Source organism: Lutjanus erythropterus, chromosome 7 (assembly GCF_056507025.1).
Source record: "Lutjanus erythropterus isolate fLutEry1 chromosome 7, fLutEry1.hap2, whole genome shotgun sequence".
Classification (NCBI taxonomy): domain Eukaryota; kingdom Metazoa; phylum Chordata; class Actinopteri; order Lutjaniformes; family Lutjanidae; genus Lutjanus; species Lutjanus erythropterus.
In genome coordinates this window covers 18,229,019-18,481,678 of record NC_139323.1, presented here as the reverse complement: position 1 = coordinate 18,481,678, position 252,660 = coordinate 18,229,019, and the positions used below count along the sequence as shown (strand labels likewise).

Here is a 252,660-nt window from a genome sequence, read left to right as displayed (position 1 = left end):
TTAAAGTCACCTTGAAATGGCACTTCACATGCACTCTTATAAAGTCTATCTATCTATCTATCTATCTATCTATCTATCTATCTATCTATCTATCTATCTATCTATCTATCTATATCTAAGAACACAAACATACGAATGTGTGGACTAAAACACACACACACACACACACACACACACACACACACACACACCAAATCTTTTCTCACTTTCTCTTTCTTTTTGGCCCCCTTCCTCTATTTCCCTCCTTCCTCTCTCTGTAGTATCCGTCCTTCTCTGGCTTCAGGATGGAGGTTCTGGCTGCGTCGTCATGGGAGATGGCTCTCTCCATCTGCCTCCACTGTCATTAGCCCCATCTCCATCACGCTTTATCGGAGGGGACCCCCGCCACCCCCCACCCTCCCGGACCCCCTTCACCGCTCTGACAACCCCTGCCCCCTGCTCCATACATAAGCCTGAGATGATAAGTGTTCTCCCTCTTTGTGTCGGCCGGGATAAGACAATACCACACAGCACTACAGAACATCATCCATCTCATAGGTCATCAATCTGGGGACACAAAAGATGAAATGTAGCTCGAACTGCCTCTTGCAAAAAGGTTTCTCTTTGCTTAGAAGAGAAGCTCGTCCTCTGGCTCTCTGGCTTCTTTTCACTGTGAGGCTAGTCGATCACCAGCAAAGTTTTCTGCCTTGTGTGGCTACATGGAAGGAAAGTAGCTGATGCAACTTTGAGCATTTCCTAAAAATACGAATTGCACAAAAGCAAAACCAGACATTATTTCAACATCTATAGTGATAGATGAACTGTTTCACTTCCTCTGTAGAAAAAAAATGTCTTGTAGATATGGACAGACTGGTTGAAAACAGGCTGTCAGTCTGCTTAAAGTGTCTTAAACCGACACACGAAAAGGCCTTGGACAAATTTACATGAATTTGTTTGGTGGTAAATACTAATTGAAAGCCATGTGTCACATAAATAACCCCATTTACCTTTTGTTTCTCCTCTTTTCTGCCTAATTAGTTTTACATTGTCTCATCACCAGCATGGGGCTTTTAGTCTTTGGTCATTGTCTGTGACAATGTTAAAAAAGTTCTTTTTGGGGTGTTTTTCTTAACCCTACGCGAAAGTTTAAGGACAGAGTGTGTTGAACATTGCACAGATTGTAAAGCACCCTGAGGCAAATTGTGGTTTTGGGTTATATAAACTGAATTTGACTTGATTTTGACAGCATCTTGGTTTGAGGTCTTTTTATTTATGTACGATAGCTCACTGAGATTAAAATGTTCTCTCTGAAGATGCCAAGAATCAAAATTACAGACACTCAAAACACAATAAATTTTCTCAGACATTAAACTGAAACTACAGAATCAGTGACACGTGACAGTTTTATAACAGTTTATCCATCAATGAGTTTAGAGTAATCCGCAATGATGTGATTGCTACTCATTAGTATTGTTGAAAATATAATTTTAAAGTTACTGCAGACAGATGGTGTTTCCAAACTTAACTCTTTTTTTGCAGCAGCCACACTAGTACAAGCATTATATGATATGACCTCATAAGAATTGCAACAGAAACTCTCCACTGTTCTAGTCCATTAATTATGTCATTTATAACTTTTGTTAAGAAATCAGATTGGGGAAGTACTGAAAAATACTGAAATCAGTGATGCCACAATATCCCATAAATCGGATTTATGTCTTCTGTCTTGTCTTCTGTCTTCCTGTCTGATGTCCACACAAAGGGTTCAGTTTTGTCCACAAACAGAAACAGTTTTTTAACAGGGAACATGGAGATGGATGCAGTACAGTGAATCTGCAACAAGAAATTCTTAACCCTTAGATGCATAAGTGGGTCAAAATGACCTAGAGGATATATTTCCTTGCAATATCTCTGAAATGAAAGCAAGTTTTACTAAAAATCTAACATGATCATGTTCAGAATTTGCTACATTTATATTGATTGATGCCAATTTGACACACAAATGTTTTGAACTGAAATTGATATTTAAAGTTTGGTTTGAATTTATGTTGAATATATGTATCACTGTTTTTCACTCATTCATATATTTATTTTTGTTTATTTCACTGTAAAGTAACCACATTCATAATGCTCAGCAGGTTACCCAACTTGAATGAGCGATGCAAGTTCCATGTTTTTGTCATGTCACTTTCATGTGCACTGTTACTTCCAAAGCAAAGGAAAAAGGAAACAACCATAAAAACTTGGTCACAAAAAAAAAACATTCTGTTGTCATTTGTGTGAGGGTCAGCCTTTTGCTTGGATCATATTTAGGCATTTTCAAAACGCTCCCTTCATATGATTCCTTGAGACTTTTTTCTCTCATTCAGAACATGTGTGTGGAGAGAGGTTGACCCACTAGACCAGGGGTCTGCAACATTTATGATCAAAAGAGCCATTTTTGGCCAAAAAAGGGGGGGAAATCTGTCTCGGGCCGCAACTATTAAATGCTATCTTTTCCCTGAAGACTTTTTTTGGCAACCATAGCTTATAGAGACTCAAGAAGACGAGCCACCATCACAATTTAGAGGAAAAAGACACTGAGCCATAGACACAGTCTTTGATATTTTAGTTGATGAAATATTAGCACTTTTTTGGTGTACAACTTACTGCAATAGATTTTTGTGTTTTGTGCCTGACAAACTTTCTTGTTTTTCGAAATTGTTTTTCAAAATTTGGTCAGAGTTAACTGTGAACCTGATTTGTTGATATTTTGTTACCTTAAAATTAAATGGTTTATAATTTTAACATTTTGGAGTTTCTAAAATTCAAATATTTAAATTTGTCTAAAGAAGTAAATTATCTCAACAAAAGATCAGTAGTTGGTAAAACTTTTTCAAAACTGAAGAATTTGATTTGGGCTCAAAACTGATGCACTATGTATGTTGCACGTTGGCCTGAAATTTTTAGTTGTCTCAACTTTTTCATTGACCTACAACAATGAAACATGAAAAATATTTTAAAAAATACATTATTCATTTCCATATCAATTTTTGGCAAAGTCACAGGGAGCCACTGGAGAGGAGCTGAAGAGCCGCATATGGCTCTGGAGCCTCAGGTTGCAGACTCCTGCACTAGACGCACAAAATTTGTGGGCAAAATTTGTGCATGATTATTGGATTCCACTGGAAAGAAGTGTGCTGTTTTATCTCGTATCTCATAGTGTGCAGGTAGTTTTTATCTTTTTCAGTCATCATAACTACAGATAACAAGAGGCAAATATCATAACTTGGGTTCAGATTGGGTGATCTGGCTTTGTTTTACATGATCTGATGGCTGATCACTAAACAAACACTCTGCGAGTATGTAGAGCGCAGAAATATATTGAAACATGATATGAAACCAGATGTTGCCTGGGATTTTCTTTATTTTAACATGATAATCTTTAATCAGTGAAATGGTACGATTCTTTGAATACGTTTAAAATAGGCACGTCTTCCTGTTTGTCATCTTTTTCACTTTTATGTAGGATAGCTCCCAAATGTTTTCAAATAAATTTCACTTTATCATTATCAATCATAAAAGTACTGCAATAATACAGTGTGTCACTGTCATGCTACAATTATTTTAAGTCTGCTTTATTACCCTATGATTTTTATTCCAGGGTGAGAGACATGATAAAGGGATCTGGATAATGAAATATCCTGATATTTTGAAAATAGTTCAACAAACCATCAAAATGGACGTCATATTCAGACAAAAGATGGGACATGCAGCTTCAGCGGCTCCAACAATGCGACCAAAACCTCCCCACTCCATTTTATGCAAATGTTGCATTAAACCATTCTGCCAACATTATCAGGTTAACCTCATAATCTGCTGTCCGTGTCTGGGTCTGAGGGGCTTTACACACAATCAATATGATGAGCCCTGAACTGTCCACAGACTAAAGACACCGTCCATGCCATTACCACACCACTCCAATCAGAAACGGCTGCATTATCATTACCATCCGGACATGTGATGATCTGTGTTTGACACTTTGACTTTGAGGTATAAGGCAACCTTTGATTTCAACAAGGCTCATAGTCACACCGACATGTTAGCAATAAGGAGCATATACACAATATACTGGGTTTACGAGTAAGCAATAAGATGGCTTACATTAGTTGATTAGGTTTTATGTTTTAAGTGAAGCACAGACTGCAGGCAGATGGTTGACCTCTGTTTTAGACCTTACCTTGCTGTAATAAGTTAAGATAGACTGGGGGTCTGTTCTTTCAAAACGGAGCTGAACCAATGCAGCAGGGAATCAACCAGACCACCTCAGGTTAATCTCACAACGACCTGAAATGCCCACAAGGGATTACTGATTTTTAGCACACTATGTCACTTGAATGTGCCATTTGAAAATGACAAACAAAGTCTGAGGACATGCCCCGTAACTGAAGGTTGTTTTCTTTTGTGGTGCTAACATACATGTCGTTCTGATCTGATGTGACCGGATTACAGTTTGATTGGATAAGAAGCCACTTTTTGGACTGCATTCAACATGAAGCTTTTGTCCAAATGTGCACTGTGTATACACAGCATGCAGGACATACGGCAGCAGTTCATACAGTTTGTACTATGAGCGAGATGCTCATATAAAAAGATGAAATTATATGTGCAATAACGTTCACATGCACTGATTCAAATGATTCATACACTGATACTGTCAGGGACATGTATGTATATTTTTGAAGATTTATGCAACATGACAAACAGGTTCTCTTTACAAGCTTTTTCTACAGATTTTGATGACTGGTACATGAAATTATCTGAAATTAAAGGACCAGTGTGAAAGATTTAGTGGCATCTAGTGGTTAGACTGTATCCAACTGAATACCGCTCACCTCATCCTCACCTTCTGAGTGTGTAGGGGAACGTATGTTGGCTGCAAAATTAGCAAAAAATGCAAAAGGTCCTATATAGAGCCAGTGTTTGTCTGTTCTGGGCTGCTGTAGAAACATCAATATTACACAATTGACCTTTCAATTATATTTTAGTGATTCAGTGAGATAATGCAGCAGAGGCCAAACTATTCTGAGTTAGAAAAACCTGGATCCTAAAATTCCCATAATACAACACCACAGTTTTTTTTTCAAAGGACCCTCCTTACCTGATAAAGATCCATATCTTTCAAACTACACACCTGTTTTATATATATAAAAAAGACTTCCAGACTTCCTCCTCAAATGGTCTCTTTACAGGTTTAAGTGGGTTCAGAACCAGATGCTTGCACTCTCTGTTGTGACACTAAAGTCACACACAATTCACACCAGAATTTAAACGTCAGCAGCACACATCCAACTCCGACCACTGTTCTGTCTGTCACTGAACCATCTGCCCTGTCAGCTCCTGGACACCTGTGGTTGAACTATCTTCACCAAGCTGAAACATCCAAAATATTCCTAAACCAATCAGTCTATTCAATGCAAAGTATTTAGCTTTTTTTTTTTTTTTTTTTTTTTTTTTTTTTTTAAAAAAAGAAAGCTACATTATGAATATGTACAAATTTACTTATTAATTTGTCTTTGAACAAGGCTTTTTATATCCATAGAGAGACTGACTCATCAAACTGAACTATCATTGTTTGTTTCATAAATTCGCATACAGTATGTACCCTCATTTATGTGACTTATTTTATGTGACAACTCTCACATGACTGCCATGTGGCCTTAATGCCTTGTGACATCAGGGTGCGAATGACCCAGAGGGGTTTAAATGTCTGGACCCTCAAACCAGCCAGAAGAACAGATGAAGGCCTTTGGGTGGGTGTTGAAATCTCTACACCTACTGTTCAGCTGAGAGACTTATTTTAAAGAATACAGGGGACTGTAAGATAACCTCTTGACCCTCCCTGCCCCGTTTGAAACCTTGGTCAAATTTCTCCTTTCCTGTTTCCTGTACTTTCCCATACTTCCGGATATGTGTTAGGTTCATCTATGTTGAAAAGAAAAACAAATTTTGAAGATGGAAAAATGATTGCACTCTTTGCTTCACTTTGCACTATAGGCTACTTGTATCTACAATTTACAGGAACCATTTGACTTTGGCTTTGTTGTCCTTGTTTTTAGCAGTGGTTGGACTCAGATCATTTACATAAGTAAAAGTAGAAACACCATAGTCTAAAAATAGTCCAAAATGACTCCATTATGAAAAGTAAACTAAAAGCAACAAACAAAATGTACTTCTGTTAATTTTAATGCTGTAGTCATCTTTGTGTCACATCAATGTGAAACCAGTTTTAGGTACTTTGTATACTACTGGGTAGATATAGGACTACATCATATCATATGTTTTTGTGAAATTAAATAAAAGGTTAAATTAAATATAGAGGAGAACGATATTTTCCTCTGAAATGAAACAGAGCAGAAGTATGAAGTGTCATATGATGGAAAAACTCAAAGTACAAATACATAAAAACTATACTTAGACTACTTGAGCAAATATACTTGATTACAGTACATCATAGAAACTTAAAACAAGAATCATATATGTGTACATATACACTAAAGCTGATTCTGATTCTAAGAAGGTATTAGACTGGCAATATTTCTAAAATGTGAGATTATGTCATTTACATTAGTCATATTAAGTCACACATTCATCATAATTTATCTGCTTTTTCTGGTTCTGTCATGAACTGTGTGTCATTAAAATCTTTTCCACAGAGAAGTCCACGTTACGGTGCACTCAGAGTCTGCAGTACTGTTCTGCCACCTTGTGGCCTGGTCAGGCAACAAAAGCTTATACTTTTTTTTTTTTTTTTTTAACTTTATTGAAAGTGTACAAAACAAATATGACATAATTTATATTTTTTTTACATATAGTATACAAATAGTACAAAGAAATTGCCCAGGGAACAGCATCTTCGCATTCAGTTACAAAACGTCTCATAATATAATACAGAAAAAGTGCTTTAAGTTGTAAGTCTTAAAAGGAAAGTCATAAGAAAATATAAAAATGAAATTTTCAGCACAGCATAACAAAAAGTAAAGGGGAAAAAACCAATAAATTAAAAAAAACTATTCAAGAAGGGGACATCAGTTTTATTTCTGTTGTTATCTAAAACCGAGCTTTCACTATTTACACCTGCACTCACGCGTTTCTTAATTCCCTCATTAGTCCCTCGGCGGCACCCGTAGACTTACCATAAAGTCAGACGTGTATTTCACCAAACGGGAAGTTTCCGCCTACCAAACATCTGGAGCGTGAACATATGAACCGTCGCTGGACCGCTTGTTTGTCTGAGACAGTTTACTAATGAATTTAAAGGAAGATGTCATCCGACTTATCGTTACACATGGAAACCCATCGACATTATCCAGTGATGGACAGTGAGACAGGCGGCATCTCCATCGACCAGGGAGGAGAGTGGGGTAAGAGACACTTTCTAGAAAGTCTCACAGGGAAACAGGGAAAGCTAACAGCTAGCTAACGTTACTCGCAGATGAAACAAGATAAAGCTACCCCTAAAGTACAGTTTATGACAGAATTCGCCGATTCACATACTCCTACATACGTCTGAGGTCAATGTGGTACTTTTGGTTTCATACTTTTAAAGCTAATGTAGTTAGCATTAGTTAGCTACAGCTAAGCTGACCAGTTTAAATGATGTGATGACGCAAACTGCTGTCCCCGAACGCAACGTAGCGTTAAATAATAAGCAGCAGGATGTCTGGAAACATTACACACAGTGCAGCTGTCTAATACTTTAATGCTCTCGACGCATAAGTCACACTTGATGCATGAGCTGTGCTGTCAAGATGGTTTGCTGCACTTGTTTTGGAAGAAGCTCATTTGTATTTTTCTAGCCTCAGTTGCTCATATTAAATTACATATTCTAGAAAAAAGTAAGGTTTAATCTGAGTTTTACCTTGGGGCAAATTTGTAAGAAAACAATGGTCAGTACACAGTATTAAAACACGTATTATGTGAAAAAAATGTATTGCTATAGCCTGCACTTGATGAATTACTTAATAAATAATATTAATGTAACAATGGACCACGAGGAATAAGCAGATTTATTACTAATGAATATAATTGTTAAGTGCATCCCTAATTTTCTTCATGAGTAACCCTCATCTCATCCCAGACTCCAAAGTAACATCCTCTGCCCCTGTTATCCATCCAACAGTCCAAAACCCAAATACTCTTCATTTATTATCACAAACAAGCAAATCAATATCAAATATCATTTTTAAGTTTTTTGCTGTTGTTTTTTTCAGTTAAAATTAAATGCAAAATCACAATTCCCAGTAAAATTGTGGCTGAAATCGCAGTATCTGTCAAAATAATCGTAATGCTTTGCATATGGTCCAGATCTAATTTTCAGTCCCTATTTTATGCTGTATTGAATCTGTGTTTGTTGTTTTGGTTGTTGTATTTTCAATTAGTGTTAATGTGCACTGTCTGTACTTGGACAAATGTGTTGTGTGTATGTTGTAATATGTCAGGAAGTAAACTAAAAATTCTCCAAGTACACTTCACTTTCATACTGTAACTGGCTGGCTGCAGTTGCAAAACTTGCCTAGTTATAATAGATATGTTTACAATAGCTTTTCTCATTTGCAGTTCATATCTGAAATATATTTCTATCAAAAGCATATGACTGCTTTCACTTGCACCTGCGAGATGGAATAATATGAAATGCAAATGTTTCCATAGTTTTTGTAGTTGTTTCATGCAAAGGCCAGTGGAAAGTAGTTTGACATGATGTTGTGCTGTATGCTTGTTGTTACACAGACATTAGCCTGTTTGATGAGCTGGATGACCTGGGAGATGCAGATGAGCTACTTGAGGCATTGGAGAATGCTGGCTATGTGAGTCACTCATCCTTTGCATATGCAAATATGAATTGTTTACTGAAACTTGGAGAAATGTAAAAAGTAGAGTCCCGACAAGCAGGAAACTGGCTGTGGAGGTGCATAATTCCTAACATGGTAGCACAGTATATTATGCAAGGACATGTGATACAGGAACAACAGCACCCCACATACATTGTGTAGGTGTCAGCTGCACTAAGGGCAATAAAAGGTATTGTTGCAAGATTTTTATTGACTGCTTGAACACTTGGAGTTCTTAGCCTACTGTATATAACATAACAACCTAGCAGATGCATAGCTGAAAAAAGTAATTATATGCACATTGCTTAGACCAGAGTTATTCCATTTAAATAGCTGGTAGAACTATATCAGTAATTTGCTATTAAATAATTCTTACAATATAATGTCAATAGATTTATTACTACATGAAATAAACTAGTGACAGGCATCCCTTTTCTTTGACTTTAATGATATCATTATGACCAAGGCCGCTTGACTTTGTTGAAAAGATGCAAGCAGTCCCTGTACTTTCTCTCGCAAATCCTCCAAACCTGAGCATTATTTAAAAGTGTGTGTTTGGTTTGTCAGGCCAGTGCAGGTCCAGACCTGGACTTTGATATCGACATACCACCATGGAATGCAGTGGACACAAGCAGCACCTGCACAGGTACAGTAACACATGTTAACATCTGTGTGGACATGGCTGTAACATTTCAGTATGAGATGAGGGGAATCAGAGCTGAGCTTAAAGACAAACTGATGTCTGCCTGTCTGCCTATCTGATGACCCACGGTTGATTACATAAGATTACAGTTATTTTCATAAGTTACCTGCCTATCTTAATGTTTATTATGTGGACCATATTTCTTGAAAAAATGTGGGAAATTATGATCAAGTATAACACTGATTGCTTATATTTGTTCATTTAATGTTTAGATTGCTGCTTCGTGGTTGATTTGCAAAGCAGATATAGCTTATCAATTGAAGGGTTTGTGAAAGGGATGGTGGGGTTGTATGAAGTACATATTGATGGCCAGTGTATTAACTGCAGTGCATTTCACTGCTTTACTTTGCTGTCAGACAGCAATTTTGATGGGAAACTGCCATTGTAGAAGCCAAATATCACTCTCTAAATCAACCAAATTCCATAGGTGAAATCGTTATTTTTACTTTGCAGAATACAGGATTTTTTTTATGTCCCACTGCATTGATTCAGTTTGTTGGTGTTATTGTGTGACTTTGGTGAATCCAAACAAACTAAACCGATTATCAAGTACTTCACACAACTCTACATCAAATAATTTAAACTAACCCTTTAATTAAGTGTGTATTTACAGGACACAGTAGTATATGATAAATGAATTAATGATATAGAAATGGTCTTCGTGTTTATTATCTCCCTACATATCTGACACATTTTGTCTGTCTTTGTCCTTGTGTGTCCAGATGGTGAGGTGAGCGTGGACTCCCTGTCACCTGCCCACACTCTGAGCTCTGTCCCCTCTCCTTCCTCTGTGGAAGCTCTGTCCCCATACTCCTTACAAGTAAGTCACTGTTTTCAACTCTTTGTCCTTCTCAGTTTTCGGACGTTGACTTGTATTTCCAATGCAAATGTTACCATTGTTATTGGCTTGTGAGTATTTGCATATGTGCCCCTTTTGGTGCGCAGTTTTCATCCAGATGGTGTCCAAACATTGACAGCTGCTCTTTGCTTTTGGATTGTGACACACACATACACACTTGAGACACTTATTAACAAAAGCCTTAAACACCTTGTCATATTCATAATTTGCTGCCAGTATGAGCTCTGTCCCGCCCCCTCGTTAAATAAAAGGTGCTGACAACTTCAGCCACATTAGCATAATTTAGCAGGCAGATGTTATCACAGTGTGTCAAAACAAGGACAAGGGTTACATCTTTGTCTGGCCACAAGACCGTCTGCACACATTTGTCTGCTAACTGAATTACCCTGACTGAATCCAAGGACACATTTGTCTATTAGAGTCTTTGCAAATTGACAAGGACACTTGATTTATATTTTATCTGATTTAGCTTTCAGGGTTTAAACACAACACAGAATGAACCGCTGCCACAAATCTTTGCTTGCATCACTATATCATGATACAGTAATATCACGATACTCAAGTGTTATCAATATTTTCTGACCCCCCTATTGCTATGCAGGGCATCAGTCATATTTCTTGTGTTTGTTGGTGACTGATGCATCTGAAGCCAATCATCTTAATCCTAAATCGACTTTTGCATGATGTGTTCATTATTAGCCTATTTTGATGATGACAACAACAGCTGTTGTGCAGTAAAGACACAGCTTCATGCTGTGTGTTTTTTTTTAAGTCAGAGCAGCAGAAGGCAAAATAATTAAACTTCGTGTCAGTTTACTGCATTTCAGATGTTACGTTTGTAGTTAATGATCTACAATCATTCTTTTGTTTGCTGCTGATGTCTAGAAAAAAAAATACACATCCAGTTCCAGTATCTAGTAGTAAACACAAGTCTTGTCTTCTTCTCCATCCAGGATGAGGCCCTGTCCCCACAGTCGGAGCTCTCTCCTGTTTCAGACTGCAGTGGTTTCTCTATCATCTCTCAACCAGCTAAGAAAGCTCCAAAGAGGACCAGCCAGACCACACGAGGTGAGGTGGCCCCCATCACCACCACACATCTGCTCATTCAGCTATCTATATTTATAGGCTTTGTCCAAAAAACAAAAAACAAACGGGAAATTCTGCACCACATTCTGGGTTTGCGTAACTCTGGGATGTGACTAACCAAACAGAGAGTGATTGAAGATAGAGAGTGGTTTTTCATTAGAGATTTCTAGATGAAACACTGTAACTGTAAATGTAAATGTTCTCACCTGAGCTTAGAATTTGACTTTCCTTGTGTTTACATAAATCCTGTTTTCTTATCTCACTCCTTCCACCCCCTTCCCCTGATACACATACACATACACACACACACACACACACACACCAGCCAAACAAGCACAGCCAATCAAGAGGCCGATTCAGATCGGCCCAAAGGTCTCCATCCAGCCCAGACCGCTGATTACAGCTGTGCCCTTGGCTCACGCAGCAGCTCCCCTGCAGGCCAAGACAATCATCATCCAGCCTCTGCAGACCACTGTGCTGCCTGTGGTCAAACCAGCTCCGGTCAACATCCAACCAGCGCCCCCTGCAGGTTAGAGCTCACACTGCACCACAATGAGAGACATTGCTTGACACCACACTGTGTTGCATCAGACTGAACAATTAATTGAAATATTATCAGAATTGCAAAATCCAAATCACAGGAGCTGAAATGTGTTGATAAAGGTAAAATGTAAAGGGAGAGTAATTATAAGCACATCATGCAGGTGCAAGGCTATCAGAAAATGGCATCAAATATTTTAACAACAGTAACAATTTAGTAAATTACTTACAAAAAGTACACAGAGAAAAACAGTTTTACAAAAGCCATACTTAAAAATAGCAAACATATATTAAAACATATTAAAGTCATCATCCCATGCTTGAAAATATTGTATTACTATTGTTATTATAATTGTAAAAAAAGACAAAAAAAAGGGAGAATCTTAGTCATGTTAAGTTTTTTTTGCATATCAGTCAGCAGTCCTTCAAACTTGTGCACTGTATGTATAAGCGAGCAGTGTGCTGTTCTTTACTTAGAGTATTTTGTGAATCATTTTAATTTAGAGATGCCACGATATTAGTGAAGTTTGTTCCCTGATTAATTTGGTTGTTGTTCATTCTAACATGTTGCGTCTTGGCCAGCAGATGGTGCTTTAACCTAGTTTTTGCTCTTCTGTGATCTTCTCTGTGCCATGCTGTTCTGCTTTATGGTGAAACAATCATAAGTAAATCAGACATTTACATGTGGGATGTTTCATTTTTCTATCCAAAATGTCTAAATTTGGACTTCATTTGAGAAAAAAAACAACATTGGGATTCAGCCATTGTGAAATCAAGAAAGTTTGTTTTATAACCCACTAAAGACTATTTATGGACTGCTGGCTGTGGGGCTTTTGTGTATTTCGTGCATTAAAGTCATTATTATTGTGTTGTGTGGTGGTTAGGCCTGCCTGGTTTACCGATCTGGTCATCTCTGTGTGTTGCATCAGCAGCACCTAGGCCAATGTAAATACTTATGTCACTGCCTGGGACCCGAGTGGGTGGAGTATCTGACCTCTCTCGACTTGAATGTGAACCTGGCTCTCTTGTCTGTCTTGTAATAGCCAAGATGGCAGATGGCTCAGGCCAAGGCATCCAAGTTTAGGACCCCAGATGGAAGTCAAGTCTGCTCAGCGTTACGAGTCTTTTTGGTTTAAGGTCTTACTATATTCAGAGCTGAAGAGAGAGTCCTGTGCATGAGTATGATTGAAGAAAGAAATTAGAGATCGTTATTGATGAGTCAGGCTGACAGCTGCTCCCAAGGCTTTTAATTTCTTTTGACTTTCATCCTCATGAATTCCTCGTACAGATGGTGAGCTTGGGCACAAGACACAGTGTTGGCACCACACACATTCATTAGCAGCACTGGCTAACACTTCTACGCGATTAGCACTGACAGCTTGTTTAGTGTTGGAGGTGAAGGTTGCTGGGTCAGGATGAGGAATGGTTCCTGGCACAGTCTTACTGCGAAGGCTGGGCTATGCTCTGGGAGGCTCCTGCATGAACAGGACATTTATAAACAATGTTTTGTTTTGTTGAGGTTTCTTTCTTTTTGTCCATTATGAATGTGGGCAGACATGCATGTGTATGTGTGTTCTTGCATATAAAACTCAGACGCCTCCTCTTGGTTTGGAATGTGGAAGTTTAAGAGCACAGGTTGAGATGGTAAACATCTTTTCCACCTGTATTTTAAACACAGAGAGTCCCATTTAAGACAAGGGGTTAATGTAGGTCACCAGAGGGGGGGGTCAAGGAGCTGGACTGTACCATCTGCAGCAGGGTCTCTCTCAACTGCAGACCGATGTGGCTCCCTGCTTGTGTAGGACAATGGCTTGAATATTTTTGTTATAGATGTCAAGAGGTGCCATAACACGATATAACAATGGTTGTATCATGATGTGGTATAAGTGTCGTGTTTTCCTGGTTTTTAAAGACTGCATTACAGTAAAGTGATGTAATTTTCTGAACTTACCAGACTGTTCTTGCTGTTCTATTAATTCTTTCACTGTGTTAATATTTAGTCAAAGCACTGATAATCATCCCTACAATATTGTCACAATATCAATATCAAGGTATTTGGTCAAAAATATTGTGATTTTTAATTTTGTCCATATTGCTCAGCCCTATTTACTATTATATATGATGTTTTGGATCAGTATTACAGTTGCATTAATGGGATGTGTATGTTGCATTTTACTGCGGTATATATATCTCAGAATGCTAAAATTATAGAGATATTATTTAAAAGCCTTGTTGCTCAGCCCTGGTTCTGAATATGTATGGCAAAAAATAGAGGAACATGGAAAAATATTTGTATTTCCAGACCAGACCCTATTCTGCTCTAAATACATGGTGTTTAAAACATAATGGGTTTGGAGCAGACACTGAGTGCAGCATTTTGACATTGTCAAAATTAAGGCAAGAAGTATGGCGTGTGACTGAACATGTACTCCTACGCAGAGCTGCCTCTATGTAATGCGTCACAGCCTGCCAAACACCTCTGCCCCACGCGTCTCATAACTGTACCAAATCCAAACATATCCAAATTAGTTTGAAAGAAAATGTGCTAATATTGTTGAATTACTTACATACAGTAACATAGCTCTGTTTTAGCATTGCTGCTTGAATACAATGCTGTGGATTGAACTTTCAGGTTAATTGATTGGTATGAGCTACAGTATCTAACTACAATCTTCTCAGTCAGAATCTAACATACACGTTAACAGCTGGATTTTAAAAAGATTTATTTAAATTACAAACATCAAACTTCTTGTACTCACATGTCAAATATAGTCTAATAAAAAACTGATATAAAAAGTGTAGGAACCCTGATGACAAAACATAAACACAAGCGTTAGAACAAACTGGCAGACACAAGTCATCACCGTCAGCATTAATCAGTGTTAATCATACAGTAAAAATATGATGATAGTATAGCTGAAACCTGTAATTTGAAAATGTCTATGTGTTGTGTCTCTTTCTCAGGACGTCCCATAGTGCTGTCTCAGCCAAGCCAGGTGCTACAGATCCAGGCACCGCAGGCCGTCGCCGGCAACGTGGTCACCATGCCAACACTCACACAGGACAGGCCTGTCCCTGTTGCAGCTCCTCCAGTGGTCTCTGTCACACTTCGAAGCCCTTCCTCAGACGATGATGTGAGTCCCAGCCACGCTCTTTATCACAAGTCTTCCTGTCTGGTTTATTCTTAAACTTACTCTTTTCTCTGGTTCTTTAACAAATGGGAGGTTGAGAAATCCTGTCCATAAATACACGTGCTTACATGAACTTAAGTACTGTCATGTTCCAAAATCACATCTGATTTCACAAATACAAAGTCACTGGCATCCTTGAAAAACATTTTGTCTGTGCACACATGACTCTAATGAGGCATAAGACACTTTGTCATTGTAGGCATATAATAAGAGTATGTTTGTCCTATTTTCTATTGCTGCTGATCTCTGAGAGATACCTAAGGAATAAAAATAAGAAAGGAAGGATAAAAAACAAGAATGAAATGATTAAAAACAAGACTGAAAGGATCAAAAACAGGAAAGGAAAAAACGAGAACAATTGACAAAAGAAATAAGCATGATAAATATTTTGAGGTCCCATCCTCTTTCTACTGTGTTATATACGTGCCTTACAGGGACTTGGATGAGGCAGGTAAACAGTGACAGTGCAAACAGTGCGCTGTTGCACAACATTAATTAAAACCACTGTGATTCGTCTGCTTTCAATGGAAGATTATCTCCCACTTCTTCTATTGTTTTCTCTAATCTGTCTAATACATCTCTAAATAATCATACTCTTTAATTTGCTGCCTAGCTAAGAATGTGTCCAAGAAATTTATTAGATGAGGCCACTTCATAGGACTGATTCTCTAGTTCCTCCAGGAGTTGTGTTTGTGTGCGTGGACATGCAATGACTCTGCCTGTGTGCACATGCCCATGAGGAAACCACAATGTTGTGGTTGCCATGTTCGCACTTGGACTGGATCCTGTCCAAATAAACTTTCTCATCTTACTGTATTTTTAGTATTTACTTTAATTTCACACCATTAACTTTTATGTCTGAGTGAAACCTGAAAATTAAGTGTTGAAGTAAAAGCTTTATATTTTTTTTATTTATGGTGGTGAGTATTTTTTCCACATTGAAGGAAAAGTTATTACACTGCATGGAACATAAAGTAAAGATGCAAATGGTGATTTTCTTCTTGAAGTGAAGTGAAGTGAAAAAACAACAAGAACAAAAAAACAGGAAAATTTCTTTATGACAGGACAATGAATGACTTTCAGTTTGTAGTGGAAAAATACTTTCTCTTACTAAGTACAAGCAAGAGTAAGACACGTCAGCAAGCTCAGATTAGGTGATGTCATGTTTAAACATGCAAACGGATGTTTTTTTGTGAATTGATTTATTTGGTTCCATATTAAAACTGTAATCAGTAATAACCCGTGAACTTCTGGCTTTCATGAAGCCACAAACAATCCACAGATGATCATTAGTGGACTCTGTTTGTCTCTGTTTGTACCTGTGGGGTTTTACTGGAAAGATGCACGTTATGTAATTGTAGGTCAGACGGTCTAAATGGTGTCATAGAAGGACATTACACTCTCCATGTGGATGTCGGTGATGAGGGTGGATCCTTCCGTGTGTTGGACTCTGGGCTGACGTCAGGACAGCTGCAGTGAACAGAAGACACGCACAAACATGAAAAATGAACACGCAGTATCCTGATCTTCAGTATTTGTCCCTCACAAACTTGTTTCTTTTAAGTATGTATAAAAACAGTACTGGACAGTACAGTGCTTTTTGGAAATTTTCTGAGGTCCTATTAATTGCAGCAGGGACTGCCCCAGAGATTTAAAGAAAATTCAATTATAGTATGTTTAGTTTATGGAACAAGCTTGTGGTCTCTCAATAAAAGCACCCAATCTTTTGTGAGTGCTGGTCTTATTTTGGATGGGAGAGTCTAATATTTTTTTAAAGACCTGGGGCTAGTTTGTTGGTTTATGTTTCTGATTCTCTTCTCTTTGTTGCTTGAATTGTCAGCCTGTGTTGGAAAGTCAGAGAGATGCCGTGCCTCTCGGCAACTTCAGTGTTGTTTCGGGCTTCAGTCCCCAGCAACAACAGTTCCCGATGACTTGCTCTAGTTTGACTTTTAGTAGGTTGGGAAACATGTTCTCACTCCATCTTCTGTTCCGTTTGCTTTCTGGAAGCAAGACCTCCACGTTCAGAGTTTTCTCTTTGCCATCTAGCTCTGACGTGGCAGTGAAGTTGCAGAAATGCATCGTTGTTCATAAGGGTAGCTTTTTTAATTAGGGGGGACCATATGTGTCACATGTGGAATGTCGCCTTACACATCTGCAGTGATTTCTGTGGTGACACTGGGGACGACCGCAGAAAATGGATCCAATTTTCAGCTATTATCTTCTTGTAGTGGCCCTGATGCATTACCCACAAACGTGAAAAACATTAGTCATAACCTAATGTCACAATGTTCTGTTTTTTCCATCTGCTGAATTTATTTTGACATTAATGATGTTTTCTCTCAGGCTTTTTTTAATGATTAACCTCAACTGAAATTTCACAAGTGGCTGTTGTTATAGAATGGTAATCGTCGACCTCTGGCTGTAAAAATAGTCGGCCCTTAAAAAGGGCCTGAGAGGAACTTGTCCAATTATCATGGGCATAATCGAGTCTGGAGAAGCACTTTTTTCTGCCAGACCAGGAGAACAATGTTGAGGAATTCCAGACCCCAGAGGCCAGAACAAACACAGCCCTTGGCCATTTATAAAGCTAACCAAGTCAATAAAGTTTACAATAGGTGATTAAAGGGGAGAGACTGTACACATTAATTGTGAGGGGGGAAATAAAACAGTTTTTTTGTAGTTGATTTCTCCATTAATTTCTCAAGAGAGAGTGGTGGAAGATAAAGATGTTTTAGGAACGGTACCTACTTAGATACTTTGTACTTTTTTCCTTTTAGCTACTTAGTAATTTTAAGTGAGACCATGAAAGTTTTGCCAAATGATGGATATTGGAGCCACAAGCGGCACTTACAATGGTGATAATGATAAATGGTACATGGTGTTAATTTTGACAAGAATTTTAAATGTAGCTTTAATTGGTCACTTACTGAAAATTGCAGTTAGTTTTAGTTTTTTAGTTTTTTAATCCAAATTTAGTCTGTTTTAGTTTTAGTAACTGAACAGAGCCAACTGTTTTATCTTGTCTTTAAAGGTCAGGGTTAATGAACAGAGATTTTGTTATAATTTTTGCTGTCTTTTTTTCCATTTACTTTATTGTCACAATCACTGGTGTAACGGTAGACTCAATAACATCTCTGTTTAAGGTTTGCTAACATTAGCTAATATTAGCAACCGCAAGTCATACCAGACAAAGTAAGGCTTTAGCAGCAAAAACCCTGAATATATTCGAGTGAGTAAGGGTGCGTTTTAATGCGTATCAATTCAGCTCTTCATTTTAAGAAAGCAAGGGTGTTAGGTCATCTTTCAGAAGTTACATCTCATCTTGCTTTAAAACTACAATATGTAACATTTCTGAATTTAAATGTATTAAAACTCCAGACGTTGCATATTTTTTTTGAGTTTTGCATTTACATTATCTCAAATGTGTCTGCAATCTTCAAATGCAGAGAAATCCAATATATAATTCAAGGTGATGATGTGTTTCCTGCTAGCCATTGCCAGCTAGTTATTATAACTTTGGTAAAAAACGTTTAATGCCTATTGAGAGTGAGGAAGAACATAATATAAATTAAACTAATAAAAATTTAATATTAACTTGTCCATAAACATGATTTCTACCTGAGTCATGTCAGATAGATATTTACCTGCAGTGATGGTTGTTTAACAGTGAAGACAACAGTGCCCATGAGTCCACGCTACTTCACAACATTTCCAAACTACGTCTTTTGTTATCGTTTTAATGTGAGAGACCCCTAGCAGCAGAATTTACATTTTGTATGTTTAAATGTAATTTGGAGTTGTTTCTATTGCCCACCGAGTAGCTCATGAGCTGCGTCATGCTGTGTGAGTGTGTGTGCTCGTAGCGTTCGGACCTGCAGCTGCAGCTGTGTTCACTTTATAACCTCACTGTGGTTTGGCTGCAGCACAGTGGTGGACCGGGGGGGTGGAAAATGCCTGTTAAAGATGGCATGCTAGTGCCAGGTGTTACTGCATGATGTATCTGCAGTATTAGTGTGTGTGTGTGTGTGTGTGCGTGCGTGTGTGCACCACTGTTCATGTTGTTTTGGGCTATAGGTAACCTATATAAGCCTGGGTGTTGAACGGCTGCTAACGATTACATGCTTGAGACAGGTGTTGTGCAGGACGAAGCATTTGCGACAGCTGTAAACAGCCATCAGGGATTGGGTCACTGTAATGTAATGAGCTCCTACACAACCGGGGGATTTAGTGTGTGTGTGTGTGTGTGTGTGTGTGTGTGTGTGTGTGTGTGTGTGTGTGTGTGTGTGTGTGTGTGTGTGTGTGTGTGTGTGTGTTCTACACTGGAAAACAGTCCAGCCTGGAATTGCAGGCTTCAACAAATCCTCCCATCAGTAGGATTGGAGGATTTACAGGAGAGGACCCCAGGATACATGGTGTGATGCAGAATGGGAAGGGGTCCCCACCCTCCAACACAGAAGACAATACTTCCATGTCTTTAATTTTCTTTTGCATGAGTGTGCAGTTTCCAAATCTGAGTGCATAGTTGAGAGAAAATTTGATCTACAAGGGAGTTTGATTAAAACCATGTCAGCTCTCTGAAATAGGACATCAGGTTTTTCAAGATTCTTATCTGTTGACTCACAATTTTGCCTGATTTTTCAACACTCATACAAGGAGAAAGCTATGATAGATGCTAAGGGTGTAACGTTGTATCTTATTGTTTAATACAAGACTCTTGATTTGAACTATTGAACATATGTTGCATTGAAAATCTGTTGAACATTTGAGCTTCCTGGACTTCGAGCTCATGTTTATTGTCACCACATCTGGTTGTTTTTTGTCATGATGTAAAAAAGCTGCTTGTGTGTAATATTATGCAGGGAGACTACTGTGAGTACATCACACAAAACTCCATTGTTTCATACTTGTTTCCCTGCTGTAATGTATTTAATGGAAGTGTGAATTTTGTGATTCATGACATCTCTAAAAACATTTCCACTAACTGTCGCCTAAGTAGCACAGTGCAATACAGCCACAAGACACAAGTTAACTGGAACAATGTGCTGTCTTTACTTTTGCTTTGTACCTACATTTTTAACCCCAGGCACTTCCTGCAGCCTCAGTTAAGAGCTGTAAATCTAGGAAAATCAAGGGCCTAAAAAGGTAAATGCAGCACAAAATGGCTCCTTGAAAGAATTCAGCATCACAGGTTGACAGTTATTTCACCTGTGGAATGCACGCCACAGTTATAAGTGTTTATGAGCTACCCTAAAATCAGGACACATTTTCACCTGACCTTGTTAAACTCCCCTCCCATTTGGATAGGTTAATGGTTCCTCACACACTTCCTCCTGGATGCTGACTCTACAGCAGTGTGACAGTTGGAGGCGTGCAGGGATCTGTTAGCTTGACTTGTGTTTTTTTTTCTCTCTTCACCTGCAGTCATCCATTGAAGAGTTGTTGAGTTCAGCAACATTACACATGAGGATGTGCTTTAGTGCCAACATCCATAAGCATCATAGCACATTATCTTGTGTAATTTTGTGATTATGCTATGTTTATCAACAAAATAAAATATATAATCAAAATAGATTCTTAATGTGGGGGAATTCTCTCTCAAAAGTAAAACATTTTTTGGCGATGTGGTCTTCATTCCCCCGGAAACATCATCAGAACTCCTATGCAATGAAACACCAGCAAGTAGGCTGACCCTTATTGACGACCAGCATCAGAGACAATTTCTTGTCCTTGTTGAGTCAGCAGCCGACTTGAGTTAATGTTGATGGTTTCTAGGGATCGTGAAATTTTGCAAACTAAATAAATGTCACGCTACTCAGCTACTGTCAGCTACTACATCCGTGAACTTCAGACGTATTTTTAAGCTATTGATGCCATGTAACTGACTCACTGGAGTGTAGCTGGTGGAGGATGCCAGAGCGTCTAGTACAATCATGGCTGAACAGAGTTTCCATGGGATCCAAAGATTTCCAATAGAGTTTTGTGAGGCTAACAAAATAATCTGCTTCAGTCCATATGTGTTGTTGTTGTTTAATCTTTCAAAACCATGTTCACTGCAAACTATTTCCTCTACAGCTTGCCTCATACAAGAGAGGCATGCACCTAACAGGGCGTTCTTGCAGCAACAGCACCATAAATTATATTCATTAAATAAAGTTTATTTAATTATTATATAAATGTAACTTTGCCAGTTCAAAGAAATGATGTGATTTATTTTCATGATTTAAAATGTTTTAAAAACATCCCCACTCTGGGCGTAGTAATGTTTTTAGTCATGACATTGTCCAGCTCAGATTGCTCAGTCTGAAATACCAATATAACAGAAATTCTCTCTTTCAGCAGCATCCTGCAACATGCAGCTGGACACTGTGCAGCCCTGCTTATGGGCACCTTGGAAGTTTTGTTTTTTTTTTTCTTTCCCCCGTTGCCTTTCCCATCAACACTTCAGATAGTTTGAGTTTGAACTGGCGGGCACATTTTCATCCATTCAAGTGAGGTTAATTGAGAAGTGCCACTCTGCCATTTTGTTGCCCCCTGCCCCACATTTTTTCCCCCCTCCGCCTGATTTTGGTGGTGATGTGAAGTTCCCCCTGCTCTCCACTCCCTGGTAACTGCTTACTTGCAGCGTTCCCAGGCTCGGGCTAGTGGCACAGCTCCCAGATCTGGGCTGGGAGACAGAGGGGTTTCTCAGGAGACAGAACACAAATACAGGGATCCAAATAACTTAATCACCAGCGGGGCTATTAGGTCCAGGATCTTAGGGGCTTACCCTGGTGTTTGTGTTTGGAGAAGGGCAGTAGAGGGGTAGCTGGGGACTGGATGGTCAATGAAGGTGTTTGGATAGTCACCACAGCCATGGGTCGTGTTAATTTGGGATAGGTCATGTTAAGATATGTGCTATTTGGGGTTGCGTGCAGAACTTTGTTTTTTCGGTTCCCATCTTGCTGACTTGAGTGGAAGGAATCCCATTGGTTATCCTTACTGGAAAGAAGCTGCAATGCTGCCCATACTTATTTATTTATTCACTTATGTTGTGTTTATTTTTCCATTTGTATTTTCATGTTTTTTGTTTTTGCTCACCTTTTCGGGGATTCAGACAGTCAGATTTGTCATAAAGCTTTGAATAGGGCTTCAACTAATCATTATTATCATTATCAATTAATCTGCTGTTTTTTTTTCACAATCAATCAATTAATTGTTTTCTCCATAAACACACAGTGATATACAGGCAGTGATGGAGCCAATAGAAGAAATATCCATGGCAATAGAAAATAGGAAATATATACTTAAGGAGTATTCATACATTTAAAAAAAAAACTATTGGAAAGATATGGTGTTACAGGGTTAGCACACTCACGAATAAGTAATTGTAATAGGTAACAGTGTGTCCAAATGACTAATAACAAATCTGATTTGCTGAGGGTCACGTGTTGGGGCCCACAAGGATCAGTGCTGGGTCCAAAGTTATTTATATTGTACATAAATTATATTTTGCCAAGTTGCTATAAGTTTGTGTTGTTTCCTGATTATACAAATTTATTTTGTTTTGGTAAAGATGTGAAACAGCTTTTTGATACAGTAGAAAATTAATTAAAAACGTTATGGTTTGTTAATAAGTTGCCATTAAGTTTAAAAATAATTTAAAATATATACTGTTTTATGAAAAATAGGACAAATTTTGGGAAAAGTACTGATTATCTATTTACTTACAAATTAACTAACCAACCTTAACCCTGAGTAGGTTAAATCCAAATTACAGCGATTAAGACTGACTGAACTGAACTTGTTTTTTTGTTTTTTTTTTACACCCAGACCTATAACATATATAGTGCCTCTGTGTTTATGTGTCTCAGATGTGAACCCATTTCTCAAAGCGTGACACACTCCGTAAACACGTCGTTCTTCACATATAGAACAGAGGCATCTAAAGTGACCTCTGGACCTCTCAGAGGATGTCAGTGTAAATATTTTCAAGCAGAAGCTCGATCGGGTGCACTTAAGGGCTCTCTGTGGCAACGTCAAAGCCATGATTTGTTGCAGAAGTGTCATTAACCTCGCAACACATCTTGAACATGTTTATTTATTATTCTATCACGTAGTAAACTGGAACATCAGCAGTGGCTGAGGTGTTCTCCCAGTGAGAGCAACAAAGTCGACCCTGGCTTTTATGTCAGTGCCCCTTTCCCCTCTTCCGTTTACTTTCTCACTGTGTCGTCTGTCTTTTTACGGGTGGTTTCTCTCTCTCATACCAGTGTCCTCCTTTCTAAACTTCCTCTGCCATTTCACATTTCTTCTTCTAAGGAGCTCCTCAGTATTTATCAATGTAGTACTTACATCCTGACTATGATTGAGTGGGTTTGTGCAAAAATTGCAATAAACATGGGTCAGCAGCATACATAATTATAAGATTGATTGTAATATGTTGCTCCACATGTTTGAGTGTGAGTCTGTCAGGTTTTTCCAATGAATTCCTCAGACCAGGGCTGTCAAATGTGCCAACAGTCCAATCCGGTGCACTGGATGACTTTGCAAAATGTAAAGAATTTCAGAGCAGTCATTAATTCTGGACCAGAAAATAGTTTTTGCAAAAAGACAATGAATAGTTAATGTGGTCTTTTGAAAGGTATTGAAAATTGTCCAAAATATTGTTGATTAGCAGCTTTAGTACAAAATAGTATGTATCAGATGTCTTATTTAACAGCATTTTATTAAAGAAAATGCAGCTGTATGTTGTACATGTATAGAAAAAAAGCACACAAGGTATTTTCAGTTTTAACAGGCTTTCTTCCCAGCCAGTAATTATATGAAAAGTAAATTACACAACTGCGTATTAGAATATTGGTGAAACCTTGATCCAAACTTTGATTTGTAAATGGTTTGTAAGGCAGGGGATAACATCACTTTCTTCCCCATTAACCTCCACTTAAGTCAGCGTTGATACAGCATTATTACACAGGAGTGGAAATGTATTGAAAATTAAAGCAGTTTCCAGATCTTGACAAGCTGTTTGATTTCTAAAGAAGTAAAATATTTTATTGGTCACTTCCTAAAAAGGTAACTCTTTTGTGTATTTGTAGATCCATTGTGATCTGTATATTGTAATAAATAATGACATTGGACTGACTGAAAGTGGAAAAACTGACACATTGGTGAAACTGCACTTATTCTCCTAAAACATCTCAGGCTGTTTGCCATCCATTTTGAGAATGGTTGGTTTTGTTACTTGTGAACGTTTTGCTTCTTATCACTAAAAAAGGGAAAAATTTGAAAGTGTTGTTATTTATAGGTTATTATGCAACAGTTTTACTGGTCTGGCCCACTTGAGATCAAATGGTGGCCTATTAACTAAAATTAGCTTGACACCTCTGCCCCAGACACTTATTTGGATGTTTTCACAGAGATTGATTGCTCATGTGAATAAAACTCTATTTTTAACCATGATATCACACTAGTGAGAGCAGCCTATGATCCACAACCAACAGGTGGCCCAAGGAGACGTTTTATTACATTGTCATAATAACCACCTCTCTTTCCTGTTTTGATAGGTGTTGAGTGGACACATCCACATGTGATGAAAGGTCTGACTTGAACAAATAATAATGTATGTCAGAATGTTTTTCTTATGTCTCTGTTTTCTTTGTTGCCTTCTCACTCCAGTCAAAGATGTCCCAGAGGCAACAGCGCATGATAAAGAACCGCGAGTCGGCGTCCCTGTCACGGAAAAAGAAGAAAGAGTATCTGCTCTCACTGGAAGCTCGCCTGAAAGTGGCATTATCAGAGAATGAGGCGCTCAAGTGTGAGAATGGCAACCTCAAGAGACAGCTGGAGGGCCTGCTGAGTGAGGTGAGAGGCTAGAAGCCACAGCTCTGCTAATATGTCCACACAGCATGTGCACAATAACAAATGTGGAGAAATTTCCTCAGCAGGTCATGAGAGTGGTCATTCATGCGCAAGTCATATCTGTGATTTGTAGTTTGTAATTTAACATGAAGTCTTTCTTCTCCTGCAGAACACAGTGCTAAATGCCAAGGCCCCCAAGAGGAGAGCTGTGTGTCTTATGGTGGTGTTGGTGTTCCTTATGCTTAATGTTGGACCAATGAGGTGAGACTATATGTGTGTGTCTGTATGTGTTTAAGTGTCCACACAGCACTTGATTTAGTGTCTAAACACAAAAGAACACTGCTAATGGCAAATACTGTAGATCAAGATGCGGGAAACTCTGGTAACTGCAGCATGTTGTGGATGCACAAGACTTTGATTAGTCGGGGAAAGCGAATGGGAAGCCCCATGACTCATTGTGGGAATTACGCCTGTCATGTAAGACATTGCACAAAAATGTTTATTGAAAACAGTGCAGAACATTTCCCATTGAAGCAGTATGTCCAGACAAACCTACTTCATCCATATTTCAGTTGACATACTTAATGAAGACATTTGCCTAAAAATTTACAGCTGACAAATTGAAAAATAATTGTCTCACAGTCACACGCACACTTACACACAGTTACCATTAGAGGGGAACAGGAGATCTTAGGGGGAGGTAGCAGGTCAACAGTCTGTGCTATTTATTAAAAATATTGGAAATTGCCCAGATACCCCGTTATTGTCCATATAGCTAGAAAAGCCATACATCATCATATGAGTGCCTTGGTCACTAGTTTGTGAGGTCAAGTTTAAAAAATCTCAGTACAGCAAAATGGCTGTTATGGGTACTAACATCATCTAACATGAATGCTACTGGTCTCATTGAATCCACAGGAGTCTCAGCTTTCCAATCAGTCCCAATTTATGCAATTTCAATACTGTATGGGGTCCCACGTATGCAGAAATATTCAAATAGAATACGTAGTTTTTGACCCAATCAAGTGGTCATATCTGCAAACATAAGATTTGTAGGTCCCCATAGAGCCCATTTCCATTTAGATATCTTGAGGTGAGAGGCCAAGAGACCCCTTAGAATGGCCATGACAGGTTTTCCTTTACTAAAAATTAGTCTAACTTTGGAGCATTATTTAACCTTCTTCCCAGCAAGCTGTGGTTGGAAGTGGAACCAGTGGATTTCTTCAGTATGGCTTTACACTGAGCCTGCTACAGCTTCTGAAAGAGAGTAATGTTGGCTGGACGTGTGGGTGCATTAAAGAGGTTAAACCTTTCAGCAAAATCACCTGAAAATAGTAATTTTGAGGTATAATCCAAAATAATGTAGTCTAGCCATGCTCATACTGTAAAAGTCCAGTCTTATCCTGAGTGAAACTGATGAAACCGACGACTAATAGTTTATCCCTGCCAAGTGGCTCTTGTGCGTATGTTTCTTTCCTCTGTTGTTGTTGCCAGAGTTTATAGGACTTTATGACTAATGGATGAATATGTCTCTGATGAGTTGGGAGGAAAGTAAACATTTACCACTTGCTAATGTAAAATAAAATCATTTCAGGCTACATAAGTATAAAACATTTGTTTATGGGAGTTTTTCTTATCTGTGCTTGTAATATTAACAGTGGTGACAAATTAAAATGAGTTATGTAAAACTACACTGGGGACAGAGCGCTGATTCCACCCATCTTACCAGATGGAGAGATTGTGTAATTCCACAAGCTCACAGTCCACCTCCAACTGTTGTGATGAAGCCTCTGTTCTCATGTTATAAAAATGTTTGTTTTCTCCCGGGATAAACTTTTCTCCACGAGGATGTGAGCATCTATTCGTTGGACGTGTTGGCTTTGAAAATTTCTGTGCTGGGAATGTGCTCTTTCAGTTGTTCTCTGGAGCTTAAACATGAAAAACGTTTCTCGAGAGACATAAATGAGTTTGCTTTTGCCGACTTGAGTGGTATTCACATAAGTCTGTGTGTGTGTCTGTACCTGTGCTTGCATCTGTGTGTTTTGTGTCAGGGCTCTCCTTTGGAATGTGAAATATGCCGCTTTTGAGGTCAGATCCCTTTGAAATGAAAATGCCACCCAGTGTAGTAATACCGTTGAAAGAGACTGTGTGTATTTTTGCTTGTGTGTGTGCCCCGGTGTGCTTTGGGTTATGCAGCCCGAGATCAGAGTTCAGATTTTGCTTGTGGCTAAAAAACGAAAAAGCCCTCCTGTGCGCAGGATGTGGGCCACCTGGAATTCGGCGGTCATTTCAGCCCAATTCTTCTTTTCAGTTTGATTCCTGAATGTCCTGATTTTACCTCACCTGTCTTCCTTCTTCACCTCACCTGTCTTCTGTCTCATCAGTCTGTTTCAGGGCAGCTCCAAGCAGGACATTTATTCCACGCATCACAGCGGCAGACACCTGTTGGATTTCTCCTCAAAGGCAGAATCTGAGGCCATGATGGCTGCCGATCCCCTCGGCGGTGGCCCCTCTGAGACTGCTGACAGGTAATGAGCTCAACCCGCCTTCAACACCTTTCACAACACAACACCATGTAAGCGGACCAGGATGCACCTGTGCCTGGGCTCATTACAGCACATGTAAACATGTGTGCCAGTCGGTTACCTACTCTGTCCAAACGTCTACCTTTCAAATGCCTGAAGGCCCCTGGCTAGCTGACCAGCAGTTGTGCTTTGAGTAACAAGGTAGGAAATTGGGGTCAGGCCTTGTATGACATCCAGCTTTATATTGCCAGTAACAGTTTATTTTTCTAAGAAGTATATATTTTCTTTCTTTTTTTAAAATGCACTAGAGACCTAGCAGGCTCATTTGTAAATTGCATAAATAACATTCTTGTTTGGTACATTACCTGCACCCCACGTCCTGAAAGTGATGTTTTGCAAGGTGGTCAGAGTGTCTAACGTCTGCATGGCATTGCCAGCCTGTGTTTTGTCAGATCTCTGTGTAGGGTACATTACATGTTAATGCAAACCATTCAGCTGCAGTATCAGGTTTCCCCACCAGCATTAAACCACCGCGGGCAGGAAGGAACACATTAGCCTTTACAAAAGGGGTGACAGCACCAAGCGCAGCAGAGGGGAGGATGACGGGGGAGATATGCAACCTAATCTTGGGGTCCCACTGAACAGGAAGGTGTGTGTGTGCGTGAAGGTTAATATGGGCCCCTCAGTTAGTTATGATCGGGTCTCTCCAGGCTGACATGTTGTCTCGCCGAACCATTTCCAGAGCATTTGGAGACTGGAATGCGAGGCGTAGTCGATGTGTTGGCTCTGATCAGGGAGGCCTTATAGTGGCAGTCGTTTTGGTAACAAACCCTCTGTAGGTGGTCACTGACCGTAGACAGTCTGCATCATCACTTCAACCAACATAATTATTCATTCACTGAGGTCTAACAGCTAATTAATTAATTAATGTCTGAGGAGGAAAGTCAAGTCATGGACTGCAGTGTGCCGCTAATCCATAATGTATGTAAACCCAACTTATGGTAACAACTGGGCTCGGTTGGGCTGTTGTTTTTGTCTGGATGTAGCCCTCAGAGTGGTAATGCTCAGTTCTCTGTAGCATGTTTGGTTGCACTATATTTAATAGTACACCAATAAGAGTAAGTAACAATCCATACTTTGTCAGTTAGATAAAAACTAAAAATAATATGTCCTTTATTGGACATTATTTGACCTTTTATTAATCCGTAATAAGACTTTATTAGAGTGTAGCTGGGGACACATCAGAACAGAACCGTACTGTAAACCATAGTGAAATCACATATCTGGCTGATATTGGCTAATACTGTCTAATACTGTCTAATCAGTAATACAGTTATTTCTAGTTTTTGTCTTATTTGGTATAAAGTATGGCTTGTTACGTCTTATTAGTGTCCAGCTGCATGTTTTATATTCCTGGGCAGAATTGAAAGCAGCATGTGGACAAATTGTATCAGAATCTCTGCACCTCCTGTCTCAGAGTTTCTGTCTCAGCGACTGAAGCTCTGCCACCTCTGCACATGTCAAGTATCAAGACTGATTACTAATGAGTTTTATTGATTTACAAAGAAATTCAACAGGGATATAACTGTTCCCACATTGAAGCCGTGCTGGTTTCTTTTTTTTTTTCTTTTTTTCTTTTTTTCTTTTTTGATGCTGTTCAGTTTTGCCTCCCGTCACTCATCCACTCTGGGTGTTTCACTGCCATCAGAGGGCAAGCAGCCATGTTGGCTCGCATTTTGCATTCAAAGCATTTTCCCAACATGTGGAATACATTTTTAACAGATATTTATTATGAAATTCTTACAGTGATTTGAGAGCATCTGAGCAGTCTTATAAAGTTATCGGTTTTGTCTTTATCACCCTCTGCTTTGTCCTCTGTGTTTTAGCTCTGAGGATAAGGCCCTGATGGTGGTGAAGGATCCCATCTTCCTCAGACCACCTCCCCCCTGCCAGCCTCCTGTTAACAGGACCAAGTGCTTAGAGTAAGTTATGATCTCTTTAAAGGGCTGGTTTGGATTCTTTTTTTTTTAATTGGTGAAAGAAAGTGATGCATACAAATACAGAGGAAATACAGTACATACAGATACAGAGAAAAGCACAGAGTAGTTGCCTAAGATGACATGGGTGGGAGTACAGTGGTAAAGATCAACTGTAGGGTGTGTGTGTGTGTGTGTATGTGTGCGTGTATGTGTGCGTGTGTGTGAGTGTGTGTGCTGTTTGTATGAGAGGGTGTGATCCAGAGTCTAGTGATGTGACACATTGATGGGATATATAAGGAAAAAATAATAAATATATAATATTTTAAATAATTACTAATTATTATTATTACTATACAATCATAATAATAATCATGGCAAGCTGGCAACAGATGAGTCTATATTGTTGATGATGGGTGCGTAAGAGGTTGAATGCTTCTTTTTGATTGAGGACAGGCAAAAAAGGGTAGTGTGGAAAGTTGGTGTAGGAGTTAAGTGATTAGGGTATGAATAAATTGGTTCCAGATGGTATCAAAATCAGCTGTTTGTTTATTGATTTAGGCAGTTTAATTTTCCAAATGTAGTAGGGCTGCACAATAAATCGAAAAATTATTGAAATCACAATATGGCCAAGTGCAACATCCAAATCGCAGAACCAGACACTAATCACACTTTTTTGAAAAAGGAAAACTGTTTGCAAAAACTGCATTGTAATGAGATATTACAGTCCTGCAAGACACAAGCAAATGTCACATTATTGTGATTTTAATCATTTTTCAGTAAATATGAAAATTTTAATACAAAAACGGTCATTCCCACAAATCATATCTCATATCGTAATCGCAATTTCAGTCAAAATAATCACAATATGACTATTTTACCAAATCGTGCGGCCCTGATATGTAGTCAATTAGTAAATTTTTTCCAGAGTGTGATATTGATTTTGTTCCTTGATTACCAGTTCATGAGGATAGTTTTCTTGCCAATGATTAGGGTTATTGAAAGTATTCTATTAGATGTGTTGTTTAGGTTGGTGTTGGATGTGTCTTGTAGTAGGCAGAGTGAGGGGGATAGCGGGATGTAGGACTAGTTTGTATTATTTTAAGTGGGGTTGTGTGAGATCAGTGTTTTACCTATAGTCATGTAGTCACACCTCCAGTTTAGAAAAGCGGAGAGGTGCAGAAGTTAATTAATGTACTGCTGTGAACAGGGTCTGCAGCAAAACATATTTTAGCCACCTAAATAGATAAATATCAGTTTAAGTGAAGAATATTTAACTTACAGATTTATATTTAGAATCTATTGAGAACTTTACCTTTAACCTTTGCCAATGGAAAACTGCTCTTATATAAGCCAAATACCACTTTTTCCAAAGCAACCAGACTCCATCAGCAAAACTGTTCATTTTACGTTGCAGAAATGGGACTTGCTGGTTTACTGCTGCCTTGACCTGTTAGTTTGTTTGTGTTATTGTGTGACTTTGGTGTTTTTTAAAGATTAGTCTGGATTCACCAAAGTGACTGACTGTGGATAAGTACCTCATACTACCCCACTTCAAAAAAACTGAACTATCCCTTTAATGTATGGCCTAATTTCCCCCTTTTGCATAAGACCACGAGAACTTAGCTAAAATGTAAAAAAACAAAAGGCTAATGCACTTTGATTGGCAGGTTGGCCCATGAGCTGAGGGGTTGGGTCCACCGTCATGAAGTGCAGCAGACCAAATCCAGGCGCATGAATAACAGCAATCACAAACCCACCAGGACCATTCTGGTAAGTCACATGTCGGCATGTATTGCAAAACAGGAAAACCAATCTAATGGGCCAAGCAAAAATTAACACATTGTTCAGTGTTTGCAATGCAGCTCACAAACAAACACAAAATTTCACTTGTATTTTTAGCTCATTACTTTGAGCATAAAGGGGTTGTCTGGCAGAGCAAAGCCTCTCTTTCACCACTGTTTCACCTCCCCTCACACCTTCCCCTTTTTCTGCCTCTCATTTCTCTTTATTGGGCTGAGTTTAATCCGGCAGCCCCTGAGAAAGTAAACACAACACTTAGAGGGGAGCTGTAGGATTAGTGCCCCCTGCTCCTTTTTTCCATCATTTTTTTCCAGATTTGTCACAGTAGGTCTAATCCAGTCTGCGCTGCCCAGTTTGTATATACCCATTCTTCATTTTAGTGTAAATACAAATCTAGATGTGTTTATTTCTCACCTGTGTTAAGCTGTTTTAGCACCACAGACACACATAAGTCATCCCAGTATTTTAACATGTGAATCTTTACAGTGCTGATTATAGTAAATTGTAGGACTGTAATAAGTGTGCTGTTATGTATGTTTTGAAATGATGGTCAATTATAATGTTGTGAATGCAGTCTATATTTATGTGTTAGACAGTGTTACCAGGAGTTGATCCTCCCTAATGGTTAGTTGAAGCGAATATAAAGAGATTACAGCTAATCCTCCCTCATTTTTTTTTCTCTACAGAAAACGGAGAATAAGGAGGCTGAGAGCGCCCGTCAGATTGTGACCGTCCAATACACAGAAACTTCAGAGGAAAAGTGAGTAAAGGCCCGTTGCAACATATCTGTGTCACATTCACACAAGTAAATCGTTCCTCAGGTTTCAGTTTGTTTCTTACAAACAAATCCCATTTGATTTTAAAGCTGCATTGAGCATTTTATGACAGCTTTGTAGATTTCAGAACAAATACACAGTCACAACTACTTGTGTGGTAAACCAACTCTGTGTTGTAAACTAAAACAGTGAGCTGTAATCTGTTTAGAACTGCAGACTGGAGTGTTTATTGTCAGCAGGGTCTGCAAAAATAGGTCATGTAAAGCAACTGTAGACATAACAAACTTTTATGTTTCGTTGTTTAAAAGTCACATTTGTCCAAAATGTGTCTTAAAATGAAACTGTAAAGGGAAATAACATTTCTGCTTCTGTTTCCACATTTTTGGCATTTGCCCGCCTTTCAGATTTTACAATCTGACCGATTTATGATATAGTGATTTTAAAGCGTGACCTTTGCACACTGCTGTAGAGGTTTGGCGGTCAATAAGAGTCTTTTCTGCTGGACTACACCATTTATCAGACAGATGGAGTGAATAGTTTTTTGGCCACCTATAGTTTTTTTTTTTTTCCCTGGTTGTAAGTCTATGAAATGTCCAAATCTACATGTCAAAAGAGGAAAAATCTGTTTCAGCAGTTAACCTATGCAGGGCTGCGAGGTGGAGAGAAAAAAAAAAAATCTAATTTTGAGTATGACATCTTGTAGCCAGGACCCAGAAGGATTGCAAATTGACCTTCCCAGGAGTTTAATTCTAATTTTCAGCCTCATGTCTGACTGTCCCGCTGTATACATTTTGTTTAGAACCAATTAATGTAGACCTTGTCAGTCTGTCAATGCAAAGTGGACTACTGTAGAGCTGAAACTAATGATTATTTTAATTGTTATTAATCTTCAGACTATTTTTGATTAATTGTTTGGTTACAAAGCAGAAAATAGTGAAAAATGTCCATCAAAATATCACTAAATATTTTATTTTTTTCTCACGAACAGTCTAAAGCCAGAGGAGAACCAGTAATAATGTAATGTAATAATGAAGAACAAGGAAACAGCACATTCTCATATTGAAGAATCTAGAACCAATTAATTTTGTCATTTCTGCTTAAAAATGATCCAATATATTAAAACGGATAGATCACAATAGTGGCAGATGATTAATTGCCTTTTGGTTGAACTAACTGGTCAATCCACCGACAGATGCAGCTCTAGATAACTGAGATGCCACCAGTGACTGTGTACTTCATTGTAATAGGATGATTTTGATGATTCTTATGATTTGATGATCTTACTCCAAAAAAATTTAAAATGTAGCACATCTCATGTCAAAAAGGACAAAATACTTACATTTCACTTATGTACTTGGTTAACACCACAAATATTACTATCTTGTTGACTTGAGATGTGCTTGCCTTTTTCTTTCGCCTGTTTGTTTTTGTTCACTGGATTTTGGGTTTAAAATTCCATTGTTGAAGTGCTCCTTTTCCAAATACAGGGTGTCTGTGTAGGGTTAAATGGACAGACATATCAAATAATATTAGTGTTTTGATAAAAATCTGATATTGAAGATTTTATCTGCATGAAACTTCTCATATTTAGTACAGTTCTCTCATGCAAAACATTTATTATCAGCGCTCGTTAAGTGGCGTTACATGTCAGTTTTACATTTCACACCGATATCAACTGAATCTGTCTTTTTCCCCAGTTTTGATAATTTGTTTTTTTCAGTGTTCCTTATATTTGTTGCTAACCTTTTGTTTTTTATCAACAGGAATCCTAGCAGTGAGCTTCAGGTTTACTACGCACCTCATCACACCTACAGTGACTTCTTTGATGAGATCAATCGTCGGGGCGACACGTTCTATGTGGTGTCTTTCCGCAGGGTAAGTTTCAACGTGCCTGGTCCTGCTCACTGACGTGAGAGGAGAAATGGGTGCTGGCTTTTACACGATATCTGACACAGTGTTTAACATGATCACATGCAGTAAAATTAGAAGAAATCTAAATGGAAGTTTTTATGGCTCAACACTTATTTTACTACATTTGAGTCTAAAATTTCCGTCTCCCAAATTGACCTTAAAAAGCGACAAATTAATTATGAGACTTACGAGACTTATGAATCATAAATTAGGTGTAATAGGTCTGTTCCTCAACAGAGAGGTTTGATTTGAAAGAACAGTGGAGGGTGGGGGAGGGGATGACATACACATGCCCAAGGGTGTAACTTCCCCTTTCCAATTCAGTTTCCTTGGTCCATTTACAATCATCAAGCCCATGTTTGAGATTTTTAGGCATGACCATATGTCACTGTTAATCTGCTCGCTCTTTATTCATCTGACCATTTTTCCACATTTGAGACTCTGAACCTGGTTCTAATTTTCCTTCTTGATATGATTAATCTTGGACATCATATGCAGAGAGTTTTTCCTTTCTTTTCAAATATATACTCACATCCCTTCATTCTCGAGTGCTAACCAAACAAACAAAAAGAAAACAAACTTGCTGCAGGGGAACCTTTTTCCTTTGAGTTCTAGCCATTATAGTTTTTGTGTCATTATTATAAGGAGCTGCTGATCTGTCTTCGTCAGCTGTGCCAAATAACACACATTTACTTACTCCGAAAAGAAGACATTATTTCTTACCAAAAACATATTTGGTCACTGTTCCAAGTAGCTGAGAGAAGCTCATTTGACACTTGGCACCTCTGGATACTCTGGGTGATGTTAAGCCCTTAAATCCTTTTGGATTACTCAGTGGGGCGGGAGTTTTGAAGCATGTGGTCAAAGATCAAGACCTCTTGTCACCAAGCGAGTCACAAAGGTTTGGCTCTGAGTTGGCATGGTGACAGCAGGGACAATGGCAACAATGGTGTACTCAATCTGAGGGCCTCTGCAGGTCAAGTAGCCGTCCTTCAGTTTCTAGCAGCTTTGTGTTGCGAGTGAGTAGTGAGGGTGTTGTAGTTTATCCAAAATAAAAGTGACATCTCACTGTGTGTCTTAGAAGGAAAAATGTATGGGGTACAATTCCTCTGTAATACTCTAACAAAATAAAGAATTCCTGAGCTTTAATTCTTAATGACCTGTTGACAAAATGTTTTGTTGTAATGCATCATCCAGATAATTTAAAAATGCAATTCTTAAAGACAGAATTTCCCCCCAAAAAATAATGCATAGCCTCATACAAAAAAGATTCCTCTCAATCATCATCCTGCATCTGCAGAGACCCTGCTCTCCTCCCATACCTTCTTATTTTCTTATTTTGCTGTGCTCAGGATGCTTTTCCAAGCCAGAGTGTTGGTAATCGACATCCTGGTAATGAGACTCAGCAATCAATAATCTTTCTTTTGTGTTCACAAACAGCAAATGACAAATCCTACTTATTCTACCTTAAAGTAGCATGTTGTAAATGTCTAATAGTGACATGGTACTTGACAGAAAGAGAGATTTGTAGTTTTTGATTATTTTAACCTTGATGTCTGCAGGTCGCTAAAAAGTCCAGTATAATAAAAATCCAGTAATCTAAATTTTATGTCTGTCTTAATATGATTTTAATAGGTCATAACGATTGTTTGGAATATGAAGTTGACATTATTTTTATAATGTTCCATTAACTTCAGTCTCACTTTTAAAAATTAGAAAACAATTGTATTGATCCCATTGTAACAACTACAAAACAAAATCAACATGGGCTGGATTTTTCTGCCTCAATGCATGGTACGCACGCCCTACCAACTGAGCTATGGGGCGCCCCGGTCTGAAAAAGTCTTAAAACTAACTTGTTGAAACTTGCAGAAATGCTGTTTGAAGCTTAAATTTTTATTTAAAGATGTAGGGCTGCAACTAACGATTATTTCATCAATTAACTGTTTGGCCTGCAAGTATCAAAAAATAGTGGAAAATGGCCATCTCAAATGCAATGTCTTGAAATTGCTTGTTGTGTACTACTTACTTATTTAATTAACATTCAAGACAAAATAAAGACGCACAGTAAATCTTCACAGTTAAGAAAGCACAGAACCGAAGAATTTTTCCTTAAAATAAATAAACAATCAGTTGGATATCAAACTAGTTACTTATTTTCTTTCACGTGATGAATTAACAGGGTTTCAACAGGTCCTTAATAATCTGAATTTAACTACTTAAAATGTCTTGTTAAAAAAGCACACCTGAATGTATGACAGGTGCATCTGATGAAGGTTGTCCAGACCGAAACATCGGATATTTAATAAATCAACAGAAAGCGAGACAGTGTGTGGGAGTCTTTACTGCTTAAAATGTCTTAAAAAATATTTTTGACAGGTCTTACAAGTCCTGCCTCGTCACAGGCCTGCCTTTTTTGGATGTAATTATTTTTTTTTTTTTACTTAAGTGCTGAGGTGGGTTTTAACAGTAATCAAAGATGCATCATTGGGTATGACAAAAAGAATTTATGAAACACCAAATACTAGAAGAACACAGATTACAGGCTTGTTATTTAGTTTGGCCTTTTTAATACTTCCAGACCTTTGTCAGCTTTTCTCAGTCAGTTTATTTGCCTGTATTTTGTTTCCTGGGTTTCAGGGCGTGTGTGTGTGTGTGTTTTTGTGTCAGCAAAGGCGGGTGTGCTTTTGTTTTTTCGTTCCAGTCAGTATGATCTTATTACGAGACTGCCAAAGCTCTGGATTAAATTTGGAATTTGTTTAGATTTTAAAGCCAATCACCACCAATTTTGACTTTTGTCCCTTAAGGCACAAATTTTTCATCATGGCCTGTCCTCGCCCTCGCCAGCAGCAGTTGAGGTCACTCTCTGCAGTATGTGGCCCGCTCAGAGATGGTCATTCTCAGGTTAGGGTTACAGATACATTACCACCTGTGGCTTTGTTAAAGTGTGAAACGAGGTGAGGCGATGGAAAACATAACAAGAGCAAAATATGGAACTGCTCTTACTCCTCCGTCATTTTGCGGTCAAGGTTCACTGCTCGTGTTGTTGTAGCACCTGTGGCTTTATGTAAGTGTGCATTGAGGTGAGGTGGTGGAAACACTGGCTGCTTTCACTGTGGTTTCACCGTATCCAATAAGGTTCGAGGAAAATTCACCTGTTGTCATGGCAGCTGCAGCTGTTGTGTCAGCTTGACAAGCTCGCCGGTCCTCTGATGATGAGCAGTAATGTGATTGGTGTTTTCCTGCCACCCCTCAAGCACAGTCGAGGCACCCTCTCAGTCATTTTTAGTATTTAATACTCCCTTTGGTTGCTTACAACCTCTCCTTTATGCTTTCCAGTGCCATGATCGCCTATGACACCAAAAGCTTTATTCTGAAGAAACAGCTAAGATGATTACTTCTTAGCTGATACATTTTTGTGTAATTTTAAAGAAACTAAGAAGGCATTATTAAGAACACTCTCTAATGTACATTTATGACATACAAAAGACACATATGCTTATCTTACAAGTCTTCCACATTACTTCTTCCTCGCTTAAATCCCTTTCCAACCTCACATTGCACTCCTGCCTGTCATCACTGTAACGCCCCTCATTTTTCATTTCAGCCATGCAGGCTTTGCACGCCAAGTGTGATGGAGTTTCAACCAGTTCTCAGTTAGTCTCTTGGTAGTTGGAAAGCCACAAAAAGCTCAAGTTTTGCAGCTGAAGGAGACCAAATAATTGGTGATTGCTCTTCAGAGTTAACAGTCTCACTTAACTCTTCTTAAGGGGAACCCCACCAACTTCACACATAAAGTTCACTTTACTTCTAATATGAAGTATTACTTGGCCTGTAAAACCAATTGCATAATGTTGCAGGAGGGAACTTTGAAAAACTTGATGTCTAAAGAGTTGCCTTGGATTGAGCATGAAAAAACTGGTAAGACAAATCTTGTGTGTCAAACTGAAGGCTTGGAGCTTAAAAATTATTGAGCTGTATTATGGGAAATGTAGGCTCCAGTATTTTCTTGAAACTGACTCCATATGATATGCTAACCTCTTCTGTTTCAATTTTGAACAATCTGTTTTTCAATGTCTCCCTGAGACCCACAACAAGTGCAATGCTAAATACATGGAGTGCTCCTTTAATTGTGCTTATAGACGCAGTTCTTTTGTCTCTGTTACCTGACCACAATATTAATATGATATGGGAACTGAGGAACCAAAGAGTAAATGGTACCTTCTGATGTCCCATATAATTCTTAATTTCCATGAAATCATTTTCTGAGGCGTCTCAATTTGTACTGTTCACTGTTAATTCTAGGAGAAATTGCTTAATTCAGGTTTCATTCATTAGTTCTGGTACAGGATGGGCTTTTTGAGATGCTTTATTTTGCTAGTTTTAGTCGTCTTCTGTGTGTATTCCATAGTTTTCAGATAATACAGGATTTCTTTCATCAATAGAAAGAAATTAAGAATTGAGATTTAAGTCATGGCTTTAAACTTTTTTAACAGCATTACTGTATGTGTGCGCGTCACATGTGTGTTTGCACATTGGCATTCCTCTCCACCACAACTCCTTCTGAGAGGATGTGCACAGATTAAAACCTTTCCCTCTCATTGTCTAATGAGCTGCACAAAAGCTATTTTAATAGCTCCAGAAACTGGAGGACTTTACTGTTTAATGGCATTTTGATCTCAAGACTTCTGGTGGATTAACAAGTGCAATTATTTGTGCTTCAAGGACCCAAGCTGGCAGTATTGCAATTGGAGTGGTTTAGATGATGGGCCAAAGCATGAAAAAGGGGTCAATTTGAAGAATTTTTTGACTAGAAATTTACTGATGGAAATTATTGCTTTATTCTATGACCTCTTAACCTCCCAGATCATTGAGGAGACGACCTACTGAAAGACAAATTATCAGAGTTATGAACTCAGCTCCAGTTCTTGATCAACACCTGGCAAATGCATGCATCCAACCAGTTTATTTGATTCCAAATAAGCTGTATTTTCCTTTTGATGAACTTCTCTCTCTTTGTTCTCAGGATCATCTTCTACTTCCTGCCACCAACCACAACAAAGGAAGTCGACCCAAGATGTCTGTGGTGTTGCCAGCCATGAACATAAATGGTATGTACTGCAGCACTGACACAACAGTTGGGGAGTTCGTTCACTCAACACAGTGTAACAGATGAGAGGCGAGCTGGTTGCACATTCAGAAACACGTCTCCCCACAAGAATGCATTACTTGTGACCTAAGACACTTTTTTTTTTTTTTTTTTTTTTTTAGGAAAGACTTCTAGGACCAAAATAGAGCACTTTTACTTTTTAAGCCTATTAAGGTGATGCTGATCCTTTTTTTTTTTTTTTTTATCTCTGCTGGTATTTTGTTTTCCAAAATCTACCTTATTGGATTGAGCATATGTTGCCTGTTTAACTTAAATCAAAGTTTCTTTATAGATTTTCTTTGCCAAAAAGTTTCTCTGACATCTGGCGTCTTGTTAGTAGAAGGTCTTTGTTCCCTCCCTCTGAGCCCTTTGTGGTTTCCGAAATGTCCTTCAGCCTCTGATTATACTCTCTGTTACATTTAGCAATGCTGTTAAGTGTCTGTACAGCCACTGACCGACCCACGCGCAGACACAAACTTAGCTTTTTCACTGTGGTCATTTCCTTTTGGCTTTGTTTTTTTTTTTTTTTTTAGATTTTGTACTGAAAATAATGAAGTTCAGTTCTGAGTAGAGACTTTTGTATTTTAGTTAGAGGTACTAAAGTGATATTGAAAATATTTTTTAGCATTATTACATTAAAAAGATAAAATTGTAAAGACAAATGCTTGAATTGTTGGCTTTACATCTATCATCTATACAGTACAACAGTTTTTATTAGCAAGAATAAAAAGTGTTATTTGTACAAAGCACCCAAAAAAACATCCGAGCCAGTATCATTCAGACGTATGGTTTCAGTCCAAGCTGTGCTACCTACAGGCAAGGAAGTGATAGCATATGCAGCACTGACCTGTTTGCCATCGGCAGACAAGTTAGAGTGTTGCAGCTTTTCTGTTTGTGTGGTACTACTGTCTGGTACTAACATTGGTGTATTTGTACACTGCTCGTAGGGTTGTGTCTTTTTCAGCCTGCTAAATGTGAGTTTGTGAGAGAGTTACATGGCAGGTAGGAGTAGTTAGGCTAAGAAGTAGAGCTAAACGATCATGAAAAATATGTGATTGTGACTATTTCAGCTGATATTGCAATTAAAATTTTATTTCTGATGTTAGATGGAATGATAATTTACACATTATCATTCTTATTTTCACTGAAAAACATAATAAAATGATTATGTTGTTATTTTTGTGGGGATCTGTAACAAACCAAGATGCTTCCTTAAGTCTGTAGAATATGATGTGTAGGCCCAGAAATCTCTGCAACATGACAAAATGTAACTTAAAATAGTACACACATTTTGCCTTCAACAAATGTTGCACCTCTTGTGATTTGAAAAATCCAGAATGCAATATTGCCCTTTTAAGTAGATTTAATTGTTCAACCCAACTAAGAAGTCATTAATATGAAATTGATATCTGGACATGTAGGATTGTTGGTCCTTGAACCCTTGTTGTAAGCACTTTGGTTTGCCACACAAAACATTCACTGTCATTGTTGCACATGATGGCTGCATGCTAGTGATGAAAAATCAAATTACAGGTCCTCTTCAGATTATAGAGCAGAGAGAGCTCATCTAGACCGCTTCATTTCCTCTTTAAGAGAACAATTGCCATCCACAGCTTGTCACAGCTGTCATAGTGGGTGGCAATCAGAGTGCACTCGGTTTGTGGTTTGGGGGGTGATTTCCACCAGCCCATTTGAGAAGCAATCACCCGTTAATTTGACCACCTGCTCTCAAAACAAACCCATCCAAAACACTGGTATACATGAGGTGCGCCTGAGTATCTGAACCCTTTATTGGCAAAAACCCTGGACCTTGATCAGTGCATTTGTTGCAAAACAGTTTTTTATGAATAATTTAAGTATACAGATGTTCTTGATTTCCATGAGCTCATCATAGCTTTTCTCCGTGGTCCTTAGATCTGCTGGATTATCGATACAGTATGTCAAAATCAGGTCATCAGAGATTTCAGTGAAAAGAAGCCTTTGTCCAGACACTGCAGACTTAATTATCAAGTGGCTTAATTTTCGCCAGGCCTATAAGGAAGGTGAACTGAAAGGAAACCTACTCAAGAGGAACTATGTTTACATAGGGTGTGAGCAATTAGGAAGACGGCCTGTTGTTGTTGGCTGTTAACCAGGCACTTTTATCAGAAATCTTCTTGTTCTGCTGTTATCTCCCTGTCTTGTTTGTGGCAAAGAACCAGCAACAGATTTGTGTAGTGATTCAACCAGCTCTGAGAAGAGTGAGTCAGTGGAATATGAGCCTGTTACTCAGCAGGGGAAGACATGGCCATTGGGAAATAACTTTTTTTTTTCTGAAAGGGCGGTGTTGGAGATGAAGATTGATGAAGGTAAACATTGTTCTTGGTTGGTCTTGTCAGGGAGGAATGTTAAGGTCCGTGCCGGTCAGATGGCCCATTGAAATAGCAGTAAATAGTGAAATCCAAGACCTCCTTTTCAGCTAATTGTTGAAATAGGCAAACAAAGGTGGCATTCAGAGAGATATATCAGGCCTGGAAAGATTCTTGTTACCTCAAGAAAAAGATCTTTGATTTGCAAAATCTGTCATGGATGCCTGCAGTTGACCTCAAATTCAAAACAGTGTGTTCTTCTCTGCTTTGGACCAAAAGTTTTTTCCTGCTTGTTTCAGGCATTAGTGTGCTTGCATCTAATGTTTTGGCTGGACCATGTGGCATCTTTTCCCTGTTTTCTATACATATAGATTGGCCTGGCTGAAGTTGGTTTGACTAGTCACATCAGCCCAACAGGGATTTACATCTCCATTACAACAGTGCTACCTGCTTGAAGGTGTATCTTTTAACTGATATACTTGTCTTGAATCAAGCAGCTGTTAAAGACCTGATAAAGAAGTTTAATTTCCTAAACATTCTTAGTAATAAAAGTCCCCCGTTATTTTGTTCATTGACAGCTTATATTATGGCACAACAAAGTGTTTGATTTTCATCAGGATTGACAGCGACGGAAAAGAAAAACTAAATTTCAAACAACAGAGATTCAGTTAGAAGCTACAAAAGAACTGAGAGCAGGGACCCTTAAAGGACTTTTAAATACACCTCTCTCTGGTCTGTCTACACAGATGTGTAGACATGCAACTGCCTGCATGTCTGGGCGAGGCATCACTTTGAGGCCCTACTATGGAGAAGGTCCATCCCAAGTGTAAGTTAGCACATCTTGGTGCGATAAAAATGGCAGTAGAAATGCAAATCAGCAAGGCATGTTTCCACACAGCATGACCAAAAGTGACAATGGGAAGGCCCAATTTTAGCGCAGTGCCTTTCAGACTTTTTGTTCCCTAGGAACAACAAAGGGTGAGCCAAGATCTCAGGCACAGCTGTATTCATATCTATGCAAAATAGCCTCTATAATTAAACTAACGAAAGGAGGCAAAGAGTATCCTGCAGCCAATCAGAGACAGAGTTCCTGGAGTGCAGGTTGGGGGAAAAAAATTAGGCATCAATCAGGACCTTTGATGCGTCACACTACTAATTCCCACCATCTGTTAACTAAATACAGCAACAGCAAAAACTGTGTTGGCTTTGATGGAATGATTATAAAGGATTTTTTTAGGGTCTAGAATTTGCCTTTGTATTAGGAAATGAATGCATTAAATGTGCCGATATAGCAAATTAAAAGTTTATTCATAACTTATTGTTTAGTTGTATCGTGCAGTAATAATGTATGGTTGTCACAAACTTTCAAGGCATACTTGGACTTGCCTCACTTCACACAGTTTTTTCTTTCACTCTGTTTGGGAGCTACTGTTTTAAAGAAAAAACCAACACCAGTTTTATGTTAGCACAGATGCATGTACAGTAGCTACAGTCTCAGATGCCACAGCTGTTCCTCCTGGTAGTGCCTTGTTGACCTGACAGCAAGAACTGTTGTTAAAAAACCAAGCCAACAGAGGCTGACATAGAAAAGAGTTTGGTGAAAGTGCAAGACCCGCGTGGTCCTCCCTCCTTCAACATATAAAGCCCCATGTGTCCTGCAGATGACAACCTTCAAGTAGCATTTTAAATTTATGCTGTCTTTGTTTGAAACTTTGAAGTGATTAAGTGCAAATGTACATATTTAGCCAGGCGAGACCCTTAGCAAAGCAGAAACACTGTCGTCCTTCTGGTGCATGATTGCTCCACAGTGGAAGATAATTCTTTCCAGCTCCCTGTTGCTGCTCTCCTTTAGGAATGCCTTCCTCCTCCAGTCACTAAATGGTTTTCATCTGGAGGAGGTGGATAGACTCTGTTAATCTAGAGTGAGCGTTTGGTCTGTCTTGGTCAATAACCGAATGTGGAAGGTAGAGACTTTGATGTAAGCCATCGTCTGTTTCTGTCTGGCTGCGTGTCCACGGTTCAGGGGTTCTGTTAAAGTTACTTGACCTTGACGTCCTTGATTCTCTCTGACTGAGCAGTGGCTCCTCATAGGGCCTGAAGAGTGTGTTTGTTTAATGATCCTCTGAGTTTGAAAGTAGCTCAATCAAGTGGAAGCGACGTGTTTGGAGGAGAGGAATGTTTTGGAGATTACATCATTTACAGGTGGATCGACTGTGGGACACACTGCAGTCTATTTTTACTTCTCTGAGATTGTACATGTGCACTCTAGCCAACAGGCAGCTTTCACTGTGGGTTCAAGGTAGAGCTCCACACCACTCAAGGAGTTGTGGGGTCAAATTTTCCTACTACTCGAATCTAGAAAAACATCCCCACCAGTGCTTTGGAACGGATTGCTCTCCTACCAACCCAGTTGTTTAACCCTTGCCATCCTTGCCAAAATAAATTCTAGTTTGTGCAAGTGATTCTTTGCCTCAGTGACTTAATTCTCTAAACTAGTTATTAGCCATGCTAGCTGCATAGTTGATTCTGTTGATGGCAGCATCGGTCGTTGAGCATCACTTTGGTAGGGACTGAAGTATCTTAACCTTTTGATTGATTGCATTGAAATTTTGTGCAGATATTTACGATAGACAATCCTACCAACGTTGGTGATACCATGATCTTCCCTTTAGCACCACCATCTGGCTGGACTTAATTGTTTTTAGTGAAATGTCTCAGCAACTATTAAATGGATTGCTGGGAAATTTAGTTCGGACACCCCTCAGGATGAACTGTAATAACTTGGTCATCCTTTAACTTTAGGGTCATCAAGAGCTCAGAATTGTAGTTTTTCCTCTACTTAGCTTTATCACTAAATACTTGACATTCCTATCAACATCAACTGTATGGTTTCAGTGCTAATTCATGAATGATAACATGCTAAGATGCTAAACTGTAATGAGTGACATGGTTGGGAATATACTGTAGGGTTCCGCAACATGTTAAAACTTTTCAGTCTGCCACTGTCAGCCCAAAAATCACCAAAATCGTGTTTGTTAGTCTTCCAACAATCACCAGTTCTGGTTTGGTTGAATTTCTTAATTCATTGTATTAGATGTGAAAATATTCTGGCTGTAGAGGCTGTTTTCCTCTCATTTGTCCTCCAGCACAGTGGGCATGTTGTATGCTGCTGCATGAGAGTGCGCTCCCGTGCATGTGCTCTGCAGACCATTAAATTAGTAAAACAAAAAGACAAAAACCACCATCAAAAAGCAGCCAGCGATTGACTCCAATCACTCACCACCCATATACCGTACCTGCTAAATTTTCTAGTGGTAGAACATTGCTTTATTTTTCAACATTGGATTGTGCATTCTATTGTAGAACATCCCAGTCATTCAGTATAAATAAAACGTGCATATTGGCAGAATATATAATATCTGAAAACTGTCTGGATTATGAGGGTATTTGATAGCCTAATAGACATCCTATTAGACCTGCTGTTATTTTTATTGACCCAAATCATGTCTTGTGATTGTGTGATTATACTTGCTGATGAATTGCTTCCTTTCTGGTATTAACAAAAGCTTCCCTCATGAACACATCCTCAGAGTTTGTGCCAGTCTGGCAGCCACCATCCTCCCGCGATGCACTCTCAGGTTTCCTCAGATGTGTTGTTGCCAGACATTGGGGTTTTATCAGCAGCACACACCAGCTCACTGTGTCGCTGAAACTTTCTGGAACATCTCCAGATGGCACACTAGTAAAAGAGGGAAGGAGACCACGCAGCGCAGGACGGTAGATTTGGCAGCTCCTTCAAAGAGCTGCTGTTTGAGGTTGAGCCTCGTGGCTGTGTGTTTCCTGTTTCACTGTTCAGGCTTCTCAAGCAGTAGGCTGAATAGAATTTAGACATATTGGTAATTTGGTGAAAGGTGGATGTAATCAGTGTGCAGAATTAAATGAGGGTCTTCAATTTGAATAAAGGTTTGGATTAAGGCCTACAAATCACAGTGTAAGTACTGGCATTACACTGTTCCCTATAATTATTACAAAATAATTGCACTATTGTTTGCTGTTTTGAGTGGAGCACGTAGTGCACAGTGGGTTATTAGAAATATCTACTAAAAGAAGCTTCTTACTGGGAACTATACAGATGAGAGTGACTTTTAGTGATATGATCAATTAATATCAAATCTTGATTAGTCCAGGTTTTAAGACAGCTTTGTATGTTCTTGGATTGGTCACTGTAAGGCAGGTCTACTAAGTTACTGTTTTTCATAATGCCTCCGTATCAGCAACAGCTGGTACCATTCATGTGAACACATGGTACCATTCATGTGAATACGATGTCTCGGTACCACTTGAATTTGGTCCAAACATCCACTTGGACTTTAAGATGAACTGATGAGAATTTTGAGCTCAAAGGTCACCATGTCCTCACAAATCATGTTGGCAGTAACTCAGGATTTCATATGCTAATTCTGACAAAATGTTATATAAATATCTAATAGGATAAAATAATGACATGGTGACATTTTGTATCTGAAAGGTCAAAGGTCAGCATCACTGTGACATTATCATGTTCAGCTCTTTATCAGTCCTCTACTCAGTAATAATAGTTTCATAGACAGCATGTTTCTCATTGGAAATTATTCACTGGAATCATACACGTGTACTGTAGTGCCAAAGAAAATCCACTTAATACTTGATACCTTTTATTAAATTTTCCCACTACATGTATTATAAGAGTCTGGACAGACATGGATGTGAACTGCAACTTAACTGGCTGGCAGAGGCATACAACCACAAGGCGGTAATTCTACTTTAGAAGTGCCAGATTTGAAAAAAGCCAAGTGCCAAACAAAGGGGCTGGACGGTTACATTTCCTATGTGTGACTTGTAAAGTTAGGAATTCAAAGTGTAAAACAATGCACCATTTTTCTTCCACTTAATTTGTTTTTACAAGTGGAAAAAAAGCATTATGTACCAAAATACAGAAAAAACAATGCACCTTTGTTACCTTAGATGAGAAGTAGGTGGTTGTTTTAAAAAACACAATGTTGCATTTAACACATTTTTTCATTCAGTTTAACTCTCCTAAATTCCCTGTTTAAACAACAAGTTATCTTTTTAATAAAATACGTGTCTTTGTGCTTAACAACAGGCATAGCCAACAAATGGGCTAATTAGCCCACCAATAAAATGATGATCTTCTAAGAAGCAACATAAACACCCGTAAACGTGGAATGTTAGCAGGTTATTAAAATAAAATCGCAATTACATACTTTGTTCCATATTTATACATGATCAAAGGGCTGGTTCAAGGTCGTTTAAGGGCCTGATTCAGCCCACGGGCTGCCAGTTTAATAGGTCTACCATTGGTTACGGGTGTTCAACTCACTTGATCAAAGTATTTATGAGCTAAGAAGAGGATGTGCAGGCTGTAATACAAAGCAGTGCAAGTCAAGTTATACTGCCTATAAAATTGCCCTTCCAAAAAATTAAACAAGCAAATGTTAAAAGGGCTGGCAAACTCTTGCACCAACACCAACCCACATGATGCTTTCACCACCCAAGACTGCTGTATCTTCGCTCAGTTCTTTTTAAAAGCAGTTAGTGATATTTTTATTCAAAGACATCTTGCTTTGTTTTTCCATGCTTGCATTTTCATGCAACTTTTTTTGAACATCTATCATAATTTGCAGGGTTTCCATTATATTCATCCTCCTCATGTGTTTTGCATTTGGATTAAGTATGTGACACGTTTCCACTTTGTGCTGCCGGCATATCTGTTGGAATTCTATTTATTATTGGACTGAAATTAGCAAAGTAGGGGTAATGTCAGAGCAGTTTATTTTGAGCTGAACAGAATCCACAAGCCTGACTGCACAGTAATGACAAGACCTTGAACCAAGAGGGAAAAAAATCAACTGTGATCTCATCAAGCTATATGGAGATACACAGAGAATAACTTTTCCAGCTCCACATCAGGCAGAAGCCTAACTCAAGATAGACATAGCGTGACAAAGAGCAAAATCCAAACCCAGAGGATGATTTCCTGAGATTGTCTGTTTGAGGAGTTCCAGTTTCACTGCAGGTGCACACGAGGAAGTTCAGCAGCAGATGAAATCATACTCAGCATTACGTCTACTAACCATCTAATGATATGAACATCCGTGGAGTCCACCTGCAGAAGGAGCTATTGTATTGTCATCGTACAGTATGATCTGATAAACTCTAACTGCCCCTCAAGTTAACGTTTGTGGAAATCCTGCAGACAAAGCTGATGTCTTGCACAGGTGTCTGGAAAAAGACTGCAGCTTTTAAACAACTTGGAGCTCTCTCAGGCATTTTAAAGACGCCTACAGCTCCGCTTCTGGGTCATATACGAGTGCACTAAAACTGACTGAGCTGTGTTTGGCTTGTGTGCTCCATATGGGGAATGTTGTTATCATCTTGACTCTCTAGCTGACACACAAAGGAAGCCCTGAGTCTTTAAGTTGTCTGTTAATGTAAATACGCAAGGGATCGTTCACCAGTTAATAGCTTTTTCTAGCAAAGAACTTTACAAGCGTGTCCACTTTAGAAGATGTTCTTCCCCCTGGCTGAGCAGAGTTAGGCTGTGGGAGACCACAAACTACAAACCACGCTGTTGTTCTATGTCCCGGATCTTTTTCCAAACTTGAGTTTCCCAAGATAAAGCCAGAGTAATTACTTTGTAGCCTGAACCTCACAATGACCTCCTGAAAATGTATTTATCTTTGATAATGAGCTTAGTGTTTATCATTGTCCTGTACACCGTCTGCGGTGAGTTGCAGTCTCTGGGGTTTTTTTCAAATACAATAGCCTGACTCATCATCATCGATCACTTTCAGTCCCCCAATCCTGCCAGAGATATTTCTTTTCTTCTCTGAACTCGATGGGAAGCCTTCAAGGATCCTGACTCATCATCACTGATCAGCACTTTCACACACTTGCCAGAGTTTCTTCTTTTTTCTTCTCAAATTTGCATGTGCTCTTGTTTAGAGCTGTTTTGTTTATCTCTATGAAGGAGAAAATCCAGTTTGTGACTCACCTCTGGACTCCATTTGTAACCAGGCCTCCAGCTGTACTCACCACAGTTCTCAACCCCCCTAACTACCTCAATCAATACTCTTTTATGCTCCCAAAATGCTCTCTTAGTATGTCTTTTTGCAACATGTATGACACACAAACTGCTAGTAATAATGAAGATGATGATGCACTGGAAAAATCCTGCCCTTCACACATTTTTTTATGTCAGTTACATGTTCTATAGATACAGACATTGAAACTGTCATGAAAGATGTCATGTTGCTAGTATGATGTTAATAGGACTATCAAAATGCAAAATCTCTGCATGAACAGTTGCTGCAGCTGTACATGAGCTGCACTTCCAATAAAGAGAAGAGTTAAGGGAAATAAAGGAGGAACAAATGGAGGAGAAGACATGAGTAGACAGGGCAAGAACATGTGAGAGGAGAGGAGAGGAGAGGAGAGGAGAGGAGAGGAGAGGAGAGGAGAGGAGAGGAGAGGAGAGGAGAGGAGAGGAGAGGAGAGAGGAGAGAAGAAAGATTGGAGAGGGACAGAGAAAAGAGGAGAAGGCCTGACGGTTATCTGGAGAACTTTTGAAGAAAATATAAATGTTATTTTGTCAATGTTTTATTATGAGCAAACTGTTAAGTTTTCCATTTAGAAAAAGTTACAAAACTGTTGTTGTCAAATAAAGTTCTTAGAAAGAAAGAAAATATGAGTTGGCCAGAATTGGCAGGTCAGGCATTCTTTTTTTTTTTCTAAAACTTTATCTGTATTGGTTTTATAACATAACAACCCTTGGGTGAAATAACATAGCAGTCTTCAAAAATATAGTCACATAAATGTAAAATCAGCAATTCTAATAAATTTGTTTTTATTTGATTTGATCATAGATGTGTCCAGGTCAGACTTTAAAAAAATTGGGAATCAGAATCGGCTAAGAAAATTGCAACTGGTGCATCTCTGATAATGAATCTATGATAATTTATTTATTGATGCATTCAGTGGTGCATCTCGAATTAACAACCCTCTGCTTTCTTTTCTGCCATTACAGACAGCATCATAAGGGACAAAGAGTATGAGGTGATGATGCAGATCGACTGTGAAGTAACGGACACCAGGATACTCCACATCAGGTCCTCCGCCATCCCACCTCTGCTCAGGGTCAACCACACAGACACGTTTTACCAGCACTCCCCAACTGACAACCAGGCTGCGCCTCCTGTCGGCGTGCTGATGGGGTCTGCTTGAGATCACCAGCAGCCCGCAGCACCTTTATAATTTATAACTCCTTAACAAAACTTATGAAGACAAACGGAACACAAAACCTCAGTTACCAGGTCTGTGTGTTTATGATGAAGTATTTTTAATCTGGCGTACTCCCACTGACTTCATGATTGTGATTTAAATTTGAATTAAATCTAGTCGTTACAATACAAAGGTAGCTCCAATTGTCAGCATCAGTCAGCCACATTCTTTATTAGGGCTGATATCCGGAGCTAGTCTGTTGCTCCTTGTGTGGCAACACCGACTTCTCCCCACAACCCCAGACGCCCCGCATAAGGGTAATTGCTTAGCAGCAGGGGGTAGAGCATTGAACCCTGAGTCACCCCATCATAACACAAATACTTTTGCCCTGTAGCAGCTCTCCTCAAGTCTTTCTTTTTTGGTTGTTAATTTTTGGGACAAGCTGCAAAGCCAGAGGAGGAAACAGAAAATGATTATACATCCAAAATTAATCTCACAGGGAACTTTTCTAATTAAAAACAGAAAAAGACATTTATGATATCAGCGTTTTGAAGCACAACAAATTCTATTGGAGCGCTGTAATCGTCTCTCTTACTCATATGAAGTCTGTTTGCCTCTCTAAATAAAGCAAATTTTATTAGCAAGGCAGTAAGAGATGCCAGATTGATTAAATGTGGCATTAGAGGCAGTCGGTAAACTCAGGAAGTCAGGTGATCTGTGAAAGCTAGCAGGCTAACCACTATAGGGCTTTTTACACTGAATGTTCTTAGCCCAGGGTTATCTTTAACCCTAGGCCAAGAATTAACCCTGGGATAACTTAACCCCCTTTCACAAACACATTGTTAGCCCAGGGTAAAGCTGAGCTCAGGGCTGTATGATTCACGCTGCTCTTCGGTTAACTGTAGGTTAGATGTCCGAAGGTACAGCAACTGAATGTTACGTGACCACTCCTTTAATCTTCTAGCCCCGTTTCACACTGGCAGCTTTTAGCTCTGGGCTTAGTCGATTTTCAGGAGATAATTCGGCAAACTCTGGAATGTGCCAGTGTGAAAGCTTTCTTACCTTAAAGCTAACGGCTCACTTAATCTGGGTCTAAGTGCAGTGTAAAAAGCCCTTATGTTGTTGACTGGTTTCCATTAAATTAAGGACTTCAGGTGCTGTTTTTAGTTAGCACTGTATTGATGACGAAATTCTCTTCCTAATTCTTTGGTCTTTGCACTGTGCTTTTCAGAATTAGATGGATATTTATTTGTATTATTATGTAACGGTAAGGCCAACTCCTGTGGTGTGATACAATTCACTTATTTCTGCTGTCATAACTTTCTTCTCTCAAGATTTATTGAGTTTACTTTCTCTATCCGCCTGATAATGCTTCGTGGGAACATTTTATCATAGCATAGTACAGAAAATCTAATAACATATTGTATATACAGTAATACTGGTGGAAGGCAAGGAAACATTAGATGAGATGTTGGTGTGGGGAGATTTATGTAGTGTCCATTTACAGGGTGGAGGTTTTCTCCCAGAAAAATGTGTCTTCATCAAATTTGAAACCCCTCCTTTATCCGTTGAGCTAAAAGGATGTTTGACATGTAACCACTGGGTTCTGACTTCTCCGTCCACGGGTTAAATTGCACTTTTATTTGGTGCACTGAAACCTTTATTGAAATTGGGACCTGCTGGGAATTCTTTTTGAAAAAGTTGTGTGAAGGAGTTGTATTTTCTGCTGTTTTTAGTAGTGATTTGTTGGGGGTAAAATGCACTCTAAGTGCAGAATCTGGGAGGATCAGTTCTGGCCTAAATTAAATGCCTTATATCAGTGTACCTGTAATTGTGGGTAAAATTCATATTAAATAATAAGTTATACATCATCAGAATTTGAAATTGTTTGCTTATACAGACAGTTTTTTGTATAAAATAACAAACTATACTTTTGTGTGTGAAAGTGCATTTCTTTCCGCTACATAATTGTACAGATGGATATGTTTTAGCTCAACAGATGCCCATAAAAAATGTTCAGAAAGAAAAAAAACACACCCTTTACTTGTGTTTTCTTAAGCCAGGCCATCTGTGTGTGTAATTTTTTTGGCCTTTTTGGTTTCAAGAACATATTTGATTCACCACAATGTTTTCACTGTATCCCAACAGTACAACAGTACAACACAATTACAACTTTTTAGGCTTTGTTTTTTGTATTCTTTTGTGTGCATAAACCAAAATAAACACTGGATTTTCTCTAACCATGTCTCTTTTTGTGCATTCTTTGGCCCGTTGGGGGAAAATCCTATAACTGCATTATTTTATTTTTTGTCCAACATGTATAATAGATTGATGGTGACTGTGCATTTTCTTCCATAGCAACTCATTACATACATCCAGTAACAGTAAATTAAAGGCTTAAACACTTGTTTGTATATCTGTGTTTATTGTTTTTCCTCCTACTCCTTTTTTTGCCTGGTTGTTTTCTATCCTTACAGGCTGTAAACCACTTAAACTATGATTAGCCAAACAAAGAAGACATTTTCTGTTAGTATTTCCAAACTTTATTGCAGTCTCCTCAGAACAGTCTGATATGAAGGGAGTAAGTGCTTTCACAAGACAAAGGTCAACAGCAATACCTGTGAGGACCTGTGGCATATGATGCAAGAAAAACTGAATACAAAATAATGTGTATAAAACAGAAAATGTAATTTGTCCATATATTGTTGGGTATTTGTTCAAAGAGTATGCTTCTGTGAACTGGTTCTTTTATGGGAACCTTCCTAGGCCCCACCCCTTTTGAAACCTCGTTTCTTGTTTCCTGTACTTAGATTTGCTGTGTGCTCAGTTCGTCTATGTTGGAAAGTACCAAATTTTGAAGGTTAAAAGATGTTGCTGCAGTACTTGTAAAAGCCACATATATAGACTATAGTCACATCTTAAGTTAGCTAATGTTAGCAAGATGCTAGCAATCACTACCTAGCTAGTTAGCTACTGTTTTGCGTTATAACAAAATGCTTGCTAACTTGCTAGCTAATCTACATCGATTGTTAACTAGCAGGTTACAACTGATAGCTTATGTTAGCGACACACTAGTTTGCTAATCTACTTCAAACATTAGAGAGCCAGCTAGCATTTTGTTAACATTAGCTAACTTATGATGTGACTTGGCCCTAAATATTTCCCATTTTCATCTCTCTCAGCATCATCTTCTAACCACCTCCAACATTTTCTTTTATCATAACGTAATACACAGCATATCCAAGTATAGAAAACAAGAAAGGAGAAGATTGACAGAGGTTCCTTTGGGTTCCAAGTTTGCTCAACTATTATTGGAACTCAGTGCAAAAAGGGGCAGGACTTAAGGAAGGTCCATTGCTAAAGCATGGTTTTACTCCAGCCATGAATTTATTATTTTTACATTCATTTATTTCATAGGGCTTTCTTTTTTTACAGTATTACAATATATACAGTACAACATGATGTGTTGACCGAGGAATCAGGCTCATCGTTTCACTTATTTCAGGTAAAAATGTCAAAAAAGTCTTGATGAGGACAAAACAATTTCGTCACAATATACTGAAGTACATTTGTACGTTTGGCCCCCATTTGTCTCCATGCTGAAGCACAGACATATATACGTAGACACTGCATTGTCCTTTCAGTTAGTTGTTTTTATATTCAAGGGTTCATCATGTACATTAAGTCAAGTTAGAATAAGAATACTTTTTTCCTACTCCATGCAAACCATAGACCCTTGAATATGACATGACTCGTTGCAATTGATCGAGAAATGTAAACATAACAGTGCTTTTCATCCAGAAAAGGTCCACTGTTTACATGTCTGTTCACAGACCAATATGGTGTCGATGTTTACGTATCACAGCAACATGCCTAAACAGTCAATGCAGCATCTATGTATTATATGTCTATTGAAGGCCATGTGGACTGATCTACAATCCATTCAAACCATAGAATTACCTCTTTAAAATAACTAGTGTCAAACCCTTACTAAGGGTCTACATAGGCAAACTTAATGTTGTATGTGACTTGGTGTCCATTGTCCCACGCATACAAAACACCCTCTTTGGGATTGTAGTCAATCTGCGTGGTGTAGGTGTAGTTGTTGGTGAAGGGCATTCTGGGAATCATCTGAGTGTTTGTGTGGGTGTCAAAGGCGTATTCCAGGTTGGCATCCTTTTGGTTGTAGCTGTCAACAGCGTACAGGACACCGCACACAATGAAGCAGTTCCCGTACTGGTTTCTCTTGAGCCCGGTCCTCCAGGTGGTCTCCCGCTGCATACTGAGGTCTGACGGGTTCAGTCGACTGAGAACAACCACTTCCTGTAAGAAGCCCTCATCATCCAGCGCCGGGTAGATGATCCACAGGCCGCTCTCATCCACAGCAAAGTTGACGTCTGAGTGGCTGCGCCACTCCCAAGGTGACGACGCCTCCTCGACCAGAGCATCGTGCAGCATGGTCCAGGCGGCCACGTAACGATGACGCAGGTCATACTTGATGACATCTCGGGAGAAGGCACGACAGTAGTAGAAAGCCCCATCATAGACCACATGTCCAGTGCCGATCCAGTTGTAAGGAAGCTTATATGAGTTGGTAAAACGACCTAGAAAGGATGAAGAGGAATGGAGCAACATCAGATTCATCAAAGCAAAAAGACAACAAAGATAAATTAGTCAAAGGGTAGTGTAGTGACAGAAGTTGTTATAATAGCTCTTACCTCCTTTGAAAACCTCCAGGTTGCGGAACTCTAGGAGGTTATTCCCGTAATAGAAGTTCGTGACATAAATCTTGTCATCTGCAGACTGTGGATCCTTCATCCACGCTCCTTCATTCCTGCCATAGGTGTTGTGAGTTATTGGCTCAGAGATTGTTGCCAAAGTGTCCTTACACTCCCCTGTGAGAGTCAGAGAGTGAGGATTTAGAAGCAGTTTAACATCCTCCAGACCTCCATCAAAGAGTCTGAAAATAATTAGAGGCTTTTGTTTTAACCAGCTGGAATCACGGAAGGGGTGAATTTGCAACAAGGGACTGAGCACTGAATAACAAAGTTTAGAGATTCATAAAAAAGCAACATGTCTCTACATTGCATCTTTTATAAGAACGTGTAAAGAGTGTGTCAATGGCATTCCTTTCAGTTGGGTATTTCAAACACATTACAGCAAATCTTAACAAGAAAATTCACAAGACATTTTCTGTTTTGGGTATATCATTGGTGGTAAGCAATTCTAAATACCTACCAAGGGGTTTTTAGCCACTATGGCGGCTTGGCTCTTGGAAAGGCAACAAAAGTCTGTTGGTTATTTGGTTAGTCAGTCCACTACTTTTGTCCTGCCTGAAATATCTCAACAAGTATTGGCTGGACAGCCACGAAATTTTGTTCAGACATTCATGGTGACCAGAGAATAAAGCTTTAGTGATCCCAGTGTTTCCTCTGGTGTAGTGTTTCACAAATGTAGGGACCTGTTTTTATAGGGTCACCAACTGCTGATGTAAAACGTACACTGTATTTCCTCAAAGAGTGACATGCAGTGCAGGTTAAAGACACAGACCGCAGCTCTCTAATGATATTCAACATTAGACATAAGAAGTAGTAAAATACAGCAGGCCTAAAAAAAAAAAAAAAAATCTCACTAATGGTTAAAACTATAAACAAGCACAAAAACGACAATTAAGATCCCAAACGACCATGTTCTGATGTAACATTTGCATTTTGGAACATAAATCAGCAAAACTTAACAGTCCAGGCATGATGGCCTTTACTACAATATTTCAATGTGGATCCTGCTCCTGATTGCCCTGTTAAAAGTTATTGCATTACTCTCAACACTTCCTGTATGGCTTTCAAATTAAAAGTCCTCTAACATTTCAGTGGACAGCGCAATTAAAATGTATTAACCTATAATGAATCAATAGTCTAGAAATTGCAGTAATTGTGCCTCATTTGACATTTGTTTTGTCTGGCAGAGCCATTTGTTGAATAAGGAAACTTAAACTTAAAATGAGAAAAAAAAAACAAGAAAAAGATAAAAAGATAGATATTAATTGTCAGTGATTAATGGATTAATCAACTGTAAGTGTTTTCACCCACTGGTTAAGGAAAAAGCACAAAATTGCAAGCTGCTAATATAAACTCAACATACCAAGTTTTCTTGGAGTAGATTCCTCCTGCCTTTGCATTAGCTTGTCTAATTCCGAGTGTCCCTCATCCTCATCCCAGCTGATTCTGTATTTCCGTTTGACTCCCATCTGAGCGGCCTGCCTGGTAGTGGTGGTGGTGGTGGTTGTGGTAGTTGTGGTGGTGGTGGTGGTGGTGGTTGGAGGAGAGGTAGTCACAGGTGTGGTGAAAGGCACAGAAGTGTGAGGAAACGAAGTGGTCAGTCTCTGTGTGGTAGGAGGCAAAGTCGAGCCTGAGAGGGAGGTGGATTCTGGTTCTTCTGGTGGTGCTGTGGTAGCAGCCTGTGTGGAGGTAGCTGTGGTTGAAGCTGCTGTGGGTTGTACTGGTGCTGAGGTCGGGGCAGCGTAGGTTGTGATGCTCATAGTAGAAGTTGGGCTGCTGGATGAAGCCTCTGTGGCTGCGTTTGGTGGAAGTGTACTTGAATGAGCTGCAGTGCTGCCAGGTATGGTTTCGTCTTTCATTTCAAGGGTGGTGGTTTCCATCGTGGTGGTTGGTACATCTCTAGTTGTGAATGCTGATAGGATTTCCTTTGTGGCTGTATCTTCAGATGGTTGGGGTGTGGTCCTTTCAGTTGTTTCCTTGCCAGTTAAAGAAGTGGTGGCTGGTTCAGCCATCAAAGGAACTGGCTGCTTAGTGATTCCAGCAGTGACTCTTTGAGTCGTCTGAGGTACAGTGTCTGTGGTTCTGGCTTTTTGTGTGGTAGTCACTGGTCCAAATGTGACCGATGTGTCTCTCTGTACATCTGTAGAAACATCCACTGATGTGGTTCCAACAGCATTGATGAACTCATCATGAGTTTCTGAGGTGGTCTCAGTTTCTTGCAGTTTAGCTGATTGGCTGGTCTGTTTGGAATCGTGTGCAGGACCTGTTGATTTTGGTTGAAATGATCTTGGTCCCGCTCTCATCCTGGGGCGAGGGGCTCTGTGTTGCAGAAGATTCTCCTCAATGAAGAGATTAATAGGGCCATCACCACTGAATCCATGATACTCAAACACTAAAAAAGGGGAAAAAAAGATTTGGTAAAATAATCTGAGTGCCAATTATCCAGTACCATCAAAATGTAAAGTACGTAGGGCTGCAACTAATTATTATTTTCATTATAAATTCATCAGCCTTTTATTACACCCAGTGGAGATCATGTGATCAGTCATGTGTGAGCGTGTGTGTGCATGACCAACTAGGCTGGAGCTTGTCCGCAACTAATCTTGCATGCTACTAGACACCACAGGCTAATATATTTGGGCACATTCATAACTGTATGCTCAAGCACCTCTGGTGGTTGCAGTGATTCACAGTTTTAGAAAAACCCTGAAAAAAACCTCTTTTATTGACTCGTCTGTTTTAAACCTACTGCTGACTCCTCACTCCTCCTCACCGGCTGGTAGGGGCCACAAGTCATCAGCAACTGCTGGGCTAAAACAAGGCTGAACTACTAGCAGTATTGGGGATTAACTAATTACATGTAACTATTCATTCATTCATTCATTCATTTTCTGTAACCGCTTACCGCTGTTGGAGCCTATCCCAGCTGACATTGGGCGAGAGGCGGAGTTCACCCTGGACAAGTCGCCAGTTCATCGCAGGGCTGACACATAGACAGACAACCACTCACACTCACATTCACACCTACAGGCAATTTAGAATCACCAATTAACCTAGCATGCATGTCTTTGGACTGTGTGAGGAAGCCGGAGAACCCGGAGAGAACCCATGCAGACACGGGGAGAACATGCAAACTCCACACAGAAAGGCCCTGCCCTGGCAAGCCGGGGGATCGAACTCAGGACCTTCTTGCTGTGAGGCGGCAGTGCTAACCACTGCACCACCGTGTTACACGCAATTACAAAATAAAATAAATTGTACTATAATCTTGTTGCTGAGAAATATGGAATTAAATTGCAATTAATAATCAAAATGTTCAAAAGATCTGTACTCTCTTCTGTACTGAGTGACCTCTTGCTCATCACAATTTCCCAAGGTACAAACTGACATCGTCAAATTGCTTCTTTTGTCCAAAACCCAAAAACTTTGTATTCACTGTCATAAATGACAAAGAAAAGCAGCAAATCCTCACATTACAGAAGCTGGAACCAACAATTTTTTCTCTGAGTTTTCTCTGAACAAATAAATTACAGTGCAAACTAGAAGAGTGCATTCCATAGAGTGCAGATCTCCGCTAGGCATCCCGAAAGCATTATTCGGATGTAACCCCTTTGTAATCATCAAAATTTTGATTAGTAACTAATTTATCTCACCAACTATAACAGATTACAGATTCATTTATTTTGTAGTTTTATAACATGTTATACTATATAACTATATGCATGTAACTTGTCTGTGAGTAGACAAACTCTTTTAGCCTAGGAGCTGTTGATGACTTGCAGCCTATACCAGGCAATTAAGAGGACTGAAGAGTCGATATAGGTTATATATAGGTTTTATATTGGTTTTTCAAGGTTTTTACAAAAATTGTGAATCACCTCAATCACAACCTGCAGCCCAACTGGTCACACACACACATCCACACACACATACAGTTGTGAATCTATCACTCCAGAGGACATTACATTGACCTACATCTATTTCCTGGAGCATTACCCTAACCCTACCCATTGGACCTACTTGCCTAACCCTAACCCATCCCTAACCCAAGCCTAAACCTTAAGTCTTTATGTTATGGGGATTTGCATTTGGTCCCCTTAAGGAAGGCAAGTCTCCACAATTTGAGTGTTTAAACACATTTATGTCCCCACAACATGAGTAATGCACACCCACACACACACAATAACAACAAACAGCAGAAACCAGAGGATCAAATCGATTTGTAACTGTACATTTTTGCAGTGGCCTCAGAGGTTGACAGAGCAGCCCACACAGATGACAGGCAGCTTAGATAAGTGCTCAGCTTTTCATGTTCTGACATGAAGTGGTGTAATGTGATTATCCAGTGTGGATGTATAAGGAAAAGATTAAAGTACACTATACTAAAATAGCTGTGAATGGGATGATCACTTGATTATCATACCACTGTAATGTGCAGATGTCCGATTTTTCTAGATCTAGATTTGCACAGCTCTTTTTTCTGCTGTTGACCTTAAAGCTGACTGAGGGTTTGGACTCACAGTTCTCTCCAGGCTCCCCGTCATCCGCCACCATCGGATCTGGCTCCGATTTATAAAAAGTCATTCCTCTGATGATCATTCCGTTGGGGCTGGTCTTCGACACCCGAGCCGCCTCCTTGTTAGCCGCGTTTTTGGGAGTCACCTGAGGTCTGACCTCAATGATCTGAGCGGAACCATCTGTCTTTAGGAAGGACAGATTTTCCCCAATAAACTTCTCCTCATACTTTTCCTGTTGGTGGACAGATGGAAACAAGGAGCATAAACATTAACATGCAGCAGGATGAGGACAGTACATATGTTTGATTACATACTAGGCCAACATTTCTCAATATCAGCTGTTTTACCACTGAGACAAAGATTTTACTCAAGACTTGTAGTGCCGTGTCAGAGTGAGAAAGCGGTTAAGAACAGCTATACAGAAATAACCAATCTTCTCCTTGATGGTCTCATTAACTTATGGGGTCATATAGTGGCAACAGTATTAACCTGAGACTGTTTCATGACCAGTTAATAACTCCTTGTAGTAGATTTAAAGAACAATATGTAACAATTTCACATCCAAAAATGATTACTACAGTCTAAATATCAAATTGGAGCCACAGACGGTTTACATATCAAATAGGTTGAAATCCTATTTAATATACTGTCTGTGGTTGAAGCAAGTTGTTTCCCACCACCCCCTCCTCCCCAGACTTGAGGAAGCTCAGACAAGCTGCAGGAACACTGCAGGAGTGCAAGACAAGCACAGGATAATACTTGGACAAAGACAAGTGACGATGAGTCCTACAGTGTAAGTTGATCAGCTGTTTATAACTGTCAATTATCACTGTAAAGCTAAGCCCGTTATCCTGAAAACAAAAGCCCACTGTTCCAAAAATACACACTGTGGAGTTTGACTTCAGTGACCGCCTGCCAGACTCCACTGAAATATTGATCAATTTAAATGTCATAAACATTTATCATCAACCCATAATACATTCAGCATTAATTTGAACTCTAACTAATGTGAAAACACAAGTTATGGGCCAGAACAGAAATTTCAAAGGAACTTTCCTTAATCTCTGCTGACATATCACGGTCATTTTATGATATATAACTGTAAATATATTAAAGATTTCTCCTAAACTACATAGCCACATTCACAGATCAAAGCAGTTACAGTGGTGAGTACAATGTTATGAAATGATGACCAAAGCTACAAAGTGCGACCCAAGTTGCAATAAACCTGAATTATCCTTTAATAAAGAGGAAACTTTGAATCCATTCTAGTTTCAGTTTTCATTAATAACCTCATTTTAGGCTTCTTTCAAGTTCTCTTGTGAAACATATTAACATGGTGAGTCACTTGCATGTGAAGCGGAGGTCCACCCAGCACTGCTGGATAGGATCAGGATCCAGTGGTACAGTCACTGGTCAGAGGTCTGCTATTGTCCACTGGATCTGCCAAATTGTCTTGATGAGTCTTTTACACATTTTCAGTCCTTAATCATGGGGATGATGATTTTATGAAGGAGTTTGTGGAAAGAACACATAAGCATTCTTTTTGTTTTCAAGGAACACATGTGAATCCAATCACTTCTTTTATACGTGTTCCTCTTCTAAACTCAGTTAATTCACTCCGAACCTCTACAACTGCTTTAAATATACAATACGCCAGTGGTTCCCAAACTGGAGAGCACAGAGACACATTGTTGGTACAGAAAAAGTTTGAGAACCACTGCAATATTGACAGATGTAACACAGGACACAATCATAAAGTGTTACCATTAATACGTTTACCAACTTTTCTAAGATCACGAATTACATCACAGTAAGTTAGAACACACTGGTACATCACCGATAGCTGTCGGATTTATTATCATTTTATTTCCTCGCTTTAAAACTTAGATATCAGTGTTAAGATGTCACATGTACCTCTGGATTTCGATATACTGCAGCCCCGTTGACCTCACTGAGTTTCTTCTTGTCCTGATGCTGGCGGGAGGGAGGAGAGGTGGGCGGGCTTTCCGTCACTTGTGCCTGGATCGGAGGGCTCTGCTGGGGTTTCTCCTCAGCCGTGGTGTCATTCAGATACACCACCTTCATGCAGTCGTGGACAAATCAAGATAATATCAAACACACTGTGCATGGTTTTATGGAAAATAGGCTGCAACCATCAGCAGTGATAATCACTAACAGAAGGAAAAAGCTGAAGTGGAGAATATGTCGAGTCAAGATCTCTGCTTTTTCATAGCAGAGATTTCACTTGTCTTGGTAGGAAAAGCACAACTGTTACTAATAACATTAAAGGGATAGTTTGGGCTTTTTTAAAAATGGGTTTATATAAGGTACTTATCGATAGTCAGTGTATCAGCTACAGCAGATGCCAGTTGACTGGGGAAGCAAAGAGGAGCAGCAAAACAGAAGCTAAGCAATGTACTGCTGTGGACAGGATCAGCAATGAAAGTTATTTTAGTCACTTAAAAAATCCCATACCATGTGTCAGACAGCCTTTTCAGATGGAAAACGACTGTTAAAAAAGCCAAACATCACTCTCTCTCTCTCTCTCTCTCTCTCTCTCTCTCTCTCTCTCTCTCTCTCTCTCTCTCATTCAACCACTGTATTGGCAAAATCAGTCATTTTACCTCACAGAACACAAGAGTTTCTGATCTACTGCCGCCTTGATCATTTAGTTTGTTTTTTGTTATTGTGTGACCTTGTTGTTCTGAAAAGATAGTTCAGATTCGCCAAAGTCACAGCAGCAGCACAACAGCAACTCCTGTATTCTGCGAGGTAAAATTACTGATTTCACCTGTGGAGTTTGGTTGGTTTGGAGAGAGCAACATTTGGTTTATTTAACAGTGGTTTCCCGTGGTAAAATGCAGTGTGAGGGCAAAGTAAAGCAGTGAAATTATTTTAAACACAGCATACACTTAAAGTGATAAAGATTTTTTTAGATATACCTTTTTAAGTGGCTAAAACACCTTCTGTTGCTGACCCCGTCCACAGCCTCATACCTCATACAACCCTACATCAAAAAAATCCAAACTATACCTTTAAAGATCACTCTGTCATATTCAAGTGTCCCAGTTAGGCAAGATAGTGAGGCAGCATGCACACTACCAGGAATGACCCTGAAACTAAAGCAGCTAAAGGGAATCCAACCATCACTGAGACAGACCTATGCTCAGTGCACTAGATGCTAATCTCCCTTACACTTCCCAGAATGCACTTCAAAAATGCAATGAGCATCTTTGCTCACCAACTGCTGTCACTACACTTCCACTTTCCCTACAGTTGACCCTTTCACGTGTCATACCAGGACGCAGCTGAAACTAATAAAACCAATAATGGATACGCTTCATTTACACGTTCAGTTTATTAACTGCAGCTGTGTTTTCCCTGCCAAGACAAGTCTGTGAAAAGGGTCATTTCCAAAGCAAATGCAGTCATTGGCCAGACAGTTTGTACACCACCGCTTTCTGACATCATGCAGCCACAGGATGTTGTATGCGATGCAGTTATCAAGTTTTGTGACTTGTGCCGGTGGTGACTGTAAATCATAAAATTAATGCTCATTCAATCATCGCTTTAACTCCAGTTCACCCAGTGATTCATTGCCCACAAGCAGTGACATGTAAACATATCTGGGGGTCGTTATAGATATGACTTCCCAACTGATTGGAACAAATTTGACGGAGGCAGTTCAGGTCTCGACCAGCTGCTGGTAATAGTCATGAGATAAAACCCTAAAAAGTGTGGTATGTAAGGACTCTAATCTAATTTAGTCTCCAAATGTTGTAAAGTTGTTCCAATCAAGATTATTTTGAACATTTATATTAATCTAATGTCTAATAATGTTCCCATGGTACATTCACACAAGTGTTTTCAGTTATTTTGGATAATTAGACTCGTCTCTGTTTGGGCATGTAACCCTGTGGTTAGTTTTGTTGCACCTGTTTGGTTGGGACAACTTGATGATTTATGATGTTAATGTTTCATTTAAGTACATGGAGTCTGGTATAAAGAACTCACTGTTGAGGGGAAAGTTGTTTAGTGCTGTTAATTTCCCGACTGAATCCCATCTTCACATCAGAGAATTCATACTGAAAGGCTTTAAGACATGTCATTTGAGCTGAATAGAGCCCAGCCAATATATCAGCTGACCAATATATTATTATGTATAATTATGAAACATACTGGGGAAAGTTTACCGTCTTACTGATCCACTATCATTTTGTAAAATAAAGTTTATTGCTAAACTGTAGGATATCCTGCCGCCATATGGCCTATATTTTTGTCACAAGTATTTGACAACCATCTTGGAAAAAATGTGTATTTAAGTATATATTCAATATTGTGTGTATTATATTTTGTATAAAGAATAGTGGCTGATATGTGGATAATACTAAATATAAATATGTTTTTTTTTCCCACTCCCTTGTATCAGTTTCACCATCTGCTCCAAAAATCCAATATCAGTCAGGCTATAGAGCTGACACACTTAGCTAACATACTGTTTTACATAATTCAATAAAGATGTGCTTAATATTTTCATCATTTAATATTTTTTTCAAACTCTAAAGTAAGAGTCAGCTATTTTTAAGAAGGGTCCAATACTCAGACAGATGTGACTTCCACATGTGATGAAAAGCCTGATCCCTCCTTCCATGTCCAGCCTAATAAATCTGAAAACTGACTCAAGGAGTGTTTTATTGGACCTGCTGAATCCAGAAGTCACCAGTACAAACACACCTGCTACTACCAGTGTTTGCTGATGCTATACCAACATATTTGTATTAGAGTTTTTTCTCTTATCCTTTTGGTTGATTTTTTTTGAAACAGTGTTAGAGACATTCTCTTAACTGTAACTGCAATTGTCACAACTGTTTCACGGCACATCACAACTTTATTGCATGTCTGCAAAAGGTAGTAACTCAGCCAAAAACATTTCATTCATGCTTCAAAACCTACATAGTTATTTTATCAGTAAATTGGTCAGTGCCACCAAAGAGAAAAGTTGTGTGAGCTGTACTGCCCAAAAAAATCTAAAAACACGTAGCAAACGTTTCTTACATACAAATCTCTGCATTGCATTGCACTGAGCTTTTTAGATTTAGGTTTCAACAGTAGGTAAAGGTTTACTGGGAAAATGCAGTACTGTACAATACCGTAGCACATAGAAAAAGTATATGCACATTTGTATGTATACAACAGTGGTTCCAAACTTTTTTTGGCATGCCCCCTTTTCAGAAACTGAAAAAAGTATGTGCCCTCCCCACCCTACAATTTTTTTTAGTCATTAACAATAATTGGGGATGGAACTGATAAAAAATATGATTCAGAAGTTGGATTTTGGTGAAATAAAGGTTAGCACGATAGAATCACATTCATTCAACTTTGTTTCACTCTTTGTGTCTCTCTTGTTCTTCCGCTCCCCCCTGCAGTGGCTCTACGCCCCCCAGTTTGGGACCCACTGGCATAAATGTATTTGTGTGGCAATGTCTTACATGCAATGTCTTATTAATGTATTCACCTTTGATCTTTCATGTTAAGTCATACAGTGAACAGAAAATCTGTCACAAAATGACCTCCATGTGACTCATAGTTGATTATTGTGAACTGACATCCCATTCCATAGATATTTATGGAATATAAATATATGTCTTGATTTTGATAACTGAATGGTGCGCTTTGCATGTGGCAGCTCGAAGGATGAACAAATGTTTAGAAGCTGTGAAGAATTTGTCATTTTCACTGATAATCAACTCATCCGTTTTATTCAGTGAGCCATCTGCAAACGGTTATTGTGCAAATTATAGATAATTGTACTTACTCTTTTGCACATATGTGCCAAAACACATGCAATTTGAAACAAACAAACAAACAAACTAATAGTTCAGAGATCTGAACTTCTTGTTTTGCAAAAAAAAGTGTCATTCAAGAACTGAGCCAAACCAAATGAGAAATCTTTGCCACTGTTACCTTTTCAATGTGATCCATGCGATGCAGGAGCTTATTGGTGACGGAGTGCAGCTTCAGTAGATCCATGCCATAGAAGGAGCCCTCCAGCAGCTCCAGGATGGTGGACAGCTGCAATGATCAAGTGGATTCCGTCAAAAGAGTTTACCAACTCAACAAATGCCATATGCGTAATGTAGGCCTATCCACAGCCCATCCGAGCTCTGAATATCCAGTTATGGATTACATGTGGGGATGAGTTTTCCTGAATTTCATAAAACGTGATATCCATACCCCCAGTGATCCAGGCCTCACTAGAAATCAGCCTTTATCCTAATGGCTCTGACCCATGGGGACTTATGGGTATTGGAGGCTCTAGTATGGATGGGAGATGGACAGGATGACACTTCACCTTGACATTCTCTTTCCCAGCTTCCCTAAGTTTTTTCAGCCTGAACTCTCCCTCGCAGGGGTTGACTGCTGACGGAGGAGCGATGCAGGCGCACTTGCACTCCGGTCCAGATGTGATGGTCTCCACAGTGTAGAAGTCCTGCGCGGTGGCGCTCCCTTCTTCTATCCGCCGGCAGGCGCTCCTGCTCAGGGGTCTGACAACACATTTACACCGACAGTCAGAGCCTTCCGAGAGGGCTTTCACTTTGTCATAATCACCCAGCAGCTACAAAGAGAAAAGGACGGAGGTATTTTCCACCACGCTCAAGCAAAACGTTTGAATTTTTACGCACGAAATGATGAAATGTCCATAAAACATATGGAGTAAAGAAAGGGGATATTTTTGCTCTTACCTTAGAGAGGATGCTCTCCTGCCCATCCACCTCCTCCTGCAGGAAGTCGCTCTCAGACTGTGACCTGGAGTCTTCAGCCCGGGTCTGCGGAGCTGCAGATCCCCGTGGAAATAACGCACAGCACACCACGGTGAAAATCCATAACTTATACATGTTGGAGGCTCACGGAGCGCAGAAAAGACAAATAGTCTTATGCAAGTGTGCTGGCAGGCTCAGCCTGTCACCAGTTAATTTAGCTGCCAAGATACTGTCATAGCCTGCTCCTGGCTCCAAGATTACAGAGGTGTATCCACAAGTGTCATCAGATGGCGAGATTAAGCTTTATAGCGCGATGTCATCTTTGTCACTGTCACAGTAAACGCAGGCTGAATCTGCACAGAGTGTTCAGTGAATGAGACAAAGAACAGACTCACCGGCATCTGCTGCTGCTGACAGGAGGCGGATCACATCACACTGGCAGGAGGAGTTGACCTGCTTCAGACAACTATTCAAACATCACCTGCTGCACCATTAATATTAGTCAGGAGTTAAATATTCACTGAAAGCTTAAATCTAATCTTTGATATTTTTTTTTAAACAAAGAAGCAATTTGTTCTCATGCATATTTCCAAGTGAAATCCAAGACAGCAGCCTGTTGCATGTTCATTTGATGCATCAGTCTCCTCAGCAGCAGCTAAGGTTCCGCTGTAGTTTGCTGCCCTCTAGCTGCAGCAGTGCTCACTCACATGACAGTTAAACTAAATCAGTACATTCCGAAGTATTCTGATGATGCAGCTCTGTTTACTCAGGCAAACCTGTGCTGTACCAGCAGTACTTGCACAAAGTGGTCGAGTGGATACATAACAGTGATCTTGAGATTAAAACCAAGACACTGGAAGAGATTGTATTTATTCACCATCTGACTCATTAAGTTTCATGAGACTAGAACTACTGCTTCACAGTTCACCAGTAAAGTTCCAGTTTAAATCCATGTCTGTATTATACATGTAGTTAAGACTGTGAATGAATTTAATAAAAATGCATTAAGGGTATTATTTATCACTATAATAACATGTATGATTCCAGTGAATAATTTCCAGTGAGAAAACATGCTGTGTTCACTAGAGACTATTTTAACATCATTGTGGTACAAAGGACGGATAAAGAGCTGAACATTATGATGTCACAGTAAAGTTGACTTTGACCTTTTGGATACAAAATGTCATCACTTCATTATTTCATCCTATTAGACATTTGTGTGAAATTTTGTCAATCAGTGTATGAATTCTCGAGTCATGGGCAAAAACATGTTTTGTTAGGTCACAGTGACCTTTGATCCCCAAAATCCAGTCAGTCTGTCCATGAGTTCAAGTAGAGGTTTGTGTCGGGGAATGGGATGGACGGGCAACCTAAAACCATAATGCCTCTGGCCACAGCTGTTGTTGGTGTGGAGGCATAAAAATCGAGCATGTATTTTCATACAAATACGTGGATATCATGTGCTTTTTGTTTCTTGTCTTAATTTTTACCTTTTCTGTGATGTTGCAAATGGAGCTGCTATGATGCAAAAACCCCCACAGACTGGTTTTGACAATCATCATCCTCATCAACTCGTACAGCATTGCAATTTCCATGTTTATTTGGATTTAAGGCACATTCAATTAATATGCTTATCTTCATCAAACTTATTCCTGTATTACGATGCACGTATCTAGAAACATGACTATAGGAAGTTCAGTTAAGGCACGTGGTGCCATGTAGGTTTGAGAATTGTGACATTTGTCATAAAAATACTGTGCTGTGCTAGCAAAGAAACTATTTGTGATCATTATCCATAGGAGAACAATCATGTCTTACATTGAATAACTTTCAAAATGTACACAAATTGCAGCAGTTACAGTCAAAATTGCACACATACTGTAAAATCCACAAAGCCTCCAGCTGAATTGCTTCGCATTTTGCAATTCGTCAGACATTTCAGTTAATCATAGTGCTAAAACAATAAAGCACCACAGCCTATTCGCAAAATGTTTTTCATGATGAAGCTCCCCTGGGCTTGGCCAGTATAAAGGTATTACGGTGTAATAGGATATTAAGAAATCCCTACAGTATGATTTTCAGTACAGTCAAAAATCCAGATGTTTCTCTGGAGGAGACAGGAATAGACTTGCTGTGACAGTTAGCTCTGAGTCGAGTTGAGCTTACCACCGTAATACTGTATACCCCAGTCAAGTGTCAGGAAGGTATAAAGACATGAAAATATCGATTCCGCCCAAGTCTAATCTCCACAATCATTTTTACAAATATCCCATAATATGATCGTAATCACTTAATAATTAAGTGTCTTATTTCTACTTAATATCTTAATCTGTAGTGGACTTGAATGTAGCAAGAAGCCTTTGGGTTTTTAAGACCACTGCTACTGGCCTGAGAATGACCAGGCTGACCCAGTGTGAAATCTGATAGATAAATGGTAGAGTTAAGTGCTTAGGCTACAGTTTCAAACAGTGATTATTTATGTCCTCTTGCATCCTTTAAGTTCCACCTGCTCCTCTGCTGCTACAGGCAGGATGAGGTGAGAAATACGGCTCCACAGTCCACCATACTTGTCGAGGTCCATACTGTCAAAAGATACAGGGTGGCCATCAGAAAGGAACTTCTTCTGAAGGTGGTCGTCCACCATCTCCTCCACAGTACTCAAATGACTCTTGGCAGGAATCTCCTTCTCTTCCCCCAGCAGCACTGTGAAGATCAAACACGTGTCCTTGTAGGCGGCGTGCTCGTGGTCGCAGTAGCGATAAAAAATAAGGGTGGAGCCAGGAGGGAGCTCCTCGAAGCGGTGAATGACAGCCGCGGGTTTGTCTCCTTCGAAAGCTCCCTGCAGCTTGCTGTCAATGTCCAGTTTGACCTGGTCACTGTCCTGGCTGGCTTTGGTGGCTCCATCGATATGGAGGGTGGAGGCATTGTGGGCAGAAGAGAAGGCAGAGGCCAGACCCTGAGCCAGGCAGCGCAGCGTCTGCTCTGCTCTGACACCCGCAGTCAGGAGCAGACTGACTGGCTCTGTGGGCTGGGCTGTCTGCAGGTGCCTTAGCAGGTGGATCTTGCTCCTACTCCAGAGCTCAGCACGCTGGTTTGGGAACTGGGTCTTCAATTTATCCAACTCCCTGAGGAAGATGTCTATTTTCCGCACGTCGTCTTTCGGAGGTGGAGACTTAGGCTGGAGGAGATGCTGCACCAGGATGGCAACAACTACGAAACCTACACCCAGTGCTAACAGGTATTTTATGTTTCCTATGGAGAGAAGGCACATGTGTTGTCTCAGAAGAGGGACAAAGTATGCACACATCCTGACAAAACAGCTGCATAAAAAAGTTAAGCAATGCTGTTAATAGAGTCAGCAACAAAATATATTTTAGCCACTTGAAGAGCCCACTTGTTGGTTATAATTAGAATAATGTCACCACTTTACTTTAACATCAGACAGCATTTTCTGACGAAAACCTGCTGTTTTATAAACCAGATATTGCTCTTTCCAAACCAACCAAACTCCAAATGCAAATCAGTCCTTTTACTTCACAGAACATGAGAGTTGCTGGTCTAATGCTCACTTGATCTGTTAGTTTCTGTTCCTTTTACAACATCACACAAAAACACAAACTATCACACTGAGGCACCAGTAGACCAGCAACTCCAATGCTGTGTGAGGTAAAATGACTGATTCTGGCTTTAAAGTTTGATTAGTTTGCAGAGAGCCACATATGGGTTTTATAAAGGCATCAGAAAAGGCTGTCTGATGGTAAGGTTAAGGTGTGAAAATATTCTAAATGTAGTCTACATTTACACTCCATTATGTTTTTAGATGGGCCTTTTTAAGTAGCTAAAATACCTTTTGATGCTGACCCTGTCCTCAGCAGCACATAGCTCAGCTTCTACACTGGTGCCCCTTTGTCCTTGTTCAAACTTGGGGCGTGCCAACCAGGATGTACTGAAGGTAATACACTGACTATCAATAAGTACATCACACAACCCCAGAACTATCCTTTTAAAGTTTTAATTCAGTCATTTGCGCGGCCAGTAATCAGCTTGACACTAAAAAGAAGAAAAGAGAAAACATAAGAAGAAACACAAAGGAAAAAGTAACGAGATTACCTCCAGGACTTCCAGGTTGAGTAGCCTCCTCAGTGTCACGGCCAATGATTTCAACCTTCTTTTTCTGTTCATCTGAAATTTCTTGTGACAATGCTGACTGTTGGGAGGTTCTGCCCGCCTCTGTATTTAGGCTGCTTCTTTCATCTGACCAATGGGGAAAACAAACAAACAGATTATAATGAACAAAACTAAACAGACACTCCAACCACTGGAAGTTGTCCTCCTCCCTCACTGGCTTCCCAGACTGGAATACTCAGAGGCCTGGCAGACAGCAGAGAATCTCAGATCTTAGAAACATCACACTTACCCTCTCCAGCTTCATTGTCTGTGTTCTTGGTGCTTAAGGTTTCTTCTGTAAGTCTAGAGTCAGGTTTGCCTACTTCATCATTCTTCTTTTCACCAGGGGTCGGCGGAGGAGTTAATTGGTGGCATTCTCCTGATAAAATTAGAACAGTTCCACAACAGCTCAAGCATCAGCTTCTCTACAAAAGCTCAGCAGAGAGCTAAAGGACAAAGAAATTCTGCAGTCACTGAAATTTCAGAAAAGTCAGACTCACTCTCTCCAGCTTCTGTATTCATGTGCGTGTCTTCACCAAGTGTAGTGCTGGGTCTGTCTACTTGGTCCGCCCTGCCATCCTGAGTCAGTGGATGAGTTTGTCCTGGTTCTTTGTTTTCTCCTGATAAAATTAGAAGGGTTTAATTTCCTCAACAGCTTCTCTACAAAATCTCAGCAAAGCAGTCATTAAAATTTCAGAAAAGTCAGACGCACCCTCTCCAGCTTCATTATTTGTGCCATGGGTGTCTTTGCCAAGTGTAGCGTCAGGTCCATCTACTTGGTCCGTCCCACCCCCCAGGGTCGGTAAAATAGGTGTTTTTGGTTCATTCCTCTCCTCGGTGTGGTTTTTGCCTGATAAAATTAGAATAATGTAACTTCCACAGCAGCTTAAGCATCAGCACCATCTCTGAATTATATGGGATTTAAAAATGGCCCAGACCAGTAAGAGTTGCTTGTTTAACCTCACTGTTTTAGACAGTAGATTCGCAATTTTTAGGTCCATCTTAAAACAATACTCACATTCCCACAAATACATTGAAACAGTTGTTAGTCGTTGTAATCTACTTCAAAATCATTACTCAAAACTGAGACAAAGCTTTTCTAAAGTGAGTGACATACTGTACAATTGCCCTGGCCTTTAAAAAGTGTGAATACAATAAATCATAACGTCTGTATCACTTCTCATAACACTATCATAAGAGCACTCACCGGAAATGTTGTCATCTTTCATGGTCGGCTGATTATTTCCCTGGGTCACTCCGCTGAAATCACCATGACTTCTCTCATCAGCCTGAGGTGGGGAGCTGTTGTCTTTCACAGGCTCGTCTAAAAAAGAAAATTTGTCTGATTCTTCAGGCACCTTAATCTTTTCAGATGAATCATCATCTGCAGTTAATACAAAATTGTCATTTAAGTTATAGTCTGGCTGAAAATTAACATTTAATTTACAGTTTCTAAGGAAACTATTTTGATCTATATATGGTCAGAATCACTTGTTTTTTCCTCAACATACCTTTTGCCTAATAAGTTTATTTACAATAAGTTTAAAGGATACGTGTAGATTACAAAACAGATAACAGGCCTAACAAACCATTATAGCAACATAGCAAAATGTGACAACTTTGGCTTGAGTGCAGAGACAGCATATGTCACATTTGCCTATACAACAACACACTCCATATATGCATCCAAAGGTTTACAAACCAAAACATCTTCTGATGTGTGGGCAAAGAAACATACAGACAACAACCACCACCACACTGAACACACACACACACACACACACACACACACACACACACACACACACACACACACACACACACACACACACAGGTTGAAGGAATTCACTTTGGGTTTCTTCTTGGCCATGAATGTCTCTCTATGAAAGACTACTTGATGGAAATGAAAAATGAAACACTAATATTATTCTATTTACTTACTTTCACCATCAGCCTGCTTCATGTCTTCATCATTGTCTTCTTGGATGGATGCAGGTAATGAAGCTGTATCCTCTTAGGTGAGACAGAGACCATATTTGATTAATAGAGTAGGTGAAGAAACACATTTGGTAAAGATACATACATCAGAATTATTATTGACCTTGCTTGAATATTTTACCTTCTTGGTGCTTTACATTCAGAGATTTTTCAGGCTCTTTCTGTTTTTTCTCATCACTTGCTGACACCAGATCCTTATATGTTTCTTCTCCCCTGATATCTGGTTTAAAAAAAAAAGTACATAATGACATCAGTTAAATGCTGCTGCTGTAAATATATATGTTGTTGTCATTGGAGATTCAGTACCTTCTGTGTGCCGGTTGATGTCTTGTTCTGCCATGTCTTTGGATGGGTGCACTTTATTCAAGATGGTTCATTGGATGGTTCAAAGCTGCAAAAAAAGGTATTTAACATTTGTTATTATGCCAAGACACACGCACATTTATTAGTTTTGAGGAGATTCCTGTCACATGTTCAAAGTTATGGTACAAGACCAGTCAACAGGGACACAGTGAGAGGAAGTTTTTCATTACTCTTTAAAACAGTCAAAAGTCCCCAAGTTTTCAATTAGGGATGATAATGAATAATTATTAATCTATTAATCAATTAATCACTGTCTCACAGTTACGTTCGGTCTGCCTATCAGTAATTGTGCCCCATTTGACATTGTTTTGTGGAGATAATTGTTGGATAAGGACAGGCAAACAAGAGCAGCCGTTTCAGCAAGAGCCTTATTGTTTTGTTTGTTTAAATTGTTTGTGATTCGTGAATTACTGTATCACTTAACTATTGTGCTCCTCGAATTGTTAATTAATGATTAATCGATTGTTGATTAACGTTATCAACCATCAGTTAAGGAAAATTATTATTTTTAATTTATCATTTTAAACAGCTAACATTAAAGGGTTCCAATTAATACACTGTCAGGATGTAACAAAACAGTAAATATTCAAACTCAAAGTTGGAATCACTGAATTGTCTGTTTTGATATTTCCCTGGGTTTTAGCAAAATAATGTTTGGGGTGAAGCTTGAAGGGTGAAGGGACAGTTCACCTCCAAATCAAAAATATATTTTTGTCCTCTGGCTTGTAGTGCTATCTATCCATCTAGACAGATTTAGTGTGAGCGGCTGAATTTTGGAGATATTGGATATTGGACGCCTTCTCTCGAATACTGTGGAACTACACAGGACTCTGCTTGCTGTGCTCCAAGTGCCAAAATCACATTTGAAAAACTCAATAGTAATATCTCTTTCCAGAAACCATGACCCTGTTAGTTCCACTACATCTCCAAACCTCTGCAACACCAACACAATCTAGATGGAATAACACTACAGGTAAATAGAAATATACATCTCTGATTTAGAGATGAGTTGTCCCATTAAATTACCAGACCTGCAAACGATAACTGAAACCGAAACTAAGATGGTAACGTCGTATATCCAAACTAGTTAGCAGTGCTGATAGCAAGTCTTGCTTACTGTACTAAACAATGCCAGTTAATGCACTACACAAAGATTGCTGGTTAGCTAACTAGCGAGCAGGTTAACAACAACAAGGACCGACAGGTTAGGTAAGCTAGTCGGGTGAGATATGCTAGTTTAGCCAAAAGTTAGCAAAATAATACAGGGCTTTAGTCAGTGAGAACCGCTTTCGTGTCACTTAAATTACTTTTAAGAGGTTAACTCTAATTACAAAGTCTTACCAAATCTACCCTTGATCACGTCGTCGTGTAATATGACCAACATAACGCGTCCTTATCTCTATGGTTCGCTATGCGTCGTCGCACTGACAGATAACAAACACCAGGGCGGAACGTTCAAGCAGTGCCTGTGTTGAGTTCCACACCGGACATCCTGCCTCAGTCTAAACGGTCTACAAGGGAACCCTACATCGCGAAACTTTCGCGAGATTTGTAAGCGTCGTTCCTAAATTGTGTACGTCCGTTGTGCGAAGTATTTGTTTTTTCATAATGCGACACAGTTGTAGTTAAGATAATCTTAGGTTTCGGAACAAAAACAATTGATTAAGGTGGGGGTTTACTGTTACCATGATCAATCTCGCGAGATCATTGGTGGGTCTGGGGATCCCTTCTAGACACGACCATAGTTTAGTGTTTCTGTATGTGACGTCCAGTCACAAAATGTTTCCCCTAACAATTACAGGAAGTCAGTTCTGTCTGTGAACACGATGTTTCGTCGTATTGTTTAATTGGTGTTTTTGGCATCGCTTTAGTTTTTGGTGGTCAAATGGATTCCAGAGCCTCTGAAAAAATGGAGACCCGCTCACTGAGACGATCGACAAGGCAATCATCACGTAAAGGTGAACAGATCGACTGTTGGCGGTTAGCTAGGTTAGCCCCCGAAGCTAATTGACTGTAGCTCACTCAAAGTTTATCCGTTGAATCTTTGATTTAATTCATGTTCGCTGAGTCTGTCAGAGTGGAGGTTCTCCAAGAGCGACCCGTTGGTCATTGGCAGCCCTCATAAATATTTGCTGCGGACCCGAATAAGACAAGAAATGCATCCTTTACCTTTTAATCGTTGGATATCCATGCTTTCACTTTCGAAAGCCGACATACTACTTGGCTGCTGCGCCAAACCGCGCCCCTTTGACAAGCTTTAGTCAGGTCAGGACAAGAGTTATAGTATATTTTTTAAAATATTAATTAATGTATTAATGTATTATTGATTTTCTTATTTATTACCTAATAGTTTCAAGTTCTTTTTTAATGTTTGTTTTCAGTTCAGTGTAGCCTCAGTTATGGTCTTGAGTGGTTTTCAATTTTGGGGTGTTTTACAGAGGCAAGATTTACTAATAGAAAACACTGTGAAGGCAATTGACTCAGTCTCAATTAGTGGAAATTAATCGAAATATTATCAAAACTGCAAAGTGGCCAAGTGCAATGTCCAAATCGCAGAAGCTGTAACGTTTCAATAAAGGAAAAATGTGTCACAAAACGGCATTATAATGAAGTAGTGTGGTGTTGCGGAGATGTCCTGGCCTACAAATCTTGTTCTAGAGATATAAGAACGCATGTTTTTGTGATACAAACCTCAACAAATAATGTTGATTTGAATAATTTTTCAGTGAAATTTGTTGAAATTTGACCAAATTGTCAAAGACTAAAACGTCCTCTATATTTAGGGGTCCAAGCAGCATTTCTTGTGGCCCCCTATTGTTTTTGACAAGATTCCTCTTCTTCTTTTTCTTCTTCTTCTTTTTCACTAATAAAATAATTTGTCCGGGCTTGCAAATTCCACCCACTACTCAGGTAACAAAAATGACACTCATTGACCTCAAGGTGGTGCGGTAACAATCAAGTTTAGGCTTTTGCAAGTATCTTGAAAAGGCTTACCCTAAACTCAAAATTCTTTCACCATTTTAATCGTTCACTACATCTGCATCTTTGCTCAATTAGTCTTCTGCTTTAAAAATGTAAACTTTTATGACCTTTTCTCAATTTTACCAAAAACTTGTTTGCAAACTCGTCTCAGACCATTGGGCCAGTCAGTGAAAAAATGAGTCAGCATCAAATACAGTCTTTGATTTGTCAGTCCGTTTGGATTTTATGGGTCAATTATGGGCAGATTTTCAAAAATGTGTAATAACTCCTGAACGCAATGAGATATCAACATAAAAATTCAGACGCATCTTAAGGAATGTTCACTAAGCTACAGTCTTAAAGCGCATCGTTTATCACCACTAGGGGGCTCCACAACTGTGAAAAGTTTATATCTTGTAATTGGCTGCATGGTTTGTACAAAAATTGTTTTGCATGATATTGGGTCACGACTCAGTCGGTACATGAATTTTGGTAATAACTTTTTGAGTGGCTGTGACTTATTACAACAAATCTAAATTACTAGACATTTTGCTGTCCAAACTTAAAAAAATCATCTGTACAATCTACAGAACTGAAATTTCTTTTTCACATTTCCTGACTTGTCACTGAAGCCGTTAATCACAGTCTACAATCGCCAAATCGTACTTTAAATGCCGCTGAAATGTGCGCTACTTTGTGCTCTGCAGTACAAACCTTACATATTAATGTACAAAACATGACAACAACTCACTAAACGCTTCACCTTTTCAGACTGAAGAGGGTCACAATGTCTGCAGGTAAAGGATCCAGAGCTAATGTTAGCTGCCAGCCTGACATACAGTGTGGCTAATGTTAGCAGTGCTAGTAGCAGCAGCAGCAGCTCTGCTTGCAGGTTTATGTCCATGTCTGTGCTTAATGTGGTCACATGTTTCTCCAGTAGAGTGAATATATATCATCTTATTCTGTCACAGTCTACATTCATCTGTCCGACTTTGCTGATATAAACATCCGGCGTTGCCAGGGCGATTGGGGCAGCTGCATAAAATCTTAGTGGCAACAGATAACTAGCATTATGCATTAGTGAAATATTGATAAATATTTTAAACGACTAGTATTTCTGGTGCCAATTAGCATGGGATTTAAAGCCAATCAACTGCAGCAATTCTTTTCTCATTAGAAGAAAATGTGGGTAAGAACACTCTTGCATGAAAAAAAAAATACTGTCAAATACCTTGAAACAATATGATTTTTAAAAAACCATGATATGAAAATTTTGTCATACAGCCCAGCCCTACATTAACATCAAGCATCTTATTTAACTAGTGTGTTACACTAACTCACTAGATAATATTTTCTTTCTGCTCTTTACATAGTACTGATTGAGCCAGACGTTAGGGGTCCTTTAAAGAGGACCAGAAAGGTGGGAGGAAATCAAGCTCCTATTGCAGCTGTCAATGGTTCCAGAGATGTGGAGAATGACTCAGAGGATGGAGGTAGGATGCTTCAGTTAACAGTTTTTGCCTATAGACAACAACAGTTAACCCTCTGTCTGTATTCAAGGTCGTATTAAAAAAACAAAACTTTTATCTCCTCCTTAACAGAGTCCCCTAGCAAAAAGACACGGCTGGAGGCCGCAGGAGAAGTCAGCGGCAGTGGTGATGGGAATGACTTTGATATGGATGCTCAGGAGCCAGATGAAGATTTGGAAGATGAGAAAAATGAAGACCAGGAAATGGATATTGAACAGGATTCCTCTAATGACACTCATCAACCAAAAAGATTCCAAGGTTTCAATTCTGCACCTAATTGACCATGTAGTCCATTTTTAATTTGATAATAGCTTTAAAAACTAAAAAATATTTTTTTCCTGAACACAAAATAACATCTTTATATTGCTTGTTTAATCAAAAAATAATAGTAGGTAATAATGACATAAACACATAAAGGCAGCAAATTCTCTCACTTGAGAAGCTATAACCAGCCATTTTTTTGGCATTATTGCTTAATACATTGACTTTAAAGATGATCAGAATTGTTGATAAATTGTTGTATAATTGACTGATCAACCAATTGTTTCAGCACTAGTTAAGGTTAGACCTCATTGCCTTGTGATTTTGGTAAATAATACAATGTTATTAGAACACAGCAGGTGTGTTTCCACCAGATATTATTAAATTAATAATTAATTAATTTGTTATTCTAGTTTTTAATTCTGATGTCATATAGGGCCTTTTGTATTTGGCTGAAAATGACATGGCCGTGTGTGTGTGCTTTAATGCATCATCTTATGCATGATAAATGTGGCTTCCTTTTGCAGGTGTACTCTGGTTGTTTTACTATGATATTACTGACCTCTGACTCATTAGAACTCACATTACCATCAAATCAAAACATAGGCAGTTTAGCAGTTTTTTTTATTAAGTTTTTCCCTTTGTCTGAATCAGATGCCCTTGGAGATGTGAATTATTCCCCTCGTGTTGTGCTCGATAAGTGCTTCATATCCAGTCGTGCTATACAAGAAGCCAAGATAGGTGGGAAATATGGTTATATAGCTTAATTTTACAGAGCAATGATTACATCAAAGGGAGGATGATACAGTTGTCCTAATCTGGCTTGTTTGTTTTCAGGAAAACCATCAATAAAAGCACCTGTAACCCCCACCAAGTCTGTCACGCATATCAGATTACCAGCATCAAGACCTGTTGTGCCACCTGGTAAGATCACCAGCAAGCAGGAGTACTTAACGACGATGAAGGCCAAAGCCAGGAGCTCTGGTATTGTAGATATTTTAATTTTTGTCAAGAAAATTGCATTGAGCACCTGTTTAAAAGTTATCAGATTTTTACAGTAATAAATTCTGCGTCATCTTTAGGCATGCCGACAGTTAACCACCATTTCCAAGTCTCAGAGGGATCCTACACAAGGCAACGACCTGTGAATAACATTCTAAAACAAAAAGTTAGTGACCAGCAGGAAGAAACAGGTATTGTAGCTTCAACTGATTATTACAGTCCATAGCAACATCTAATGTAGTCATTTTTGACATTGATTTCATGAATTATTCTCTTTTAAAAGGGATAAAGAAAACTTCTGTCACCAAGACCAGCTCTGCAAAATCCTCTAGAGGTAAGCCATATTTATTTTGATTACATTATCTTTACATTCAAAGATGTCTGTTTTATATTATTTGATGTGCTACAACCCAAATAAATAAAAATAAAATACAATGATTTGCGAATCCTTTTCTACCTATATTCTATTGAATACATTACAAAGACAACATATTTAATGTTCGCACTGATAAAACTTAAAATTTGATTCCTGCAACATGTTCCAAAAACATTGTGACAGGGTTATGTTTACATCACCTTTTCTTTAAGGAACACTCAGTTAACGAATGGGAACTGAGAACATTAATTGTTGAAGTTTTGAAAGGAAAATTCTTTCCCATTCTTGCTTGATATACGACTTCAGTTGCTCAACAGTCTGTGGTTATCATAATTGTATTTTGTGCTTCATAATGCACCACACATTTTCATTGAGAGACAGGTGTGGACTGCAGGCAGGTCAGTCTAGAACCCAGTCTCTTTTACTACGAAGCCACGCTGCAACACATGCAGAATATGTCTTGGCATTATCTTGCGGAAATAATCAGGGGCATCCCTGAAAAAGATGTTATCTGGATGGCAGCATATTTGACTTGATGACATATTTCACTTTGCATGGTGGAGTCTTGACTTTTCCCAATATATACTATTCCCAAAGTGTCACCAGAGGAGCTGAAAGGTCACAGGCATTCAGTGTTGGTTTTTTGGCCTGGCCCTTTATGTGTAGAGATTGCTCCAGATTCTCTAAATCTTTTAATGATACCGTGGATTGTAAATGGCGAAGTCCTTAAATTTATTGTAGGTTTGTGCCGAGAAACATTGTTCTTAAACTGTTAGACTATCTACCCATGCAGTGTTTCACAAAGTGCTGAACTTTGCCACATCCTTTGTTGTGAATGACTGAGCCTTTTGAGGATGCCAGTTTTTTTGTTGCCCCTGTCCCAACTTGTTTTGAACATGTTGCAGGCATCAAATTCAGAACTAGAGGAGTGAACTCTCTAGTCTAGAGTCCCCATCAGGCAACAGATGGTAAAGCACTGCAATGCCACCACAGCTGCTAGGTGCAACAGCAGATATTTGTAAAGTTCTTCCAACATTAACGTGACCCCCACATACATTGTCCTGAGCTGAAACAATATTTCAGACTGAAGCAGCTGTTGATCACTTGCACCCCATTGTGGACGGTTAAGAAGAGTGTGAAGTTAGTTGTGAATAGCCTTTTGAAAGAGAGGTGTCAAAAAATAGAATTACTGTCTCGCAGTTGTATGTCTCCACCAACCAATCAAGTTACAATTTTCATCAGTGTCTGTCCAGACTCAAATGGTGTATGTTGTGAAGACTTTAAAAGGAATTTAATGTGGAATTTACTGCTATATTGACCTGTAACTTTGGAGGAATATAATAAAAGTTAAGTGTATTGTTTTATTGTTTTTTTTGGTTTTGTTGTTTTGTTTTTTTTGGCAAAATGAAAGTCATCAAGTCATGCATGGTTCAAGTGAATCATTTCATCATTTCATCAGAAACATGCTGTCTTAGAGACTGTTTTTACAGTGGAGTACAGAGGACTGATAGAGAGTTGAACAGTATGATATCACAGTGGTATTTATCCTTTGGATATCAAATGTCATCACCTCATCATTTTATCCTATTAGATATTAGGGTTGGGCAATGCGTTCAAATTTTCCAGCCGGCCACCATCAGCCAGCAGTTGGTGATATATTCGTCCAGTCGCCTAACCCTATTAGATATGCTCACACACGCAAGCAAACGATTGCATGATCCCCTCCGGGCTTATGGCTGATGGTAATAATGAGTGTATAGATACAAAAAACAATACAAATATCAGTTTGAACATTAATTATCTTGTCTTTGTAGTGAGTCCCAGTGAATACAGGTCAAAAATTATTTGAAAATCATTGCATTCTGTTTTTATTTACATTTTACGTAGCATCCCTGCTTTTATGGATTTGGGGTTGTATATGTGAACTGTCTTATGTCCTTTCAGGGTTCATGTGGTGTTTCTGGTGTTTGGTTCTCTCAGTGCTGCTCATTACTTCTGCCGTCTTGCTGGCATATAAGCTCATTCCTGTACTGCAAAGGATAGCAGATGTTGGAGAGCATCCATCCAGAGCTGTACAGTTAGAGAAGTTTGCAGATAACTTTACTCGTCTTCAGACTCTGTTCCCCAGACAGCGGAATGAGTTGTGGAAGAGGAGCAAGATCCACTTGGAGAAGCATCTCAAAACAGCCCAGCCCACAGAGCCGGTCAGTCTCATCTTAACCGCTGGCCCTACAGCTGAGAAGACGATGCGTTGCCTGGCTCAGCAGCTGGCCGCCTCGTTCTCATCCGCCCTCAATCGCTCTGTCCTCCATATTGATGGAGCCAGCAAAGCCGGCCATGTCAGTGATGAGGTGAAGTTTGACATAGACAGCCAGCTGCAAGCAGCTTTTGTAGGAGACCAACCTGTGGCTGTCATTCACCGCTTTGAAGAGCTGCCTCCGGGCTCCACCATCATTTTTTATCGCTACTGTGACCATGAGAACGCTGCCTACAAGCAGGTGTTCTTGTTGTTTACTGTGCTACTGCCTCAAGATGAGGTCAGGGATGAGCAAAGTCTGAAGGAGGTGGAGGAGATGGTGCACGACTATCTCCAGGAAAGGCTGGTGGCCTCCAGCCACGAAGCCAGTTTCAATGAGATGGACGCTGACAAATTCGGGGGACTGTGGAGCCGCATCTCCCATCTCATCCTGCCTGTGGTGACTGAAGATGAAATAGAGCAGAACGGATGCTGATGAGCCAAGCTGGCGTCAAAGGAGAAATCAGGATACCAGGTACCAGATCCTTCCTGACATTCTGCAGGACCTTTGTAGTGTGATGAGAAGTAACGTAAATATAACGCGTGCTGTTATATTTCACATATTGACGTGAGTTAAAATGTTTGAAGGTTGTATTAATCTCTCACTGTCAGAGATACAGCTGTACTGAAGCTGAAGTCCAGTGTTGATGATCCAGTTTGAATGCTCACAAAGATGTCCAGCACTGAGTTTTTACATATATGTACATGTACAGGCTTTTGCATGGATGTAACAGTGATGTTGCACCATCGTTCCACTCCCAAAGTGGGGTATAAAATGCATATTTTCATGCAGCTTTTGCGTACAATGTACAAGATGATAAATTAGTTTTCTCCTATTTCTGTACCATAAATTTTTTCGACAGCACTTATTTATAACAGACATTTCCCAATGTAAGAAGAGTTTTTGGTGCTTTTCTATGAATGGTCAGCATGGATTTACACTGGCTCCTTCTTTGTAACTAACAAAAAATGTTTCATTTTCTGTGAACATCTTTGTGTTTAAGTGAAGACTCGTGTTCTTTTTCTGTATCAAGTCTCCCAGATGACTGAAGGCTTACGTTTCTGTTCTGGAGATGTGTTTCCCTTCTTTCCATTCTCTTGTGTACACAATTTGTTTGGTTTTGCACTAAAAATGTTTGATTTTGCTTTAATTATCTATCTTATCAAGAGTGCTGGCTTTTTATTAAGATGAATATTTTATATTCTTTGTTTTTTGAACATGTATATTTGTGATACATTGTCTCTTTTCTAGATTGGAATATTTTTTAGTAGCTGTAAATATATAGACCGTATATTGGATATTAAAAGGTTTGTTCTTTGCTCCTGTTGTCAAGAAACCACTGAAATGTACTTATGATGTTGTCAGCTTTGAAACATACAGGTTCTCATCTAGTGATTTGAATTTCTAAGAATATTTTGATTAAATATTAGTCAGCAAATCACAAAATGTGCCTTAAACAAATTATATTTGAACATCCATCAATCATTTGATTACTGTATCTTCACAACCCAAACAAGGTTTCTTGCAAAAATATATTTAAATTACAAAAGTTTTCTTTCTTGTCATATCACTCATTCCTCTTATGTTATCATTCTGAGATGAATTTTGTTTTGCTCATATGAATAAGTGTACATTTTCAATAAAGATTATTTTGATATCTACAAGAGATAATTGTCTAACCCACGGTTGTGCTTCATCTCTGTGTACTTAGTTTCGGGAACAGTAGTAGAGAGATGTTGTCCTTGAGTAACATTTGACTTTATAACCAACAGCTGGAGAATATTTGGCCACTTCTCTACTAGTTATGTAGACAAGAATACTAACCTGCTTTTGCTGATAAGTGTTAAAGTGATGGTGAAGGTGTTGCAACATTGTAAGTGTAAATTCAGCTTTGGCATCAAGGAAACTATAAAAAGTATTTTTCTCGCTTGGAACCAGCAAGTTCTGTATAAATTTTAGGGATGGCTGAATCAATTTAACTATCAAGTAAATGCTTAACTAAACTTTGAGCAACATGCTGTTATTTCAAGCTCAAAGAAGAAAAAGTAAAACAGATTTTTGTATTTATGCATTTTATTGAAATTTCATTGGCGATCACAAATGCTGCTAAAAATTCAGTGTGAAAAAGTTTAAATCATGATTCTTCAGCAGGGTGTCCTCTGAGTTACTGCAAGTTACTGTTTGATTATCATTTTTCAGTTTTGTATTTTTTTCAGTGATTAAAATATGTATGAAAATACACATTAACGTGATTCAAGCCTATTATTAGGACAGATAAAGTTAAAAAAGAAACAACAAAAAAACTGGTTATTTAGATTAGGGCTGAAAGACACCCCAGATTGCTGGAGATGTAACAGGGTGACAGGGGCTCTAGTTCATGCTCTGTGGTCATGCCCAAAGGTACAGGCCTTTTGGACCAGGATTCATAATTATATTTCCGAGATAGCAGGGATAGACTACAAACTCTGTCCCGAACTACACATACTAGGGAACCCTAAAGCTATCAGCCACATGGCAAAACCTTTAGCTAACTGGGTCCAGACAAGCGTCATGATTGGAAAACACATAATAAAGAGGAAGTGGAAAGATGCAGTGGGCCCTTTATTTCAGGAATGGGTCTCAGATCTAGGTAAGGTGGCAGCGTTTGAGAAAATATCATACAGTCTGATGAATGAGGCAGAGAACTATAATGATAAATGGGGAAAATTTCTGCAATTCCACTCATTACATGACAGGCTCATTTCCATTTCCACTGTTTCTGTATATATATATATGTATATGGATTTTTTTTTTCATAACCTGCAGCATTTATGATTTTTTGAAGTACGTAGGGTGATGTGGTGATGGCGCTTAACAAGTGAGCATATAGACATTATAATATGGACACTATTTCAGTGTTTAGGAATTATAATCCCTCATGCAACAGTGGTACAGTGGACATTGGACAAACCTTTATGCTGAAGTTCCTACTTCAGTCACACCAACACTTCCTTGGGTTTCCTGTTTTGTTTTGTTGTATTTGTTGTGTTTCTGTTGGGTCATTGTGCCCACTGCTCTTTTGTTTTTGTTTTTTTTATGGCTGGAGGTGGTTTGTTCTTGTATTGTAAAGACAAAAACATAATAAAAACTTAAGTCACAAAACAAAACAAAACAAAACAAACAAAAAAAATCACACAACACTGACAAAAGGCTTCCCATGAATCTGCAATCAGGTGAACTAGCTAACTCACTGTGCAGCACCTAAACATAACAAGGGAACTATTTCGCTGCTGGTCAATTAGCTGAATTATTATACCAAGTTTACTAACACTGTTGTGAGCCACGTGGATGGACATGGCTCATAACTTCATTAGAAAGAGACTCTGACAGACCCACCTTAGAAATCACTGACGAAATTGCAGAGGATTAGGCTAACAAAAATTAAAAAATGCTATAACTGCTGCTAGCCTAGCAGCTATAGCAGCTATAGGTGAGCGCAAGCAAGAGAAGACCCAAAAATATTCAATGAAATATATGTAGTTGGGGGTCCCTGCTCCGTCCCCCTGTCAGCCAAGGGGACCATGGACTGAAAAATATCAAAGACATGTTTCAAAAGATTTAATGTGGGCTTAAACTTCTTCCTTTCATAGGAGTAGAAATTTTGTTTCAGTGTTGTTGTTTAAGAGAGGGGGAAAGCAGTATATCAGCAGATAATCAAGATTGCCCAATCAGTATCAGTCTTGGCCATGAAAAAGTGGTATCAAACCAAATACATTTATAACACAGCAGGAGTTCAATCATTTACTAAGTGATAAAGGGGTATGAAGATAATTAACTATCAACTATGGGCTCAAATTATGAAGCAGTAGAGTTCAAATGATTCTTTCATGACTGATGCATGCTTACAGACACTGTCTATCATGTCTACACATCTTTTATCTATCTATTTGGAACTCAACTGTGAAAAAAAAACTAAATTGTTTCCTGTGCTTTTGTTGAGAAGGCACATTAAAGTGAAAAGGACTGTGGAGACATCGCTATGTTGAGATTGTTGTGCTCAGAAACAAGGAAGTTGGCAAGTTTAATCTGTGGTTGAGTGGTTAATAGGTGTGCCTCCATATGGCACAACTTTATTGTAATCATTTGCTGAATAATTTACCTGAATGTGGACAGCTGAAGGTTTCCCCCTTCCAGAGAATCCTAAAAATTAATATCATTCATGAATCATATTATGACTGAGAATTCAGGGCCATATATCATCACATCAGCATTTATAAATATGAGAAAGTTCTCTCTGTCTCTCTCTCTCTCTCTCTCTCTCCCTCTGACCATTTCCTTGACCTCAGATTTTCTCTTGAGGCAACAACAGGCTGAGTCATGAGGGAAGCACAAGAGGAAATGTTTGCCATGCTTGACACATTTCCACATTTGGTTTCCTTTTTATTCTTTTCCAGATATTCTTATGAATACCTTCAGTATAGCGAGGCTTATTTTTTCATAAGGAAAGCACTTTCCATACAGTTACTCACTGTGGAGATGATCACACCACTAAAACATTTCCTGACACATGACTGGTTGTGCCTGGCACAAGGAGATACAGAGATATAGACATGACTCGTGAGAGCTGTTATGACCCCATTTATTAACTATATTTTAAATTTGCAACCATTTAATTTTCAAGCTCACAAATAATGACAAGTCAGGTTCACAGGTTCATGGTGAGCAAAGTAAGTTAAGAAGCAAAGTAAATGATCTCAACAAAAGATCATAGGTCAACAAAACTTTGTTTAGTTTATGTCAAAACTCAAAGATTTGACTTTGATTCTTTTTTTTTCTTTCACAGTATAGCTTCAATGTTATTTTGAGATTGGGGGCAGCAGGTGCAGTATTTACAGCTCATGAGGCAACAGAAAGGGAAACAAAACGTCACATTATCAACATATATCTTAATGACCTTTAGAAGAGACAATATTTGTAATAAAATTGAATTGTTCTTTGTTTGTTGATTGCTTGTTATTATATCGTTTTCTAAAAATTCGAATCATGTGATAACGTACTAAACAGATTAAATATATTAAACTGAAAGACATCTGTGAATCACACGCAAGCAAAGCACCAGCACATCTTCATACACTGGCCTACTTTTCCTGTTTTTCCCATGCCCTGACAATGACGGCCACATTGAAGCACAGGGTTCCAATGAAGAGGATTACTGAGACAGCAATAACACACACTTGGCCTGCATTGAGCTTCTTCTGAAATGCAAAGGTGCAGTGGTGAAACACAGACATGAACTTACTTTTTACTGTGATACATGATTTGTTCCGGTGTGTATTCTATAATTGCCATGACAATATAAACATGTTATATTGTCTTGATGTGAACAGCCACTCACCTTTGTCCTGGATCTTTCTGAAGCACCTGTAACAGAAAATAATGACCAATATTATTTTCTTCTTCATAATATTCCATAGTTTATTTTATGCATATTATATTCAAGCAACATTATACAACAAGTCATTCACCTGTCTTGTTTGTCCCCAGTATTGCATTTTCATAACAATTAAATACATTGGTCCTATTTGCAGACAGGAAAATGAACACTGCGTAAATAATCATCACTTTCACAAGCCAAGAGTCTTTCCTCTTCTTTGTTAAGTCTTCAATCTTCAAAACACCAACAAAGACGGCAGCAACTGTGTGTAAAACAGATTTGGAAATTAAAACAGAGAAATAAACAGGCAATGTAAAGTATCTGAAGAGTTGCAGGCTGTGACATTGGTAGTCTTATCATTTTTGGAAATCTGCTTATTTGACTTCTTGGCCAGATAAGAAGATAAATACCACTCTCATATTTGTTGGGTAAATATACAGCTATGGCCAGCAGCCTTAGCCTTAACTTAAAACAGACAGAATTAGCCAGGCTCTGTCCAAAACTCACTTCTAATGTTTATTAATTAACACATTATATCTCATTTGTTTAATCCATACAGAAATCAAGTGCCAGTTTGCAGTTTTGGGTTATGTTTCTTGACCTGGAGCTGTAACTGACAAGATATATAATGTTAATTTGTGAAATTTTATGGTGCCAGTCAGTGGATTTTGTTACCTTTGGACAGAAACAGGCTAAGTATTTTCCTCTGTTTCCAGTTTTTGTGCTAAGCTAACCAGTTGCCGGCTGTAGCCATTTATATACTCGACAGGTGTGTTATCAATCTTCTCATCTTTTTTCCCACAGGCACTATCACCTAATCCTTTAATCTCATCCCAATACTGTACTCAATAAAACAGCTAGAAATCCTAATGTTAACAGAGACAAGAGATGGATGACAGAAAAGTATGAGTCTTGAACATCTGCCCATGGATCACAATTTTTGGAGGGGGGTCAAATTTCCCTGTTTCATGCACTGGGTGGTGGTTGTGGTGGCAGTGATGGGGTTTAGACATGGTGTTTACTACTTATTTCATTCCTGACTTGTCTTGTAACACATGACAAACACTATGTGGACATAGTAACAAAGTTAAAAACAAAATAACAAGGTTAAAACTTAACTTTCACTGGAGGGGTTCTTTTAAACAATGCTAATAAGCATATTAACAAAATACCAAAGTATTTCTTCAAATACATCAAACAGATCTTTTCACAGAGCAAAATGAATGCAGTAAAGTTTATAATAGTGAAGATTAAAATGAAATATATCTTACATGAAAAAGTCATGTGGATAACAGAACACACTTGGTCAGCATAGTCAAAGATGTCCTTTCTAGAACCAAGCACAAGAGAAACAAAAACAGCTGTGCACCAAGTGTTGATTTAAGAATCAAGTCAAATATTCAGGCAGAAAAAAAACTGTTGAACTTACAGTTCATGACTGGGTTCAATGGGCAGGCAGTTGATTACCAGGTCTATGATACTAATCACTAACGCCACACACACAAGAGCAGTCAGCGTGACCTGAACACACACACACAGAGAAGGAGACGCACATACAGAAACACCCATTAAAAATAACCTGGAACAATTCTGGAGTTTGGACGTTGATATAGACAAATGTTGTGCACCTCTTATTATTACTCACTCCGATGTAATCATCCTCACGAAGCAAGACCAGGACTGATATTTTAATTGCTGCGCAAAGCACACAACACAATATCTTTGATGCCTACAAAAGAAATACATTGCACATTTATTATCTTAATCAGTCAGAATACTTAATATTCAGTCATTGTTTGTTTTAAAAGCACACATAGATAACTACAGGATACTGTCTGAAAATGCAAATGCCATTTAGCATTTATAGCCTAATTGGCAATGGTCTTTTACATAAAAAAAATACATTTAAAGGGGATGAGAAGATCTAGACACAGTTGCTATGACAACACTAGCCCCCAGAACTCATGCCATACCTTAATTCCACAACGAGAAAAGTGGTTGTCGGTTCTAGTGGCCTTGTATATTATGTCTGATTCCTGAAGAAAGGAAGAGTGAGATAAGTCTTTTTGATAACAGCATCTTGCTATGCTACAGCTTTGCTGAGACTACTCTGCAATGGTATTTACTACGTAACATGACTTTATAACTAGCATACCTGTTTCACGCAGTCAATAAAAAGGTCGATATCCATCAGTGTAACAACTGTCAGCAGCTAAAGAAACAAGACAGAGAAACAATGAAGAGTTGAGTAAATAAAACATTTGAAATGTATAGATAGATTTCTGCACAATGTCAGAAAACAATCAATCAAATCCACCTTTGTGTTCCGGGATAAATTTGTCATGCTCCATTCTGCTGTACTTGACTTAGCAGTGCTTGTAGCACTTGGCACTGTAGTACCTGTTGTACTACTTGGATTTGTAACACTCTGTACTGCAGAACTTGTTTTTGCACTTGGCTTTGTAGTGCTTGTAGTATTTGTCACTGTGGTACTTGTAGTGGTATGTGCCTTTGCAGTACTTGTAGTACTTGACACTGTAGTACTTGTTGTATTACTTGGATTTGCAGTATTTATAACACTTCTCACTGTAGTACTTGTTGTACTACTTGGATTTGTAGTACTTGGTACTGTAGTACTACTTGGATTTGTAGTATTTGGCACTGTAGAACTTGTTGTACTACTTGGATTTTTAGTACTTGGTACTGTAGTACTTGTTGTACTACTTGGATTTGTAGTACTTGGCACTGTAGAACTTGTTTTAGTACTTGGATTTGTAGCACTTGGTCCTGTAGTACTTGTTGTACTACTTGTATTTGTAGTGCTTGGTGCTGTAGTACATGCTGTAGTACTTGCCACTGTAGGGTCGTCCGGATGTTTTCTAGGAGTAGGAGTTGTACTACTTGGATTTTTAGTACTTGTCACTGTAGTACTTGTTGTATTACTTGGATTTGTAGTACTTGTCACTGTAGTACTTGTTGTATTACTTGGATTTGTAGTACTTGGCACTGTGGTACTTATTGTAGTGCTTGATTGAGTTGTTGTTGTTGTTGTTGGTGGTGATGTAGTGGTTAGAATTAAAGATACATTCTTTTCCACTGGTTTCCAGAATACGCTGTAAGACTGAAGAAATGTGGCTCTGAAACATACCAGACAGGCACAGATGAGATGTTAATGTAAATTCTATTGCTCCACATTGCAATATTTAAAAAAGAAACTGAGCCTGGTCAAAATTATTTTGGACTTTTGGAAGTCAGTCAAAGTGTATGAATACCTGAAAGTAATAGTGTCTACTTCTTCTCCCTGTGCTGTCCAGTTAACTTTGATCATATCCTTTATGGAATTTTTTGTTTGAGTAACTGCCTGAGGAGAGAGACAAAAGTAAGGCATTACATCCAAAGCCTGATGAGGCTTTGACCTTGAATTTCAGCTTCAAATTCATGTACAGTGTTAATTAAAATTAAGATTTAAAGTAAGAGTTGCTCAATTAAATGCATTCACCACAAATCCTACCTCAGAGCTCTGACATCCTGTTAAAGAACATGACAGGTATTCAGTCTGACTGGGGTCAAGCAGGATAAATTTTCCAACAGGACAGCTTTTGCCCACTATGTTTTTCTTTCGAGCCTCCAACATAAATCCCATGAATCTTGCTGTATTGCTTTTGAGGGAAACTGGAAAATGATTTGAAGATTCATCAGGGCAAACGCAGAGCAACAGAAAATGAAGACAGACATAGTAGTGTTGCACTTAGTGAATGTCCAAGATCAAATACAGACGTGGATTAGGTACACATGAAGAATTTGAGACAGAATTGACACATCCTAAGCCCCGCCTCGTTTCACTCTGTGCTCCAATAACAGTTGAACAAGCTTGGTACCCAGTTTAACCTTGGCAAATGTTCTCATTTCCTGTTTCCTATGTGCTAGGCTTGTCTATGTTGTCAATCTCCTGTCTGACATCCAGCCAGGAAAATCACACAGAGGAAATAACAAAACAAATCTCTCGAGTGTCGCAGATCTTGGGTTCTCTTGTTGACATGACCTGGCCGCCAGGATTATGTTTCTGAAAACATTTTAAATGAGAAATAGGTATAGGAACAGGATCTTAGTAGCAACTGATAAAGCATTCCCTGATTTCTCATCATTTTACTCTAAAATGGACCACAATTTACAAAATGAACATCATGCAGTATTAAAGAAGACTTGAAACTACAGATTGAGACCATAAACTCATTTGGAAACCATTGACTGAGGTCATGCGTTAAGTGAGAAGTAGGATGATTTTTATATACACAACTCAATACAATCTAACGGGAATTGCCCCCTGCTGGCCATTAGAAAAAAATGCAGGTTTATGGCACTTCCACATTGACTTCACTATTCGGACCCAGAAGCTCCATCCACTTAAAATTAAATTTTCACATGTGGCCCTAATTCTCTTCTGAAATCGATAGTGATAGATAAGCTTTCAAGAAAAGGTACCCAATAGTCTGTTTACCTGTCAAAGGCTGTCCATGGATGACCTCCTCAACTTCAATATCAAATGGTGGGACACCACTCTGAGGAGGAAGGTTTACCCCTTTTCTCGGATGTTCGGGTAACATTGATTCACACGACTGTGGGAAGCCACCACTTGAATACCCATGCACCTTTGTAATGATGCTAAGGCCAATCAAACTCCACAGCCACATCTGAAAAACAAGTGTGCAGTGCCACCGGTAAATGCCATAAAACAAAATTTGAATGTGTCTTTTTCAGCTTTCTTTATAAGCATCCAGTGTCTGGGGATTAATAACCCCTTTTAGGGAGTGGACATCATGACACACTGTCCCAGTTTTTTGAACAAAGCAGAGCTACAATTCATTGTTCGCCCAATGTGGATGTAAAGTCAGCCCTTTAATCTTATAGGCATTGTTTGATTTGTTAGTTTGCCAGGAGGCAGCACCAACACAAAGACTTTCACTCTCAAAATCACTCAAAATATGACATATATGAGTAAATCTTGTTTAGAAATTAAATTCAAATTTAAACCTGGATCATAGCATTTTTAAGACCTCTGTAGGAAATAATGAAATATACAAACATAGGAAAAACTTTTTATCTTACCTTGGAATGAAGTATTTGTGCTCAGCACCCAACACTATGAAACCATAAGTTAAGTTTAAAACTGCTGCTAAGTCTCCTTAAGAAAAACCCAAGAAACCTTAGAAATGTTTTTACAGCAACGGATCCTCGGACAGACAGTTAGGTATGCAGTCTGTGTTAGAGAGCAGGGCAACAACTCAGTGTTGTGAATCAGGAAGTTAATCTAAATGCTCAGCTGAACCCGCCCACACACAGCTAAAATAATAAATCCAAGTACAGTTTATCTCTTATGAGACCTGTATCTTGGTTCCAGTGAAAAACATTTCCTTGAATAATACCTCAGACGTGTGCCAAGTATGGCTCATTGCAGTATTAGAGTCTTTTCAGAGCACATTATACAAATGCCTGATAGGCAAAAAAATTACCCAGTCGCAACAGGTGCAAACAGTCACTGCTAACTATACAACCTTTTTTGGTCTTGTCTAGAATTAACTGATTTCTGTGCTCACAGCTGGGTGTTTTCACAAGGGTGCCTGATGTTTTCAGCAGGAAAAAAAAACACTTTGGACACAAGGCCTTAAAATGTCACTGCTCCATCATTAGAGCATGAGTCGATCTGATTAGAATTACATTTGTGTATTCAATTAAATTATTGTGCAGCTTAGATGTAGGCTGCTCTTACGGTGTGCATGAGTTTTAGCCTTATTCTTTCAGCTGCACCCGATGGTGTCAAACTGACTTGGGAGAGAAATATATAATTTAATCCATTCTAATCAATGTATTAAATTATATACATGCACGTGCAGCTGTCTCTTTTTTATATGGTTACATTTAGAATAATGCACCAGTCGGTCATAAAACAGACTTACTTCAGAGCAAATAAAAAAGAAATATAAAAACATAATTCAAAGCGGTCAGGTGGCTTACTTATAAGTACAACAATTACAACAAGTACTAGGCTTTAGTGCTTCAATCAGTCTTTTATTTTTCTAGTAAAAATGAGGGTAAGTTGAGGGGTCTAGCAAAATGAAGTATTACTTCAATTTATTATTGTTGACAGCATCAATCAAAGAAAAATAACCAGTCATTACAAGAACAATTCTTAAACAAATAAACATGTGAAGTCTACATCCAGTCGATGGATCCAAAAATCTTTCCTTTGGTTAAGTTTCTGTATTCTTTGTTAATGTGTTCAATGTCCTTGATGCACGATATAAAGAATCATTAGCACTGTGGATTTCACTAAAGTGAGGAAATTCCAGTTCCTAATTCTGCATATTTATGCTTGACCAGGGGAAGCCTTAAGTACCTTTTGTTATGGCCTATGTAGAAAAAGCCTTCCACACATGAACAAAATGGTTTTCTCATATATTTACAATTTATATGGGCATTTATCCTTCATTTATGACACATGATAATGTTTTTTTTTCTCTCATATCAGTTGTTTCTGTTTCATGTCTTTCACTGTTATATTTATCTGGGTGGTGATTTATGTGCTTGCTTCCCACTGGCTGGTATAAGTGTGGTTACACCTGTGTTTATTTAAAGGCCTGACAAAGACGTACAGTGTTGGCATTGTAAGTGATTTAACCATTACAATAAAGGCTTTTTGTTACCTCTTATTTTTCGGAGTGCTTGGATTGCTGTCCTATTTGTCCCGTTTAAGATTGGACCATATGTAAAATGTCTGTTCCTGACCATAGAAAATAAACGAAATGAAAAAAAAAATATTTTATTACTATTTAATAGATACAAATCTATGCAGATTGTTGAAAATAGCTATTCATTATAAAAAACAACAACAACAACATGTCAGTTTAAAAAATGTCATTGTGTTTTTTATTTAAATGCAGGGAAATATTTTTACATTGCATTTAACCAAGTAGGACAGGTAAAGGGCAGAGTATTTTTGAAATGTTTAACATTATTATCCATTAAGTTCTATTCTACACTCTAAACAGCCACTTACTGCTGTAATGAGATTACTTGGATGAATGCGTACTGCACACACTCTATGGGCTGCAGCAGCAAACTTCATTGCATTACACATTGCACAAAATTTACAGAATAAATCAGTAATATGTGAAAACTGAGGCTAACACAAATGAAAGTAATATAATTTAGGAATTATTTTAAATTAAATGAACAAATGAATTATATTTTTACATGTCAATGAAAAATACAACACAAAAATCTCTTTTTAAAGTGTCAGTAACTAATTTTATGTAACAATTCACATCCCATACATGTAACATATTATGACCACGGACATAAATAAAGATGGACAATGCATCTCACATTTGTCTTGTTACATCTTTTACATTTTTTTTCATCCCTTTATGCCTTTTTCATCTTGTAATGCTGTTTTTGTCTCATTACGTGTGATATGCACTGATGGATACTAATAGATACACCAAAGGAACGATCTTTTCTATCTCATCCATTTCAGTTGAAATCGATCTTGATGTTGGTGCAATGATGCAAAATAAAAAAGTACTTACAATTCCGCTTAAAATGCATTAAAACTAAAGAAAGGAGCATGTTTTGAAAATGTACAAAAAAGAAAAGAAAAATTCAAATAAAGTTAAAATAAATGAAAACTTTACTTATGTACAGTAATAAAATATTTGTATTCACCTCTGGTTTTATATATATCCATGATTATGACAAAGGTGTAACTCAGACACACACACACAGCAATAAACAGCATAAGTCTCATTTGAATATTGTGAATAATGAGTTTACTGGTGCATATGAACCCATTCCTATATTTTTCCTGAGATCAAATGCACACTGAACTTAGTAGTGCAACAGAAAATGCAAGGAAATGATAGATTTGAACAGCAACTAGTACATTGAACCACGTGAGAAGGGTTGTGTTCTAATCTCCTGTTCTTCAGCTGGACTTTGGCGAATAAACATTCGATGCAACATTGACTTCAAATGACGCCTAAACTTCACACCAACAAATGCATAAAAAACAGGGTTCAGGCAGCAGTGGGAGAATGCAATGAGCCTGCACACATAAAATGCATAGTCGAGCTGGATACTTGTTTCACAGTGTTTAAATGGTGCAACCAAATTGTCGGACAGAAGCCTCAGAAAGATGACCACATTATATGGCACCCAGCCGAGGAAGAACACAGCCACGATGCAGAATACCAACTTCACTGCTCTGTTCTTTGTGTGAGATCTTGTTCTTCTGATTCTCCCCAGGATTTGAATGTAACAGAAAGCCATGATTGCAAAAGCAAGCAAGAAGAAAATATTCTGCTGGGAGACGCCAATGCTTTTCAACAGGGTGGTTTCGTACTCACAGCCCAGGGAGTCTTCACCCTCGTGGTGGATTGGGACGAGGGCGCTGTAGAGCAGAGACGGCATGGCTGCTCCAATGCTCATCATCCACAGCAGGATGGACACAAAAATCCCAGTGCTGAGTCGCTGTGTGCTCAGGTCCGAGAGCGGGTGGACCACGGCTAGGTACCTGTAGATGGTCATGATGGTGAGGAAGAGGACACTGCTGTAAAACCCGGTGAAGAAGACAAAAGTCACAATTTTGCACAGGTGCTCTGAAAACAACCACCCCCAGATGTGGTAAACCGCCCAGAAGGGAAGACCAGTAGTGAAGACGAGGTCAGAGATGGCCAGGTTGAGGATAAAAATGTTGGTGAGAGACTTGAGGTTTTCGTACAAAGCCAGGATCACAAGGACGAGGATGTTTCCCACGAGGCTCAGTATGAACACGACAGAGAAGAACACTGGGACAGCGATGGATCCAAATCTGACCACATCACGTTTTTCACAGACTTCATCGTCATAGTCACCTTCTTCGGCATAGTCATAAAGGCTGTCATTGGTCCGATTATTCATAGGGACATGTTGGGGGTCAAAATAGTCATTCATTGCTGTTAAAGTGGATCCTAGAAAAGAAATACAGAATTACTACGTGCATTACTGTTGTAATTTTCATCTTAGACACCAAGTGATTTATTTGAGTCATTTCAGTGTTTGTACTATCTTGGGGTGCTATAATGGTTCCACTTGGAACCCTTCCAGAAAGTTCTACCTAGAACTCAACATGAAGGGTTATACCTAGAACCGTCTGTGAAAGGTATCACCTAGAGCGCCCTATGAGAGTTTCTACAAATAATTCTTCTATGGTGTAATGGTTCCACCCAGAACTCTGTCTGGGGACTCTATCCAGAACTGTTCCACCTTCTGTGTTATCAAGGACCCACCCAGGTTCTACTGAGAAACTTTTAATATTCCAAGGGTTTATTTAGAACCCACCAAGGGGGTTCAGCAAAACCCAAGCAACTCTTTATTCCCTAAAGGGTTCTCTTGATGAAAAGTGTTCTTAATGCAGCCCTTAGTCTTACAAAGAACCCTGGACAAGCCCATTCTTTAAAAAAAAGGGTTCTTTAGAAACAGTTCTGGATAGAAGAATTTTAGCCCTTCAGGAAGAATCCTTCTGGAACCCTTATTTCTTAGAGTGTATAATTTGTACTCTCAAATTACCACTACTGTTTAAATAGCTGGTCACAGGCCAACTGTAGTACTCTGACACCACTTGAGTTACTGTAGAAATAAGCATTTAAAACATAAGATAAAAAAAAATCAAATCACTTCAATCACTGCAGAATTTAAAAAAATGTCAGAGTTAGTAGTTAGTTAGGATGACCTACTAAAATATACAGGGGAAAAATAGCCTTTGGACTAATTCTGGCAATGTCTATCATGTCTCAACTAAACAAATTCACAGAGCCTTCACACTCCGCCCAACAACCCTGCTTTGTGAAATACCCAGTTATAACAACTGAAAAACAGTGGCCAGGTAGACAAAAATACTGAATTTGTCAAAAAAAGAAGCCTATAAAGTGTGTGTGATTGTTAAAAAAACATAATACAGACTGATAATTGTATAAAAAGTTCCTAAAATATCAGGAAAACTAATCTCTGATGCAATATTCACAGGAAATAACCTGCTCAAAATTAATCCAAATCGCTTTCCAAAAATTGTCTGCAGTGACTGTGTTCATTTTTTGGGCTCATTGAACATCTATCATTTGTTCTGTACTGTCCTTGTTATGCATTAAATTTAATAAGAGATATACATAAAATATGTCAGTGTCATTGGTTTACTCAATGATAAAAAAAGGCTGAGGGAAAAAAGGTTGGGGCCACTGGTTTAATGCAAACCAGCAGAGACAAGGAGGGTAAGAACAGAAATAATAACAAAGGTCTTTCAACAGTGATTCCTAGGAAAGATGCACTTCATGACAGGTTACACTGGAACTCCTTCTATGAGAAAAAAAAAGCAATAAAGCACTGTAGAGCCAAAAAAGAGACCTACCTCTTGCTTGATGGGACTGATGTGTTGTTGGGTGTGGTGCCTTCTGTCTACTCCAAAGAGAGCGAGTAGCTTTAATAATCTGGTGTGACGAATTTTGTTCTCTCTTCCTATTTCTTCTATACCTGACGTGTTTTACCCAATAATGAGCTCAGTTCACCTGGGCCTGTGGTCTTCTGGGGAAGGCACATTGCCATTGCCGTCATGAAATCAAAAAAAAAATCTCAACTCAATGCTTTAATGTTTCTTATACAGTTGTAGTACTTTCAGCCACATATCATGGCCCTCGTCAGCAGATATATTTTGCTCAGATGTCATGAAGATATATAGTAGAGCCCTGATCTATATGACCACCTGTTATAATATGACCAACTGAGCTGTATCCATAACAACAGTCTGACGAAGGGTGGGAGATGTGGCTGAAAGCAGTTTCAACAGGGATGAACTAAGAATTTAATGTATCAACATCAAATAAAACCAGTAGAACCAGTTCAAAACTACTTTCATGGTGGGATACCGGGGACTAGGAAGGAAAAGTACCTTCCAGGTATATCAATGCAATAGAAAACATAAGAGTTAAGTTTTGATGTTTATGTTAATTACACGGGGTCCCTATCAACTCATTCATTAAATTAGAGGAAGGGAAAAGATATATGTTTTTGTACTTTGTATAACTGATACTCAAAGCTGCCCCTTATGAAACGTTAGAAATGAGAAATGAAACTTCACAGATGTTCTCCAGCAACTTAGAGTTGCACCTTCATAAGATTTGGGCATTAAAAAGAAGGAGAGTTCAAACTTGAAGGAGCACAGGCTGAGTGACTTTTAATACCTAATATCTAAAATCTAACTAAGTGGAATGCATTCACTTGAAAAATAAAATGCTCTGTTTTTCTTGATTTTTCATGTAAAAATTGAAAATGAGATTACTTTACGCAATATATCAGGAAAACTTTTTTTCACGTTTTTTTTTTTGGTGAATTCAGAGAAACAGGGCAATGTTTTGCATTATACTTCCATATTAATCAACAAAGGACCACAGAAAGTGGGGCAAGTACTTGTCTGTCATTGATCACATGACAGTTCTGTTTACGCTGTTATGACAACCACACTTCCAGTTCCAAGATCCCGCCTATCAACCTTGTAGCCATTGGTCCCAGGGCTACACGGCGCTTTGTCATTGGATAATACAACGTCAATCACGACATTTTAAACAAGTTTGTGTGCACACGTAAAACGATCTGGGCTGCTATGGATTTGAGCCATAAAAGTATGTCAAAGTAGTTATTCGTTTCTTATTATTTCACCAGTAACTATCTAGAAACATGTGAGATTGTCTATGTCAACATTTGCTTTTGATGTCATGGTTATTTTCGAAATATCTGTCAAAGTAGCAGTGGGTCAAAGCTAGTTAGGTTAAATACATCCTCTCTGAGACAGCTTTAACAGCATAAAATAGTCTGTAAAAGCTTGAGCTGACGTCTGTGTTTTGTTGTCTGTCGTTTTTCAATGTTATTAAAGTTATATTAGTGCTGTAAGAGTCGGGTACTTAGTGTTATAAAACTGTTCTCGGTGTTTCCAAACTGTTGAATACAACTTACGTAAATCTAACGTTAGCATTAGCTAGCTGTTAGCTAACTGTTAACAAACGTTGAACAAATCATAAATTGCTTTCTGACTACTGTTGCTGTTTCAGTATGAAAATGTAGCTAGATTGTTGCTGTTCTTACATTGCTACAATGAAACCACTTGCATAACGTTAAAGTTAGATGTCATAGAACATTTATTGCTTGCTTTGTTTACTTCCTTAGAGCTTACAGAAGGTTTCAAGAGGTTGGCTCAGTATGAGTACCACCTACACAATAGTCAATAATAAGTAATTCCTGCAATAAATACTAGAGCTACGTGTGTGAGTGAGTGTTCACTTAGTTGGCACCGTATCAGAGAAGTATTTATTCAACTCCATGTTATTCTTTGCAGCCAATTTGTGGTGTTTTATGGACACTGAAATTGAAGCAGTACCTCTCTCAGTGGTTTCGACTTTTATTATAAGTTGAGCTGCAAAGATAAGTCGATTAATCAATTATTTGTCAACTATTAAACGAATCTCAATTTATTTTGGTAATTGGTGTGAGTAATTTTTTGAGAAAAAAGTCAAAATGATCTTCTTCCAGCTTCTTATATGTGAATATTTTCTGGTTTCATTTCTCTCAGACAGCTAACTAAATATCTTTGGGTTGTGGACATAACTAGACATTTGAAGAAGACAACTTGGGCTTTGGGAAACAGTGACTTGCATTTCTCACTATTGTAGATTATAGAATAATTGTGGCCCTTATTATAACCCTTTCACTGTTACACAATTATATTGTTGTACAAAAATTGTATTGTATTTTATTGGATGCACATTTTGTAGAGCAGATTTTGTACATGTCACATCCAAAACCAACAGGCTAATCTAATGTACTGCATATTGTACAGACTTTTCTTTAATATGAGCATTAATATAATTGACTTAATCCTAGACACTCTATGGTTGTAGAAATACATGAGAATTGTACATTTTGCAGCACATCTCTGCCAGCAGCTTTGCAGTTAACACAATATTCCTTGCAAAGTAATATTTTGTAAGAGTGGGACTTAGATTAGTCTAGTTTAACCAGCAGCCAGCAACAACCAGGCTTCATTTACATTTAGATTAGATTTTTTTTCCTTACCTAGTGAATCTTTTGTTGCTCCTACAGTGATAAAATTGTTTTGCATCACTCTTCAATAAATCATAAAACTGGAATTTACATCAGTTTTTATAATTTCATACATAAATGAATAGTGTACATTATTGTTGCAGTTATAATTGAATGTAGTTTTTTTAGTTGTTGATGCATTTCTCATTGAATTATACAGTTATAGTCACAGAAAATAGGATTTTTTTTAAACAACCTGCACACAGTGCTGGTATGGAGAAAATCGATGGCTGGACCATAAAGACTGACTGACTGATACCTTGAATGAGCACTTTGATCATTTTTTTATAGTGTTGTACTCACAATAGTATAATTAACAGATATTGTATTGTTTTAAACATATGGTATCAAATACGTATCAATACTTTTGAGAACCGTATTTGAAGGAGCAGAATCATAGATTACAGTCAAATAGTAGTTGATAGTCAGTAGATGACATCTTTTTTAAAAACTGTTTATTCCACAGTTTATTCAGCATCAGATCAAAATGCATATGGGACAGACCATTGTCTCTCCATCACACTGATTTTCAGGCCTAGGAGCTAAATTTTCTGCTCAGAATTGGGCAGTATACCTATTATGAGCATGTTCATTTGTGGCCACGAGAGAGTACAGTATGTTGGAGCATTCATGTCAATCTTTTGTTCCTGACTGCTTCTGATTGTCTGATTCAGCAGACTGGATGTGACCCTGTGACCCCTGGTTACCAGGGAGAGAGTGGTGGGGCCATGGCTGTTGGGGCTACGGTCGGGGAGAGCCAACTCCAGAGGATTATCCGAGATCTGCATGGTACGCCAGCTTTGTGTGTGTGTGTGTGTGTGTGTGTGTGTGTGTGTGTGTGTGTGTGTGTGTGTGTGTGTGAATAGACTGGCTGCAGGCAGTTGGCTGACATGGTGTGACTGAAGAGACGAGAAAGAAGAGTCAGAGAGGTTTGCCATGATGTTGTGACCTTAACGTCAGTGTCAAGTCTGAGTACAATCTTGTACTGATGCTTGGAACTATCTGACATCTCCTGCTCATCAAATCATTTGGGAAAACGTGCATCTGACCTCACGTCCCCATAGTAAGGGTGTGGTGGAGGCCTCTGTCAGCATGCAGCGAGACAGAAAGCGCGTGCTGAGGGTGCACCCATCACAGGTGTCCTTCCAGTTTTTGCGATGGATACGAGGCAAGTGGTTGATTTATAGACTAGTTTAGCTTGAAGGAGGTGGAAATGGGGAAAATGGAAAAGAATGAAAGATTTAGGGTCTGTTTGTGTGTGTGTGTCTTTTCTACCTAAAACATTTTTTTATATTATGTGTGTATCCATAAGCAATTTTGTCTTTGATGTGTGTTTTCCAAGGGAAATGTACATTTCACCTGTTTGTATGAACCCTGTTTAATTAATCTATTATCTTTTTTTCATTTTTTAACTTGAATTTCAGAGGCTGTCACAGAGCTTGCAAGAGAGTACAGGGAAAGTGGGGAGCCAATCACTGATGACAGTACCAATCTGCACAAATTCTCTTACAAGCTGGAGTACCTGCTGCAGGTGTGATTTTGCTTATATTGTCATACCTGACTAGGGCTGGGTTTCATATATGGGTACAGGTATATTCAAATTTTTTTGATAGTATTCGCTATACCTTGACTTTGACACTCATTCCTAAGCAATGCTTTTTTAAAAAGAAGAAAATTGCATTACAAATTATGGTACAAATCTGTAGTTTTTCCAGCTCCTTTTTACACACTCTTGGCACTTTCCTTGCACATACAGTAATATAACCTGAGCGTGGTTGAGGGCCACTTCAGTTGTCTGTTTCAACTCTTTAGTTTTATGTTTCAGCACTTAAGCATTTTCCCACCAAAAAAAGTTTATCTGTGTCTATCTATCTTATCTATCTATTTATCTTTCAGTTTGACCAGAAGGAGAAAACCACATTTCTTGGTACAAAGAAGGATTATTGGGATTATTTCAATGACTGTCTGGCTAAGATCAAAGGAGCCAATGATGGGATCCGCTTTGTCAAATCCATCGCTGAGGTATGAACATTTTGTTGTTGTTGTTTTCTACAGTGACACCACTAATATAGCACTAATACACACTGATCATAAGTATTATCAGATAATCCCTTAAATCTTTAGGGAAAATAGTTATATCTGTTTTACTCTCCAGGGTTTTTGCTTCCATTCTCTTTCTGATCAGATAAAAACAGAACACCACATGCACAAAGTCATATATACATCATCTATACAACATACATAAAGTCAACAGTTAAATATTTCTGTTAAAAAAATAAATCAGTCCTTCTAAAATATGAGATGCAAAAGTCAATTTAAGTCTTCGTACTGATTAATTACATCTGTGTAACTTAAGAAACATATGGTGTATTGTACTTGTAACGTTCTTTTGTTTGTTTGCTTAAATGCATGTTCATATTATTACCTCTTTAACAGTTGTGTTGTTGTTAATGTATGCACCGTGGAAATTAACTTATATATTGTCATTAAAGTTTGTTATGTTTGAGACATCCTGGAGATGTTAGGATGAAGTAAAAATTGATTAAAAGCTCTTTGTAAAACCATAACTTCTTTTACTTTTTTTAGCTCAAGACATCTCTGGGGAAAGGACGAGCATTTATCCGTTACTCCCTCGTACATCAGCGACTGGCTGACACCCTACAGCAGTGCCTTATGAACCAGAGAGTCACCAGGTAAAGCCGACTGAGCAAGTTCTTTTTGTTTTCATTTAGATATTAAGAATGACAGGCTTTAAAAGTGATTAGAACAATAGAATGGCATTTGTTTTAGAATTATAAGAATTGTTAAAGTTGAGTAGAGATCATCACTTTTCATTGGCTGGTTAGGTGAGGTGGCACAAATGGAAAGCAATGTACATGACATTTCCTTATTTATACCTTGATAAAGTGACTATTAGTGTTCTGTTGTGCTGTTTTACTTCATTCTCCCTTTGCGAAATGGGACTACTGTTTCCGTAGTCAGTAGTAGTTGATTAACTTAGAAGAATTCATCTATTGTATTCATTAACTTACTAAGGTCAAAGTGAGTGTTTATTGTACCAAGTGGAGAAATACACAACCACAAGGAGAAAGGTTTCTAGTCCTTTCGATATGTCCTCCTGTAACCTCTCCCTCATCCCTCTTCCCACAGTGACTGGTACTATGCAAGAAGCCCCTTCTTGAAGCCCCACCTTAGTGTTGACATAATCAATCACCTGTACGAACTCAATGAGGTCCAGTTTGATGTGGCTTCCAGGGGTCATGATCTTGATGCCTCCTGGCCCACATTTGCAAGGTAACAAACTAGACAAATCATGAAAACAACATGTAGAGCTGATTAAAAACTAGAAAAATATCTAAATAAGCATCAAGAAATATTACAGAAGCAAGTGTCTCTAAATACAGCAAGCATAGTCTGTTCCTTCTGGGAAGAAGAATTTAATATTTTGATAGCTTGTAAACAATATTTCTGGGCATTTTTTCTACAAACAGTCATCAGTATGTCTGTACTGTAGGAAAGAAAGAGGAAAGAGGACCAGATTTTTTCTGTTGTCCAAATGCAAGCTTCTGGACGAACGTCCAGAATTGGCCACTTGACAATCACTTCTGAATTTACAACTTGAAACATTATGTTTGGGGTTCTGGATAAAAACTGTCCCTTGACAACAAATAAAATTATGGTATCAATCAAGATTTAATCTTTAAAAAATACACCATGAAGCCAGTTTCTTTTGGAAAAAACAATACAACCAATTACAAAGCAGAACAGCACAATGTGAAATGGGAAAAGATTTGTTGAAGAGAAAAGTGGAACATAAAAAACTCTAACTATGCTCTACCTGTCAAATGTATATTTCAGTTTCTATTTGTATTGGTACTGTAAATCTGATTATTTGTATTACTGAAGGGATCCTTTCAATTTTATTATTATTTTTACTGTTCTTTATTCATGTCTCTTTTATTTTGTCTGATTGGCTACATTATATTTTTTGGAGTTGTGTAGTGGTGTCTTAGTATCATTGCAAATGCTATGTGTGTTATCTGCCTGTATTAATTAAATAAACTTTAAAAGCAATAACAAAAAAATACAGATAGCATTTCTTCTCTGATCCACAGGAGGACACTGGGAAGTGCAAACTCACCTGGCCACATGTGGAAACCACCCAGTCGCAGTTCAAGTATTAACAGTTTAGCCAGCACCTACTCCCAGGTAGTGGGCATGTATCTCAAATAACATTCTGTCATTTTATCATAGTTTTTAAATGATAATATGTTAATCACTCTTTTGCTTCTCCTTCCCTCCTCATCTCTTTTGTCTTCCAATCATCTAGCAAGCGCCCGAATTCCCCTCTAGTCCTGACTACGGTCAGGCTTTGCTCAATGACCTGAATGAGTCTCTGCCTGTCTGCAGAGAAGATGCCAGCACAGTTGAAGACCTTCGCCTGGAGTTGGACCAGTCAGAGCTGAAGCAGCGAGAGCTCCTAGATAAGGTGCAGCAGCTGGGCGAAGAGGCCGCCGAGCTCAGGGGGGTAGTTGTGGAGCTCCAGAGGCAGCTGGATATGTCCCTTTCTGCCCAGGAGGCACAGCAGGGCTTGCAGGGAGAACTCAAGACTCTGCAGGGGAGAGAGGAGGCCCTGTCCAGAGAGGTGGAAGCACTCAGAAATGAGGAGAAAGCCAGGGAGGCTGAACAACAACTGTTCCAGGAGAAGTTGGCAGCTGCTGAAGGGAAGAACATAGAGCTCCTTGCCAAGTTGGACGGGGTTCTGAATGAGAAAGGCCAGCAGGCAGCCAGTTACTTTGATTCAGCTCAAAAGATACATGAGTTATTGGACAGATTGAAAGAGGCTGAGAAAGGCAAGATGGAAGCTGTAGCTGAGGTAGAGGAGAAGAAGAGACAGGCAGAGAGGCTAGAGGAGGAGCTGAGAGTCAAGGAGGCAGCGGTGAAGGATGGTGAAACAAAACTTGGAGCATTAGTTGCATCTGCGTCTGAGGAGAAAACCAAGTTGGAGGCAAAAGTTGAAGAACAGTGCAGTACCCTTGATAAGCTGCAGGGGGCCTTGACAGTGAGAGAGAAAGAGGCGAACAACCTGCAAAGACAGCTGCAGGACCTCCAAAGATCTCTAGAGGAGAAGGAGGAAGAGGTGGAGGAGGTGAAGAGGAGGGCACACCAAGATAAAGATGAAATGCAGAAGAATGTTTGCGACTTAAAAGAGTCTCTAGAAGCAGAAGTTACTGACCTTAAGGAGCAGCTAAAGAGGAAAGAGGCAGAGCTTACCTCCAGCTGTGAGACACTACAACAGCTAGAAGCCAAGTACCAAAGCCTGTCCAAAGAGAAGGACAAACTGAGCACTAACATTGTTGAGCTGGAGGGTAGCGTCAAGGAACAAGCCTCGAAGATAGAAGACTACAAGACGCAGTGTGCCAATCTGATGGAACTGAATGAGAAGCTGCTGACCACATCGAAGAGGAATGAGGAGCTGAAGAAGGAGATGGCAGAAAACAGAACAGTGCTTGAAACTGAATTAGCCGCTCTGAGGTCGTCTGAGAAACAGCTTCGAGGCCAGCTGGATGATACCAAGATGACTGTGGATGAGAAGGAGAAGCGCTTGCGTGAGGACAATCGTAAGCTGGATGAGAGTCTGCAGCGAGCCACCATGGCCGCAAAGCTCTCAGAGGCCACGTCTAAGCGGTTGGAGCAGGAAAACCAGAGTCTGAGAGAAGAGCAAGACACGGTGAAGGCAGCGCTTAGCCGCATGCAAGCTGACCTGAAGAGTGTTCATGGGCAGATCGGAGAGTTGGAGAAGAACTTAGGAGCTGCACGCAAAAATGAAGCAAGCCTCCAAGAGCAGCTCCAAGCCAAAGAGGCCCAGCTAGAAAGCAAAGAGAAGAGCATTGTTGAGCTGCAGTCCAGGTTAAAAGCTCTGGAGGCCAGGGAGAAAGAGCTTGAGATTGCCAAAGCCGATGCAGAAACAACCTGTGCTAAACAGACAGAAGTGATCGAAAGGGTTACCTCTGAGAAGCAGGCGATGGAGAAGTCTCAGCTGGTGAGGAGTGCTGCCCAAGCAAAGGAGAGCCAGGAAGTGGCCGGCAAACTGAGCATGGTTGAGGGCCAGTTGGAGGTGAGCATGAAAGACGTGTCCAGGCTCCAGGCAGAGATCCTGGACCTCAAGGTGCAGGTGAAGAGGTCTGAGGAGGAAAAGTTAAAGTCACAAGCACAGCTGGAGGTGACAGAAGCACAAAGGGATGAGCTCAGGACTCTGACTGACCAGCTCAAAGCCCAGACAGAGGCACTGAATCAGAAGCATGTAACAGAGCTTATGGAGTGCAAAAAGAAAGAAGAGTCTCTGATTGAACAACGCGACAGAGAGGTAGCTGCCCACGCTGAGCTGGCTATCTCTGCAGCTGCCATCCGAGAAGAGCTGTCCACCCTCAAGGCGGAAAATGACAGACTAGCGTCAGAGAACAACGAGGTACGTGAGGGTCTTCACAGGGCAAACACAGAGATGGCAGAGCTCGGTATGACCATCTGTAAGCTAAGTGCAGAGAAGGAGGAGGCCAGAGAGCATTGGGAAGGGGACACTGCCAGGATTGAAGAGCTTGAGAAAGAGGTGGAGCGGATAGAAGAAAGCATGGCAGAGTTACGCCTGGAGAACACTAAACTGAGACAGGAGCTGACTCAAAAGAAGGACCTTCCAGATACTATCGTGGAGCTCCAGGGGCAGCTGGAGAAGGCTAAGACCAAAATGCAGAGCACCAAGGACTCGAGCCGAGAGGAGGTGGAGGCTGTTAAGTTCCAAATGAGCTCAGAGAACATGAATCATCAAGTCCAGATGAAGGTGAGTTAATCATGTCTTGTATTACACTCAAGATAGTCATTTTTGTTCTGTCAATTCTTCACGGTAGTTTTTTGCATATTGGCCCCATTTACACCCAGGATTAACATGTGATTTTTATCTCAAGTTATCTGGATAATGAGATCCGAATCATGAGCCATTGTGTTCTTGTTATCTTAATTGCGTCCGATTGTGTCGAATGGGATATATTTGACATCCCAACTGAGCACCATGCCTGTTACAGAGGGCAAATATCCTGTGATAAAACTAAAAACTAAACAGATTTTTTTCTCTGACCAAGAAAACCTGAATAAAAACGAAAGCTATGTAGATTTTGTCTCGTTAATTTGATGAATAGATGAGTCACATGCATAATTAGCAAACACAGCATGCACTAAATTAAACAGGTAAATGTAGTAAACATTATATCTGATTAGGATCAGCGTAGTAGCATTGTCATTGTAAGCATATTACCACTTAGCAACATGTGTCTAAGTACAGCCTCACAGAGCTTTTAGCATAGCTGTGGATTCTTCTTATTTCCTTTTCTTTGTTGCTCTCACATTTCAGAGTGTGAATGAGCAGCTGGATAAAGTGAAAGCCCAGCTGCAGGAGGAGCTGAAGAATGCGTCCAGCTTGCAGGCCAGAGTGTCTGAACTCGAGGTCTGTGCCCTTCAAGCTTCAAGTACAGTGATTCATGGTTACATAATAGGTAGATACATGGTGGTAGTGCAGTGTGTTCTGTAATCTTTAGAGAATACATGCCTTTGGAGAAAAGGAGTGTTATAAAAAAAAAAAAAAAAGCATCATCGGAAGGAAAATATGTGATGTACTCACCTTTTCAAGGAGAGAACATGTATGATCAAGAGAATACTGTTGCTAGATAGTGGTCAAAAGTGCAAGATTCTATACATAGCCTGGAACAGGCACCTACGGCTTAATCATTAGGATGGAGAAAATGAAGCTGCACCACATGGGACATAATAACAGGCAGATTATTTGTTTAGTTCTCATTAACAGTAAATGATTATATGAGAGAATTTTTTTCAGGTCTCTGTTTTTTATAATGAGACACCTTGATTGCCTGAGCAGTTTCATTTGATTGCAGAAGGTAGAATAGATACAAAGTCACTACGGCATAATGATCCTAATCCATTCAGTAGCTCAATGAAATTTCTGTGAGATAATAGTTTTTCCTCTATTTTGTGATGTGTTTTTAGATCTATATGATAAGATTTGATTTTGAGGGATATTTTTAAGATTTAATTTAGGCTGTTTCTACTGGAGTTTAGTGAATTACATCTTTTTATAATGTCTCTAGTACAGTATTGGGGAATGTTACTTTTAAAAGTAACTCCGTAAATAACAAGATGACATTAAAAATTATTTTATGTTAGAGTGTTACTTACTGAGAAAATTAACTTTTGCATTACCAAAAATGAAAACCATTTTGCAATTCCTTGGGCATGTTGGTTAAAAAAATCCTGACAATCTGACAGCGAATTTTGCTGAGACATAAAACACAGAAAATAGTAAAATATAGCTTTTTTCAAGATTCAAGTTTTTCAAAGTGTATAACAGATAGTCTGTTCCTCTGACGAGACTTCCAAAACTAAAAAGCCTCTCCAAAGGCACACTAGTCTGGATTGTGTTTGAGTATTGGCTTGAGAGAAAAAACTTGATCATGGGGAATTTGCTCAAAACACACTTTTCGAGACCAGACTTGAAATATTCTGCGATTTCAGTGTCTATCAAGACTGTAGGCTGTCTGTCCTCTGTCTGAAGTGCAAAAATAGTCACCCTCTGAGTCTCCTTTTATGACATGTACAGGCATATTTCTTGAAGTGGTGAAAATACAGTAACATTGTGATGGTAAGGGATTGTAGAGCTGAAAATAAAGTAGTGAGTAAGTGAGTAAGTGTGACATTTTTGGGGATGGGATCAAGGGTTGCTCTTAAACTGAAACTATCATCAGAAATGCCTCCAATACAGCCTAAAATACTGGATTGGGAATCCATGAAAACGTAAGTCTGCACCGATCTCATATCAAGTAATTTATTAGCCCCAAAATGTGATCCTGCTTCTTTTCAGCAGTTTCCCGGTTCCCAATAAAAAAGTAAACTGAGTCCTCTACAAAGTAATATGTTACCCCAACACTGCTCTAGTACAAGCTGCATCAGCCAAAATATTTATGTTGCTGTACAATACTTGTAATTTACTCTGTATAATTCATCCAGCAGTGTTCAACTGAACTGAAACCAATTAAAGAACAAAATTCAAGCGTTTAAATTAGAGAAACAAATGTCAAAAAATGATGAGTATTTTTTATGTCTGTTGTTTAATAAAGGCTGTGAATGAGCAGTACTTGCAGCTAACTGGCGAGAAAGATGCTCACATCACAAAGACAGAAGCAACCATTCGTGATGGTGAGAGCGAGATTCAACAGCTGAGAGTTGCAGTATCCAGGTGTGTTTATGTACCATTGATACCTGTTGTGAACTCCATGTCTTGATGAAAAAAAGAACTACTGACTCATTTCCCTTACACCTTCAGTGCTGAAGAAGCACACCTGGCTGTGCAAAAGGTCTGCGAGGAATTGAAGCAGAAACTCAGCACAGCAGAAACTGACAAACAAAGCCAGTGCCTGAAGATGACTGCAGAAATAGATGACCTCAACAGAACCAAGACCAACCTTGAAGAGCGGCTCATCGAGCTTATAAGGTATGACCTCAACAGCATCAACACTGTCTGCTGCAACAGGTGTATCATTTCTTAATGAAGAAAGGAGTTAAAGTTAAGTTAAACTTTTTCTCTATACACCTCATTATGTTTGTTGCTAATTGTCACACTGTGGAGTGTATATTTTGAATTCAGTCTCCCACTAAGAGCAGTACTGTTGACACTGATGAGAGTAAATTAGGCTTTAGGTTCAGGGTCGGGGAAAATGCTTCTTTGAATGCCAGTCTGACAGAGATCAAGAAGAGAGCAGGGATAGCAATGCTGGTGGGGCAACATAAGAGGTGGAGGTGGAGAGATGCTACTTAAAAGAACAACATATCTACATGCATCATTCTTCAATGGAGTTAGCAACCCCTGTTGCCTGTAAAGTTTTCATTCTCTGCAAGGGATGAAACACAAATACATTGATTCAATCAGCTCCTTTGGGATGTTCCTACATTTCTGTCTTTTCAACCTTTGAATTATGCATGCCTTCGTTGTGCTTATCAGTTACGTTATTTAAGGAAGTGAAGCTACTTCCTGTGCCTATCCAACATGTTAATATATAATTACAGTTCAGTCTACGTACACAACATGTTTAAGTTGTTCAGTCTTCAAAGATCATGCATCTTGCATATTATACATTTCACACTCTGTAGTTTATTGATGTATACTGCTTGCACTGTTACACTTTTTTTTTTTACTTCCTACACCCTATATACCTTGGTCTATACTTGTTATGGTTATTGATGTACCTGTTTTCTCACCAATATTAGTATTGCAATTATTATTGCTATTCTATTCATTATTCTTTTTTATTGTACTGCACTGTATTATTATATTGCAGTTTTTTTTTTATTTATGTATTTATTACCATTTCTTTTCCTCCCATAACTCTGCTGCTGTGATACTGAAATTTCCTCACAGGGACAAGTAATGAGCTACCATCCTTCCTGACTAAGTCTACTGTCACAGGCTAGATTTTCTGAAGCCTGAAAACAGAGCCAAGGGGAGGAGCAGAAGTCTAGTTTTCTCTTAGACCACTTGAATTACATTATGCGTGAAGCTATAGTATTTGATGTAGTTGATATGAAATTTCCATTCCCTTCCCTAGTATGTGGTTTTTATCTCATGATTTGTTGTTGATGATGTGGCCCCTTTGTATTGTGTTTTATGTAAACTCTTACGGCACAACAGATTTCCCTGAGGGGACAATGAAGAAACCTACCTCTACCTATTTAACATTTCCATATTAAAATTAAAAACAGTAGACATAATTATATACTTTGAAAAGTTGTATGCTTAAAGTATCACAAATGTTTCCAACAGTGTTTGAACAGAGAAATCTGTGGATTTGTGTTTTTTGTGCATTACAACAGGGACAAAGATGCTCTGTGGCAGAAGTCAGACGCTCTGGAATTCGAGCAGAAACTGCGAGCAGAGGAGCGCTGGTGGCTGGTGGATAAGGAGGCCACACACTGCCTCGGGTGTCAGGGCCAGTTCACTTGGTGGCTGCGCAAACATCACTGCAGGTGAGGGCTTTGAGCGAGCACCAGGGCCTCCTCAAAATGCAAGACATCAAAAATGTTTCTAGTATGGATGATTTTTTTCACACATTGGTCATTTTTTAGGCTTTGTGGTCGCATCTTCTGCTACTACTGCAGCAACAACTTTGTGATGACCAAGCACAGTGGGAAGAAGGAGCGCTGCTGCAGAGACTGTTACACCCAGCACAGTGCGGTGGTGGAGAGGTTCACAGAGGCAGAGCTGAGTCCTTCAGACACTCAGCCTCCTCCACCTGGAGCTGGACCTCAGCCCCCTCCTGAACCAGCTCCATATAAACCTACTCCCAGGGTAACAGGTAAGAGGCATGCTAGGTAGAAAAACACACACTAACTACTATGTGCTAATCCTGAACGTAAGTTAACCGGGAAGCAGAAGTGAAACACTGACTTTGTAATATTGAGAAATAAAAACAGGAACCATTGACACAGAATTCTTATTCATTAAACAAAAGGAGAAGTTGGTGACATTTACATTTAGATTAGAAGAAGGTGTTGCTTTTGTTGTGAAAAAGGAAATCTGGAAATGTTAGGTCTGTTTTTGAATCGGCCTAGTCACAAACATGAATTTCAAATATTGTTTTTCTGTGATGTGCATGCTGTAAGTTTTTTGTATACTGTGTAATCAGAAGACTAAACAGTAAGAACAAGTAGTGGTCTATAGACATTTTTCAGGTCATCCATGTTGGTATGAAATAGTAGGGTAAACACAGGTGTTATGAATGAGCTTTTCCAGTGAAACATGCACAGTATCAGTACCCTGACTCTGTCTGTCATCTGATTGAACAGACTATTTCATGTCAAATTGGCTGCTGTGAAAAATGTCTATTGTCCAACAATTAAATTCACACATTGTTGTTCCACCCAGTTTCTGACCCGAGCAACAGGTCAGACGATGGAGCTTTCGACATCATCACAGAAGAGGAAGTGAACGGTGTCTACGACAGTGACACCACATCACAGACCACAGGAGGCTCTTTGGAGGGAGAACAAGACCGACGGCCTCCAGGATCACTGGATATGTGAGTCTGACATTTATCTGGGGACAGAGCAGAGGGATGGTGCTGAGACCTGATTCAGCTTCAGCTGTTTTCTGAGTCAGTGTGTGACTCTGTGCTTTGGTCAGATTCCTCAGTTGATGGTCAAACAGTCAGAAGATACCACAGCTGTTTAGTGCTGACCTCCTGAAAGTGCAGAGTTTTACAGACATATCTGCTTGGGTTTACACTCACACGCAATATTCAGGCCTCCACAGGCAATTATGGCTTTACGAAGAGTGACAACTGCATTAAGTACATTTATGAACAAAACTCATGTTGGCTAATCAGAGCATGCTACAAGTCAAAAGTGACATACTACATACTAAATGTAGTGCTGGATGGTTAAAGCAGCCGAATAATTAGACCTTTCTTCAGGCTGCTATGTTCACTTCCTCTCCGTTAACTGTCTTATCAAATGTGGGAAGTGAACTAGTTCCGTGTTATAAATAATTCACCTTTAATTGATCAGGGGAAAGTAAAAAGGGCAAATGTGTCAATTATTTATTTTTTAAACTTTATTCTTTATTTGGACCCTCGTTAGTTTCCACTAATTTTCCTGGGGTCCACACAAAAACAACAATAATAAAGACAATTTAAAATCACACAGTATCAATAAGACAATAACATTCCCAAAATTTAAGATAAAAAATAGGTGAAGTAGCAGTGACCTATAATTGAAACAAAATGGAAATAGTCAAAAACATGGGCCCAAAAAATAGATGAAAAACACCCAGAAAAGTTCCAAAACAGCACTAACAAAATTTAATTTACTTGTGATTCAATCATTTTCGTTTTTGTAAGAGATTATCTTTTTTTGATCTGTCTGATGTTGATGGGGAGCATAATCCATGCAGAAGAACCTCTGCCTGTAGGACTGAGCTGCATCATTCAGTAAATATCAGCACATCTATGGAGACATCGTGGTCCATTCTTAAGCTAGAACATACCTGAGGCCTGCACCACGAACCAGTATTTGGACCTCCCGAGGTAACTTTAGGTGTCACCCTAGGTTGTCATTTTTTGCCTCAAGGCTGCAAGCAGTGTTGAAACCATTTTATTGTGTTTTTTTATACCAATAGCATCCTACAACACTGCAAATTATGTTTTCATATATATTTTCATTTGCTCATGTTTGACACCACCAGGGTTGCAGCTGAAAGAATAAGACTAAAATCGTCATACACATCTAAGCAACACATTAATTTAATGGAATACACACATTAATTGTAGTCAGATCTACTCGTGGCCCTAATGATGGGTCAGTGATATATTAGCTTCAGCAAGCTTTTGCCACCTGTATTTGGCAGTTGCAACAGTTTTGCTTTTAGCCTGGATTATGCGTATCCTGGTTTTGTTGAACTTGCTCTGTAGTACAGGCACCTGCTCTCTGTTTCCCTTAAGAAGGACAACTAATACAGACTCACTGCTGCTTGAATGCATAAATCTCTGGAATAGATTTAATTGAGTTGTGTGTTTTCTTTGTTTCAACGCCTTCTGATATTTCCCAGTCACAGTGCACCCCAAGAAACAGAATCTCCAACATATAAAACCTTGAGGGGCACATGTTTCTGCCCCCTTCCAGGTGTCTTGTTTTCAGTGATTCGTGGAAAACCCATATTGCAAGAACAGGGAAGTGCCACAGTTTCATGGTACTAAGGGTGACAGAGAGGTGGAGAGAGACTGAAGTATTCATGTTACCATGACGTTGTAAACTGTATGGAAACTATCATAGGCGGAAGTACTGTTGTAGTTGCTGGCCTCCTAGAATGTATGCACCAAAAAATGTACCATGTTCAAAGATTAACCACAGAGATAACTGGGAATGAGCTAAATTAATTTGTGCTTAGATTTAAAAGTCCAGTCTGTAAGATTTAGGGGACTCTATTGGCACAATATAGCAGAAACAGAGGGTGCAGGTCTTCTTCCACTGAGTCTGCCAAGTTGAACCACTGTGTTTCTACAATAGTCCAGAAGAGACAAACCAAACACTTGGCACTGGATAGGGCATTTCACGTTTTTCATGAATTTGGCAGCCACCATAGTTTCTCCTACACGCTTGGAAGGAGCAAGTGAGGCAAAGGTAGGATGAAGAAAGGGGTACACAGTTGGTCAATGTGTTGACAGTGTGTCTCTGGGTTTTGCAGAGGCACAGGAGATGTGACACCTGATGACCCCGAAGAGCATGTCCCCACTGTCCAGGATTCAGAAATCAACCTCCTCAAATCAGGAGAAGTCACGTGAGTCTTGATCCTGGTATGCTTGATGTGCGTAACTTGAGTTTTGTTTAATGCCGTTCTTAAAATGCTTCTGTTCTCATCGCAGGATGGCCGTCCCTCTCAGCATTGATGATATTTCTCAGTTTGGCGACGGTTCCAAGGAACTCTTCATCAAGTCCAGCTGTTACAGTGTGATAACTGTCGCTGTGGGTGACTGTGGGCCAACCATCAGCTGGATGTTCTCCTCAGAGCCAAAGAGCATCTCCTTCAGTGTCGTTTACAGAGAGTCTGCTGACACTCAGGTGGAACAGTCAAAGGTAGATCGTGTGCTTGTTGTGTGCATTTTGTGCATTAGGTTATTGCACTAAGACCAATGTATTGCGAGACCCAGTACCTCTGCCTCTGTCAGTGTAAAAATCCAGGGAGGGCAACTGTTGTTACATAAGCCAGTTGCTGGTTTACAGTTTCCTCCATCTGTTAGTTTGTTTGTTATCGTGTAGACCAGCAATGGTAATACTTTATTTGAAGAATAAGCATGTCATGACAACTGTCATGACCATGAAGGAGTTTATATGAATGTTAATGACTGTTGTCATTAAGTGTCATTTAGTCACTTATGTAATTTTTAATTCATTGTTTGAGATTTCTTTGTTAGAACAACTTGACATTAATCAAGACAGCATAACTTGTTAATGTCTTTTTCACATTAAACCATTGAGCTAAACAGTTTCTTTAAGTTTGATAATGTCACGTTGTCATAATAAAGACATTTTTGTCTTCATTAATGTCAAGCTGTCATAACAGACAACTCAAACAACGTCAAATGGCATAACTGACCGAATTACAATTACTCTACACAACAGTTATTAACATTCATAAAGACTCCTTCATGTTCTTGACAGGTGTCATCACATCGTAATGATAATGTATTGACAGCCTTATGCACACCCCCTTCAGATAAATTATTACCCAAACGACTCCTGTGTTCTGCGAGGTAAATGACTGTTTTTGCCAAAGAAGTCTGGTTGCTTTGAGTGAACAATATTTGGTTTTTACAGCAGCAGTTTCTCATCAGAAAGGTAAAGCTGTGAAAGTATTCTACATATAGGCTATACTGAAACTGATATGTATTTTTTTTTTCCAGGTGAGCCTTTTTTTATGTGTCTAAAGTACATGTTGCTGCTGACCCTGTCCACAGTAATATACTTTTTAGTTTCCCACACTGTTACTGTCTTCTCTAAAATGGGGGCAATAGCTAATACACAGACTATGGCTAAGTACCTCATACCACTGCACTTCAAAAAAAATCCAAACTATGCTTTTAAAAGACATCACAAGGCTGAAGTGAATGCTTTTCAGTTGTAAGAAATTGCACCCACTTCAGAACTGACAGATGATGACTCAGAAATTATTACCAGACACAATGGGACTGATCCTGTGCGGGCTTTCATGGGCACCCCCTGCAGAGAGGAGTGCTATTTGCTTGATCTTTCAAATATTACTGACAGTAGAAAAACACAGCATGTTGCCAGTGTTGCTCAGCAGGTTGAGGTAAACATCCCATGCTTAAAATGTCACTAGCTGTAAATAAGTTATGACTTTTCCTCTCATATTCCCATCCCCTCACTATCTTACCAATATATATATATTTTTTAATTTATTTTTAATTAATCAAAGTAGGTTGGAATAAAAAAAATATAACCATTATAATAATGATGATGATTGTATTTTTGCCGTCTAACATAAACAGTCATGTAAGGTAACAGAAAAACAAGACCACAGCATTATAGACAGGCCTAGAGGAGATTTGTTAGACAACCTCTAACAGAATCTTTCACTTGAATGTTTAGTTTCACTTCAGACCAGTGTTTCTGTTCTCCTCTCAGGTCCTGATTCCTCTGACTCGCTGCAGTTCCCATAAAGAGACGATTCAGGGACAACTCAAAGTGCGACACCCTGGCCTCTACACACTTATCTTTGATAACTCTTTCTCACGGTATGGTGCTCCTGACATCAAGCATCCTTGTCCTGATTCCTATTGTGTGTGTGTGTGTGTGTGTGTGTGTGTGTGTGTGTGTGTGTGTGTGTGTGTGCACTTGGCCTTTAAGCTGGCTTTCTATTGTGCCTCAGCATCTTGTTGCAGTTAATGGGATTGCAGTCCTTTGATCTGAGACCATCTTCCAACAGGTTTATCTCCAAGAAAGTCTTCTACCATCTCACCATGGAAAAGCCCATAATCTACGATGGAAGCGATTTTCCTTGAAGCTGCATAACGCACTCTCTCACAGAGGCGTCAGCATGATGTCACAAAGACATCACCATGATGTCTCTGTGGCAGCTTGAAGAGTCCAAAAATGACAATTCACTGACTGTTTTCGATTAATCTGACTTTTTCTGTTCCCAAAACCTGTTTTTATCGAAGTATTTTATGTCTTTAAAAACATTTGTGTATTATTTAATGGTCTAAGTGGAGCGTTGTCAACAAGATGACAGAGGTTTTAGAAAAGAACGAGAAAAGTTTATGCAAGTTTTAGCAGGTGTTTTTTTCTTTTGGACATACACCAAGTAGTATGTGTACCTTTAGTTCAGTTAGTGGTTCATTTAGAAAAATATGTAATTTTGTTATTTCTTTTTGTAATTTTTGTTGGTCCTATTTGATTTTCTGGCCTCTCTTTTCCCAAATATTCTGTTGGATTTGGGAATGCAGATTACTGCAACACTAATAACACTAGCAGTATGAAATATAGTAAAAAAAAAAAAAAACTGTTGTGAGACCACAAATTTTTATCTGCAAAACTTGTCTATGAAGACCCAGGAAAGATTTATGAAATTTACAAAATTATGGCCAGTTTTAAGAGTTGACTTGTCTGAACGCCATGTTTGCACTTTAACGGCACAGAAAGGAAACAAAGTAGTTACTAGTAGACTGCTAAAAAATGTTGAGAAAACTAATCATTTCAAGGCAACTGTCTTCACTAAATTTTTGAGATTTAAATCCAACTCAAACTCTGAGTTGTGAATTAAAATGTAAAAAGTTTCCCAGCCTATAATCTTTTACTGAGATGATTTATTTTTCTTCACAAATAAATGTAATTTCAGTTTCAAAAATTGTTGAATAGATTAATTTTAGTGAAAGTGAATAATGATTAACAATTTAATATTTTCAGTTACAACCATTTAAATTTCAAGCACCCAAATAATGGCGAATCTGGTTCGCAGATCACTGTGAACAATTTTTGAGATTTTATAGGTTTCTAAAAGTGTAAGATTCAAGTTTATCTAAAGAAGAAAGTCATTTATCTCAGCAGAAAAAAGGTCAGCAGAACAGTTTTAGGGTTTTCAAAACATAAGAGTTTGAGTTTGACTTGAGTTTGACATTTTCTCAACTTTTTTTTTCTTTACAGTGCAACTGGCCTGGAAAAACACAGTTTGTGTTTGATAACAGAGCATAATGCACTTTGTGCAAATCTCAGGAGTGGGACATAAAGTTGTCCTCCATTGGTAGCATGTTCTAATTTTATGTTCATGGAAAACTTTAATGAAAAGAAGAGAAAAAAGCCTTTGTTTAAGGAGACCTACAGATCAGTGTGTTTCTCCATCCAGTTTAGAGGATCTAATGAATATATAGTATATTAATGATACCTTCAAAGTGCCTATTAACTCTTAATTGCCAGGGATTAGTTTGCTTTTATAACTGTATGTTTTGCTTTGTTATCTGCACAGAACATGACACTTGGTATGAATTGATAATATTCTTCATTTGAGTGAAGTTTAAATCACAATATGCAGAATATCACGTATTTTTCCATTTTGATTTCATTTGAATCTCTGGACTCCTTTTGTCATGTGTTTTAGATAACTCTCTGCACTGTACTCTGCAGTGGGTGGTCAAATGGGTTTGAATATTGTGTGCTGTTTATTGTTTTTTTTTTTTTTAATAGCAAAGCAATAAGAAAAAAACAAGCTTGATCACTTTGGGACACAACTCTTCACTACTTAATGAAGCAAGGGCTTTTCTCTATGCTGCTTTTGTAGGGAACTGATTGCATTTCACACTCAGATCTCTTTTATATTTTTGATGGGTGTAAATTGGTGCAATTTGTATGCAAAGCCTCATATTTTCTCTACTGAGCTGCACTTTGTGATAATGGTTTTATAAATTGTTTCAAACAATATTGAATCTGTTAAGTTTACATGATCTTTGTCAAAGATTTCACACAGGGACAGAATTTTTCTACTTGCTGTTTTTGAAGGATAATTTTGGAGGAGTAAACTGTGCATGAATCATCGCTACCAGCACTCAGTGTAACTAGTAATATACCTGTCAAACATCCAGTAAACATGAATAAAATGTGAGAGTGATGATGCCTCCGACATCCACTAATCAGTGTCTAATTTAGTGTCTCACAGCTGTGAATGTCAGAAAAAGATCCAACACGTTACCTCTGTGAGCTGCTTCATACACAAATATCACATGAGTGTCAACACAGAAACAAGTATGTTTCCTGTCTAACAAGACCTCTCACACCTACTTACATCACAGGGGATGTAGAGGGAGCCTACATGAAGGGGAACAGACTTTTATGATGCAGAAAATTGAACAAGAACAGTTCAATACAGACAATAACAAGACTGCTCTGATAATCAAGGCTACAGAAGTTTGATTATCTGCTATAAACCAGAAAGTCTTGATAACAACGGGCGAACATCTCCTCTATCAGTTCTATGTTGATTCAATTTGATTTAAAAAAAAAAAAAAAAAACATTACCTCATGTTTATCTGTATTTAACTTTAGGGACTGTTAAATACTCTCACTGTGCTTATGTCAGAACCTGCTGTGTTAATGATCCAGTCATCAGAGCTGACAGAAATAGCTGATAAATTAATTAGTTGATTGACAGGTAATTACTCTGCAACTGTCTTTTTTTTAAAGGTATAATATGCAGGATTTGTCATTTGCTGCTTGTAAACTCAAGTGGGGGTTTCTGGCACAACTTTATACTTAGAAGCTGCACGGAGCGAAAAGAGCTCAAAAAGACAAAACTCCAGCAACTCTTACAGTGTGCTGAACAACTTTAACTTATAGATGCCATAAACACACCAGAAAGATGGTTGATTGTTGAGTCTCACTCCCAGGAGGTCAAAACTTACACATAAATAAAAAAAATCACTGTAATCAGATTTTCCATAGAATGGGAAAATGGCATAATGCACAAATTGAACAATCTGAAAAAAAAAAAAAATGTCAGTGAAAAAAAATGTGTCTGGAAATAATCAGCTAAAGCAAACGAGCAAACAAACAAACAACAACAACAACAAAATTCTCGCTCTTCAGCTCAGGTTTAAAGTGCAAGTTCACCCTGACATCTCCATAACAGAGGATCAAATTTTGTATGTGTGTTTGGCGACACAGTCAGGCTCATGAGAGAGATGGATTTGGACTTTTCTGACCTACCAGGTAGATAGAGGGAAATACTTTAACTATAAACTCTTTTTTTTACTCTTAATTTAAAAATGTCACAGACAGCGCCACAGAGCGTCAGCATTATACAACCAGCAATGAAAAACTAAACAAAATGAAGGGCTACACTTAGCAAAAGAAATGGAAACAACATAAAATCGAACGGTAATAAAAAGAAGAAGAAATAAAATTTTAATTTTTAAAAAGTAAAAACCGAGAGTGTAATAGAAAGTTCACTTTAAGACATGGAAGTTCTCACAAACATGTATAGTTTTCAGAGTTTTTTTGGTTTTCTGAGGACTCAATTAGAGAAACATCGTTTATTTTCCTTCATTAAAACAATGAATCGCGGTGTTTGGTTTGTAAAGTAGCTTCACTGTAAATTTACAGGCCACACGAGGACCTGACTTTTGCCTTCAAAATAAAAGTAAGATGGTGAGAGCCGCTGCTGAGAGCAACACGTGGTTAATTAGACTTTGGTCCCTTTTTATTTGTTTCTTTCTTTTTATTGGGAACAGAATTTTCAAGGTTTTAAAATCAGCTCTAAATACTTTTAGAGCCATTATCTTACCGATAGTTTGCGTGTGGGTTTTTATTCTGAAAATGTGCACAGGAAGTGCTACATTTGTGTTGTTGCACACTTGACAGGTCTTGTATTTCTATCTGGGAGAGAGAGGAGAGGGTCTCAGCAGCATCCCGACATGCAGTTGTGTGTTTGCACGGAGGACACAGAAGCGACAACATGTGCTGTCTCCACATCAGAGGGATTTTTCTCACGCTGTGTTTGGCTCCAATTGTGAGTGACTCACTTTTACTTTACCTTTATTAAAGAAAAAAAAAGAAAGAAAATATTATTTATGCAACGTAGAAAACTCTCTTTTGCTTTTAGAAATTAACTTAACTGTTTGTATAGGAAAAAAAAAACATCTGAGGCTGCTCGGAAAGAAAAAAATAAAACATAATGCGCACAACTGAAACAGATATTCAAATATTTGATCATCTTCTCTGATTGTGTAGACCTGTATTTTACTCAATATGTGGATGGGGAGCTGAAAAAAATCCACTATCAATATCGGCAGATATCATTTAAAAATTCTAAATAAAAAATAATAAAAAATAATCTGTTAAAAAAAAGTTTTCATATAGGTGCATATTGGACAGCATATATGTTAATATAATTATAGCTGTGATCAGGATGATAACATCAGTCAACTACTATATTGGTCAATACTCCATACAGTATGCGTATATGTGGTGTGAGTAGAAATATATGAATATCTGTGACCAAAATGCCTCAAAATTCACTGGTTCTTGCTTCCACTGTGGTTCCTCCTATGAGTTTTTTCTGGTTTTCTGTTGGTCTGACAAAACAAGAGCTTTGAATCGGTCATCATGGGCTCTGACTCAGGATTTTACAGACAAAACTATTGATTGATTAATCAAGAAATAGTCTACAGACTCATCTGCAACAGAAATAATCATCTACAGCTGTAATGCGCTGTTGTCTCTGCCTGCTGTTATTTGATCATTAAGTTACTTTGTATTCACTGATTTGCAACTGGATGCTTCTGTCTGTGTGGGAGGATTAGAGATGCATAATCCACTTTTTTTTGTTTAGCTCTGATCCAATCCCAGTATCTGAATCTGAATATCTGCAGATTTGTTTATTTAAACTAGCAGCATTATATCATGTAGCACAGCTTCTGCCCTTTCGATTGTCGGCTTTACACATGTTGCAAGTTGTTGACTTGTTTTTCTCTGTTTCAAGAGTAAAATATCTCCAAATTAAGGATATGTCTGGATGTTTTTGTAGCACTGTTTAATTACTTTTTAAAAATTATTTTGGCTATGGGCTTTAAATTGCATTATTGCATATTTATAATTCATAAAAACATCAAACTACTAAATCTGAATTGGATTGGTGAATCATTGACATCAGTATGATATCTGATGAATGAATGTACGTCTCTGTTGGCACCCAGCAGTGATACTGGATCAATTTGGTCCCAGGGGCATTTCCAGACACAAGTGCAGCACTGACTTATGTAGGGATGTCATGAAGTATGAATTACTAACAATAAAGTATCTTGAAGTTTTTTATATTCCTGTCTTAAAAATGTTAATGTAAATAATTAATAGTACAACCAGTCACAACACAATAGAGTGACATTCACACAAAGCTTTTAAAATGTATTGAAAAAGAAATCGTACCTCCATTAAACCTGTATTCTCAGCATTCCTCCATGAATTTGTTTTGTTTTTATTATTTATTATTTACTCACCTATTTGCTGGATTTATTTTTTTGTGTCTGTGAGTAGCACAAAGAGAATTACTAACATGTCATTGCTCATTTTATTATTCATGTGCTGTAAAATTAGAATAAAGTAAATTAATCTTATTAAAAATTAAAAGTAGGCTACATACAAAAGAAAACAAAGCACATTTATAAATAATTGTTTAAATGGTTGTGAAGTGCCCCTACAGACGCCCCTGTTTGGTCCCAATTCTTGTTAGGATGATTTTGGTGCAAGTGTGTTACACAAAATCTGATAGTGCAGGTGAGATGCAAGATGTATTGTGTTTGTGCACTGAAATGCAAAACCTAATCTAATCTTGGAAAATGAAGCCTCTGCATTTATATATACATGTATATGAAGAGTGTTGGTTATTAGCAAAGGAGACAGCAAGATTATTTCATTTAAATCCATGAAATCTATGAATCTTTTCCTTTAGACTACAACACACACACACACACACGCACACACACGCACACACACGCACACACACACACACACACACACACACACGCACACACACGCACACACACACACACACACACACACACACACGCACACACACGCACACACACACACACACACACACAGAAACTGAAATAAGTTACTGTGAATTAAATTTACTGGAATCAGGAAAGTGAACATGACTGAATGACTTTTGTTTTAGTGATATTACCACTTTATTTACTGTTTACTGTACAATTTGTATCAGTCAGTCAACTGTGAAGAAGCGAGACAGACAACAACCCGGCGTACACATGTATGCACATTCACACAGCGACACACACAACAGCTTCTTTTTTATCAACAGCTTTATAGGGTTATTATTCCTCGCCACCTCGCTTAATTTCCATAATGGAATAGAAATATGAGAAGCAACAAACAGGTGGTTATGATGATCAGCGTAGCACAGAGAGAATGGCAGCAGGGCAGACACTCATCACTGTGTTCCACTTCATTCTTTTCTCTTTCGCTGCTCAGGACTGCAGAGAATTATAATGAACTACCGGGTCCACAAAACACACACTCATTACCAAAGAAAACACAAACAAGACCAGTAATACCTGGCTGGTCTCTTTTGAATCCTCAGATATCATTCAGACTTTGCACTTTTAGCAGCACTTACAAAAATAACACAAAACAAAAGAAAGAAAAGACAAAAATTATCTTGTCATCTTTTTGACTGTTAAAATGTCCTGATTCACCACATAGGCAGCCAGCACACACACATACAGTTGTATAATCTGTCAGGTAAAAAGAGTTTGACATTTTGAGAAATATTCACTTTTTGTCAAGAGTTATATCACTCTCATGTTCAGATAATGAATTTAAAGCTATAGAGATCTCCATAATGTTACATCCAACGGCCGGCTAGATTAGCTTAGCATAACGACTTGAAACAGAAGGAAACATCTGGCAAAACAACAAGTTGTGGTTTGGTCTTAAAACCTTAATTTAGTTCAAGACTAATAGTGTCTGCCTGGTCTCTGTTAAATCTTCAGATATGATTGAAATTTTGCACTTGAAGCAGTATCTGAGAGAAAAAAATGAACAAAAAACGAAAAAAACAAAAAACAGCTAAGACAAAAAAAAAAGAAGAAGAAGAAAATGATCTACCCGCCTCTTTGGGCTGCATGTCCAGATATGCGTCTTACTCTTATGTGCTAAACCTGATTAACCCAGAAACACCCACCCAGATAGAAAGTTTTTTCTATGTGTCAGTTAAAAAAATAGTTTGACGTGTTCAGAAATATGTTTATTTATTGTCTTTGTGAAGAGCTAGATGTGAAGATCAACACCACCTTCATAAGCCAACATTACACCCAACAGCTGGTTAGCTTAGCCTAGCTTAAAGACTGGAAACAGAAGGAGCTTGTGTTTGGCCTTAACCCTCTATGGCATGCATTTTGATGCCTTTTGGTTAAAAAAATTTAACCAAATAAAATAGACCAAGTCAACATAATTTACAACAACAAATTTTCAAAAAACACATTTTTAGGATAAAATTTAGGGTGTGTTACCTTAAAGCAGCCCTATATCATAATAATAAGGGAGAAAGAGTTATTGTTTACAATTTGATTAAAACTTTTGACAGTACTATGGAAAATATTCAGTTGCTTCGCCAGTTTAAAATGTGTGCCATTAGTAATTGAAAAACATTAAAAATAAACCCCTTTTCATGTTTGTTTGTCTGGACGTTACCATCAAGCAACACTATTGCAGAACAGCCTATAGCAGTGTTTCCCAAACTTTTTTTGTAAAATGACAAACCAGCGTAACACATAAGACCTGATCAATACATCTTGGGAAGAGTTAATATGTATATAAATTAACATTCACAACCATTTTTACTGCCATTTCTGCATGACCTTGTTTTATCTTGACGCATGCTATTGAACACATATGAACAATACTTCATAAATTGAATTAATAAATAAAGAGTCATCTCTCATTAATAAATGAGAGATAACTGTGTTCAGACTGAGCTAACAGGGCATCTCACTGTTTTATTTCCTCTCAGCAGAAAAACAATGTAGGACATTTTAGTCTACTTCATAAATGAGACAAAATAAGTGCATGCAGGCAGAGTTAACAGGCTCGTTTTTTGCTCTCATCAATAAAACAATATTTGTATTTTTCAGTGCTTTATAAAGGTTGTACTGCAGATATAAATCCTAAATTTTCAGATTTTTTTTCCATTCTTTTATTTATTTGGTAACTTAAATAAAATCTCCTGTGATCCACCTGTGAGTCATAACCCTGTCTCTGGGAATGACTGACCTATAGGAATGAATGAACTCATTAATGAGTGCAGACATATGTCAGCAAACTTTACAACAACAATCTATTTAACCAAACTATCACAACCCTCTTCAAAACAAGATAGTGAATCAAATTTCAGCATTGGATCATTTGTGTTAATGTTACTTCAAGACAATATTTGCATTTTAACAGTTTCCCATCATCTAATAATCAAATTAAATACTTTAAACACTTCAACTTTAAACTTTACTCGTCTGTTGATGTGAATCCAATCCTCCCCACATTGTAAAATTACAGAAAAAGACATTTTCAGAGCATTTTTGTGGAGAAAGATGGTGAAGCTGAACCATGCGATGAAGGGTACAAGAAAGGATTCAACTCGGTCTCCAGTTTCCTGCCTCTTTTTTAACGTTGCATATTTATCATACAGGTATGAGTGTGGTGCCAATCTTCTCGTCCAACTCTCAGCAACGACCATATTTCCCAAAACGTCAAACAATTTATTCAATATCTGAACTTCAGCGACCGGCTCTGTTTGTTCTTTGTCTCTGAACTGACTGAACATGTTTTTTTTATTTTCATACTGTGCCACAGTACCACTGCAGCAGCGTAAAAGTACACCTCATTCGCTGTTGAAAATAGATGGGCAACATCTGCAAAGTGAGCCCAATCCAATGGCCCCTTTTTGGGTAGTTAGTGGATAATGGGCTTCACCTCTCAGAGAACATTTTTACAGCAGCCTGCACGCTAACCTGGCAGTGTGAAGGGGCCTTTGGCTTTGCATTTATAGTTTCATGGCTCATATTATCCAGACTTACCTTATGCAGCACCTCCATCTCTTTATATCCCTATCTCTGTTTCTATCTCTTAAGTTCAGCGTAATATCTCTCTTTACCCCATCATGCAGTTGAAATGCATGAGCACGTCATGCGCCTTTGACGCTCATAATCACCCGGTCTTGACTCTGGCTTTGTTCCTTGCCGGCTGCCATTTGAAGCTTTGCTCACTTCTTCTTAACTGCACACCATTCTTATGCAGACGGAAAATGTCTTCACAGCCTCCTGCGGCATAAACAAGGAAGCCATGTGTGGTACGTGACCCCCATCTGACATACAGCGTGCCATTTAGCTGTTGTCTCTTGTGCTTTATGGTTACATGAGTGCATACGTCTCTCTACTTTGAATATAAATGCTTTAACTCTAGCAGTATTCATTCCATTGTAACAACGCAACCTTTTGACAGAGAACAATATGCCGCTGTATCTGCATACATGTCTCACCTTGAAGCACAAACTCTGATTGTCTGAATTCGGTTTCTCTGCTGCTGGAAAACCATTTTTTCCATGCATCACTGGCCTGCCTTTGAACGGGAAGAGCAGTAATTGCTGCGTAAATTGCACAATAACACCTCTCATTAGATTATTAGCATTGCATTAGGAACAAAGAGGGCTGGCAGCAACGTGCTCAGCCTGCTTCCAACACGAGAGCTTGCATATTTCTTCCTACTTACTTACAGAAAATGAGGAGAAAACTTTTTTTTCCTGTCCAACAACTGTCAGGAGGATTGTGTTTAGTTCCAACTACTTTTCTGTATTCTATTTATTCTTCTTCATCATTCAGCACAAACAAGAATTCCATTATCTGTGTGTGTGTTTGTGTGAAATGGCGAAAAAGTTGACAGTTAAGACACAAAATGAGGAGAAATGGCTGAGGTGAGTGATTGCATTGGAAAAACAGAAATTAAGAGTGTTGGCCCAGACTAATTTCAGCTATTGCTGTTTTCAAATAACTTCTGATGAATTTCTGCTCGGATGTGCAGGATTTTGAGCTTAAATCCTTCAAATTTTCTGGCTTTGCTTTTGATGAGAACCTCAAAGACAGAGTGCTTTCCTGTAATAAGCATCTGTTCAGCTATAACTTGACTGAATAAGAAGATTAGATCTTTTCACAAGGGTTGGGAATCCAGAGTGGACATACAGCGGAGAACTGATTGCAAACTGTCCGATCTATCAGAATCAAATGTATCCCGGGGGCGTTTCCAGGCTGTTTCTGACAGTCGCGTCCCAAGTGGGATTCATGCAAGGGTGGCACGAAGTACATGTTTGCATGTGTGTGTGCATGTAGTCAACAATGTCTTACGGTTTAATTACTTTCCTGTGTTTAAAATCACAACACGACAGAGTGGCATCACACAAACATAATATAAAGATTCCATACTTCAGGTCCGCGAAAATAAATTGTACCTCCATTCCACCTCTATCGAGATCAGTAACTAAAATTAACACACTTAAATTAAATTAAATTAAAAATTACTTCCTATGTTGTGTAGTAAACAAAGGTTGTCATGCGTCATCTCTGTGTGTAACTCATCCCAATATTTGTATTCTGATGACAGATGTTGCTGCAGCTCTCAGGTTAAACATTTTTTCCACAGAGAAAACTGATCAGGAATCAGTAAATCAAAGAACTTAATGTTTAAATCTAAACTTCCTTCCTTCTTTTCATAGTAAGGTAACTCATGAATCCACTATCATCTCTTCCTTCACTTTTATGATTAAAAATAAAAATCTGAACATTTTGCCACTGCCATTACATCTACCATGAAAGTCAACCCTGAGTTGGCCAGCAGGTTTCTCATGTTTTTCCAACAACATCATATCGTCACTCAGCTCAAATCAACACACACCATTATGATAATAAAAAGCTATATCTATGCAAGGCGTACTCAGTCATGTAATTTCCTGAAATGGCTCCAGGTGGGTTTGTACGGGTGCAGATGTTGCTGTTTCACCCCCTCAGAGAAACTCATAGATCTTTTTAATGGAAACACACAACACACAATCAGCGCATCCCATTGGATGACACTCAGAAATCTAGTGAGTGGGGGAAACTGGAGTCATCCAGAGGGAGTGTTTGTGCTCCCAGAGGAATTTAGCTTCTGAAGCTTCTTTTCATTAAGAGTTTGGTTGCACTTGTTTTCCCTCAGGTCTTTCAGAATGAGATGGAACAGAGCCGAATCAAGGACAAAAGTCTCTCTGATATGCCTATCAATAACGGAGATGACTTTGTTCAGGCTGTGTCTGCGGGCTGCTGTGTGTCGTCCTCAGTGTTTTATTGAATGTGCATCTTCTAAAACCAAAGGAGACCCAAATAGCAGCCTCGAAATTACTCACCATCGGAAAAACAAAATGCAAAACATTCTCAAAATTTCAAGTAATTTGGGAAATGGAGGTGCATCATGATTACACAGCTTGTTACTATAAGTACCTCCTTTTTCTCCCTTTTTTCTGCCTTTTGTCTTGTTTTTGTCTGCGTGTGCTCTTTTCTTCTTTTTAACTCACACTCCTGTCATTCTTACAGACACAATGTGCCTTTCACTTCCTAGCCCCTAAAACTAGACAATGATGCCTTCAAGGTCTATGTAGACACTTGAAAAAAGAGCTTGTGCTTCAAGTGAAAAAAGGAGCCATCTCTTCCATCTGTGGTATATATATTTTTTTAGGTTTTTTATAGCAAATTCTACATCAGAATGTCTATGTGAATGAAATTAAAGCAACAGCATCATCAGGTCTAATAAACTTGGGACTGTGGTAATTATCATAAATGAATCTTTTCCAAAATGCGAGCAAATCACGTTCCTCTTGCCAAAATAATAAAATCAGGGTAAATTAAAAAAAGAGGCAGGCAGATATTGTACTTCAGTAGCAGGGAACACATTTTATTGGGACACCCACACTGTTGCATATCTTGTCAAAGCAAACAAAAAAAGACACAGCCTGCTGCTCTGACCTTTACATTCAAGACTGCATGAGTTCACCAGCAGCATGAAATGAAAATAAGTGACACTTGAATTTAACTCACCTTAGATGAATCCATTCAGACAAGATACTCCACTTACCACCCCAACCTATGAGGATAGAGACTGTTTTATTACACAATGTTTCAATTTAAGAGTGGATCTTTGATTTTTAGTGTTTGCCAATATAACAAGAATAGCGTATATCATTTTTAACATATTTTTTTTTACATATGAGAACTTATGTTGACGTAAATACATTTGCACCTCAGCTGGCAAGCAGCAGCGTACTATAGTGCTGATTTTCTATGTGGGCTCAGATGCAGTGTGAAAGTATGACATTGGCCAGAGAGTCGAACACCAGACTACAAAACAGCAGTGGATGTTTTGAACTCTGCCTCTCTCTTGCCACTTTGACTTTTTTCTTTGGCATTCCTGTCGTCTGGAAACTCCTCACCGGCAACCGACCTTCTGCTGAACACAAGTGCTCTATATTCATATCCATACTGTGCTTTAAAACTTTAGTAAGGGGTGCTTCCTTCAGACAGTGATCAATAGCCCTTCTTCTTCTTTGTCTGCAGCTCTTGCAGTCAACAACATCTGGCTTATTACATTTTGTCCTGGCAGAACACTGTCTGTGCATTCTCAGCGAAGTTGGATTATTTGACCTCATAAACTCTTAGGAACACATTTTATATAGAAACTATTAACTGTGACAGACTAAGGCTGCTTTGCACCAACGAGGATCAATTTTAAAACCTGATTAAATCCTGGTTTAACTTAAAATTATGTAGCACCAACCTTTAAAACTACCTTCAAATTAGAAAATTTAAGCCTGTCTTTAAACATAAGTTTAGTTTTTACTCTAAACCTGGATTAATTCTATTGCACCAAAACTTTAAACTTTAATTTTAAACTTATACTTTAGGAGGTGTAACTTTTAAAATTGCTACCTTTTGAGATGGATTGAGCAAAATAATCAGGCTCCCTGAAGAAACTGAAACTTCACCAGTCTCTTTTTTTCCTTACCATGCTGTTGTCGGTTTGCTAATCTTCTATTATTTGTCCGTATTGCTGCATCAGTACAGCCAACAAATTCTTTCTCAAAGGTGGAGAAACCAGAACTTTTCTGCTAAACCATTAGGCAAACTAACTTTTAGCTAGCTAGTAAACAGGGTAAGGTTTTGTTAACTTTTAGCCAGTTAACAAACAATGTCGTTAACTTTCAGCAACAAGCAAACCCATGTAACATTTGTAAATGTAAATGTTAACTTTTAGCTAGCTAGCAAGGTTTAGAAATAGATTTTAATTTGGCAAACTAACTTTTAGTAAACGTCTCCATATTCATTTCAGTTTACCTCGATAAATGCTGATCTATCAAATGAGATAAGTTTTTAATTGTGCAACAGAGCTCTGCTTAATTTTTAATCTGGATTTACAAAACTCTAGTTTGAACTAATCTTAGATTCAGTTAATCTTTGTTGGTGCAGCCCAGTCTAACAGGTTGATGTTCACAGTGCCCTCACAACCAGATAATGACCACGGAGACGTGACAGTCCAGTTCTTCCAATGTACGCTTTCTCTATTCACCCTCGTGCCACATTCATCTCCGACATCCACCTTATATCAGTCGTTTTCTTTTTCAGAGACAAGATGTTCTTATTGGTTTTAGTCCCAGATAAATGTCAGTCAAATGCAAATCCACTTATTGTGTTTTTATTTGACATCAGGAGACTGAGGGACGAGCAGGGGCAGACAAACAGAGAAATCTCTGAGCAGCTCTAAATGGATGGAGTGCAGAGTTGTGGGAGGCTAAGAGAATCATCTGTGTCCTCCAGGACAAAGTCATTTAATGAATTGTCCCCTGTGTGTACTGAAAGATCATTTTGCTTAATGCCACCAATGGAATTAGGTGTATTTTGCCAAAGGTGACTGTTTGAGTGGGAAAGCATTTTTGTGCTAAAGGTAGGGCATAAAGGCAAAATGAGTCACTGGCCTTTAAAAATTGACCTGCGTTTTTTCAGACACATGAAATGCCTTTTTCATGTAATTACAGAGCGAGTGGACACTATGCCCTCTGCTTGAATACCTCTATATATCTAACAGAGCATCTTTTCCTTCTATCCTTCCTTCCTTCTTTCCTACCTCTAGACTCTATCGAGCTTGCACCCTGAGTGTGAATTTATATTTCAGCTGGAGAAAGAGGAGCGTACCTGTCGTCAGTACATTGCAGAGCAGGAGAACAGAAGCACAGAAGGTGTGTTTTCCATTTTAAAATGCAACAGTAGCATCGTTGTAGTTGTGATATGAAATACACTGCAGATGTTCACATTAAGTACAAGCGTCTGGGCTGGAACAAATGCTTCACTGAGAATCATCAGTTGTCAGGGCAGATTCTTGATGGCGTCTCGACTGCAGAATGAAAAAACATACTGAGTGATCAATCACTGTGATGCATCTGTAGAGGAGAACATTAAGGATAGTTACGTAAGGATTTATGTATGTAATATAGCTCAAGATAAAGGTCTTGGTTGGGGATCTTCAGTACTTCCTCATGCTTGTCTTAATACAATTTACACAGAGGCGGATGTTACGGTTTTGATGAATGTTGTTGGGGGTATGGTGCATGATACACCCCATTTACCTCTACTGTACCTCCATGAGTATTATTTAAACTGTGTGCATTTCAAGCGCTGGCGTTTGACAAGACTTGTAAATGTGTGTTCATGGAATCTCTCTTCTGATTAACTACCTTGATAGACACATACTTTACTTTTTAAACCCTCTTTCTTTTCTTAAACCTCCTCTAAAAAAGGTTGTCGGCCACTCTGGGACGCAGTCGTCTGCTGGCCTCATGCAGTCGTTGGGGAAACAGTCCACAGAGCTTGTCCAGCCGTCTTCTCCCTCTTCAGAAACAACACAGGTGACTAAAAGATCACATGGTGAATGCAGAGCACCCATCTGTTTGTGGACTTGGTTTGAAGCCTCGAGTTTGGCATTTTGACTGCTGCCCTCTCGACCAAATATGTCACCAGTTACATATTAAAAAAAATGTAATTTTTTATAGAACCTTTGTACACCGCTGAACAAGACATTTTCACATGATCAACAAGTTAGTTTCAGCTTTCATAGACCTGAAAAACTGTGAAGTGGTCAAAATGCTAAGACGAAAACACGGACAACAGCCAAAACCAAGTTCATAAAATATTGAAGAAAACTTGAAAATAGTGATTTTGATCATAAACTCATTAGGAAAAGGTTTACTGAGGTAATAAATAAACTAAGAAGTAGGGTCCATTTCTCATAGACTTCTATACAATTAGACTTCTTCAGATTTCTTTTTGCAACCAGTGGAGTCGCCCCTTTGCTGGCCATTAGAAAGAATACAATTTTAGGCACATCTGCATTGACTTCACTTTTCAGCCCCAGATGTTATATCTACTTCTTTTATACGGTTGTGTCTAGAAGGGAACATCAGGCCTGTGAAAGATCTTGTGAGAGTGGTCATTTTAACCCACACCATGATCTTTCTCTCACCTTACCCTGGTATTTTCTGTCCCTAAAGCCATCCAGATTTTAACCCCATTGTTGTCACGTCATAAAACATAATTAGTTTGTACACGGTGCACAAGGAAGAAACAGAACAAATCTTTTACACAGTCTATAAGGTAATGGTAATGATCAAAGCAGCATGTTCACCAGTTGGTCAAAAATTAAGTTAAATTGCTGTTCTAATAAAAGCAAAGGGTGTTTGGATTCTGATGATATCATGAAGTATGTTAATTTATTTTTTATGCTTTGTGAATTAGACTCATGCTGGCTGTTGCCGCTCAGGCTTGCTAGATCGTCACAGTAGACTGCAATCAAATCAGTAAATTAGCAGGCTTCAAGTGTTCACATGCTGAAACCCATATAAATGTTTTACAAAATCAGCAAACAAAAAGTATCTTGTCATTATGTGTCTGAGAGCATATATGACAGTGTCTAAACAAAACTCTACAGTCATTCTAATGGCCCGGTGAGGCTATACTTGAACAAAATGTTGCTTTGACCTAAATGTTATTGCTGCATTCATGACATATTGGATGGGAAAGATTCCCACGCTTAAGACAGCCCAACAAGTTTATGTAATCACAGAGTTGGTTGTGTGATGGTTAAAAATGCAAGGCACTGACAAAATTACAATATATTCATATATTCATTTCCACATTAAAATGCTAATAAAGGCCATGTTATATATTTTGTTTTAAGTTGTGTACAAATGCAAAGGTAACAGTGTGTTTTTTTTCCTGCAAGCTATTGCCCGCTAGTTACTATAACTTCCAGGAAAGCTCAGGATATGTCGTATATCTCAGACAGTGAGGGAGAAAGTCATGAATGTGACTGAATGTAATAAAATAAAACTTTAATATTACCTCCCATGGCGGTCGTTTAAAAGTGAAAATAACAACTCTCAAGATCCCCGTCCTCAAGTCCTCAAGCTAGAACTGATCACAGTTGGAAATGTTATTATTTTGCACATACAGATGAAGACTAGATGAAAAGCAACGGCATCACCAAAGTTTTTACAGTTCACGTCAACCTCATTGTGGCCCTAAAGACACAGTGAGGGGATCATTAAGGTTAGGAAGAAATTAGGATAAATCATCTGAGATCCACAAACATCTCAGCAAAACCTGATATCGATATATTTCACATGAGAAGTGACAGCCCTGTCTTCTAGAAATTACATTTATATACAACTAATTTGCAACAGCAAATACATTTTGGGGGAACTGAATTAATGAGGAAATGTTATTAATTAGCGTACCTGGCAAGTTGAATAATATTGGTATGCCTTTTGACAATATATTTAATTAGTTTTCTGACAAAATAAGCAGTTTTGCAAGACACTATCCATTTGTAGTGACTACAGCATTATTCAGTAGTCAGCAGTGAGATTTATTTATTGATATTTAAATGACAATCTTTTCCAAAGGGTTTTTATTGCTTAAACCTTCCCCAACATCCTGATAGTTCCTTACTTTAACCAAAGCGCTTTTGTTGCAGGTGTCTGCACGTGAACTCCAGACTGGGGTGTTAAAATCCTGCGCAGTCCTCAAAGAAATGTTGCCTGTGAACATGAATCAGGTGGCACCACAATCTAGTTTTAAAAACAGTTTAGCAATACTCAAATGTCACATTTCATTTACCAAATAGTGGATGGAACAGCCAGCTAATCAACAAACACTGCCATCGCAAGAGCCATGACACTAGCATGGCTGAAAACACCAAACATTTTCTGAGAATATCTCAGTCTTCACTGGTTAGTGATTCTAATCTGAAGATGATCTCTTCAATATTGAATTTTTGATGTCTTGACCTCAGGTTCAGTGAGCCGTAATTGCACCAGCAGAGGTTGGTCCAGACCTTCACCGCCATACCACATCGCCTGCAGTGTGGATGATGACATTCCTAAGGTGAGAGTTGCTGGGGCGAGGCAGATAAAGAGGTCTTACTGGGGAAATGGGGAAACTCCAGAGGAAGGGAAAATGAAAACAGGAGGAGAAGCAGGAACAAGGAGAACAAACAGAAACAGAAGGACGAATTCAGCAGGAGGACACACCTGTTCCAACTTCAGAAATCAACAGACCATATCTGCTAAATTAAAGAAGGAAAAATGTGCTGTGGATCTTATCCTCAAGATTTCAGTGCAGTTTGTCAGACTGTGATGAAGTGAAACTGCTGCCCATATTTCTCTCTTTTTGAGTAGCTGAGATTCAAAGGAAAATTAGTATCAGTAGAGTAGAAAATCACATCTATTCAAACCTAAATGCAGAAGTGGAAGTAACTAATTACAAATACTCAAATCACTGTAGATAAGTAGTTTTATGGATACTTGTTTATAAGTAGATTTTCAAGTGTACTTGAGCATGCATTACAAGATGTGATCCAATGAATTACTTTTAAAATCATAGCTGAGTATTGAGTACAATTTGAATCAATATCCAAACCTTTTGTCTGCTTTTTAGTAGCCAATCATGTGATCTGATCACAAACAGGCCAATGAAAACAATGACATACAAATGATAAACAAAACAAAACGCTGCAGCAGCACACATTTGGACTAAGGATGTTAATGATTAATCATTGATCAATTAATTGCCATTAAGAATTTAACTAATTAAAAATGTATTCATGGATATTTAATCAATAGACATGGCAGTAACTGAATGTCAGTAACTAAATGTCACCTCATTTGACATCGTTTTGTCTGGTGGAACCATGTGTTGACAAACAAAAATTTGAAAATGAGGAAATAAACGTGTTTTGTATCTTATAAATTATTAATGATTAATCGATCGTTAGCATTCTCAGTGAATGGTTTGGGAAAATACACAAAATTTGAAACCCTAGTTTGAAGACTGACTGTGACATCAGTGGTTTAAAGTAACTAATACTCTGAGTAGTTTTTGCAAATACTTTGTACTTTTACCTAACTATATTTCTAAAACCAGTACTTCTATTTGTAATTGTGTAATATTTCAGGAATGTAACAGTACTTGTACTTGAGTACAAGTTTTCCACTTCTGCCTAAATGTGCCTCAGGAGAAAATACTTTTGCAAGGCAGTAAATGAATCAGACGTCACCCATCAGGTATTAGCTGAAATGATCATGTTTCATGTGCTTAATCGTGCTGAACAGTATTTTTTGGAGGATAATTATGAGAAAACTACTTTTGGTGGTTTAATGAGTATCTTTTGTCTTGAGATAAAAAAGTGCAGGGGTGGAAAGTCACTCACTGAAATTAAATACCTTTTTCATGTTTTAGTTCAACTCTCTCCTTAGTCCTGTCATACACGCCATTATACTCCTCCAAATATAGAAAAAGCTCTCTAACACTTACTGTAAGCTGCAGTCATCTCTTCAATGCATTTCAGCCTCAAGCTTGTCTACAATTTGCTCTCATTTTGAGATATTACATTTCATTTTTCAGCATGTTGAAAAGCTTACAGAATCTTCTTTGTCATCTTGCTTTCAGACAGAGCAGTCGTACTTTATGACAGTGAAGCTGATATACACCATCGGATACAGCATCTCTTTAGTGGTGCTGGCTGTTGCTGTGTTGATCCTGCTGCTCTTCAGGTAAGGACAGATGACACTGGAATAAGTTCCAGTTGTCCACAGAAAAGACATTACGTTTTTCATCAGAAAGCAGTGCCTTTTTGTAAACTGAAGGCCACTTCAAACTGCTCAGGGTCTTTGGATTATTCTGAGTAACTGGGTCATGATTTCTGGAAAGAGACATGGCAGTTGACACACATATATGTATATAATATATTGCATTAGACAACACTACAGTATATATTTATTACATGTGTGTTACCTGATTTTTCAACAGGAGGCTGCGTTGTGCCAGGAACTTTATTCACATCCAACTCTTTGTCACATTTATCCTGAAAGCCGTGGCGGTGTTCATAAAGGATGCTACTCTGTTCTCAAGTGATGACACGAACCACTGCACCCTTTCTACAGTAAGATCATGCATGCTGTGGCTTAGAAAAGTCTGCAAATGGTTGAACAACCAGTTATATCTGTAAAGGGGAGTTATTGACTTATGGGACACAGTAAGGTCATTCCTGGACTCACAACATCCAGCCTTCCATCTGGGTGATTTGTAAGCTCAACAGCTGAATTGCCAATGAATATGTGGTTAGAAAATAAAACATTTGCCTGAATTATTGTGACCAAAGACACATTATTTTACTCACTGAACAGATACAGATACAAATAGTGACATCTCTGTGCACCTCTAATGTAAATGTATGTGTATGGTTTGTCTTGTCTTTGCAATACTCGTGTCATTCTATTGTCATATTTTCATATTTGTTTGTTTATATGTCATGAAAAATCTATAATAAAATCTAAATGGAAACAAACAGTAATATAATGACATTGAAGACAACAGGTTCTTGTCTATACTAAGAAATTCCTATGGGCAGGTTTCCCTGTGCTCATATTTATTCATTGCTCTGGTTTCATAATGCCTGTGTGCCTCCTACTAATCCATTCTTACAATTCACCTCATGTCCTTACTTTCCTCCCTGCTTTCTTTCTGACCAGTTTGCCTGTAAGGCCTCTGTGGTCTTCTGTCACTACTGCGTTATGGCCAATTTTTTCTGGCTCCTGGTGGAGGCGCTCTACCTCAACTCCCTGCTGCTTTCATCCTTCTATCACAGCCGTCGATGCCTCTGGGGCTTCAGCCTGCTGGGATGGGGTGAGAAACCTGCGGTTTCCCCGACATTTGTTATGTTGAACTGCAGACTTATTATCATATTGTTAATTTACATGCATTTGCCACTTTTATCTGTTTTCAGTTCGAGAGTTTAATAACCTTATTCCACACTTGCACTTCCATCTATTTATTTACAGGCTAAGTGCCACTTGATTATGTGCTCTAATTTTCATGCGTCTTTGGTTTTAATTTTTATTCTTTAATGTGCGTATTCTTGAATAGTGCCATATAAATAAAAATATTATTTTAAAAGACATATTAAATTAAAATTAATATTGCATATACAACAAAAAAGTACATCCTAAACATTATTAGGTAGTAGAAGCAAGGATTACAAAATGAGGAGACTCAAAAAGACTGGTTTGTTTTGCACATTTTGCACATTCTTCATCTGTAGCTCAAGATGAGTTATGAATCAGAGGAAGAAAATTTGATCATTATTGATATGCTAAAATCAGTGACAGTTATCAGTGCAAATTGCCTGAGCTCACGAGTGCACTCATGTTGGTTTGTATGTGCACCACTGTTTACTCTGTGTATGCAGCCAGTACATTATGTGCAGAGTAAGTTTCTGCTTTTTCCATCTTAGAAAATAGATGTGTGTTTTTTTTTATCACTACCTTCATAATTTGATGCTTCGGAGATTGTTATTCTTCTTGGAGTGCACAAATACCCTGTGTGATTTGCTGCTTTTTCTAGTTCATCTAACTTGAATGTGGTTTGGAACATAACTCTATATTTTGGAAACTATTTGCCTCAGATCTTCAGCTTTATTAATTCACACGCCAAGTTTCTTGACTTTTCAATCAAACAAGCACACTGAATTAAATGAGGATGTTTGTTATATGGTGCACCTTTAATTTCCAGTCCTTCTGCTTCCCTTCTATAATAAAATAATTTAATAAAAGTAGTTAGGCATTCACCAGTCAGTAGCAGCTGTTTTATAGAATTAAATAAAAATAATAAATTAAGATAATTAACCATGTAACATCACTGTAGATTTCACCACAGTCTGGTACAGTACTGAGACATTTTTTTTTCTTTATTTCAATATTCACTATATTGTTACATCCACAGTACAGCTCTCATCAATATGTGAGTAGTTTGTGTATTTTGTGTATTTAACACTGAAAACTAGCTGGAAGAGCCATCATTTATTGAGCTGAGCAGTTAGACATTTATCACAATTCAAAGGAGATTCACAGCTGTCTTTAGGGACAACAAGAAGCAGACAGACTGCCATCGGCCAACATCCTCAACTTGTTATTGCAATACAGCCAGAAACTCTCCTGGGTCTGTGGCATCATCTGTAATTACAAAACAAAGTGAATTTAAATTTACATCCTTGAAGCAGTCACTACAAATGCATTCGATTATATTTGTGGGTTGAATGTGTCTTCAGAAAGTGTCCAGGATGATTTCTTGAGAACTTGTGTGATTAAATGAAAGGAGTCGCTTCCTTTTAACATGCCAACTACAATAAATAAACAGGAATTTGTCCCAGGGATAGTAAGACGAGAAACTGTGCACTGTACTGTCGATGTGTAGTGCACAAAGTCTCAATCTACTTTAAGTTCTTGATGAACAGATCAATGCAGATATTAGAAAAGTTGATATGCATCTGTCTAATTCTGATTCAACCATGTATAGATTGTGATGAGTTTTGTGTTTTCCTGCTTTTCTGCAGGTGTTCCTGTGCTCTTCATCCTCCTGTGGATTGGATCCAGGGTGTATTTTGAAGACACAGAGTGTGTATAAACTTCCACTCCTACTTCTCTCCACAAGCACAGTTATTTATTTCATTTACAGCACACTGCAACAGGCTTAATGACCAGTATTGTAAAAAGACGTACAGTGAGAGGTGCAACAGTTAGATCCACAGTGCTGGAATTATAACATTTTGCTAAAATGATTTTATGGTACTTGGTTATAGGTTTTTGATGAGGAAATACACTCACAGAAGGGATTATTATATAACCTTTCAAACAATGTGTAATTTGGACTCACCTTGAACTCACTACTTTTTATTGATGCTTTACTACTCTGCTACTCACAACACCAGTTCCAAAAAAGCTGTGTCGCTGTGTAAAATGTAAATACAGAATGCAATGGCTTGAAAATCCTTTTTGACCTGTATTCAGTTGAAGATAGTACAAAGACAAGATATTTAATGTTCAGACTGATTCAGACATTCAAACAATACGGGGTGCTGAATGGGGTCAAAAAAAAAGTATTGTTAGTGATATGGACGTGACAAAGCAGGTGCTTTTCAAGGATAGGGCCAGTACTCATGTAAAAAATAAAACAACGACAGTCCAAATTATTGGACATTATTGTTCATATTATTTTTGGACATGATGGACATTGTGTCCTCTTGGCTTAAGAGAAAAAGGACCATCCAGATTGTTACCAGAGCAAAGCTCAACAGCCAGGATCTGTGATTGAATGGGGTCATGTTTGTGCCCATGGCATCATGGGTAATTGTCACATCTGCGAAGGCCTCGTTAATCCTGTACACAGTACATACAGGTTTTTGAAGCAACATATGCTGCCATTCAGATCATGTCTTTTTCAGGGATGTGCCTGCTTGTTTCCGCAAGACAGTGCCAAGACACATTCTCCACATGTTACAACAGTGTGGTTTTGTAGTGAAAGAGTTCAGGTACTAGACTGACCTGCCTGCAGTCCAGACGTGTCTCCCATTGAAAATGTGTGATGCATTATGAAGCATAAAATAAACAACAAAGACCCTGGACTGTTGAGCCATTGAAGTCATACATCAAGCAAGAACGGAAAAGAATTTCACTTTCAGAAGTTAAGCAATTAGTGTCGTCAGTGATGATACAGCAGTTAATGGATTTGCATTTATATAGCGTATTCTAGTCTCATGGCCACTCAAAGTGCTTTACAGCACTTGTCACAGTCACTGATTCACACACACGTTCATACACTCATGGAAGAGGCTGCCATGCAGAATGCCTCTGCTCCAAAACCTAAGCATTCACACAGACTCACAAACCGAGGGCTATGCCTTCGGGGGCAATTTAGGATTCAGTGTCTTGTCCAAGGATACTTTGACATGTTTGAGGGAGCAAACACATATCTTCTGATTAGTGAATGACCACTGATCCACAGCTGCCCCAGAGATAATATATATAATAAATATCTTGTCTATGTACTTTATTCAGCTGAATATTGGTTGAAAAGTTTTTGCAGATCATTGCATTCTGTTTTTATTTACATTTTACACAACATCTCAGCTTTTATGGAATTGGGGTTGTATTACCAGTGATAACTGTAATACTCATCAATGTGAGCTTTATGTCAATATTAGGTAGCCCTCTCAGTCTGTAAGGTGTGACAAACATTATGTTACATTCAGTATTGTCTTTGAATGAGGACTTTTATCAAACACACTCGAATGTCTGGTTTATGCTGCAGGTGCTGGCTGTTCTTACTGAGCTTAGAAAATCCAGTTTTTCTCATTGAGCAAGTGCAATAACAAACAGAATCTTACCTCATTTTTATTCTTAGGGGCATTTAAAATTTTAATTCATCCTTTTAAAATTCCAGCTACTTTTGTGTTTGTTTATTTATTTGCTTTAAATTTTAATGGCTTTATTCTAGGTTCTAAGGTTCTATTATTTTACTAGATTGTCTTTTATTATTTCAACTTTTTATCGGCATGTTATGTAAGTTATCTAGGATCATTTGTTTATTTTGTGCTCGGCTATGTTGTCAATGAGGTCTCTAACGTAATATAGTTATAATGAAAGTTGAATGAATGAATGAATTTGTTTGTTTGTTGTTGATTTTTGTTTTACAGACAGTTGAACTCACACAGTAAAAGATTTTCTGCAGACTGACTAAACTGCATATTTCTGAATGTCGAAATGTCTTTCCTCATAGATGCTGGGACATCAACGAGGACTCACCCTATTGGTGGATCATCAAGGGACCGATTGTTGTATCTATAGCGGTAAATGCTCCCATTGTGATGAAACAAAGAAAATGATGAACCGTTAAATATGCACCTAGCAGATTACAGACTATTATGCAGATATTTTTTTTTTACTTTCTTTTTTGAGATGGCTTCTGGGTAACTATTTGAAAAAAACATCTTTTGTGTACTTTAGAATTGAGTGCCAAAAACTGTCCTCACACCAATCCAAGCCAATTACACACTTGGCTGCTCCTATTGTGGCCATGACATTCAATAATCACATTGTTGTAAGTGCCATTTGTTACAGTGTCTGGCAAGGCTTTATCCCATTAATGTGGAACATATTTTCTTAATTTTGCATTCTTGCTTTTCAATCAACAGGTCAATTTTATGCTCTTCATGAACATCATCAGAATCCTGATACAGAAGCTCAATCCTCGGCTGATCCAGTTCAATAACTCCTCTCAGTACAGGTAATCTTTTAGCTGCAGACACGGTTGTACACACAGTATGAGTGGTATGTTATATTTGACTGTACTCATTACTGCAGGTTGGCAATATGGACAAAATCAAATATCACAATGTTTTTGACCAGGTACCTCAAACGATACTTACCAATATTGCAACTATATTGTGGGGATGACTACTGGTGTTTTCACAAAATATTAATGCAACAAGATTTTTGATAAATAATCATCAGTTATGTGGATATAATGACTAAGTGGGTAAAGGCAAACATCAGAACAGCTAGAACAGTCTGGTGAGCTCAGAAAGTCATGTAACATTACTGTAGTGCAGCTTTTAATACCACGAACAGACAAAACTTACACCATATCATGATGTAACAATCAGAAATCTTAGATGAAAAATCTTAGACCTGTCCTAGTCATTACTGCACTTAAAATACAGAAGGATCTGAAGTAATTGGATTTTTCTTTCAGAAAAACTAGTTGTCATTAGTTTTTAATTTTAAAATGCACTAAAATCTTCCTTTCTTTTTCATGATCAAAAATGGATAAGGTAAATTTAAATTATTTGTTTGATTTTCACTTTCTATTTTGTGTAACAAAAAATAAATGACCTGGAAAACAGAGCGGAAATGCACAATAGTGACGGATTCAGGCTGTCTGAGGGGCAGGGGTGAAAAGAAAAGGGGTGCAAGCTGTATGATGCACTATCATGTTTTATCTTTGAGAGCACTTTATCTCATTTTGTCCTGGAAAGGCACCCTCTAGGGACATTGGGCCATTCTAGTGGGTATTTATCATGTTTTATCTACCATAGGGGCATCCAAGAGGGCACTTTTTACTGCGTTTCTTCGAACATGGGGGAACCAGGGGGGTGACCGCCCCAGTAACAGCAGCACCCTGACTCTGCTTGATCTAAATGGAACAGAACCTTAATTGGTATCACTGATAACACCTGTGTTTACGTTGCTCTTTCATGTCAAAATGGCTGCTGTAAAAAAGGTCTATTTTTTCATTTGATATCAAGGAGAATCCAACCTTGTGGCAGACATTATAGAATAACTATATAGAAACAGTCTGTCTTCTCGCTGATGGTCTCGTTTGCTTACGGAGGTCATATAGGAACATCAGTATTAAACAGAAATGGTTTCATAACAAGTTAAAAGCTCTGTGTGGTACATTTAACTTTCATCTTTTAACAATTGCAAATACTTTTTTATTCTCTTTGATACCTTTTAAGTTTGATAAATCAGCACTTTGATGTAGGGAATGATGCAAGTTTTGTGGAAACTGTTGATACACCACATGTTTAATTCATTCAGTCACTACAGAACCTCAAACTAGTGAGTCTGTCCACGTCTTCCTTCCTACTAACCAAGAGGCTTATCAGAATGTATAATTGAAACAGGATCACTAATAAGCTGAAAGTGTTCAGGGACATTACGCACATCCAGATCTTATAAAAGACATACCAAAGGTAAGTTAAGTGATGCTTGACTTAATTGCACCTGCTAGATTAACATGTTCCTCTACACATAAAAACCATTTCCTATGCACTCACATTTTAATATCCTCACTTTGAATCATGCACCTGCTGCTACCTTTCTGCTCATTAGGAAAACTGTGTACACAGACTGACGCTCACACACAAGTATCTTCTTGATTGACATCTGATGATTAGTGTGTCTTCATGCATGATGCTATCCGGAGCTGCATACAGATAAAACATGCACCGGACAACTCCCCAAAGTGGCTTCACCTCCTGCATCTTGTTTCTTTTCCTTCTGTGCAACAGACGCCTGACAAAGTCTACCCTCCTCCTCATCCCTTTGTTTGGTACTCACTACATGTTCTTCAATTTTCTGCCCGACTACTTCAGTGTTAACCTGCGCCTCTGTATCGAGCTGTGCATGGGATCCTTCCAGGTACATACACACACACACACATACACATAGCACTCAATAGTCTGTCAGCAATATATTGTCCATGCTCAGATACCCTGAAAACACACACATGCACACCCACAATAATTTCTCTAGAGCAGCGGTTCCCAACCTTTTTTCCTTGGAGCCCTCTCTACTTGTAAACCTGAGCTGTATGCACACACACACACACACACACACACACACACACACACACACACACACACATCAATTGTAATTTCCTTTCCTTTTCTAGTGTAAGCTTAACACTTTTTCTCTTAACAATCTGGCAATCTAGATCTTATTAGCTGGGAGCCACACGTCCCCTCCAAGCTGATGCCTAGAAACACCCTGAACACTGCAAAATATGAAAATACTGTCAGAGGGCGTGCTGGGTCTCTGCAGATACAGACATCACCACGCATTTCTAATGGATCATAAGTGATAATTGGCAGGAATTATTTTTGTTTGAGCCTTTACACTGTTTTTGTTTAATGGAAAATACCAGTCACTCTGCCTTTAATTACCGGGAGGGGGTGTGGCAGTGCTGTGTTGCTGGGAACGCGAGGGAAGTTTGGCACAGTGTTTGTATCCGCTAAAGAAATGTGATCACAGAAAAGTCAAATGGCTGGCATGTCACATGCGGCACAAACTGGTTAGCAAGCCAACTCCCTAAATTGGATTTTGTTCCTTCCTTCACTGTTCAAAGCACAACAGTGTGAAATAAGCCTGGGATTTACTGCCTAAATAGCTGTAATACAAGCTTTGTTTATAAAAAGAAGGGGAACAAGAAAGACCTATTTAATTCTGTATGTTGTGGTGTAAAGACAAAAGGAAGTTTACAGCCTTCTCCCTCCATGTCTTACAGCAGTGTATTATTGAGAGCGTATTATTGCTCTTTTTTTCTGGCCGTGCAAGCAAAAATAATAGATTGACCTATTTTGAATTCTCATTCTTCAGCCTCTCAGCTCTCACTTGTGTCTGACATTTAAGCTATCCTCACATGAACAGCTTTTTAATGTACTAAATGTTAATGATTCTCTCCCACAGGGGCTTCTTGTTGCAGTTCTCTATTGCTTTCTCAATCAAGAGGTCAGTACAAGGCACACCACTCTCAGGCATTTACGATTGACATTATTTACAGCTCTCTGTTGCATAATAAAGCTGTGTACCCAGATCACATGTCAGCGTAGTGTGAGTGGTTTAGAGTTGTCAGGGCATAAAATGGAAAATACTTTGCCTCTTCTCTTCTCCATATGCAATAATGGAAGGACCCCGAGCCCTTATTTAAACACCAAGACTAATGTGAGGCCAACTTCACGCCGTCTGAGGGCAACACCAGCCTGTTTTTAACGCTCAGTACACAATAACTCAAAACCATGTTCATCTGTTTGGTGCTTTAGGGTAGATTACAGAAACTGATTTAAAATTACAACTGTGGTTTATCAATGAATAATGTTTGAAGCCAGGGGAAACTATTTCTTATGCTTCAAAAATGTCACGGATACCCCAGTAATACACTATATAAATACCCGAGATGATTTAAAGGACCAGTGTGTGGAACATAGTGGCATTTGGTGGTGAGCTTGTAAATGTCCACGTTTCGTCTCAATCTCCCCTTCCAAGCATGTATGAGAAACTCAAGAAACTCAAGAAAAACATAGAAAACCCTCTCTAGAGCCAGTTTATAGTTTGTTCATTCCGGGCTACTGTAGAAAAACAGCAGTGCAACATTAAGGCCTCCATGAGGCCTCCGAGAGGAACTGCACTCTCTGTAGATATAGACAGCTCATTCCAAAGTAAATTCAGTTGTTATAAATGTATTATTTACAGGTGTTATACACAAATGAAAAGATATTCTGCTAATAGAACACCAAAAACACACTGGTCCTAAAATTACTTTTCACCTCTGCTAGAGGAACACGTAATTGAATTTAGCGTTCAGGGTTTTATTGTTAAGACTTCTGGGGATTTTGGGTCCTGTTTAAAAAAAAGAAGTTTAAAGAAATAGTTTTGTTAATAGTTTTTTTTAAAATAGTTTTGGGAAATACACTTATTTGCTTTGTTGCAGAGAGTTAGATAAGAAGGTTAATACTAGAGTCTAGCCAATATATCAGTTTACCAGTATTACAGGCTCGATATTGGCTTATCACAGCTATATCGATCTCATATCGGCATATATGTTGTCCAACATATGTAATTAAGTTTATTGTTAAACTTTAAAATATCCTTTGTCCATTACATTCATTGTCACACATGTTGCAAAATGTGTGATCATGTATAAATTCTATATTTTGTTTATTATATTCTATCTGAAGAATATTGTTTTATCAATATGGGATTTTTTACTCCCTAATATCAGCAACAGCCCCAAAATCCAGTATCAGTTGGGCCCTAATTGATACCACTCTCATATTTGTACATATAAGGCTATAGTTATCAGCCAGTTAGCTTAGCTTAGTGCAAAGACAGGAGACAGAGGGATACGCCTAGCCTGGCTCTGTCCAAAGGTATCAGAATCCACCTTTAAAACTAACTAATTGATACACAATATCTCATTAGTTTAATCCATACAAGAACCAAAGTATAAAAACTACAATTTGCAGTTTTATGGGCACCAATGTACAGGACTATTCTTGGCTACGAGCAGTTACCAAGCAACCAGTGTAGACCCCAGGAGGTACTGATCCTGGCTAAGAAATACAGTAGTCCTACACATTACTTCCATTTTACGGCAAATTCTAACTCTAACATTTCAATCAATTAGATAACAATTTCAATAAAAAACAAAAATAGCATTTTATCTTTTTACTAGTTTGCAAACAGTGTGTGTGTGTTTTACAGGTGCAGAAAGAGGTTCACATGCAGTGGCTGCGGTGGCAGGAGCGGAGCTATGGCGTGGTGTCACCTGCTGCAAAGTGCAGCCAGATGGACACTCCCTTCTAGTGGTGTCCTGACCTGCCTCCACCCTCTGTCTATAGGACCTCTGCTTACTGGACATTCACAGAGGATCGTTCGTGTGCACATCGACAGCCTGAGTCTGTACGCTTTTATTCCAAACACTGTTCCAATGGTAACTTCAGCCAGAGCAGAGCTGAGCTTTCCAGTGCAGAATGAGTCTGAAAACTTGTGATATTTCATGCGCACATTTTAAGACAGATCCAGCCAATTTCATATGCATACCTCATTAAATACTGTGAAAACAACTTTACAAAGGTCAACTTTAAGATATCCTGGGAGGCCTCTCTGGTTGAACTAGCGAATGTGTAGCCAAGTGAAGCACAAATGATTTGTCACTCAGCTGACTCGCAAGAAAATATAAATATGGATTATTGTTATGGCTTTCATATTATTCATTGGTATTATAACATTATCTTACACAATAATTCTTATGATAAGTACTGACTGATTGAGAGATGTACTCTAACTATGTTTTGTATGCTTTATTTTGGCCTCTGAACTTATTTGAGTTGTTGGTATAATATTTATGTATATATGTATTTATTTATTTATTTATTTATTTATATTTTATGTTAAAATTAATATTGTAAATTCTTCTCTTGCTAAGCAGTGACATTAGCTACTATAGTGTAAAGTTTTTGGAGTTGTTTGGAATGAAAATCTGCACATTCTTGAACTTCAATGGCACGCTCTTTGAAAATCACTTCACTGTGTACCTTAAAGGTTAAAGTCAGTGCAGAGTATTGTGTTCTGTCATGTCATGTGTTCAACCTCACCAACATGAAAGAAACTTCTGCATCTCTACCCCCATCTGCACTTCAGCATAGGACTGGAAAACATGAAGGGACACTTTATCATGGTATTAATTCTACATGATTTAAATATAATTATGCCTGCTAAAAAATTGTACAGTGCTTTCAGCTGCATGGTTGTATAAGGAATGATAAAACTGGATGTTTGATTCCCATAATTACCAATTTTTTGTTAGATCTCTTTTTGTGAGGATTAGCATTTGTATTCTCTTTGTGCTATTTTGTGGTCAAACTCTTACATACAGGTAAAACATCATAAAAATTCTGAATTACTGCCCAGTTCTGCAAGACGCAGAATCCTCTTGTTACAACAAAGTTTCTTTTATGTAAATGAAATTTGCCTTAAACTGAATGTACAAACTTGTTGTTGTCACTTTTCTCTGTTGTTGCATTTGGATGTTTCTGCTTTTCTTGTGCCTCTTTCTGTGATGTTTTAATGCCTTGCAAAACAAACTGATTCCTGGAAGTTAAAGCATAGATTTTTTTTTAACTCAGCTTCATTATCTCATTCTCTGCAACCTCTTTCACTAAATCAAGATATCATTGGCTAGCAGCCACAAAAAGTTAAATAAATGGTCAAATCTAAAAATGTAAAAGTCATTGTGGCTACATGTAATTCAGATGCTGTCATGATACAATATACTGGAATCCTACAAAATTATTCGTAATGGATTTTTAGGGGTAAAAACTCTGTTACATGAAATCCTAATTAAACTTTGTAATTAATAAAAACAGTATGAAAATATTTTTAAAGTATCTCTTTTACTTCATGAAGAAACTTTTAATAAATTTTATTCTTAAAAGCAATGGCCAATAATTTGTCAAGTAATCCTTTTTTTGTTAACAACAAACCAACATCTTTAACTTTAAACTGTTGTACTTGTTTAAATACACATTTTAGAGAAGAAAATTATTCATAGGTGTACAGACAGTTTAATTATATTGTTAAACTGAGGGGAAGTGTATGCATGGTTCATGTCCTGATGGAGAGAGAAAAAAAAATCTCAAACAATTAGAAGAATTAGAAAGATCAGAGACCAAAGATCAGTCTTTTGCTGATATTATCTGCAATAGTGCTAACAGAGACATGCCACTTCTCCTCTGAATTCACAAGGGAAATGGGACTGTACCATATTGAGGACCGCAACTCTCCTCTGATTGGTCAAGCTGATAGTGTTACAACTAACCAAGTGTTGTAACACTCCCCAGTCTCCCCTACTAAGTGTATTTTGATACTTTTATTCTTTTACTGCTTGCATGACTCAAGTCAAATTTCAATGCATAATTTTTGCCTAACAGATTATTTCTACAGTGGTTTATTTAGGTACAAGATCTAAGCACTTCTGAGCAGTATCCAGGGCTCATACAACTTTAGTGCTCCACGGTTAAATGATCTAAAATTCTGGTTCCAGCATTTTCTTTATATATCTCGCACTTTTCTCCTGTCACAAAGTGCCATGGAAGTCAAAAAGAAAAAATCTAAACTGCATCAGTTGACAGTTAAAGTCTTGTATTGGTGAGAAAATATTTCTGTCAAGGTTACTGACCTCAAAGAGAAGTCACCTGCTGCCATCATGTGGTGTTTGGTAACTTCAATAAATCATTGAGATGTAGGCTTTTACACACTCCAGTGTTATCCTTTAATAAAGTTGTTTATGAAGTCCCTGTGACCTTCCATGGCTGGCCGAGCCTCCTCCTGACTGGTTTATGACCTCCGTGTCAGGGTTCAGTGAAGGGGCGTCCTGCAGCAGGGCCTGCCTGCTTTGGGATTTGAGGAATGGGAAGTGCAGATTTGTGGACAGGATGTGGAGTCACTGCTGTGGAGTAGTGTAGTACAGCCCCCCCCCACCACCACACACACACACACTGACACAGAGCTGGCTGGCGGCTGCACGAGTCCACATCTGGAGAAGATAACTAACTCATTCTGACATCTGGATAACTCGCTGCCTCTGTCTGTCTCCCGCTTTGTAAGTGTGAGTAAAATTAATCCGGGTAAGTCGACTGAAACGAGTTTGTTACATGTTTACTCAGCTTGTGTATCGCATCATTACAGAAGTTAGTCCCTCAGCAGTCTTTGTGGTTTTCCAGAGTTTCTTCTCGCAAATGTTTTCCCTTAAAAATCGCGGCTTTTCATAGATTAACTTCACACAAACTTCAGCTGACTGTGTGTTAAACATGCAGCGATAATGCAGCTGCTTTAGCTTTTCAGAAACTCTTTTGTTCTTTGCAGACAGCCCAGGGGGTTGATGTTAACTTAATAACAGGCTGCTCTTACCCCCGTGTTGTTTTGCCTGCCTAGACATGCACTGAGTGGCTGCAAACAATTCATGAGTGTAATTTCACTGTTAGATCATACACCTCTTATAGTCATTCTCACATGCGCTTAACAGTAGAGCCAGACTGGTGGTGGATTTTTGGGGCCAGGACAGACACTGATATTAGGGAGTAAAATAAAATCAGATATTGATATTTCAGATGATTTTCTTATATATATTTTGAAAAAATCCAGAACCCAGAAGTACGGTATTTTTAAAAAAAAATAATTATCAATAACTATGAATCAAAAAACAGAAATAGATCTATATAGTAGGCTGGGGCAGTAGTATTACAGTGTACCAAGGTATTAAGACAACGCAACAGTATGATTTTCGATACTGTCGAGGCAGGCACTTCTCTTTCTATTAACCCTCATAATGTCCTCCCGACAGAGTAACATTCATTGTCCTCTGGGGTCCATTTGGACCCCAACTGGTTTGACTGTTAAAAAGCACAAAACATAACATTGTCACACAAATTTGTGTTTCATCTTTTTATTCAACTTCGGACCAACCTATTAATACAAATTTAATTTTTTTTGTAATTCATAGCTTATTTATATGAAATAATAGCTATTGTTTGATTTTCACAAAACTGAAATTCTGAATAATTGAATAAAAGTATGGCATGACAATTTGCCCCTTTGCACCCCTTTTGCTGTGGGGTATTTTTGGACCCCAGAGGACATCGAACGTTACTATATTAAAAAACACTCATAATTCAATCAAATTACTTCAAATTTATTTTAGCTGTGAAGATCATAGTATTAAACAACCCCCATTATTTTCAGACCATTTGATGAAAAAACAAGCATATTATGACAGAAAAAGTTTTCGTTTGGGGTCCAAAATAACCCCAGGACATCATGAGGGTTAAACTTGGAGATGCTGTGTTGAGGTGATGTATTGCAGTGTGCAACACCAGCCACCATAGGTCAGTCTCTCTACTGGTGGATGGGAAACATGGCGTCTAGGGGATAAAGTTTCAGGTGTAGCTACTACAGGAAAATGCCTCTGCCTCCGTATGGGACTATTTGGGGTTTAGACCCAGTAATTGATAAAGTTGAGGCAGCAAAGACAGCAGCACTCTGATTTGTTCGGAGTAGCGTGTAACTTTAACTGAGCGAACACGAGAGAGTGAGTGGCAGGCGGAGGAAAAGTGATCAGTGAGGTTGTCAGACTGGCAGTAAATGTAAAGAGCAGGTTTCTGTTTGTCAGTTAAGCAAGGCTGCAGGCTGCGTGTTGTTTTCTAACTGCAGGAATAAAGCTGCTATGAAATCAGGGGCGTCCAGTTGGTAGGGCGTGTGTCCCATGTACTGAGGCTGTCAGTCCTCTGCCGGTTTGACTCCCGCCTGTGGCCCATTTGCTGCGTAATCCCCTCTCTCTTCACCCCCCCCTTTCCTGTCATGTCTTCAGCTGTCACTATGATTAAAGGCAAAAGCCCAAAAGTAATCTTTAAAAAAAAAAGTTGCTATGAAATCAGCTCTTCCTACAAAACTTGCATAATGCATAAAATGTGGCCTCTAAAACAAACAAACAAAAGAAATCTGCATTATGCGCTTAAGTTGTCATATATCAACATATGCTTTGATACCAATACAGATCAATATAGCTGTGATAAGCCGATATCTGGCTGAGAACATTCCTGTCTGGCTCTACTCTACATTATTACACTCAGTAAACACACCTCCTCCTCCTCTCTGCACACACACTCTCAGGTGATGACTCACCTCTGGACTCTCCTGTCAGCCCTGCTGCTGGTTTTGTCTGTGGCTGAACCTCTGAGCAGCCTGGAGGAAAATGAAAATGAAGTCCTGAAATACACAGAGGGAGAGCTCACCAGGAGCCAGGCAAGTGACTCTGAGTTTTTCCATGTTTGATTTGTTTTTGATGGACGCGATGGCTTGAATCAAACTCCTTGTTTCTCCTGTTTTAGACTCAAGTGATGGAAAACACAATCGGTAATCTCAGTGAATCAACAGCAAGCCAGACACCAGCTACCACATGTGAGTTTTTTGGCTTTTATTGTGCTTCTTTTCTAAATTGGCTTTTAGTTTCTCCTAAAATTGCCCTTTTTTGTTTTTACATTAGCAGTCGCTCCCTTGACTAGCACAGTTTCCCCTAGCTCCAGTCCTGCTCCCCGATGTCCAGGAAACCAGGTGATGCTGGAGAACGGCACTGGCTGTGGGTGTCCATCTGGCACGGTGAAGAACGGTGACAACTGTACCTGCCCTGTGGGCTTCACTCTGGGGGCAGATGTGGGGTGTATAGGTGAGATGGGGCAGAATCAGTAACCAAACTAGTGCTTCATTGAAGGTCCTGTGTTTATTATTGCATCACCAATACATCAGTGCTGGATTCGGTTTGGGACATAACTTTAATCACTCTGCATTACACAGCCAAACAAAACACAATATTCAGTTTCTCTCAGTGAGAGATGGTGCAATAAGTAAAAGAGCAAATGAGAAGTTAGTTCCAACATGTTTATAATCTACAGTAAAACTTTCCCTTGATATCAGGGCTTTCTTGGAAATTGTGGTCTTAATTTGGAGAAAGCAGCAGGACCAGTTTCCAAAAAGGATACCACTTGCCTCAACTATGATCTACTTCCTCTACAACAATTATGTATTTGATATTTTAATGCCAAACTGACTATTGTCCATCAATACACCACATGTAGCACCTTGACAGCAGAACCTGTTTTAGATGCTTATTTGCATACAGTGATGTCAGTTAGATGCAACATATTAAGTTAAATTATCCTTTTCTCCAGTTCTAAGCCAGTCTCTCATTAAGCAGCCTGGTAACCACATGAATCTATTTAGCTCATGATTTTGTTTGCTTGCAATCAAAGGCCCTGGCAGGATAATGAACCTATCATACATGTTTTAGATAGTGGGACACAGAAAGACTGTGTCCCAGCCGGGATTCAAACCCAGGACTTGTTGTTATGACAATGCTAACAACTAAGCCACGGTGCTGCCTGCCTGCTGCTTATCTTCTCTCTACTCAACAGATGTTGATGAGTGTGAAGGAGAGCCCCCTGGACCATGCGGTCTCCATGCCAGCTGCACTAATACCCCCGGGTCTTACTCGTGTAGCTGTCTCCGTGGTTACATGATGGGCACTGGAGGGTGCCAGGGTTCGTCAACATCTGTGTGTGTGAGAGAGGAGTGTGTGAGAGCATGTTGAAAGGGCCATTTTTTGTACCAATCAGCCGATATAGTATAGTTATGATGCATATGTTGCCTTATTACAGATATTGACGAGTGCGCTCTGGCTGCAGTGACGGGCTTGCAGGCCTGTCAGGGTGATGCTGAATGCAGAAACAGCCCCGGCTCCTTCACCTGCTCGTGCCCCACAGGATATGTCATGGCTCTAAATGGTCAAAGTTGTGTAGGTGAGGCTCATGTCGATACCTGCTGTGTATGACTGTGGCATGTGGATGTACAGTTAACAATATATGTTCAGAAGATTTTGTCTAGCATGTGTAAATCTGCTGCTTAGACCTTGGCAGGTAAGAGAATCCCAAACACTGAAAGAATGTGGTCACATGCAGCCCTGACCACCTCTGAATGTGGTCTCAGATCTCAAGTATGTCCCTCAGTGTGTCTTGGGTGCATTCACACTTGTACTTAGAGCTGTGCACTTGTGATCAGATCATTTAGGACCCATATTAATACCATGTGTAAACAGGCTGTAATATACAAAAAACATATTTTGACATATTTATTTCAAAACACAGATTAAAACGCTACGTTGCAAACATTTCCACACTGTATAATCCATACAAGGCTGTCAAATAAAAACATCCTGTGTTTATAGTCCTTGGTTTCTCCTCTATAGATGTAGATGAGTGCAGCTTCGAGGAGCAGTGTCGCCGTGAGCTGGGAAACGTATGTGTGAACACTCCCGGCAGCTTTGTGTGCCAGTGCCAGCCGGGCTTCAGAGCAGAAGCCCCCGCCTGCGTTGGTAAGTCTGTCGTTAAGCTCCACCCCAGCTGGATTAGACTCATGTCCAGATTTGATCTGGCGTTGTGAGTTTCCTCATGTTTCGCTTGAGTTGCCCCAGACTTAATAAGTCCTGCTGACAGGAAGGAAGGCTTTGCAGGAATCGAGAGCTTAAATGTGCTGCTTTGCTGCCTGCCTGCTTTGTCACTCTTTGTTTTTGGTTCCCAGTCTCCCCTCTTTCTCCTCTTCTCTCATTTAAGGTCAAATTTTCTCTCTTGTCCACTAAAATGTTCCCAATACTCTGTTTGCTTTCTTTATTTTTGTACACCTCCATTCTTTTTTCTGTGACACTTTTGCGCTTCTGGTCTCAGGTCCTGTGTGTCCAGACTACACCGTTTGTCAAGGTATGATGTGCTTTCCACGCTTAGCTTGTGCTGCTTGCTTTTTAAGGGTTTAAACATCCAGTGTGTGAGATTTAAGGGGATCTAATGGCCAAATATGGCAGAAATTGAAGATGATATATTCATAAATATGTTTTTGCCCACCATACCAAACTTTTTTGGCAAACAAGTTTATTGATGTCGATACTAATACTGATAATTCTTCAATAGGTTATGTAATCAAAACAATGACCAATTTTCAGAAAAAAAGAAATAGGAAAATCTAAAAACCAGCCAGCTAATGATCGATGTAGATTATGTAGCTATTTATCTTGGGTTTTGTTAAATTTAGCTAATTTAAGAATATATGTTTACAGCTCCCCCAACAACATCCTGTAACCATTTTCAAAATGTGGTTTTCTTTTCAACATAGATGAGTCTAGCACAAAGCATATCTAAGTACAGGAAACAAGAAAGGAGAGTTTTTTCAACTGCTTAAGAATGGTCTCTCACCATTTCTTTAAAAACTCCTACAGGAAAGTAACGGACGTAGAGATGGACAGAGGGAAACTGAAGATCTGGAAAAGAAAATATTATCTCAAATTAATACAACAGCTTAGCTACGGGGCAAAATATTAAAATTACTTACGCCGAATAAACACTTGATTGGTGTTTAGTGATGTGAAAATGATTTTTGCAGTCAAATTAGTTTGGTTCATTGCACAGACAACAATTGGTTTTAATAATCAATAAAACTTTTTATTGGGAATTATGTCAGAAAAATTACTGAATGAAAAAGTTGTATACTATACGTAGGTACCATTCTTTGTCTCTGTCCCTCATCTCTGTCCCAGATGTGGATGAATGTGCGGAGAGTCCTGCAGTGTGTGATGGTCAGGGTGTGTGTGAGAACACGCTTGGGAGCTACAAGTGTGTTTGTCGACCAGGTTACCGGGGAAACGGCACACACTGCGAAGGTAAGCAATTAGTGCTGACGTCCCTCCATGGAAAACTGTGTTTCATGTGGACGGGGTCACCTTCCCTGTGTGCGCGTGTTTTAATGTCTGCTGTTATGCCTTCCATTAAAATTATCCCAAGTGGCAGAATAATGTTAACTGATTGGAACTGAACTGAGTTTTGGATCTGTTTTTTTTTTTTTAAATCTGTATGTGCTCTCTTTTTATACAGATGAGAATGAGTGTGCAACAGGTGGACACGGGTGTGACACCAACGCTCGTTGCGGCAACATCATTGGCTCTTATTTCTGCCAGTGCTACCAGGGCTTCAATGGAGACGGGCACTCTTGTTTTGGTGGGTTTGTTGGTTGGTGTGTGTTGCATGTGATGTTCAGTGTCACTAAGTGTTCGTCTATGATACTTGTGTCAGAATTTGTGTGCGCCAGCAGCACTCGGGCACACAGCACTCAGCAGACACCAGTCCTCTAGCATTGTCCTTGTTTGCAGACGTTGATGAGTGCGCTGTGAACAACGGTCACTGTGAACACAACTGCTCCAACGAGGCAGGAGGATACAGCTGCCAGTGTGCCTCTGGCTTCCAGCTGGACCACGACGGACACAACTGCACAGGTAAAACACAGCTGGAGAGTAGGGTGATCCCCTCAGACAACATGACTTTATCCTGGGCCCTTGCTTCACACTTAAAGGGGGTTAACTACTCATTATTCTATTTTGTCTATTATATCTATATTATGCTCTCCAAACTATAGGGGTTGGCCTCCTCATCACGATCACAAGATAGATCTCAGGGGTCATGAGATGATTAATAAGAGAGGAGAGAAGGGAAAACAAAGTTCTGCTATACAATTTTCCATTAATATTGTACTTTTCCTCTAATGTTAGGTTTTTAGTGAAATATTAGATAATTTTAATTTTCTGGGATTCGAACGACCATCTGGAAAGTTTAGAGCAGAAAAGTCCTCAACAACTTACAGACGTCTGAGACATGAAAGTGAGGCCAAACTACACCAGCCTGTATTTTGAATGTAAAAGTACAGTATTTCCATCTGAAATGTTGTGGAGTACTATAAATTATAAAGTAGCACAAAATAGAAATACTAAATAACAATTACCTCAAAATTGTACTCAAGTACAGTGCTTGAGTAAAGTTACTTAGTTACTTTCCACCACTACATACCATTATAAATTAAGCCTTTGGTACTACAGAGATGCCACAGCCTACAAATCATTTTCTCTAGATGTAAGGGAACATGATTGTTTGGTACATTTTTATATTTTTTCAGTGAACATGAAATACAAAAATGACCATTCCCTCTAAAACCATAACTCATATAGCAGTCAAAGCATCTGTCAAATTGCAGTGCTCACAATATGATTTTTTTTTTCATATAATTCAGTCCTAACTTACACATCAGTGGCAGTGGAGCTTCCATGAAGGACACCTGCCTGCCCATAGGAAGCAACTATGGGTTTAGTGTCTTGTGGGCTACGTGACGGCACAGTAGTTCAAAATCATCGTCATCAAATTTACAGACTGTGATTCTGCTCACAAAATGAGCTGTAGTTGCTAATCTGGGAGTGGTGGGAGTTTCATATCATCCTGTAGCTACTCAGTAGAGGGTATCAAAGGGATCGTCACAGTCTGAGCCCGTACATCATCCTCAGAAGCCAACGACAGTCTAAGCTCGTCCTCTGCTGCAGACCCTTCTCACCTGGCTCTTCAAGCTTGTTGAATCAAGCGCTAAAATGAATTTTAAACAGTTTGACTAAAAACTGAATGAGCCCTTACATGGAGTCGTGCTTTTCCATTAACAAAAGCATCAACTGAAGTGTCTCTGATCCTCCAGATGTGGATGAGTGCTCGGCTCTAAATGGGACCTGTGAGCACATTTGCGTCAACACTCGGGGATCTTTCCAGTGCTCCTGCAGGCCCGGCTACCAGCTGCACATTGATGGCCACACCTGTGTGGGTCAGTCACTCCCAGACACTCTGTCACTTCTCACTGCTGTTTACCTGCTCATTTCAGTCATTTAAACAGGCAGATTTTCAGACATAAACTTCCATGAATATGTTGTGTCACTTTCTCAGTTTGTCAGTTTGTGTGTGTGTATGTGTGCATCTTTTCAGCCTGGACATAAGTGCGTGTCCTAAAGGTACATTTTATAGGATTAGTGAGATGAGAAAGTCAGATTCAGTTAGGAGAAGAAGTTTTTTACTTTGTGTGTGTGTCTTTATGTGTGTCTGTGTGTGTCTGTGTGTGTGCTCAGACATTGATGAATGTAAGCTTCAGAACGGCGGCTGCTCTCACATGTGCAGCAACTCTCCAGGAGGACACACTTGTCACTGCCCTCATCCTCTGCTGCTGGACACAGACAACCTCACCTGCAGCAGTAAGTTTTCTCATCTTGACGTCACATTATTTTTGTCCTGTCTGATAACAAGCCAGACTGTTTTCTCGTGAACAGCTGGTTCACGCTGCCAGCATGTATCGATGTGTTACTGCTGCTTCACTGAGCTGCAGTGTGCCTGCTGCTGCCAGCCCAATCTGTTTGAGTTTCCAGAAGAATTTTGAAGAGAAGACTAGAGCTGTAACCAGGGAGTGAGAGGAGAGGGAGAGAGAAAGAAGAATCGTTATTTTCGTTAAAAATAAAAAGGTGTGATTTTAGTGATTATAATGTAGATATGACTGGCGACACATCATTTTCACTGTTTATTTGTTTTAATAGGCAAGCCTCTGAATCTCAAGCTGAACTTTGGCTGCAGCCAGAGTTGTTGATATGGACTCTTAAGTGAAAAACAACAGTGTGAACCAGCCATTACCACTTAAATTTTTGTTTTCTCACTGTAGTGCAGATACCACAGTTAAAAAAAATGACCAAATGCAGCACTCTTATAACACAGAATAGATATTCATGCAATCTTTTATACTTTAGGACTTGTATTACAGTTCTTGTGTATACCCTCTATATCTCTCTTATTATCAGGCAAATGCTATTTACACCCAGCATGGAATAGTGGCCATTTACACTGGGGTCTATATAAGCTAGCATGGCAGAAACAAGCATCAAGGTTTCGCTAACCAACAATGCTATTTACAAAACAAACTATGATCTTTTCCTAAACCCAACTAAGTAGTTTTGTGGCATAAATCGAACCTAACTGTGACTTAAAGCTGAAAATAATAGTTAAAAACTGAAAATAATACTTAATTTTTTAAAAATGCAAAGTACCATTTTGACATGTAGCCAAGGTGAATAGCAAAGAATGGAATAAACAAAATAAGTAGAAAAAGATAACTCAATATACGCTTCAGACCCCTGCAGTTCTTCCTTGCCATTCACCATCAGATCCATACAATGTTAAATCCATGTATACATCAAAGTTTGTATTATTCACAGACCTTTCTCTCAGTTGTTCTCTTCAACCCCGCAACTGAAAGCAATAATACAGGTTTGATTACAAACCATTTGGGAAAGATGAATTCAAAAATTAAGAGGCTCAGACACAAGTTAACTAAACAATCAAACTTAAGTTCATGAATAATTCATCAACTTGTCAAAATAATTAGGTAAACAACTTCTTGGTAATTAGACCGTTGATAAGGAAGGGGGGAAAAAATCTTAAAGGATAGAAGGATGCGTTACCCCTCTTTGGTTGTTATCTCCTCCCAATTTGAATCCTAAACTTTTTGTTTAGTTCACACTAGACTCATAATGAAGTTTGGACTCAAACCCCAGTGTCCTGAAGGAAAGTCTAGTGCCTGACCCGTTCATCCACGACATCCTCTTGGCTTATATACTGGTTTGTTGCTCTTTATAGCTAAACTAAGGGGGGCAGCTGTGAATAGCCAAATAGTGGTTGTGTGCTCTATTTTGAACTTTGTATGCATGCATGCATTTTATTGTTCTGTTTTTACTTTTATTTTCACTTCTTTCTCTGTGCTTTCACTGTATTTCTGCTGTGTTTCAACCACAAATCAATTTTCTTGATTTTCATCTGTCATTCAGTACCAAAACTGGCTTAGGAATTATAAATGACTGATATAAATAAGTGAGAGAATAGCAGAAAATTTAACAATCTAGAACCGGGAATTAGGGAGTTTGAGGTATTTTCTGCTTGAATAATAATTTGTAACTGTTCAGTGTTATAATAATTCTTTTTTCACTTGAACAGATGTTTCATCTTGCAAGCTGAGAAATGGTGGTTGTGACCACATATGTACTGTGAGGACTGAAGGCCACGTTCAGTGTAGCTGTCGAGGTGGCTGGAAGTTGGGCGAGGACCTGAGGAGCTGTGTGGGTGAGACTTCATTCTTACTCCTCATGAGTCGCTCTGCTCTGGCGACACTGTGAGCTCTGATTGGACGATACGGCTGTGAAGAGTTTTGACAGAAATTAAGCTGTTTATTTTTTTATATTTCACTATATATTAAAGGGATTTTAGGAACAGTTTATGTCATTTAATATGAGTCGCAGCAAAGTTTGATGAAATTTTTAAAAATTTTAGGTACATATAATGTTAAAAAAAAAAAAAACTCAATTGAATTTCTTCGGACTTCACCATCTGTTGAAACAACCACACAAGCATCACCCAGGCATCATTTTGTAAACATTTATTGGTTTAGTCTTTTGGGTTGAAACAGTAAAAAGGTTTAAATGGCTGCAATAAACTTCTCACCCATGTTGCACTTGCCAGGCTGGAGGCATTCATAAAAAGAAATCACATCACCTGGGGAAAAGGAAGTGCAGGAATTTAATTAGTTGCTAATGGTTGACGACTCTAAACGGATTAGCTGTCGCCAAATTTTCTTGGATGATAAGCTTGTTGCCGGTGCACCCGCCAAGTTTTCCCGGTCACTCAGCCCAAGAGGAAATGAACAGTCTGTTTTAATTGATTGTTTTTGCTGTATTGAATCGTCCACCTGTTAACTGTCCCACCGTCTTTTGCCATTAGACGTGAATGAGTGTGGGGACTTCACAAATGGAGGCTGTGAGCAGCTCTGCCTGAACCATCCTGGTGGGTTCAACTGCACCTGCAGGGAGGGCTATAAAGTACGAACTGATGACATCAGCAAGTGCCAGCGTGAGTCCAGTATTGAGTCGATATAATACATTGATCATTGTAGAGAGCAGTGTTAGCAAAAGGAACTGTTTTATTCTCCCTTTCCAGCTGTGTGTGACCCTCCCTGTCACAACTATGGAGTGTGTGTGGCCCCAGACAGCTGTGACTGTCCTCCAGGCTACCCTGGACTCGGATGCTCAGGTACAAGTCTGCACTACTGTACATAGATAACATATATGTAATTGTTATTATCACCGTAATTTGCCATTTAGATATATGAACAACTAAATCAGTTCTGGTAGTATTAGCCATGACATGACAGGATTGCAGATATAAAAGATCATTCTTACCTACAGATAAATAGACACACAATACACTACGAGCAGCAGTGTTGAAACTCTAGTTTATCCAGTATGTGATCACGAACAGGGAGACAGTAGAGGAACACTATAACCTGCAGTGTATCCTGAAATGTAATGTATTTAGATTATTACCAGGCCAGTCCCTTTGAAAACGACTACAATGACTGAAAAGCTGAGAGTCTAATCTATCGATTCACATGTTACATTGTGATAACTGTGTAATCTATTGCAGTTCATGGATGTTCTTTATAGTGCTGCCATCCTGCAGACACAATGGGCTTCATGCAGGAATTGTTTGTATGAACACATTTGATCTTAAATTGTACGTGTGAACATTTTAAGATTTGGTGCACAGCCTGGCTGAGAAACCTCTCCCATGATGCTTCATGTCTGTTAAAAAAGTTTTTTTTTGTCTTTTTGCTGCATCCTTTGGTGGCATAGGTCAGTTCCTTTTTTACTTCTTTTTTTTAATGTTACCTGTCAAATGTCATTTGCTAATTGGTTTGTGGTTTGCACACACCCCGCTTGTGTCTGTTGTCCTTATATAGATTTATTGAGATGTTTCTGTATGCTAATTGCAAACTTCCTAGCAGAAACATCCAAATTAAGATCACTTTAAGAAGTTTTAGCTCATAAGTGTACTCAGTATTCTGGTACAATGTTATCTGGTCTATTTATTTATTTAATTTCCTGTTCTTTTTTATTCAGATGACACTTCTAACAGATGTAGTAAGAGTGGTTTGGGATTATGGGAGGGCCCTTTTGTGCATATCCTTGTTGATATGATGATATGATGTTGTTTTTTGTGTGTTGCTGGATTATCTATCATATCATTTCTATTATTTATCTATTTATTGACTTGCTTTTTTAAAAAAAAAAAAAGTTTGTTAATGCCCACATTTTGTGCCTGAGGACCCCCTTGAAAATGAGATGGTGCATCTCAAGGGGTTTATCGTCTTATTAAAATTTTGAAATGAAAAAAGATGAAATGTGATTCATCAATATACTCAATGGGTAAGAACAGGCTTGGCTGTTAGAGCACGCTTCATGAATCCCATTTAATATTTTCTTATTTTCCTCTTACTGTTTTGTGTAAGAACAAATATAAGAGAAAATAAGAAAACACACATGCATGATGCCCAGTGTTTATTGCCAAAGTTCTCTTTCAAACCTGCAGATTTAATTTGTCTGACCTGTTGTCGACAAAAACCACCAGTATCATCCATATATTTGGTTGTAATTGAGTGCTGGGTGTCAGCATTATGGTGCAAATGCAAAAACTAACATTGCTGGCAGAAATGGATGTAATGAAATGGTTGTGTATTTCAGCCATCTGCTCCCCACCGTGTGCCCACGGAGGAACCTGTATGCGCTGGAACAAGTGTCTGTGTCCTCCTGGCTGGACCGGAACAGGCTGCCACACAGGTACATCACCTGTGACATGGACATTTATGAAAAATTCCCCTATAAACACAGGGGGATAGTTATTATGTTGAGTAAACAAAATAGGCTGCGCTAAAGAGAACTGTTGTATAAGCAAGTACAAGATGCTCACATTAATTTTATGGGTCTTACTTACTTTGCAGGACTGCTCTTTATCTTTAGATTTCTGTCTTCATAATGTCTCACTCTTTTGTATTTTGAAGACAAACCTAGTTAGAAACACTAGATTTCTCTTACATGATAATAGCTGAATTTCTTTTCCTTTGTCCTGGTTTGAATTGTCTTCATGTCTCTTTCGGTGTGTGTTTCTCAGCGGTGTGTGAGTTGCCCTGTGCTAACGGTGGCCGCTGTGTGGGGCCTGATACCTGCCAGTGTCCCTCTGACTACACCGGCCCCCAGTGCCTCTTGCGTGAGTAACAAAACCACCAGCACATCTGGCATCATTTACAGCAGGCATGCAGGTACTCCTGGGGGGCAGCTAGATGACTGTCATTTCTACCTCCTGGCCCCCATGCTCCTCAGCAGCGCTGCCTGTAAAATATGGGTTATACCATAATGGAAAAACTAAAAAGCAAGTATATAATCTAAAAATCCTGATGCTTAGATTCCCCATGTTACCTACGAGTGTCATTTGTGTGTGTTTTGCAGCCTTGTGCACTCCTGCCTGTCAAAACGGGGGAAGATGTGTGGATGTCAACAAATGTACGTGTGTTGGCGGATGGCAAGGAGCTCGTTGCCAGATAGGTATTACTGTCAGAATGCATTTTATATAGAGAACCCATGTTTAACCCATGTTTCAATATACTTAAACATATGAAGCAACATTATTGTCAATAACAAATCATTGTCAAAGTAAAATTGTCCCCTACTTCTGCTAATTTATGCAAAAAAAGAGCCAAACTTTGATGAATTTGTTCTGAATTTGTTCTCGGCTCCCAGCACTGTGCACACAGCGAGTTGGATTTGCATCTATCAGGAGGAAGGTTTTACCTCCTCAGAGGAGGCACTAACTGATATGTGATGTTACATTATTCTATCAGCTAATGAGAGCTTTTCAAACAAAGTAGGATTTGGGATTTTAGCAGCTGTGAATGAGGCAGGATGTTCTCTGTTTTCTTCTTCTTCATTTCACTGCTTTCTGTAGATTGTTTTGGTGATAAATGACAATGACAGCAGTGATAATTTGAATTAACATGCATTTTTTTTTTTTAAAATGTATTGTCCATTTATTATTGTTGACTGCTATCTGTGCTCTAAATCCTCCCTTGTGGAGGTAAAAGCTTCAGGGTGGGAAATTGGCAGCATCCATCAGCCAAATGCTGGTAAAATATGAAAGTGGCTGGTAGATTTCACACACAAAATAATGACTTAATATTTAGTGGCTGGTGAATTTAAACCCTTATCTCTCAGTAGGTAGAGGTTCACAAAGTTATTAGTTAGTTGAGAGTGGAGAGTTCAAAACATCCAACTGTGAGCTAAAAATGGCTTCATTAAACAACAGGTCCCAACAGAAATTGGAGAGGTCATCAGATAATTACAAGGATGAAATATCTATCTATGTTACACAACTTTTTTCTCTCTGTTTTTTTAGTTAATTATGGTATACTTACATGTCTTCTGTTCTTTAAAAAACTGAAACCATCTGAGAGGGGAAAAAATTACTCTTCAGTTAAACTGTCTGCAACTATTAAGAGTCACAAGTCGAGCTGAAATGATTTGTCCGGAGGTTCTCAAATGTTTTCTGGCATGTCCCCCTTCAAAAGCTGAAAGAAGTACAACAACCCATTTTTTTTTTTTTTATCAATCATTAACAGTGGCAGGTGAAACAACTAATATCAAGGGATCCAAGCTGAACCTTTCTGAAATAAAGGTCAGCATGATTGCATCAGCAAACACATTTGTCCTCCTTTTAAATATTTTTTTCAAGGAGAAATGCAAAAGTGCTGCTTCCAACCCCAGTGTGAGAATACATTGCTTTTCTTTGTCTTATAATATACATAATAAACTGAATATCTTTTGGTTTAGAATTGGTGTCCAGACAAAACAAGCATTTTGAGCTAATGAACTATTTTCTTACAGTTTTTAAACCAAGCATTTAATTAACAAATTATTGGGGAAATTAATCTATGATGAAAATAACCATTAATTGCAGCTGTAGTCACTAGTAGATGACATGATTAGAAAGATTGGGAACTGCTTTCCAGGCAGCCAGTCATGGAGCTGCGGACAGGCTGAAGAGCAGCAGCACAATCTGAAAATTAATGTTTGCTGATCTTTCAGAAGGCTGCTCAGTTTACACCAGATCTTATAAATGTTCAATGTGCTTATCATGTAGTCAGTAGTCATTATGTTATTATGGTCATGTTAGACAACTAATAGGACATGTCGTTGCCTCTTTAGTCTTTCTACGACTTAAAATACAAGTGAACATTAATCACACAGAGACAGACTTTGGTCCAGCAGCCCTAGCTCAATTTATTTTCTCCTTTGCTGCAAGTGCGTCCTCTAGTGACTCTCACATGTAATGACTACTACTCAACAAGAGGTGGCAGTAGAAAGCCAAAGATCACAATTTAAGACTCAGTCCAGCTGTTTTTCAGACATCAGTACTGAGTCATACTGATGTCCTAATGCAAAACTAACCATGTCAAAACCATGGAGTTATATTACTGTTGAGTACATGCCTCTTTTCTCTGTTCTGTCTCTCTCAGAGCCTGTTCAGTGTCAGAAACCTTGTAAGAACGGTGGAGTGTGTGTGGGCCTCAACAGGTGCCGCTGCCCCAAAGGATTTACTGGAAGTCTCTGTGAAACTGGTTAGTCAATGTGTGTTAGTGTGTGTCTGTGTGTGTGTGTGTGTGTGTGTGTGTGTGTGTGTGTGTGTGTGTGTAAGGCCTGCCTTTGCTTTCACTTTGCATTGAGACTCTTGCCATGTTCTGTGTCTTCAGCGGTGACAACCCCCTGTGTGCCGCCCTGCCAACACGGAGCCACCTGCAGTCCTCACAACACCTGCACCTGTCCAGAAGGGACTGCAGGTCTGCGCTGTGAGAAACTGTGAGTGTGAATAACACCAACAAGAACAGACCCACAAATGTCATAATGTCTGTAATCTGCTCTCAGTCTACTGCTCATTCCTAGTTTTCTGTTACTTACCTTAAAGCACATTTATGAGTACGTGGAAGTTTCAGAAATTCTGGTTATTAATGACACCTGTGTGAACTCAGGTCGGATGCTACTGATGGCCAAAACTGCAATGCTAACCTTTGTTGGTTAGCAAAAAGTCAATCTCTCTTGTTTTGAATAAAATTTCTTTCATTGCAAATGATGAAATGTATGTGGGCATGTCATGAAAAGTATTATTACTATTTATTCTGTTATTCTCATGGACGTTCTGTTTGTGTTTGTGTGTTTCCTAGGACGTGTCCTGTGGTCACCACGGTGGTCAGTATGGCTCGAGCTGTAAGAAAGGCGTTTAGGGAGAGTTATGTGGACCGCTGTGGACCTCTGGGAGTTCAGCTTTGCACTAAATACAGGTTATCTGATTTCTTATTGCATCCTCTGAAGTTGTTTTCTGTTTGGAGGTGCAGGTGGGTGGAGTTTTATACACAACTGTTTCATGTCAGTAAAAATAAAATGGTTTGAATTTATTTAAATAGCTACTTAAATAGATTAAACATGTCATAGACGTGTAAATAGTTCATGATTAAACATTATGACATAGGTAAATGAGATGTGTAACAGTAGCATTTTTGGACTATAATTTTAACATAATGTAAAGGTTAAGTTAGAACAGAGTATGATTATAATTGTTATAATAAGCTTTGCCTGCTTTGTGTTTGTGTTTCCAGGATAAACCAGGCACGTGTGTACCTACAGGCCTACAGGGTGGGCTACAAAATCCAGTGTCCAGCAAGGAAGGGCAGATGAATGATGTTGTATAGATGCTCCTGTTCATGAGGAAACATCACCCAGCAGACAACATTTTGGGCAACATCACGAGGCAGCGCACACAAACTGAAATGAGACAAACTATTAACTAGAAAATGAAATGTAACAGAGTTAGTGAGAGGCTGCTGTGGGCAGTTTCACTCCTTTGAAACCTCTCGGATGAATTAAAAAAGGGGACATTGCTGTATCATAAAGGCTGTTTATTTTATCTGTGACAATGATCTTTTATTATGTTGACAAATATCTTTAAATAGAAATATTCCTTACTATGTGAAATGTACAATGGTTTCATTATTTGTCATGTTTGTATATGGCAGCTGAAAGTCAGTAAATGTTACATTTTATGTCTTTTTATGGAATGGTGTCAGTATTTACAGTCTGTTAATTGTAAAGTCGACTTCAAAGAATGTTCCTAAAAAAGAGAAAGTGTCTCACAAACACACATACACGTTTCTGAGGTTGATGTTAGTTTTTAAACCAAAATAACTGTGTGAATGTTAGGACAGTCTCAAAGCTAATGTGGTCATCTTACCACACAACTTTCAATAGCTGTGTACTTTTGTCTGATAGTTACAGTTTGACATGATAGATTGTATATCATGTTCTTATGGCTTTACTTTAACTTCCTTTGGATTTGTACAGGTTTTTAGTCATAGCTGTTAAAGTGAAAAAACTGTTAATAAAAATAGTATTTTTGGGCATGACTTTAAAGCTCTACCAAAACTTGTTTTGGTTAAGAAATCAGATGACAACAGAGCTCACAGTGACAAACCCACAATGAACTGCCATGTACTTCTGTACCTCTCTGCAGCATTTCAGCCTAATTAAGATCATTTAACCTGCCTCACACTAAATGGCAAACAGCCATAGTTAACTTAGCAATTAACTTGTGAAGAAAGTCAAACATTTTTTCAAGCTAAGGTGATTTATCATGAACGGTGGAGACCAAAGCAGACCTCCCACTCCTTGTTGCTCTGTGCTTCAGTAACCATTGAGGAAGCCTGGTACCTCAGTTAACTTTGCTGTCATGCGACACACATACATACTTATCACATCTTGAGTTAGCCGATGTTAGCAAATTGCTAGCTGTCTAGCTAGCTAATGACTGACATAGATTTGTAAATGTAAGATTACACATTGTTAAGATATAAATCACATTTTACACCTTTATTAAGTAAAGCAACAGAAATCTTTAAATACTTTTTGGTGCTGCGTAAATTCCACAGTTAGTATTCTGAAAATCACAGTGGGCTTCATTCCTCTGGGATTCATGAATGAATGTTTTAAGGTAAGCTGTAGGCAATGTGACTCATGTCAGCCTTGTAGAGAAAAAATGATTAACAAAAATATCACAACACATCCACAGTTTGGAGCCCACTCGGAAAGGTGACACAATTAAACAAAATAAAAAGTGCAAAGAAACTATCATTTTCAGTTTTGCAGTCTGAGAGAAATGGGCCTGTTGCGATGTGATCTATGATTAAAGCCAAATATCAGTTTGATGTATTCTCTGAACCCTGAAACAGCGACATAATCAGAGGCAGGGACAACAAAAAAAGACACTTCTGAAGTATTTCTTATTGTCTGAATTATTCTAAACGGGATGTTGCACATATTTCATATGGGCATGGTGCCAGAGTGACACCAAAGCGGTAGTCCAATACAGGCTTCACTCCAGCAGGCATGGAGAAGGTGAAGTGCTGCATGAAGGAGGTGAAGAAGAGGAAAAGCTCCATCCTGGCCAGGTTCTCCCCGAGACACACCCGCTTACCTGAGACAGGAAGATGAACAGAAACACGCTGAAAATTTCTTTAACACACAGTTTTGACCCAGGAGTCAAACTAACTTAATACTGTGTAAGGTCTTTACAGGCAATTAACTCACTAGGAAGCCCTAATTTTATGGTCAGACAAAAGATCAGAGGTTCATTAAACTCATTCATTTAAAATCGGTCAGACGTTTCCATGGTCATGCACTGCTGATGCCCACTAGTATGGCAAAAGTACTGGTGAACACTTCCTACTTCTGCTCTTTTTAACTCCTCCCTCCTGGTAGACAGTGGCCATACCTGATGCAAAAAAGATGACCAATTCTGCAAACCCATTACAAAATTCACCAGCCTTGCCCTCCATAATAAATACTGACAGTGATAATACTTTCAGTCAGTTATTACTGGAATGGCAGGGCAGTGAAAGTCTTTTCAATTTGCAATTATGTGAGCACCACCCTTTTCAGTGTATGCTGGGACAGGCTCTTGTATGAACAGGTAAAAACACAATAAAACAAGTGATTGTGTTGCTCCTCACCAGCAGAGAAGGGGATGAAAGCAGCTCGCTTCACAAAGTTGCCCTCCTCATTCAGAAAGTGTCCTGGGTTGAAGGTGAAGGGTGTCTCCCACTCCTTCTTGTCAAACAGCACCGAGGTCAAATTGGGAACTATTGTCACTCCCTGGTGATTGTAATCATAATTGTAATTCATAAAGATGTGAACATGGTATGTCTGTTACATTAACATTGTCTGTGTAATATAATAGATGCACATTGCTGGTTAAGTTGCCATATTTTCCAATATAATCTAGACAGTATGTATTATGTATATATAAAATATATTTAGTGTCTAGCTGAGTCTGGCTGGACTGGAGATCCCAGCAGGACTGGGACAGACTACAACCTCTGAGACTGGTGGCCAGTTTGACCAGAAGAGAGTACAGCACCAAGGTGGTTTTCTTGTTAGGTTTGGCTGCTGGCAACCTGAGGCTGAGGCGGATAAATAGGCATAGTCATCAAGCACTGTTAGCTCGATGGCTAATAGTGCTATCTAGCTAAGACTGGCTACAGATAACAGCAGACAGTAGTTAGCCTACTGTAGCACCAAGTCAACTAAACAACTAAACTAAATCACTTCAGTAACGTACTCTATCATCAAACTGGCCTCATGCCATTTAATGATATGCCATTTAAATGTTTATGACATGTACATATACTACTTTAGTTGAATTCTTCATGACACAGTTATAACAAAACCAATCACATGTGACAGTTTAATGTACTGTTAAAACACTAAGCTGTTATGACATGGTTATGATAGTAAATGACAGTCCTATGCACAGCCTTTCAAATAAAGTTTTAGCATATATTTTAGGAAACTGATAAATCAGTGTAATAAGGATAATGACCTTGAAAGAAAAACTTAAGAATTGACCTTTGGGACTGTGTAGCCTCCCAGCTTGAGATCCTTGTTGGTAACATGAGGCAGGCTGAGAGGGACTATGTTGCCTATCCTCTGGACCTCATGGATGACAGCATTAGTGTAGGGCAGATTTGCACGATCATCCATGGTCGGCTGTCTGGACTGTCCAATCACTCTGTCTATCTCAGCCTGGACCTTTGCTGTGCAACGGGGGGAAACAGGTGATGTACATGATGTATCTAGGTCAATAGGTGGGAAATATAAACCCATTTTCACACATTATCAAGGACAAAAAAAGAGCTTCATCAGCTTGGTCAGTGCTCTTACCCTGGATCTCAGGGTACTTTGCCATGTAGAGGAAAGCCCAGCGCAGGGTGGTGGATGTGGTTTCAGAGCCAGCCACAAACAAATCGAAGACAGAAATAATCAGGTTTTCCTCATCAAAAGTACTGTCAGCCTGGCCGTTACCCTGAGAACACAAAAACAAGCGTTAAAATATGCAGCAAAACGGGAGGGGGAACTTAACTTTAGGTAAAGGTCAGCAATTGCCGTGAGTGTCTCAAGGCCTCCTGACTAACTTAGACTATTCCATGATCTTAGTTTGGATCTGTGGAAATGATTCAGGTAGACAATAGCCACCTTGTGTGGTGTACAGACTGTTGAAAAGTGGAGCAAAGCTAACCCAGGATTGCTGAAAAAAGGAGAAATAAGGATACTAAAAGACAATACCCAAGCCACAACTTGTTCGCCATGCTGCCATCTGGCAAGAGATACAGAAGTAACTGCTGCTGTACCACCAGACTACAGAACAGCTTCTTTCTTGTACCTGTGGCTGAGACTCTTCATTTCATCCTCTGCATTTTTTGTGACTGATTTATTCAAAGATTGAAAAAGAGGGAGAACAAGGCATGCATGCAGAGGGCCCTGTGTCAACATGTCAGCACTATTATAGCCGAGGCCATAATCTTTTATGATGGTAACTTTGATTTCAAATTTCATGGGACCTTGTACTTTGACATTTCTTTCAAAAGGCTTTGCTTTATTTCATGTGTGCTGTTGGAGATAAGGCCTTAAAAGATCATGCTATAAAGGCAGAGGCCATGGCATGATGCATCTGGTCTGATCTTTGCACTTTTCACCAGGTACCAGCCAGGGGTAGTGCCACAGTGAAATGCTGTGTCATTACAACACATCACCAGTAAAAGTTCTGATGTAAGTGGAAAACACGCTGATATGATGTTCATAGGAAATGAACACTGAGCATCTTCATTGGCAACACAGTGTAAGCAATACAAAAGTGGATATAGTCTCAGTCACCGTCTGAATCTCATTTAGATAGCAGTCGATGTAGTCTCTTGGGTCAGAGGGATCCCAGTTTTTTCTGTGCTCCTTAAGCTCCTCTTGTATGAAGATCTTTATATCATTCCAGATGCGCTGTACTGTTTTATGTGGCCCAGGTAAACAGCTCATCAGCAGAGGGAATGAGTTGTAAAGCTGCAGAGTAGAGCAGGATGGAACAATGATGTGTTAATAAAGCATTTCAGTGAAAGGGTTTCTATTTGTGAGGCTCAATACCAATTTTATGTTGAAATTCCATTTACAAATCGATGAGCCATTCACATGCATGATTAACTGTTTCTCAATAAGGATTGTATTCAACAATTGTACAGCATTAAGATTTCAAGAACTTTAAAATATTATACCTGTGCCCAAATGGAGGATTCAATCTGGATACTTTGGTCAAACCAAGTCATCAGTTTCCTGAACTTCTCATCGTCGTATTCAAAGCGATGACCAAAGACCAGGAAGCAGATGATGTTGGAGATAGTGCTGTTGAGGATGAGGTGTGGGGCTAATGGCTTACCTCCACAATTAAATAGAAAATTAGATGTCAATCAACCATCCATAAGTCTAGCTCCTTTTTGCTCTGTGGTCCATTAACAGTCAATCAGTTTCAATACCCAGTGGAAATTCAGTCAACTTTCTCCATTCCAGTTTTTCTTAAGTGACCTAATGCTAGCAAAACACTACCTAACGAGCTTGGTAACAATTGATGTAGAGTAGCTAGCTAGTTAGCTAGTGTTTTGCTAAGACTAGCTATCAGATGTAATAGAGTGCTCCTGTGTTCTAGTACAATTCAGAAAAAAAAACTTTTTTGTGATTGATAACCACACATTACCCTGAATTTCCACATAAAACTGCCATCAGAACATGTCCCCAGGTAGACGTTGGACAGCATTTTGTATACGACTGATTTTATAAGACACAAAAGACATGATTTCACTACTGTTGATGCAAGGGGCAGTCATCTTGGATTTTGAGGTCAGCGTTGGTGAGTTTTTGAAAATCTACCTTCAGGGAGCATTCCAGTTTAAATTTCCAACTGGGAGCTCAGAAATTCTGACTTCCCAGTTCAAATGGAACGTAACAGGCTAAAGATTGACGTAAATCATATTCAAAGTGCAGTTTCTGTCTAACACAGAGAAACATAGTATGTAGAATATCTAAGTACAGGAAACAGGAGGGGAGAAAGTTCACCGAGGTTGGGTACCATGCTTGCTCAACTCAATGATCATTTGTTTATTTGTGATTGTGCATCACTTTAAATGCATTACCTACTTACCTTTAAAGCTGGTAAATTTGTTTGCACAATGTGCAAACTCACCCAAGATGACAGGTTCAAGTGATTTCTTGCCAAATCCAAAATATCTGAGAGTTGAGAGAGCAAAACGCCTCTGCTGCTTCCATGTCTTCCCATTACTCATAATTACACCTGGTGGGAAATAGAACAAAAGTAGACAAACAATCACACAGGATGTAGATAAAAGGTAGCAGAGAAGAAGGATCATGAAGATTTGACAAAACTGAGACGCAGACTGTGCAAATGGGGTACAACTTGACCGCAAAAATACATCTCTTTTTTAGAAGGGCCACAATGGTCATATTGAGCATTTTCAAATTCATATGTGCAATAGGCTAAGTTGGTTGAATTAAAAAACACAATGCTGCTGCGAATAGCCATATTTCCTTTTATTTTTTGCACAATTGAAAAAATACACAAAAATGAACTATAATTATAAAAGAACAGGAGAAGTATCCATGTGTGTTTCATCCTCTCACCTAGTCCTCGGGCGAGGCTGTGCTGCAGAGGGATGTCGGGTCGATCTGCTACACTGTCTCCCTGAGTTACCAGAGCTTCTTTCAGAACCTCAAACCTATTTAACACCACTGTCCACTTCTGGCCCATTCGCAGGCTGTACACATCTCCATATTGCTCTGCTAACTGTGAGTGGAATTGACAGAAGAGAGCATGAGGCTTCTTATAACACATAATGGTCCTATCAGTTGACCTGTTGCATTTTTCATGGTACATTTTTGACATCTGTTGATCTACCTGTGTCATACTCTCATGAGCCCTCTGGTAGTCCACAGTGAATATGTTGCCCACAATAGGAAACGCCCAGGGTCCTGGAGGGAAGCTGGCTGGCCGACGGTTCTTGATATAATCTGCAGTGAGGATGAAAATTGCCATGAAGAGCAGCAGACTTTTGACATCCCAGTCCACATAGGATCCAACAACAGCAAAGAGTGAATCCATCCTGCAAACATAGGCTTAAGCCTGTTTAACTTTGATTCTCCTGGTGTTGTGCTGCCAGAAGCAGTGATGTCTGCCTTCTCTCTGTGAGAGAGAAGCTTGATGTTATTGCTTTTGGCAACACAGCAGATGTACAGGTTGTACTGGACTCTGACCTCTTTATAATGTACATAGAAAAATGATAATACACACTGTTAATCAGTGACAGTAAAACCTATATTTGAACTTAGCAGTAAGGAGTATAGTTTGTGCCATGGTGTGAATACAGTTATGTGAAATCAGATACAAGACAAACAGACAGCCAAATTCTAATTACCTGATACTAAAACTTAGTGTTCTTATTTTTCCCACATCCCAAACCATATAGTGACAGGAAATGTTGTTTCTTACAATCTGTTTCTGCTTTGCAGTGGATTCTAAACATATCTTTACCAGTATCTTCTTCATCTGTGGAAAGATCATGCAGGACTTTTTAACTGATTTTATTTGCAATTCTTCTGTCTTATATTTTCATATAAACACATTTTTAGCAGCCACCAAGAGCCTCAGTTGTCTCTCACCTTGTCTTTTTGAATTTATAATAAATACTTCTTCGTATTAGACCCAAATGTGATTGTTAAACATCTCTTTCTATGCTGCTATTACAGCCTCCACTCTCCTGGGAGGGCTTCCTATATGACCTGGCTGCATGGATTTTCTCCAGTATAGCCATGAGATCATGGCACTGATGTTGTACAATAAGGCCTGGCTTATTTGTATATTTTACTCTCCAGTTCATCCAAAAGGTGCTTGGTATGGGTGAGAGGAGAGCTCTATGCAGACCACTTAAGTTCTTTCACACCAGACTCGGGAAAAGTATTTTAATTATGGACCACATTGTTATGTTAAAGAAGGAAAACATCTTCTTAAAATGCTGCCACAAAGATGGAAGCAAATATTATTGCATGTTATAACATTAAGATGTCTGTTCTAACTAAAAAGTTACAAAAGTAGTTCTATATGGGCAGGGATGTCCATATAGTCAGCTTATGTAATACTAATTTTCCTCACATGATGGTGGTAAAGTCCTTCATAATTTTGGCTGATGGGGAAACTCTTAAACCACAGTTCAGTCAGACAACTCACACTTTAAAATGTTTATTGCAGCAGGAGAACATAGTTAGAGTTTGGTGTCAAGGCAATGATCGTATCCCTCCAGATTATGTTTACATAGAGATATTGTAGAGTGATGAGCAAACATCTTGGGCCCCTGTCGGATCCCCTGCAGGTGGATGCTGGGGGGGCTGAATGTACAGGCATTGACGCTGAGGCAAAGCAGATCAGACTGCCAGATTGGAAGGGTGCGTTTGGTATGTACTGCAGAGAGTGTGGCATACCACATGTGATTGCTGGTGCAGCTCAAGTTGACTGCCTGTACTAGCTTGCAGGCGTTGCTACATTTCTGTCTGCCAGATGATTGTAACTGTAATCTGACCTTTTTTATCAGTAATGGAGCCAGTTTGGTTCAGTCAGCCTCAAAAAAACAAAACAAAACAAACAAATAAACAAACACAGAAGCAAAATCCGGAGGTTTGTTGTACAACTACTTTTTTTTAAAAAAAGGATGTGGTGAAAGATTTCCAAACATGGTGAAAGGAAATGAAGGGGTGGTCTACTGTACTTACATATGATTTTGATGTATTTGTAATTTTTTTAAGTATTTCCATGTTATGCTGCATTCTACTTCTTCCGCTATATTTTGAAGGCAAATATTCTACTTTAAATCTTAGTGGCTAGTTACTCTGCTGATTTAGATTATTTCTACAAAATAAATCAGCTAGTATGTTATGATATTATCATACATTAAGCTACCCAGCAGTGTATAATAAGTATTTCAAATTAGCCCCAGCATTACCAGCGGCAACATTAAAGCAATGAATACATTAATCAATCAATAGGCAAAATTATATTCCATACATATGCATATAAATTACACACATGAAATAAGCAAGTCTACATAGTACTTTTACTTTTAGAACTTTAATTGTATTTTGATGCTAATACCTTTGTACTTTCACTTAAGCAGGATTTTGAAAGCAGTTTTATTTGTAACAGAATATTTTCTTACACTTTAGAATTGCTACTTTTACTTCGGTAAACGTTCTAAATATTTCTTCCACTGGCTGACTCTGACAGGAAAACACCAAGATGGCAAACGTGAATGCTGACGCTCAAAGAGATCTTCATCCAGTAGTATAATAATTGGGTATGAAAGAGGCATCCTCAAAAGAGGTTCACCACTTTGTAAAAAACTGCATGGGCAAATAGTCCAGAAGTTTGTGGACAACATTTCTCAACACAAAACTGCAAGGAATTAGGAGATTTCGCCACCTACAATCCATAATTTAATTAAAAGATTCAGAAGATCTGGAGAAATCTGTGCATGTGAGGGGCAAGGCCACAAAACAGCATTGAATACCCATGACCTCTGACCTCTTGGGACACTGCCTTAAAAACCAACATGACTGTTGAAAAAATATTACTACATGGTCTTGGGAAAACTTTGGGAAACCATTGTCAGTAAACAGTTTGTCGCTTCATCTAAAAATGCAGGTTAAGACTCTGCCATACGAAGCAAAAGCCATATATCAACAACATCCAGCATTTCAGCAGCAGAGCATTTTGCCCACCTGATTATCTCTACTTGCTCAGATTTTGTTGATTAGGTCCTCTTTCCTTGGCTATGTGGTTAAATAGTTTCTCTTCTGTCTGTCTTTATGATTGTGAGCCTGCACAGGGTCTTTTATTCTGAAAATTAACCAGATTCCCCCTGCCTTTTCTGTGTCTTACTTCCTGCTCGTTTGATCTGCCCTGTGCTAACTGACATGGTATCTGTCAAAATCAAACTCAGCACATATCTGAAGAGGAGCAGAGAGCTGCTTCTGGGACATGCAAAGGTGCTGCTGGTGGAATCACAAGCATTGTGTTGAATGACTGTGATTGGCTCCAGCTGACGTGGTGCAGCTGTAACACAGCTCCACCCAGTGGAATTTAGCCATAAAGTGCTCATGGCATCAAACTGCCTCATCTGTGAGGGCACCATTGATGCTGAGAGGTACATACAAGTTCTGGAGCAACATATGCTGTCATCCAGACATTGTCTTTTTCAGAAATATCCCTGCTTCTTTCAGCAAGAGAATGCCAAGACACGTGTCAGAACAGCATGGCTTTGTGGTAAAAGAGCTTGACTAGACTGACCTGTCTCCAAGTGAAAATGTGTGATACAAGACAAAGCACAATATATAACAACAGAGACCCCGGACTGTTGAGCTCCTGGGGAATGCGGGGAAAAAAGACTTCAACAATTAGTGTCCTCAGTTCCCAAATGTTGGGAATGAGTGTTGTTAAGATAAAGGGTGATGTATCAGAGTGCCACTACGGTACCTTTAAAATTTCACAGTTAGTATTCTGAAGTTCACAAGAGGCTTCATTGCTATGTGATTCAGCCATGAGATGGTTATAAGGTGAGCAGTAGGCAAAGTAACTCATGTCTCCTTGGTAAATGAAAACTGATTTGCAAAAATATCACAACACATTCATGGTTAGGAGCCCACCTGATAAAGCAACACAATTAAACAAAAAAAAGTGCAAAGCAATTTTTCATGGTTTTGCAGGCTGAAGGTGATATCAGCAGCTGATGCTGTGCTGTGTGATCTATGATTAAAACCAAGTATCAGTTTGATATATTATCTTAACACCGGGATAATGATGTAATCACAAGTGTTGATAACAGAACAAAAGGACTTTTAGCGTGAGGTTGCACATATTTCATATGGATGCGGTGCCAGAGTGACGCCAAAGTGGTAGTCCATCACAGGCTTCACCCCAGCAGGCATGGAGAAGGTGAAGTGCTGCATGAAGGAGGTGAAGAAGAGGAAAAGCTCCATCTTGGCCAGGTTCTCCCCGAGACACAGACGCTTACCTGAGACAGGAAAAACAAACTGAAACAAACTTCTTGGAAACACAGTTTTGGCCCAGGGGACAAACTAAAACTAATAAAACTAAAAAATAATAACAGTGTAGTGGTTCTGATGATTCTTATGGCCTTTAAAGGAAGTAGAATTGCTAGTTAGGGGAACCCCTGTGGCTTACTTAGTAGCGTACGCCCCATGTACTGAGGCTGTTGGTCCTCTGTAGCGGTTGCCAGTTCAACTTTCCCCATCATCAGAGCTTTTGCCTTAGTTTTATCTCCTCCCTTCAGGCAACAGAGTACATATTTTTTGTCTTACTAATAAAACAACTTATTATGTTGCTCCTCACCAGCAGAGAAAGGTATGAAAGCAGCTCGCTTCACAAAGTTGCCCTCCTCATTCAGAAAGTGTCCTGGGTTGAAGGTGAAGGGTGTCTCCCACTCATTCTTGTCAAACAGCACTGAGGTCAAATTGGGAACTATTGTCACTCCCTGGTGATTGTAATCATAATTGTAATTCATAAAGATGTGAACATGGTAATGTATGTGACAGAAAAAAATGCATATATGAAAACTGACCTTTGGGACTGTGTAGCCTCCCAGCTGGACATCCTTGTTGGTAACATGAGGCAGGCTGAGAGGGACTATGTTGCCTATCCTCTGGACCTCATGGATGACAGCATCAGTGTAGGGCATGTTTGCACGATCATCCATGGTCGGCTGTCTGGACTGTCCAATCACTCTATCTATCTCAGCCTGGACCTTTGCTGTGCAACAGGAGGGAAACCAACAAAAGTAGACACAGTATTTCACCAACAGGCTGCCACGGTCTTAAAGACTCATGAGAGAGATGAAGTACAATATAGCATTGCCACATCAGTGAAGTGTACAGATAGACTGTTGATTTTTAAACCTACATAATTGCCACCAATAAATTAATTTTGGTGTCACCCATTTCCCCACTTTTTGGAGTCAGAACAAAGGTTTGGTCAGTGCTCTTACCCTGGATCTCAGGGTACTTTGCCATGTAGAGGAAAGCCCAGCGCAGGGTGGTGGATGTGGTTTCAGAGCCAGCCACAAACAGATCCAAAACACAAACAATCAGGTTTTCCTCATCAAAAGTACTGTCAGTCTGCCCCTTACTCTGAGAATATACACAAAAACATATTAAAATGTGCTGAAAAATAATTCAGAACAACTACATGCCAGCCCTATTACAGCCAAGGCCATAATTTCTTATGACAGGAATTTTGAAATTAAGTTTCTGGTCTTTTTACTTTTCATCACATACCAACCAAAAACGGTGGTATGGTGAAAAGTCATGCCAGTGGACCACAGTTGATCTACACTGTACACACAATTCAGTTCATAGTTCTGATGTAGGTGTAAAACAACACATGATGTTCACACAAACTCAACACTGAGTAGCTTCACGAGCACCACAGAGTAAGCAATATGAAGCTACATATAGTGTCGGTCACCATCTGAATCTCATTCAGGTAGCAGTCGATGTAGTCTCTTGGGTCAGAGGGATCCCAGCTTTGTTTGTGCTCCTTAAGCTCTCCTCTTACAAAGTTTTTTGCATCGTTCCAGATGCGCCGTACTGTCTTATGTGGCCCTGGCAAACAGCTCATCAGCAGAGGGAATGAGTTGTAAAGCTGCAGAGTAGAACAAATAATGTATCAATATAGTATTTCAATGGAAAGACTTTCTTTTGGTAATGATCAATGTTGGCTCTTACATATTTTCCATCTAGAACCACTCACATTATTGATTAACTGTTTTACAATATGGTATTTATTGCACAATGATGGTACAGCATTAATATGTCATCAATATACTGCTGTACCTGTGACCAGATGGAGGCTTCAATCTGGAGAGCTTTCTCAAACAACTTAATCAAGTTCTTGAACTTCTCATCATCGTATTCAAAGCGATGACCAAAAACCAGGGAGCAGATGATGTTGGAGACAACATTGTTGATGATGAGGTGTGGAGCGAATGGTTTACCTTCACAATTAAACAGAAAATTAGATGCAAACTGGGTATTTATGATTGTGAATTATTTTAAATGCATGCACTATTTACCTTTAAAGCTATTTATGTCTTTTGCACAATGTGTAAATTCATCTAGGATGACAGGTTCAAGTGACTTCTTGCCAAATCCAAAATATCTCAGGGTTGAAAGTGCAAATCGCCTCTGCTGCTTCCACATGTTCCCATTACTCAAAATTACACCTGATGAGAAATACATAACATTAGTGTTAGAGTTGTAAATGTATAGAATAAATGACAAACTTTCTTTGATAACAGGCTGTGGTGTTTTAACATGGGGAATTTTATTGGTGTGGCCAAACTGTGGAAGCTCCAATCACACCATATCCGTCAATGATGAACAGGTCAAACTGTGTTTGGGACACATCATTAATGAGCCCTCAAACCCTGGGAGGGCTGAAAAGCCTTATATCTATAGGCCAGAGTTACAGGCTTCACACTCCTGTTGGACAGTCTCTGGTGGCTTGCCTATTTTGGGAGTGGCCCAGGACACAGAGACAGCTGATCCTCTTTCCTGAATGTTTATATCCAACTCACATACACATGCAGAGCCTGCACCGGGCATAATCTGTTAATGTGTTCAATTAAAGCTCCGGTAGGCAACAATGTTTTGGTATAACTGAGAAATAATTTTCTAAAAACCTTTCAGCTTATTGTAAATCAGGTGTTCTGAGAGAGAACTAGACTTCTGCACCTTCTCTATGGCTCTCATTTCAGCATTTAGAGAATCAGGCCTTTAATGGTAGACTTAGACCAATAACAGGTCTTATAGGACCTAGGGGACACCTCCTACTAGTGCAGCTGTGCGTGCATGTTACTTTGGTGAGACCCCAAGTCAATGACGGAAACTACTGCAGGAAGAGTTGCTATAAAATGGCATTTTAATAAAGAGAAAAGAGCCTAATGAGCAACATGCTCAACCTGGGAGTTTGTCAACTCACTGGGTTACTTTTGAGTTCACCAGTTATGTTCATTCATGTGTATTGCTTGTAAACCTGTGTGCAGCAGCACCATGAAGGAGCGACCGTGCTGTTTACAGGGTGACTAAATGACACAATTACAGACACCATGCCTTTGAACTGACATTTTTGGCAGCGTGAGTCAAACCGTGCTGCCACTGAGTTGCATTTTCATGACCGCTTATATGGCGGGACCATGAACCGACTCGCCTCCAGCCCAACAGTGGTGAGCCTGTCCATATTTTGGCCAGGAAAGACAGATGGTTTGAGAGAGGAGTGAAAGAGGCCATTTGTGTTAACCTGAAAAGGGCCATCTCTCAACAGAGGAGGAGGCCTAAGACACAATTCATCTGCCACTTACAATGCAGTCTTAAGATCACTCCCCAGGCAGTTGAATACCCACCTGAAATCATGTGACCCTAACAAGTCACATGATAGCAGAGTCTTTAACAACTCTCATTCACACCTCCCCCCAGGTGAAATTCATGAGTCACACAATGGAGGGGTGGGCACATGAGTCACATGCCCCTCTAGGTGTTAACGACCCCATTAGGTTTAATACCTGAACTCCCAAACCAGTCAGGCAGAACTGAAGAAGACTCTTGGATGAGAGGGGAAATGTCTTCAAGAACTTTATCAAGTCCAGTTGCCTACTACTAACCTTGATAAGAGCTTTATAGTCTCTTCTTGGGAAAAAAATCCACAATGATTTGAGGTTTGAGGTTGGTTGACTGGGCCAGTATGAGGGGGCATGTCCCACGCACAGTTTCACCTGTCTGTTACTGACAGACGTGGTGTTCCATAGTTTTTCCTTTTTTTGTTGTTGTTGTATTTGGTGCATGGTGCAATGTTTCTCAAGGTTTTTTTTTTTTACTCTGTATATAAAACAGTGGGGAAAAATGTGATAAACTTACCATATGACAATAGCAGTGAGTTTCTAATTGTACCTACTCAGGCTTTCCACCTCAGTGTGTGCTAACGTCCTCTCACCTAGTCCTTGGAATATGTCCTGCAGCAGAGCGATGTCAGGGCGATCTGTCAGACTGTCTCCTTGAGTTACCAGAGCTTCTTTCAGAACCTCAAACCTGTTTAACACCACCACCCACTTCTGGCCCATTCGCAGACTGTACACAGCTCCATATTGTTCTGCTAACTGTGAGTGGAGGAAAAGCATGATACCTCAAATAATAGAAAAGGGACAGATAAGTCTGATCAAGTGACATGCTGAAGTTTTCATGGTACATTTTTGACATCTGTTGATCTACCTGTGTCATACTTTCATGAGTCCTCTTGTAGTCCACAGTGAATATGTTGCCCACAATAGGAAACGCCCAGGGTCCTGGAGGAAAGCTGGCCGGCCGACGATTCTTGATATAATCTGCAGTGAGAATGAAAACTGTCACGAAGAGCAACAGGCTTTTGACATCCCAGTCCACATAGGATCCAATTACAGAAAAGACTGAATCCATCTTGCAAACTGCCAACTGAAGCCTGTTTTCCTTTAATTCTTCCTTGAGACAAAAAACTAGCGTTGTGTTGTAAGGGGCCAGTAGTACCAGCTGTTATCAGCTGATAGCAACACAGCAAAAGCATACCACTTGAATTGGACTCTGACCTCACCTCCTCCTCTCCTCTAATCTTACACATAGAAAAAGGATATCAAACACTGTTAATCATTGACAATAAAACACATTATTACCTATTCAAAGTTAGCAGTAAAGTATACAACTAGCTATGATTTACCAAAATGTTTCACCTACTCATAGCTCTGCCATGGTCAAGATAAAACTTTGTTTTCTCTTTCCTCTACAGCTTAATTTGATCTATACTATATGGCCAAAAATATGTGGGCAGTCAAGCATTACAACCATATATGATGCAAGAAAAACAAACAAACAAACAAAAAAAAAAAACGCTGGCCATTAATATGCTGATATTACTTCTGGGAAGGCATTCTAATGTTGCACAATGCAGCCTGGCTCGTGGACTGCATTCAAGTTCATCCAAAAGGTAGGGGTGAGATCAGAACTCTATGTAGGTCATTCAAGTCCTGTCACACCAGACTGGCAATAAAGAATGTTATTATGGTCCACATTGCCATGTTAAAGCAGGAAAGCACCTCCTGCAAACTGCTGCCTCAGAGTTTGAAGCAAATGTATTGTATGCTATAATTAAGATGTCCCTCAATTTTAAGACCAAAAGTACACAAAAGTGGGGCTACATCAACGTTCAAGGGTCTTTATTTGTACATGCACATGAGATACAAAGTAACACTTGACACAGTAAACCAAAAAATTCAAAGTTCCAGTGCACACAGGGATACTAGGATTGACATTTTATTACTATAGCAGCTTACATTTAAAAAAAAAGACTATGTTAAATATTGTTTGAACTCTCCCCTCTGCCTCCTGCTGTCTGCATTTTGGGTCCTCTTCCTAGTTGAACTGTAACAGAATGAACCAGCCTGAAATGGACCCAGTGGACTTTTCAGTGGCAGAGGAGCTGAGGAAGGCATGCCAAGAACTTGATCAGCTGCACTCAGCCATCCAGGGTTGCACCTTAATGGAAAGAACTTTTTTGTCGAGGCCCAAAATTTTGTTCTTCCCCCTCATTACTTGAAACCTGGCTGTGCTTGCCAACCTTACAGGCTGATATTGATTCCCCAAGCAACCCTGATTCCGAGCTTCACATGGACTCTTTAAACCACCAACCGCCTGCTCAGCCTGTTAGCCTTCTCCCCACCCCAGCACCTGAGTTGGCTAGCCATCTACCTACAGGCCTCAAGCCTGTTACTTTGAAGCCTGCATCTCTGCCAGCCAGTTCCCTGCCTGATCCAGCCCTAGAGTCATTATCTGAGAGGCCTCCCGGACGCAACTGTGGCGGTTGCCAATGTCCTGTCTCTTAGCTGCCCAGCGTTCCAGAGCCTCAGCTGCCCAGCGCCACGGAGGTTTCGCTGCCCAGCGCCACGGCCTTTATTTCTCCTGTTCCAGTGGGGCTGCCGCCACCATCTCCTGTTCTGGCTGGGCCGCAGCCACTTCCTGTCCCGGTGAAATACAAGGCGTTTTTCTTTTTCATGGTCAAAGGGGGATAAGAGGAATTTTAAAAATTCCATTCCATTTAATTTTCTATATAGAATAACAAAAAATAAAATCAATAAGGGACAGAAACCAAAAAAGGTCCGTGGTTCCGTGTGATTTACCTTACAAAATAACCATAACCATAACTGATGGCGTTTTAAGCTCACTTAACAATTTAAATACCACTTTGCAGTGATGACTTTACATGACCTTCGCTGAGGCTGCATGTGAGCAGAAATGACAAGTTCAGCCTGTGATCTGTCACTGTCTGACTGAACAGCCTTGTGGAAGTGATATTTTATAATTCTTCATGTTTTAAACAAAATTCGTTTAATCAAGTCATTTGGTGTTTTCAACTACATAATATTGAGATTCCACATTCCGTTCGCATTCAGAGGCTGCTGCTAAGTGCAGCAAAGGGATCAAACCATGCTTAATAAAGTAAATGTTCACTAAAAGTTAAAATGCAAAACTCTAAAAAGCTCACTTGGTGTGAGGCTTCGGTCGAATTCTTCAGCATATTTTGGCGTCTCTTTCTCTGATGAGGGGGCTTTTTGCCACAGCCAACTGCTGAAGATAAATCTACACTGCTCAAAAAAATTAAAGAACACTTTTTAATCAGAGTATAGAATCAAGTCAGTTAAACTTCTGGGATATGGATCTTGTCAGTTAAGTAGCAGTAGCAGATGGGGTTGTTAATCAGTTTCAGCTGCTTTGTTGCTTTTAACAACAGGTGCGCTAGAGGGTCAACAATGAGACGACCCAAAACAGGAATGGTTTTACAGGTGGGGGCCGCTGACATTTTTTCCCTCCTCATCTTTTATGACTGTTTTCACTGGTTTTGCATTTGGCTAGGGTCAGTGTCACTACTGGTAGTCATCATAATCTATTTTGTGATGGGAACTATTCATGTGTAACTCGGGGTGGTCCTCAGAAATGGATATTAAAAAACAAAAAATGAGTGGTTATTTGATTTTTGTTTTAAAATACGAAAATTAAAACTGAAATACAGTTTTTCTTTGTCATGGTAAAAAGGAATAAGCGAAACTTTAAAAATGCTTTGTAAGTAAGAGACAGAAACGAAAAAGTCCCCTTTTTTCTTTTCCTGAGACAAGATGTGTGTCAACAGCAAGAATGTATGTAAGAATCCAAATATGTGTGCTTTGGAGACGTCTCGCCGTCTCCATATATATATTTCTCGCACTTTCACTTCTCGAGCCAGGAGATTAGTCTCCTCGCTTTAAAAATCTTTTCTCTTTGTTTCCTCCTGGTAAATCCACTGTCATGCTGAACGGCTTGCGCTCCTGACACACTTGCTTTTTAAAGGTGGTGAGAGCTGACTTTCTGATTGATTTATGGCATGTCTGGCCTAAAATCGCAGGTGAATTAACGAGGGCACTTTGGCATGCCTGATAGGTGTATCCCGCTGTGCGCTGCTGGTGCAAGGGGCTGGACAGTGCAGGATACCCCTGTGCCCCCGGTGCAAGATGGCACAGGTGGATTGGGACAAACCTTGAATAAATTAAATCCATTGCGCCTTGTGCTTTCGATCAGTGTAAGTGACCCGATGTCTGACGTTAGCTTTGTGTGTAAATACTTAAAAATATTAAACAAGGAAGATGCAAACTCTGCGCTGCACTGGAGGGATTTAATGCGCTGCACGAGGTTTGCTGCGACATTTGGAACCTCAGATAAAATTCCAGATGAAAGCCCAAAGCTTCAAGAACACTTGATTTATAGTTTATCCAGAACACATCTGGGTGAAATATGTGGCGAGAGTACATATGTAGGAACCTTTGTGTGTATAATTTATCATTTTGTTTTTCTATCAACTATGCCTTGTATGTAATCGCCTTATTACTATGCCTCATTGTTGTAAAGCAAATCAAAAAACAAACAAACAAACAAAAAAGTTTCCTAATTTTATCTGATGCGAAATACACACACACACACACACACACACACACACACACACACACACAACCGTTGTTGACAAGTTATTTTAATTAAAAAAAACCAAAAAAAACACATCTTTAATGTTTTTAATAGCAAGTTTTAGCGTGCAAAGCTGCCACCGAATGAGTATTTGGAAAATGTCACGGTGTTTGCTCTAATAGCCAACACATTCATCAGCATCATTACATTATTCTGTAGCCTCATGTGTCAGTCCAGTGTAGTGTATAGATTATATCTAACCAATAATCCAGTCAATTTGATATACATTAATATCATGTAGCCTAACTCAAGTTGTAACACCACTAATTGAGTCCGCTTGGTGGCTTCAGGTCAGGCTAAACTTGACAAAAGCGTACCGTGACCAGTTTCAATGATGTCGTCTTTAAGGGCAGGTTTATTGTGAAAGTCTCATGACCGGAAGCTGTGTGCTCTCTGTCGGGCGGCTCTGCTTGTGTGACCTGACTGTGTCCTCCAACGCTAGCGATTTGACAGCCGGTCACCTAAGGACAGGAGCACCAAAATCATGGTTTTCGAGGAGAAGATGATCATGAACGGAGAGCCGGAGGATGTTAGTAGCTTTGACAGATTTAACGCAACTCTGATATTACAGTAAAGTTTGGTTATCTTAGCTAGCAAGCTAACACAACACGGCTAACTAAGCTAAATCATCACCTAGCTTGGGTTAGCTTTAGCCAAGGGTAACATTCCCACCGTAGATTTAGAAACATTGAAGCTAATTCGTGCAGCAGATTCAAGATGGCACGCTGTCTCATCGCTGGTTATGTTGGCTTGGTTGCTGTTCATGTAATTTATATATTTTTAAAAAATGATAGCTGATATCTTTGTGGTGGCTGCAAGTGAATGATGTAATTAATTTGGTATATGCCTGTTACAGGAGGAGGAAGAAGAGGAGGAGGAGGAAGAGATGGTGGTACGTGTATTGGAGATCCACATCAGAATTAAAATATCTGTATATCTATAACTGTCTGGCCACCCATTGATTTGATTACTGATTAAATATATCACATTGTCAACTGAAGAAAGAAGCATTTACTCTGAAGAAGCTAGAAGAAAAATACAACATTTACATCATTAATATTTATCATACAGACTGGGGTACTTTTTTTAAAATCATAATTCACAAGTGCTTTATTCTATTTTTCCAGTTTTTCCACGACTTTATCAAACATTGTGTTCTTAATTAATTTATACTATTGTTCTCAGTTGCTGTCTTAGTTAGTGCTTTTTAAAAATATCAATGTATTGGGATTCTGGGGCTTCCCAGCTGAAAGCACTTGCAGCACCTATGCAGTTTTAATAGATGGCATTTTTAACTAATTGAGCTTATGGTTTCAGTGGGTCCTAATGAAAAGTAACACATATTATCAGAGGTTAGGGGCACTCTGTCAGCCATTTTGAAGCAGACAAACACAGATGCAACAGATTTGCATATGTGCTCTGCCTTTTTTTTTCTTTCACAATATGCAAACAAACTGTAGTTTCCCCAAAATGATATTATCCAGTTTTTTTCCCCTTAATATGACATTAATTAACATATCTAATAATATTTTGAGATGAAATAAGTTAATATTTTGCTTTGATGGTTGTCTCTTAAAGTAGTTTATTCTTGGGATCCCCAGGGACCCCAGTTGGTAGTCCTGTCAGGATGGGAAATTAACTTTTTTCAAATGTGAATATCTTCCAGCCATAATAGCCTCATGACTCCCAGTTGACATGTGGCTCTTGGGCCATGACAAAATAGAAGAGATGCAGCATTTTAGCGATTTTAAAAGTATGTTTAGTCAACTAGTCTAAATTAAATTTTGCCTTTAACTGACAGGGAAATTAGTTGCCAGGAACATCCCTAATTTAAACGTCCTACATGACCAACAATAATCAGATGAGGGGTCATTTCAGGCTTTTTCCCCTGCCACCCCTCCCTCTGTTACTTAATCTATAAATACATGTGAGCCACTCTTGCCACTGACTGATTCCAAACCCCACACAGTTTTGAAGAATGGCTAGATGTTTATATTGGTGTGTTTTTGACTCTTTGTGAATGTTTTGTCTTTTGGTGTAAAGACAGTTATCCACTGAATCCACCTTTACATTCATACACTTTTTCGCTAGTTTATCTGATACAAGTTTATGGTCACTTTGGAGGTTGTAGTTTGTATTTAGTTTATCCTAGTTGATAACAGTGGGACTGATTGTAGTTGACTGTTTGGTGGATGTGTCTCTTGTTGAAGGAACATATTCTGAATGCTGCATGTTCTGTTAAAGGATCCTATTGAAATGGTGCGACAGAAGTGTGAAGAGGCAGAGCACTGCATTCACACTCGGGAGCGTCTGGAGGAATGTGAGACCAGAGTTGGCTCTCGGTCTTCGACAGAGGAGGATTGTACTGAGGAGCTGTTTGACTTCCTGCATGCTCGGGACCACTGTGTAAGTGGAACATTTTCCAACTGTTCCAATCATAAAGATTGAATATTACATACCAGAAGAGTCAAAGTTCATAAGTAGTTCACACTAGTTGGAGAGCTAAGTAACAGCCATCCAGACTCCTTTCAGGTGTGACTGCGAAATAATTTAAATATATTATTTTGCCAAGATGAGATTAGATGATGAATGTGGCTTGTAAATGATACACAGTTGACATATGATACAGTAACATTTCTTCTGCAACAATTTTCCATTTTGTATTTTAAAGGGAAAATTTGACACTTTTCATGTGGATGTCCAGGCAGCGTTGATGGTAAATGTAGTCAGATGAAGCAATAAATTCGTCAGTGCTGCTATACTGGCCAAGAAAGCTGAGCTCTCCTGCTCACACAGCCGTGGCAACAGTGCCTACATGTACAAGGCGGCATTGCATGCAAGCCTCTGATGCCTGGGCCCATGTTACCACCCTGGGCTCTACAGTAGCTGTTACTTTGTTGGCCAAAACACAGCAGTAGGTGGGCCTGTATCGATGATTGACACATCATCAATAGTAATAAGAAAGAAGTTAAGCAAAATGTTTGATAGTTTCTCTGAAATGCAGAGAGATGTGAAAGTGCAAACAGCCGGTTTGCAACCAAAAATGAAAACTCACTCATTATCTACTCACCCTCACACTGATTGAAGTAGTATGCTCGCATTAATGAATTTTCTCTTTTTGTCTCTAGGTGGCGCACAAACTGTTCCATTCAGTCAAATGAGGTCCTCCTTGATTGTTGCACCACTGGCTGATGATATTCTTCCAATGTTGTATTATGAGAAGAACATGCTTTTAAATACATCCATATGTGGATCTGCTGTATGTTGTAACTTTAAATGTATACTATATCCGCTCATGTGAAAAAACATAAGTATTTAACAAGGTACTCTTGAGTCAACGTTTCATTAAAGTTGCTGGCTTGAAAACCTTAACTTATGTCACAGTGAAAGGTTGTAAATGATTCTTGTGAAGATAAAACTCTGACCCGTTTAAATGTAACAACGTTATGATCTGCACAGAACAGGTGTTTTTCCAGTGTGCGCAAGTTTATGTGTGTAAGATTTGCCAGTTGTACTAAACAGAAAGGTTAAAAACTCTCCCCTGGTCTTCGCAATGCTTGGCAGCAAAGCTACATTAACAGAAGCAATAATTCATGGTCAGGCACTGATTTGTATTTACACTGTGTTCTTGTATCAAAGATCACAAAATTTTGCTCAACTCGTGCAAGTAAGGCTTCAGTGCTCACAGTTAACCTTACACATGTAGTTGGGCTGGACGATATGGCTTATAATAATAAATCAACATTTTTAGTCTATTCCATGATATATCATTTATATCTTGATAAACACTTTTTCTCTAAAGTGACATGCTGTAAATTCTGAAGTAGTGTGAGCATATGATGATCTTATAGAATATGATGCACTGCTGTAGATTAAACTACCCAACAGAATATTACGTTTTTGGTGCGGTGCTATGGACAGTAGTGTTTTCATAAAATATTAATGAGACTTTTTGATAAATAATCATGTAATGTGGATATAATGAGGGTAATGGCCAATAGTAGAACAGATAGTTTAGAAATTTATATAATTTTACTGTAATGCAGCCTTTACTTGGGAATTAATTGCTTCATAGCATTTGGTGACAAAAATACTCATCCAGCAACCCTCTGGCTACCTAAAGGCAGAGACTAGACATCCGAGTAGAAATCGCTTGCAGTCCTTCCTGGACAGCAACTAGATCACTGTGACATTGGTGAGTCAACATTTCATTAACGTTTGGCTTGAAAACCTTAACGTGTTATAACATAAAGTCTGTAAGTGAAGATAAAATTCCAACCCGTTGTAACATTGTGATATGCACAAAACGTGTTTTACCAGTGTGTGTGCGCATGTATGTGCATAAGATTTCATTGTTATTCATCGTCAGTGCTTTGCAGAGCTCTGTGTTGGCCACCTAAGCATGTTGTTTCTTCAGAGAAGGTGTTTCATTGTAACAGAGGTTCAGTGCAATTTCTTAGCAGGGTGTACTCGGTAATGATGGAGGAATGTCCAAGACAAAACATACATCAATCAAGAGAGAGGTGGGAATCTGATAGGGCATCGCCATAGATGAGGACCTGTGGTCTGACTTCTGTCAGAATAGCTTGTTTGCCACTGTGAATGCCAGATTTAAATCCAAATATCTGTTTCAGATGTGGTATTGCTGAGGGTACCATGTTACACTGCACATGGCATTGTACTAAAGTGACATCATCTTGGTATGATATATGTGACACACTGACCAAAATCATGGATACACATCCCATTAGACCCAGGACTCTGTCATAACAAACCTGAAACTAAATCAGAGTTCTAGGAAATTCATTGACTTAGCTCTTGCTGTTTCCAGAAAATTGTCGCATTAACCTGGAAGTTGTATTCCTCCCTCTCTATATCAAAATGGATATCAGAAATAATGAACTGTATGCCCCTGAAGAAGATCACCTATGTTCTGAACAACAGATAAGATTTTTAAAGATCTGCCAGCCCTTTATTAAATATATAGAAAAGCTACCTTCATCAACTGTGGATTCACTGTGACCTTTGACCTGGTCCACTGTAGGCTAATACTAATGTTCAGGTACAATTGTTGAGATACTTTAGTGGCAAGCGTGTCACAACATAATAAATGTATGTGATTGCATTGCTTTTTTAAAAAATGTATTTATTTGTTTATTTTGTAATTTACTTTATTACTATTATTTTTATTTAATATTATTTCCTATTTTATTTATTTAGTTTATGTAATTGTAAATGTAATGTGGATATAATGGATATGTGGATAAAGGCAAATAGTAGAACAGCTGGAAGTCAAGTTCAGAAAATTACATCACTTTACTGCAATGCAACCATCAAAACCAGGAAATGAAAACACTTGTGCCATATTATGATATAATTACGTCGAAAATCTCAAGATAATCTCTAGTAGTCATTGTTGTATGGCCTGGCACAGGTTAAACCCAGTAAAAAAAAATTAACACAGAATGAATGCTGGAGAATGACTTTGCAGTCCTGGGGAGTAAATGTTCTACAGGATGTTGCTGGGAGGCGTACAGACGCGTGTAATCTCTGTTAATGATGCCAGTATTTTAAGCAGTATCAGAGGCTGATACTGGGATCACCCTCATATCCACATAGTGCCCAGTCAGCCCTATACAAGGCAGGGTGTCTGCTTCACAAAGCAACACAGGTGATCCAAGTGTCAGCAGTGCTGCACTGGGAAATATTTAATGCATACACCTGTTCCTTCTGTTCCCGCAGTTTGATTGGACAAGACGTAATTCACGAGCGCAGACTCGGAAGAGCACGAAGCCTTTAGTAAGAACTCCAGCACTGGAAAGTCTTCTCTAACTTGCCTTGCCTTTTTAAAATAATGTATTTATGAAAATGAGGGACATCCGACTTAGATTTGACTGTCAGTTTAGGACTGTGGAGTATTTTTTTTTGTCAAATGAAATGACAGTTGGAGCTGCTCTGGCGCCCTCTACCTTTCTCATCGGACTACTTAGCTAACGCACGCTCGGTTATCTCAACAGGGAGTCGCCTTGTTGTCCTCCCTCGGATGTAGTTTGGGCACATTTCCAGCAGTTGAGTCGAGTTAACTAATCTTCAACTTAAGCACGTAACCAAACGCTGAAAGTCTCGCCCACCTGTTGCCTCACAAGTCCGACAAATCGTATGATAACTGGACTCCCGGACGTGTGTCAGTATCCTCGCTGGTGTTAGCCGACGTTCGCCCTTGTGCTCGGAGCTGAGAGGACCGTCAGACGCGGGAGCCATGGAAAATGTCGCACGGTTTCTCCAAGGAGTGGAGCTTGACAGCCGGACAGCAGCGTCGCTCATCGTTGCCGCCTGCTGTGTGGGAGCTGTGGTCATACTGGTGCGGAGGGTCCGCTGCCAGCAGGGGGTGGAGGAAAAGATCCAGAGAGCCAGAAACCGGAGGGCAGAGAGCCTGCAGCGCGCAGAACAGGCTGTGCTCGAGTTCAAGGAGTCGGTGAGAGCTGTGGGGATGAGGGGTTGGAGTACTGTAAAACACACTTTGATAACTACTTTGAATCCTGAACCGAGTTTTTGACATTACTGAAAATGAACGGCAGAAGTGGCTAAACTACACATATTTTGTACCCAAGCAGAAGGTGGGAGTAGAAGGACCGATTTAACATCTTTACTCGAGTAAAAGTGAAAAAGTACGGGCTCTGAAATGTGCAAAATACAAATACAATACTAACAAGTTCCTCTTTGGAGGACATTTCTGCTGGTTGTCAATTTAAAAAAAAACAAACTGAAACACACCTTCTCTCTGAGTCAAAATCTCTTCATCTTCTATTGTCTGTTATGTCGTTTTCATCTTGTTAAGTCTTTTACGTAATTTTTCACCCTGTTACATTGTTTTTGCCTAATAAAGTAAATGTTTATTAATGTAAAAAAGTAGTGAGCCTGTTTTGAAAATCTAAGGAGTAGAGAATACAGATAATTGTGTCAAACTAAGTCTGTTACTTCCCACCTCTGCCAAATGACAATTTGTTGCCGACATGCCCCTGACCTCTTGCAAAAGTTACTATCTGTACTACCATGTTACATGTGTCCTTGTATTCTCTCATTGTAGTTTAGTTTTATTTTACTTCATTAGTTTCACTTTATTCCTGGATGCCTGTGGGACCATGATCAGGTTTAATGCCACAAACACTCAGTTTAGCCAAGATAGCCTAATATTGCTGTTGCACTTAACTTCAGACTGCACCAAATATATCAAAAGGGGAAAAGTTTCTGACTCTCAGAAAGTCAGCAAAGCGGAACTGTGAACTAGAAGTCTAAGAAAATATTGATTCCCCTGAGTATTATGATATTATGTTTTGTGATACTGTATCGATTATTAAATAAAGCAATATCGCATGAGAGGAAGTGCCGTTGTACTGAGTATCAGCATGGCTGTGATTCGGTTGCTGGCAAAAGGCTGCGGCCGTGCTGATATTCAGTACAACAGCATGATTTGCTTGGAGCCCCCTGGGGAGGCCCGCCTCTCATGTTTATCATGTCATATATAAATAATACAAGAGACAGTTACACTGTAGGCTATACTGTAATATCAAGAGAAAAAGTGTTTGTCATAGACTCTTTTTGCAGCAGACATTCTGACCTGTCAAAGCAGGAGAAGAATGAGCTAATAACAAATGATGGCTTCTTTCCAGTTTAGTGAGCCAGGTTGAGAGCTTTCATTGTTTCACACATAGTCTTTTTTGTGCACCTGCCCGGGTAAAATGAAGAACTTCAGTATTTTTCAACCTTGGCCCTATTGCCCTGTGAGTGAGTGAGTGAGTGAGTGAGTGAGTGAGTGAGTGTGTGTGTGTGTGTGTGTGTGTGTGTGTGTGTGCGCGCTCACGCGCGTGTGTGCATGTGTAATTGGTGGGGACAACCCATGCTGAAATTATTCCAGTACTGAGGCAGACTGATGCAACCAAGAATCAAGGAACAACATGATTCTTTGGAGCAAATGTGCATCGTCCTCTTAAAGTGTTTGTTTCTGCTGCTGGCAGACTCAGATCAATAAGATAAATCTCTGACAACAGCATGGGAAGCGTTTCTCTTATCCTTCACTTTTTCTGGGCTGTATAACCAAATCTCATTTAATGTGAAGTCTCATCCTGAAATCTTGCAGGATGTTTCATGAAGACAACAGAGGCGACGCAAGTGAGAGCAACCAAGAGCAGATTGAGTCGGTAGTTCAGTGTCATCAAAATGCTTTCATTATCATGGATGAATATTTGGATGAGGATGAGACCTCTGGTGGCTGCGCTGTTATTTGTTTGTGGCTGAGTGTTCGCATTAAGAGCTGACGAGGAGAGACAGAGAGGTACAGTGGGCAGAGGAGGGTGAATCAGCTGCTGAACATACAGTAACATAGTATTGGAGAACGAACACATCCTGCAGACTGTATATGCATTATAAAGGCATGTATACATGCATGTATTGCACATAATCATCCACTATTTCTAAATCCAATGTAAATTAAACACCTCTGTGTATTTGAGTGCACGTGCATGAGACTTGTAAATTAGCATAGTTAATACTCCAATAATACCATATAAGGCTACGCTTCCTGTTCCATATGTCAGGAAGTATTCAGTCATGAAAATGGCACCAAGAGAAAAAAGAACTTAACGAGTTTGGAGTTTGACGTCCTGCTTTCAGAGATCCATAAAGAAAACATTTTAACAGCATCAGCAGTGGAATTAAAAGACCTGCTGAAGCAAAACGGGAAAACAGGAAAAGCGAGTGCTCTTAATGCCATGTTACCGGAGGGTTGGAGTGTCACTGAATTAAAGAAGAAACATCTCAATATGAAAATGACTTAAGAAAAAAAAAAAAAGGGGCAATCGATCGATCGTTTTGAAAATGGGAATGTGCGCCATGACTCTGAAAAAAACACACATAATATTAGTGTCTACTTGTGGTTCACCTTCTCATTGACATGAATTCTCTTGGTGGTTTAAGGTAAATGTGGCTGTAATGAAAACAGTGGTGTATGAGTTTTTTTTCCCACATTATCATGAGCACCACATCACTGTGGCTTGTACTGCTGCCTTATGATGAACAAAATAAATGGTAAAGAAATTGTTTTTTTTTTCCTGTGGTGTAAAGTATAATCAATACTAACAGTTGTCTAGTGTGCCATTGTGATCACTATATTGGGCTCTGGTAGTTCATGAAACATATTCTTTCAGTTACTTCATTTTTTCTTTTTGATTTTAAATAAGTGTTTTGGTTAATTAATATTTCCATTATTACAATGGTTAAATACATTAGCTGTGTTACTTACAGTGAAGGGAGGAAGATTGTTGTACTATCCCTTTAAGAGGGCGAGTCTCAAAGACATGTAGTATGCAGGCTGTAGGAAAATGTGCTTGTGTTGAACTATGGGGTTTTGTTCATGCAAGTTACAAAAAGTAGATGGACATGTTTTTGGCAGTTCATTTTCAGGGTGCAACGCTGACAAAACAAATCCTTGTTTGATGTAGACAGTAAACAGTTGTCTGATGTTTGGCATCTGTGAAGATTTTTTTAGTTAACTGAGACAAGGCGTGGTTTTTGCCCAGTGTGAACTTGTTTTCCACACATATGTCGCTTTGTCATAATGTGTGTGTATGTTCGTGTCTTTTCTAGCATCCAACGACTGACTCTGCTCACATCTTGGCGCTGTCCCTGTCTGAGCTGACAAAGCAACTGAAGGAAGGCTCGCTGACCCCTGAGGAAGTGTTGTACTCCTACATGGAAAAGGTTCAATATGAGAAATAACACAACTCGTACATTATAGCTCGTCCTGTGTTTAGGTCTTACGAACAGGTGAAGAAAGGTTTTGCCATGATAATATTTAGGGGTTTCTTTTGGGAAGCAAACTTTTGCCAAGTGAAAAAAAGTTTTACTGTGTTTATTTCTGCTGTAAAAGTTTGGATCATAATATGGGGGTCTTTGGGGATTGATTCTGGAGCCAGCCTCAAGTAAACTCACAAGTCATTCACTGAACGGTTCGCACGACAGAGACTGAGGACAACTTTCCAGCTTTTGTTTCTAAAACTGGGTTAAAACAATTAGAGGATTAAAAAAACGTACTGCAGACCCAATCCAAGGTTTTGAGGGTGGCCTTTAAGTCATGTGCCTACTCCTGAGGAGAATGGCGGGAGAGTCCGCTAAGACGTGTCCTCGAAAGAAATGTAAGGGGCGTAGGTTTTGTGGCAGCAATCCTCACTACCGCTCCAGTGACGATGAGCAGCTACTGTATTTTGCATTTGGAAATCCCCAGACAGTTGGTAGACGGTAAGATCTTTGCCTAATATCGCAAGATGACACTTCAAGTGGCTTTTCAAGGACTTGCTGTTTTTAGCACAGTACAGCCACTGTTTTGGCATCTTTTTTCGTCCTTGGAGGTTGCCACTTTAGAACATGTCCCATTTAGGACATGTTTTTGTGATGTACTTCAGCCTCCTGTAGCAGAGATAAGTCCCCTCAAAAACAAACCTAACAATCCTTTTCACCTTCCAATCCTTTTTTTTATATGTGTTTACTGATATAAAAAAATGATCCTGGCAAAACATTTATTTTTTCCCCCAGCAAAACTTACAAAGATTATCCTGTCAAAACCTTTTTTTTCTTAAGTTATGAAGCTAAGACATAAAAGAAGAAGTAGTTCAGACTGAAAAAAAATATCATCAGCTTTCTTTTTCTTACTTGCCTCTCAGGGCTTCTGCACTAACACAGGTATTTGTCCAAGGCATTTGAAAAAATAAATATTCATGTACTTGTACAAAACCAGTCTTTTGAATGTGAACTGGTCCAGACTGGTTTTTTGTGTGTGTTTCCCACAAAGGCCCTGGAAGTACACAAGAAGGTCAACTGTTGCACTGGGATCTTGTTGGAGAGTTTTGACCAGCTGAAAACTTTTGCATCCAACAAGGATGGTCTCTTGTATGGCGTTCCAGTCAGCATCAAAGAAAACATTGCATGCAAGGTACAGTATATTATAGTCATGTGTTACCTGCATCATTACAGGATGAAAATTAGGTAATGCTTCAATTTACAGGTCCCGTAATTTCATTGTAAATAGGTGGTAATTAACAAGTAAATTACACTGACAGGGTTTCCAGACATGTATGTTCTTGTAAAAGTGGAATGGTATTCTTAATATAGCTCATGTTTACTGTATTCTTTAATATCCCTTGTTTAATGCTGCTCTCTTTGCCTGCTTTCCTTTTTCAATACAAGAATCATGACTGTTGCCGTGGTGTGGTCATGTATCTGGACCAGCCTGCCCAGAAGGACAGCGTGCTAGTTGAAGTTTTGAAGAGACAAGGAGCTATCCCCTTCGTCCGAACAAACTTGACCCAAGGGCTTTTATCGTAAATAATAAATCAAACTATTGTATCATTAAGTTGAGCATTACATTTTTCATGTGCAAAGGCTGTGATGCTCGTTTCTTAGCTGTGGTTTTCTTTTATTGCATCATCTCTAGTTATGACAGTAGTAACACCATCTATGGGACGACCTTGAACCCCCACAATGTCCAGAAGACATCTGGAGGGTCATCCAGCGGGGAGGGAGCTCTCATCGCGGGTGGAGGCTCCGTGCTTGGTATAGGCAGTGATATAGGGGGAAGTGTTCGTATTCCTGCGTCATTCTGTGGCATCTGTGGCTTTAAACCAACTTCAGGTCGGCTAAGGTGCGTGTCTCTGCTTCATTCAGTTGTGTGGATAATTGTATAATCATAACGCTTTTGCACTACATCTCGACTGCAACTGTTTTTTCTCTTTAGATGTTCTGATTTCTTTGTGTTTTGGTCAGTTCACAGGGTGTAGTCCCCATTTATCGAGGGCAAAAATCAGGTAATTTAGACGTGTATCATTATTGGCAACGCACAGTGCTACTTGTGTTGTCTGAAGAATTAAGCTACTTTTTCTTATGTTTCTGACTACATTAGTGCTGTCATCTTCTGGACCCATGGCGAGGGATGTTGACAGTCTGGCCCTGTTTATGCAGGCTCTGCTTTGCGACCACATGTTTTCCTTGGACCCCACTGTTCCACCTATACCTTTCAATACACAGGTATGTGCACCAGTGGACCAGTAAATTTAGAGCTTATCAAAACTTGGTTTAAAATGTATAAATGTAGATTTAAGACAAAGCAGAGCTCAGTTGCACAGTTACAGCTGTTTCCTAAATCCAAGTTCAGTGATTTAAAATGAAATTGAATAGAATTTAATCAATATGCAGATGCTGTTTTAGTAAGAGTAAAACAAACAAACACACAAACAAAAACCAAATAAATACATTTAAGTGCTGTTGTAAGAGACTTAGAAAGAGGAGGGGACACCATTAACTTGTGGCTGCTCTCTATTCCTTAACAAATGTTGTTTGCTAGCTGGTTAAAAAGTTAAAACCTTAGATTGTTTGCTAACTAATGTTTGCCAAAAAGTTAACAAAAGGTCACATTGTTTGGTGCTAACACTAGTAAAAAAGTTAACATAATGTTACACTAAAGTTAGTTAGTTCGCCTGCTCATGATGACTCTGCAGAGAACCTCTAATTTCTCCTCCTTAGAAAAAAACTTGTTGGCTGAATTAATTGTGCAACTCGATTATTTTGCTTAATACATCACAAAAAGATAGCCATTTTTTCTTTTAAACTAATTTAAAAAGGTGATGCAACATATTTTAAAGTTAAACCATCATTTAATCAAGTTTAAATATGAGTCCTTGTGTTAATTGTGTTAAATGTGTTAATTATTCAGCTTTAGTGATGGTGTATAGTCAATGTAGTTACCAATAAAAACGTCAGGCTGACTGTTTAAAGCCTTTAGCTGCTGACTTCAGCTACACATTTACTGTGTGTGCACATTTGAGAGTGATATCAATCTACTCTTTTTACTCATGGCAGGAAAGAAAACACGTGTATGTCCTAAATGCTGAAAATGTTACAGCACACAGTGATATTTTATACAATAATGTTTCCACATCACAATTCCCCTGTGTGCAAAGCCAGGTCTATAAAGAAATATTCTTTCCAAGAACTTTACTGGCTTTAGCAAACCCTCAACCTCAACCACAGCAAACATTTTTGAATAAATTTAAATCTTATATCAGGAAAGAGCAAAAAACAAGCTGGCTAATGCTCCTGTGGCTGGTCAAGATCAAGATCATAGGTGAATTAGCTTTGGCTGCTGTGAATGTGGATGGACTCCCCCCTTCTCATCTATCATCTATCAGAAACAAAAGGTCTGGTCAGAAGTTACAAACTGCAGTTTCCTTTATAGCTACAAGAATTATTTGTGTAATTGTGTTTTAGAATATTGTCTCACGTTATAAATAGTGAGGAAAGGGAACATGATGAAACCTCTTGTGAGCTTTGCTGCCTGTTGTTGCACTATGAATGTTCCCTCTGGGGGAATGTGCTCTGCTGTGACAATAATGAGTTCATGTATTTAATGTGCAGGGGAGACTTAAAGGCACTATATTATGTTTATGTTGATTTATCTTCATGATTAAAAAAAAAACTTATCTGGCCCTCTGACAGTGAGCAAAGAACTGAGTTTTAAGAGTAAAAGCCTCAAAAAAAGCCTCAGTCTTGTATCCATACATATTTATTAGTTGTGTACCAAACTTGAATCTATTTATGTGTGTTTCCATTTGGCATCTCCCCACTAATCTGACATTTCTTGTCTTCAGGTATACCAGAGCTCCAAACCTCTGAGGATCGGTTACTTTGAAAGCGATGGCTACTCACAGCCGTCTCCAAGTATGGTCCGAGCTGTCAGAGAGGTCAAAGCCCTCTTAGAGCAGGCAGGGCACACTGTAAGAACACATCAGTCACAGACACACAGATACTGTATGGGCTACAGCCACACAAAACATGTGATATGGGCTATTTGTTTTTAATGTCATTACCTTTATCCCTCTGTGTCATTTGTGCCTGTAGTTGGTGCCCTACAGTCCTCTGAGGGTCAGTTACGTGTGGTCTGAACTGATGATAAAGGGTCTCTTAGCAGATGGAGGTGACACCATGCTTAAAATTCTGTGAGTTGAAGTTCTCTTTGTAGTTATTGTCAATATCCTAATTCATTTCATAACTGTGTGTAATTGAAGTGTCAGAGAATCAGCACATTGAGTACCGAGTGGAGCAAACACCCTATAGTAATTCAAGGAATTGGTCTTTTTTCATTTTTAAAACAAGGATGCATTTGGCGCACAATATGACAATATGGCTCACCAGAGCCATGGTCCCCTAATACTACATAAGACTGGCAAACAGACTCGTGAACAACCTGCAGATCTGACCTGAGGTCCTGCGGGATCAGAGTCAAAAGCACCCGCTTCTGCCCATGCAGTTTCAGAGAAGAAACTATTTATTGATTGAGTTCGTGTTTGCTGTGGGTCCAGCGCCCATGTATTAGGACTCTTAATTTAAAGTACCTATTAGGGGTGTAGGTGCACGCTGTCTGTCATTTTGACGGAGACACACACAGATACAGCAGACACAGATTTCCTCGTGCTCTGTCTGTTTTCTTTTTAAAAAATAATAATAATCTGTGGGTGCTTTTCATTATGTTGAATTTTGCCTCCTCGTCTCCTCTCTCCTTCATCGACCCGGAAGTCGTCTCCCCTCCGCCATGATGGAGGATTTTCCAATTGCTTAAATGCACTTGGAGGAGACGAGGAGTGAGGAGAGAGGAGGCTTCATGAGGAGTTCCTCAAGGGTCCATTTTTGGGCCTCTTCTCTTCAACATCTACATGCTCCCTTTTGCTCAGATTATGGAATATCATAACATCTCCTACTTAAGCAGATGACACACAGCTTTATATAACAGTGTCACCAGATGACTACAGTCCCCTGCATCTGTTAAATAGATCTTTCATTTCCTCTCTGGGTGGAGCTAAGACACAAGGAAAGGAAGCGAGTGGAGGAGATGAGGAGAGCAATTTACCGAATGAAAAGCACCCTGTGTAGCATAGTATTTTTTTCTTCAGATGACATTAATTAGATAACTAATAATGCCATAAGAAAGACGTAAATATTCCTACATTAGTTTATTCTTGGGGACCTCAGGGCCCAGTCAGTAGTCCTTGTATGTTAAATGTATTGCTAGGATTAGTGTTAATAACTTGCTTGTGTATAATGACCTCCTGGCAACAGGAAGTGAAGCTTCTTCCCATATGAACACGTTCGCTCTGGGAGCTGTGCAGGATGGGTGATAGACTGTAACCTCTAACAGCCAGTTGGAAAAGAAAGCCCTGAACTCTGAAATCAGCTTGGATCCTTTTTTATTGTTACTCCACCTGTCATAGTTAATGATTGATTTTAAAAATAAAAAGGTGGGGTGTGGGGCATAAACTTTTTTTCAGCTTCAGAGGTTGAGTGTGCCAGAAAAAGTTTGAGAACCATTTGCATAAAAGAAAATATTAATACAGACTGAAAATCATAAGACAGGCAGGTGGGGGCTGAGCCCAGTATAGTGCTGACCACCTCTCCCCTGTAAAATCCCTCTTTCTTTTTTTTTCTCTTTTGTACTTTTAAACCACTCCCCTACTGCACCTCGACAGTTGCATATACACTTACACCTACAGTCACACTTGAGTCTTACGACAGAATGCTCTGCCCTGTTTGTGCAAACCTTTTGTCACCAGTTTTGTTAAAACAGTTCAACTTTTCATAACAATCTGCTGTTACTCCTCTCAGTCGGTATGTGTTGCATACAGGGACAGATGCATCATCCAAATTGTAATATCAAACAGTCGGACTTTCCATCTTGCGTGAGGATCCCTGGGCTGTCTTAAGTTCAGCATCATCTTTAACTATTTGTTTACTTCCTGTATCTTGAAAATTGCTCATAGTGATGAACCTACGGAGAATTATCACCTCAATCTGGAGGTCTCCTTGGCTTTATGGAGCTTTACAGCGAGTATCAGCTGAGCTTTTAGCTGGCCAGTCTGTACCATTACTATTTTTAGTTTGCAAATTGCTCTTGTAGTCTTGATTTCAGCTCCTTGGCTCCAACTGGCACACAGACGCAAGTATAGACTAATGAAACTAGTGGATCATAGGGCAGCTAAAAACCCCAATATTTCACTCAGAAGTTTGTGAAGACCAAAACCTGCTTTAAAAAAAATCAACAAATTTACGTGTGTGTGACAAGTTGCAATAAACACAACTCCAATTGAATGATAATGTCGCTCTATAACTGCTGGATGTATAAACAAGCAACAATTTGCTGTCAGGTTTCCATATCAGCTGGTGAGGTGATGCTACATCAATGTTGTGTCCACACCTTGTTTCTACTTCCCCCAAGTGGCCAAAATGAGCAATTATTGCAGGTTGAAGAACATTTATGCATGTGTGCGGACAAAAATAATGATAAGTTTTAATAGTTTTATACACTTAAAAGCCACAAAAAATGTCTTTTGTATCAGAAATGTCCCACTTCGTCTGTGTTTGATAAGTAGCACCTGGCAGGCTGAGCTCTAATGCCAGCAGCAGGGGGACAAGAGACAAAGTTACTGCTTTATGCAAATGTTTATATATATGGAGATCTAACGGTATTATGACAAATGCAAAACTAGAGGGTGCCATCATGAAAGCCAGCTTTTTTTCCCCCTCAAATGACAAGTCAGTGATTTACAGAGCAGATATGATGCAGCAGAAAACACAAGTTTTAATTTCAGTTGGACTTCAACACACATAACTATTATATTTCTGTGTTTATGTGTGTGCTTGAGCATAAAGAAATACGGTCACATCAAACTCAGGATGAACAATAAAGACAGTAAAAAGAGAGAGAGGATTGCCTCTTTATAATGAACCCAAGCCCCATAAAATGCCTGTGCAAGGGACAAACATTTTGTCATTTCAGGGAGTTTGTGAAAAGAGAAATGCACTTTTAAAAACTATATATTTCAGAGTTGTTGGACTGTTTCAGGGTATCCACATCTACTTTACTGTAAGCTAAACTGTTGCTTGTAAACTCTTGACTGGACAGTTAATAATTACTCTGACAAACGTTTAGTCTTACATCACACCTTTATTTCAAGTTCGCTCTAGTTCTGTTTTTTTCCACAATATTTTATTTAGACAAGAAATACAGCCTTTACATCCATTTAATGTAGAGTAAAACTCAGCTTAAAATTTCTGTACAGACACAAAACAAAAGAGAAAGAAAAAAAACACTCAAAGGAGAATGTTCCTTGTGTTTTAACAAATGGTAATCTATTCAAAATTAAGTTTATTAATTACAATAGATGCAAAGTGTATAGAAGAAAAATAAAAATTCTACAAGCTTGGAAACTGCATTGTCTTTCACTCGGTCAGCTGATAAATCTAAACCATTAACATATTTAAAGAAGATGAATTTTTATTCTCACATGAGCACATTCTTCAGTGGAATCAACATAACCCATGACATTGATACTTTGATGACAATCTGTGGCCAGAATAACAATGAAATCAAATAATATAAGGATTTACAAACAGTTCCAATACAAATAAAATTGAACAAAAGTAAGTAAAGTGAATAAATGGAAATGACTTAGTCTATAGAAAACAAAATGCAGTGGCTAAAGGACAAAAAATTGAAACTAAATGTAACAAGAGTCATTTAATATACAACCAGACTTGAGTTATAATATGACATTATAAAAAGTTAATGAAATACAAATTTTTTATACTTTCAAATGTTTACCTGCACAGTAAATATCTGTGAAATGGAAATGTGAGACTATCATATGATTAGTGACTTAGCTGTACTAACCTACAGTATGTAACTTTATTTCAAGTAAAATTAGCTTCCTATTTCAATGGAAAAATAGAAATGAAAAATAGTTTTATATGTTCCTGAGTGTGGGGAGCCACCTGAATTTGGGATCACTCATGTGAAAAGGCTCCAGATTGCTTTTCCAATTGATTTAACTCCTCCAACTATACCTTCACCAATTTTTACGAGCGGAAGTAATGGATTAAATCCCTCAGCTTCTTGTCTGGCCTCATTTTCATACCTGACTTGCACCTGTCTTGCTGCCTCACTCCGATTTCTTGCATGCTGCTCCTTTAGTAAGTTCACCATGTTTGACATCTCACTTTCTCTCGCCTTTCTCTCTCTCTTTCTTTCCCTCTCCGTTTCTTCCCACATCTTCCGTCTTTCCTCATTCATCTCCTCCTTTGCCTTCTTCCTCTCCTCCTCCATTTGTTTCCTCTCCTTCTCCCTCTCAGCCTCTTGTTGCTCTTTCAGTTTCTTCAACTCGGCATCAAATTTTTCCTTAATTTTCCTCTCCACTTCCTCTTTTTCTTTTCGTATTTCCTCTTCTTTCTCTTTCAGGCGGCGTTGTTTCTCCTCTTCAATTGCCCTCTCGGCCTCTTGAAACATCTCGTTGGTGTAGTGGGTTCCTCCATTCTTCTGCACTATGTTTCTGATCTTCTTCAGCAGCTCAGTGACCTGGGAGCGATCCTTTAGCATATTATTGAAGACATGGTACTGGTTGTTGCACCTGGCCACAAGTTCTTGAAGCTCTTTGCATTCACTCAAGAAGTCCTCGATAGTGGTGTCGACAAGAAGGTCACCACCAGTAAAGAGAACCATGCTGTATTTGTCTGCTGCCTCGCCAAAGATTTCTTGAATCCTCTCCACCGTCTGCTTCTCCTCTTCAGTGTATCTGCCCAGCCTGATGACCACCAGGAACACATGGGGTCCAGGAGAAATGTAAGAGATGCACTGGCATACATCTTTAGTTGTTTTATCCATGCCAAACCTGGTGTCGAACAGGCCTGGGGTGTCAATGACAGCAACCCGCTGCCCATTCACATCACCTCTGCCTTTAGCACAGTCTATAGTCATAGACATGGCACTGAACTTTGATTCAAAGCATTTTCGGCCCAGAATGGTGTTTCCAGTAGCACTCTTCCCTATTCCAGTCTTCCCCACCATCACTATCCTCAGCTCTTCGTCATTTGTTCTGCTAGATCCTGTGTAGAAAAGTGAGTGATACTGAGTAAGAACATCTTGAGAACTCAGACAAATCATGTCCTACCAAAAAAACATAAAACTTAAAAATATTACTACTAACACTCTAATTTTAGGTTAAAATGATATTTTAAAGATTTATATTTGTAAACTATATGTATGAAATATATGTAACTTTTAAGATAGTGTGATCTACTTTCATTTATTACATTTCTTTTTTTTGAGCTTTTATGCCTTTATTTATAGGACAGCTGAAGATAAACCAGGAAAGAGAGAGAGAGAGAGACATGCAGAAAAGGGACATAGGCAGGAGTCGGACCCACAGCCACTGCAGAGGTCTCACGGCCTCAGTGCATGGGGGTGGATGCTCTGCAAACTGAGCAACCAGGCCACCAAATTATTGCATTTTTAAACTGTGCCTGACAAAACCCTTGTCCCAGACATAAATTCACAACTTCAAACAACTGAAAATGCTGTCAAAATCTAAAACTAACAGTAATACCTGATAACATAGGCGTTAAAATGTGTTATTAAAATTATCTTTGTTTTAAAATAGATTTTTTAAATGAATATGTTGGTCCTTAAAAGTTGTGTCCCAGATTTTACTTCTCATTTCCTATTTTCTTTTTTTTTTCTTTTTTTTTTTTTTACAAAAGATGGGAATACTGTTGAAGCACAAAACATGTCAACTCTGTAGCCCTTTGTTATTTCAAAATGTGTGTTTTGATTAACATTTTAATTGGTCCAAAAAAAAAAAATCAGTGGTGACCTTATAACAATAACTGAAATAGGGACAAAATACAAGGGTACACAAGCAAGAGAGACAGGGAGGGGAAGAAAGGAAAACCAACAAATGGAGAATAAAATCAAACAAAAAAAAGAAAAAAAAAAAACAAATGACAAAAGCCAACAACAACTGTGACATAAGCAGTTTTACATCTTAATAATGCTGACAGGGACAACATACAAGCGCTTCAGATTAGTGTTTTAGCGGAGATCTATTCTACCACTACTACTAAAAATAATAATAATGATAATATAACTTAAAAAAAACAAAAAAAAAACTCTTTTTTTTTTTTTTTTTTTTAATGGTTTATTTATTAGTAAAGTTGAGGCTTCAAGTAGCATACAACTGCAATTTAACATTTTTCAACAATACAAATAGAAGAAAAAAATAAAGAAAAAACAAAACAAACAACAATAAAGAGAAGACAAAGGGGAAAAACAAGGCTCTACAAGAAAAGAAGTGTACCGTACACTTTGTCTTCCCTTACAATAACAACATGAAAAAAAAACAAAACAATAATGAACAAAACAACCCCCCACCCCCCCCCCCAAAAAAAAACAAAAAAAAACTGTATTTAATGATTCTTTACACTCAGAGTAGTGTTAACCTATAAACACTGCCATATTAATAATACAAATATGAAAACTGTATTTGTGTATACACATACATATATACACACACACATTCAAACATACATATATAAAGAGAAGAAAGTCCAGTTGCAAGTAAAACTACAGTTCAATCATCACATTTAAGGTGAGGTAAAGCATCTATGAAGGCTCCCCATATCTTTCTAAACGTTGTGGGCCTTTTTCTGACATTATAGAGAATCTTCTCCGGAGTACAGTATGATGTTAATTCATTGATCCAGTGTCTTTGTGAGGGAGGGAAGTCAGATTTCCAGTTTACTAAAATACATTTTTTCCCAGCAGTACTAGCGAATAAAATGAAGTGCTTGACAGAGTTGTATAGTTTCATTTGATTCAAATCTCCAAGGATCCAAATTTGTGGATCTAGTGGAATAGTATTTTGTATAATATCTGAGGTAGTTTTAATAATATATTTCCAAAACTCTGCAATCACTGGGCAGTGCCAGATCATATGTAAAAGATCTGCATTTGTAAATTTGCATTTCTGACACACAGGTGATATGGTATTATTAAATGTGTGCAGCTTAACAGGTGTATAGTACGTTCTGTGCAAGATGTTGAATTGAATTAATCTGTGCTTGGTTGAAGTTAATAATGTTTGAGCTTGTTCTAAAAGCTTATTCCAATCAGCATCATCATATGAACAATTTAGGTCCATTTCCCATTTGTGTTTCGTGAGAGATTTTCCATTTTCAGGACAATTATTATTGAGGATATTATAAATAACTGACGTTAGACCTCTGGTTGATGTACGTAAGGTGTTAAATAACTGTTTCTCCAATGGAGTCTCCTCCAGAATGTCAGGGAATCTATCAGGTGAATTTGCTTTGACCCAGTGTCTAATTTGCAAGTATTTAAACAAATTGTGTTGAGGCAAGTTAAATTTTTGGGACAGTTGCTGAAAACTCGAGAATATACCTTCTGTGTACAAGTCCCCGACTATTTTGATGCCTCTATCCACCCAGCTTTTGAGTGTGCTATCTGCTATGGGCTTTGGAATATATGGATTGTTCCATAGCGGAGTGTTCTTCAATAGTGACCCTTTCAAACCAAGACTAAGATGGGCCTCCTGCCATGCAGCAAACGTGTTTTGTATGATTTTGTTTTTGGTGATTATACTCAGGTTACTTTTATTGCCTATGAAGGGAACTACTTTCAATGGGGTTGTTAGTAGTTCTTGTTTTTCTATTGATATCCATCTGCTTTCATCGTCTTCTGAATGTAGCCAGGTCCATATGCTTCTAAATTGTGCTGCAAGGTAATATTTTCGGAAATTAGGAAGATTTAATCCACCCTTTGAAAATGGCCGCTGTAGAGTAGTAATTTTCACCCTCGGTGGTTTCTTGTGCCACACAAATGATGACAGAACCTTGTTTAGATCTTTAAAAAATTTTACAGGGACCTTAAAGGGGATGCAGTGAAAAAAGTATATATATTTAGGCACAATATTCATTTTTATTGTGTTTATTCTTCCAATTAAAGACAAGGGTAAGTCCATCCACCTTTTAAGGTCAAGTTTGGTTTGTTCCATTAATTTAATGTAGTTTTCTGTGTATGTTTTATCAAATGATTTTCCAACCCAGATTCCCAAATACTTAATTCCATTAAGAGACCATTTCAGAGGTGATGTGATTTGCTTAATTTGGGTATCATGCACATTAAATGGCAATATTTCACTTTTAGTAAAGTTAAGCTTATAGCCTGATGATGTACTGTATTCTTTCAAACATTCTAGAACTAATGGAAATGAGGTTAATGGGTCCATAATATACATCAGAAGGTCATCCGCGTATAATGATATCTTGTGTTCGGCATCACCAAGTTTAATTCCTGCAATTTTAGGATTAGATCTAATTGCGCAGGCCAGGGGTTCAATGGCCAAATTGAAAAGCAAGGGTGAAGCTGGACATCCTTGCCTACAGCCTCTTGAAAGAGAGATGCAATCAGACAAAACACCATTAGTTAGAATCCTGGCTTTCGGAGCATTGAAGATTGTTTTAATGTATTTGATAAAGGTATTTCCAAAGTTCATTGCTTCAAGAGTCTCAAGTAAGAAGGTAGGTTCAATTCTGTCAAATGCTTTAAATGCATCCATTGAAATTATTAACATAGGATTATCTTGTTTCTGAGCTGCGTCAATAATATGAAATAATCGGCGCACGTTATCAGAGCCTTGTCTGCCCCTGACAAATCCTGTTTGGTCTGCATGGATAAGTTTTGGGATAACTTTCTCAAGTCTGGTCGCTATCAGTTTGGCTAAGATTTTATAGTCTGCATTCAATAAGCTTAATGGCCTGTAAGAGTCACATTTTTGTTTATCTTTACCTGGTTTAGGGAGCAATATTATAGTTGCCATTTCAAGCGAACTTGGCAGCTGTTGATTAGTTAGTGATTCTATGATCATGTTTGTAAGCGGGGAAGCCAATTTATTGAGGAATACTTTGTAGTATTCTACAGGAAAACCATCGGGGCCAGGTGATTTATTATTTTGTAACAAGTTTACTGCTTCACAAACCTCAGCAACAGTTATATCAGCATCTAGTAATTTTTGGTTCTCAGCATTTAATTTGGGCATTTTTAGTTTGTGTAAAAATTTCTTTGCTTCCGTACTGTCAGAATTAATATCAGATTGATACAGAGTTTCATAGAATATTTTAAATCTCCTGTTAATATCTGTGGGGTTGTTGATAAGTTCCCCCTCCTCTGATTGAATTTCCTGGATGAATTTATCAGTTTCTTGTTTCTTGATTTGCCATGCAAGTAATTTACTCGTCTTCTCTCCAAATTCGTAGTAATGGTACCTTGTCCTTGCCATTGCTGCTTCGGCTTTGTTAGAGCAAAGATTGTTGTATACAAGACGTTTCTGGGTTAGTGTATTGAGGGTTTCTTGATTTTTAGTTCTGCAATGTAATTGTTCACTCTCGAATTTCTTTCTCGAGTTTAATCAACATTTTCTTTTTTTCTTTAACTTTATGTGAACAGTAAGACAAAATATGACCTCTCATATATGCTTTGAGAGATTCCCAGATAACTGAGTGTGATGCAGAATTCAAGTTAGTCTCTAAAAAAATATCAATGTGGCTATTCATGAAGCTAACGAATTCTGGGTCTTTCAATAAATAGGGCTGAAATCTCCACATGCGTTGGGGATTTTGTATGGTGTCAGTCTCCAAAGACAACATAATGGGGTTATGGTCTGACAATGTAGCTGCAAGGTAAGAGCAATTTTTAACCATTGTTAGCATATTCTTGGAGACTAAGAACATGTCTATTCTAGAATATGAATTATGTACACTAGAGTAAAAAGAGAAGTCCCTGTGATTAGGATGAAGTTTACGCCATATCTCACATAATCCCAAATCTTTTAGTGCTTGAATAATGATTGTAGCTGATTTAGTTAATGACAATGGCTTGGATGACGTACGGTCCATAGAGGGGTCCAGAACCAAGTTAAAGTCACCACCAATGATACACAGACCCTCAATAACGCCTAATTTCATCACTAGATTATTGAAAAAAGTTGGATCATCATAGTTTGGTCCATACACATTGATGAGAGTTATTTTATTGTTATTCAGTGTGCCATTTACTATTAAAAGCCTGCCATTTTTATCTTTATCTATGTCATTCAATTGAAAATTCAAATTTTTATTTATCAATAGGGCTACTCCTCTTGCTTTGGAGGTGAAAGACGAGTATAATATATTGCCAACCCAGCCTGTGCGCAGTTTTAGATGTTCTATATCAGATAGATGTGTTTCTTGAATAAAAGCAATGTCCACATTTTGCCTCCTAAGGTAGGATAGTATTTTCTTTCTCTTGATTGGGGAGTTTATGCCTTTAACATTCCATGAAATACATTTTAACTGATACATCGGTTAAGAGATATTTAAGAAATTTGACCAAAGAAATGAGATATTTTGCTGTTTCTGGACTTCTTATCATAAGTGCAAAGAGAGAAAGAATCATAGGCAAAAAAACAGAACCCTAAAAAACCCTGAACATTAACCCCTCTTTTAACATACTGTAACAAAAACACTGAGTATGTTATCATCTACCTACTCTAATGAACTCCACAGCTGCTTTCAGCTGTTGTAAACAAATTACTACAGATCCGTGTTGAACAGGAATATAACTGAAAAATTATAAAAAATAAATAAATAAATGAATAAATAAATAAAGCAGAGTAATGGATATATACATACAAATCTACCGCTTTGCGTGATGCAAAGTCTGTGTTGTGACTAGCTTGATAAAACAATGAGAAAAGTAAATAGATTGACAGCCCTTACTAAAGTATGGCGTGGTATGAATATTGGTGTCCGTGACAGTATAACATTCACAAACTAGAAGAACTAATAAAGAATATTAAGTAGATTTGTAAAGTCCCAAATAAATAAAAGAGAAGAAAACTTAAAGAGAATGCTATCTAGAGCATTTAGGCACCGTTAATTATTCATTTTTAGCTTGGTGTAGAGTAAAGAGAAAGCATTCGGTGGGTGCAGTGTCACTGTTAGTACTTTCTGACACTTCAAATGTCATTACTCACTTCTCTAATTCCGTGAGAAAACTTTGGACGTCGGCTGGCGAAGAGAAAAATCTAACAGATCCTTGGTGCCGGATCCTTAGTTTAGCCGGGTAAAACAGGGCATAGTCAATGTTTTTCTCCCGGAGTTTCTTTTTCACTGTGCTGAATTCTTCTCTTTTGCGCTGCAACTCGGCGCTGTAGTCCGGGTAAAAGGATATCTTCTTGTTGTCCAGAAGAATATCACCCTTTTCCCGTGCAAGACGGAGGACCTTTTCCTTATGGCTGAAGTTAAGGAACTTTGCAATGATGGGTCGTGGCCTGTCTGAAACTTTCCCAACGCGGTGAGCTCTTTCGACCACAACGGGGGATGCAAAGTTGTCTCCGCCAAGGAGTTTCGGTATGAGCTGCTCCAGGAACCCCGCCGCGTCCCGTCCTTCCGTCTTCTCCGGTATGTTGATAATCCTCACGTTGGACCTTCTGCTACGGTTTTCGAGGTCATCGGCTTTTTCTTTCAGGACAGCCAGTTGTTTTTCCATTTTCTCCATGCGGCTGCAATATTCATTAATATTGTCTTCGTTAGCGCCAACTCGTGTCTCCAGCTCTTGGACTTGTTCAGATAATGTAGAGAGGGAGTTTTCAATTTTGGTTAATGATGTTTGTATGTCCGTCGTCTTTTTGTCGATGTGTTTAAGCAGGTCTTCTTTGCTATCATGAATAGCTTTCAGTAAACTGTCATGTGCTTCTTGTCCGTCCGCCATGCTAGCGCTGTTAGCTTGGCGGTCGTCGGGGCTTGTATCACTGTAACTGGCTTGTTTGCGATATTTTTTACTCCTGAGGTTTGCCATGCACTGCTGGGTAGAGTAGCCGGATACTATAGTAACGTTGATAGACAATAAATGGTCAGGATAAAAGCAGTTGTAAGAGTTCAACTTTGGGAGCTCACGAATGCGCGTCCATACCTGTCGACGCCCCCTTGTGTCTCTCCGTGTCCAAAAAAAAAAAAAAAAAAAAAAAAAAAAACTCTTTTTTAAAAAAAATTGAATCACCTGGAGGTTGGCCTGTTTTTTACCTTCCTAAAATATATATTTGTCTCAATTTCAGAGAATGAGTGACAAACATTGTGCCTAAAGGTATAGTTTGAATGATCAGATGAGGGGTTGTATGAGATACTTACTGATAGTCAGTGTATTACCACCAGTAGATGCCAGCCGGCACAACACATTTGTAGACATCCCATAAACAGATGCACCAATGCCTTCTCATACTTGTGTTGACAAATTTGACCAAGTTGACAACAACTAAAACCAGCAACTTTGCGTGTATATATTTATTTTATTTTAGCTAGTTTTAGAAGTGCACAATATTGTTTTAGTTAGTCTTCATTTAAACTGAAAATTGGCCTATTAGCTGAATTAAAGTGAATTGTTCAAAAAAAAGGCAGAACAGTTAAGTCAAAAAAATTAAAAAATTAAAAAAGTAACCTTCTAAGTATCAATTACCCAGTCACATTCAGACCATATGTCGGCTCACTATGTGTAGATAATGGTCATTGGTATCACATTACACATTTAGAGCTAGAATACATTACAGTGAGAAAGTGCACAGAGGCATTTATTGCAGCTGCATTAAAAAAATGGTCAGACTGATAAGACAACTAGGCCAACTAACGTAGGCTTCTATTAGATATCCCTTGAAAATCTTGGAAGATGTAACTTCCTTTGCATCCAGCGTGCTTATTTTTCTGCTCATTACAGTTGACATGAACCCCAGGTGGAGCAGGAGCTGCTCAGTGAAACATTTGACTACACATATTGAGGGGCTTCACATCCAGACTGACACATTTGCTTGAGGATTTATTTTAAAAACAGTCTTTTACCGTAACAGAATAATAAAGTTGCTAATATAAATAACTGTTTGTTTCTGGGACATCGCTCAGTACATCCAAGGAAAAGTTTAAGCACAGCTTGATTTAAAATCACATCTTTCAAACCTCCCTGCATAGGAGGACAAATTATGATCTTGGAACAAAAGGGCAATATGTCAGAAATACAGAATGCTAATTATGTCTTTGCAGTTCTAACCAGTATTAGTCTATTATTTGATCATTGTGACCATAAAATAAACGGACTTTAAAACATGGATACAATATCACGACTTACCAAAGTTGCTGGCCATGTTTGGGTTAAAGAGTACTGATTAGATGCTGCAGCTCAAGTGAAGAGAACAGAGTTCAGTGTCTGCTGCTTTTATGCACCTAACCACACCCACGAAAAACCCCACTGACCCGCCATCGAATATGAAACTAAATGTTTTTGTGGTTTTTCAGTTAACAGGCGGATTTCTTGTAAATAGATGGGACACAAATGAAAACACATTCAAAACACAGCATACAGTCTTTGATCATTTCGGATCAATATTCTGTTTTTCAATGCTGAGGATGAGTTTTGGAGCCTCACAGCCTGAACAAAGAGACTGCTTTGTATTCTGGTGGTTCGGCAGTGGATACATGTCTATCTCTTTCCAGACAGCAGAAAGAGAAACAGACAAAAATTATATTAATATATTCTGCAGGTGTTCCACCTTCGACAGTGTACAAGAAGTTCTTGCAAACTGCGGGAAATACTGTGACTGCACAGATCATTCCTCATGGGATGAAAATTAAACTGTTTCCTTTAAATAAGATAAAATCCCAAGCAGGGGAATTGTGTTGTTGCAGCAGCAGTTTATACACTGTCGTTTTCGCTTTTACACAAAAATCCCAATTTTCTTAATTATATATTGTTATATTTTATCTCATTCTTTCTTTCTCTCATTTTTATCTTTTTATGACTAGTGCTGTTATAGTGTCTACTGTTTGCACTGCTAGGCTGACCTGTTTTTTCTTATCCAACAGGAGATGAAAACATTGTACCGTTGACCCTGTGTACATATGACTAATAAAGCAATAAAACTTAACTGAAGTTAGTAGCAGTTGTGGTGGCGTTGCAGTATGACCACTCCCTCCTCCATTTACAAGAAATGGTAGCAGTTCTTTCAAAATGCAGGTAATACTGCACGCAGTTGTTCACTCTGTGCAATGAAAATGAAACGGTTTGTTTGAAATATGATAAACCTTTATTTGTCCCCATCCACCTAATATTAAAATATTAGCCTCCCCTCGTTACACAAGACCTTGTTGTTCCAGTATATCCCACAGATGCCCTGATCTGATCTGATCTGATCTGATCTGATCTGATCTGGGGAATTTGGAGGCCAAGTCAACACCTTGTCAACATCAGGTCACCTTCTTTCAGTGCTCCCTGGTCCAGTTTTGACACTCGTTTTCCCAGCATAGGCACTTTTGGTGGTGGACAGTGGTCAGCATAAACACTTTGACTGGTCATTGGCTACACAGCCCCATGCACAGCAAGCTATCACCTTTCTGTGGTAACCAGCATTAACTAGTTCAGCAGTTTGCTCTACAGTAGCTCTTTTGTGGGACCAAATGGGCTAGCCTCTGCTCCCCAGGTGCATCAGTGATCCTTTGGCACCCATGACTTTGTTGCTGGTTCACCAGTTGTCCTTTCTTGGACCAGTTTTGTTGCTCTGATCCAGTTGTCTAATCATGGCAATTTGACCCTTGTCAAAGTGAGATCCTTATGCTTTCCCATTTGTCTTTCTTCCGACACGTCCAGCTTGACAAACTGACTGTTCACCCCAGACAGGTGTCACTGTAATCAGTGTTAGTCATTTTACCTATCAGTGGTGTTAATGTTGTGGCTGATCAGTGTACATTGTGTAGCCTATACTTGCCTGCACCTTTACAGATTTGTTTGAAGGCCAGCGTTGGTCAGTTGTTACACCACTTTGTTCCAGACAGAAATATCTCAATATGTATCTGATGGATTGCTATGAAATTTTGTCATCCGTGATGCCCAGAGGACAAATCCTACTGACTTTAGTGGTCCTCTGACTTTTTCTCTAGTGCCACCATAAAGTTAAAAATTGTACTTTTTTTCTGTGAAATGACAACTATACAACCATAAGATGGATTACCATGAAAATTTGGAGCGCGCTTTTACTGTGTGTTACATTCAGCAAGAATTCATCAGGTTAAATTCTCAATTAGTCCAGTACTTAGGTTTACTTCGTCGTAAGTGCTAATTTGCAAATGTTAGAATGCCAACATTCTGCTCAACAAAGATGGTGAACGTGGTAAACATGCCTGCTAAACATCAGCATGTTAGCATTGTAAATGTGCACGTTAGCATGGTTAGCCTCACAGAGTAATAATATCAGTTTTTTTAATAACACAGTGTTCTGAAACTTTATCACATCTGTGTAGCTATCACAATAAAACATATTGAAATCCACTTGAACAGATTGTTGTGTTGTGCGCCATTGATCCCTTACTGTTTCTGTTTTAGGAGGTTGGGCCCCGTGGATCCCGCTATCAAAAAACAGATAATGCTTTGCTATATTCCTAAGTGCGTGAGAAAAGTCCTGTCATTCCTCCTCAAGCCCCTGGTGAGTTCTCTCCTTCTGTGACAGACTAATGAAAATTTAGTTTTTCCTCAGAGTGTGAAATTTGAAAATGAACTTGATAAAACTGTTACTGTGTTTTTTAAGTTTGTTTTATGGCGTGCTTGTCTTTTGCAGTCTCCTCGTGGCTCCATCATCTTCAATTCTTTAAGTGGACTTGGGTGAGAAACTAATATTTATAGTTTGTGCTCAAGGTTTTGTTACTCATATATTGTATATGTAATGGAATAAAATGACAGGACACACTGATTCTTTCTCTGCCTTGTTTTTAGATCTGCTAAAGAGCTGTGGAATCAACATGCTGCTGTCGAGGTAGTTTTAGTTGCCTGGTAGTGATGCTTATACATGTGTGAATGCATACAAGTGAAATTGACTCCTCTTGCATTTTCTTTAGGCCTATATTCAAGAAACGATAGCAGAGTGGAAAAGATGCAACATTGACGTGGTGCTGTGCCCTGCTCTTGGACCAGCCTTCAATCACTTATACTGTGGCCAGCTCTCCAGTACGGTAGCATGAACAGTTATGCGCGTGTCTATCTGTGTAAAATACCTGAAAGGGCATTTTGAATTATTAAAAAGAGGTACGAGATTAAATGGTGTCCATCTTTATCATGGCACTATACATGATCATACTTATGATTACTGCATTGAATAGCAACAGTCTTACTACTATAAAACCCAGTGTAACACAATGAACAACCTGTTTCTATTTTTTCTTTCCTTCCAGCTGTTGCCTCTTACACGATGCTTTACAATGTCCTCAACTTTCCTGCCGGGGTTGTTCCTGTTTCCACGGTGACAGCAGAGGATGAGGAGGAACTCAAGCACTTTAAGGGCATTCATCAGGACCACTGGGACAAGATCTTCAAACAGGTGAGAAACCAGTGAAAGGGGACTCGTGAAAGGATATAACACAGTTATTTCACTGTAACTTTCAAAGAGACAGTTCGAACCACTTGTGAATTGTACTGACTCTACTTGATGTAGACTTGCAGAAAACAATTATTTTATTCATCGCTTAAAGCGATAGTTCATCCAAAAATGAAATCTCACTCAAATTTCACCCCTGTGCTGATGTGAGGGTAGCTGAAGATCTCCAGTTCAACACTCCTGCAGCTCCAGCAGAAAACAGCGTTGCAGCCAAATCCAGTACAATTGAAGTGAATGGTGACCAGTTTTAAAATGTAAATAAAAACACAAAAAAAATCTCCATACTGCTTGTGTAGTGTAATCCAAGTGTCTGTAAACCCCTTCAGCCGCGCCTGAAGCAGGTACGCAAGCTCTCAACCAAGTGCGGCTGCAGCAAAGAAATTATGTTTCTCTTCTGTGTCGAAGTGCTCAGACATTTTCTTCTTTTTGAAAGTTTGCAAAGTCAGCTGTGGATGTAACAAGTCACTATTTCTGAGCAGATCTCTCTCTGTTGTCTGAGTCGCTTCCAGGTAGCATGTAAACACAGGTGTGAAGGTATCGCCAGATCTCTTATATCTCGTGTTGCGTCACTTGGGCGAGAGCCTGTGTGCCCGCTTCAGGCGTGTGCATGCAGGTCAGGTCTGAGAGGCTACAGTTGACATTTAGGCTAAAAACACGGTGTAAATGTTGTCTTTTTGGGTCAAATTTTAATGTCGTGGATTACAGACACTTGGATTACACCACACGAGCAGTATGGGCATTTTGTGGGGTTTTTTGTGTTCTTGTTTTACATTTTAAAACTGGTCACCATTCATTTCAATTGTACTGAATTTGGATGCACCGCTGTTTACCGCTGAAGCTGTGAACTGGTTTTGTGAACTGGAGATCTTCACCCATCCTCACATCAGCACAGGGGTGAGTAGATATGGAGTGAAATTTCATTTTTGGGTGAACTATTGCTTTAATCATCTGAACTTTTTTTAGTGTCTGAATGTCAAATGAGAGTAAAACAAAATGCCAATTTCCTGAAGTCCTAGGTATTGTCTTCAAATTGCTCGTTTTGTCTTGCCAACAGTCCAAAATTTAAAATATACTATCCCAAGACAAATAAATGTTGCAAACCCTCACATATGAACATCTATATGCATCTCTTTGTGCCACTTTCAAATTCATTTGTGCCTTGTTTTGCATTTCTTTGTTTGTTTTGCATCATGTTTTAGTATTTTTGCATTTCTTTATGGCTGTTTTGCATCAACTGTAATTTTGTGTAATCTTGTGTCTCTCTGTAGATATTATTGTGTCTTTGTGGTATTTTTTTTTCTCTCTTTGGGATCATTCTGTGTCCCTCTGTGGACATCTGATTGACTTCATTCAGAGGCTCTGATCCAGGAGCCTTGGCCCTGTACTTGGTACACCTGTTCAGTAATATATCCATGATACTAACAAGTCTTTCTGACTCTGGTAGGTGCCAGTGTTGACTAGTCAGATTGAGCGTGCCCCTCCTGGCCACCTCTCTGGCCCTGCCTCTGTACTCATGTTCCTGTGTATCAACCAAAGAATCACTGTCATGGCATTTTAACACTCTTAAAACAGTACTTCCACAGTTGGTCAGTAGGTGGAGGCAGAAGACTGTGGTGGTTCTGGTTACCAACTGTTGACTGACTTGATCCTGTGTTTGCTTTCAGGCTGTGTCTGGAGGTGAGGGTCTGCCTGTGGCGGTGCAGTGTGTCGCCCTGCCGTGGCATGATGAGCTCTGCCTGCGCTTCATGAAGGAGGTGGAACAACTAGTCAAACAGAACAGAAAGTAAGGCCTCGAGGCCACAGGTGGGGCTGCTAACTTCAGAGGTTTCATCTTAAATTTGCTTTGAAAGCAGCCAATAAATGGAAACACACACTGTAAGGCAGACTCTGAAATCATTACTGATGAAGGTTTTCTCTTAGGTACTGTAGTAATAACTACACAAAACACAAAATTTGTTTAACACAGCAATTCAAAGTAATGTTTGTGTTTTCTGGTTGATAAGTTTCACACATTTTCTGTACTCATCTGTTTGTGTGTAAGTCATTCATTGACGAACTTAAAGACGTTGAGTTTAATTTGTATTGTACTTAAAACATATATACTGTTTAAACATTTTTTACTTTTACTAAACATTTTCCTTTAAAGTCAAGAGTTTCTGGCATTAACAGACATGATTTTTATAATTTTTTTGTTGTTGGTTTTTGTAATTTACAAAATTCAGCACCCTGTAGATATGAAATAAGCAAAATCTTTGTTCTGTTTTGCCACCCCTGGCATTATTTGATATTTCATGCAGTATATCATAAAGAGGGACAACATGCTTTAGAAGTAATTGAATTCAGGTCACCATTGGGGAAAGAGGCATATTTTCCGCATCTGGTTACATGTGGGAAAAGTTGAAATTTAGGATTTATAATGAATATGGACACCAAGATTTTCTCTTTAATCATCTTTGTCTCTTTTCAATAACTGTTAGCTTTATGTGATACAATGACTGAGAATGAAATAAAATAACTGATTTCTCAGATGAGGAACCTCTGCAGTCATTTGTTTCCACAATAGAAATATTGTGAATATTATTGAAATTGGTTTTCAATGAGTTACCGTAACAGAGCCTGAACAGGTCAGATTTGATCCTCCGTTCCTTCCTCTGCTCATCTGTGTCACCAGTCAGGACATATTTTTTCGATGTACCATTTTTTTATTTTATATTTACAGCTTTGAAAATCTGTACAGTAAACCAGTTTTTGTTGTTGAATATTTAATGAACTGAGTTTATAAAGTGTGGTGCACCTTCAAGGCATCCAGCAGAGGTGAGGGCACAAAAACCTCTTTTTCTGCCTCCTTCTTCCTCATCCTCCACCTCTCTCTCTCTCCATCACTGTGCCACAGATGAGTGCAGATCATTTTCATTCTTATTGTGAGTGATTGTTGCACTGATGCTATAACAGGAAACTGAAAAGAGATAAAGGAGACTAATGACACATGGCTCCTTCATCTACAAGGCCAGTGCACCATGTTGTCATATTGTGATTACCCCATGCTATTGTAAATATGTGTTTCTGTTGGGTTTACATAAATTTACATATGTTTTAAAACTCTCCTGGGATGGGAAACCATTAGGGACAATGTTAGTGTTTTCCATTACAATCGCCCACGGTTGCACTGCTGTCTCATTGAATGGAAATAGCCGTGTGCGTGTGGTAGAGGAAGGAGGGCACATTAGGCGAAGAGGAGAGCTGGAATTGAGAGGTTGTTCTTAGCATTATCTGTGGCACATAGAGAGAGAGTGTGTGGCTCTCGCTGTGCCACTCAGTCAGGGAGCATTAAGCTTTAAGAGGCAGTGAAGAGACTCAGGTCTTCAGAGAGAACTTGACATTGTTCATAAATCCCTCAGGATCTGAGACAGAAGCAATGACAAATACACACACACACACACACACACACACACACACACACACACACACGCACCATGTCAGCCCAAAAATTGGCCCATTAAATACATTTACCACTACTATTTGGCAGTCGTATGTATTAAATTGTACATATTAAAATCAATTTAGTTTTTTATGTACTGTAGCATCATAATGATTGAAGCACAAGTGGTGCGGTGCAAATGGATATTTATCAGTATGCCAAAGAAGAGTAAATAAAAATATTGATATTTAAAAGAAAAGCACAGTTCAATCCAATTTATACAATATTAGCATAAAACACATACACATCACTTTTGTAAACATGTTTAAACAATGTGATGCATCAAACTTTAATAAAAATATGGCTTAATTTCTGCTAATAGGTGAATGGGCAGCAGATGAAATGAGTCAATTTCAGGTAACCCAACATGTTTATATTTTAATAAATGTTGGTGAATGTATGTTCTTCCTGATAAATGAAAAAATACCTAATGACAGCATGCCAACCCATAATGTTAAATCTAAGCTAACATGACATTAATGAAAACATGAACCCACAAACCCTTTTTTTTTTCTCACTTTTTTGAGTTAGTGCTATATAGGCCTTTTTCACAACAGACATTTTGACCTGTCTCACTAGGACTTTCTTCTGGCTTGCCCCCTCTTCAGAAGCCTAAAAAGTTCATGCCCACCCCCACCCCACAACTATCATCAGTCATTGACTATGACTGAGGAAGCAACTGATAAAGAAATTATTCAAGTTGAATTTTAGTGAACTAAAGGGATGACTTCAACACTTTGTGCCCTCCTACGGAGGCCTGCCCTATAGTTTGGGAACCACTGCACTAGGACAAGCACAGGTGTAAATTAAAAAAAAAAAAAGATGGCTGAATTCCATTTCACTGCTTCCTGGTTTGTTCATGCTAGCTCATTGTCATGACTTACTGGGACACTTGAGGAATCGCTGCTGTCATTACACAGACGTATGTACACATGTCCACAAAATGTGGTTGCATTAGCACAAAGTGCTCTCCAGCTTTGGTGACGAATGTCCAAAATTTCTAGGAGTGGCAATTAAACAGAATTGGACAAAATTTAAAATGTTGCAACATCGACCTCATCGACCCAAATGTGCTTGGCTTATATGGGTAGATTCATCTGGATCCACAGAATCTAGGCAGTTTGTTTCTGGGAAAAAAATCAATACAAAGATTCCTTCCTTTATCTGTAGATGAAAAGTCAAAATGTTTCACATGAAAAAAGTCCTATTGAACCAACAAGAAAAACACATTCAAGAGGACATTCGCCATATCTATATATTAATGAAGGAGCATTCACAGGTAATAGAAAGTATAGGATTTGTACATATTTGTATTGGTGTTCTTTATGTTTGGGAGTGTGTGAATGGTGCATGTGTGCATAAAAATTCAAAATAAATATTTAGATTTTTTTCTGGAATTTAGCACAACCCACTCACCTGACTGCCACGATGGCAGCTGTTGAGACATTCAGCAAGTGGCGCCATTTAAACTGCAGATGAGAGCTCTTCATATTTTTCATGGTCACATCAAACTCTTCATAATTCATGACAGGGCTAACGCAAACTTGAAGTGCCGTTAGCAATTTCAACATCAAATCAACTGACTCCTCATGACATGGAAGCATCGCTAGTACTGTTGAACCGAGTTATGATCAACACCCAGTCATACAGGCTTTCACAACTTTTATTTCCAGGTTGAAACGACTTTCTCCACTGGTGAAGAGTAAAGGCTCAAGTGTTACGTGTGCATAAGGATACAGAAGAGCAATCTGTCTGTACTACGCACATGTTGTTGCATGTTTTCTGAAAGCTCACCAATACGAACAAAACAGCAGTGTGTTCAATGAGACACGACCACAGCACACGACAAAGTTAGTAAGTAAAAAAGTAAGTAAAAAAAACAAAAGTATTGGAAATTACGTTGTCAGTTAGTCAGTGACAAGAATTCTCTGTCCACGTGTCACAGTGTATTTAATGGACAGACTGATGCCCTTCACTTTTACCTCTTTCTCAAGAGATACATTATTACATCTTCCACCAGTGTCCTCCATGTTTGTTGTCAGAAACTTTTGACTTCTTCTTTTGGGTAACTTTTGACTCTGAATGGCGCCCTCTAGTGGATGTATTGCTTGACATCTATAATAACGTGAAGGACGTATTGGTACGTTGTTTGAAGGGGACGTGTCTATTCTCATACATACTTATCATACACAAATGAGACTTGAGGCTGCATAATAGCACTTAGTACTTGCATAGTAATCATGCTATCATTAATATTGATCCAAGATTTAACATCAGGAAGTGTAAATAAGTATAGTACAGACACTTTAATGAAAGAGTTTGCAAAGTTAGATGTAGAGGGCATCTGGCCGAAGCTCAGCCAGTTGTAATCATACAGCAGAACCATCCAACAGCTCTGGCAGGCAAAGGTGCTCTTCTCATGTAACGTCTCATTGATAAGAGCAGCAAACACCTCATTTACAGGAACCTTAGACTATAAGATCAGGTACTTTAAAAGCCATCCAAACACATTCAGACCCTGCCTGTGTGCCAGCAAATAAAACACCTTGATATCACCCCAACTAAACTAGGATGATTCTGTCTTAATGTCCCATTTCAGGGACCAAGGAGCCCATAGTCTTTATGGCTCCACAGAATTGCAGGTAGTAATGTTTGACACAGCAGGGCTCCTGCCTTTCAGATGATCAAAGTGACAAGTTCAGCCTTCAACCAGAGCCACTTACAGGAGACATCAAGAAGCAGCAAGATTGGCAGCTTTTAGGTCTTTGGTCCATTTCATCAGCCATTACTACCAGCGGAGGCGACGTGCTGTGGAGGACTAGTGGGAGGAGGGGAAGGTAAGATTAACAGACAGCTGATACAGGTGTATAGGCGGTATCAAACAGCAGCTCTGTCAATACAGCAGGCTCCAAATTTCTTCAGAAGGGGCTGGGATCCCCAAAGTATGCCCACCGATTTCACTATGACAGGATTAACTGGGAGCGCCGTATGATTTTCTCAGATTCTGTGACTCAACAATTCAGTGATCCACGTTCTATCGGCTTTAAAGGCCCCTATCCCAAGTTTCAAAAGCTTACCCTTCGGACAAGGGACACTCTTTTTCTCCCATACGGTTCCGCTTTCCCTTTTTTGCTGCATTCAGTTGTTCATCAACCCCCGCGTCCTCGCCAGCTCTCCCATCCTCCCTTCTCTGCACATCTGCTAGGTTTGAGTTTTCCTTTCTTCCCTCCAGCGCCTTGCTTGGCCCAAGGCCCTTATAGCCAAATTGGTTTACATTGGAGAGATAAATGCTCTGCAAATGCGCTTAAACACGTACAGTAAAAAATGCAGACAGTGCGTGTCAGGATTATCACCCAAGTCAGGGGGAGAAAGGAGAGCGTCTCTGTAGCACAAAGCTGGGGAGCCAGAGTGAAGCCTGCAGATATAGTTCGTCTCATCCACTTCTCAGGAGAAAGAGAGGAGGATTTAGCATTTGCATGCTAGTCTGTAATTCCTGGCATTATATAACTTGTCGCCAACAATCAAACTCCTGTGGTATTGTGAAAGTATTGTTTCACATGGGTGAGCAAAGTGTGGAGTTACACTCTTGGGGGTTTTGATGGCAGCATGGAGACAGCTGGTCCAAGATGCATGGCAGAGACCACCCCATAAGCCCAGTCCAAAACTTCTCTGCAACACAACGTCAGGCCCAACTACAGAAGGTGCACCTTAAAATCCCCTTGAAATGTTCTGCTTAAAGCATAAATGACTCACCTGAACATGGTGAGTGATATGTTTAAAGAAGCTGATCCAAAGTGTTGATGGGTTAAAATAAATAAATAAATAAATGTAGTCCCAAAAATCAGGTGTGCTTGACCATACAGATTGTGATTCAAGATGCTTCTTAAGCATGTATATATGTATTTTTTTTTTCCACATTTATTTTATATATATAAAATGTCTGAAAGCCATATGTGCTTATATGTGACTCCATCACATTTAAAGCTCTGCTTCTCAAATACTAACGTGAGTTCACCTGAAATGTGTTTCACATGTGATTTTAAATGTCAAATTGTTGTTTTCACGTGTGATAGCTTGCATTTCACATTTGACATGCATGAAAGTCACATGTGCACACATTATGTACATGTATAATCACTTTTGATGATAAATTTTGAAAGTTTTGAGAACTGTCAACCTTTACTTTTGATTAAAAAGAGTGAAATGCATTTTACATGTGATAAATTTACATGTGCTATTTTTGTGCAAAGCAGTGGCCTGCAGATAGAAAATAACTAGCTCTTAAATGTGATACACAACATTTCTTTGTGCTTAAGATTTAAGTTTTTATACTTGACAATATTATGAGATATTATTTTGTTTTATATGTTTAAATGCTGCTTGGTAAAATTTGTCACCCAGTTCCAATAACAATCTATATATGTATTTATTACTCAAACAGGATGAAATTGTGCATTTATTGGAACTATTTTCAACTATAGATGAGTTTGGTGCTTTGGAGTATTTATAGCTGCAGGACGGTGCACGTGAGACTGACTCATAGTAAACTGCAGTGCCCACTAGGTGTGTGACAGTTCTCTTGATTTGCTGATTTTAAGGTCATGATTCAGTTTGATTTTTGATTTAAACTTATATATTTTTTAGCACTGACAGGTTTGCCGTTGATGAATTGTGTCTTGGTTTGTAAAGATTAACAGATGGTTGGTTTAATGTCCTGACAACTGTCATTTAATGTTCTAAATCTTATTTAAAAAGATGGAGAAGTGCAGTCACAGGCTTCCAATAAGCTACACTGTGTGAAGTGTTGTTTTGTTTTGTTTTTCCTGCTTTTAATTTCAGTCAATTTCCGATTAAGAATTTAAATCATGGCACCAATACTGCCCACATTCATTTCCATTTCATTTTAATTTTTAATTTGTTTAGAGGAAAGAAAAAATGAAAAAGTAGTTCACTATGACAACACAAATCCATTTGCACATCTTCATGAATGGCAAGGAGCACGGAGAAGAAAATTCTTATTACCTACATCTGATTCAAAACATTAACAGTCAAAATAAGTTGTCAGTTGACTAACTTAACTAGAGATGTCACCTTAACTTCTGATCTCAATACAACACTAGTATATTGTATTAAAAAAATGAAAGAAAATGATGCTCGATACCTCCCTCTATATCACTGCAAAAAAGAAAAAAAGTCACACAAAGTAGGACAATTCCTTTGTTTTTGTGGCTCAGTGATGTGTTTTGCTTCAATCATTTTTATCATCAGAGATGGTGTATGACACAGGAATAAGCTGGATTAAACAGGCTTTGGTTACACAGACAATACTTGTTAACAGGATCAATTCATTATTGTTTTTGGTCTTTTAATGGGATTTGTTGGCAATAAAAAAATATGGAATATCTCAAGAATATTCCTTCAATAAAATAAAACTGCTACTAACTAATCACAGAGAGCCACCCTTACATTTTCTAATGAGGCAACAAGTACAGGATAAGACCCTCCTAAGTAGATGTAGCGTCACTGGGTGAAAGAGGTCTCACTCGGTGGAGACAGGTAGGACTTATTCAGAAAAACTGGATCCTGATGGTTCGGAAAATTTTCCCCTCCTTCCCCACCTGCTGCTGCTGCTGCTGTCGTCGCCGGGGGGACACCAAGCTGCTGTTGTCCCTGTCCGCCAGCATCAGTGTAAAACCCCTCCACATGCTCTGCCATGGGGATTTGGGTGTTAAAACTTCCAAGAAAGACCCCCATCCCCAAAAAAAGCCCCCTTTTTCTCATCCCCATGACCTACCCCTCCCACCAAATCAACGCCGTCCCCCCTCAGACCTCCCAACACAAAGCCCTCGGAGCAAACCCAGCACAGAAATCATAGCACACCATTCAATCATTGTTTTTTCCCCTCTCTCACCCCTTTTATGGTCCCACTAAAGGTTTTAGCTGGGCAGAGAAGGAGGGCTGTCACTGAGGAAACCTTAGCCCATTGATGAAGTGACAGGAGCTGCCAGAATATGATCCTAATCCTGTTTCCAGCATTCTTTTAGCCCGCTGGCATCGCAATTCCTCCACACATTCTCTGAGCTGTCAACTAGGAAAATCCCTCTAATAGCGCATTGCCCAGATACACATCAAAGAGCTCCTGGAAACCTTCAGCGGCTTAGCTGCCATAGACACACTCACACACACTCTTCTCACACACAGCATTCCCATTAACTTACACCCATATGATGGTTACGAACACACAAAACCCAGGCGTTCATGACAAATTGACCACATATTTAAAGAGGAAAAAAGCCCAAAGGCGTTTGTACGAACTGTCTTTGCAGGCCTCAAATTATTTTTATGCACTGTAACCTGCACGGTCCTCAACCACCCACCCTCCTCACCTCCCTTTCTCTTGAGAGACAGTGATATAATCTTTACGGTCATGGAGCGAGGAAGCGGGAAAAGACCAGGAAAAAACAGGTGTCTGAACTTTGCTGACTCCAGGAACCCTTTCAGTCCCATTTTATCTCATTCTATTCTTACTTAATCCATCGATATCCCAACCAAAGGTAATCTTCTTATGGCAAAGCATTCTGTTTCGGTGCAGCCAAACCTCAGCTGACAGGGTGGGGGAAGAAGAGGGGAGCAGAGAGAGTGAAGGGTAGGTGGGTGGGTGTATGGGTGGTGGATTGGATACTCTTTAGAGCCTGACACTGTGCTTCAGTCATTTCATTTAGGATTAGTTATTCGGCACTTGGTGAACAAGTGGCAGGCTCTCCTGTATGTGGTATGTAAACCTCGCCATCGAGGACGGTAGACCTCCTGTGTCTGAATTATTTACGGTTCATCAAGCCGTCTTCAGTGGAACATATTAACCAATTTTTTTTTTTTTTTTTTACTATAAAGGGTTGAACATGGAAATCAAAAGTGTTTATTAAGATTCAGTTTTCTGTCTCAGCGCTGTCAGCCATCCAGAGAGGAGCTGGATTCGGCACATCCTAAACTAATCCCTCTCTTGTTTCCAACTTCCTCTCACTTGAGAAACTTTAGGAAAATGTTTTTGGGTATTTTTAAGGTCCATATGTAAGCGCATGTTTGCATGTTATTTGATTATTCCTGGTTCACAATCTAGATGGCTTGCCTGGCCTCCGCCTGACTCACCTTTTAGCTGACAAAGGTCCAAAGATTCAGAAATCCACAAAAACACCTGAAAATAAAAATTCGCCATTAAGAAATTTGATTTTTTTTTTCCATGATATCCATTGAGAGTTTTTCTGCTTATATAAATGTAGGACTTTGTACAAGAAACGTTGCCTCACGTTCTTACATTTTTAGTAAAAGTTAGGGATCGCAATTGATGAGACTTATTTGATATCAATGCCATTATCGTTTCTGCTTATCGGCCTTATTTATCAATTCCCTTATTGATTCCTGACCTATTTTCTGTGTGTAGGCTGGCTGTAGAACAATGTCTGTCATCTAAAATGGATGAAATTAGAGAATTTTTGTACAGCATTAGCTTTCATCTAGCGTTGGATTTTCTTAGTCATTAATTGTAAAATTAATGAATGCTTTGATTTGTTTCTTCCTCTCCACAATGATTCTTTCTTGTTGCAAGTTTCCAACAGTGTAGAAATATGAGTTGTCATTGTTTTGAAGTATAACATGCCGCCATCAGTACAAGGAAGTGATAAACTGGGAGGTATATGATTTCAAAGGCTTAGACAGTTTGGAAACGGCCCTCAACTGGAACCATTTCACTATTCCCATTCCTATCAGGTGATTTCTTGAGTCTTTGTTTCAGATTAAAGTTCTGTCTTTGCTTTGGCATAGTGCCGCAACTACAGATTATTTTTTATTAATGTTTAATCTGTCAATCATTTTCTCAATTAATCAATTTGTTGTTTATGTCAGAAAATGTCAGAAAATTTTGAAGAATGTTAATCACTGTTTCCCAAAGTCCAAGTCCGTTTTTTTCACAACCCAAAGATATATCATTTACTGTCATAGTGGTGTAAAGAAACCAGAAAATAGCCCCATTTGACAAGCTGAAATCACATAATTTGGACATCCTTAAAAAAAAGACTCAAAATTGATTTTCAAAATAGTTGCCAATTAATAGTAAAATGAGGTGACACTGAGCACACGAGTCATTCTTAGGTGTGATTTATTCCCTTGCATTAAACAGATAAATTACTCACATTTTAAACAATTGAGAAATACATGTCTTGAATCTACAGTGCTATAATACATTGAGAATGGGCCCGTGCATTTCTCTGCTGAAGCCAGCGGCTCAGAAAAAGCGGCGACTCTGTTGAGTTCAGTGAACAAAAATGTCGGCTGGGTTCATATTTATTTGTCTCTGTGCCTCCGCTGCAGATTCTCCCCTCGTTTCATTTCATGCCGTAGGTCCTTTGCTTAAAGCTGCAATTGAAAAATAAATTTCCTCTCAAATCCTTCACACAAAAGGAGACATGGAGTTTCTCTTGAGCCAGGCAGATGGAGGTGAACACTGAGGGATATTTACAACACTCAATGGATTCTTGCAGGCTGAGCTGTAACTTTAAACAAGAAGAGTCAGGTGTCATCTACAAAAATTACAGTTGAGTGCGGGATTATTTTGAGCGATCTGAGCTTTATTTCTCATATCAGATCTGATGTGACTTCATTCTGTGTCTTGCGGCTGTAAGCCATGCTTCAGAGGGATGCATGCATGCATAGCTCATGTTAAGGGGTTGAATTATAGAATATTTGAATATCTTTTATCTGTCCTGCAGTTCAAGACTTTCTGCCCTGACTTCATAACTTTCATAGAGTTGTCTGTAGACTGTTGACCAGGAGGAGTCGAACACAAGCAAAGATCCACAGGCAAAAAGTCACAACTGCAGTCCAGGTTTGATTTTTCATGAAGTCCATTGAGTTCTTGTTATAATCTTATTTTCTGTTAAGTCTATCCAGCATAGATGGTCTTCATGTTCTGGTGTGTTTCCAGTGGTGAGCTGCATGCCCATATGATGACGATGAGGTGAAGGGGGATACGTGTCTCAATAACCCCAAACTAAAGTGCCTGCTCCAGAAGACATTTTGTGGTCTTCACGTGTACCTAAAAAAACATGTTGTCTCTACTGCTCTGGTTTTGACATTGGATTTGAAATCTCGAAAACCGCAAAAAAAACTTTCTCTGCAGTTATGCCGTTAAATTACACGAATCAAGCACAAATTTAGAATTTTTGAACAGATGTCTTTTGAAATTATCGATATGGGGTATGGGTAGCAGCCAATAAAGCTTCCATTTGGAGTTGTGTCTGAGTTTTGGGTGGATACACATAGTTGCTGACAGCGGTGAGAGGTCAAGAAGAAAGTGAAGGGGTGCCCAGAGTCAACTCCTGTTGATCAGGCCCATAATTCATAAGTACGGCCCTGACTGGAGGGCGAAGACATGAGGACTCAGCAGCTTCAGTTGGGGAGCGTGTCCAATCCCAGTGAGGCTGCGTGCTGCTTGGCCCGCAGACGGAGGTTCTCAATGCTGGTGGTCTTGCTGTTGAGGCTTCCAGGGAGGCTGCCTGGCGCCGCCTGCAACAGCGGGCTGTTCCACACCTGCTGGGCCTGTGACAGCGTCTGGTAGTAGGACTGGCAGGGCAGCGAGCCCAGCGGGGACGGCATGTTGACGTTCATGCCCAGGTAGGGCAGAGAGGACGGAGTGCTCATGTCAAAGGACGGGTAGTGCACCAGGTTGTTGGTTGCAGCCATGTGCTGCCGAAACTGCTCTTGCAGCCGGAAGAGACTGAGAGGAGACGAGGCGTAGGAGTTGCTCTGCGCCAAACCGCTGGTTGCGCTGCTGGAGGACGGCAAGGCAGGAGAGTTGAGAGGAGAGTCTGAGAGACAGGAAGAGAGAAGGAGGACTTTAGAATGTTTGGACATGCACTGACATGTCTTGCATAGATATTTTTTGTGTTTGTCCTATGAGCTTTTGTTAAGCATTATATTACGGAGACCTGGGGAAGGAAAAAAATAGATGGATGAAAAAATTATGGGTGAAAAGCGAAAGCGCCTCTGCTTCCAGGTCAAAACCCAAGGGAGAAGAAAGATTGCGCCTAGTCATTAATAACCTTAGAACATTTTAGAAGTTATTATTTATAAGTTGCAACATTGCAACTTTGGCAACTTTACTTTTATCCGTAACATTACCCTTTTCAAAGTCTGTGTTTATTTTATTAGTAGCTTTTGTGAATTCAACATTACTGGACATGCTAATTTGCTTGCGTTACCCAATTATTAATTGTGTCTGTATCATTAGCTGTAATGTTACTTAATTCTCTTTTACACAACCTGTTCAAGGTGGGAATTTATTTCAACCAATAATATTTTCTTACCCATTTATTAAAATTTTTCACCCCTCTATTTTTTCCTCCACCATATCCCAATAGGGGCACCATATTATACCAATTCACTAGAAATATCTTGTACATGAATGTGATTAGATTCTAAATTATGACATGTAATCTGGAAATATAACAGGACAAGTAGCTGCATTCATTCAGAAAGTGGTATTTATACCTGATGTAGGACTCAGCCGTTTACAGGATGGGGAGCTGCTCCCCGGCTGTGCTCCCCCCTCACTCTGTGTCTCCTCCCTGATCTTCACCCTCGTCTCCCCTCTCATTTCATCCTCTTCTCTGTCAGCGTTATCTTCTGCTCCTGACTCGCTGTCCGACGGCTCAGGGGAGGTGACGTTGACTTCCACACTCATCTCTCCAGGCTGCGGCCGTGCGACTGCCACCCTCTCTGTCTCTGAATGACAGGAGGAGGAGGAGGAGGGAGGGGGAGGAGTGTGTGCCTCAGGAACAAGGGTGGTGGTGGTGGTGGTGGTTGTGGTGGTGGTATTGGTGTTGGTGAGGTCAGTCTTGGAGTCGTCCGTAGAGCCCTCTGGAGCTCCAGACGCCTCCTTCTGCTTCTGGAGCTGCTCTTTCTGCAGGCTGCGCTGCTTCTTACGAAACTTGGCCCGGCGGTTCTTGAACCAAACCTGGAAGATGGATGGATGGACAGATCAGTGCAGAACTACAAGAAACATAACAGTGGACAACTTTAAACCATAGCATATGACAGCCTTGTCTTGCCTGTCCCTTATCACTGTTAAAGGGATAGTTAGGATTATTTGATGCAGGGTTGTGTGAGGTACTTCTAGATAGTCCACCTGAAAAAAAATATATCAGTTTAAGTGCACACTATATTTAGAATATTTTCACTGCTTTACTTTGCCATTGGACAGCTTTTTCTGACATCTGTTATACAAGCCAAATATTGCTCTCCTCAAACCAACCAAACTCCATAGACAAAATCCATAATTTTACCTCAGAATACGGGAGTTGCTGGTTTACCGCTGCCTCGATCTGTTAGTTTGTTTGTGTTACTGTAAAACTTTCATGCTCAGATTCAACAAAGTCAGACAAAAACACTAACAATTAACAGATTGAGGCAGCAGTAGACCAGAAAATCCCGCATTTTGGGAGGTAAAATGACTGATTTTGCCTATGGAGTTTGGTTGGTTTGAAGAAAGCAATATTTGGCTTGTATAACGGATGATTCCTGTCAGAAAGTAAAGTGGTGAAAATGTTGCTGGTGCCCCTCTCTGCTCCTCCTAACATGGCTGTGCCAACCACCATCTACTGTAGGTAATACACTACAAGTACCTCAAACAACCCCACTTCAACTGTCTCTTTAATGGCACTAGATGACCTCCAAATTAATCCGAGCATCTCAGAGTGCAACAGACAAACAGCACAGATGATAAATGCTTTCTGGGGGGTTTATACCTGAACGCGAGCCTCAGGCAGGTTGGTGCACATGGCCAGACGTTCACGCATCACCACATCAGGGTAGTGGGTCTTCTGGAAAGTTTTCTCCAGGGCCTCCAGCTGCTGGGCGGTGAAGGCCGTCCGACTGCGCCGCTGCTTTCGGTGCTGGGAACCATACCGGGCCTCAAGGATAATGTCTTGAAATGTGCAGCCGTTGAGAAACAAGAAACATGACCAGTTTAATTGAAGGACGGGTCAAAGGGCATTTAATAAGCACCAACAGTACACAGTGAATTTGTGTTAGGACAGTTTCTCTTCACGTCAGTGGTTGGAATAACTGACAAACAAAGAGCTGTTGCTTGTAAAAGATGGACATCTTTAATGACGCACTGGATCAAAGTAAAACACTGGACATCAAAATGAGCTACTGATTCTTACCAGCCAGTCTCTCTGCCAGAGTGAGGGCATGCACTGACGGCCTGTAGTCAGGCGCGTGCTGGGCCTGTTGCGCCGCCTGCTGGTGAAGGTTGTACATGGCGCTCAGTGAGTTCATGGCGTGGAGAGAGTAGCCGTTCACCCCGTAGTGCTGCATGACCGCAGAGCTGCAGAGAGAAAGAGACACGCTGCGGTGAGAACAAAACACTGTTGTCTAGTTGTTGAAACTTAAGCACTTTTTATAACAGTGTATTCTGTAATATGACTAATTGAAATGGCAACAGGTGAAATACAGAAAAGACCGCGCTGCAAAGAAAAAATAAGTCCATTTTTATCAGAGAATAATTGAGCTAAAATGGTTTTTCATGGCATAAACGATTATTTAGCTGAGAGGGTTTGTTTTCTGTTCGATTCATTTAGCTGATATTTAGATAAACATAAAGAAACGGAACATTTAAGGAAACGGTGTTTCTTCCCACGGCGTCCCACAACAGCGGCATTTAAACCGTTAAGGGAAAAAAAAAATCTGTTTGAAACTTTTTTATGTAAATAAACATTTCTAGTTGCCATTAGATCAGGAAAAAAAAAATGTGTGCTATATGAATCTACAGCGCAACACTGAATGATTTCACCGCAAATTTAGATTTACCATATGATACTGAACAGAAGTGTGCAGAAAAATTAAACTGATTCAAATAATTTTTCACTTCCATTCAGCAATGAAAAATAAGATATATCCTCAGCGCTTTATTCACACAAATAAAATATTATATAGGCCTGATATAAAAAGTTGAGAAGTGACTTCATTTTGTAGTAATTATTTTATTGCATTGTAACGCTATTTTGTGGTCCTTTCTTGATATTGTTATTGTTATTTTAACGTGTTTATATTAAATATTAAATATGTGCTGATAATAGTCTAATTTCTTTGTCGTCGTCGTCCACAATTGTGATTAATTAAAAATATCTTACCTGTCATATGATAATAATAATAATAATAATAATAATAATAATAATAATAATAGCTAGATTGCTATATCATTGATAAATTATTTATCAGGCAGGTATAAAAAGGCATTGTCAATTTTCCCGTCCACACAAAACAAAACAAGCCATTAATTCTGACCATGTCGCTGCCTTATTTCTCCGTTTACAATCTCATTAAAATTTCAGTCTTTACAGTTTGTAAAAGAAAACATTTCCTTTGTCGCGCTGAATGGCTGTTAAAGCTCCGCAGGCTGGACTCACTGACAGCAGGTGCGACTAAATATTTACTTTTTGCTCCCTGAGAGTTTCATATTCTTCTTCTTTTTTGACTGGAAGAGGGGGCCGTTTATTTCAATCTGTGGCGGGTCCCAGGTCACTTTCAGACGCCTGCAGGCTAACGCAGATGTGTGACAGGTCTTCAGTGAAATATGCACGGTGATCCCCAGTTGGGCTCCTGTCTAATGTGGGTGCAAATAGCTTCCAACAAGGCTATTAATTTATCATCAGGCCTGACACGTCAAAGATGGGCCACTTACTGTGTGTACGTGTGTATGTGACCAAAACGTGTGACTAATGCAATAGCATTTTTTTTTTTATTTCCTTGCATTATTTTTCCAAATCAGCCTCTGGCTGGATTCGTGTAATCTGTTCGATTTTTTAAATCTGCAGCTTAAAAATTCAACATAAAAACGCTCTTCTTTCAGGACAATGTCACACAGCCTCGGGCTCTGATTTAAGTCTAATTATGCTAATTGCCGTGGATTTATGAGTTATACAGCATTTACCACAGACTGGCCCCGGGGCCGGAGCTCTGTCTGCATGTAGGCATCGATTCAGCAGCATTCAGAAACTTGAGCGAGAGGAAATGAACGGCGGTAATTAATCTATAATCAACAAATAACGTGTAATAATTAACAAAACAAACAAAAAGAGCCTGCTTAACTTTCTAAACCTTATTAAACACTATTTGCGCGTAGGCTGCACAAATAAGAAAGTATTTGTCTTGAACCCCTGTGTAAATTACAACCTGACAGCTGAAGGTGTTACTGAAACTGATAGAGAAAACTGTGAGCATTTACACACTTTTAACGGATAAACAAAAGACAAAGAACATTTCATTGTTAACCTGCCTTCACAAGTGTTGGATATTTGACGGGCTGCATTAATAAAACTGATTTTTTTGGAAGACAAGAAAAGTCCAAGATAACAAACAGGAATGCACATTTAAAAAAAAGACTCGAAAAGTAAATTTACAGTTTTAAAATAAGACAACTTGTTTGGCTACAGAAATAATTCAGGAAAACAGGCAACTTGGACTCAGCAAACTTCTTACCTCTTTCCTCTGAGTGTGTCTGAAGTTAAATATCTCCACCAGCAACCGAATATTTTCCCCTTCAAATCTTCTTCTTCTCTAAAATCCGCAGTTCTTTGTTCACTCTTTCATGTTTTGGCTTTTTTTGTTTTTCGTTTACTTTGATATTATCCTGAGAATATCCCGCTCTGTGGGTCTGCTGCTCCTCTCCGCTCCGTCCTCCGTCTCTCCTCTGTGTGGATGTGGGAGGATGCTGAGCTGCCATCTCTCGGCCTTTAAAGCGCTCCGGGTGGGGTCACCGGGCCGCTCACACGCTCCTTCTCTGTGCCAATCACGTCGCGTCGCTCCACCACAGCGCCTCCGCCCTCCTCCACCTCCACAGCGCTCCTCTCTTCATACATGATCTCTCTGCATCCGAGGTGCCGACTTTTCTACTGCTGCCGCTGTTTTTGTTGTTTTGGAAGAAATAAAATACATTTTTTTGTACATAAAAAGCGAATTCAAAGAATTTTCTGCAGAAATGGACAATACTTTTTCTAATTATTGTTAATAAACTCACTGTTATAACAACAGTTAATTTTTTTGAAGATGGTAATAATGATAACATTTATAGTTTTGGTTATATTGATGATGTGGACTGAAGTAAAGGAGACGTTCCACATAAAAAGCTAATTAGGCAATCCAGCACTTTAAATCTGACCAAATGTCAGCATGACAAGATGCATTATGAAGTATTCACAATTAATTATTAGCCTATATATAATTCGATGTTTTCATAATTTAGGGTTTATCTGAAAATGTAAGAGCTAAAGCCAAAAAAAAAGGGTAGAATGCACTGGTGTTGTATATGTATTTTCCTTTTATAAATATTTTTATACAAACATTTAACAAACACAGTCTCAGATAACGTTGCATTCTTTTGACCAAGACAGATTAAAATTGCTTTATCCACATTCATAATATTATTAAATGGTTAATAAACACTGCCAATTTGTAGGTTTTACTTTTTGGATTGATTTCAGGTCTAAGCAACCCTTTAAATGTCACGGCAGTAAAAATCTGACACTAAAATGTCTCTTAAAGTGTTTCTAAAATTACCATCTTTTTTTTAAAAGGAAGCCAAAAAAAAAAAGGTCTATAACACAGGTGTTAATTAAATGATATGCAAAATAGTAATGGCCTGTACTAGTCTTCTGCAGTTACTTGTGCACGGTGACTTTCAGGTTAATACCGTGCTTAATTTTATTTCCCTGCTGCATGTTTGGTGGGAATGCAGCTGAGATGGAGAGATGCAGGCAGGCTGGGCTCCACCACTGCTGCCTGCCTCCAGCAGCTCCCCGGCCCCGAGGGATTTAGGTTAGGATTGGGTAGACAAGACGCCATTTCACCCTCCAAAAAAATGTCTTAAAATGACTGCTGGTAAGAGGATTAAAACAATAATGCCCCCTCTCTTCTTCAAGGTTTTTAGAAAAGATTTCTTCTCCCGAAGAAAAACCGTTTAGGCTGGAATTAAGGGCAGCGAAAAGTAGCCTTTTAATGTAAAGCTTGCATATTTTGTTGAATTTTCTCCGAGAGAGGGAGGGAGAAAGAGGGAGGTGGGGTGGGAGGGTGGGAGAGGAGGGTAAAATCTTAAACTCGATTTGATCTTTGGCCACGTTCATTTGCAGAACTTTAGACTCCTGACAACAGCCTGCCTGCCTGAAAAGAAAATGTGATACTTACCTCAACACGTTCACCCAAAGTTCAGTCTAAATAAATGGAGAATAAATATTTTCCTTACGTCTTTTCTGTCTTAATTTGGGTTCTTATATAATTAAAATACAAATGTAAAAACAACAAAATCAAATCAATACGTTTGTGGTTTTCAAGCAACAAGTGGTAATCAGTGTCTTAATTATATTTTTTGTAAGCAAATTACAATAATGATGGCAATTATAATTTTCTCATGTTATTATTATTATTTTTTTTTAATTCCGACCTTATGTTTTCTTCTTATTGTGTCAGTATAGCTGCAGAGCATTTGGGCCTAGAGAGGAGAAAAAAAAATCGGATTAACTTGTGAACCGATGGAAATAAGAACTTAAACTGGAGGTAAATCTGGCCAGTGTCTCTTTGTGGGAACCGTTTCTAAAGCAATTAAAGCGAGAAGGAATTCCTCTCAGCTGCTCTTCCTAAAATCAGCTTTTTTACGGACCTTAATGCGGGCTAATGTCCAGCATGGCTGAGGGCTTTAATGCAAGTGTCAAGAGGGCCTGCTATTAGAGTGATATTAGGCCAGTGGAGCAGCCAGCAGCCCCTCCTGTCCTCACCACGAGGACATGGAGTGGACAGCAAACTCACACTGTGTGTTTACCCAGCTTTTTTTTTATTGTAAAATAGAATTTGGACACTTTTTATACATATATTCATTAGCATTTTCCTAACAAATTCTCAGTGAAGTCTAAAAGTGGTGTATATATTACGAGGGCTCAGTCAAAAGCATAAATTTACAGTTTTCCTAAAGTATTCAGAATTGTTTATCTGATGCTTAATTCATCATCTCACACTCTGCAGACTTATGTTGTGTTACTCACATAAACTCCAGGGTGACTTTCTAAATTCAGGCATTTGTTTTTTGTAAGATATTAGAATTTATTTTTAGGAGAGATAATGACATATAAAGGCATACTCTGCAGGATGTTCTTTAAAAAAAAAAAAAGCAATGTATAGAAATCATCAGTCATTACTTATAGAAGCCGCTAGAAGTGTAGAGATCCTGCTCTAGGGATGCACCTGAATCCAAATATGTTATTCAGAAAAGCAGAAATAATATAATGGAAACAGATATTTCTTCTATTCAAACATTGCTGATAATTATTCAGAAAAAATCAGCTCCATGATTACCTCTGCGTAGATTGTAAAAAAGTCACATCTGCCTTAATTAATCACTGATTTAATGCAGCAAGATTTTTTTTTCTTCAGCTAAAAGACATTTTCATATACTTGCATCATTAATGTAGAATTTCTGTTTCCCATGCAATCCAGAAACTGTCCATCTATAAAACTTTTTTTCAGTGTCTGATTTTTCGATATCCCCCAGTTAAAGGGGAGGTGTTGGTGCTTTCAGACAGTTCATTTACAGTGTATTTTCTTAGTTTATCATCATTTTGCTGTGCTTGGGAGCTTTGGTATCTGATGACCTGGGAATGAGACTCAACAATCAACTTTCTTTCAGGTGCGTTTACAAACAGAAACTGACAAATCCTACTTATTCTACCCTTAAGCATATCTTTCTGAATGTTTGACTGACTTTTGTGCATTCAGCTCCACAAAGTCAAACAACAGAGAAGAAATGTGGCGTTTCACAATTATCTGGACAAAAGTTGATTGTACATTTGGTTGCAGGATTTTCAGAAAAACTTTCACTGTGGTAGCAGTTAGCAATTATTTTATTCAATGAATCTGCCTATTATTTTCTTGATTAATAGTTTGGTCTATAAAATGTCAGAAAATATTAAAACATGTGCACCAGAACTTACTAGAGCTCAATGTAATTTCAACAAGGTCATCAGATTTTGACTACATATTATGATGGCAAAAAAAAAAAAATCACAGCAATATTATCAGAATAAAATTTGAAGGAAAAAATAACTCCTGCGGTCAAGTAAATCTTCAGTTTTGTTTAATGTGTTTTGTCTCTATTTTGTCTTTCGACAGATGAATTACACAAAAAATATGAGCACAGGGAGGTGGAAAAAGAGTCTGTAATCATAACTGTGCAATAGCGTACAAAAGTGTAATTACACTTGATGGATATGAAAAGGAAAGCAGATGAACTGATAAAAGAGCAGTGTGTACAGTGTGTTCAAGAGGCTCTGCATTATTTACACAATTCTATCGTGTGTAATTTAACTTTTGCACACTTTTCATAATGTACATATAAAGTAAATATATACTTTATTTATTCTTGAAATTCTTTATATTGTAAATGTAAACATTATTCATACAGTGATTTTGCAGTACTGTATTTTGTTATGGTCACTCGAGTAACACAAATTTGAATTTGAAATTTGATTTTTCAAATAGTCAGTACTGGTATATCACAACCCCCCTAACATTAATATGTATTTCATTTTGTCCAGAACCCAAACATATCCAATTTGCAATGACGTAAAACAGAGAAAAGCAGCAAATCCTCACACGTAATTTGCTTTTTGCTTGAATTATTTGATTAAAAATAGTTGCTGATTAATTTTCTATCAGTCAATTAATCAACTAATCATTGAAGTTCTTTTGACTTTAAAAGACACAAACAGTAGAAACGTATAAATCATGATCTTGAATGTAGACTGTAGTTTTCGCATCGCTTTTCTTCCCATTTTCTTTCTGCCTCTCATCCTGATCACCTTCAGGATCTGCAGCGCTGCTCGCTCCAGGCTAACTTTCTAAACCCCAAATTCATCTCAGATTTCCGTGGATTTCATTGCCGCACTCATTGTTCTCTGTACTCTGCCTGCATTCAGGCTTTATCATGTTAAAGCCTCTCCTCAGATCTGAGTTATCGTCTTTACTCTCAATCATCCTCCCGCCTGCTCTCTGAATATCAAAACTTTATCCCTGCATCAGGACTTTGGCTGCCTGAATCAAAGCTCAGCCGAGGAAACTGCAGCGATTTATAAATCATGTTCAGTTTTTAATCAGGTTTATAATGCATGAACGTTTGTAATTTTACTCCTCAAATGGCTCCCTATATTTCCAAGTGGCATTTTACATCAGATCGAGGAGAAAGTTGATGCCTTCAGCCTTCAGAGCCCATTAACTTTTATCATTAGGTTTTCTTTAACTTCATGAATATATTAGGTTTCAATCCAGCTGCTCTGGCCTGCACATGCTCTTAGTCAAGGTTAGCTTGTGCTCATTTGGGTGAAATTAATCATTTTGATGTATGGTTTAGAATTGACTGCTTCCTTGGGACTTGTGTGACTGGAGTAACAAAGCAACTTGCCATTAGCAATCCTCTGGCTGTGAATTAGCTGGGCATTCACCTTTAAGACTTTCCTCAAATGTGTTGGCATATCTGATTTAAATGGACAAATATCTGGCTCCACAGCTTCTGTTTTCTGTACTCAGATATTAGTGTCCAGTTTGTTAAAGGACAAGATCAAACAGTCTTTTCTACACATCTAATTGTACACTCCTCCCAATTCAGTTGACAATGCAGATCTTGTAACTCAATAAACTAGTGAGAAAAGTTAAATGTGTAACTTTTCTCACTATTCATAAAACAGATATCACTCAAATGACACGAATAAACATCAAAACAAGTAAGTAACAATTATTAGTTAGAGATGTATTCCTTTACTTTTTTGTCCACTTGGGAGCAGCACAAAATAACAGCTCACATCATGATAAAGTTTTGTGTTGAACATGTTAACATGTAAACAACTGGCAAAACCCATCAGACATGAAGCAACATTATCATTCATTTGGAGTTATATATCCAACATTTGCTCTTCTTTTTGCTCTGGTTTGGTCTCCACAAGGTAAATAACTGGTGCTTTAGCAGCAAAATGCTCCACTTTGTTCACCAGCTAGTCATTCAGTGTGTCTGTCTGCAGTTTGGTGCTGGTCCTGTAGTGTACAGTGGAGTCATTTGGGCCTTTTAGTCCCAAACAGCCGCGTTCCTCTGCTGAGACTCAAGCTAATGAGAGCAGTGAGACTGAGCAAAAACAGTAAAGTTGCACCACACTGGGGAAAAAAAAAAAAAAACGAGCTGAGGATACTAAAACACCTTGTGTAGCTGGGGGGAAGAACACAGATTAAGGTAATTGTTAATTTCCCATGTAACTTTAAAAGAGCCCTTTACCCATTTACCATTAGACTCCCATAACATTACGATGTAAAATTTGTTAAGTTTTATCAAAACCATTGCTGCAGAACCAAAGATACCATCTTTTTTTATTCCACACATCCATTTACCTTGCCAAAAAAGCCCTGGCACCTACATTACCCACAATGCAACTCAACAGTGCACAGTATAGTTGGAAATGTGAATGTAGTCTTGAGCCACTAACGGCAGCCTCTACCTCAAGCAGAGATGAGAAGCAGGCTACAGATCTAGTAAGCATTATCCTTTCTTATTATACGTGTCCACAAGATCCATCATTTCCATGCTTCCCGTTCATTGTCTTTGTAAACCACCATGCAAAGCATCCTAGTAGCGCCTTGGTGTGTTTCGAGAGACGCTCCTCATTTGCATAACGTTGAAGTCTATGCTACTTTATTCTAGTCTGACTCATTGTATGTACTCTGTGTGTATAAGCTTATTTCAAATGGCATCGTGGCATCACTTATCTGCATTTTCAAATTCCCCAGGAAAGGTCATGCAGGAACATACAGCGTATGAACGAGTGTTTGTCCAATCAGGGACAGCCAGAAATGTTTGTGCGGTTGTGTGGATATGGCCTGTTGATGGTCAGCCGTCCAATGCTGGGCAGTGGCATGACCCCTAATGTCCAAGAATGCCCCTGTGGACACATATCATAACTCCATACCCCTAGATACTGGGTAACAGCGGTGCAGCCCTACAAACATGGCTGCCCGTGCCTGAGTAGCTGAGTGATAAAGTTAAACCATTGAGATGTCCAGCCAAACAGGAGTTTCTCAAATTGTCCGTTGTTCTTTCAAAATGAAATGAAATGAAAATGCCTTCACATCCCAACTTGTTGATACTGAGAAATTTAGCTGTTTTTTAACATGAAAGTTTTAAATAGTTGTATCTGGCCGTTGCATACATATTTCATGCATTGAACAATACATTTCTTCCTGACCTTGTCTCTTCCAGCTGCATTCTTAAGAACTATCCGGTTGGTTTTCAATAGTTGTGCCACAGTTGCATTTGTAAGGTGGTCATAAAACTCCGAGCTGTCTTAAATCAGTCTATTTCTTGTTTTGATGTTTTGATAAAATCAAACATGTTTAATAGCTTTGAAAAGTAGATGCGCTTTCTTCGGAACATAATAGGAAGCAGAAAACCATGCACTTACTTTGGTAACAGCCATTGTAAGTTGTGTAACTGTGATATCATTTCAAACTTGCAGTCTAGAGCCAAGGCTCCAAACTTAAGACTTTGTGGATCTCATTCTGAAGCCACAACAGACTCTCTATAATTTTTTCACATATGCAATATTACTCACTTTACACATCAAGCACTGTAGTAGAAACTAGTTCTAATATAATACCAGCAACTAGGTATAATATAATAATTGAAACAGAGACACAGTAATTCTCTACATGTGAGGCTGACCACACGTTGTTCACTTTCACCATTGTTTCTCCTTGTATGATCCTGTAGACGCAGCACACCACGTTGCAGCCAGGGCTGCTCCTCTGAACGGTCTCTCTGGCAGACTTGACATATCGAGGTTGGCAGGTTTGTTTCCTCCCTCTTTCTCAGAGCCGGTCTTTGGTTGTGCCCCTCAGGCTGCGGCCCAGCACAAGGGTTCCTATTGTCAGGGCCTAATCCAGGGGCTACACAGCTTTAGCAACATGGTGGGATAAAAGCCCATCAAACCACTACTTTATGGGGGCAAATCTTTCCTAATCCCTCGCTTTATCTAAACAAAAGGAGAGAAACAAGAGGATAGAAAGAAATTGTGCAGACACAGGGCAAGACCGGGAGCTAAGATGCAAAGAAGTAGTTTCACTGGAGAAGCTAACCATTTTTGACAGGCTTTCACTAAAGGATTGACAAAAAACGGACACCAGGATTCCAAAAAGGGCCGTACAGGGTCTTTTTTCTTTTCTAAAGTTAAGCTTTAAGATCCTTAGAGGGATATGTCGAAATTAGTGAGATTAAATTCAAAAACTTTAACTATTAAGAGGACTTGGCAGGGGGCACCTGTCAGTTTTGGCCGCTATAAAAAAATTGTTCTCGGTTTACTCGGTTGATGTAAACAAGCGACAACTGTGTGATCTTGAACCTATTCTATGCTCTTTTCTCAGACTGGGGAAAGGGAGTATGGGAATTTCTCTTTCTCGCCTCACACACCGCTTGGACAATCTGCGGCTGGGTGACCCTGACCTGTGCCCAAACCGCATTTACTTTCAAGAAGACTCAACTCAGCGAGAATTTGTTTAATTTCAAGTATGGAAATTCTTCAAAAGACGCTGAATGACGGCTACAAATTAGGCTTTTTATTCTAAGGCTGTTTCTGAGACAGACTCTATTGTTTAAACAGCCCCTCCTTGTAAACCAGAGGACCCTGTAACTCACATGTATATGATCTGTGTGTGTGCGTGTGTGTGTGTGTGTGTGTGTGCATGTGTGTGTGTATGTATGTGCGTGTGTGTTTCAGGGACAAATCCCCTGACCCCATTTCATGTCTGCTGCCAATTCCAATTTCTATCTTTGCTCTGTGGCAACTCGCTTCGATTCCCAAGCGCCGCATCTGCAAATGACTCTGTGAGTTAGAGGCTCCATTTTCTGCCACAGCCCAAATGCTCCACAAGAGGACCATTTGGAGCCGGGCGGTCAGAGAGCCGAGCAGAGATTGAGAACAAGCCAGTTCGTTCTGGCTCTATGTACATAAACCACCACAGCCGGGGGGCTCTCAGTGTCTCGCTCGGCCTCTCAGGTGCATGAACAGAAACGTGGTGACATACATAATTCACCACCTGACAGTAAATACACCGTCCTCATCCACACACAACAAAGTTCAAGAATTTTAATATACATGATGGAACACAAACTGATTTGATTAGAAATATATATTTTTTAAAATTGTTTGACAGCACGACCCCTGCTGGCCTGCGTTGATGCCCTCTGAATGGGGTAATTAAGAGATAATAGGCTGGGGATGCTCGTCAGGGACCGAGTGATTAGTGATTCATTACATGAGCTTAGAACCAGGAAGAAGAGAGGAGGGAAGTGGTTGGGTTTCGGTGGGGGGGCAAACTGGAAGAGCCTGACAAATTGCCAATGGATTTATCCAGGGTAATTAACTATCACCCAGGGAAAGGGCTGGGACTGGGACTATCAGTAACCTACAGCACAGTCACACAGCCGTCACACACACACGGGCTGACTCTGGTTTTCTTTCCTCTGTTAATGGCTGCAAGTGTTTTTAATAATGTGTTTTGTGTTCAAAAAAGGACAATACGTAAACTATGAGATGCTGAATGCAGAAATTGATTTTAATTCAAATGTTGATAATACTAGCGGTGGTGCTACATGCTTATGAGAAACAAAATGTTGGATTCTCTCACACTTACTGTACCTTCAGTTTGTGGTGCTCAGCAGTGTGCGAAATACTGGAGATAGAGGACAGAATAAGTGCCATAATAGGTGATGCTGCACAGCGATTATAACCATTATAACTGAAGATATTCACCTGGGAAGCGACTTTATAAACCTCTATAAAAAGATATATATCCAACACTCCTGACAGTAGGTGATAAATCATTATGGAGTCAGGCACTGCCAAGATGGTGATGACCAGGGACACCACACTTTACAATGACTCTTCAAGAAACTATGGGTGATGTCATGAATGCACCATTCACTATTTATTCTAGCCTACCGTCAGTGGCTACATCTAGTTTTAGTTTTTTCCCCGCATGTTCCAAGTTTTTGTGCTACACTAAGACAACCAGTTGCTGGCAAACACAAGAGTGAAATCAATCTTCTCTAATTTTTGGCCAAATTAAAGAGTATTTACCATGTCAACCACTGATTTAAGCATGTGTACTGTATTTACTAGTTTGGTTCATACACACTGTTGTTGTTCAAAGATGCCAGCTATAGTTACATTGGCAGCTCAAGAAAGATACCCCTTCATCATCAAAAAGGAAATCAACATCACAACCCAATATTTGTGACTGATATTTTACACAGAAGAAATCTTTTTTTTTTTTGCCATCAACAGGGACTGTTGCACTGGGAATATGAAGTCACACTGTCTCTCGGGTTTCTACCCTGTCCTTAGAAATTACTCCCTACTCCCATTCCCATCAAATTTGCAACAGCAAAATGCATTTTGAAAGAAATGTAATGCAGATGCAAACACAAAGACATTTCAACACTGTGAGGCGTTTTGAAAAGATGTACCAGACAAGTTGAGCTAATGTTCAGACTGATCTGCACAACGTTGGCAGAGAACAGTTAGAGCAAGAAAAAATCACCACAAGCAACAGGCCCAGAAATGCAGTGTACACTGTTGAAAGGTTTTTGTTCCTCCCTTCAAGGATGCTGTCCTCTCATTTTCACAGTTATTGAATTTATGACCTGGCCGATCAAACAGTACGATTATGACACTGAAATGTTTGATTGTTAATGAAGGGGAACTTGGATTTACAGCACTAACTCATACAATGTTAGCTAAAGCCTTTGTAGCCTATCCTAGCATGGACTACCCTTCTCAACTAGAAAATCCCACACTGCTAGAGTCACCATTTTGTCTTTTGCATTTGATTGTGCTTTGGGCTATAAAGAGGGGTAAAAGTAGCAAGCAAGAACAAAACAGGTTAACAGAAACCAGTGTGAAATGTTTACGTAACTCTAAACTAACAAGAGTCAAAGAAATGTAGTATCAAGAAGTATTAAACTGTGAAATTCAGCTGTATTCTGCTTTAAGAATCTTTGCATGGCACACATGAATGGCTTCCATCCACTATTTGATTGTCATGATCCTATAAAGCAGGAAAGTCTATATTTCCATCTTCATAGTCCTTCCAAAGCCAGCCTCCCATCCAGGAGTAATCCTCTCTGGTCCATATCAGCCCTACAAAGCAGCACACACTTACATGGAGAAGTTGATTTTCTCTGTCTGTTTTATCTGATTTGGAAGCACTTAGAAACAGCTCTAAGTCTTTCCTCGATTAAAAGGACGAGAAAAAACTCACCCGGTGTGATAACCGCTTCCCCTACACAAGCTACCTCTCAACATCCAACATCTGGTTATTGTTGTTAAATCTGCTTTAAAGCATCTGTAGGTCATCTGGATTCAAACATTTAGAGAATTGAGGCTCATCTGTTCAGCTTAAGTCACCGTCACTCTCCTCTTTAGTCTCTCATCAGTATAAAGGTTGCTGAACTGAAGCTCTGATTCATACACCTCTGAAAGTGCTGCTTTTTTCTGCAGAGTATCTGATAAATGAGCAGCAAATACAGCTGTCTGAAAGTGGATACAACATAAATGTACACAAAAACCCCACTGATTCTTGGTTACTGCTGGTTAAACTTCTATTCATCCATTATCTTCACTTCATAAGTTGTCTGCATCTTAGTGAGAGCACGGCTCACAGGACCTGTTAAGTCAAGCTCTCCCCCATAAGCTCTATTATACAGTGTTTTATGAAATGAGCATAAGGGGTTGATTTATTGTTGTTTCATAATCTGGGTTTATGCCTTGTTCTGCAAAAAGCCTTTTTAAGAAGGCTTTGGCTCGCCGTCAGCGCAGAGCCACATCCAGCTTTAACCCACTGACACTGACCACTGGGACATCACCCCAACATGACTGTTTCAACAAAGACATTTTTGACAAGTACAGCCTACGGTCCAAATTTGTGGTTTGCAGATGGGAAATAATTCAATGATGATTTTGAATAATTAAGAACCAAATAGAGAAAGTAAATGCATTAGGCCCTACATAGTCCAAATGTTAAAGGAATAGTTAAACATTTTGGGAATTATTTACTTTTGGTAGTTTTTGCACTCGACAAAGAAACAGTGCTGTACACAACCCCAGATTAAACTACAACCTGACATTTTTATGCTTCTATTTAAAGACACAGCATGTAATTTCTGCTGGTCTCTCAGTCAAAACCATAATAAAAGACAGACTTGGATGATGTTGTGAATTAGCATGGGATCATGGGAGTTGTTTCCTTCATTCTTAAACAACGACCATTGCAGATGAATATCTGCTGTGACAGAAATTCGACTGTCTGGCAGAAAGCACTGAAGGCTAACTTCATGTGTATGGGAGGCGCAGAGGAGTGATGATGTGTCGCTAACAGTTAGTTTAGTCACAAGCTCTTTTTAAATACTTCATGTCAGTTAAATATTTATAAAACCTGCAGACAGATATAAGGACGACCAATAGCACTGATTTATGGGGGACAAAAAGTTGAAAAATGAGGTACTTGGTTTCTGCCCAAAAGGGATGATATCATAGCTTTAATTAGTGAGCTTTAGATGTGCTGTGAGGATTATTTTGTCCCCTCCAAACAGCAGACCAGCTGCTTCCCCCTGCTTTCAGTCTTCATGCTAAGCTAAGCTAACCTCCTCCTCACTCTAGCTTCATATCTAGACTAAATGACATCAACCTTCTCATCTGACTCTCTGCAAGAAAGCAAATAAGCAAATTTCCCAAAATATAAAGTTAAAAAGTATTCCTTTAACATTTCTTGAAATCAGTATAAATTTAACATAGCTTGTTTACAATTCATCAATTTATACAATAACGATTTATACAATAACAATTTATGCCTTAAAGCTATTACAAGAAGGTTTTAACTGGTCATAAAACAGTCTCAATTTATTACTGGTGCCTTTATATGACCTAGATAAATCCACAAGGAACTATTTCTGTATTCTTAATGCCTGCCACTTCTCTTTGAAATCAGATTAAATGCAACTGTGTTTACATTTTACCACAGGCAAAGTTACAGTGGGTAGTATATTAGCCAGTAAAAAAGAAGCTGGAGGGGATTCCAAAATAAAATATGAAAGTTCCTTTTAGTAGCTTAAAGGACCAGTGTGTGATTTGGTGACAGCTAACACACTTGTTGAACCTACAGGGGCCACGACACATGGGAAAAATGCAGAAGGCCACATAGAGCCAGTATTTGTCCATTCATGAGTACTATAGAAACATGGCTGTGCAACACAAACGGCTCATTCCAAGGCAACGATGCAAGACAACACAACAATTCTTATTGTCAGGAGATTGCACACTAGAACACTGCACACTGGAAGATTTACATAAAACATAATGAGGTTTAATATTAAAGAATCTATCCTATCATATTCATATTTTGAATTTCTCAGTGCCTACCTTGGTTACAGGAAGATGTATGTGTAGCATCTGTGTAACTCAGAAATTTGACCTCAGATAAATTACGCTTGCCTTAATTATTGTGTGATAACAATGGGTAGTGAGGCTGATATCATATTTTATTGGGTTATACCTGCAGATCAGCAGGTCTGCTTCCAGCGATTTGGCTCTAATTACAGTGTGGTGAAAGCCTCTGCAGAGAATGCCAGCCAGTGTGGAAATAAGTGCTTAAGAAATGACTGTGTGAGATGGCCTGAAGGCACTGAGCCCTCTGCAGGGACGCGGTGGTGGGCCACTTAACCTGGATACCTGCTCACTCAGATCCCACCAATCAGGGAAGAATGAAGAACAAAGTAATTCAGGTGAACAGTTTGGCTCAAGAAGCATTTAATACTGAAATAAAAGAAAAAAAACACTCTCTACACCCTCAAATGAGCACCTCCTGTACCATCAGAAGCAGGGAGAAGAAAGTGAGAGACCCTCAGAATAAAAAGGAGTCTTGCTGGGCCCAACTGGCCATGTAAAGAGTCGGGCCTTCCTGCTTGTCGGATGGCGGCTGGCTGGAGGAACCCAGGAGTGAGAGCTGCTGTCTTCTTGTTAGATAATCCCTCCAGCACACAGGAGCAGCAGGGGGGGCAGCTAAAGAGAGCCAGTGCTGATGGATATCTGTATGTATTTATCTGCTCCTAATGAGTGCTGATTAGCTGCCTGCCGAGCTGGAACATGTGCATGAGAAAACTAAACACTGGAGGAAAAAAATTTAACGTGATTCTCCAAGATATGAAATGTTTTGTTTTCCTCTCGTCATGCAAATATGTGTTGGCATTAAAAAGTGGTGCTTATAATACTTTTGTCAGAAGGTCAGGTTCAGTTTTAGTTTCAGTTTCAGTCCACAAAACACCACTGGAGTTTCACAGGAAAACAGCATTGCAGAATCCTCCAAACAATGAAAGTGAATGGTGGCCAGTTTTCAAAGAAAAAAGTTAAATGCATCATACTGCTTGCCTGCTGTAATCCAAGTCCCCTAGAGCCCCAACACACCGATCTGACTTGAAAGATGTCATTTACACCATGTTTTACCCTAAATCTTTGCAGTAGATCCTTAATTCAGTTGTACTTGAGAAAACATGTCCAGTAAGTGTAAAATATCAAGTTGAGCAACTCTTCAGTCATACTGATGAAAATTACAAACAAATTTCATTTCCCTTTGCATTATTTTCTGTTTGAAAAATCAGGTCTTCATTTCTCACTAAGAACTTATTATGCAGCTACGTTCCTGCAATGACTTTATGTTAGTAGGGTAGGGACTGAAACTGTACAGTATATTAATTTTACTCATTGTTTCAAGTCAAAAGACTTAAAGTTAGAAGAGCTCATGTTTGTAAGTTCTGAATTGTTCTGAAAATAAATGCCAGAAATCTTAAGCATTATTAACTTGAATAATATTTTGTAAAAAGAAACAAAAGAAAACTCATAACTCACTACTGTCTTCAGTAGATTTTTGAATTTTGAATCAAACTCAAACCCTTAAGTTTTGAAATAAACTAAACAAAGTTTTGCCAACCTATAATCTTTTGTTGAGATTATTATAATTTACTTTTAGATAAACTTGAATCTGTGACTTTTTGAAACCCCCAAAATTTGTCCACAGTGATCCTCACCTGTGATTATAATGGTGCTTGAAAATTAAATGGTTGTAATTAAAGACATCAACTTAGTAATCAGTAGTCACTTCCACTTGAATTGATTCAGTATTTTTTGAAATATGCTTTGTTTTCAAAAACTCAAACATTCCAGTTTATGAGGAAGAAAAGTAAATTATTGCAACGAAACATTAATTGGTTAAACGTTTTTAAAACTTGTGAGTGTGAATTGTGCTCAAAACTCAAAATCTATTGAAGTAAGTTGCCTCGAAATTTTGAGTTTTCTCAAGTTTTTCGTGTACGTGTGTATTTATGTTAAGTTAATAAGAAAAGATTAGTTGATTCCACTAAATTATGATTTTTTTTTACTGTGTAAGAAATGAATACAGTCTGCTTCCTGCTGAGATTGACTGTGATGGTTCATGTGTGTGTGTTTTTAGTGTGTTTTCCTTGCCTCGGGGTCCTGCCGCACACCCCCACCCTGCAGAGGAGCCCTTTGGCGGAGATCTGACTCTGCATGAATATGAATGAGGAGGTAACACACTGGGGAGAGTCGGGGAATCTGATGACAGTGCAGGAAAAGACCAGAGCATCTATGGGGATGTATGACTTCTCAGCCCTGCCACTGATATGATAAAGTGGCTGAATTTGAATATGTGTGTGTGTGTCTGTGTGTGCGTGCCTCGCCTCAGTGTGTCCCGTCAGATGGATATGAATAATGTATTGATAGCCAGCCCCCCGTGGTAGTCCATACAATCTCGCCTGTGTGTGTTGTGTTTGGCCTGCCCAGCTGGCAGGGTCACAGGGGATGCACAACACATTATGTCACAGTCCCAGGAGAGGTGTGGGTGCATGTTCCCTTTTCATCATCAATCAACAGAGCAAACTGTTTAACAACAACAATGAGGCAGTTAAGAGGCCCCTCAGCTCATGCCAGAAGTGGTGATAATTACCTAAACATGAAGTTGTCACACCTCTGCCTCCTCAACCTCCTCGCTGCATCTGCCCCTTCTGATTGTGTGCTGACTTGAGCGGACAGACAGTAATTGGTGAGATTGATTTTTAAAAGCTTATTCATTTGACCCGCACCTTGTCCATATGGAACGTTTTCATTAAGCTTGATAAATGCCTCAGTAAGTTTCCCGATGTTTTCTCCTTAAACCTCTTCTTCCTCTTTGTAAAATGAATCTAAATTGGCTTTTTTTTCTGTGGATTCACCCCATCTGCTAAAAGGGTCAAACACGCCTCCTGTCAAATTGTCAGCAGGTCTGGTTGAGGAAGCCAAATACTTCACACTGCCTGTGATGCCTAAGATGTTTTCAATGTAAAACTAAATGCTTTAAGAATAGAGGAAGAGTAGTGAAATGCTCATCATGTGGGTACAAGGTAAATGCTGCCATAAAAGGACTTTTGGAGGATCTGACCAAATATATAGGTTTTTGTCTGTCTGCTTGCTGTTTGCTGAACCAACCAAAAGAGAAAAACATGCAAGGTGTGAAACCAAAACAGCGAGATAAAAGACACTGCTGAGGGGATAATTATCCGTATCCTGTACGGGTCCATTTCTGTACACACCCAGAACTGACATGTTACTCGTTAACTCTGACTCAAATTCTCTTAACCTTTAATACATAACCATTAATATAAGTCCCACAACCTGACCCATAATTTAACACACATACACAGTCAATAACTTGTCACTTACTTGAGTTCTTGGAAATTATCTGTCATTTGGTGCAGGACCTGTGCTCCTGCAACTGTCAATGTGTTTCCTCAGCGACAATGTGCGCCTGGCTTGTGGCTGTCAAAAGCTAATACATTTTACAAGCAGCAAAGCCACTGACAAGGTTATTCTCACAATCTTTGATAACACCAAATTTCCCCCAAATGTCCTACTTGGCCTTCAACAATGTATTGTCCACAATTTGGCATTCTCCACTGGCTATTTTTGCTTTTGTGTCATCTATGTTAACTAGCAGCTAACCGATATCGCTGTTGGATCAGTGCCCTATTATTTGGCAGATGTGGGTTCAAAGAATCAGCTACTGATTAGGTTTGATCATTTTACCTGATTTAAATGTAAGACATAATGCATAATCATTTTAATTTCTGATTTTTCCAGGGAATAAAACCCCATTATTATATTGTTACCTGGTACTCGTGGGTACATGGTGCAGGACTCTGTGGGATCTTCATTATGGGTGAGCCCTTTCACATTACACATACTTATTTATTTCAATTAATTGTTAATAAAAATATCAACCAGTACAATTTTAGCAGATAGAAAGAGCCAGCAAAGTTACATAATGCACATCTGAATATTGTGTAGGATGTGGAAAATCAATTACTATGTGTGAGCACTGAAATCAGAGTGTAGTGGTCTGTATTATTTTCTCTCCACAACAATTCATCCAAAAGTGAACAACATATGGAGGTCGCTGACACAGTTTTCAGTTCAGGGTGACGTGAGGCCCGCTGGCACCATGTTTCTCTGACCTCCATGACCTCTGCCCTCTAGAACAGTTAGCCCTCCATTGATTTCTGCTTCCTCCTCAGCTTAACTGCCAGCTACAATAAACTCCCCTGCTTCGATATCGTAGCCAAAGTGATCCAGTGGGAAGGTTGGAGTAGAGATAAGAGGAGGAGTGTAATAACAACTTGAAAAACTTGAATTTTGTCTTTATATTTGCATTTAATTGATGAGAATTGTGTGATGTTACACCCAAGCACAGCTCAGTGGAAAAGAGCTGCAAAGTTAAAATGTGGCAGAGAGTTCTTTATCAGCACTGAGCAGGCTTGCAAAAGCAGACTTGCTCTCACAGAGTCGCATAGCTTTGAAACACAGAAACTAATCCATGATATTGATCAGTGTGTTTCATATTGGTCCCTGTAATCCATCAAGCTAACAGTGTGGGATAGGCCTAATTTATATCATCTGAAAGGTGTAATCAAAGATGAATGAACCCCAGCGTGATAGAAATGTGCACTGGGTCATAATTTCTACCAGTGTGAGTAATGGAAGGAGGGGATGAACACAACAGCTGCAGCAGAGAATAGGTAGGACTAAACACAAGGTTTGTACAGCCCAGCAGAGCGTGCATGTGCCGGACCAACATGATCTGAATATAAACTTTTTAAATTAGATTTGAGGGTAACGCTTTCTATGACACCGATATCTTTAATGCATCAAAAACACAGTTATAATGTGTTGTCATATCTGCTTAGCACTGTAAAATTAGAGTTATAAGAATTCTTAAATATTCATAACGCTTTATACAGGACCTATCAAGATGAAGGTCAACATTTGGATCAAATGGCAAGTCAGTCTGCATACAGCCCATACGTTGTGTTATGAAGTGTAACATTTTCTTCTTTGCTGCTGTCATGTGATGTTAATTAACTGCTTGTTGAATGTATGTCACTTTTAAGTTTTAAGTAAGTTAATAAATGTTATACTGTTATAGCCGATCATTCCAGACATTTGAGAGGAAGTTTGAGAACGCCTGCTTTACGACAATACTCATAACACACTGTAAAGCATTTTATATGACATGAAAAGGTCAAGTATCATTATACTTGCTGGTCACTCACGTACGGTTGTTTTCATCATCAATCAATTTGTCAATTATTTTCTCGATTAATTGATGAGTTATGTCCACAGAATATCAGAAAAATGCAAAATGCACAACTTTTTCTCAGATTAAGTTTTATTTAAATAATTATAGCTGCACATTACTTGTGTGAAACATTAATTTATACAGCACAAATGATTTAAACAGACAGAATAATAAAAAAAATAAGGCTTTTGCTTGGAACAGCTGCTCTTGTCCACCTGTCCTTATCCAACAAACGGCTCAAAATAATGTCAAATGTGGCACTGCTACCATTTCTACACTGATAAGGCAAACCATGAGAAACCTGTGAGCTCTGGAAAAATAATACACAAAACACATATTATCAGTTAATGAATTTCTAATCAGTTAAATACTTAATGGCCATTAATCAATTAATCAATAGCATCCCTACTTGCAAAACAATGTTAAAGTGACCAGCAATTATGAGGGATCATGATACTTCACATTATAAGTCATTTTAAAATGGGCGATGATTGTTATAAAGCATTATGGATATTTATGAGTGCCCATAACTTTAATTATACAGTGCTATAGGCAGATTATAACACATAATAAATATGTTTATACAAGACCAAATGATGGATAAAAATCATTCACCTCAGCCAAAAACACAAAGTATAATAACACCATCAGGATAAAATCTATGTAATGACTGCATACCTGTAGTCATCCTTAGCACTGATGAATTAGTTATGAGTGTTGCTATAAGCTAAAACTTCAACAACAGCTTTATGCACGGCACAATACAGAAGCTCGTGTACATGTGACAGCACACAGGCTGACCCAGAGGGTAAAAGATGGTGGTGAGGAGCTTGAAGAGAAGCTGTGGAAAGTGAGAGAGGAGCTGTAAATATATGTGTAAATATATATAAATGTTTCCTTTTAAAAAGCCACTTAAGAACTCCAACCCTTTAAATAAGGCCAGGAATAATCTGTTTCCTTCGTTGCGGTAGATCCAGCAGGGATTTGCAGAAACATTCGGCAGTGACACAGATCTACATAATCATTTTAAGTTTCTACCCGCTCCTTCCAATGATTCTCCTGCTGTCACTTTAGATACCGCTAAAACTGATTTGGGCTCCCTAATCTCCCAGTATTTCTTAGACTTTAAAAATCTCTAATATTATAAGGAGATTATTTCATTTATAATTGATTGAGTGCATTTGCCGGAGTGCCACTTCAAAGTTGCTGAATTAAAGATGCATTTAAGAAGCCTGGTGCCGGGCGCTGTGAGTCGCAGGGTGGGGTGGGAGGTTGCGTTGGGGGGAGAAGATGGTGGAGGAGGAGGGGTTTGGGAATGGTGGTGGTGGTGGTGGTGGGAGGGGAGGCTTGTGTCTTCTCGGTGGAGCGAGTGGGGCTGATCCATGGAGATTTCTTAAAATGGGCTCTAGCAAAGTGCCTCGCTCAGAGAAGGCATCGGAGGACACTAGCCAATGGCGGCTGTCCAACAGTGGTGGGAATCTGTGTCTGTGTTGGTGAGACTCTGTAGTTCTCGTTACATTTACTTTCTTTGGACGCGGGAAGTAGGGGTGCTGAGGGGGATGCAGCACTCCCTAAAATCAGGCACAATACAAACCATCAGTTAAACTTCTGATGACTTTTTCCTTTTTTACTCAGATTTATATGCTTAGCACACTCTTTGTGATAGGAGGAAGGTTTGAGTTCCAATTCCAACCCTAATTAAGGAAAGGCAAGGCAGGTCAGATTTATCACCAATCTACCATCTATCAAATGCACTGAGGTGTTTTAGGGGGTTTAGAGTGTCTAACTGAATTCAACCAAAGACATCACGATACATGGTCAGACAGACCCAGAGGGTTCAATCCAGCCAGCTACAGCTAGAGTACATAAGATAGCCCTCTAACACAAAGTAATTGCAGGAACATACTTTTGTAACATGTGATGTTGCTGGAACGTCACATTTTAATAGTCATCCCAAACTACAAAGTGAAGTTCCAGAGTGTCGTCACCAGCACCCTATTTTAAACATTGCCGATATGTCGTCATAGATCTAGATTATGAAATATATCTAGGACTTGCTCTATTTCTTGTGGTAGAGTGTTAATTTAATGTTGAAACGTACTTTACTCCCCCAAGGAGAGAAAATGAGAGAAAGAGGGCATACATATGGCAAGAAGTGGAGACACAAAACAAAAACCGATGATGTGATCAAGAAGTAACTCTGTATAATTGTCAGGTTTATCAG

At 39.0% G+C, this 252,660-nt stretch overlaps 15 protein-coding genes and 1 long non-coding RNA gene across 24 annotated transcripts; 7 read left to right on the top strand and 9 right to left on the bottom strand.

Annotated features, from left to right (window-relative positions):
- Window positions 1-7,162: 7,162 nt before the first annotated feature.
- Window positions 7,163-50,720, top strand: atf6 (activating transcription factor 6). The gene is made up of 16 exons (XM_084723036.1): window positions 7,163-7,382; window positions 8,749-8,825; window positions 9,417-9,495; window positions 10,275-10,372; window positions 11,365-11,479; window positions 11,823-12,026; window positions 15,002-15,171; window positions 24,883-25,068; window positions 25,235-25,326; window positions 27,450-27,593; window positions 29,477-29,572; window positions 31,237-31,339; window positions 32,056-32,129; window positions 33,909-34,020; window positions 39,083-39,167; window positions 49,640-50,720. The coding sequence occupies exons 1-16, from the start codon at window positions 7,283-7,285 to the stop codon at window positions 49,834-49,836; spliced, it is 1,932 nt and encodes a 643-aa protein (XP_084579162.1). The 5' UTR covers window positions 7,163-7,282; the 3' UTR covers window positions 49,837-50,720.
- Window positions 50,721-53,669: 2,949 nt separating this feature from the next.
- Window positions 53,670-66,336, bottom strand: olfml2ba (olfactomedin-like 2Ba). 2 transcript variants are annotated; one of them, XM_084723033.1, is made up of 8 exons: window positions 65,875-66,336; window positions 65,484-65,747; window positions 65,096-65,203; window positions 61,046-61,210; window positions 59,132-59,360; window positions 55,975-57,003; window positions 54,552-54,728; window positions 53,670-54,437 (listed from the first exon to the last, which is right to left on the bottom strand). In XM_084723033.1, exons 1-8 carry the CDS (start codon window positions 66,025-66,027, stop codon window positions 53,824-53,826), a joined length of 2,739 nt encoding a protein of 912 aa, XP_084579159.1. In that variant the 5' UTR covers window positions 66,028-66,336; the 3' UTR covers window positions 53,670-53,823. The 2 variants fall into 2 exon arrangements, with proteins under 2 accessions (XP_084579159.1, XP_084579160.1); XM_084723034.1 differs by having other exon boundaries at window positions 65,484-65,676; window positions 65,875-65,921.
- A 1,880-nt stretch (window positions 66,337-68,216) lies between these two features.
- On the bottom strand, window positions 68,217-72,036 carry LOC146323889 (uncharacterized). Its single transcript, XM_084723252.1, has 7 exons — window positions 72,001-72,036; window positions 71,267-71,383; window positions 70,772-70,909; window positions 70,515-70,679; window positions 70,310-70,471; window positions 70,003-70,146; window positions 68,217-69,144 (listed from the first exon to the last, which is right to left on the bottom strand). Exons 1-7 carry the CDS (start codon window positions 72,020-72,022, stop codon window positions 68,369-68,371), a joined length of 1,524 nt encoding a protein of 507 aa, XP_084579378.1. The 5' UTR covers window positions 72,023-72,036; the 3' UTR covers window positions 68,217-68,368.
- Window positions 72,031-73,917, bottom strand: LOC146323888 (uncharacterized). The gene is made up of 4 exons (XR_014771209.1): window positions 73,762-73,917; window positions 72,364-72,448; window positions 72,179-72,277; window positions 72,031-72,072 (listed from the first exon to the last, which is right to left on the bottom strand). It is a non-coding gene; the product is annotated as an uncharacterized LOC146323888 (long non-coding RNA).
- A 155-nt stretch (window positions 73,918-74,072) lies between these two features.
- On the top strand, window positions 74,073-82,517 carry LOC146323887 (torsin-1A-interacting protein 2-like). The gene is made up of 8 exons (XM_084723035.1): window positions 74,073-74,378; window positions 76,755-76,874; window positions 76,983-77,168; window positions 77,826-77,912; window positions 78,009-78,155; window positions 78,254-78,364; window positions 78,457-78,507; window positions 80,494-82,517. The coding sequence occupies exons 1-8, from the start codon at window positions 74,306-74,308 to the stop codon at window positions 81,279-81,281; spliced, it is 1,563 nt and encodes a 520-aa protein (XP_084579161.1). The 5' UTR covers window positions 74,073-74,305; the 3' UTR covers window positions 81,282-82,517.
- A 3,312-nt stretch (window positions 82,518-85,829) lies between these two features.
- On the bottom strand, window positions 85,830-89,428 carry LOC146323886 (uncharacterized; the record flags this gene model as incomplete). Its single annotated transcript, XM_084723249.1, has 8 exons — window positions 85,830-86,080; window positions 86,221-86,246; window positions 86,351-86,521; window positions 87,531-87,589; window positions 87,689-87,780; window positions 87,905-87,988; window positions 88,233-88,364; window positions 88,487-89,428. Coding segments are annotated over 8 exons (1,623 nt in total), but the record flags the coding sequence as incomplete, so codon positions are not given.
- A 4,322-nt stretch (window positions 89,429-93,750) lies between these two features.
- On the bottom strand, window positions 93,751-97,222 carry xcr1a.1 (chemokine (C motif) receptor 1a, duplicate 1). The gene is made up of 2 exons (XM_084723030.1): window positions 96,698-97,222; window positions 93,751-95,264 (listed from the first exon to the last, which is right to left on the bottom strand). The coding sequence occupies exon 2, from the start codon at window positions 95,245-95,247 to the stop codon at window positions 94,192-94,194; it is 1,056 nt and encodes a 351-aa protein (XP_084579156.1). The 5' UTR covers window positions 95,248-95,264; window positions 96,698-97,222; the 3' UTR covers window positions 93,751-94,191.
- Window positions 97,223-97,875: 653 nt separating this feature from the next.
- fyco1a (FYVE and coiled-coil domain autophagy adaptor 1a) lies at window positions 97,876-116,688 on the top strand. Its single transcript, XM_084723031.1, has 18 exons — window positions 97,876-97,964; window positions 100,113-100,227; window positions 100,863-100,969; window positions 101,335-101,460; window positions 102,025-102,131; window positions 102,589-102,732; window positions 103,554-103,647; window positions 103,769-106,273; window positions 106,841-106,933; window positions 108,618-108,736; window positions 108,824-108,991; window positions 110,368-110,520; window positions 110,620-110,849; window positions 111,419-111,572; window positions 113,735-113,827; window positions 113,913-114,123; window positions 115,693-115,802; window positions 115,994-116,688. Exons 2-18 carry the CDS (start codon window positions 100,167-100,169, stop codon window positions 116,067-116,069), a joined length of 4,551 nt encoding a protein of 1,516 aa, XP_084579157.1. The 5' UTR covers window positions 97,876-97,964; window positions 100,113-100,166; the 3' UTR covers window positions 116,070-116,688.
- Window positions 116,689-119,886: 3,198 nt separating this feature from the next.
- ghrhrl (growth hormone releasing hormone receptor, like) lies at window positions 119,887-146,145 on the top strand. The gene is made up of 13 exons (XM_084722212.1): window positions 119,887-120,064; window positions 130,273-130,378; window positions 130,937-131,044; window positions 133,489-133,580; window positions 135,144-135,247; window positions 135,504-135,636; window positions 136,226-136,379; window positions 138,085-138,145; window positions 140,307-140,376; window positions 140,722-140,813; window positions 142,603-142,732; window positions 143,780-143,821; window positions 145,574-146,145. Exons 1-13 carry the CDS (start codon window positions 120,011-120,013, stop codon window positions 145,673-145,675), a joined length of 1,248 nt encoding a protein of 415 aa, XP_084578338.1. The 5' UTR covers window positions 119,887-120,010; the 3' UTR covers window positions 145,676-146,145.
- A 2,205-nt stretch (window positions 146,146-148,350) lies between these two features.
- Window positions 148,351-165,298, top strand: LOC146323882 (uncharacterized). Of its 7 annotated transcripts, none has more exons than XM_084723023.1 (23): window positions 148,351-148,472; window positions 150,539-150,670; window positions 150,757-150,826; window positions 150,912-151,091; window positions 151,837-151,962; window positions 152,080-152,220; window positions 152,667-152,792; window positions 153,142-153,174; window positions 154,005-154,127; window positions 154,339-154,461; window positions 154,614-154,736; window positions 155,975-156,097; window positions 156,396-156,518; window positions 158,302-158,427; window positions 159,082-159,210; window positions 159,298-159,390; window positions 160,881-160,976; window positions 161,308-161,403; window positions 161,643-161,738; window positions 163,706-163,807; window positions 163,940-164,045; window positions 164,408-164,524; window positions 164,840-165,298. In XM_084723023.1, the coding sequence occupies exons 2-23, from the start codon at window positions 150,542-150,544 to the stop codon at window positions 164,916-164,918; spliced, it is 2,460 nt and encodes an 819-aa protein (XP_084579149.1). In that variant the 5' UTR covers window positions 148,351-148,472; window positions 150,539-150,541; the 3' UTR covers window positions 164,919-165,298. The 7 variants fall into 7 exon arrangements, with proteins under 7 accessions (XP_084579149.1, XP_084579148.1, XP_084579150.1 ...); XM_084723022.1 differs by having other exon boundaries at window positions 148,351-148,478; XM_084723024.1 differs by having other exon boundaries at window positions 148,357-148,497; window positions 150,915-151,091.
- A 923-nt stretch (window positions 165,299-166,221) lies between these two features.
- On the bottom strand, window positions 166,222-171,751 carry LOC146323881 (cytochrome P450 2J2-like). Its single transcript, XM_084723028.1, has 9 exons — window positions 171,523-171,751; window positions 171,249-171,411; window positions 170,752-170,901; window positions 169,832-169,992; window positions 169,446-169,622; window positions 168,456-168,597; window positions 168,141-168,328; window positions 167,246-167,387; window positions 166,222-166,710 (listed from the first exon to the last, which is right to left on the bottom strand). Exons 1-9 carry the CDS (start codon window positions 171,724-171,726, stop codon window positions 166,529-166,531), a joined length of 1,509 nt encoding a protein of 502 aa, XP_084579154.1. The 5' UTR covers window positions 171,727-171,751; the 3' UTR covers window positions 166,222-166,528.
- Window positions 171,752-175,168: 3,417 nt separating this feature from the next.
- LOC146323880 (cytochrome P450 2J2-like) lies at window positions 175,169-180,241 on the bottom strand. Its single transcript, XM_084723029.1, has 9 exons — window positions 179,952-180,241; window positions 179,677-179,839; window positions 177,761-177,910; window positions 177,522-177,682; window positions 177,154-177,330; window positions 176,675-176,816; window positions 176,252-176,439; window positions 176,023-176,164; window positions 175,169-175,684 (listed from the first exon to the last, which is right to left on the bottom strand). Exons 1-9 carry the CDS (start codon window positions 180,153-180,155, stop codon window positions 175,509-175,511), a joined length of 1,503 nt encoding a protein of 500 aa, XP_084579155.1. The 5' UTR covers window positions 180,156-180,241; the 3' UTR covers window positions 175,169-175,508.
- Window positions 180,242-184,132: 3,891 nt separating this feature from the next.
- Window positions 184,133-187,130, top strand: uqcrh (ubiquinol-cytochrome c reductase hinge protein). The gene is made up of 4 exons (XM_084723018.1): window positions 184,133-184,287; window positions 184,615-184,650; window positions 186,003-186,164; window positions 186,887-187,130. The coding sequence occupies exons 1-4, from the start codon at window positions 184,243-184,245 to the stop codon at window positions 186,917-186,919; spliced, it is 276 nt and encodes a 91-aa protein (XP_084579144.1). The 5' UTR covers window positions 184,133-184,242; the 3' UTR covers window positions 186,920-187,130.
- Window positions 187,131-189,332: 2,202 nt separating this feature from the next.
- Window positions 189,333-216,121, top strand: faah (fatty acid amide hydrolase). The gene is made up of 15 exons (XM_084723017.1): window positions 189,333-190,233; window positions 193,401-193,514; window positions 194,602-194,742; window positions 194,997-195,130; window positions 195,244-195,450; window positions 195,573-195,613; window positions 195,709-195,833; window positions 197,453-197,578; window positions 197,703-197,800; window positions 213,103-213,202; window positions 213,335-213,378; window positions 213,490-213,529; window positions 213,612-213,720; window positions 213,945-214,090; window positions 215,812-216,121. Exons 1-15 carry the CDS (start codon window positions 190,018-190,020, stop codon window positions 215,932-215,934), a joined length of 1,764 nt encoding a protein of 587 aa, XP_084579143.1. The 5' UTR covers window positions 189,333-190,017; the 3' UTR covers window positions 215,935-216,121.
- On the bottom strand, window positions 201,210-210,922 carry LOC146323878 (GTPase IMAP family member 9-like). The gene is made up of 2 exons (XM_084723016.1): window positions 210,856-210,922; window positions 201,210-202,733 (listed from the first exon to the last, which is right to left on the bottom strand). Exons 1-2 carry the CDS (start codon window positions 210,869-210,871, stop codon window positions 201,643-201,645), a joined length of 1,107 nt encoding a protein of 368 aa, XP_084579142.1. The 5' UTR covers window positions 210,872-210,922; the 3' UTR covers window positions 201,210-201,642.
- Window positions 216,122-226,883: 10,762 nt separating the features above from the next.
- On the bottom strand, window positions 226,884-232,398 carry LOC146323876 (diencephalon/mesencephalon homeobox protein 1-B-like). 2 transcript variants are annotated; one of them, XM_084722211.1, is made up of 5 exons: window positions 232,161-232,398; window positions 229,844-230,007; window positions 229,424-229,602; window positions 228,168-228,633; window positions 226,884-227,485 (listed from the first exon to the last, which is right to left on the bottom strand). In XM_084722211.1, exons 2-5 carry the CDS (start codon window positions 229,995-229,997, stop codon window positions 227,067-227,069), a joined length of 1,218 nt encoding a protein of 405 aa, XP_084578337.1. In that variant the 5' UTR covers window positions 229,998-230,007; window positions 232,161-232,398; the 3' UTR covers window positions 226,884-227,066. The 2 variants fall into 2 exon arrangements, with proteins under 2 accessions (XP_084578337.1, XP_084578336.1); XM_084722210.1 differs by having other exon boundaries at window positions 229,424-229,618; window positions 229,845-230,007.
- Between the last annotated feature and the right edge of the window lie 20,262 nt (window positions 232,399-252,660).

Excerpts from the sequence above, each read along its gene's own strand:
- olfml2ba (XM_084723033.1), bottom strand. The coding sequence starts at position 66,027 with ATGTATAAGTTATGGATTTTCACCGTGGTGTGCTGTGCGTTATTTCCA. Across the intron at positions 65,204-65,483 it reads CTGGGAAAGAGAATGTCAAG|CTGTCCACCATCCTGGAGCT; the intron begins GTGAAGTGTCAT and ends TGATCATTGCAG. Across the intron at positions 54,438-54,551 it reads CCTGGAGGTTTTCAAAGGAG|GTCGTTTTACCAACTCATAT; the intron begins GTAAGAGCTATT and ends CATCCTTTCTAG.
- xcr1a.1 (XM_084723030.1), bottom strand. The coding sequence starts at position 95,247 with ATGAATGACTATTTTGACCCCCAACATGTCCCTATGAATAATCGGACC.
- LOC146323882 (XM_084723023.1), top strand. The coding sequence starts at position 150,542 with ATGACTCACCTCTGGACTCTCCTGTCAGCCCTGCTGCTGGTTTTGTCT. Across the intron at positions 154,737-155,974 it reads CGACGGACACAACTGCACAG|ATGTGGATGAGTGCTCGGCT; the intron begins GTAAAACACAGC and ends CTGATCCTCCAG. Across the intron at positions 161,739-163,705 it reads AGGAGCTCGTTGCCAGATAG|AGCCTGTTCAGTGTCAGAAA; the intron begins GTATTACTGTCA and ends TGTCTCTCTCAG.
- LOC146323880 (XM_084723029.1), bottom strand. The coding sequence starts at position 180,155 with ATGGATTCAGTCTTTTCTGTAATTGGATCCTATGTGGACTGGGATGTC. Across the intron at positions 176,817-177,153 it reads ACCTGAATGAGATTCAGATG|AGTAAGGGGCAGACTGACAG; the intron begins GTGACCGACACT and ends GTATATTCTCAG. Across the intron at positions 175,685-176,022 it reads TTTCATACCTTTCTCTGCTG|GTAAGCGTCTGTGTCTCGGG; the intron begins GTGAGGAGCAAC and ends TTCCTGTCTCAG.
- faah (XM_084723017.1), top strand. The coding sequence starts at position 190,018 with ATGGAAAATGTCGCACGGTTTCTCCAAGGAGTGGAGCTTGACAGCCGG. Across the intron at positions 197,579-197,702 it reads TAGAGCAGGCAGGGCACACT|TTGGTGCCCTACAGTCCTCT; the intron begins GTAAGAACACAT and ends TTGTGCCTGTAG. Across the intron at positions 214,091-215,811 it reads GGGACAAGATCTTCAAACAG|GCTGTGTCTGGAGGTGAGGG; the intron begins GTGAGAAACCAG and ends GTTTGCTTTCAG.
- LOC146323881 (XM_084723028.1), bottom strand. The coding sequence starts at position 171,726 with ATGGATTCACTCTTTGCTGTTGTTGGATCCTATGTGGACTGGGATGTC. Across the intron at positions 167,388-168,140 it reads GAGGCTACACAGTCCCAAAG|GGAGTGACAATAGTTCCCAA; the intron begins GTCAATTCTTAA and ends TACAATCACCAG. Across the intron at positions 166,711-167,245 it reads TTTCATCCCCTTCTCTGCTG|GTAAGCGGGTGTGTCTCGGG; the intron begins GTGAGGAGCAAC and ends TTCCTGTCTCAG.
- LOC146323876 (XM_084722210.1), bottom strand. The coding sequence starts at position 229,997 with ATGCAGCACTACGGGGTGAACGGCTACTCTCTCCACGCCATGAACTCA. Across the intron at positions 228,634-229,423 it reads TGCCTGAGGCTCGCGTTCAG|GTTTGGTTCAAGAACCGCCG; the intron begins GTATAAACCCCC and ends TCCATCTTCCAG. Across the intron at positions 227,486-228,167 it reads ACGGCTGAGTCCTACATCAG|ACTCTCCTCTCAACTCTCCT; the intron begins GTATAAATACCA and ends CCTGTCTCTCAG.
- atf6 (XM_084723036.1), top strand. The coding sequence starts at position 7,283 with ATGTCATCCGACTTATCGTTACACATGGAAACCCATCGACATTATCCA. Across the intron at positions 9,496-10,274 it reads CACAAGCAGCACCTGCACAG|ATGGTGAGGTGAGCGTGGAC; the intron begins GTACAGTAACAC and ends TTGTGTGTCCAG. Across the intron at positions 12,027-15,001 it reads CCAACCAGCGCCCCCTGCAG|GACGTCCCATAGTGCTGTCT; the intron begins GTTAGAGCTCAC and ends TCTCTTTCTCAG.
- ghrhrl (XM_084722212.1), top strand. The coding sequence starts at position 120,011 with ATGTGCTGTCTCCACATCAGAGGGATTTTTCTCACGCTGTGTTTGGCT. Across the intron at positions 140,377-140,721 it reads CGATTGTTGTATCTATAGCG|GTCAATTTTATGCTCTTCAT; the intron begins GTAAATGCTCCC and ends TTCAATCAACAG. Across the intron at positions 140,814-142,602 it reads AATAACTCCTCTCAGTACAG|ACGCCTGACAAAGTCTACCC; the intron begins GTAATCTTTTAG and ends TCTGTGCAACAG.
- fyco1a (XM_084723031.1), top strand. The coding sequence starts at position 100,167 with ATGGCTGTTGGGGCTACGGTCGGGGAGAGCCAACTCCAGAGGATTATC. Across the intron at positions 102,733-103,553 it reads TCCTGGCCCACATTTGCAAG|GAGGACACTGGGAAGTGCAA; the intron begins GTAACAAACTAG and ends TCTGATCCACAG. Across the intron at positions 103,648-103,768 it reads TAGCCAGCACCTACTCCCAG|CAAGCGCCCGAATTCCCCTC; the intron begins GTAGTGGGCATG and ends CCAATCATCTAG.
- uqcrh (XM_084723018.1), top strand. The coding sequence starts at position 184,243 with ATGGTTTTCGAGGAGAAGATGATCATGAACGGAGAGCCGGAGGAT. Across the intron at positions 184,288-184,614 it reads TGAACGGAGAGCCGGAGGAT|GAGGAGGAAGAAGAGGAGGA; the intron begins GTTAGTAGCTTT and ends TGCCTGTTACAG. Across the intron at positions 184,651-186,002 it reads AGGAGGAGGAAGAGATGGTG|GATCCTATTGAAATGGTGCG; the intron begins GTACGTGTATTG and ends GTTCTGTTAAAG.
- LOC146323887 (XM_084723035.1), top strand. The coding sequence starts at position 74,306 with ATGGATTCCAGAGCCTCTGAAAAAATGGAGACCCGCTCACTGAGACGA. Across the intron at positions 74,379-76,754 it reads AAGGCAATCATCACGTAAAG|TACTGATTGAGCCAGACGTT; the intron begins GTGAACAGATCG and ends CTCTTTACATAG. Across the intron at positions 78,365-78,456 it reads TGACCAGCAGGAAGAAACAG|GGATAAAGAAAACTTCTGTC; the intron begins GTATTGTAGCTT and ends CTCTTTTAAAAG.
- LOC146323889 (XM_084723252.1), bottom strand. The coding sequence starts at position 72,022 with ATGAAGCAGGCTGATGGTGAAA. Across the intron at positions 70,910-71,266 it reads GAAAGATGACAACATTTCCG|GCAAAAACCACACCGAGGAG; the intron begins GTGAGTGCTCTT and ends TAATTTTATCAG. Across the intron at positions 69,145-70,002 it reads TCAACCTGGAAGTCCTGGAG|GAAACATAAAATACCTGTTA; the intron begins GTAATCTCGTTA and ends TTCTCTCCATAG.